The sequence below is a fragment of the Aquila chrysaetos genome, chromosome 7 (genome assembly GCF_900496995.4).
Source record: "Aquila chrysaetos chrysaetos chromosome 7, bAquChr1.4, whole genome shotgun sequence".
Lineage (NCBI taxonomy): Eukaryota > Metazoa > Chordata > Aves > Accipitriformes > Accipitridae > Aquila > Aquila chrysaetos.
The window spans coordinates 2,187,811-2,399,599 of record NC_044010.1 but is presented as its reverse complement, the minus strand read 5'-3'; the positions used below and the strand labels follow the sequence as shown (position 1 = coordinate 2,399,599).

Sequence of the window (211,789 nt, the reverse complement as noted above, 5' to 3'; positions counted from 1 at the left end):
CTACCCCTGTCGTCCTTGCTGGTTGCTCCAGGTTGCAGTGCTGGTTGCAGTGTATTTCCTCGGGCCAGCTGATGAGCATTGCTTCGGGCAGTGGGTGCGTGCAAGACCAGGCTAATGAAGTAGTCCTCCATCAGAAAAACCTTGCTGCTGACTGCAATGTATTTTCCACGGGTGTAAGGACTGGTTCGGGTTCTGCTGCTTGCTGCCTAGCTGAATCAATAACATAACTTGCATCCAACAGCAAACGCTGACATGCCTTTCCAACCCAGGTGTTGGAAAGGTGTTGCACTTTGAACCCCTTGGAAATGGGCCACCGGAGGATGGGGCAGGAGAGAGCAATGGGTTTTGCAGGGGGGGCAGCCCCAAAGTCTGGTTTTAGTGACTTGCTTTGAAGGCTCATTGCTAATTGTGAAATATTTTTGCACGGTTGCTTCTGTGATGACTATTTAACTAGTTTTGCTCACTAATGATCATGATGATCGCAGTGCGCAGAGTGAAACATTTAAATGTGATGTGGCAGAGGAGAATTTGCCTAACTGCATCAGAGGCTCTGAAAACATCCAAAAGGTCATCTTGCTCACGGCCACACCACCTGCACAAACTCCGACATCTTCTCTGGGTCTCGGTACGCCCTGCTGTACTCTGTACCCGTCCTACGCCCCTAGGCTCTGCTGTCCCAAGCTGGCACATCAGCAAGTCCCACTGATGGCTGCTTCTGCACCAGCCAGGCTGCAGAACATTTCTACCTATTGTGCTTTGGGGTCATCAGTTGTTAGGGTTTAAAATTTTATTGATTTTTTAAATTCCTGGATAAGTCCCTCGAAAACAATTTGGTATACTACTGTAACAGACTTAAGTTCAAAGAGATGCTCAAGTGCAAACAAAGCTACTGAGACAGGACATGGAGCATTTCCCTTTAATCTAACTACTTCATTGGGATCTGCCTAAAGAAGTTATCCTACCATTACTGTAAAATATGTTTGCATTTTTGAAATGCTCTTGTCTGGTCTTGTAACAGAGCAGCTCTTCTGCTTAGTGTCTTTCTTACGGCTCTGGACTTACAGAAATTCTTGTTTAATGTTATCGTTCTGACCATGCTGTTGACCACCAGCTGGTCTCTGCTCAGTAACATCTTACCAAGTTCACATTTCATACTGACTGTGTGTATGAGCTTCTGGATACATTTTCATAACAGATCAGAGAATCTCATGTTCCTGAACTGTCGTACTGTCCGGCCACCTTCGGAAGAGCCCTCTGACGTCCGCTGGGGCTAGAAAAGGGGGATTGCCCCTGGCCTGCAACGCAGACCATTTTCAGGGAGAGTTTCAGCTACGTTTTCTGTCAGTTTTCCCCCGCTCTTGCAGACTCAGAAAGTTTGATGGGCTGGTCTGATTAAGCTTTACTTACTGATGGCAGCTGATTCAAGTGACCTCAGGGTCTGAGGATTCTTTCTCCACTCTTCTGTGCTCAGGTGAGAGCTCGCCAGGCTGGTTCAGTGACTCTCTTTTGGGATCTCCTGCTACTGGCTCATCTCTGGGTCCTTGCAGCTTACTGAGGAGGTGGCCCAAAGACTTTTAGGAACTCCTGAATCCGCATAGGATGTATGCGACACTGAGGACAGAGTTTGGTTACACTTAGCCTGTGATTGCTTGCCAGCTGCTACTGAGTAGGTTCATTTGCTATGGATCCACCTACCCCAAACTGCACTTTTTCTTGCATGCTTTTGCCATTTCACTAGCGTTTGATCCAGCAGGCACATGGTGTCTCACTGCTCTGGTAGAAACCCAATGCAGCAAGATCCAATAAAGAGGATGCCGATGGATCAGTGAGCCAGAGAACCAGCAGAGCTAACGAACACCAGCCAGGCGTTTCCTTTACCACCACTACCAATTCAGTCAAGGTGCCACGTTGCACCTTCCCTGTTCTTGTAGTGTTATTCTTCAATATGCAAAGCCACCTTTGAAATGCCCTTTCTGGGCAGACAGGGTAACATCTTACTTGCGAATAAGCAAACCTGTTCAGATGATGCAAACATGGCTTTTCCTGCCAAACTATTAGCAATGCCTAAGTGTGTCCAAGTTGTTACAGCAGCCAGCTGCTGTTATTAACCTTTTAAACCATGCGAGTTACGAGCTCCTTATTGCGCAAACATTCTGGCGAGAACAAGAAAGAGGGTTTGCAACCAGCTCTTTCTAGGAAATAAGCATGGTAAACCGATGGACAACACTAGGCATATTCTGTGGGATGGTATGCAGGACACTCGCATACTGAAACATCTGTCTGGTTTCATGCAGCGTTGCTTTATGGTAGGTGTGAGTTTGTTACAGTGCCATGCTAGAAACCAAAGTGATCTTACAAACTGTAAATGGTCCTGTTGATAAAGTAACTCTACTTAGCACTGTAGCCACATTTGAAACTTCACCTTCACCTTTTTTTCTTCAAGCAGAAAGCCAGATTACAGCCCCATTGCACCGACCACGCAGGAGACGGTGTATCCATGTGCCAGGTAAGAACTGCAGGTTGGGTAGCAGCTCAGGTTTGTGGTAAGCATGAAGACCCTCCCATCCAAAGCGTTCCCCAGTCATGCCCAGGAAGCCCTTTCCTGAAGGTACCAGGCACAGAGGTTTTTATGGGGAAAAGATGCACAACACAGGACATCTACTGCTCTGTAACACGCCAGCAGAGATGAATCAGGACCACGGTGACTAACATAGACACGATGGAGATTTGGTGTGTACACTGGCTTGGGTATCTAGTCCAGGTACAGTCTCTCCAGACCATCTCCCCAGGACCTGGCTTGGCTACTCATGCCATTACTGACTCCCTGGCTACAAAGCTAGATCTCACTCCTAAAAATCAGATCCACTCAAAAGCATCAGTATTAGAGCAGGACACTGAACGGTTGCTTGATGTCTCAGGCGGTCCTCCTTCCACAGCACAGGGGCGGGCATTTAACAACCTTCCTCCCTATCCCTCAAAAAAGGGAGAATAAACTCCTCCAGTAGATGGGAGGAAGGAACAAGAAGAGGCTCTGCTGCCTACACCTTCGCTGGAGTAAGGGCTTCTTCTCGTAACCTTTTGGTGAAAGTGTTGAGCACACGATACATTGAGTTTTGCTGCTCTTGTGCTAACCGCACTGTAATCGCAAGCAGTCCTGCCTCATCTGGAAGAGGAATCTGGTTTTCAAGGGAAGCACAGCTGAGAAAAGCTTCAAACAGGATCTGATTAGCCAATTAAAAACAGATGCTGTGCTGGCAGACAGGCTGCTGTGGATCATCTGATACAATCCCCTTCCCCTCGTTTTTGTACATAATGTCCTTCCAAGCAAAGCCACCTCTCCCATAGCTATGTCTAAATTGCATTAGGAATCTTGGCATTTTTTCAGTTATACATGTTGTGAATGGTTTTGCCATTTAAAATATTTCAGAGGGATTGTAGAGTCAAGTAGTTGACTGCTTATCAGAAATCCACCTGGTATTCAAAGGAGGCAGAGGCCATGCTGCAAAGGGCCTGGGGCTGTAGCATTTTAATCTCTGCAGTCCTTAACCTTTACACAGCACTTTTCCCCCATTCTCCTGGAGGAGAGAGCTCCATCGACCCTGGGACCAGAGGAGGAACACCCTCCCCACCATGCCACACGCTTTGCTTTAGTTTTAAGCATACGAGCTAAGAGGGCTCTGTATCCTAATGCTGAGGCATAAACCATCTTTCTCTCATTCAACTTTGGAAGGAAACAGCACCTTGCAGCAGGTTTGCTTGCCTCTCACTGCTCCAGTATAGCTCAGGGCTGCTTTAGCTCACCTGCATCCTCATCTCAGCATAGTGCAGACTGCATGTTACTGGTCTATGTACTCAGTTGTTTATCCCTCTAACTCGGGACCTTTCCCATGGGAGACTGAAGAAAATCCAGTGGGCCAGTTGCCTTAGGACTACAGGCTAGGTATTGCTGTCAGTCCTCCTTGGCACTGGAGGATCACAAATTGAGTTGTTCCAGGTAGACTTCTTACCCTCTTCCCCAAACACAGCTGAAACACCTCCCCGACTCTCCCAAGACTGCACTTGCTAACAGAAGTCACTGGGATCAGTTCCTATTTAGCCAGAATCAACATATTCAGGAATTTCTGTAATAGACTTAGAGGTGCAAACAAGTTTCAGATTGGGATTATTCATTTGGTTGCTTGGTCACAGATGTAACAGGAGACTCATCCCTGGAGAGGCCAAGGAAAGGGGATAACGCCTTTTGCTCTTGTTTTTCAGTTTGACAAAGGAGAAGGGCTGATATCAGCTTGTTGAATAGCAGAACCATCTAAATTAATTTCACATGGAATGTCTGGTCTCAGCAGGGGGATGCTAATCATCTGCAGCACTACAGCTACAAAAGTGCTCAGGGAAAGACCAGGGAGAAGGCCTCATTCAGCGCAAAGCTGAGGCAACAGAGGCATATGTGATAGGAAAAATCAGGGGTTTAGGCTACTGCTGGGGAAGAGAAGATGCCAGAGAAACTCAGCAGCTCTGTTTTCATTCTAGGATTTTGTAAGCAGGAGAGCATGGGAAAAGAGCAGCTCAGCTTCGACTGTACATGGCAAATCCATGCCAGCTCAATGGCCTGTAGAAAGCTGACATTTTGACTTTGCCCACAACGTTTTGCCACTTCCTACTCCTGTTGTCGCATCTGGTTAAGAAACAAGTACAAAACACAACAGGAGAAGCGGCCACCAGGTACTCTACCTTTCACTGACTTGGCAATTGCTTCAAACTCTGGCTTGGCCAAACAACAACAGGTAAGCCAAGATACTTTGAGTCGCCTGTCCATGGTCAGACATCACCTTGACAGACTCCGGCTCTTAAGACATCTAATCGCAGTATCAGCAAGGGAATATAGGATGTTTTCAGAAGAAGCGTGGCTAATGAGTGCCTACGCACCACATCTGAGTTTTACTGACAACAACGATGTTGCTCTACTGTCAACATCACACAGGGCATTACAGTGGTAATAACAACACTCATAATTACGCTAATGGACTTCTCTGCGGAGACTCCCCTTTTTGAGCCTGCAGATGGTGTGAAATAGCTTTAAGCAAGGCAATAAAACCTTCATCAGAACTTTAATTCTGCAGTAACTGCACTGGGTAGGGGTGTTAAAATGCCCACAGAGTTATGACATACACAGACTGCCTGCCTAGCCTCTTCAAGAGAAAAGCATTGTAGCCACCCTTAACTAGGGCATGCCAGTGTTCCTCAGCCAAACCAAATGTAGTTCAGCTAGTTTAATGCAATTTTTTTTGTGTATTAGAATTAAACAAACACTTTAATACCAATGATTATCCTGAGCACTTCAATGATTTGGTTTTTTTTCACTGGCGTGTTACATTTAAAAGTCTCCATTAAAAAAAATAAATTGGTAAATCGCCACAACTCCAGACTCACTGGAAAATGCAGGATCTTTGCAGCACAATGCAGGTCTGTCTTGCCACTGAGATCTGCAAGACTTGGGTAAAAAAAAAAAAATTTAAAGCAAAGTCTTTCAAGGGAAAAATATACACAATAAGATGCACAGTGCCAAGATCTCCTTTTTGCTTTGCAAATGCTCTGGAGGCACATTCGCACTTCACTGAGCCAAGTCATTTCTTAAAATGACTGGACTAGGGTTTGAAAAACGTGCAGACTGAGCCCTAAGAAGAACTGTTTAGGTTTTATGACTCTGAGCCATCTGTGAGCTAAAGTGACAGAAACCATCTAAAAACTATGAAGCTGAGAGTTCGGTTTTCACAATATGCTCTGAATCACCTTTAATCTGCCTATTAATTGGACACTGGCTGTTCTGCAACAGCCCCACTGAAAATGCCATGGGTGTGAAAAACAGCAGATGGTTAGTGGGGGTGGAAAGCTATACGAATCGTTACAGAAGCATGGAAAATTCATTGCTGGCTATAAAAGTCACCAGACAAGGGCAGCTGTAAACAGCTAGGTGAAAAGAGGAGGTAGGGACACGTGGTAGCTGCTCTGTATAGACTGTGGCTATTTCCTTCTCAAAAACCACCAGAAAAGTGCTGAAAGAATCACAAGTGAACTGACCATAAGGTGCAACGCTCCCAAGTATTAGCACCAAGGCGGTTTTCCATTGTGCCACAGTTTCCACCTTTTAGCAGCACCTTGGATCTGATAATGGAATCACATAAGGACCCTGGGGGACACTTAAAAAGCAAAACCACTTGCTTTTTATATGTTGTAAATGCATGACTATTAAACCCCAGCTAAGCTATTATCTTAATCTGTAACTGACATACAAACATGCGGAGGATAAACCCAACATTAAGCCAGGAGGCCAAGGGAGGAAAGAAAGGAACCTCAGTATGGGCCATCTTTCACTGCACTCCTAACTTACAAAAGCCCAAACTCTCAGACTGCAAACACAAATTGTGACATGCAATTAGATGACCAAGAGAGGATTTTTTTCCTGTTTACCCCAACAATTTACAGCACCTTTAAACAGGAGAGAGATATCTCTTTCCAATCAACTCAATGGGCATGAATAACTACCTTCTAAGATATCTCAAGATGACTTTTGCTTATGCTTAAAAAAGGCAATTATTGCAGAAGCAGCAGAACAAGCAAAACTGAAGAAGTTTGAGAAAGAGAGAGTAGCAGACACAAGTCAGGGCAGGAAAGCAGCTAGAATGAAAACATGAAAGTGGTACCATCATTTTCATGTTCAGTACTGTTGTGACAATTCTTCCTACCAGGGATTCCATCATTCTGATTATGTTTTAGAAGGGAGCCTTCTCCCTTCTCTTTTAGCTTTCCATTGGCAGGCTGAAAAACTTTTCACCTCCAGTGCTGTAAGTACTCTGTGGCTGAGCTGTCTTACATGTATCACGTCTGTCAAAAATCAGTGAGTGTCAGTGTAACAGGAAATAAAAGGGACACCAATATCTCTAAGAATCAATCTCTGCCACCAGAGGTTGGGGTTGGAGTCATCATTTCCCCCTCCCCTCCATACATACTTCAGGCAGATGGCATTCAGTTATCATACAAACACATCTGGCCATGTCAAAAGAGAACATAAACAACTATAGTTAGAGAAAAGAAACCGCAAATGCTTTTCAATTTTATTCTTACTGGGAGGGTAGTGGCATCCTGACATGTCACATCATCCAATGAAAACTGACAGGGACTTTATCAAGGCTCCTAGCTCACCTAGCATTTATGGTACTAAGTCTTGCAGTAATCTTGGCTTGGCTGTAGTGCTTTGTTCAGCCTGCAGACATGGCATTCCCAATTCCAGATAGTTTTGCTGGGTCAAGACCAAAGTAATCAGCACTAACAGAAAGGGAAAGTAATCAGATGTGAAACACAGAGACCATATGATGAGCAATGTGTCAGGCTGGTACTGCACAATATTTGTACAGACCTGTCAGAAACAGGTATTACAAATGCAGCTGGAAAATGGTAATAGTTAAAAACATGATCAAGTGCTTTCGATGGATTTCCCAGAAAAGGCTGCTCAGAAATAAATGTAACAGCTTCAAAAAAAAAAAAAAACCAAAAAACCAAAACAAAAAAACAAAGTAAAATGCACCTAGTGATCTTTAAATCAACTTTTCCATTGGATAAATATATTTGAAATAGTTGTACAGTTCACAGTGGCATAAAGTTCTGATTGCTTGAGTGCTTGAAAATATCTCATCAGTAAAAAAATACCAGAGCTGGGGGAGGAAAACCCTCTCTCTGAATTCTGTACATGGGCAAATGCACAGGTTTTGGCAGGCATCAGGTCATTGGATCCATGGGAAACCAGCAGCATCGCAGGACTGCAGATCACAAGTCAGGGGATGGAGGATAAGAAGAATAGTAAGGCCCATTTTCCTACAATGAAAACAGAATGAGCAGTTCAACAAAAGTGTTCTCCAGTACACCTTGGTGCAGTGGATGATGACACAGAGGCAGAAATAAATGGGTGCTCCTGGCTTCATCTTCCACGAGTACAGTGACTGCCACAATTCACCCAGGAGAGGACTGTGCTGGTAATCAGGCAAAAATAAGCCTTGGTTTTGCCTCTGTTTTAAGCAAAAAGTGCAGGTTAAAATTTTGCCATTAAGCCAAAGCTGTGATGCAAGGAAACCACAAATGCTAGCACAGCGAGTCACTCAAGACAAAGTTGCTTACACAGACACACAGCTCTGCCTGTTACTTCGTAGTTATAGCACATCCTCTTTGGAATGATTTGGCCGATGCAAGCCACATTCATTCCACCATTTGGTGAAAGACCTGGGATGGAGAAAGGAAGAGGAGGAGGGACCAACACAAAGGCAGGGCACCCTTCTACAGTTCCATTTTTCCCCACTGCTTCCCTCCACCCGCTGCCCCCTCCCTTTCCTGCGTGGGACAGGTAGGATGACACACAGTATGTCTTTTCGCAGTCAGTGTAAGTTATATAGCAGGTTATATAACATGAATTTTATCTTGTCCACAGGCTCTTAGTGTGTTATGTTACAGTTCTTGGCTGAAGAAAGGTAGTCTGCCTTTTATGCACATAGGAGACTGCTCTATTGGGAAAGGAATCTGCTTCTTAGCCAAGCCCTTTACTTGGACTGATGCAGGAGGAAAAAAAAAAAATTAATCATTACTCACAGCAGAAAAACTAGACTCTCCAGGAACCCTCCCTTCCTTCTCCCCATTCTTAAGATGTGGAAGTCAGCCCCTTTAAAGCTCTTGCAGAGCAGAATGGGAGAAGCACAAGAGCTACACTTAGGTGCAAAGACTCATGCTTGCCACATGCAATCACTTACCCTGGCATCATACTCAAGGACGAAAGGGGGGAGATCAATCTGCTCTGGGGGTATGGCTGTGAATAACTGCTGAAGGCTTTCCACATAGTGGATTTTGTCCTTTAGCCCTGAGACTGTAAAGGTTGTGAAAAACCATGCTGAGACCTGAAAATAAACACCAACAAAACCAAATTAAGAGGGTGCTGTTTCAAAACCTTCAAGTTCAATGTAATACTCCATAGTTAAACAGGCTTGAGTTAAACTTGAAGCACTAATACCATAGCAATAACACAACAAGGTCAGGAAGTACACACCGCTGACTGCTAGCAAGCTCTGTCTTGAAAGCTTTCCGGCTAGCGTTTTCTGACTCTACACTCACTCCTTCCCAGCTGCCAGTTTAAGGTCCCTTTCTACTGTACGAGAGTGACAGCTATTCTGCTCTTTGTCTTCAAAAAGCCATCAGTATAGTGGCACATTTTCTCTTCCTGTTTAGCCAGCTCAGAATATGACCTATTTGACTCTATATCTGACAGAAGCATTTTCAACACTTTGCCTTCAAGTTTTCACAGAAAAGGCAATCTGAGGGAGAGAAAGAGACAGACTTTCAGCGGCTCAGGGGTCCTACTGAAATCTTCTCTCTGCTTTGGGTTGGCTGAGTGAGTGTGTCCTTCTGTTTCACCAAATTTCTTATCAAAGCCTTATCAACTTATTCCACAAGATTTTACTTTAAGTATTCACACCTCTGTCTCTTTTGGATGTAAACAGGATAAGGAATTTTTGACTTGCAAAGTCCAGTAAGTCACCATTGCTACTTCTACAAGTTATTAAACATTCCTGTTTAGATTGACTGCACAAGCTTTTACTTTTGAACCCACCTTCTTCAAAATTAAGCACTATATTACTTTTTGTTTATTTCTTATCTAGTCTTTCCCTGGCAGACCGAAGGGAAATTAAAAAGCCACCTATTCTACAGGTCACAAATGCTCATATTAGGGACCACTCACATGGTCCTGGGCAACCAGCTCTTGCTGACCCTGCTTGAGCAGGGGGGCTGGACCAGATAACCTCCAGAGGTCCCTTCCAACCTCAACCATTCTGTGATTCTGTTTGATAGTTGTCCTTTGACTGCAGTAAGTTAACAGAAAAGAAGCAACGCCACAAGAAAAGCCTTGAGGGAAGTGGGAGTTTCAATAAAGTAAAACGTTAGGTCAATAAAAATGATCTGCCTGAATACAACATTTAAAGAAAAAGCCGATGTCTAAAAACTGTCCCGGAATAACTATGCTGCCTCCTCAAAACAGCGTATTTTCATGAGAAAACAACAACAAAAAAGAAAAAAAGGAGATAAAGAACAGGACAGAATGTTTAAAATAGGTTCATTATTTTAAGGGCAGAATTAGAGATTTATGTTAGCAGAAAGCAGGGAGGCAGATTATTACCAGCATCCATTATTTACTGTATTTTTCTAACAATATCTCTTATGAGTGACACTGGATGATAGTTTAATGAGTGAAAAATACCCCCTCAATCCTGTACCAAAGTAGCATGCATTCCAAGGCGTATTATGAATGACAATGATTAAACATAATTGCTAAGGATGTTTAATATATAAAAGCCTAATAGGGAATATTTTTGCAGCCATCACAAAAACTGGTATCAAGAAAAGTGACTCCGCCCCCGCCCCCCCCCCCCCCCAGTGTACAAGCCATTGCAGTGTGACACATTTTACCCAGTGACACAGAAAAAGGGAGAGTGGCAGAAATGTTTCTAGAGAATTTTTCTATTATCTCCATTCTCAGTAATCACAGCTTATAGAAACAGTAATATGAGAGCAGCCATTTCCTTATCGGTAAGAGGACATAGAACTTTAAACTAAACCAAATCCCTGTTAATGCACTGAAAGCAGAATAAGTTATACCAGAGCAGTCAAAAAAAGTTAGAAGTCTAGACATCTGCTGAAGTTTTCTTTCATTTTTCTTGTCCTGCAGTTCTGAATCTGAATAAAAGGCTATCAAAGTCGCTCTGCCAAGCTAGAAAACCACAGGGTTAAAGTATCAGATGTCCTTCCCTAAAAAAACCAGCACAACACAGAAAAAGCCTGTCACCAATCTCTTAATTGGGTCATACCCCAAAGAGAAACTTACTAAGATCTGGGAAATTTTATTACAATTGAAAGGATCTTGTGTAGAAAAAGCTGTAAGGGATGTGCAACAACCTTTCTATTGGCATCTGATCTCCAGAAACTGCTTTTATGACTGTTACAGAAAAACAAGACAAAAATTGTTCATGATAAATTCAAAGATTATGATGATTATGAATATCGAATTTGAGTATTCAGGTATGTTTCAGTTTTGAAACATTCGTGATTCACAGCCAAGTTACTAAATCTATGAAAACAATTTCTCTGGGTGAGATTTTCAGATCCAGCCACTGATGCTTCAACTCGGAACACAAGCTCTAAAAGGCTTTGTTAGGAGAGCTCTCAGGACAGGGAGCCAAGAGGATTCACACAAAAATGCCCCAAAGAGCCCTTTATTTATATATCAGCTGCTATAGCAGTAACAAGCAGAAGTACATTTACATGCAAGAGTATGAAGGAACTTGTGACAGCACTTCAAGGGTATCTTAATCTAAGGCCTGGCGGTGAAGTGTTCACACAGCAAGATTGGTGCCAGCCTAAAAAACTGCTGTTGCCTATGCTGCGATTTCATCACAAGAACGGTTACATTTCAGCAGCACAAAAGCATCAAGTTCTTCACAGGTCACAAGAATGCTCACATCAAAGCATGAATAAAGACAGGATCAGGGTACAAAAATGGATTGTGCAGTGACACACCCTGCTTCAGTTACTCTGTGTTTTAGGATAACTGCTGAACCCTGCATACCAAAACCCATGTATTCTAGACAGGCAATTACCCTCAAAATATACATAATTTAAAATAGTTTCATATCTAGAAACCAAACAAAAGAATCATGGTTGGCACTATAAAGTACATTGAGAACTATGCTTGTTTTCCAGGGGCACGTGAGTTTCCAAGAGACATGATGAAAAGCCTCTGGATCCCTTTTAGCCCAGAAATAAGCAAAGCAACTCTAAGAGATAGCAGCCATCCACTGTGCCAGGATTCAATACTGCTGTAAAATGGACAATTTATATCACAGATTTAAGAATGGGATATATGTACAAGGGTGATGTGTTTGAGAAGCTGCATGAATGCACAAGCCTTCCTCCTGCATTTGAGACACGGTGTATTTTCCACTACTTCTAGGGAAGGAAGTCAATGCTCCAAATAGGAAGATGAATGTGCCAAAACATTTTTGAAGATATTTGAGGCTTCTGAGCTAGCAATCTTCCATGGGGACAACAGCCCTGAAATAGCCAAAAAAGGAGGGGAGAGAAAAATAATTTGTTCTTAGCAGCCACCTTCTCCACCACGACTTTCTGCTGCATATTGCCCATAATGTTTCGTAACCTGATAGTCTCTGCAACAGCCAGCTAGGAAAAAGGCTTGGCAGAAAGACATGGACACACATCCTCTTTTGCCTCCAGTTGTGCTGCTAGAACAGGATACAAACCAATTCTATTTCCAGCAAGAGAACTCTACATCTCTCACCCTCCCTGCTTCCCACCAACTATCTGCTAGCCCCACAGATCTGTCTAGGTCCACCACAGTTCCCAAAGGGAGAAAGAACATGGCAATAGACTGGTGAACACAAGTTCTCATCCTCCAACAAAAAAACCCATTTCTCAACTGAATAGAAATGTATGGGAAGACAGGAGGGGGATAAAGTGCTGCTGAGAATCTAAAACACTAGTACTTCTAGCTTCAACTTTTCCACTCACCTTTGTGACCTTAGTAATGTTCTACGCCAGCTCCTACATTTTCAGGAGCAGAGCTGGAAGCTCTAATTCTAGCACTCAGACCTCAGATCTGTACCCTGTCGGAATAATTAATAACCTGACAGAAACTGGAAGGTATGCTGTTGGGAAGCCTCAGTCTCACGTACATAAAAACAAGGAAGCTCTAAGTCTCATGGTGTCCCAGCTGTGCACATACAAAGAAAGGACTCTTTGGATATTTAGCAGTCAAAGAAATTCTTGCTGAATGTGTGCAAACAGATGTTTTTTCCAGGCATACAATTTTCTCAAATTTGATCAATGTCAGCAAAGAGCAGAATAAACACAGAGGTTAATCTGATGTGAACATGGAGGATCACATTTCTAACTGTTTTAATAGGACAAACAAAAATTTTAGGAAGGCCTGCTGCCGACAGTTCATCTGAAGTATTCCTACTGCTGCAATATAAGTAGTGTGTATGAAGTACAGAAGGGAGTGAGCTCCATCTTCTGTTGCCCCACGCAGATCATAGCCAAGGATAGTATCTTGCTGCTTGACAAGTTCAGTTTTTCATCTCCTGAAGGCTTAACAGGATTTTTCTGCACTCTGTCACAAAGGCATTCTTCCCATCTTTGTTTGCTACTCTACACTCTATAATTCTGACTAATCTCATTGCTGCTCAACACACTGTCCTCTGCCCTTACCAGGGCAGCTCTTAAGTGATATGCAGCACACATGCAATACCTCTTGTGGGGAAAGAAAATGTGAAACATCCAGGAAACGAGCTTCACAAAAAAGAATTCCAGTTTTTGGTCATGGCTCATCATCCTGCCAATCAGACAGCAGGAAAAAGGACAAAATATTTCTCTTTGAAAGAAAAAAGATCCAAAGCTTTCACCTCTCTCAAGAGCACATGCAAAGCAGGGCACAGACAGCTGCACTGCATTGGGGTTCAGCTTATCACTAAGGTTGGAAGGCTACAGCTAGATCAAAGATGGGGATGAACTTCAAGTTCTGAAATCCAGAAGACATGGCCTAATTTTGGAAGTCCTATATACCTCCATGTTCCTCATACTACAGTCTTACATGCTACTCCGCCCACACCCAAAATACACTTTTCTTTTGTACTATTTACCTCACCTTTGAACGAAATGTTGGGTGGACAAAATACAGTGCCTTCAAGTTCCTCTTGTACCTGGTTCAGAGAAAGAAAAAATTCTTTAAAAGTGACTTGTAATTAAGCTCACCTACAGAACTCAACTGTCAAAACATAGATCATTTTGCTTAAGTGTCTCTGATGTAATTTACGAAGTTAGATCTCATATAAGGGCAGATACCATAAAAGTAAATGTAAAGGGAAAAACACAAAACCAAAACCCAGAATGATTATTCTTCACGTAAAGACATCATAGCCTGCAGTCTTTTATGCGGACAGTGAAAGTTATGGACAGATTATGACTGCCAGTATTACCCAAGCCTCTTCCCTCACAGCTAGCAACATACTTTTAACAAAGCTGGGCTCCAGAAGCTCCACCCACCAGTGGGTAGAGACAGACAATACACTCAGTATGCCTCTAACAGCTCCAGAAGGGAGACTGCAGAAGACAGAACTTTCTGGTTTAATAAATGGTTTTGATAGGAAAGAAAACATATCTTCCTTCCTCTTGCCTTTGTTATTTATTTATGTCTTTGTCCCAGCAAAACTCTGTCACAAATAAATGGGAAACCAGATACAGGGAATGACAAACATTTGCACAGCACAGAGGAAGCCCAGAAGGGGTTCTTTTCCTATTGACACTCACTTGGCATCAACAACATCATACAGTTTCTTCAAGAAATTAGAGTCTAGTTGATTGTAATCATTTGTGAGTGTATGGAAGTACACCAGGACATATTCCTTCACTGCAATATGATCCATGACGTGGATGAAATACAGAAGAGCCTGAGACAGAAAGAAATGAAATTTCTATTTGCAAAGAACTCTTTCACAATTGCACTACATCTTAACATGCTTCCTTCAATTCATTCACAAATCAGGAATCATGAGGCTGGGTGGCATTCTGTTTCAGCTACAAAAGCAAGGTGAACATTCCAAGTCTTCAACTTGACTGTAATAACTTAGATGTCTTTTTTTGTCTAGCTGACCTCACACATTGAGATAAATTCTTGCCGTTTCCATGAAAAACTAATTTGACTTGTTACATTTCAGTCTTCATGTCTTGGCAGTTATAGAAGCAGGGTAAGTCTCTTTCTTCTTGAGAAGAAAAAGGAGTCCATGTTAAGCCTGTTTTAATAAAACGGTCCAGTTCCTCCTTGAAAAAAGCCACCCCAACACACACAAAGCTTTATAAGGGAATACATTTTAATCTGTCTATAAAAATAGTTTCTATTTAAGTCTTCTACAGATAATGTTTGTAGTATTAACACTGAATTACCCTTATAATCAGACTCTTACATCCCAAACATTCATATTCAACCTACACAACTCTAGTTTTACAAAGCCTTACCTTTTCCATGTCTATCAATGTTACGGGGATATTCCTTCCAACCACCACCATCACTGTGCGGCCACAGTTATCTACACCTACAAAAGAAAGAAAAATGTCTCTCAACTTCTCTCAGTCATGCCAGGTTTTGGAGGTGGTCCTTTTCAAACCAGGCAGAACCAGCCACAGCTAAGAATTTTTGCAACACATCTTAACAGAGGTTTCCATCTTAACAGAGGACATATGCTTAGAGTAACTGTTCTCACTATACCAGTAGCTATTCTGATCCAAAAAAGGGTGCATCACATCTGAGAAACTTAAGCCTTAAGGACTGCAATTTTAGGTTGCCTGTGTACTCCACATTTACCTAAATCCCAAGTAATAACATGGTTTTTATTTAAAAAAACCCAACCTTCACTAGCAGTTCTACCACCAAAACAAACTTCTTCCTAGAAATCAAGCTCTAAAATCTAGTGCACAGATTCCCAGAGCATGCGTTAGACCTCCTGCAGCCCACAGAGCCTTGTCTAAGGCAAACGAAAGAATTTAAAATTGCAGCTACTGAGCAGAAAGTATCACACAGCCTTGGTATTTGCACAAAGATCAAGGAAAGCATCTGGATTTTCAGGAGGCCAAAGATAACAGCCAAAGTGCTGAACAGACTTTCTCTGCAGAAACACAGCTATGGTTTTGAGAGCCTGACTACTTGCTTGTTTCTTCCCATCATGATGCAAAGCAGCAATAAGCCACTGGGACTATGGCAAGTTTTTATGTCTGAGTATGATGCTACCTAACGAGTAAAACTGAACTGAAGAGTACAGGTTCCCCATCTCTGCCTCTCAGGCTGCAAGGACCTCGCAGCTATTATCTTCCACTGAACTCTCCACTGGGTTATCAAATCTCTCCCTAATCTCCCCATCTACTGAACTCAAGGTTACAAGATGGGCTGCCCATGGTACACAGCCATTAGTACTAGGAGACACATACAGAAGAGAGCAACACAAACCTAACCTGAGGGAAATAAAGCAAGCCATTTTGTTCAGGAAAGCCGTATTAAAAATTGCTTTGGTAACTGCTTATTCTCTACACTAATCATCTGAAAGCAACATTCATTTTTTTGTAACAGAAGGGTGGAGGTAGTTCTTTTGGTCTGAATTCTCTCATACAGAGCACCTTATGCATTGGCTTAATCTAACAGTACTGATTTACATCTAAAGCTACAGATAATTCCGGATGTGTATATATCCTCAGATTGTTAAAGCAGAGCAGTTTGGGAGTTTACCACACAGTCTTTCAAAGCCAATCAAAAGAGGATTCCTGCTTTACTGCAGAGATGTCTAGTTCTTGGCCAGGCTTCTCGCTGAATAACATGACTTATTTTACATGCAAGTCCAAAGAAAAAATATTTTTATTTTGTATTTTTACTTTAAGACAATATACATCAGTGATTAGTACCCTGAACTTACCTGTCTGGTACAAGGCTTTAAGAGAAGCAATATCAGAGAGGTCTTCAGCTCTTGCCTGACACAGCCAGCGATTGTAACTAGAAAGTTAAAAACATCTGGTCAGATCTAACGCCCTTTTGGATCGGTACTAGGAACCTGAAGAGGTATATGGGAAGGGAGGGACAAAACAAGCTGTTTCTGACTGAGTCCTCTCTCTAATGCTGTGGTTTTCTGACCTATGGTGCAACTATCAAGTTGTTAAAGAAAGAATTGTTGAGAGAAAAAAAACAAACCCCAAAACATTTGAGTGTCTTAGTTACATACTCAGTGATTTTCACTGGGGCAATGAATACACACCAACTAGTAACTATAGTAGCATTGCATTTGGGCTGAAGAGATCTGAGTTTTTTCCATTTAAATACCTCAGTGTCAGTGTTTAAAGATAGGGGAAAAAAGACAATTTCTTTAAAAAGTCTAGAACTCAAACACAACTATGCAGTAACCAGTGTCACATATGGATTCCCTCCCTCCCCCCCACCTTTGAACGGTGAACAACTTAGTGCCTCATCTGACAAGCCAAGCCAAGCATCATGCCTCAAGAGGACTCCAGCATGGAACTGGCTTCTAAGAAAGCGATCATGCACATTAGGGTTAGCAGGGGAAAGAAAAAAAAAGAAAAAAAAAAAGGAGAAAAGCCTCAGCATTCATTTATTTATCTTTCTGTTTTGAAAGACAGAAGAAAAACGTTTTGCTACCTGCCCAGAGCCTCAGGAGCAAGTGGGCAGTATTGAAAGCAGGTGACCCCACTACAGAACGTGGTGACAAAACAGTGACATCTGGTGGCAAAGAGATAAGGCAGCTGGTCGGATGCACTGGCCATGCTAGCAGGTTCATCACTAGCTTCCTTTTTCCTCCTACTGCCCCTTCCCTTCTCCCTTCAGGCCAAAAAGGCTACCACAGCGATCCAGGGTGACATCAGGCTTTATCTGTATTTCCTTGCCAGATGATTAGGCTTTACAGATAACAAAATCATCATAAGGGTTGGTCCTCTGAACAGCTAACTGAACACAAAACATTCACACGGACAAGGAAATTCTCACTTCCTCTGATGCTGTTTTTGCAGTGCTGCCTCTGACAACTGTCCCTGAAGGATGAGGCGTCTCTGTTTATCAACGTCTCCCTCCATGCGGGCAAAAGCATGGGAACCAATGAAAGACAAATCTGCCTCCAGACCCTCTTCATCTGAAGCATCTGCAGTAGAAACAAAGGTAATGTAAAATGTTCAAGCTGCCTACAAGACAGCAATGCTGCTGATGGATTGCTATGTATCTCAGTGAGCCAAACCAGTCATCATGCTACAAGCTAACACAAAAAAACCTGTAACATGCCATGATGTGGCTCTGATATCTCACCAGTACCACTGACAGATTATAGCATGTGACTGATAACTACGGACTCCCTTAAAATGTTGGTTTGCCTGGAAACTAACTGGGCAAGTCCTAGTCATCAGCTTGTAACAAAGGGATAACGGTTAACTCTCTCAAAAAACCAAGGTCTGGAGAGAGTGACTTGGGCTTTACAGCTGTCCTACTTGCCACAGGGAGGAAAAAAAAGTAGGCAGAGGGACAGATGCTGCAGCTTTATTCAGTTTAGATGTACTGTAAAAAGGGCTCACTTTTTATATCATTGACACTGCTTGAACAGATGCTGTAGAGCTGGCAGTAAACTGAGTTTACATATTTTTATAGTATTGTTTACGACATGACTGTGTGATGAAATAAAACAGCACAGGCTCGCTTGATGGTGACAATACCAGAATGCTCCACTGAACTTGATGTTATCAAGGAATATTGCTAAAGCTTCTAGCACTACCTCTCTGGGCAATCTGCATGGGAACAGAGTTTCCCCATTTTAGTGTGACATGCTATAGTAGCAATGGGACAAAAGTGCAGGATTCCGCTATATCCATTTGCTCCTACATATGCAAAAGCAGTAATTTCACAAATTATTAGCTAGTGGTTGAATGCCTCACACTGATCAGCCACAGCTGCAAATACCACTCTAACCAGCAGTTTGGACAGAGGGGGAAAAAAAACCCAAAGATTGGGGTCTGATCAGTAGGAGTAGGTACATCATGTATCAAACTGTGGACAGGAAAATTAAGTTGTCTGTATCCTCACTGCATATTCAGCCTTATCCCAACTGGCCATGCAAAACTAGAAAACCTTTGAAACCCATTCCAAGTTACCTGCTTTTGATAGTTTAAGGCTTTGCCTGAAGAAGTGTAAAACTTTCACAGCACTGCTTAATATGCCCATCTATATATTAAATTGTTTTGCCATATGTATCTCACCTCTTCAACCCTGACATCTAGGCAACCTCTTTATGAACAAACTTCTTCACTGAGCTTTGACAGCCATTTCCCAAACACCGATCTCTGGGTTGATCTAGCTCTTCTATCTTTTGGGGAGTTTCTGCTAGTTTTCATTGAGCATCTACTAGTTTGATGCACCTGCTGTTGTCTCAAATGATAAGATTCTGTTGATACATTTGCTAATATACAAGATAAAAAGGCATTATTGTTAATGGTCTAAGTTAGGGGCTGCACAAGATTCTGCAAAAAACCTGCAAAGGTCCTAAACACTTTGGGAGAAAACTTGCAAAGGGAATGAACTACCCCACCTCTCACCCCAAGAAAGAAAAAGACAGAACAACAGCTCTACCACATCCTCTAACCACCTCACTTTACACAACGAGGCAGAAAGCAGAAGTTACTGCTGTGGAACACATGAAGCCAATGAGACAGCTTGACGACTGTAGTCATTATAGCCTGCCTTAGGTGAGGCAGGGTAGGAAAACATCTCTCTGCTTCGCAAGTGCCTTTTCTGTTTTTCCATTGACTTTCACACAGAGATACTTATTCCAAAGTTCAGTTAAGAACTCACCATCCGGAACACCTGGCTTTTCAGTAATCCTGATCTGCCGCTCTGGTACTACAGGCTCCCCTTCTGCATTGCCAATATCTGCAGGGAGGTAAGGCAAGGATTGTATCTCTTCTTCCAACGATCTTGGAAAATACAGAGGCAGCAACTTCTGGTAAGTGGCCTATGAATAAAAAAAATGCATGAAGGGTCTATCACGCATCCTTGTGCTTCAGTTAAGTAACACCTGCCCTTGTAGTAGGGACCTCCTCAGTGGTTTGGAGGCAAAGTACCGCTTCCCTCAATGGCTTCTTTTGGGCTGTTACCCGGCAATAAAGGCAGATAACCTTGATAAAGATTAACTTTTTTTTTTTTTGCCACACTGGCAAATGCCCTTGAGATGACCCCTGTTTTAACCTGCATGAACTCAGGTAGATTGCAGATACTTTAGCTTTGTAATGAAGCTACAATATGCATGGATGACAGACTTCAGCAAACGCTGCTTATATTAAAATGTACCACTACACAGATCACCCTTAGTGATCTGACTGGGAAAAAAGAAAAAGCAACAACCAGCCAAGACAAACCCTCCCCACATGGGGGAAAATAGTGAAAATCTCTACTGAATGTTGCAATACTCCACATTTTCTCTCCAACTGATTAGCAGTTTTAGAACACCCAACAAGTTAGTTATTTTCCTCATCCAGATGCCACAGAACCAGAACACAGTGTGGGTGTTCTGCCCAGGAACTGCCATTAGCAAGTCTGATAAACAAGAGAAGTCAATATTCAAACTGCTAGCACCTGTCTGAACACAGATCATTAAATGTCAACCTTGTCATTTCAACAAGCCAGTAAGCAATGCTTAAGATGTTTGTAGGTGATCTGTGGGCATGCTAAACTGACCCTTTTAAAGCACAAGGGAAGCAGCATTGTGTAAAGGAGGAAATCTTGTATGAGGAATTTCCTTTCTGGCTGGCAGATACCATCCAGCACAATTGCATGCTAAAACCTCTAGTACTGGTTCCTGTCCATGGCTCAGGAACATGGAAGCTAGAAGTGGGAAGATTCTGAACATGTCCATAGTGACTGCTAAGAGCATAAACAGTACTGGAAAAGATGCTATGCTAGTAGGAGACAGAATGATGCTGTGGGACCAAAAGTCTATGTGATTTGAAGGGGAAATCCAAATCCAGCTCTGCAATGCAGGAGTTAATACTGCTGCAGAGAAGATCAAACATGCCCATCAATTTTGGTGGAATGAACGTCAAGGAGATACCTCTTCAAGCTCAGAGACTGCAAACACCACCTTCTCCAGAGTCTCTCCATGAATCTCCAGGAACCTTCTAACTGTGCCTGCAAGGAAGAAGATTAAATGTAGTTAGCAAAACGGGAGGAGAAACTTACACACATGACTACAAGTGAGGAAGTCAGAGTGCAGAACGGAGACACATCTCTCTCCTCATACAAAACAGCTCCACAGGCTGTATGCAAGCGCGGATTAAGTGGTAGCTGAACACACCAAATGGGTTGTTGGCCATATTGGAAGTTCCATCTCCACTCTCTCCTGCTGCTCACTTTAGAGATGGATACAAAAGAAAAAGTCTCTCTCCGATTTTAGCTTACTAGGTATTCCTCAGTCTGTGGAATGTGATTCTACAGCCCTGCAAAATCAAGCCAAATCTTTCCTTTAGAGAGTCCCGTGCAAATTGTCAAAACCAGATGTTCCTAGAACAAGTCATCGTGCCCTAAGTTATCAGGAAAGCAAGATGATAAGCCAGCTACAGCAAAGCTGGTACAAGACAGAGTCAGCCACACAAAACCTCTGGGGTCAGCCACATGAAAGAGGCATATAAAAATTATATTTGTAAATCATGAGAGAATTTATTTCCTCTATTACATTTTTTGGACTCCCCCAAAGCTTTAGCATAATCCAGGGACACAGTCAAATTCCTAAGCATTTGCAGCTGAGGGGAAAAAAATATTTTGTAACCAAGCTCCCAGTCAGACATATCCTTGTACAGATGAGGTCCTTCAGCTGCAATAATCTTGACACACGTCAGGATTTTCAAGTGCTTTCCTGTCAGACTGCCAAGAGAGAAAGTGTCCAAACAAATAGGTTGGTCTAACAGTATTTTATCAAGAGGCATATAGCCCTACAGAGACAACAGAAGAGAGCAATAAAGGAAAGAAATCTACTCTACAGAGAATACAGTAGTGTGAGTTCTTCAAGAAACAGCAGAGGAAAAAAAAAACAAAGAGCTACTTTCAAATACTTCCTGTACAGAAATTCACGCGTAATTTGGTTGACCTGCACCACTACTTTGTGGGACAAATGCAGTTGTGCAGTTCCACAGTAAACAGTTTTCTGAACCTATGTGAGCAGATGTTTTCAGATGTCTCACTCAACAGCCAGATAGCAGAGAAAACAACGGACTAATCTGTTTCTCCAGTGTCAGCACCTCTGCTAAACAGAGGGTAAGAAAGATTTCTCCAGTCAGCCTGCACAGCAAGATGAAAACCCACTCCTTCCATCTGCAACAACTTTCCTATTGAGCAGGACTACCATGCAGGAAGGTCCAGGGACTGGGTGGTGGTGGTGGAAAGCAGACAGGAGCAGGCCAATAGAAATGAAAAAGTCTAAAAAATAGGGAAAAGTAAGAAGGAGGCAAGTATATAATACTCTTCTCTGACGACTTTTCTATTCTTTAAGTATTTTCAGCCTAGGAAATTTTCTGATTTGTTTTTAGTAGCCTTCATTTTTTTCTTTAATATAGCTTCCTCTTGAACCCAAACAAGTTTGAAAACTTTTAACATCTACAATGCTTTTTGGTAAGAAGTTCCATAAAACAAATAGTGTAAGCATAAGAACCATTTCCCCTTGTTTGTTCTGAACCTGATTGATACTAGCATTGTTTGAAGGTTCTTATTTTGGGAGACAGTGGACAGCTGATTCCTATTCACCATTTCCATGCCACTCATGAGTTCATAGACATCTATCACACTTCCTTTCAAGTTCAGCATATTCCAGTCTGAAAAAGACTTTAGCTTACTTAGCTATTTCTTGCCTTTCCTTATTCTTGTTGACCTCCAACTTCCAGTTCTACTACATTTTTTTTTTTTTGAATGTGCAGCTTTAAAGGGTGGACAAAAAACAGATTTAGAGTACAACATTCTTAATTTTGTTGTGTCTTAGTCAGCTGCTTGTTTTGAACTCCAGTGAGCTGTTGTTTCCATGGAACTACTATAATATCAAGATTCTGCTACCTAGGATTAGCCCACCATTTTGCATGTGAAAGCAGAAGCACATAGGGGTGGGTCATCAGGGGAAGAATATCACTTTACGTTTGGATATGCTGATGACACTAAAATGGCAGATGAAATTCACTCTGTTGCTTGAGGGTCTGTCTACAGCTATTCAACAGTAAGGCCTCATCTTTGCTATTCTGAATAATTTTCTATTACCAGCAAACTCTCTCACCTCACTGTTCAGCATCTTTTCCAGGTTATTATCTAATATATTGAAGACTGCAAGTTCCAGCACAGATTCCCATGGATCTTTACTGACGACCTCTCAACAGAGAAAGCATTGTTTGTTTTTATACTCCATTTTCTGATCAACCACAGAAGGCCTTGCCTTTTTACAGCCTCTAAGAAACTACAGCCCCCTAAAAAAAGAGGTTTCCCATATCAACAGCAGTCTGTCAGAGGCAAGCAATCTGCTGAATACTGCCATCCAGTTTATGTCACTTTCCAACAAACTTACGCAGTGCTATGTGGGTTGCATCCTCCAAGGGGTAGCATCTTTTCAGAGAGTTAATGACACAAAATCCTACGGAGCACATTGCCTGTTCCCTGAAATCAAAAAAAAAAAAGAAACAGATGAATAGATGGTCAGAGGAGAACGAATGTCTGTCAGTACAGTAGATAACAGCAGTACTTTTTTTCCTGCCTTTATGCAGCAGAAACCCTCTTTCAGGTTTTTGCAGGATTCTTTCCTGGTAAGATGTATACATACCACAATTAAGCAGAGGAGGAGGGAACCATTAATGATTCCACACTGTTTCCTCTTGTGTTTGCTCTCAGATTTCTCCTCCTACCTCAGCTGTGTTGTTCCTGCAGTTTCTCATATTCTGAATGAAAAAAGTTCCTCCCTCAAGCTCCCTGCAATCCTTTCCAAAATACTTTCCTTCCAGTACAGGATTCACAGTGAGGAGGAGGAGGAGGAGGGGAAAAGAAGGTGCTCTTTATTGCAGACATTCTCCTGTTCCTCCACCTGACCTATCAGTTGTTTTTTTAGAGGTCTGGACACAGACCATGGTGCCTTCCTCAATCCTAGGTATGATTAGACAATCATTGGCATGGAGAGATATATACTTTAAAATCAGTAAGATGCTTCCAGCAGGGAGCCACATTTTTAGAAGAGTAAAGCACAGGTGTTGCCAACAGTCATCAGAGGAGTCTGAGCAAGCTCAGAGTTGGTAGACAATTTCACAAGCATCAGAAGTTACTCTAGAGAATAGATTGACTGAAAGGCATTCAGAATTCAGTAAGCAGAATTATTAGAATTTTTAAATTGCTTTTAACATGTTTCAATCCAGGCCTGACCTTGCTTGTTACTTCTGAGGCAGAACAAAACTGACACATACTAGAAAGCTTAGCTGTAATCTTGAATATTAAACAGTTACTATTGCACTGTAATGCACAGTCCAGACTTGGAAGAATTGATCTTCCCAACCCTAAGAAATTGTTAAGTATATTTTCTGACATTGCTCTGGTTCAGTTTTTTTTTTTTTTTTTTGGTGACTGCTACCATTACAACAGCCGTCACAGGAGAATAACAGAATACAGGGAAGAACACAGAAAAACAGAAAGAAAAAAAACCTGTTAGCTAAGAGGAAGTAGAAAATGCCACAGATGAAAGAGAAAAAACTACAAACCCATCTGCAGCAACTGTGGATTTAGAAATAATCTTGCACCCTGACTCAGAATTTTAGATGGCTGTTGTATGAAGGCAGAGAGGCCAAATATATGAACTGATACCCACAGGCAGATCTGCTGTATGTCCACATGGCTGCAGAGACACATGAAGTTGCTGCTTGAGCAAGCTCATTTAAAGCTTTTCGCAGCACAGAACCCAATGCAATTATCAATGCCGCTTCTCCTCTGAGTAACTGAATGCTGCAGAGCTCTAGCTACACTGTTTCAGGACTTGAATCAGCTCAGATCTCTCTGCACATTTTATCTACACCGCAACACAGATAACAGGCATGAAGTATACCATGAAGCCGCTAATGTTCTCATGTCCTTAACCAAAACCACTATACATGAGAAGATATTCACAGCCATTTGGCCTCTGTGCAGACCCGAGTATCTAGAACAGATGTGCCACGGATGGCAAACCCTCATGTAAGTTGTCGTGTGCTTACTTTGCGAGCTGCAGGACATTGCGGTAACAGCTGTATAGAGAACTCTCGGCTGCGGTGCGATACCGGCTTTTGTATTTGGGTCCCACTGTGTGAATGATGAAACGTGCAGCCAAATTAAATCCTTTGGTGAGTTTAGCCTCGCCTGTCCTGCACCCTGAAAAAAAAAACCAAACCAAAACCAAACCACAAGGATAAATGTCAATGTCATGATAAGAAAGCTAAAAGTATTCAAGTCCTTGACTTCCTCTGGAGTCAGACAACTCCACTTCATATATAGAAGTCAGTGTTTTAGACATCAAATACTAAGGATGGCATTCTATCTTGTAACAGCTGCTTAGTATCACCTAGTCAGGTTGAGGAGGCAAGAGCTGTGCTCGCTCCTCTCAATTTTAAAGCATAGAAGTCTTATGCATAGAAGGACAAACCAGAAATTGCTAGATATGCTGTCTTAATCGCAGTGCTTAATAAGCTACAGACAAAGCCAAAGGGAGAAAGGATTTAACAACGCACAGAGAACTGAGGCGCAAATATGCTATACAACCAGCAATAAAAAGTCCTTCTGAATTTAACAACTTTGTTTGGGGAGATTGCTTTTTGGATGAAAGGACTACAAGTCTCCTTAATCAAATCCACCAGTGTTGGCAAAGCTATAAAAATGAATAGATCAAGCACTTGTTTCATCTACACTCCCAGCACAAGGTAGCTTGCTTTGTTTTGCAAGTTTCCTCATGTCCACAAGGCAGAAATATGATTCTCATGGAGATCATACTTTCTTGACAGACTAGATGTCTAGTCTCTAGGCAAGGAAGTTCAAGCAACACATTTAATTGTTACATTCACAGCACCCTCCAGTTACATACTCTAGGATCATGTACTGCATGCCAGCATACTTTACATCTTTACCTCTTTTTGGTTTTGACTGCCCTTTGGTTATCCGCTGCAAGTTACTCATACTTAATTTCTGCAATTTTTTGCAAGGGAAATCAGTTTGTCAGAACCTTCGATGACATCCGTAGACCTCTCTATTCCCTTCAGTTTGTCAATACATTAGTGATAATGAAAAATCCAGGAACAGCTACTGTGTTTGAAGTCTGTTTTTAATTCGGCACCTGGAAGAAAAGTTTGCTAACTCTCCCCTTCTTCACCCAAGTCTAGTCCGTTCCAGTTCTGGACAGCTGAAGAAGTACTTCTAGTCTTTCTCTTTCCCTGCCCTCAAAGACAAGTATTTTCCACCTTCTTCCTTCTGCTTGTACAGCTGCAGTTCAGCTTTCTGATCTGGCTGAAAACTACTATTTTCACTGGATTAGCTTTCAACCTGATCTTTTAGGTTGCTAGTGCCCACGAAAAGGAATGAGATGTGAACAAGCGGCTGTGACCACCCTTCTGGCAGCAGCACTGCAGGAGCTTGGCTTAAGTCAACCATGAAGCTGCCCACTGAATAGGAGCATTCACCTCTCCCACTCCACTCTGTTCCTCGTGGTGCTCAGGCAGGCTACCAGCATGCATGAAAGCGTATTTTATGGCAAGAGACATTCCAGGTTACGAATCTCTCTTACTCAAAACTTTAAGCATGTCTTTTTAATGGCAAGAACACGTTGCCTTTAAGCCAACATCTTGTAAACTTTTTGATCCAATAAAACATGTCATTAGCTTCTACAGACCTCCACCTTGTTTCTTCTGGGTTAATCAGAAGGAATATAACAGCATGGTAAAACTAAGCGTACTCTTCTGAATTACTGCACATCTTCTAAGACACCTCAGCTCAAGAGAGCAACTAAATAAGCACAATATGGAAAAAGCAGAAGCTAAAACTGAAACACTTAATATATCAGATATCAAGTTACTATTCTTCCTCTGTGGTCCATCCAAGTCACACAACTTGAAAAGAGCAAGCAAAGGCCAGTAGGAAAAACTATCTTGTGAAAAAGAATTAAGCAAGTTTGACTGAGGCATAGTTGTGAATTCAGTAAGGAAACTAATAAATTCAGACAACCAGATGTAGCATCAGTAATCTCTAACTACACTTACATCACACTTAGTACTTCCCAATGCCTTCTGCCTGGAAATCTCTACAAAATTTCTAAAACTAAGATGAGCAGCAAGTATTATTCCTATTTTAAGATACAGGATGAGGTGAGCTAGTAGAGTGAGCTGCACAGGTCAAGGTCTGTGGCAAAACTGGGAACAAAGTCAAGACCTTATTTTTTTGATCTGGTGAGATTTCAAACATTAGAACAGCTTGTCTCCAAGTTTAAAATGGAAAGTCTGAATCCTCCATATGATGTGTGCAGCAGAGAAAAAGTCTCACTGGAGTTGGAAGACTACTATGCATTGCTGTTACAGAAGGTCTTTATTGGCCTGCAACAAGTATGTGTTGATAGGCAAGCATATATCAATAGCACTTCATTTGCAAGCCTGGGCCCTTGGCTACAGTATTTCTGTGTGAATCAAAACTACACACTGTTCCCAGGAATGCAGAAGTTAACTGAGCCTTTAAAAAAAGCACAGGCCTTTAAAAGGTCAGCACATCACATGCTTTAAGATCACGATTTTTCTTGGATTCTATGAAGTATGAATATATATCAAGCAGCAGGAATAAAGCAGGAGAGAACTAACTAAAAAACACTACTGCACCCATTTTACGGCTTTAGAGCAAAGACCATACATTTTCACTTCTTCCCAAGAACATTCTCCTATGAAAAAAAGTTCAAAGTTCAATGGGAAAGATTGCAAAAAGGAGGTAGAGGTGACAAAAGAATCATAAATTAATTTCTTAACTAAGCTCCCTTCCGCTGAAGTGACAAACACATTAAGGGTGCACAAGCACCAAAACTGTAACCCAGTCGCTCTTTCTTTCCACCCCCACACAACATGCCAGTAGAGTGTCACAGAAGAACTGATTTCTGAAAAGCTCGTCACAAAATTAAAAGGAAATTATCATGTATACAGAGTCGTGAACCTGCAGAATGCATTACAGAGAGAAGACATCAGTGTCATCACAAAGGTAGAGAATGAAAAACTACATATCAACTCAGCATGGTAGAGGGGAATTTAAGCTAAGCTGAACTTCTACAAATAACTCCTACAGAGCTGACAGATCTCAGATTTTAAGGACTCCTTGAAACGTCCCTCTCTTCCCACCTCACTCTGCACACAAGAAACTCAAGTTTATTTTAGAAAAGTTCTGGCATACACAGCAGGGTCGTAACTATTCTGTAACATCTGCTCTATTTTAACAGTCGTTTCCAGCTGAAGGACACACTGACTTTTCCCTCTCCTACAGAATGGTTACTCTTCCTCCTGTTTTACCTCCAGGTTACTCATAAAAAGCAAGCTGAATCAGCAAAATACTATTTTATAAAAACAGATGCTGCCTATTCAATCGTAGTTTAAGCTACTGAGGGTTTGTATTAGAAACATTATGGCTCTTCTATCCGTTTTGTTACTGCACGATAAGGAGATAGAGCTGTTACACAAGAGAGTGAGCAGTCCTACTCAGGGATCAGTTGGGTCTCAAAATTCAGCTCAGTACCATAGTTACTAGAAACGTGAATTCTTAACTGCAAACTATATCAGACTTCTGTATAACCTTGGATTACTATAAACTCTTCATTCCTCACACACAACATATGGAAAGTCTTCATCTAACAGGGACTGGAAATAAAGTTGAGCATTTGCAAATTTCATTATCAGCCATAAACCCTGCTAATAAAGAATCTAGGTAAAGCAAATCTCATCCATTTCCAGAATGGCCTTCCATCAGGGATGGTCTTGTGACTTTCTAATAAAACCTTTTGTTGTGCAGAAGAGGCAAATGAACTGAACAATTTAAGCAGTCACTAAGACTTTACTTAGACATGCAGCATTTTATCAATCCATCTGTTATTGTCATAGTTTCCTGAAAGACTGTGTGTGTATATTAATATACACAAAGTGTGTATTAGAACCCACTTAATTTCTGCAATGGTGAACTTCAGTTCCCGTCTTCCACAGTGTATATGCACTGAACAGGATAAGAGAAAAATCCAAAGATGTACAAGACTGGCCCCTCAAGTAAAAGCTCTGATAAGCTAGCTACTCTAAGAGGCTTCAGATAACAATGGGAATTATTGTATCGCAAAGTAAGGGTTCGCAACTCGAATACCTGCCACAGATTTCAATGACCCGTAACCTGAATGGCAAAAGAGAAGAGGCTAGTTTGGTGCCTGTTTCCTCTATTTATTTCACATTAACACCAGATGTTGAGGGGAAAAAAAAACCCTATACCTTGATTTTAGTTTATGCCCAAATCCTAATGCTTTGTACTATGCAAGGACCGTAGATTTCAATAAGATAAAAATGTCTCCAGCCACTTACCTTTGAGCTTCTGGAGTTCATCTCTCAGGTCAGGCCCAGCATGCATGAATATACTTTCAGATACTGGATTCTTATCAGTGAGAGACTCATTACTGGTGTTTACTATGGCTGTGCAGTTCAATAACGCTACATCTCCTTTCCTGAGGAAACAAGGAAGCAGGTTATTGCAGGCTAAATGTACAATTAAGCAGGATATTCTCAAATAAGTGCTGACAAGCAAGGAAATGCCAAGTTAAAGGAAAAGCATTAACAGTACTCCAGTGCCCACATAGCGCAGTGTACCCTGACATGCTCACCATGCAGAATCATCCTTTGCCTCTAACTGATGAAAAAGATTGCATGCAACCCATCATTTCCTCAAAAACTCCCAGCCTCAACGGTAACTTAGTGATGTAAAAAAGACAGCATTGTAGTTGTATGTAGGGCAGTTTAACTAGCAGAACATGCGAAGCAGCATGCTAAACTGATAGAGCGTAACGTGTTCCAAAACACCATGTATTCTCTCTTGGAGACAAGAGGACAGTCCTTGTGGTATACTACTTTCAAAACTTCAACAATTTTTTCAATGTACTTTTTTCAGTTTGCATACACGCTATTCAGGGCACCTTACTGCTGCTGCTCCTCCTCAGACCACTGAGGATCTAGAGTGACACCGCAGCTAGACAAGTTTTCATTGCTTTTGTTCCAAAATTGTGAACCCGCAATTTGATCATGTTCATTCTGCTGTTCAAGGATCAGACATGCAGAAGATAAACAAAGCAGAGATGCATAAGAGACAATGGAGTAGCAGAACTCTGACCTGCTTTTTGTCATAGCAGCAGCCATTAGAGATTTTGGGATCAAAGAGCATAGGAAGGGAAATAAAGATTCCCACGCACAGGGAGAGATTCAAGTAACAGTTGAAATTGCACACATTTATTACACCCGAGCCCAAGTCATAAAGAGATGTTTAACCTTTTACTTCTCTCTCTCTTTAATTAATCAGGTTCAGGAAATCCATAAACAGTCCTATTTCCTTCATGTATTAACCAGAAAGACGTTCAGGCTGATCCCTGAATCTGTGTCCCTGAGAAATGCTTCTCTCTTCACATTGATTAACAAAGAGTTACTCATCTAGAGAGCAGGTTCAAGTATCTGAGTTACAGGAAAGAAAAACTGATGGAGTAAGTTCACCTCAGCACACTGTACTTTATCAATAGATTTTGGCAGAAGAACATGGAGACAGAACACACAATATGGGGGGGGAGGGGAAGCCCAAAGCAAGCCACTAGAACCACATGAAAGAAAGAAATACTGATCAAAACCAGAAAAGTGAAAGCAGAATAAAGCCAGCAAAGAAAGAAAAAAACCTAGTAGACAGCAAGTATGTTTTTTAAAAATTAAAAAAAACTTTTATCAAAGTGCCCAATTAGGTTTTGATGTTAAGCATACAGTATGACAGTAGGAAGTGCAGCTCCAGTCAGTTGCATCGAGGAATGTCTATGAACATGCAAATTACAACCTATAGTGGAGCAAATCTCAGACTTGCAGATTTACAGTGAACAAAAAGATTACTTTCTTCCCAGACCTGTAATGTTTGATTCAAGAAAAGAGGGCTTGAAGGCTTTATTCTATAGCAGTGATTGTTATTTATACGAGGCAATTGGATCCCGCAATAAATGGAGAAGAGATGGCAAACACACCAGAGCCATATGCAACTTACCATAAGATTATTTTCGCATTGATGTCTTTCCTGTAGGGAAAAGGTGATCTAACATCATCTTGAGCTTTTTCAACAGGATTTTGGTGAGGGTCCAGCTGCTTAGCCTCATAGGCATCAGTCCAGCCTGGCAGACTGTCAACATCCACAAATTGGGAAGGAGCACCCAAGGGATCCATGGAATGGAAACAACAACTCCTTTCCTCTGCTAACTTGTCACACTCCAATTCTCACTGGAGTCTTCCAGGTGCTTTAAAGGAAGAAAATCAAACCAGGTCACCAGCTGTTCACCAAAAGGGATTCCTGGAGAGCCAGACCTTTCACAAGAGCCCAATGCAATTACAGGTACCAGAAAACAGAAAAACAGATTTCCAACTCAATCGCTCCCATTCTGTTTTATTATCTGTATGCAAAAAGGCAATGCAAATACTTGCAGTAAGACAAACCTTTTCCAATAGTGCAAGATGAAAACACCTCCTCTATTAAATTGGTCCAACTGGCTTGTGCATTTCAAAAATGCTGAAAACAAATTCCCAAGTGTAGAAAGGACCTTACTCTTTCTGAAAATTATTATTTCTTTATCTAAAAAAAAAAGCAAATTTGTAGCAGGGTATGTATAATCTATCTCTTCAGAGATTTTGGTCTAGCCCTGGGTCATACTTCAAAAAAAAAAAAAAACAAAAACAAACAAAAAACCCAAAAGAAAATACACAACCTCCCAAACCACCACAACCCCAAAAACCCTAAATGCAAACAAGCCCTTACAAACAAAGCAATGAAAACATCCTCCCTCCTCCCAAATTGTACAACCCTTGCAGTTTAGTGCATTCCAAAGCACTGCAAATAAGACTTACAGTTGCTTAGTTCTTACAGTCATGCACATAGGCACAAAACTCCTTCACCCAAATAGGTTTTGCAAGAAATGGAGCAAAGTTGTAAATTTGAATGCTGCCCCAACGAACTTGCAGGCTGAACTCTGCCATCTGACTTTTTTCTTATTTTGTTTTAAAAGGCTGAGGTGACACTCATTGCTAGATTAAGACTCAAACTCGCCGAAACACTGTTCAATTGCCAGCACATAACACCTAGTCTACCACGTTTTCACTGTAACTACTAAACCATACTAGTGAATTAAGCTAGCACAAACACACTCACATAAGTAACTTCAGTTTGCCACATACACACCTACTATTTAACCTTTTTCACAGGTTCGTAACCGATAATAATTTTGAAAAGATAGCACCCACAAGTGGCAATTCTGGAACGTGAATTGTGAAGTATATTCATTAAAAAAGAAACCCCAAACCAAAACAACCAAACATCCAAATTCAAACTGAGGGATAACAAAGGCTGACACTAGGACAAAGATAGCTGTAAGAGCATCTAAATAAGATTTTTTTTTTGCCGTGAAGAGCTGGGAGAAAGGCACTGAACAAGAAGGTAAGAGCGGTCAGACTGGCTCCAACCAAAAGCTCATCTACAACGGTGTTGATAGCATATGTCCATACATTTCATGTGGTTTGTTCAAACGTTTATGGTTTTAATATTTTGTACCTTCTATGAAAACTGGTTTGCTGCTAGATGACTGTGTAAGTGAGATTTGATAAATGATCATATATTAACATTATGGCTGAAACAATAGACAAGGGGTAACCAGGGAGATAATTACAAAAGTGTAGTCAAGTGATTAACTGGTAATTATTCATAAGTTTTGGAGTTCTTTGCTCTTATGACTAGATGTTCCTGTACCCTAGGTGAGAACAACGTTGAAACTGACCACATGTGACTGGAACCACGTTAAGCTTCAAGATCAAAGAACAAGGACAAGAATAAAGACTTCAAGGACAGCCAACAAGAACTTCCAATGGGTCGGTGGTCGCAAAAGCAGCCCTTCGACTCACATGGATCCTGCGCTGCGCAGGATCGGATGCAGGCAGTACTGTGATAATCAGTTATAATCGTTTTTATGTAGATGTATGCTAATCTGATTAATATGCAATTAGTTATTCTATATAACCTGTTTGTGCTAAAGCTGTGGCATGCACGCTAGGCGGAATTATCCCCCGCACACCCAGCACCGCAATGAAGAACGCCCGCTTTCTAAAACCCCAAAACGAGCCTCAGAGAGATTCTTCGACCGGCTTTTCGGTACCAGCATCTTCCCTCTGACGAAGAGCCACAAACGGGGGCCTAGGCGCGATGGTAAGAGGCAGGCAGAAGAAGAGGGGTGCACATAAGCTCCTCATGGATATCTCCCCCCCCCCCCCAAATCTGTTGCCCGGGGCCTCCTGCAGCAGAGGCAGGCCCACCACGCTGAACAAAGAGCCACCCCCCCCCCCCCCCAAAAAAAAATAAAATAAACCCCGCGGGTGGGGTGTCGTACCCCTACCCGTGAGGAGAACGCTGTCTCTCCCGCCTTTTGCAGCCGGTAACCGGCACCGCCGGGGGTGAGGCGGGCGGGAGCGGTCAGCGGCTTTCCCCCCCCCTCCCAGCTCCTATCTGAGGGGAACCAGCAGCAGCAACAGCGGCTTCTCCCCGCGGAGCGACCGCGCAGTAACTCACGGGCAGGCCCCGCCGCCGCCGCCGCCTCCAGCCCGGCCCGGTCAGAGGGTCTCGGTCGACGCCGGTTCGGCGACATCACCCAGAAAAACGGAGAAGCCTCCGCGCCCTTCCGCTTCCGGGAATAACCCCGCCCCTGCGCTGTCACTGGCTTCGTGACCTCACTTCCTCCCCCCGCGCCTCCTCCGACGCGCTTCCGGCGTGTGAGGGGGCACGCGCGGCGGCCGTTTGTAACGGTCGGGACGCGTTTTCCTCAGCGTTTTTCCCGCCGCCGCTATAGCCCGGTTCGTCCCCTCGGCACCACCATGGGCCTCACCCGGCAGTACCTGCGGTACGGGCCGGCCGCGCTTTTCGGGCTGGTGGGTAGCGCCAGGGGTAACGCGGCCTTCGTGGCCCTGCGAGGCGAGCGGGGCCGCTGCGTGGCCGTGCCGGCCTGCGAGCACGTCTTCGTGTGGGATACGCGGAAAGGAGAGAAGGTGAGAACGATACCCGGTGAGCCGGTCGAAGAAACTCTCTGAGGCTCGTTTTGGGGTTTTAGAAAGCGGGCGTTCTTCATTGCGGCGCTGGGTGCGCGGGGGATAATTCCGCCTAGCGCGCATGCCACAGCTTTAGCACAAACAGGTTATATAGAATAACTAATTGCATATTAATCAGATTAGCATACATCTACATAAAAACGATTATAACTGATTATCACAGTACTGCCTGCATCCGATCCTGCGCAGCGCAGGATCCGTTTGAGTCGAAGGGCTGCTTTTGCGACCACCGACCCATTGGAAGTTCTTGTTGGCTGTCCTTGAAGTCTTTATTCTTGTCCTTGTTCTTTGATCTTGAAGCTTAACGTGGTTCCAGTCACATGTGGTCAGTTTCAACGTTGTTCTCACCTAGGGTACAGGAACATCTAGTCATAAGAGCAAAGAACTCCAAAACTTATGAGTAACTACCTCTACTAGTTAATTACTTGGCTATACTTTTGTCTATTGTTTCAATCATAGCGTTAGTATAAGATTTCTAATAATTATTTATCAAATCTCACTTTAACAGTCACCTAACAGCGAACCAGTTTCCACGACTGGTACAAAATATTAAAACCATCAAAATATTTAGACATACCATATAGAAAGTGTGGAAATATGCTATCAGGAGTGGGGTTTTCCCCTGTAGCCCTCCCTGGGGCTGCGGGGGGTGGTGAGGATCACGGAGGGGTATGTGTGTGTGTGTGTGTGTGTGTGTAGTGTGGGGCTCTTTTGGACCACCTGAAGCAAAGGTGCTGGTGTTAGTGGGCTACATTTTAAGGTACTGGTGTTAGTAGGTTACATTTTAAGGGAAATGTCACCTCCACAGCTTCCCCCTTTCTCTGTAGTCTCAGCACACCTTTAGGTTCGCTGGTGGTGCGAGTCTTCAGCTCTGGGTGCAGCCTGGCTGAAAGTCACTGTTGATCCTTTGAGATTTGTCTTTGGTAGCTCAGCTGGGGAAGAGTGATAGCTGTGACTGGAAAGCTGTTCCCTGTTTAGCTGGTGAGCAGCAGCAGCAGCACTGTGTGAAAGTTCTGGGATGAAACGGGGAACGTCGTGGAGTTTGTGTTTTGCCTGTGGAACCGGACTTCCCATGTGAAAGTTGTATCCCTTAGGTGGTTTGTGAGCTGTAACTTTAAGGACTTTGCCACAAGTTTACTCCTGTCAGATTCTGAAATCATTGTAAGTACTGCTGTCTGCTACAAACTGAATTCAGGGTTTGCTTTACAGCCCCTACAGTGTTAACTGCTGGCGTGTTGTTTCGGAGATGGTTTTTATCATTCTCAAGTTCTTGTGCGGTCTGTGGAAAAGCAGCTCTGTCCTATACCTGAGAAAGGCCAAGCAAGAGAGGATGAGTCAGGAAGAAGTTTTCAGACTTTACTCTCAAACAATGTTCCTTGCTCTCTGGCACTTCAAATGCAAGGGCAGAAATTTGGGCTTCTGAGTTCCAGGCCTCATTTCGCACCAGTTTCCTGTTTGATTATGAGAAATTACTTCTCTCCTAGCTGCTGTCTGCCTTGAAAAATGGGGCTAATGACACTGTATTCGCTGCAGGGAGCTGAAAAATAAACTTCTAAAGGGGCAGAAGCACTCAGTTGGAAGTTCAGTAGAAGAGCAGAGTATATTCTTGCTGCTGTGCAAGTATCTGACTCTGACGTGTCATTTATCAACATTATACATGTTTTGTCTCTTAAAAATTGCAGGTTCTTATCCTTAAGGGTCTCAAGCAGGAGGTCAGTTGCCTCTGTCCCTCTCCAGATGGGTTGCACTTGGCTGTTGGGTATGAAGATGGATCAATCCGTGTCTTCAGCCTCCTAAGCGGAGAAGCGAATATCACTTTCAATGGACACAAGGCCGCAGTTACAGCCCTGCAGTATGACCATCTGGGTGGCCGGCTGGTATCTGGCTCAAAGGTGAGGGTTGCACATCTGGAGGACAGCTGTTTCATAGAGATGCTCCATGGAGAAGGCTGACCTGCACTAAAATGTTTGGTATTTTAAGTGAGCTGTGTGGTCTCTGCCTATAGCTAGAGAATAGCAGTGAGAGGAGTTAGGGCTGCAAGACAGGGATGGACTTGGGGAGCCCAGGGCTGGGAGACGAGCAGGGGCTGCAGGGCAGGAGTGGGGTGCTAACAGAACTGTTAAAATGAAGAAGCTTGTGATGTCAGGAATAGCAGAAGTGACTCAAGCCAGGGCAGAGGGGCATTTTTTGGTCTGAATGTACCTTTGAGGAAGGCATGTCACTTGCATTAATCACCCCTGACATTCAAATTCGGAGTGAGGAGGCGTGCTCTCAGGTTATCTTTTCAGTCTCATAGCAGAGGTAGATGTTTTGCAGAGACAAATGCCAGTCCCATGGAGACACTCTCTCTGTTCCAGGATACAGATGTCATCGTGTGGGATGTCATCAATGAGAGCGGTCTGTACCGGCTGAGAGGACACAAGGATGCTGTCACTCAAGTCCTTTTCTTGAAGGAGAAAAACCTGTTGGTCACCAGGTGAGCCAGATAAAGTGTAGTGGTTGATCAGGAGAGCAGCCATGGTTTTACTTGCAATTTAGACATCCTAGGTGCTACAGCCATTTGTATTTTCCTTCTTGACTCATGAAATCTCAGACCCACCAGCATCTGACATGATCATATTAGAATATGATTTTGTCACATCCACATATTTCTTAAGTCTGGTGCCTGAATCCAAATGTGGTAAGCGGAACTGAAATGGCTATCCTGAAAAGTAGTGTTTGGAAAAGAATTTAACTTGCTGGTAAAATTTTTGTAACAAGGAATAGTGAGTATATGTTCATTATGTATGTAACTATTTTAGCTGTGTATCTTGAAGAATTAAGCAGACTTACCTTCTGTGTAATTCACACAGCAATGTGACAGAAAAATTGCTTCCTAGTAAGCTGTAATTATAGGAATTAATTAAAAGATGATAGATGGTTTTTTGAGTTGGTTTTCAGTTATTCAGCATGAGCTGCTACTTGACTGTATCCCTTTAATAATAAACGGTTGACAGAAGATACTTTTGCTCAAATATCAGTCAATAATTTTTTATTTATTAATATGCTGTCCAATAGCTTAATAAAAAAGTGCATGCAACCAGTTCAGTGTAAAATTAGAACAAGTTTCTTGTGCTTTTTTTGTTGTTTCAAATGAAAAAAGTAGTATTTTGTTTGTTTGGTAGATGATGCCTGTTTCTTAATACAATTTCAAGTCTTTGCAGGTCAACTTTAGAAATACTTCTTAATTCTCTCAGTAGCTAAATTGAGATAAAGAATTCTTCTCCTTTTTTTTTTTTTTTTTTTTAATTATTATTATTAACAGAGTAGAGATGTTACCCTGTTTTTCTGGAGATGCAGAGTTTTACTTCCTTACTTTAGATTGCAGTCAGCTGCTTGGGCAAAAAACCCAGTCTTTTGTGTACAGAATTTCTTGTGATATTTTCATATGTCCAATTTACAAGTACCTTTGGATCATATGAAATGAAAGAGATGGACTAACAGTAAATATCACTTGTAATCAGATTTTTTTGGTCCTGGGGGAGCTTAGTAGTGCAACAAGTTTTATATTTTGATTTAGTTGAAACTTATTGAGAAAAATAGGCTCTAACAAAGTTACCAAAAAATAAAGAAAGTATTAATTGTTGTAGATTGTACTGACAGAATCTGTATAAATGTTGAAATGGTGCTCTTGTAGTATTGGGGTAGCATAACATAACTGGAAATGTGTTTTCAAGGAGATCTAATCCTCTGGGGTCTTTGAAGGACTGATACAGCTGTAATTCTCCATTAGGAGGAGCAGCTCCAAATCACTGTTCAGAATGAAGGAATCTGTTTTTCTTCTAGCCTGGTCAATGCACAGGCATGGCACACATTGCAAATGGGGAGGGGGGTTTTAGATGCAGCTTCAGAATTGATCAGTACTTTGCTCTTAGTGTTCTCACCCTAAGTAAAGAGTATTGTTCTCACCCTAAATAAGCAAGAAAGGAAGCTGTGTGACACAGGGGCTTGCAGCTGAATCCAGAGGAGGAAGCGGTTTTCAGTGACTTGCTAGATACCTTTTTGCAGTGCCTTTGTGTTGCTATACTTTGTTCTTGCATAGCTTGCGAAATTCAGTGTCTGAGCAGCTGCTCTGCGATGTGTTGTGGCACGTTTTGGATTTTTTTGTATTTCTACCACTTTTCTAAGCATGTGAGTTCTGGCAATCTTTCCTCATGTCTTGAGTTTTTTTTGTTCCAGTGGCAAAGACACATTGGTGAAATGGTGGGATCTGGACACCCAGCACTGCTTCAAAACTCTGGTTGGACACCGTACTGAGGTAAAGAGGATGCGTGGGGAGCTGTTGGGGTGGAAGGACTTTGCATTACATGCTATGGCTCACTTTGTGCTTTCCCTGCTTTCAGGAGTTGTAAACTGTCACCGTGATACATTTTGCTTGTCATTAGGCTTTAGGGATGAGCAAATGAGAAACTTCCAAACTTTCCAGGAGCTGTCATCAACGTGCAGTGGATGACAATTCCAATACAGGTGTCCCTGGAGGAGGTCCCAGCTAGATCCAGTCTCTACATCGTTGCCATTTAAATAAATCAATTAAAGATGCTCTGCTGTTGTTATGATAGTTAAAGGAGCCATAAGCCAATTCCTCACATTGTGCCTCTGGACAGGTTTGGGGGATGGCTTTGATATCCAAAGAGAAGCGGCTGATCACTGGGAGCGCTGACAGTGAGCTGAGGGTGTGGGATATTGCGTACATCCAGGAGGTAAGATACTCCCTCTGTAACCCCTGACAGTCTTGCCCAGCTGCTTGTCTTTAGACTAAGGTGGGACTGGAACATGTTAAATCTGATTGATGTTCTGGGAAACAGAGCCAAAACAATGTCTTTGCTGTCTGAGGGGTCCAGGAGCTGCTCTTGGGATAGACTTTGCTGTTTTCTGTGTTTTGAGCTTTCAAGTGAAGCTGTGAGCACTTGCAGAACAAAATTTCCGGAGTGTGTCAGATATTTCTGCCTTCTGGCTATGGCTAGAGAAGACAGTCTTGTGGATGGATGATAAGCAGGGGAGGACATGGAGTGTTTGGTGCCTACAGGCATGCTGTAGGCCACTCTTTTGTTGCAGTGTATGCTAACCACTTGTTCCTCCAGGGAAATGAAGTGTGAGACAGAAACCAGAACACCGTAGCTCTTGTGGTTTAAGGTATTCCTTATGTTTTTTTTTTGGTCCGTGAACAGGTAAAAGACCCTGATGAACCAGAATCCAAGAAAAGCAAAGGGTCTTCACCTCAAGCAGAAGACGATGCTGAAGATGAGGAGACCCTAGAGTTGGATGAGCATCCTGAGGAAGTAAGCTCAGTTTTCCATGCTGTCTGTGGGATCATGTATCTATCCCCATTTGCATGGTGCTGCTTGCAGAGCCAGCAGGAGTTTTAGAGTCACTCACACATTGCTTCTCTGTATTGGGTTTATACCCCGAGTGTCATATTTAGCCTGTTAGGGAAAATGGGGTGATTCTTGTCTTGCTTCGTAACATCTTCCTCAGCAGCAGTTGCTGCCTAATCTACCTGCAAAGCTTCAGCAGAAGTATGTGCGCCAAAAAACATACACATGTTATCCTCCACTGAAAGCTTTTTCTTTGCCTTCTGTTTGGGGAGGACTAGCAAATGTTTAAAGTTTGACAGTGCTAACAGAGCTCTTTCATCAAACAACATGGGAATAAAATAGTTACTAGCTGGTTGGCAGCTGCTGAGTTCAGTGCTGGTGCTCAGCTTTGCAGGTCAGTAGCAGAAGGTGAGAGGTCAGAGATGCACCATAACGAAATACGGTGTGAGATTCGATTGCAGAAAGCTATTCCCACTTGTGCTGCTGGTGGAGACTTTACTGAATCTGTCTTTCTGGTGGAACTTTCTGGGGTCCTGCTCAGATTTCAGACTGCTTGTACGTACGGTAGATACCTGACCTTGTTAAATACTTTTCCAACTTCCTCTCCAGAGGATTTATCTCCCTTCAACCACCTGTTTAAGAGTCTCTGTTCTCACCTTCTCTGCCTCTTCTGACAGAGGAACTGAGCTCTGCTGCCTTTGTAGCATAAAAATTTAGCTCTGTCTCTTAAATGGCTATGGCTTACCAAAAGAGTTAAGTTATTCTTCCACTGACACTGTCAATGATTATTTTCAGCTAACATACAACAAAACATAAGGAGATAAGCCTGTAGCTCACACAAATGCTTGTTTTGTCCCTAGGTTATCCTTGCTAGCTCTTCTACCAGCACCCTGTAGGTTCATTTCCCCCTCTTCTCCTCTTGACTTCCCTTGCCAGTATGTTTCTGAGTTTGCCTGAGAAGATCACTTGACCTTTCAGACCAAAGTTCTTCTCCTTCTTTCCCTATAGCGCCTCGTAAAGTGCAGCAAAGTTGGATCCATCATGCGGGAAGGGAGAGACCGAATAGTTACTCTTGCCACAGACCAAACGGGCAAGATTTTGGCCTGCCATGTAAGTAATGGGGGGCTCTGCTACTGAGCTGTAGAGGAGGCTGTTAGAGACCTTGGGTAATTTCTGTAAGGGCCAGCCAGGGCCTTGCATGCCTTTGACTTTGTTTGCTCTGTCTCTAGGGAACAGATGCTGTTCTGGAAGTGTTCTCTGTCCTTTCTGAAGAGGAAGTCCAAAAGAAAGTGGAAAAGAAAATGAAGAAAGCAAAGAAAAAAGCCAAGTAAGCAGTCTTTTGGATGTATTTGGATGCTGTCTGTGTCTAGAGAACCGTTAGAAAAGCCCTTCAGCAGCATGACACAGTCGCTGAACTCCAAGCTACTAGTCATTCTGTCTGTGCTAGCTGTTGTATTTTTGGGGTCACTGTTCCTGTGCATTCTTGGTGCTTGTCTGAGCAGCGCCGCTCCCAGTGACTAGGGAAATACCTTTCTTTCTGAGTCTTCCCCCTGCAAAAACAGCTAATGTGTGCAAAGGAATGGACATAAAATGGGTTTTTCAGAGCTGCTCATTTCTATCTGACATTCATATTTACACTGCTTGGTGCATCAAATAAAGTCCTTGATAGGATGTACAGGAATGAGAGTTTCATCTGAGAAGTCAGAGTGACTCTGATACCTCATCTCCTGTTTTACAGCAGGCGGAGATACAGGTGAGAGCTATCTTAATGTTTACTTTGTGTTAAGTGTCTCTCTGGGTATCCTGGCACTTAACAGGTGCCTCATAACAGCCCTTAGGGAGAGGTGTGGCTCCAGGGTAGAAACTGAAGCACAGGGCATGTAAATCTGGAGATGCATTTTGGCAATGGCGGAGGACTTGTTGTGAGTGGTAGGAGATGAGCAGAAGCTGATCTCCCTCAAACACAGCTTTCTGTTGTCTGTTTTGTATCCCATCTTTCTAATGTGCCTTGTTCAAGTGCTTTGGCTCTAGAGGAGGTTGCCTTTTTTAAGACAATTTGTCTCTTTAGTAGTCTGCATACCAGCATGAACTTCACTGTCTTACCCTGTTCTTAAATGTAGTTAGCGCTGTTGGATAAGAGGGTGGTGGTTTTCAGCAGGCTAAGTGGTTTCCTTATGTTATTCTCTGTCTCTGTGTTAGTTTGTGTTGGCTGTGCTGGGTTATTTGACTCTCCTCCATTATCTGACATTTCTAGACAGAACTCTGAAGAGGAGCCTGAAAGGAGTGTGGAGCTGAGCCTGCAGGAGGAGATTCAGCGGGTCACTAACATCAGAGCTTCTTCTAAAATCAAGTGAGTGGAAAGCCTGTTGTAGAGACTGAGCTGTGGTTATGCAGCTACCTGGGAGCTCAATACAGGGAGAGGTGGAAGAAGTTTCCCCCTCGACATGTTTTCAGCTTGGAGCTGGGGAGAGGCTTACCATGATCTCCTACCATGAGTCCGTTCACACCTCTTCCACAAGTGGTCCTCTTGCACACTTCTGTGGCTTAGGGTGCACTTGTTTGTGGCATGCACTTTGTCTGTATTCCTCTTTCCCAGTTGTTCTTGATGTTTGATCCCGCCTACATTTTGTCTTATTGCCCCTGTGTACAGCTCTGATTTTGTCTAATCAAACAGGTCATTTGATTTGATTCTCTCTCCAAAAGGAGAGCTGAAGATCGTACTGCTGCTCCAGAACAACATCATTGAGTCGTACAACCTGAACCTGTCAGCACAAGTCCCACAGGCTGTCCGTGTGTCCAAGATAACCATTGGAGGCCACCGCAGTGATGTCAGGACATTGGCTTTTAGCTCTGACAACATTGCCATTCTCTCAGCAGCTGCAGAGTCTGTAAAGATTTGGAACAGGTACGCAGTCCAGTTGTGTCAGTCTCCCAGAACTCGGGGATGCTGTGTTCAGAGAGGCAGTGATAAGGAAGAGGGGATGATGGAGTAATATAAAATAGTGAATGAAGTAAAGGAAGTAAATAGAAAACTATTTGACTTCCTTCCTTATTAGGGAAACTGAGAAGCTATAGAGCTAAAACTGCATAATTAACTCATTGAGTTTGATGCTGTAAATCAGCACTGAGGCTAAGTTTAGTGGCAGGTATGGAAAGACAAACCTCTAAACACAAAGGTCATACATAGCAGTCCAATATAGACTATTTTGTTGTTTTTTTTTTTTTTTCCTTTTTAATAAGAGGTACTAGCTGTTACCCTAAACTAGCTACTGCCTGTTCTTTAGGGAACATGTGGGTTTCTTGGCAGCTTATCTGAAGGATCTAGTATTGGACTGAGTAGGCTACTGTTTTGATCTAGAGTGTTGTCCCAGTGTTTCCTGAGGGGTGCTGACTTCAAGCTCTGTTTCCTTTGAGCGTGCTATCTTATACTCCTCCCTCTTCTCCTGAACGATGGGAATTGCTGTTTGAGAACAGGAGCTCTGTCCTTGCTCATAACAGCAGTAAGTCATGATGGTGGACTATGTAATGGCATGTTTTTATGGAAAATGTTCTTAGCAGTAATGCTGGATAGCATTTGGGTCATAGCATGGTGGTGGTGTATCTTCTGGCCCCAGCTGAAAAGACAGCTATGGGTAGAGGCCACTCTGGAGCATGTCTCACTTAGTGGGCCAGATTTTGTGTGCAGTAACAGGTTTTGGGCTCTGCCTTTGTCCACAGATCGACCTTGCAGTGCATCCGGACAATGGACTGCGAGTATGCACTCTGCTCGCTCTTTGTCCCAGGAGACCGGCAGGTCATCATTGGCACCAAGGTAAATAGTGTCCTTCTGCACTCCAGACTGCCCAGGGAATTATGTTATGAAAATGTCATTAAGGCAGCCTTAGAGAAAATGCATTGCATCTCCTGATCTGGAGCACTCTTGTTTTAGGTGTAAAAACCGCTGTGACAGTCAGGTTCTGCTCTGTTCCAGACTCATTATGTAGCTCTTGTGGCTTGAGCTGGACAGCTGGGGAGAGCTTTGGGAAGTCCCTGATGGAGATCAGGAGTTTGGCTGTCTCTGCATCTAATGAAGCTGGCTGTTTGGGAGATGGGAGGCAGGGGTGCCCTCCTGCTAGGAGCTATCGTGTGTCTTGAAGGCGGAGGGGCTGATTTGTCCTCTGTGATGTATCTTCCTCCCCAGACAGGGAAGCTGCAGCTGTATGACCTGGCTTCTGGGAGTCTGGTGGAGACACTTAATGCTCACGACGGGGCGGTGTGGTCCATTGCTCTTTCACCAGACCAGGTAACTCTCAGCCACCCTTCTAAGTATCGTCTGTTGCACATCTTTTCATGTAGCTCCTTCCTGTAGTGCTGTGTTTGCACTCCTGATGGGAGCATGGGAACCCCTCATCCTGGGAGATGGAGGATGCAGCTGGTAGCGTCTAAGAACTTTTAACTGTGGATACATGTGCATCTTGATGAAATATCTCTCTAGTTGTGTGGCACGTGGCAATGAGTCTTTGGGCTGAGTGGCCCATCCTCATCACCTCATCTGGCTTCTGCATGATTGGGAACACTCGGACTTGCCTGGTGGAGTCCATGTGTGCAACAGTACATACCTTGTGGGTGTGTTCCAGCTGTGGAGACCTTCAGCTCCTCGTAACCTGCTGCAGTGCTGATTATTCTCCTTGTTAAATTTGCTGCTTGGTTGCTGGATTAAAGATCTTGTTAACATAGTGATTTTTTTTTTTTTTTTTTTTTTGTTGCACTCTTCTTGACTGACCAAATCACCCTCCCCATCTGTCTGATGGTCATGAGGCCGAACTTCTCCTGTCCCTGCAGGATATGTTTTCCAGGCTCTTAATTGTTCTTTTGGTACTTTTTAAGTTACTCTAGTCTTTTTTTGCTGGTGGCCCCAGAATCTGGGTGCACTGTGTGATAGGAATTATACCAATGCCAAATGCACTAGTGCCTTTTGAATCCATCCAAGGACTTAATTAGCTCTTTTGATGATAGCTCTGCAGCAAGAATGTGTATTCTGATAATAATCCACTGTGTCCCTCAAAGTTCATTTTGGGGCACTGCTTTGCAGGAAGCATATAGGTGGGCCTTAGATACTTGCTTCCTAATGTATAAATTAATGTTTTGGTTCTGTTTGGGCATTCTTTTTCAGATAGATTGAATAGCTCTCACATTATATAGATACAGTTAATTGGTTATTTTTTCTAGTAATCCATAAAAGATGAAAGCAGTGCAGTGTCAAGTTATTAGGTATTTCTCATTTAAAATTGAACTTTGAAACCTCTTAGCTGGTCTTTAATCCCTGGAGTATGTGCTCTATTGAAGTGTATTATCCTAGTTTTGTAATGAAAATGTAACACAAGACCAAGAGGCATGCCTTGCATGAGCAACAGTTACTATTATCAACTACAGCTTTAATCTTGGAAAAGGATAATCCCCATCAAATTAATGTTCCATAAGGTCTTTTCTCCATATTCAGTTTACTTTCTTTGATGGAAACTGCAATTACCTGTTACTTCTGTTGACCATGCTCACAGTTGTCAGGCCTGCCTGTTTACTCTGTCTGAATTACGGTGTTACATTAGTTTATTCCTGGATCTCCCCCAGTATTTCTCAAGTTGCTGAGAATGGACATTGACAGTTTAGAGAGTACCTCATTCTGCTCTGTAAGTCTTGGATTCTGGGGATCTGAACCATTGATTTATAAATGTCTGACATAGGTCGCTGCTTTTTGACAGCCTTGTGAGTTTTTGGAGCAGTTTTTCATCACTGTCTTGTAATATGATTATGGTACGTAGTTTTTCCCTGAGCACAACAGATGAGAAATGTTTACTGAACCCATGCTTACTGAGCATTGCTGTTTGATAGTTCTCATACTTCCCTCTAGAAATGGGTCAGTACTACTGAAAAGATGGTTTTCTTTTTAATGTTCCCATTTTACATGCACACACTCACTCTGTTTAGCCTAACCACCCTGGCTGTAGAAATCTGTTTGTGTCTTTTACTCCTTGTATCAGTTTTTCTCCATTACCACAGTTCAGGTTCCTACTGGTTTCTATCAATTTCCACTTTCTTCTGTTTGTTGTGTATGCCTTTCTTATTTTTCTTACATCGTCATGTTGCGCTAGAAACCAGAGTGGTTTTTAGTGGAATCAAAACCATAGCAAGTAATAACCTGCCTGAGATTCATTCACCCTACAGATTAAAACATATGGGACAGATTTTACCCTTGTTCTTAAAGTAAAAAAGATAATGTTGAACTGTTCCTCCTTTAGAAGGCTGTGCTTGTGGGTTGGTGGTAAGGTGTGTGTGATCCAGTAACAGTGAGAGTATCAACTTGCCCACAAAACCCAAGCATGTCATTATACAGCTGAGACAACTGCTTTCAGTCCCAAAGTTTCAGTCCATGTCTTGATTTACATTTGGAGTCTTTGTCTTACAACTCCCTGCCAGAGCTTTTGAAATTGTTGTTGCTCAGCCAGTGGGTAATGTATGCTCCAACCAGAGCAAGTGCTCCTGGTGGTGTCCACTTAATCGTTAATACTGTAGGAATGTGGGATGTTTCAAAAACCTTGTGTGTTGACAACTCCTTGCTGTAGAATTTGTCTGGGTTATAGCAAAGCTGGTTTCACAATAATTTTTTTGTTTTCCCCTGCAGCGTGGCTTTGTGACAGGAGGTGCTGATAAATGTGTCAAGTTCTGGGAGTTTGAGTTTGTGAAGGATGAGAGCAGTGTTCAGAAAAGGTGAGAAAATAAACCTTTCTAGACTACATTCAGCTGCAGTATCCATTGTCATTGATGGATGCTTTGGCCTTCGCTGGGCACTGTAAGAAGTGCCCATGACAGGTATGCGGAGAAGAGTGTGAGCTCTGTGCTGTTTTGTGAAAGTCTGAGCTTAGCTGTGGAAGGGCACTTGCCACATTCTGATCTCTTGCTTCTGTGTGAGGTTGAGCTTCTAATCACAGGATGGACCTCCAGATCATTAAACAGTAAATTTAGCAGTGAAGTTTATCAGCCTGCAGTGCCGTGCTTATTTCCAGTCCTGTCTTGTTCAAGTCATAATGAGGAATGAGATGCTGTGTGTTAGAATTAACTTGCTTTCCCAGCGTGCAATGTGTGAGTTGTATTCATACCTCTTCCCAACTTGTTTGTTTAGGGTTAACAATTGGTTTTTTCCTCCTCTTGTTGCCAGGCTTTCCATGAAACATGTGCGCATTTTGCAGCTGGATGAAGATGTTCTCTGTGTGCGGTACAGCCCCAACCAGAAACTGCTGGCTGTCTCCTTACTGGATTGCACTGTGAAGATTTTCTACGTTGACACGCTCAAGGTGCATGACCAAATGGGCTGTGAGGCTGTGCAGGGAGTGATGTAACTGTAGCCTGAAAGATCAGGAATATGTAGGAAAAGTGTATATTTATTGCGGGACACTAGTAAGAATCAGAGAAACCATGCATCCCACTTCAGGTGCCTGTTTGCTAGCAAACTGACAGAACTGTGGCTGGCCCACACTGGGGAGAAAATCCATTTTTAATCTGGAAAGTGTTGTGAACCTGCAGGTGGCAAGGTACACTCTAAACCCTGCAGGCATGGTGGTACTCCAGAGCTGCGAGGCACTGTAGGAGTGGGGATGGATGTGTCATGAATGACATTAAATAGGGCATAGCAGAGGCAAAGCCTGGGGAAGGAGAATCTTCCTTGTGAGCAGTGTGTGGTGGTTTTGCAAGTTGTGTATTAGTACGTGACTGTTAGGGAATGACACAAGACAGACCAGCACTGACGGATAGGCAAAGAGAAACAGATGAACTCCATAGGCAGTGGTGATTAGCACCAGATTTAGCTCAGCTTGCTTGGGCACTTCCACCCTTCTCTCACTTCTGCCATCATGGCCCTGCTGCTAACAGTGTTCAGGGCAAGAAGGAAAGTGGGGCAGTGCTAGAAAGACAGAGCTCCTGAGGTAAAGCAGAACTAGCCTGGAGCTCGAGATTTTTGCACATCTCTACCCAGCATATTTAACTGAGACACCTTTCTTCTGCTTCAGTTTTTTCTCTCTCTGTATGGACACAAGCTGCCAGTGCTGTGTATGGACATCTCCTACGTAAGTATCATTAGGGCTGTGTGTTAGGTAGGACTGTGGTGATATGGATGACTGTGAGAACCTCTGCTGGCAGCAAAGCCTCTAGGATAATGCTTTCTTGTCACCTCCTTGCTCCCAACTTAGCAGTTTCTTGATGGGACACAGCAGTCCCCTCCTTATCCCACAGTCCTGTGCTCACTGCGAGGGGTCATGGAGTAGCAGTCATGACAGAACTGACCAGGGCATTTTGTGAGTGAGTGGAAATCAAAATGCTGTGGTGGTTCCCTACCCTCATCTGAAGAGCTACAGCCTGCTCTCTGCTAAAGATACTGTGTGAGAGGAGCCTGAATTCTTTGTTAGTGGGAGCAGAGAGCAGGTGCTGAGGTGGAGCAGTTTCTTCATGCCTGGTCATTCTTGCGCTGCATCTTGCTCTGGGGTGTCCTTGGAACGAGGCTCATTGGAAGCCAAAAATGTCAAGATATAGCTAAGGTCTTAAATGCCTGCAGAGGTTCAGAAAAGAGCCAGAGTGCTCTGTGGGCTGTGCCAGTACCACGAGCACGGGCCACCCTGGTGAGAGGAGGTGGAGGGATCAGGAGGGCATGTTTTGGGAGCCAGGTGTCCACCTACTCAGCACTGCTTAGTCACTGGTTCAGCAGCAATTCCTCATGGGGCTGCCAGCCAGCTACCCACACCCTCCTCTCTCTTTGTTGCTCTGTAGGATGGGACTCTAATTGCAACCGGCTCTGCTGACAGGAATGTGAAGATTTGGGGCTTAGATTTTGGGGACTGTCACCGCTCTCTCTTTGCCCATGACGACAGGTCAGTCAAATCCTACAGCATCTCTGGGCTGTGGGCTATCTTCTCTCCAAGGGGTTGTGATCCAGCAATAACCCTTTTGTCCAGCATGGAGTGGGGGGAGGTCTGCAGTATTCCCCAAGTAGATGAATTTGAGCCTTTTTCCCTTCCAGTGTGATGTATCTGCAGTTTGTGGCGAAATCCCACCTGTTCTTCACGGCTGGGAAGGACAGCAAGATTAAGCAGTGGGATGCGGATAAATTTGAACACATCCAGACACTGGAGGTAGGAAGTTTTGGAGACTGTTGAAAGGAAGCGTTATCCCTGCATGAGCAGCATGTCCCTCAGGGGCTGGGAGCTGGGTGGTGTTTGTGTCTTACCTCTTCTGTCTACCACACAGGGGCATCACCAGGAGGTGTGGTGTTTGGCACTCAGTCCCAATGGAGACTACGTGGTGTCGGCATCCCATGACAAGTCCCTGCGCCTCTGGGAAAGGACGAGGGAGCCGCTTGTTTTGGAAGAGGAGAGGGAGATGGTAAGAGTTGCATCCTTCCTGCCAAAGACAACTTGAGACCTGTTTTCTCCCCAGCAGGCAGATTCTACTCCATTTGAGCATGTATTGTGAGGATTTGTAGACTCACAGAAGGACTTCGATAGGAAGGAAACTCAGGGGGTCTCTAGTCCAACCCCTTGCTCACTGCAGGATAACCTTAAAGCTGTATCAAACTGCTCAGAGACTTGACTTGATACATGAACATCTCCAAGGAAGGAGATTTTTCCAGGCTGTCTGGAAACACCTGTTCAGTGCTGAACCACAGCTGGGGTTGGCGGATGCATTTGTTTCACATACCCAATTGGAAATTCCCTTGGAACAATTTGTAACTCTTGTCTTTTCCTTGTATCCCTCAGAGGAGTCTGGCTCTGTCTCCCCTTCTTAAAGCAGTTCTCAGACCACAGTGAGGGAAGGATGTAGAAACATATGCAGAAGTGGTTGAGAAACCTGCAATAAATGTTTTGGGGTGGGTTTTTTTTGGTTTTTTTTTTTTTTTTTTTTTTGTCCCAGTGTGTTTGCAGAGTGCTGAGGTGACCCATAGGCAGCATTTTGATGCTAGGACAACCCTGGGACTTTTCTAGGCTTGTTTCTTCTGTGCTGTGTGCCAGGTGGAAGGTCTGGTGCTGAATTGCTGTTGTCTCTGTCTCAGCTTGGTGGGCTGTCTAAGGGCTGTTGCTGCATCCAGAGCAGACACCTTGATTTCTTTCCATCTGGGAGACTCCAGAGTTCTCCATGGGGCTGGGACCAGGGCCAAGTGGGCATTTTGCACTGGCATTGTTGATCTCTGCTGATTTGTCCTGGTTTTGCAATGGGCTACATGAAGCTGCAGGTTCCCTTGCTCAAACAGTCTGGAAGGGACTTGCACCCTTGCTTGCTGCTTGCTCACCTGTGTTAATATGTTGTGTTCTCATCCACTGTAGCAAAGAGAAGCTGAATATGAAGAGAGTGTGGCGAAGGAAGAGCAGCCTGTGGTGAGTTGCACCATCTGAGTGTGTGTCAGTCTGACTGTACAAAGTCTGGAATAATGATATCTGTAAGAGGCATAGAAGAGGTGTCGGGGAGGACTGATAATTTTCTTGCTCTGAGGAGGTGCAGAGGGGAAGGTGCTGCTGAAGCTGTGGTTGCCCCATGATGCAGCTGACTCTACTACCTACAGACAACTTCAGGAGAGTGTGTGGAGCTGGCCAAACTGCTACACAGTAGCTGTGGACATTGAAACCTTGCTTGCCCTTCCTATCTCCCCATTTCCAGCTCTATACCAGGGCTGGGCTGCCTTCTGACAGCTGCTTCCAGGTCCATGTAGTGCAGGACGGGTGGGGAAGCCTGATCCCTCTTGCTCAGACGCTTGGGTTGTGTTGCTGATTGTTTTGACTCTGATCTGATCACTCAGCCTCTGTTGGCAGAACAAGAGCTGCATTTACCTGCCTCTGAGAGCTCAGTGTTAGCACAGTGCCTCTGTTCCTGAGGAAGAGCTGTGCACTTGGGAAATCTTGTATTTCTGCAGATAAATGACCAGTTTAGGGAATGGGGCTGATGTTTTTCTTAGTATGAACTGTGGTACGATGCAGGGGGTGCCTATGTCTATCAGCTACGGGAGGGGGGAGCTGCAAACTCTGTATTTTGTAGGTGGCTGGAGAGACGCAAGGAGAGACAGGGCTGGCAGGAAAGAAGACTATTGAAACCATCAAAGCGGTAAGATTGTGTGGGTCTGCCAGCATTGCTTTGTGCCTTATCAATCTCTCAAGGAGGGAGGCTGTCACAGGGTGGGAGCAGTAGTTTGAAGAGGAGTAACCTGTGCTGTCACATAACGGCAGATCGCCTCTGCCTGCAAGAGCAGTCTGTCCTGCTCCATGGGCAACAGGGAGGGGTGTGACTCTGGAGAGTCCTGGGCCAGGAATTATCTTCTCCAGAGATCTCTCCAGGGAATGAGGTGTGGGGTTCCTGTAGCTGCAGCTTTCTCTGCCAGTCATGCATGGGACGGAAGGGGCTGCTCTTGCCCTTTTGGGGTTTGCAGCACAAAGGAGCACGAGGCAGCTGGGACATTGTCTAGGCATCAGGCCTCTCCTCGAAGGCCTGCCCGGTCCAGTGGGCATCTGTGGGAGGTGGAAATGTATTGCAGTGCCCAAGGTGGGAGGTGTATCCAGAAGGTGTCAGGGTGGGTAATTTCATGGCTGCAGATTTGAACAGTCTGGTGCTCCTGTAAATACAGGGAAATCCTGAATCTAAATAGTCAAAATGGCCTGACACTGGTTTGTGCCTCAAAGGGGAACTGCTTGCGGGGGGTGGAGTTCAGTGTCAAGGCAACAATTGAAGCTGCAGCAGAGAGCACCCGGGGCAGTGGGGGCAATGTGGAAGGTGTTTGACATCTTCAGGACATGACTGATGTGCTCAGGGTAGTGGTGCAGTCTGGAGTGGAGGTTATCTTTCTGAGCGAAATGTCCTGTGATGTTCTGTGGAGGCAGCCCCTCTGCTTCCACCTCCATTTGTCCAGTTGGACTTGAGCTTTGCTTTGGCTTGTCTGGTGTCACTGATGTGCCGTTCTTGTGCCGCACAGGCTGAGCGGATCATGGAAGCTATCGAGCTGTATAGAGAAGAGACGGCAAAACTAAAGGAACACAAGGCCATATGCAAAGCTGCAGGAAAAGAGGTAAAAGACTGAGGATGTACAGTCCCGGGGTGTGTTGGGTGTATTCTTCCAGCTCAGGTGGAAAGGCTCAGCATGCAGACGAAATCCGGACAGCTGGGAATAGCAGAGATTTGCTGAAATCTTGGGAGAACAAAATGGCACTGTGCCCTTGGGCATGGTTGGTGGTGTGTTCTTTCCAATGATCTTTATGTTTAAAGTCACAGTAGCATGTGAGTTTTGTCCCTGGGAGAGCATGCTGCTGCAAATTCATCCCAAAGCCTATTTTTTTGCCCTCATGTCAACACTCCCTGCTAAATAAGGGGCTGCGATGCAAGTGAGAAAAGTGACAATTAAGAAGTGGAAGAAAATTAATACATGTTTGAGTGAGTCGTATACATCTGAGAATGAGATTGTCTAGTGGCTGCAAATGAGGCCTTCAGCGACATTCTGGGGAGGGTAGAGGTGTGGGAATTGCAGGAAGGCACTTGATAAAAGCTCTCTTCTACTGTGGGCTGAAGTTTTCTCTGTGAATATGCATTTGTACACAGCACACCTGCCTCATTGTAACCCATTCTGTGTCTCCAGATTCCCTTTCCTGTCAATCCCATTCTCCGTGCCTATGGAAATATTACGGTAAGTGGAATGCCCAGGCCACAGGCTGTGGGCTGTTCTCAACTGGAGTGGGGCTGGTTGATTTGCTGACCGAGCCAAAACACTGGGTTGCTGTGGGGAAGGGAGGACTGCTTGGTTCAACTTAAAATGAAAACTCAAGCACTTTTGCTTGTGCAAAGTGAACACAGTTTGGGTTTTTTGTGTTTGGGTTTTTTTTTTATTGTTTTTTTTTATATCTTGCATGTATGTTACAAAAGTTTAACCCCAACAGGATTAAACATAACCCTGATAGTAGCCATGACCTTATCATGTACCTTATCATAAGCCAATGGTTTACAGTGTTGTCCAAGATATGGGAAAGCTAGTTCAAACCTTTCCTGTGCCTAAGGGCACACCCTCCTGCTGCCAGTCCTAGAGCATATTCCAGAGGAGCTGTGCCATCTTACACAAAATACCTGAGCATCCACTGGAATGCGTGATTGAGAATCCATGTCACCGTGTCCCCCACCGTGTGACATCGGTAAGCACTTAGCCAGAGCCATTCTCTCCCTTCCTCCGTGAATATAGGCATGTTTAATTGCAAGTTGAATAGATTGAACAGGGGTGAATGAAATCTTGTGGCTTAGTAGCTTGCAATTTCTTTGGAGGTGAGTGATGTTTGATTGAATCCCACTGTACAGAGAAGGGAATTTGAACCCGTTTCCAAAATCTTGGAAGAATGTGCTAGTCCAAGTGCTAAGGCTGCTGGGTAAAAACATAGCCACAAGTTATGAGATGTCCTAATATGTGGTGAACTGACCATGATGAGCATTTGGTATGTCAGACCATGAACAAAAATACTTCATGCCCTGTCAGTCGCTTATCCTCTTTCTTGGGAGAGACTCTTGCTTGTGGAACACTTGTCCCAACGTACCTACTGTGTTGCCTTGACTCAAGAAGCAGGAGCTGGAAGCACATGAAGGCTTCCTGACCCTAAATCACTGTCTCTGCAGCTGTAACCACTGCAGGGCAGCTCTGAGGGAGGCAGGGCTGTTGTGTAGCTGCCCAGGTTTATTTCTATGGCATTGATACAGCAGTTACTGATTCCGTTTCTATTGCTGAAGAATTTACATTGAGAAAATTCTGTATGGTAGTTAAATGTCCAGGTATCGCAGGCTAGAGCTGGTGCCTTTACGCAGTCATGCCATGCTAGTACACAACAGTTTTCACTAAACTCTGTATACAAAATACACACAGAGATGCATAGATTTCATTGATAAATAAAAACCTACTACTCTGAGTAGATTAGTTTTGGTTTCCCTAGTTTATTCCAATGTATACTCCTAGATTGCATTTTTAATTACTCTTTGGAAGATCTTTGTTTTTCCTTTCTCCCCTTTTCTGAAAAGTATGTCAATGCTAGATGAAACAGCCTTTTGTCTTCCTTCTAACCACCTGTAATCACCTTACAAGAGCCCTTCTGTCCCTTCCTCCATGATTATAGGTATATTAAATTGTAACAGATGTGAATGAAATCTTATGACTTAGTAGTTAGACACTTTTTTTGGCAATTCCCAGCTCTGCTCTGCGTCTGCCAAACACTTTCAGCAGATAAACAGGAGTAGCAGGAATTAAGTCTTTGGTAGATGAGTTTGTATAAGGTTTTATATGTATAATTTGTCTGTTTCACTGAGGTTTTTATCCAGTTTGTACAAGATTCATTGAACTGAACATGAGACGATTTAGCTGGTTGAATATAAATTAGATTTTTCACAATATTGTTCACCGGTTTAGAGTAACCTGAGAAGGCTGGGTTTATGTTTTGGGAGGGAGGATTTCTCAGACTGGCAGCTGATTGAAGCTGAAGGGGTTTCCTCTTTGTTATATTCAGCTTGATCTGTCCATCTCACAAGACGTGACTGTGTGTTTTCAGCTGGGTGAAATGGACCTTAAGGCACATGTTTGTCCTAGAATGTTTCTTGATATGCAGAGCTGGTGTCTTTTCTCTGTTACAGCCTTCTGCGTACGTGCTAGAAGTTTTCAAGAAGGTCAAGTCGAGGTGAGTCCCAGGAGCCTTATTGCTGCGCAGGTTTGTGACTGAGTATTGATTTCTGGGCCCAGGACTGGCTGGGGTCCTGCAACGGTCTCTCATGCTGGGTATGGGCAGTGCTAGAGAGTCTGGAGTTACTGTTCCTGGCAGCCTCTTTTGGAGCATGCATGGAATTGGGGAATGGAAATTGTTCCTTCCATGGGGAGTGCTGGATGAAGCTTGTGTGTGTGGGTTGGCTGCTTGGAGGTGTACGTGTATGTGAAGAACAGCTTGGGGATGCTGAGGAGGGAAGACTGTGCGCCTGCTCCCTGTGCCAGAAGATGTCTGCTGGCCTGGACTGTAGTCTGTGCAGATGCACTGTGCTTTGTGGACAGCCACAGACAAGCAGTGATGAATGCTTAGCACAGCTTTTGCACCAGAACCTACCTGTACGGAAGTGTTTCCTCCTCATCTGTAGCAGTGCAGTGGCTGAGGCTAATATTTCTGTCCCTTTGCTTTCTCCTCAGTGAGCTGGAAGAGTCTCTCCTGGTGCTGCCCTTCTCCTACGTCCCTGACCTGCTCAGACTCTTCAATGAATATATTCACCTGGGTTCAGAAGTTGAACTCTTGTGCCGAGCTCTCCTCTTCCTGCTCAAGTGAGTCTTTCCAGATCTGCTAGTCTTAATTTGGTTGCTATTGCTGTCCAGAACCTGGACCCGAGGAAGCCCTAACGGGGGTCTGGTCAGTAGTGGGCCTGCCGGTTCCTCCGAGACCCTCGTGCTGGTGCGTGTCATGAGCTCACTTTGTGCCAGTTACGTGAACAGGGAGGTACCCCTTGCTCCTGTGCTGTGAGACAGCGCTTTGGCACAGCGCAGAGCTGGGGAATATACCTCGTTTCCTGGAGCTGCAAAGATGACATTGCTTGCCGTGAACGCGTGTACCATAAGAACTTGGTGAACATTTGGGCTTTTTCATATGTCTCTGGGTCTGAAGCTCTTGGGAGGCATCCTTGGGAATAAAGACGTGCTCTCTGCAGGAGATAAGGAATCACTGCAGCCCATGGTGAATGGTGTGTGGGAGTGGATTGATCGGATGCAGAGTGTTGTGACATGCCCAGATGGGGTTGCTGGTCCTGGTCCCTCAAGTCTCATTGGTATGAAAGATCCTGCATCAAGGCTGAAATGGCACTGTTAACTGGCACAGAGTCATTGTAGTGCCCGTGCCCTCAGAGAGCCCTTCCCCTTGAACCACTGTATGTTGAAGAGAAGCTTCAGAAAAATAGCTTTTCCAGATAAATTTGCCCATGCCTGTTATAGAAGGCTGGTCTGGGGAGGCCTAATTTAAGAAAAATCCTATGTCCAGAACATACAGATGCTCAGGAGAGGGGCTTGCTGATGTTTCTAATAACAGTGCTGGAATATATTGCTGTCTGCTTTGTTCCCAGGATACATTTTGGGCAAATCACAAGCAACCACATGCTGGTGACAGTGATAGAAAATCTGAAGAAAACCACCACCTCCAGAGTCAGTGAGGCCCGGGTGAGTGTTGCACACTCCTCTTTTCCAGGATCTGGAATGACAGGATGGGCCAATATCTGGGAATGTGTGTTGTCTGTGGTGTCCAGTAGGAAAGTTAGTTGGGGGTCTGAGCCCATTTCACCTTCCTCCTGTGCAAGTGGGCTGCCTTTTCCTAATGTTCTTCCTGATGTGAGACTACCCAGTGATGAGCCTGCGCTCGTGCTCCCTCCCTCATTTACTCTTGGTTTTCTTTGATGTATGTGTTTGGGCTTTGGCTTGCTAGTTTCTAAATATGTAGGAGGTAAAGAAACTATTTCTCTTGGGCTTTTCTGTGGGCTACTAGTCTCTCAAATAATGCGGACTGTGCATCTTCCCAGAGGCAACTTAAGGTGCCTGCCAGCAACTTGGCTTTCAGAAAATACAGTGGATTATAGCTGCTCTTAAGAAAGAACTGTGGGGAACAGAGTGCAGGACTGACTGTTCTCCTACTCGGATGAAGTCGACGTTTAAATAATGTTGCTTTATTTAAATCTGTGGATTGTCTTGCTTTCATCATTTCTTAGTAGAGGGTGGCCAGTGCAGGACCCTCTGCCCCCTAACAAGCTGAGACGTGTCCAACAGTGTGGTACTGGTCTGTCTCTACAGGATGTGCTGGGATTCAACATGGCAGGGCTCCAGTACCTGAAGAGGGAGATTGAGGCCAAGGATGAGGTGACATTTTTTGCTGATGCTACTGACCGTTTTGAGGAGAAGAAGAGGAAGAGGAAGAAGAAAGAGAAGATGGTTCTTGCAGTGCTCTAGCATTTGCTGCCCAAGACCCAGAGCACCTGGATGGGGTCATTTAACCTCAGTGCTGGCCGTGGAGGTGTTCTTGTGGCTGAACATCTGTGATGATGTTCCAGTGACTGGGACAAGGTCTGTCCCCTCCCCATGTGGATAACCCCAACTCAGAATGGTTGTCTCTGAGATGAACTCTCTGTGGTCTGCTGCAAATGTATGCATTTGAACTATTTCTGAGGTGACTGTCAAAGGTGCATCCTTTTCCTCCAGTGGAATGCCCATTAGAAATACGGTTGATTTCTCCTGCGGAAGCGATCAGCTCATTCGGGCAGTGTTGATTCAATGGAGTGAATCCAGCACGTGGACTGCTGGTGAGACCGTGCCCTATCCAGGGAAGGCAGCTGGCAAGATTTTATGCTGTTTTGACACCTGCTGGTGGTCTGTGGCAGTGCTTAGAGCCTCTGGGCAAAGCTATGTGACTTCTGCCAAAGTGTGAGAACTTGGTCTACAGCCACTTGCTTTTTAGTGGGACAGGGAAGAACATGGCTGCACTCTATTAAAGGTATATTTATATATGCTTTAGGACACAACTTTGTTCATGGAGTTTTGTCCTGATGTTTCTCTAGTAAAGCCTCAGCTGCCTCACCCTGTGTGTGAGTTCTCAAAGGATTTTTTTCCAGAGAATAAAATCTGTGGGAGCAAATGAAAGGGCTGCCATCCAGGAGTCTGCTGTTCTGTGGAGTTGGCAGACTGAGCATGAGAAGCGTGGGTGGTTTGCATTGTATTTGCTCCAGTTCTTAGAAGTTGCACTGAATTGTTGCAATGTTGTACTTGTCCTGTATCAGATAAAATGACTTATTTTCACAGCGGGTGCAGTGGGGCAGGATAAAGTGAGCAAGTCTCTGCTGCTGTTGGTAAGTTACTAGTTTGTAGTACATGCTGTCTTTTTTACCAGTAATCACAGGTTTGGTGGATGTGGTGGGGGCTGCTTCTGGGTTCTTTTTTGACTGTTGGACTTACAGGTCTGACTCTGGTACTCCAAGCTGGACTTCTTTCTACCTTGAGCTTCATACGGATTTTTAGTTGCATCCCAGTTGTTACCAACTACTGTCTTTGACTTAGGTTCTCTATTACTAGCAATTATGCACAAGGCGAACAGTTCAGTTGGTGAATCTTTTGGCAGCACCTCAGGTGTAATAACCACACTTCTTAGAATAACTGTTGTTAGTAAATAACTGTGTCAGGGGGCTGATGGTTCACTTGCTTCTTCAGAGTCTGGGTAATTTACAGCAGCACTTCACGCTCCGATTCCAGGAGATGGGTCACAGACTCTTTATGGAAATAGCAATCTTTATACAGCTCTGCAAGTTGTTTCTGGGTGCCTCTATAATTTTGTATTTGTCCAGATATGGATGAAACTTGTGATCAAACAGCTCCACTCAAACATGTCTCCATCCCGACCTATTCTATTCTAATTCTGTTCTAATTCTATTCCATTCCATCTTGTTCTGTTGTATTCCCTTACTCCTCCCAAAGGAGACCCTCATAAGAGGGATTACTGCAGGGGGAGGCAGAGGAGGCACTGTAGGATGATGAATTGTGTCGGTAACCTCAGTTGACGTCTTGCGTCCATGTCAGCTGCTGCTGAAATGGGCTAGCCCGCTGGCAAAAGAGAGTATTTAGCGTGTTACCAACGAAGGGGTGGCTTGTGATACCACAGTGCACTTTCAGCAGTGATGACAGAGAGAATCCGAAAGGGGAAGGCTGACTCTATGCCTCCATGTGATGTGCTTTGTTTACCTTAATGCCAGGGAGGTAAATGTTATGGAACCTACATAATGAGCTGCTGTTTGATGATCCTCTGGGAAGCCTGGGAGAAAAAACACAGCCACAGGTGCACATGAACTCAGGGACTGATGGCAAGGGTGTAGGTGGTGGTATAGAAGAGTGCCTTGGGATGCAGGGTCATCTCACGATGATGACAGGTGTCTCCTTTGATCTAAGTTGGAAGAGGTGGAATTCCTTCACCATTGTCTCTGTTTGTTTGCTCTCACTGGGATTTGGGAAGCATCCTTGGAAGAAGAGGTCTCTGAGGTGGTGCAAAGTGGTTGTCCTCTCTCCGTAGGTGTTGACACAGGCTTCCCCACTGAGCTTTCCCTCTGGTTCTCTGATTTGTATCACTTGTGACCAGTCAGTACCGGCAACAGTGGCTTGTGTCAGTGCCCAGAATGGACTCCCAAGGGGACTGGTGTAGGACTGTTGGCTGTTTCTGCAGAAAACAGAAAAGCATCGGGGCAGAAATCAGCAGAGTCAATAGCAAAACTATTGGTGTTGGAGAATCCTGGATCAAGTTTGACACTGCTTCTTGCAGGGTTTTCTCATCTGTGGGGAGGGCTTAAACCATGTCCACAGCTGGGTATCTGTTTTGGCACTTTCCTGAGCTGGCTTTCAGCTGATGGACAAATAGTCATGTCTGGTGGGGCAGTGGAAAACACCAAAGCGGTACTCGGACGGCTACTGAGGGGGCTCAGCATACGCTTTAAATGGAGGAGGTCTGTCCTGTGCCAGCAATCTACTGATATACTAGAATTGTGATATCTGTGGGTACCTCAACTTGCCCTTTCTTAGGTGAAATTCCCTGGATTTACAAACCTGAGGAGGAAAGCACTTGAAAATACAGGGCCCACTTAAAATGTATACCGTTAGAATATGTGTCTCAGTTAACAGTGTGGTTGGGAGAGTCCAAAACTGGCATTCATGTTTTACACTGGTAAAAACTGTGATTTAATCCCCAGTCATGGGATTCTCAGTCACTGTAAAGTGTTGAGAGAACAAGTCATCTGCATGTATCAAGGAAAATTCCCCATCTGTCAGGGTGTCACATGCTGGAAAAAGGATGAAGCGTACAGGAAAGCACCTCGTTGGAAATGAATCCATAAAAAGAAAGCAGAACTGCACTTGGATATACAAATATGGTGTCTCACAAACAGGCTGAGGTGTTTATTTTAGTCATTACTGCATAAGTAGGAACAAAGGGGGGAAAAAGGTCATCTCTAAGTGGCTCAGTCTTCCACTCTGAAGACAGATGTGCAGATCTGCATTTGAAGATGATCGTGTCTGATGGGGAACAAGACGATATAAGCCGAATCCCTCCATGAAGTGTAACTTTGTGTACTCATAATCACCATCTGGTGTCTGCAGCTAATTAAAGGTAGGTGAACACACAGAAAGTTAAGCCTATGATTGTGAAAGCAAACAAACTTAGGAATTGGAAGACCAGAGCAGATCAGCAGCCGTTTCCTGAAGAATCACAGTTGACTTCAGTGAAACCTGCTGCATGCTCAGTACTTAAAAAAAGATTTCGGGTGCCTCAGCACAGGTTATAGAAACCTAACCCTTTTTAAAAAACAAACCTATCGGGAACCATTCAGCACTCTTCTGAAGTGCAGAGTATCAAACATTGGGTTTGAAATAATACAGTAATCTTTCCACTGTTTGCATTTCAGACAGACACGTAAGAAGACAGTGCAACTTTTGGACTACCTTTCCCATTAATAAGGGACAGACAAAATATTTATTCACATTAATCTGATTAAATAAATGAAAAAGTCTACATCAGGATGTTTCCATAACGCTGGACTACAATTTGGGTATTTCAGTATTGCTGATCTTCATGTTATTCTTCTAGGGCTCTGACCTGTAGTGAAAGAGGAGAGAAAATTAACATGAAAGGAAAGAAAAAAAACCCAAACCCCAACTCTATCTTTGTACAGTTGTTGAAGCAAACCCAGTAATTGTATCCAGATTCTTTGCAAGTGTTGTGCGAGCACTGTGATTGCTGCGGACTGGCCTCAGTAGAACTGGCCTCTACGCTTGCTGTTGGAAGGGAACAACATGAGAAAGGGTTCTCACATGGGCTTCAACTAGATTAAGAGTTTGCTTTTATTTCACAAATTGAGTGGCATAAAAATCATGACCGTGAGTTCAGGATGGGCAGTCTACTTACTTAGGAATACTGAAGGCTTTCATGAGCAGCTTCCTATGCAGTATTTAATTTTGAGTATATTAAGAGAGTCTTTTAAAAATTTTACAAATATAAATGAGAAATAACTAAGAAAATATAAATGAAATATGACTAGTTTGGTCACGTGATGCTTCATCACTGATTTTTACTTTTTGGTCTCTACTAGGAGGTGTGGCAAGTTTGTGATCAAGTCTAATATTGCAGGGAATTTTCTAGGTCTCAGTGGAGAATCATTGGCTCTGGTGATAACCACCTGGGAAAGGTGATATGAACTTAAAAATTATCACACTGCCTCTGCAGAGACTTAACTGTTTCTATTCTGGATGGTTGAACAAGACTGTTTAACCAAATACAGGACTTAACCTAGGCGTTTTGTGTTTTGTAAGACTAAACCAACCAGTCCAGAGTTCCCTGACATGTTTGAGCTGGATATGGGTTTGAGTCCAGGAGATTTTGTGGGGAGGACTGTTTGAAGATGCATTTGGTACAGTTGCTTGGGTAGGATGGGGTAGCTGTAGTCAGCTTCAGTAGGAATTCTCAATTAATTCACAAAAGACTTTGTCAGAACAGAAGGGAGATTTGGCTATGGTGATGGCAACTATGACTAGCTGGATTAGCCATGTGGGAGTACCATGTAGTTAATTTCTCTCCACTTGGAGCTTTTAATGGGAGATGACACTGATGGCAATTTCTGTTGGGACTGTTGGGACGGGGGGTGTCTCACTGAAAAGTGAACTGGCTGGGTCCGTTTCAACACAAAGTGAGAGAAGTTTGTCTAAATTGCCTTCACTGATGAGCTCCAGGTTGTAAGCCCCTAAGCTGTAAGGCATTAGATTTGCTGTTCTTCTAGACTATAATTGCATGTTACTCTGGGAGTAAAATTCCACACTGGAGAAGGAAAAAGCTATGTTTGATGTACTCTGGGCAGTCCTAGAGCAGATGCAGCAGTCAGAGGTGCATGTTTCTCTGCAAAGTTTCCTTTGAGAACTGACTGATGTGGTCACTTTTCTTTTTCTCCAGAGGAGAGGAAATGAGATACAGCTGGGATTTCTTTACTCACTTGTTAGATAACATGGCAGACTTACAGATGTTAAAAGTTGAAAGAAAAAGATGATGTCAGTGCTACACATATGAGGCAAATGGGGACTCCCGAGCTGAGAAGAAACATCCATAGGGTTCCTGTTTATGAACTGTCATCATTGATTGTATTGTAGAGCACCTGAGTTGATATGGGTGAGATGAAACATCAGCCTAATGTTAAACATGTTGGCTGGTGGTTTGAGGAGAAATTCCCCATAAGGCTTTCTTGTTTGCAGGGAGGACTGACTTACCCATTCTCTGTATAGTCTGATTCTCTAAGGTTACAGAAATGTGCTGCATGAAACAACGTGTGCAGAGGGTTGTGTGTGCTTGAACTTGTCATGTTAAGGTTGCTTGCCCTGTCTATCTGTAAGACTCCTGTCCTGTATTAGACTTGCTGTCAGTGTCAAAGGGTCAGCAGTAAGACTTGGGTTTTAGAAAGTGAAGAGCGTTAAAGAGAGGCTGATTTATTAGGGCTTAACTGCATTAAATCCAGCCTCCTGCTGCCAGGAGGCTCAATGACTTATTTAACTGTCCTCACAGTTAAGTGAAGGATTTGGGACAGGACAGGGGAGGCTCTGCTGTGAGTGCCTCCACTGAGCTGAGCAGTTGTAGTAATCCGTAAATCTCTTGCAGTGAGTCCTTGGGTTAGTGTCATCCAGTGCTTCCCTTTTCTTGTCTCAGGCCATCATGTCTGTGTGAGATGTGTGCATGAGTTGATATGGATCAGAAGCCAAGAGGAGGTAAAACAACTGTACTTTTAATTTACGGCTGGTATCACTGCATCCAATACTTACTTTAACTAGAAAGCTTTCGGGGTAGTGTAATCCAGAACCGTGGCTTGGGGCTTGCGGGAACTGCCCGGACTGTTGCTGCCATCCCACCCTGGGGGTATCCTTGTGGGCGGCACTCATAAATGTCATTGGTTAACACAGGTGGAATATCGTGTTAAGGACCTAACCATTTCTGTACATTTCTGCAATTAAAATAATACGTGTGGAGGCTGGAATGAATTCTGGAAATAAGGCTGCGATACAACTTGAATCTGGACTACTGCCCTCAGCTCAAAGACTAAAGACCAGGTAAAATTCTGGGGAAGGGCACATGTTTTGGAGGCTGGTCTGCAACCGCGTGTCTGAGGACTGGGTGAGTTGGGAACAGAGCAGGAGCTGGTTTTGCTGCTATGCCACCAGTCCTGTCCAGCTCCGCTCTGCAATAATGGGCATGAAAGACTGCTTTGGGTCACTGTGAAGTAAATTTGGGGAGTTTCAGTGTCACTTCCAGAGCATGTAAAGCCTCAGTAGAGTTGCTGTTGGCTAGTACTCTAGTCAGTCTCGGAGGACCCTAAAGTTCTTCTTTCTCTGGTAAGGGTGGCCCTTACCAGGAGGGGAGTTTCTGGCATGTTTGGATGCACCTTGCCTTGCTATTTCTTTTATAGGTTTCCAGAAGACCTCTTCTCCCAGGCTTTTAAGTGTAAATTTGATTAAAATTTAGTCAAACAGAACTTCACCCTTTCTTCTGAACTTGCCCTTAAAAATGAGTCTGTAATTTTACCTAAAAAATAATTAATAGTTTCTGGAGCACAAGGGAAAGAGAAAGAATAGTTCTTGACTTGGCTCTTTTCTTTTACTCTACCTCTGTCCTCAATTAAACAACTGAAAAGCCCACTGAACCCACACTGGGCTGATTTCTGACAGCATTCATGCACTTCTGTGCTTGCGTCTCTGCTGACAGAGGGATTGTCTCATTTGTCTGTTTAGTATCCAGGATGATACTTGATTTTGTTGCTCATGAGGCTGTACCATCAGATGCTAACCATAGGTTCAAAAATGTTATTAAGGATTTCCATTGGGGGTGGTGGGAAAGAGTTCCTATTATTTTCATTTATTTTTTAAAAGCCACATCTTTCTGAGCTTACCCTTTTTCCTTTCCGCACTTTTCAAAAACCTTACTACTCTGATGTCAATTGCTTTTGGTGTCAGAATCTTAAATTGTTTACTTGTTGTGCTTTTGAAAACACCCATTTGTGTGTTTCTGAAAAGGACAGTAAAGCTTGCTACCTCAGCAGCCTGCACTGGAAACAATGCTTAAGGCTCCTGGTCCCCAGAGTTGACGTTAGAAGGTGTGTGTGGGAAATAAGACAACAAAGGATATTTGCTCTCACAGGCAGGAGAAGAGTCTCTGTTTCTGTTAATATTTCAATATCATGGGAAACTTCTTCAAGGCCACCAGCATCTTCCCTTCCAGTTACCATGGCAAAAATCTCTATCTCCAGTTCAACCTGCAAGCCTGCTGCCACCTAGGAGAGACAGGGGATTACTCACAGGTAAGATGCATGTTTCATCCATAGTCCCCTCCAGCAGTCCTTGGAGCTGGTTCTTGTTCTGTGTTGCCTGAGGAAATTAAAGACCTAGTGCCCCAGCACTTATGATTGTGCTTGCCAGTTAGTTACCCAGTATCTGTTCCACTAGAAAGGTCTGTACAAAACAGTGTCTATTCACATTGTAGTTTGAAAGAAAACTGCCAGGTGTTTGCATTTTTTCCCCTTAAATTTCCTTTTGGGTTCCAGTGGGAAAAGGGGAATTGGGACAGCTGGGAGAGACTGCCGGTGTTTAAGAGGCATTTGGACAATGGCCTTAATACCATGCTTTAACTTCTGGTCAGCCCTGAAGTGGTCAGGCAGTTGGATGACACGATCGTTGTAGGTCCCTTGCAACTGAAATATAATATTCTATTCTAAAAAGAACATAGAGGTAGGGAGAAAAGGGAGATACAAAAGGGATGGATGTGGGGAGAGGAAGAGAGAATGGAAATTATTCCAGCCATCTATCTGGACTTCTGTAAGGCCTTGACATGGTCCCCCTTCTCTCTAAATTGGAGAGATATGGATTTGATGGGTAACTGTTTGGTGGATGAGGAATTGGTTGGATGGTTGCATCCAGAGGGTAGTGGTCAACGGCTCAATGTCCAGATGGAGATCGGTGCCAAGTGGTGTCCCTCAGGAGTCCATGTTGTTTAATATCTTCATTAATGAGATAGTGGGATCGAGTGCACGCTTGGCAGGTTTGCAGATAACACCAACCTGAGCGGTGTGGTTGACACGCCTGAGGGACGGGATGCCATCCAAAGGGACCTGGACAAGCTCCAGGAGTGGGCCCATGTGAACCTCATGAGGTTCAGCAAGGCCAAGTGCAAGGTCCTGCACCTTGGTTGGGGCAACCCCCAGTATCGATACAGGCTGGGGGATGAAGGGATTGAGAGCAGCCCTGCTGAGAAGGACTTGGGGGTACTGGGGGATGAAAAGCTGGACATGAGCCGGCAATGTGCACTCGCAGCCCAGAAAGCCAACTGTATCCTGGGCTGCATCCGCTCTGGTGAGACCCCACCTGCAGTTCTGTGTCCAGCTCTGGGGTCCTCAGCACAGGAAAGACATGGACCTGTCGAAGCAGGTCCAGAGGAGGCCACGAAAATGGTCAGAGGGATGGAACACCTCTCCTGTGAGGACAGGCTGAGAGAGTTGGGGTTGTTCAGCCTGGAGAAGAGAAGGCTCCAGGGAGACCTTATTGCAGCCTTTCAGTACTTAAAGGGGGCTGATAAGAAAGATGGGGACAAACATTTTAGTAGGGCTTGTTGCGATAGGATAAGGGGTAATGGTTTTAAACTAAAAGAGGGTAGATTTAAACTAGATGTAAGGAAGAAATGTTTTACAATGAGGGTGGTGAAACACTGGAACAGGTTGCCCAGAGAGGTTGTGGATGCCCCATCCCTGGAAACATTCAATGTCAGGTTGGACGGGGCTCTGAGCAACCTGATCAAGTTGAAGATGTCCCTGCTCACTGCCAGGGGGTTGGACTAGATGATCTTTAAAGGTCCCTTCCAACCCAAACTGTTCTATGATTTTAAGTACTGAGTTGTGGCTAGGGCTCTGGACTAGGAGGCTTAATTTGCATTCTGGCACTGCCTTCTTGCACAAGTCATTGCTCCTTGATTCCATGCCTGTAAAAGCATTGGCAAGGATATTGCCTCATATTACCTGGATGCTGTGGGGATACTGGCCGGCACAATATTTATTCAGATACGTAGGTGAACACGCAGCTGAAGAGAGAGACTGAACAAAAGCAGAAATCATGAAAGCTTCCTATTTAATGGGACAATTTCACACACTATGGTGCTTTGCTAGATAAAAGACTTAAGGTGGAGAACAGTTGTAAGCAGGAGAATAAATGGTTGAGGCAAGAGTTTAGTAGGTTCAAGTCTTGAAGGTATCAGGACAGGAGATAAAGTCTAGGCGTAAGACAGAGCAGATAAATTGCCTAAATGACGGGAAAACTCAGAGGTAGTAGTAGAGTATCCTGTTTGCTTAAAAAAACCCCCTTCTTTAACCTCAGTGTTTGACCTGCTACTTTCCACTGAACTTAACATGTTTATCCCTCTGCATTCTGGCACAGGCTCTGAGACTTGGAGCGCAGGGGGTGCTTGGTTGAAGGCAGCAGAGGGACAGTGAAGGCAGTGTCACTTCAAATAACTTTAAACAAATCATGTACCCTGCCAGCTCTACTCCCAGACAGCTGGTGCGAGATGACCCCCAGATGGCCCGAGGGCCAGCTGAGTCTAGCAAAAACCAAAAGATCTTCTGTGTAACTTACAGGTCCTGGTGTGTACATCACTCTCAGTCCTGTGTGCGGAGGTGGTTGCTTCACCCGAAACCTGTTAGAAAGAGAAGAGAATCAGTGGCTAGAAACTGTTTCAGGCAGGCAGAAGGCACTGCTGGGAAGCAGGCTGTCTGCTCTTCCTCTGCTTGTGCAAACAACAGCAGAATTTGTTAGCTCATCCCTCCTGTCACAATGTACAACTTGGGCTACAGCAGTATTCCTGGGCTTCTCGCCAAGGCTCAGGTTTCTACCAAAAAAACCCAAAGGAGCAGATTAACGGGCCAAAGTAAGTGTCCAAAGAGCTTGTTACACTGCCTGGTCCTTACGAGAGAATGTGAAACATCAGCATTCTGAGCCTGCATACACAAATGACATCATCTTGGCAAACACCTGTGTGTTGCACACCCAGAAGTCCTTAACGATCTTTATTTAATGTCCTTTGATACGATGCTATTGCAGAAGGCATGATACTGGTATACATTTTGTGTAAATAATTGTCTTTCATTTCACGGTACCCACTAAGGCAGTAGCTTCACTTCTTCATTTCTCACTGATTGTTTCACATCTTTGCAGTCCTTTTTGTGCATGCAACTTCCACTGTTAAGATCTCTAAAGATCCTTAGAGCAGATATGACCTCTACTTTTCCATGTCTCTGGACTTTATCCTGTGGTTTTCATTTCCACCCGAAGAACAGTTACCAGCATGCACTTGCACCAGAAGCTGTTAAAGGAAAGGCAGTAGAAGAGGTGTTCCTAGTATATGGCCCCATCTTATGGAAAGCTCTGGCAGACTTACAAACCGGCTGTCAGAATTGCTGTGCTTTCTCCAGAGTGCTGACTGTTATGAGAAACTGGACTTGATTTTTGTCAGGATGTTCCAACAAGTTCGGGCTGTGGTATGGACAGTTTGGAAGGCACATAGTTAACTACTGACCCTGTCACGGAAAAGTTTTGGCTTCAGCACGAGGCAGACACGGCTCAGAATTGCCCACCGTTGGCCCTACCCCTGCGCTCAGCATGTTCTGCTGTCATTCAGCAGCTAGTCACTTAGCTCTCCTCTGAAAGCATCAAGTAAAAGGCTTAAACGATAAGCTGGATTTATCAGAATCATGGTGGTATTTTCCTTGACTGTCTACATTATAGTGCCCTGGCATGAAAAAAAAACCTAAGAAAATGTAATGTGCACATCTTGAGCTCTAGGATACTGGTATGTGATCTGCTGATTTATCATGGCATGCACCATGATGCTTAAGTGTACGTTAAAGGAAAAAAAAGTCTCTCTGAGGCCATATCTAACTAGGTTGATGTAAAAAAAAAAAAAAAAAACAAACATCTCTGCCATCCATCCTGATGGAAGAAGCTGTACAGTAGTCTCTCAGCTGGTCTTGAACAGATTTCTAACATGCCTAGTTGGCTGAGTACTCACAAGAGATCATAATGATCCCAGCAGGGCAAGTCTCCTGTCAGCTCCTCCTTTGATGATAAGTAGCTACCCGAGGAAGAGGAACAACAAATGTCAGACATAAATGTTTATGCCTATGTCGTTCCAGCACTGTGGTACCATAGTAAAGGGATGCTGTGACTTCTGAGAGAGTGTCACTGTGACGCCTCTCTTGCATCTTTTTTTAAAGAGGACTTTGAACTGTAGGTCACCTGCATCCAGAAGAGGGAAGTTTGGCAGGTGCTTGCTCATGTGAAGAGTGCTCCAAAGAAGCAGGATCCAGAAGCTGCAGCACATCAGGACCATGAGACCTGCACACTCAAGCCCAAGAACGTTTAATGCCTTCCTTACTGTTTTCCTTAACCAGTGCTAATGTTGCAGGAAAAAACAAAGCCTATTTATCACCAGTGCTAAGAAGAGGAACCAGCTTTTGAATGACCTAGACCAACATGACAGTAGGACATTTATTTTGATGTTTTCAGTTAGCCTCCCTCTCCTGGGACCTGTGGGTCTAGCAGAAAAAAGGCCCATTTAACAGGAGTGGTCCAAGCCTGGCTTATTGTTAAGTTTCTGAAAGAACTGTCCATTAGGACAAATGGATGAGATTGGCCCAAATAGCAGCTTTCAGTTAACTGCTAAATAAACCAAGAACCCCTCCAGCTGCAGGAGGTAATAGAGGGTGGGAGTGAGAGGCTGACATTGGAAAACTTTGGTGGGAATAGCTGTCTTAGAGCACAGGAATTTAAAAAGCTCGTGTTTGACTTTGGGGCTTTTGAGCCATCTGAAATGAAAGCTTCCCACCAAGTACTGCAATTCTTGAAACTGTTCAAATGAAGCTATTTTGAAGTGACAAACCTTAGGTGGAAGCCCAGAAGCTGTAAGGACTCAGAGACCATTGCTGCAGGCTCCCCTTTAAGCTAAAAAGCAAGCTAAGGCAAGTACAGTTGAGCAAACTGAGTGGGAGGAATATGCTTTGCCCGCTTTTCTGTCACATGTATGGCACCTGGGAGGACAGGGGTCATAAGCACACCTGCCTGAACACCACTAAAGTAAACCCACTAGAACTGTGCTGGTGCAGGAGCGACTGAACGAACGTGTGCAGTCACTCAAAAGGGGAATTCTAGTACAGAAGAGCAATCACAAGCATTTTCTTACTATATTTATATATTCTTTAAATCGCAGCTGGTTAAATATGATGATTTCCTGTGATTTGTCATGCAGGGCAAGAGACAATCGGCTGGACTGCAGACCTAGAAATGGTCTTACTTATCCTCACCCCATTCGAACACAGTGCAGTGCTACTCTGTGCCACGCACTGACAAGGGTGACATTGAGTATGGGAAATATGTGCACAAATAAATGCTTTATTTCATCCCTGTCCTCTGCTTGTTCCCAGTGTCATCACTGGGGCTGTTTCTCAGTGCAGCTAAAGACATGGGTCTGCCTGAACACAGCGGTGCCCATTTCAATTGTCTGACATGCAGCATCCAGCAGCATTTCCCAAAGCCAAATGTAATACCGGTTACCATGAAAGACTTTGGTCCCTGAACCTGAGAACTTCAGTAAGAACCAGTAAAACAACTGCGATGGGCCAGGACTATGCATACAGGACCTGCTGTTCCTTACTGCTTTTCCTCTTCCTAATAACACTAATATTCAAATAATGCTGAAGTATTTCTAATATCTCTTCACCTCTATTTATAGTCAGTCATTATCAAATGATTCCAAATATAAAAATACCATTTGTTATCTCCTGTTAATCAGATCAAAAGGTTGACAATTAACAAGCAATGCATATTTGGACAGTTAAACCCCAAGGTACTGGAAATTCAAACTAACCTTGAGAAGTTCACACCAACATTCTTCAGGATCACAGTGGCTGCATAGGTGCAGCCTTCCTTTAGCACTCCAAGCATCACTCTGGGTGGAATGAGATGGAAGCCACTAAGATGCTGCCTTGATGTTGCAAGAGAAGATGTGTTGACGTTTCCTGCGACAGGATCTTCCACCTTTGCAAACAGAGTTAAAATATTAGACAATAGAGAAAGTTGGTGGCCATCAAGTTAGGTTCAGGGTTACTTAAACTACATTTGACCTCTGTCCACTCATTCTGAAGAATTACAAAAAGACAGCCTAATCTGAGTAAAAACTGAAGAGGCACTTTGAATATTATCTGCAAATCTATATTGGTTTGAGTTTTCAGACACATTAAGCCATTGAGATGTTTCAGGGGGAAGGGGGAAAGCTCTGCTCTTTTGAAAATGAGAGCTTTCATGTGGGTGCGTGGTACAGAACTATGCTTTTGGCACACAAGTTTGTCCTAGCAGTTGAGAGGAAAGGTACTTTTATAAGTGCCAGTAAACTTTTGCATAAATTGGAACTGCTGTGTTTCAGTGAACAGATTCAAAATACATTCCAGTGTTGCTCCAGAGTGAAGATTTTATGCAAAAGAGGTGACTGAGAAGATATTAACAGAAAAGATGTTATTTTACCTTTTTATTTGGTATGGAGTTTGGTTTTCTCCCCTGAAGGGATGATGGTAATTTCACTTTCTCTTTTCTTGGCTGTCCTGCAGCATTCACCAGCAGACTCTGAACTTTACGTTGAAAGGGTGTCTCCTGTGATCTTGCAGCCTTGTTTAGGTCTGGAAGGGAAAGATTTCCAAAAGCACAAAAAACTAAGTATCATATTCAGCCTAATCCTGAAGTTCTTGTGCAGATAAGATTTTTATTTTCTATGAAAGCATTTGCTTAGCACAAGGACAGAGAATTAGTCTCATTTTTATTTAAGAGGTGAAGAAAGGCATTAAGAAACCCCCCAATAGTAGCAATTAATTAAAATTTGACTAATAAGTGAAGTTGTACTGTAATTATTAGAACTACTTAGTTGGAAACATCTCAGTGGACACTCGCAATGAAGATATAAATATCGGTGAAAGTGATTAAAAACAGAAAAGGAGGTACAAAACCTCAAGCACTAAAATCAAAATCGAGGACATTACTATTCCAAAGGCATGACTGCACGTGCAGAAACACCCAGGCTGGTCAAATAAAATCTGTATGTCCATATAACAACACATTCCCGTCCAGGCCTCAAAGCAGTACCGCTCTGCCAGCACACCCAACTAGGAAGCCCTGTCTCTGAGCAGGATTTATTGTCTTGAATGCAAAAAACCCATTGTTTTTTCTCAGTTTGGACTGCAGGCACTGTCTAGCTGGAATGCTAAGTCTGGTCAGTTAGTCATCGTAAGGAGGCAGAAATGTTATTTGAGAATAGCATCTTCTCTAGATGCCCCTCTTATTTCTAGACAACAGAACTGCAGGTGGTGGAGAGGGGCTTTCCACCTGCACAGCAAATGGCCCAGAGCTTATAAAAGAAAGCTAAGCACGGACACGAGGGAAAACACACTAGCATTTCTTGTTTTGCCTAAAGGTAAGCAACATTTATGCTTTGACATTAGAAGTTAGTGTAGTTTTGGCATCTCTCTCCCCACACACACTCTCGCCCTCCAAGCTGCTGTTCCTTTCATCACCTACCCTGTGGCTCTGAAAGTACAGATTAGTACATCTGCCCTGAGGTCTATGGATTATGCATAAATAACAGAGGAAATTTAGGAAGTTTGAAGGCAACAGCTCTTGCAGAGCCCCACTACTAAGAAAGCGTACCACTGTGTGGAAGGCAAAGGAAGGGGAGAAGGGAAGCTGTAAATATGGAATGCAAGGATAGATTTTGCAAGTACACACTGCCAAAGCTCAGCTGGTGTGGCCTTATGTGAGAGACAAAGGTTGGGGCTAATTAAAGCAGACTGGTGGCTCTCCAGTGGCGATCATCCTAGGCTGTCACCACAAGCAGATGCATAAACAGAGTGAGCGACCGTAGACATAGCAAGGAAAGCAAAACTGAATGGCGATGTTTAAATGGCAAAGACCATTTAACCACTGCAAACTCTGTTCTAGAGTCTTCTGTTACAGGCCTTAATGAGCAGAAAAAATTGGCTTGTGCAATTTTTTTTAAGTAGAGAAATCGCTTCTTGGCTTTGTCTGCAGTTCTACCATCCCCATCACCCCCATGTTGTTATAGCAGTCTCCTAGGGTGAAGGAGGGAATCTCTTCCATTAGTTTTATACCTCTCAATTTCTGCCAGTCTTGCGTTTCAGATGTATTCAGAATGCTGAACAGAGATAGGTGGATTTAAATTTGTATTGTAAATATTTTGTCAAAAGTTATAAGAAGATAGATATTAACCTGCTCCAAACTACATTCTGGAAGGCAGCTTTACCTGTTCTGCTGCTGGAACCTTCATTTTGTTTGGAATGAGCCTGCAGTAGAAGACCAGGTAAAGGTGAGGAATCACTCATGGTATCGAGACATTCAGATGCTACAAGGAAAATAATGGAATACTGTGACAAGTGTTTTTCATCATCATTTTCATAAACACAAGAAAAAAAAAATCACAAAGTCTTTGGTACTTTAATTTAGACAATCTTTGAAAGCTGTCTACAGAACCATGAGAGGCTGGGTAAATTCTGCATCGGACATTTTGCTCCACTGGGCAACAGGGATCAAAAATGCATATCTTGGGATTAGTCATTTCTTGTTCTCTGGCTAACTGAGCAATAAGCCATAAAGAGCTAATGGACAATCCAACACAGGTCTTCTGTTGATTGCAATATGGTGATTGCAAAATGAGGAAATGTGGGAATTATTGGGGGTCTGATAAAGCCCCATGGAGGACTGCTGTCCTGATATGATTCTTGTGTATGACTTTTAATCTCACTATGTGATTTCAGTAACTTGTCAGGGCTGCTTTTCAAACAGAACTGAAGTATTCCTCTCAATGCTGTGAAGCTCAGACCTAAGATGATGGTTCACTCTTTCACTGCTTCCTGTCATCCAGTCACTGCCTTCCTCCCATATCCTCCAAACTACCCTTAGCCTGCATGTTTCCTATTCCATATCGCTTCTGTCCCAGTCCCCAAGTTGCCCCTCTTACCACTGAGTTTCAGAATTCCATCTCCCATTTTTTTTTTCCAACAGTCATACTTGTCTTCTTCTAAACTTGGCCCCCTCGGTTTTTGCTCATCCACCCCTAACTATTGTTTATTCCATTTAAGTTTTTCTTGAGCATTTTGCATCCATCCACCCCTCATTCATAGCACAACTCTTCAGCTTTGCATCCAAAGCCTATGGTGCTTCTGCATACAGTGATGTCTGCAAAGGCTCCTTTAACACACTAAATATAGGAGTCTCATAGACCACGTTTATATTAGTGGATTAAGAAGGAACATTCCCAGATACTGGAGCATGCTAATATATGCTGTTAACTTGTTAGAACACTGGTATGATATTGACTGTGCAACTTAGCAGTCTCAGGTACACAAGTTGTGGCCAGGGAAAAGACCATCTTGTTTTGGGAGACTAAATTTACACAGTCTACTCCATACTGGTGGATCTCAATGTCAGGGAATGCTGCTGGGTATGTTTCATGTATCAGAATAGATACAGTCATTGTGGTCCAAGTAGTTCATGTGTCAAAATGACTGGGAATACATGGGGTCAAATAATGTAATCTTAAATATGAAATGAGACAACTGGATAAAACAATGAAGAAGATACTAAAATATTGCCAGACAGCAGATTACCTCTACTGGGTTTTTTGATCGTCTCAAGAGGGAAATTCCCACTTTCTTTTTTTCGAACTGGAGGAAGTTCCATAGCCAGTGCTTCCACATCAGGAAACTAGAGAAAAGTGAAAGAGAGCTTAGGTCTCCCAACTAAATATTTAGAAAAACAAACCAGCAGACACCCCCCTTCCCCCTGAACAAAAAAAGAAAAAAAAAAAAGGGGGGGGGGGTGCAAAGGCAACAAATAAGCAGAACCAAAGCGGTAACTATAAAAAAAGATAGACATTAAGTATACCTCAGATTCCAAAGTACATTTTTGAGTACACTTTAAGCACTTACAGCATTTATCAGGTGAGATTACAACAGGAAAGTTCCCAAGGCCACCTTTAACCCAGGAGGGTTAGTCTTACCAATTCCCCTTCTAGTTAGCAGAGAGAGGTTTTTGAGAGGTAAGTGAAAAGACCTGAGGTTCAGCTTCTGCTCCGATTCAGACTCTCTCCAGAGTAAGGAACCTACAGAGTTTGTACTCAATAAACATATACCATCTCCAAGATATGTTTGCTTTGACAAGGGCGTATAATTCCCAGTATTAATTCTGCCACGACTGTCCTCTGTAATGGTTTCTTGAGATAAATTGAGGCTGAGAAGTAAATCCAGAACTGTCTTTGTGGGACTACAACAGAAACTACCTGGCCTAACACAAACTCGTCCAGTTTTCAGCAACATACCTTTTTTGGGAAAAACTTGCCGAATTCTGATTCAAAATACGGAGGAATCATTTTGTTTCTTATTGCCGTTAAGGACTTCTTTTCTTCATCAAGTTCCTTCCTAAGTAAGTTTTAACATTGTTGGTAAGGAAAAGAAAGAAAAAAGCATTATAACCGAGTTCACCCTGTTTTTCAGCATTATGTTTAAAACATTGAGGAATGGAAGTGATAGAGGGAAGTGGCATTTTTTTTTTTTTTTCTGGTTAATCACATTCAGTGATATCCTTGTAATTGGAAATTTTCTCGGTGATAGATCAAGAACAGGCTGGTCTGTTTCACTGACTTGCAGGGTCTAATATCAGCTATGAAATTATCACTCAATCATATTAAGAGTTTTGACACTGGCTTTAGAGCCAGAATTGCACATGATGTTCTTGGGTGCTGGCTACTCAGATATATATGTTTAAAGTCATTCTTTAAATAGTATGCAAAACAGTGTAAAATGCTGTATTAAAATATAGATCTGAAATTATAAAAGTATTTTTAATCTCATGCAAGTCAGTTAGAAAGTAATTACGAAGCAGTATGGAAGAGAGCTTAGTTTTCAATTGCTATTTAACCTTTCACAAAAATACAGAAGAAAAAGCAATCTTAACTGAAAGCATCAGCATTTGAAAATATTAATATAAACTATTTTCCACATTGGTGACAGAACCAGAAAACAGAACACAGGGCTTCTGATTTCAGCCTTGTTTTGAATAGCATAAGTTAACAGTAACATTGCTAGGTTTTGAAAAAAATGAGACACTCAAACCATCCATTCAGCATTTCTTTTGCAGAGAACACCCCATTATTTGCTAGCAAACCATTGGACCCATTACCCAAGACCTGGTGAAATCAATAACAGACTTAAGCAGACTTAAGTTGGCTCAAAATAACTAACTTTCTGTCCTACCGATACTATTACCTGTGCTCTTCTAGTCTGCTCTGCCACTTGGACACTGGTGTTACTCCTTTTGGGCTGAATGATCAGGAAAGAAGAGAGAGTAGTGAAAATGAGAAAACTAGCATTATGTTCTATAAGCACAAAAATATGTACAACATAACCCTGGAAAGAAAATGCTTTTTATGAGAGTATGTTATGTTAACATCTCAGGTGACTCCTGACTTGGACTTGTATGGTTTGCACAAAATTGTTCACTCATATCTGCATTTTTATTATACTATTCAATCAAAGAAACCCTCAACATCCTTTTCCAACAAACTTTAAAGTATCTTTCAGATAAGGAAAGAGAACCACAGAGGGACAAAATAATCGTAGGAAAAAAAAATAATAGGAAAAATCATAGGAAAAACGTTGTGTTATGTATGTAGAGATCTAGGTCGCAGTCCTTAATGACAGTCAGTAAAGTACATTGCCTTGCCTGTGTGCTTGGTTCCGTCCTTTGTGTTATTTACATTTGGATCAGTTCTCACTGGTCTGTCCTACCTGAGCCTCTGCTGTTGGTCCTCTCTTTGCATAGTGATCGTCTTCTCTGTGTGACACTGGCGATGAGAAGCCACTGCCTGTTCATACAGCTCAGTTATGTGAGCTGCAAGGTGAAAGAGTATTACTGAATGTGCATGTTCTGCTAAGCATTGCTAAGTGTTAAGAATAAAAAACGTAAAAGGATATATTTTTAATGCATCTTTGTGTCACTTGATGAAAACCTAACAGATTCTTTATTACTGTGAGGGAAGAGGCAGAAAGAACTTCATTCCAAAATCAAGTTCAGAACATTAACAGATAGGAAATTAATTCAATTCAATGTAGAAAGCACCAGAAGCGGATTAAGTTCATACCCCCACCTGTATTTCCTGAAATATCTTTATGTTCTTTCAAGATACAAATCAAATACCTGTGAATAGGAAAAGTTACTGACATTCAGCCACTTTCTGACTGGGGAGCAACATTCCAAGTCTCTATCTCCAGCTGAAGAAAATAACATGGGCTTTCAGGGACCTTTTTTAGTTTCAGCTTACTTAAGTTGTGCTTAATTGTGGCTGTGAAGCAGCCATAATCAACATTCTCGTGGAAGGAACTAGAAGTTCAATATATATAATGGAGAAAAGTCAGTCTTTCCACATTTAAGATTGTGAATAGCTCTGGGGCTTTCATACAGAGCTTCCCTGTCTTCTGACATCTTTTATAACATGTTTTGTTTAGTTCATGCCTTGAACCTAAACTGTGAGTCCAAAGAAATTTCCTTGGTTGAAAACAAATCTCTGTGGCAGAACTTAGGAGATTTGAGCATTTGAGAGATATGATCCTAATTGACTATGACAGTATTTCTTAGTGTTTCAGGAATTACATAATTGCAACCTTCAAAACTTGGGGGTTTTTGGTCAGCTTTTTCACCATAAAATATACTTCTATTTTTCTGCTTTTTCTATTTTTATCTCTTTTAAAGAGCTTTTCTTTCCCACTATCTTCTTCATTAATAATGTTAAAATTGCACTTCCATTTAAATTGGTAAACTGTGTAGCAAGCATTTGTTGCAGCAGTTTCCATTTACTTTGCACGGTATGCTTTTTTTTTTTAACAAGCAGAAATACTCTTGACAAGGCAGGAAGGGCAGAAAAATAACACTTTAAAGGCTAGCATCACTATGGGATTGAATACTATGGATTTTTCTATGGAAAAGGCTTACTGATTTTTAAAATAAACAAACATCTTAATTTTTATTTGTACATATTGAAAACATTAATAAATGTTAACAAGTATCTTACAAAAACTTTAACAGAAATTCACAAGGGAAAGCTAATACATTGTTCCATTGTTTCCCTTAAGCAAGGTTAATGTAACCAAAACACCTGATGGTTTGAGATCAGATTTTCCAGTGTAATAAATAACCAGGATTTATCTAGTTGCTTTGAAAAACTTGTTTGAAAAGTTGATACTTGTATAAAAGTAACGAAGTACTGTCACAGTTCTTATACCTAAGAAAACTCAATACATGTGGAAACACAAGTCAAAATGCCAAATACACATGCCTAAACACAGGAATTATTTTTTAGAGGTACTGAATCATTGATGCCAACAATTTCTAATCACTTGTGAAAATCACACAGAAGCATGTACATAGCACATAGATGAATTCACTTTTATGTTTCTTCTTTAAAAATAATACTACAGTACTTTAAAACTTTATTTTACTATTTTAAAAGATAGTTATTCAATTTTTATTACCTCTATCACTGAGATTTTCAGTTGACTTCTCCCAGTTAGGGAAGGACTGCAATGAAGAAGGAATAGCTGTGACTGTGAGAAACAGACCTCACAACAGCAGCATCCTATTCCAAGGATTCCCATCCTAAACAAGTGTTACCTTCTTACCTGAGAATGTGACTACAAGAATGGAGGTATTTCAGTGTGTTAGAAAACACAAACTGGGAAAAAAGGAAAAGAAGTACAATTTCCCTGGTCTAAACAGGTATTTGTTTCCTTCTTGATGACCTACTTCACAGATGGCTTTGTATTTTATATGGTTGCTGTTTTATTAAATCAACTAAGCCAATTCATAATCAAACTCATGTTCTTCTGCAAAGGATTTGAACCAGATCTAAAACTCATGGTCACAACAAAGTCAAACAGGAAATGTGTTCCGGAATTTGTAGGCTTCATTACTGAGGAGCTCTCTTGTGGTTGGTTTACAGTGAAGTGTTTGCGGGGTAAAAGACTCTAGACTAGGCTGTTTCAGCTCATGCTGTCCCTGAAGCGGTTAACTGGAAACCAGAGTTCCTGTGACCAGGCAAGTCTAGGTTTTAACGGAGCTAGGGAAGAGTGGAGACCTGGGAGGAGTGTGACACGGATTCCTGGGTCACAGCAGGGCCACAGTGAGACTCTACTGCTCAGAAAAGGGTTGTCCAATGTGAAATCTGTACCTGGAAATGTGCTTATGGTAGCCAGGACAATCAACAATAATTAGTCACTAAACAAGTTCACTGGAACAGAGCAGCATGTGAGATTCAGCACCTGCATCTCATCAAAGCAAGTAAATGTCTGCCTAGAGGATAGAGGTAGATGGAGTTACTGATACATCACTTTTTCCAGAAAAGTTGTGAGCTCCTTCTTGTTTTTTTGCTAGATACTTCTTTTCTCTACTGTTTTAAAGACTTGTATGTCACTTGAAAGTACTAAGCAAAAAATATATATGAAAGCTTGTAATATCAAAAAATAGGTTTCAGTTTCAGCAAACAAAAATGCTAACTTGGCTAAAAAGGTCAGAGACAAATTCTGGAATTACATGGGGGTTTTTTAAAATTTTGAGACGGGGTTTAAAAGGGAGACTCTAAGGCTAAGATGATGTTTGTTTGCTAGAATACATTCACTTTTGAAAAGTCAATAAATCATCTGGAAGTGAATATTTAAATTATCATGGCTAGATCTTGTTTTTCAAATGCCAGATTTTTTAATTCTGTATATTTGAATTCACTACATGTATGTTACTTGATTAAATGGAAATAAAAGTATTTCCTAAATGAGACTAAAGAAACCACCTGTTTAATAACTACTAAAAACCTAGCATGTGAATTCACATCATGCAAGGTACCCAATGTAAAGAAAGCTGTAGGAAACAAATTATTTAAAGAACTGAAATAGAGCAAACTGATCACTCTTTACATAAGATGTAAGCAGTGTTTCTCTCATTCATCCTAATTCATTCTGCCCACTTCTGCTGCTTGAACTTTTAAAATTGTTTTTTACCACTCATGTCCCACTAACCTCACTGTTTCCTGACTGCTATCCCAAGTCCCTCTTCCCCTATTTACCCACCTTTCCCACTGCCTATTCCCCTCCCTTTTCTTTTCTTTTTCTTTTATCTGTGCAAATTCGCAGAGTACATTTTCCAAAAAAATACAAATGCTGCTCAGCAGTAATAACAATAGTCCTCCAGCTTGTTTTTGGATTATCCCAAAAGCAGGGTTTAAACTCTCACTATGGAGGTGGCTGTGGTTGAAATACAAGTCTCCCAGTTGCAAAGACAACAGACTGGAAACATTCTCATCCTAATGTTGGGGGATATACACACTTCAGTAATTTTGGCCTGTGTGTTTGGGAATCTATCATTCTGTAGAGCCAAACTCTTGAACTGTTTTGAGCACCGCTTCCCCCAAATGGCAGTACTGCCATTCAGTAGCCCACCTGAATGCTGAGCGTGGCTCTGCTCTACCATTAAACTACAGCAGAGCTGGCACTGCGCTATTCTAGCATTTGCTATTTTATTAACGGATAATGATGTGTTTTAAGGCTGACACTTCCAATGCAATACAATAGTTTTGTGGGAAAAAGGAGTTAAAAATTGTATTTTTCTCACCGTAACCAGTTCAAGGAGACTTGCAGCGTTCTCCTTTTCCTCTTCTGTTCTTGGTTCTTTTACATTCATTTCTTCCAGCTCATTTTCCTGCTTTAAAATGTTGTCTATATATTCCTGGTGGAACAATGAAAAAGAACAAGAAGGATGCAGACGTTTTCTTTGCAGAGGTAGACTTAAGGGGCACATATATAGAGACTGTAGAAGTAATGGACATACATGCTTCTCAGTGTCATAAAGGCCCCTTCTGTGAATTTGTGTGAATGGGTTATACAGGTATCTAAAGGTCTGCATGGAGAAATAGTTTTTAAAAAAACCAACAAGTCAAAGAGAGGAGTGGCGGCTGAGAAGGTAGCCTGTGAAAGCTTACCAAGGGCTCTAAGACTAGCAAGGCTATTGAATCTGCAAGAACCAATACACTAAGGACACCAACAGTCTGCTGAAGCTCTACCGGGCCACTAGCACACATTAGCATCCGCAAAGAACCGCATCCAACAGCTATCCAGATGCTCCTGGTGTGTCAGTGTGACCCCCTGCTTCCGAGTAGGCAGGTGGGTTTGGCCTCCCAACTGTTGCACCAGCTAGGCAAGCACAAGTCAGCGTGCAAGTATTTGAGTAAACTATGTGAATGAATAAAGGAATGTGTTGAGTAAATAGCTGCTATTAATAATAATCAATTATATTATTAAGATCAGCTTAATGAATAAAAGGTGTTCTAACAAACATTGTTTGTGATCTGTATCTCCCTCCTGTTTGATCTCCTAGGAGAAAAAAGGAAATTTACAACACCAGAATTGAAAAATTAGGTTCAGAAAAAAATCTGAAGCTCTGTTTTTAGACAGATGTTTACTTTGCCAGAATCACACCAAGTGCTACAGAAAACTTTTCTTTTCGCACACTTCCTTATGCTTTAGAAGATCAGTTGGATGGCAAAAAGGGTCCTTACAGAAGGCTGTCCTAACACAGCACTCTGCCAGAACGCTACATGCAGCATCGAGCTTTATGAACAGACAAGGTTTGCAGAAGCAATCTGCTTCCAGTTCTTTTTCATTCCTTTATACCTCTTAAATCTTAAACGGGATGGAGAAAGGAAGAATATCTTTTTCTTTAGATCTTGATTTAGTTCTGACAAAGAGAATATTTGGCTACAGATTTAAGATACCTCTTTTTGGAAATACCCATTAATTAAACATTGATATATGAGCAATGAGTATATTTCCATTGCACATTAACGCAATTATTAACAGATAATTTCTCAGTGCCAATAACTGCAACTCTTCCTTCCCAATATAACAAACAGGATTCTTCTTTCTCTAAAAGACAACAACAGATCTGGTCAATGGAGAGACTTACCTTGGGATTTTGGGGTGGAACTTTTTTTTACAGCATTGCCTTTCTAAGATCAGTATGTGAATTAAAGAATCATTTTTATATGTTTATAGACTGTAAAAGGGTAAAATTTAATTCTGATAGACTGGCATGTCCCACACATGCCAGGGCTGAACAGCTGTCAATGTTTTTCTATTGCAAGCATGTCCTCTTTGAAATGTAATGTTAAAAAAAAAAAAAAAAAAATCTAAGCAGCTACAACATGCTACTACCTTCACGAATTTCACATACTGTTCACTTTCAAATTCAGTCTGCAATGCCATCATCAGAATACGTTAAATGAATAAATTATAGAACACATGTATTTTGTTATTCTCTAACTGGTGAGTAATAATGAGTTTTTAACTCTAAAATCTCTTCTAAGAGCATCTTCACAATGTGAATTAAATAAATCTATGTTTTATACCTAAACTGAGAACTATGAAGCTGCTGACAGGGATCAGAACTTTCTGCAGAACTTTCAGATTCCATCTCAGAACACTTGCACATGAAGTAGAGCTTGCACCTTGTTATGAACCAGTCACTCACGAGCGCTGGACACACACTTTGTCAGAAGGCTCCATAGCTATTCGCTAGATGTGGATAGAGTGACAGAACTCAGACTTGAACCTGGAAATGTTCTGTACTGATTTATGAAAACAAATACATAACCAAACCAGAGTGAGTCTCACTGATCCCGTCACCAAGGTAACTGTACAATTATGGTGGGTTAGAAATTCTTGTACAACTTAAAAATTTAAGTTTTTAAGGGTTTGTGGAGGAAAACCCCCTAAGCAAAGCAAAAGCAAAGTAATAGATATCAATATTGACAGAAAAGAAACTATTTGTTAATGTACTATGTGTGATGTGTACTGGACTGGATCCCACATATTTGCACAGAAAAGTAGGTTCCACAAGAGATGAGTGAAAACAGTTGAGCTGCTTCAGAAATACACTTGTCTTAGAGCACCTGCCTACGTATGAAATACTGATTGTTCTTCAAAAGTAGCAGAATTTTTGTCTCGGGCATATACTGCAAATTCCTGTCACCCAATTTGTCTGTTCTCTATTGCTCACTGGAAGAATGAATAAATGTTATTGTACTACCTTAAGGGAAAGCTGCAGCTTTTCTCTTAGTTCATCACTGAGTGGCTCATATTGGAATAGCTGACGGATTTGCAGTTTATTAGGACATTTTCGCACAGGTACTGGCAAGCACGTCTGCTCTTTGGATCCAATGCAGAGACCTCTCCAACTACGTGTTCTGACTGAGGGACCTGTGATCTTCCTCTGAACGTAGACAAGAACAAGAAAAAGAGCAAGAGGCCTCTTATATTACTGACGAAATGCAGGTATTGGCAATGTGTGTCTCAGCTGAAAAGCACACGCTCTCCTTATAGCATCATAGATCTAGACAGTAAAGTCAGTAGATTCTTGGGCATAATTTATCTATTCTAAAACTTCTTCATCTGGCAAGATGAACTCCCCTTAAAATTACCTTATTGAGAGTAGAAGAAGCCCAAGGTGACTACATTTTCCCTGACACAGCCCATCCCTTGCTTTGCCTGCTTAATAAACGGGACTTAACAACGTCACATTGTTTAGAGCTCCATTTCCCCCCCATGACAAACATCTATTGCTTAAGCAGCAAAAGACAATTTTGAAACAATTATACCTCAAGAGGAGAAAATGTGTCCCAGGTCCTTGACTGAAGATTTGGAGGAACAATACTCTCTGGTTCTTTCTTCATTACCCAGGGGGATTCTTCAGCCAAAGGGCGGAGGATAGTAATACTTAAAACACCTGGTTCAAAGACACATTTTGCTAAGAATCAGTTCAAATCCAAAAATGATGGACAAGTGTCTCAAACCTCCAGAAAAATATACTTACCTAAGTATAAAAAACCTTATTATCAAGTGGTAAAACTCCATGTGAAAATGCAATACTCATGGCTAGAGGTAATACTGGATCACTGAGGTGATTATAGAATAGTTAGATGAGTTCGGATCACGGAGGTGATTATAGAATAGTTGGACAAGTTCAGATCACTCAGACCATGTTTAACAACAGACTGCCTATGCTACTTGCTTGGAGTCTTGGGTAACAGCTCGGTTGTATAGTGTGTGGAGTATCCCAAACAAGGACGAGCAGACCATTGACCCATGTTTACTGAATACTAATCTCAGAAGTACATCATATTCAGAACATAGAATCATAGAATCATTTAGGTTGGAAAAGACCTTCAAGATCATGCATAATTCTTCACTGTATTTTATACTTCACAATCTGATCACTGGACGGATTCCATTAGAGATTATTTATTATCTCTTTTTATTGTTCTGATTAATTTTAATGTTCTTCAAAATATTTTTTCCAACCCAAAAGTCTACTTAATCTACTATTATCTTCCCCATAGGTGGCCTTCAAAATGGATATGACCACTGAGGTACTTTGTCGCAATGCTACAAAATTGTAGAACCTTGGTGTCAAGGCAAATGGAGCCAGTATTGAGAAACGTAGAGTATGAAGTCTGGAAAAGCAGACGTGCTACTATTATAAATGACTGCTGGTTGTGAGCAGGTTTTCTTGACTGGGATTTTTACTGGGTATCTATCTTCTCCATCTTCCTGATCTTTCCACCTTCCCTATCTTTCTGTCTCCCTTAGTGCCCTTTCTCTTTTCCTCTTCCCATGGCAAAATGATTTCATTCATTTTATACAATGGGGAACTGGTCGTTATTGCAAACAGAAGCAGCATTTAAAAAAATGTGCAAAACCTGGCAAGAGTAGTAGGTAGGAAAACTGCTCTCCATGCTTATGATATAAAACTTTGAGAAGAATGTCTTAGTACTTTATGACTTGAAGCAAACTATCCTTATCTTCCCACCATATTCAGGAGAACTATACGTTCCTGTCTTTTTAAAGATATATTTATTTTCTTAGGATCTACCCATTAAGTCACGGTGTATTTTATAGAAACACAGTATCTCCAACTAACTTTGCGATGAGAAACCAATCATTTCAGGATGTAACTTCTTGTGTTGCTAGTACGAGGTGGTTGGTGCCATGTACTACTGCCATCCCCTATTTCAGTCATATTTTTCCAGCTTCTTAATTACATATATTTATCCTTTCCAACAGACAAAGGGTCAACATCAGAGTATCATTGTCTTCATTGATAAATAGAGCTCTATGATTAATGAAGACTGTGATACAGTCAATGTTTTTTGATGGTAAATACACAGAGAATCTATGCATTTGCAAATCACTTTTGTTTACGTGTCTGAGAGCGGATAAAGATATGCCAGTTGTTTGTTCACTTATCGCTTCACAGTGTCATTCTGTTAATTCTTTGCTTCCCAGAGTTTTCCAAAAGCTCCTTCTTGCCCATGCTTCACTGCCAGAAGTGGGGGAAGTGGGGGTTTTCTACATGGGGAAAAACATTTTCAAATTTCCTGTCCAAATAAGAGTTTCAAAACTTCTGACTCCACCTCTTTCTGTTGTTAGTTCATCGGAAAAGAAATAAAGATTTTCCTACCTGGACATTCTTGTACAGGATCCTGCAAGACAGCAGCAGCGGGATCACTACAGGCTTCGGCAAGATACCGGTGTACATCCCTGCTCCGCAGGAGCTCAGTTCCAGAACCATCCGTGTAGACAATGAAGAACCTACACAGCCAGCCACACACATGGGATTGTATCGGCCGTAGGAGGCAAGGTGTTGGCAGCGGGGGTCTGCAGGGCGGCCGCTGTGAGGAGCGACCAGGGGCTGCCCTGTGCTGGACACAGACGGTCCCAGCCGGCTCCAACAGACCCTCCACAGGGCACAGCTGAGCCCTGCAGCCAAGATAGTGGTGCCTCAGGGAAAGTGTGTGTAAGAAAGGGCAAAATGCTACACAGGCAGTGATGAGTGAGGGAGAAAGTATGAGAAACAGCCCTGCAGCCACCGAGGTCAGAGAAGGAGGAGGGGGAGGAGGTGGTCCTGGTGCCAGAGCAGAGATTCCCCTGCAGCCCGTGGAGAGGACCACGCCAGTGCGGGCGGATATTTCCTGAAGGAACCGCAGGCTGTGGAGAACCCACGCTGGAGCAGGTTTAACCAAAAGGACTGCAGCCCGTGGGAAGGACCCACGATAGAGCATGGGAAAAGCGTGAGGAGGAAGGAGCAGCAGAGAGGAGCTGTTATGGACTGATGGCAACCTCCCATTCCCTGCGCGGCTGGGGTGGGGAGGAGGTAGAGGGGTCAGGAATGAGGCAGTGATGTTGAGCCTGAGAGGAAGAGGGGGTGGGGGAAGGTGTTTTAGTTTTTTGTCTTTGTTTCTCACCACTCAACTCTGTTTTAGTTGGCAATAAATTAAATTAATTTTCCGCAAATTGAGTCTGTTTTGCCTGTGACGGTAATTGGAAAGTGATCTCCCTGTCTTTATCTTGACCCACGACCTTTTGCATCTTATTTTCCCCCCTTGTCCTGTTAAGGAGGGGGAGCGAGAGAGCCGCTGGGTGGGTGTTTGGCAGGTGGCCGAGGTCAACCCACCACACGGATCAAATCCAATGGCTTTCAAATTGCATTCTTTTCCAGATGACAAAAATGAAAAAGTACTGTGATGACGTGGCAAGAAAAAGGAACTCCAAAATAACGACACCAAATGTGCAAATACAGAGTACTGAACAAAGGAAGCGCAAATCTACAAACCCTGTACAAATACAGTGTAGTGAAGAAAGAAAGTGTAAACCTATGAATCCAGTGCAGTTTACCTGGGGACATGCTCATCATAAGTGATAGGTTTGTTAACTTCTGGGAGTGCTGATGCTGAACTTCCATCTTCCTTGTCATGAGAGCCAATGCTAGGAACACACACAGATGTGCTGCCATCAGCCATGACCTATAACAGAAATTATATAAAATTACTTGAGTTACATGATACATTTAAAATAGTAACTTGCTGCTGAACTGTAATATGACAGTTAGCCCAATGAAAGAGACAGAAAAAACATATTTCAGGTTGAGCAACCTGGAATTCACAGGAAAAAGAAAAGACGACCAAAATTGAAAAGACAGTGAAAAAATCAAACCAAACATTTCTAGAAAGACATGCCGTATCATAAATGCTAATATCACATGCTGGTATTTAATAAATGCTCAAGGATTGTTAGCTGTCAAATGGGGCCATCCATGCTTACATTCCATCTTCAACATATATATCTGCAGGCATCAATAGGCAACTTCACACAAAAATACTCACTTGCTGGTCAAGCCAGGTAACTGTATACTCAGACAGGTACTGATGTACCTCTGTGAGGTTTATATGTATCTATGTATATACACCTACACACAAATATATACATAATTATATATGTGTCTATACACTAAAATGTTAGTTAATAATTACATAGGACATACATATATACTCATATAAATGTGTGTATATATAAATGTGTATATACATACGTGTGTGTGTGTATATTCACCTATATAGAGGTATATAGGTGAATGTATGTATAAATATATACCCCTATATATACACACATTTATATACATGTTGACATATGAAAAGATATAAATGATATATATATATATGCATTATATATATATATTTATCTATCCACCTACATATACCTGGTGTATATATGTATGTATAAATATATACACATCTATATACATGTTGATATATGAAGAGACATAGATATAGATACAGGTTATATATCTATCTACCTATATATACGTATAGATACATATAGGTATATATGGATAGAGGGGTCCCTTTTCAGGCATTTATTCACTTTAAAAATATGGTCTCAGATAATCTTATGATAATACTGAGTGAATTTCTACAGTATTTCCATCTCGTGATGATTAACTTACATGCCATTAACATATGCACACAAGGTATAATAATGCCTCTAATTCTTAGTATAGTCAGTTGAAGGACAGATGCCTTTGGAAGATACAGTTTAAACCAAAGTGATTCAAAGAGTGGTCCATGAACCGAATCTGCCACACCCAGTCCATGCCCATTTCACTGTAGTCTCAGGTGTGACTGGGACAGAGGTAGAACCAATGCTATTACATGTGTACCTGGTTGCCATCCCTACTAACCATTAATCTCGCCTTTCTTACTAGACTGCCCCATATCCCCTGTGATCTCTGCTCCCACAATACCTCCAACTGCCCCACGGTCGCCTCAACCTCCTTCCCTTGTTCCCTACGTATCAGCTGAGAAAAAGGAGGATGTGCTGATTCCAATGCCAAGCACCTTCTGGCCTGCTTTGAATTGCACTGATTTTGTAGGAACTCGGTATCTTTGAAATTTCTACCCCTCTGTTGATCAGTTCAAAATTTGTTAGGGAGAGAGTGACAGATAGCATAGATTTATATAAGCACTGTTTCTTCAGCCTAGGAAAGGAGGTTAAAAACTTTATTATAATGCATATGTCCAGCGGAACCGCAGTGCTGTTTCACAGGAATCTGGGAAAATGATAATGATTACAATTGCAACAATAGAAAGTATAATCTAAGGATGTCACACTTAGAATGTTTAATTAGAACCTTTAATTAGAAAATAGTATGTAGGTCACAGACACTTACACGATGTTTCCTGAACTCAAAACTAAGTACTAACCTAGCTCAAAAATGTCTCTTGGTGTGAAAGGAGCACAGCACAATCAGTATGACTTTAAAAGACCAAATCAGCCCTTTTACAACAATATTTGCCTTACCAAGCAGATTAGAGCGTTTACACGGACCTTCCGAAAAGACAATATGCTCTCTCATTTTTAATCCTCATTTGCAGAGATGAATTTTTGCTACAAGACAAGTCATGCTAATTAAGGTAACTTCACAGGTGAGGTAAACTGTAGACCATGTGTTTTATTTCAACCTCTCTAAAAAGGGGGAAATACCAAAAAAGGGAAACCCATCACATCCTCAAGAACATTTCAGAGACCTGATTCAGGAGCTGTTTCTTCTGGCTAGCTAAGCTACTTTAAGAATAAGTACTACAAGGCTACAAGCTGACTTTGAGAGATGTTTATAAGATAAAAATTACTTAAAATGTAGAAACTTGTTCCTTTCCATGTGTTTTACCTTAAAAAGATTTCCTTCAGGATCCATCATCTCACAAATAGTGCTGGAAGTGTGTTTCATAATGTATCTCCCTGCTTGTTTCTCTTCTTTCTTGCTGATGAAATTGTTAACTTCATGGGTATAAACTGCTGAGCAATCTTCATCAATGAAAAGAGAGCCTGTCTTCATGGGTAAAACCTATCACAGTAAGAAGGGAAGAGGTTCAGCCTTGAAAGGTGAAATCTTCAGTTTAGAGGTACCATGAAAATGAAGAATAGATGCAAATCAAGAGGAGAGCTCTCAGACCTTTACTACTGAATCATCCAGTTTTGAATGAGGGAGGGAAGGAAGAGAAGGGAGGGAGAGGAAGAAGGAAGATGAGGTCCAGGAGTTAGCCTGACGTTAGTCTCTGTAATATTTTCTTTAACTTCAGGAAATTTAAGCTTGTAATTTAAATATACTATACAGTTTTGAGGAAGTATCATAGAATCGTAGAATATCTCAAGTTGGAAAGGACCTGTAAGGATCATCGAGTCCAACTCCCTGCTCCTCTCAGGACTACCTAAAACTCAATGATATGACTAAAAGCACCATCCAGACACGCCTTGAACTCTGACAGGCTTGGTGCCATGACTACTTTCCTGGGCAGCCTGTTCCAGTGACCGATCACCCTCTCGGTGAAGAGCCTTTTCCTAACATTCAATCTGAACTTCCCCTAAAGCAGCTTCATGCCATTTCCTTGTGTCCTATCGCTGGTCACCAGAAAGAGGACATCAGCACCTCCCCCTCCGCTGCCCCCCTTCAGGAAGGTGTAAACTGTGATGAGGTCACCCCCCAACGATGAGGTCACCCCCCAACGATGAGGTCACCCCTCAGCCTTCTCTTCTCCAAGCTGAACAAACCAAGTCACCTCAGCTACTCCTTGTAAGTCTTGCCTTTGAGACCTTGAACCATCTTGGTTGCCCTTCTCTGGACACACTCTAATAGTCTGATGTCCTTCTTATATTCAGGGTGCCCAAAACTGCACACAGAGCTTGAGGTGGGGCCGCACCAGTGCAGTGTAGAGTGGGACAATCACCTCCCTTGACCAGCTAGCGATGCTGTGCTTGATGCACCCCAGGACATGGTCCTTTTGGCTGCCAGGGCACACTGTTGACTCATATTCAACTTGCCATCTACCCAAACCCCTGTATCTCTCTCTGCGGCACTGCTCCCCAGCCTCTCGTCCCCCAGTTTGTATGCATAACCAGGATTACCCCATCTCAGGTGGAGAATCTGGCACTTGCTCTTGTTAAATGTCATACAGTTGGTGATTGCCCAGCTGTCTAGTCTATCCAGATCTGTCTGTAAGGCCTCTCAACCCTCAAGGGAGTCCACACCTCCTCCTAGTTTAGTATCATCATCAAACAATGTACATTCGATTCCTGCGTCCAGATGATTTAATAAAAACATTAAAGAGCATTGGCCCTAAAATTGAGCCCTGGGGAACCCCACTGGTGACTGGCCGCCAGCCTAACGTAACCCCATTTACTGTAACTCTTTGAGCCTGACTTGTCAGCCAGTTGCTCACTCAATGTATTATGGACTTGTCTAGCTGTGTGCTGGACATTTGGTCCAGAAGGATGCTGTGAGAGACAGTATCAAAAGCTTAGCTTAAAATAAAAAAACCACATCTACTGGCTTCCCTTGGTCAACTAGATGGGTGACATTGTCATAAAAGGAAATTAAGTTAGTTAAGCAGGACTTTCCCCTTGCAAACCCATGCTGGCTATGACCAATGACTGTATTGTTTCTCAAGTGTTTTTCAGTAACTCCCAGAATAATCTTCTCTGTAATTTTACCAGGCACTGAAGTGAGACTGACAGGCCTGTAATTACCAGGGTCTTCCTTCTTGAATATTGGGACAACACTTGCCAGCTTCCAGTTGACTGGGACTTCTAATATCTAAATATTGGCAGAGTACAAAAGAGATGGAATCATAGGAATTGTGAAGGCTATAAAGAAGGGAGTTAAAATAGTCAAGGTGAGAGACGCTGATGGCAGGGAACTTGGAACACAATGATACATTTCACTGTCACAAACTAAAAATAATTCCCACCTGATATGTTCCCTGTGGCTTTGCTATAATAGAAGTCCCATCTCCAAAGATGGTACAACAGGTACCGTCCTCACAATTTGTTATAACAGTAGCAAACTCAGGATTCTCTACTTGCATACATTTCACCTTCCTTGTGATGGCTTCTGAGGGTTCATCTAAGAATTAATACAGAACAACTAGGCAGGAGCACACAAACCATGGAAAAGTCTTAGGATTCAATTTGCCTTTTCTCTCATAAGGCTGGACCTTTATCTCCTCAGTAAAAGACCCTCAGATTTCATAACATCCTTTATCACATAATTTTATGTTAGGTAAACAATATGCAACATTCAAATTTTTGGACTGTGCACTGAATATAGGAAAATCCAACAGCAAAAAAAAAAGTCTGTAACCATCTGTAGCTGGTGTGGTTAGGAGAGTACTCTCTAATTTATCAAGTACAGTACTAACCATAATGATCTGGATATTTGTAATGTACAAGTTGGACCACTGAAATTTTTTAGGCCTGTGATACAAGCTCTAAGATGTGAAGAAATTCCTTTTCAGCAGCAGAAGTCAGGGAAAACAAATCAAACTGGTATGTTAATCTGGCCATTGCCTTCCCACTGAATAGGCAGAACAGTTCAAGGTCATTGTTTTGATTTTTAAAACCCTAGAGAGAGGTGTTCCACAACCAGAACTTTCTACTGTGTTTGAACACAACAGTCCTGACACCCACACAGTAAATATATACTTCATGTTAATTACAGAACTTAGCCAGCAACTGAACTAAGCATACAGAATATACTGCCAGCCAGAAAAAACACAGATGACCATTACCCCGACTTGTTTCAGGTGAATATAGTTTCACTTCTACTAGGTGTGGCATTTTCCATGGCCATATTCAATCAAATTTTGAATACCTCTAAGGTTGGTGAGTCCATGGCCTCTCTGGGGAATATGAGGATGCCCTGGTCCTTATACCCTATTTGGTTAAGATTCAAGTCAGCTTGCTTGTTGTATCAGAGTAGGTGGAGAGCAGGCAACGAACATACTAGAACTCAGGCACTTGTGGTCTCATTGCGAAGGTGGGTCACGTAAGTTTATACATGGAAAGAAGGAAATTTGCCTGTTTGCTACAATGTAATTTTTGCCCTGAATACTGAATAAAAAAAGACAAAGCAGACAAACTCAGCCTAGACTGCACTAGTGGATTTATTATCTAGGCTATTGGTATGAACCTTCTTTAGCGTATTTTGACAATTACCTGCTTCACAAGATATAGCAGAGATAAGTGCTCCCCTTTTGATTTTACCTGTTTCCTCACTATCCTCTGGTACAAAAAGTTCTTCACGGTTTTGATAAAAAGTCGTGATCCTAGTACCATCAGCATGATCTACTACTCTGCTGCCATCCAGCTTCTCAACAATTATCACTTCATCGTCTCGTACAGTCATAACCTGAAAGAATGAAGGAATACTCATTTATATTAGCTCTGTGATATTGTAACAGCAACAACAGTAAAAGAAGGCATTATGTACTGAAACTCTGAAGACTACTGCAACTTGATCTACCAGAGACTGAGGATGGGCATTTTCTTCAAAATCTAAAGCTTTTGTATTAGTAACAGTGTAATAACACAACCTGTAGGATATATGTTCAAAGAACAAATCCTACAACTTATACAATGGCAGCCCTGTCTCTTAGCTTAGTAGACAGTGCTATAATAACACAAAAATAGTAATACCGTTCCATCAGCTGGGTCAGTTGCCTGATAGATTAAGACTGGTTTCAGATCCATTCTCTTTCCTCCCTCCGTGCCCACTCGAATGCCTGATGGAGTAGTTGTTATCCAGGTTCCTGCCAGGTTCTCCTTAGGTTGCTCAGAATTAACCAGACCCTGCACAGTATTTTCAAAGAACTCGTCCTTGTTTGGGTGTGATATACTGTTTCTGTCACTGCCTTTCCCTGCAGAAACAAAAATTTCTGTATCAGACTTGGTATTCTCTAAAGCAAAAGGCAAAATCAAGAAAGTGAAGAGTTTCTGTGAGTATTGGTTTTGACAGAATTGAAAGAAGAACTATTTATCAGGCTGGAGGACAATTACAAGTGCTGTTACTCAAGGCATGCCCTTGAACTAATCTTATTTAATGTGTTCATTAATGACACAGAAAAAGTAAACAGCATGCTAATGACACCTGATTATGACAAGACTTTGGAAGGGACTATCAATGCAGAAGAAAATCTGAATGGATTACAGAAAAAAGGCATCCAAAACTGCCCCATGAGCTTGAAGATTGAAGTAATACGATGATACAGCCTATTAGAATGAAATTTAATGCAAAAAGGAATAAAAATAATTTATGCTTCAGACAAGTTTCCAACAGTAGAAGAAAAGACAGACCTGGAGGTATCATCCATACAGAATGAATACAAGTTACCAGTGTGAAAATACAGTGACAAAAAGGCAAACACAATCCTATGGTGTATCAGAAGAAAAGGATGGCGATTCAACTGTGAAAGGGAATTGGAGAGATCTTATTAAGAATGTGATAGAGAACTCTGGTCTCCCATATTCAAGAAAAGGAACTTAGACTAAAAGTATACAAAAGACAACAGCATAGTTCAGAGAGAAGCCTAAAAGGCTTACAGCATATACATCCTGGGGGGGGGGAAGAAAAAAAAGCCAAAGAGAGATGAAACTTTTCACTAGAAATTTGTCAAGACTATGGCAGTGGAGAGAACAGGTCGGGGGGGAAAAAGTGATCATAAATAAAGGATAAGGAATGAAGCATATACACTGGCCACAGATACTGAGACTGAAAATTAGAAGCTGGTTTGTCAGGGAAGTTCTCAAATATCCTTCCACTTATCCTAAGGAATATCCTCAGAACAAAGACTGGACTTGAAAGTCTCTTTTTGAGAGACTTTTCTCTTTGGCAGTAATTTTTATTCACATACATCCATTAAATTATACGTTAATATTATGACAAGTCATAATTATTCTTTGGACTAAGGAGCACTGACAGTGGTCTCGGACTACACTCTGAGGTAGGAAGTAAACTTTTATTTGGTTCTTTCTCAGCCAAACAAAATAACGTAAGAATGGTTATATTGGGACAGACCACAAGTCCATACAACCAATTAATAATGACCAATAGTAGGTGCCTTGGAATACATACAACAAGAAAGAAAAATACAGTAAGTCCTTTGCGAGAGAAGCACTTCTCAATACCAAGACTAAAAACTGTGTAACACAAGTAAGGATTTGACACTAGTGTACCTACAAGGATTTCTTTTAAAATACTTTGTGTTGAATCGCTCTGCTACTGATGTAGTTCTTACCCACCCTTTTACTTATTAGAGTCCTAGCATGTTAGAGGAAAAATAAAACTGGAGTAGGAGAGAAATTATTTGATATGAAGGTAACAAATTAGTAGTGTGCAGCAGCTGAGTACAGATAAAATTGCATTTTCACACTAGCAGAATTTTCAGACTAAAGAAATATGCCCTTTGTTAAGTATCATCAGCCCTACTAACTTTAAATGTGTCCAAAACACTGGAAATGTTACCTTTCTTAGTGCTGGTCTCAGGTGAAGGCTCCGATTCTGGTAACAGTTGCATGTTATCTGGAATTGTAGGTGGTGGTAGGACAGGGCCAGAATCAGGACTGCTACTCACTGTGCCATCAGCAAACAGAATCTACAGCAATCAAGGACATACTAGAGGTTAAAATCACTTCAACTACCAATAGAAAGTCTCAAAAGAATGTGTTGCAAATGCAATAGTCACTAGAATATTGTGGGTGATGGGGGGGAGGAAAGTAAAAGACTCTCAGAATGAATATAAGAAATAAAGAAGCTATCTCAAAAAGAAAGGACTGCTAATTGCTGCAGTTGACATATAATTAATGGGGACTCTATTTAGTAACAAATAGGGATTATAAAAGTAAACAGTAAAGATTATTCTTTGACTATTTAAGTGGTCAAAGGTTGATGACTTTTTTTGTTGCAGTGGTAATGCATCTGTATCACCATACCGATCTGTATTCAGGTATTCCACATGTCTAGGATTGCTGTTAATTTTTTAGTTATCAAGACAGCTAACAAAAAGAAGTCATGGTTATTTATCTTATTATAGCTGGTTTCTGAGATCTATTGTCCATTACACTCAACTCTTAATATGCATGTTCCCTGTGTGGCAGGAACAATCATCCCTGAATTCATTTACAGTACAGATATTCTAGGGAAAAGATGGTACAACGTGGAAAACAAATGGACATCATATAGAAACATCTCAAGAGTTACAGTTACTGTAAGGTAATTAACAATTTATTCTTTTTTGAATGCTTATCTATATGCAATATATTCTTGATGAGTCACAAACATTGAGTTAATATAAAGAAGGATGCACTCATAACATGCTTATACAAAGACTACGGTACAATCATGGTAGGCACATTAAGATCTATATTCTTCTGTCAGGAAACAGTATGTTGAGAATATATAGACATAGAGCAGCTAGCTCCTTTGCATACTTCTGAAATGGATAAGTTTCTCAGAAATCCTGGCTAAATAGCTTAAGATCTAATGTAATGAATGAATGTAAAGAACTTGTACTAGGAGTTGTGGTCCACTTAGAAGAAAAACTTGAGGAAATAAGGAACTATTTTGACAGTTTCCGAGTCAAAAACAGATGACTCCTCTTTTCACCTGTTTGCAAACGACACATACAGTCTTACACTTTAAAAAGATAGTTGCTTGTAGATTGATTACAGTATCTGCAAAGTTGGTATCTAGCCTATAGCACCCAAAAGGAACCAGAACTCCAGGCAACCTAAATATGTGTAAACAAAGAAGGTACTTAGGAATATAAAGTCTTTTTGATGAAAATTTAGGATACCTAAAGGTGTCTGCAGGATTCAAGAACAATTCAAGTCCTTTCTGGATCCCATATGTCTCTTCAGATGACTATGAAAAAATATATGGATGCTTTTCTGTTGCCAAAAATACCCAAAGCCCAGCTAATCCACACTTCAGGTGTTTACGTCCAGGAATGCAGTTCTCAAAACCACATTCAGCTATTTCCTAAACCCAAAGTTGCCTAAAATCTTCACATGCCTAAAGTTTTCATCATTAAAGCTCCCTATGTGCCTTAAGTTCTGATTCTGAACAAAGCCAAGAGCATTTAGTCTTGACATGGCCACATAACTCAGTGGTTACTTAACTCCATCTACAAACTGGACACTTCTCTATCTCAGTTGACAAGCACAAGTTCAAGGGTAATCACACATGCAGGCTGCTTTCAATGAATTCTACTAAACATACCTGGGTAGATCCATCCATCATGTACTTTATGACAGTTCCTTGACTGGTGATGACTCTTGACACCTCTTGTTCTGTTTGCCTTGCCACAGATGTATAGAGATGAGAGTTCTTTACCTTTTGGGGATAACTCTGTCTAACCAAAATATCCAGAGTAGGCTGCTTGGCCTGTTCTCTTTTGGTGTCTTCATGCTTTATTTCACCTTCTGTAACCTCATGTTCCTTCTCTCCACTTTCCATAACCTCTTCCTCCTTTGCTTTATTTGCTTTGGCCTCACCTTTATCAAACTCCTCTTCCTTGGCTTCATCTGTTTCGGCCTCACTCTTTTTTACCACCTCTTTCTTAGCTTCAGCTGTAGTGGCTTCACCTTTCAAATCTGAAAACAAATTCTGAATTAATTAATACTGCGTAGCACACATTCAAACAGTGTTAAACCCCCGGCATCATGGTGTTTATAGGATGTATACAAATTTAGGTGAGTAAGGCTAACCCTCCTTGGCTTCCTCTGTAATCTGCAGAGTAAGGGACAGACTCTGTTTTTCAGAGAACAATTCAAAGCAGTGATCTACTCAGAAACTCTGCATCCTCCTGTGGAGGTGTCTGTCTTTCTAAATGAAAATAAGGGAAATTTGAAGATGGATTTATTACGGATGCTGAATTTTTGGAAGACTGACATTAGGTGAGAGGAATTTCCTAACTGCCCACAAAGGTGAAAAAAGTTACTGAGTTTCACCAAGTTTGTGTAAGAACCGAAGTTAGATATTTTGTCTACTTAAAATAATAAGGTTTTTAGATTAAATTATGGCAGTGTGGTGACAGTGCTAATGAGTATAATTACAGTAGTTGTATCAAGAGGCTACATGCATGTGTCTGTAATTGCTCTGTTCACCTCAACTATTCAACATTTCGGCTTAAGCTCCTTGCCAAACTACGTATGTTTGAAAACCCTCTGCATCCTCTTTACTTCATACCAGATTGATCACAGCACATTTACCCTAAACTGGCAAAATCTGCCAAATTGGCTGCATCCGCAGGGGCATTACTAGCAGAGACAGAGATGTGATCATCCCACTCTACTCAGCGCTTGTCAGGCCATACTTGGGAGTACTGTTTCCAGTTCTGGTCCCCACAATTCAAGAAAGATGCAGACAGACTGGAGAGGGTCCAAAGGTGGGCTACAGAGATGATCAAAGGGCTGGAGAACCTGTCCTGTGAGGAAAGACTGAAGGAGTTAGGTCTCTTCTCCCTGGAGAAGGCTCAGGGGGGAACCTCATCACAGTATTCCAGTACTTAAAGGGTGGCTACAAAGAAGACAGAGGCTCTCTGTTCACAAGGAGCCACCTGGAGAAGACAAGGGACAACGGGTACAAGTTGCACTGGGAGAAGTTTCATTTCCATATAAGAAAGAAATTTTTTTCAGTGAGAACAATAATTTGCTGGAACCACCTCTGCAGGGGCATGGTAGAGACCCCATTGCTGGAGGTTTTCAAGATGCAATTGGACAGGGTGCTGGATAATATCATCTAGGCTCCCTTTCCCACAAAGGATTGGACCAGATGATCTTTCTAGGTCCCTTCCAACCTGGGCCATTCTATGATTTTGAAATGAAAAGGAGAGAGATGTCCAAGAAGAAAAATGAGGGAAGCTTTTACTAGCAATTCAGGTCTATGTGGCCAAAAAAAATAAATCAAGACATTCCTCTCTCACATGATTATAAATTTGTGCTGGATCCTTGTGTACCATACTATATTTATTAATGCTATTTGATATGAATTTCTGATTTTTTTATTAATTTATATATACTGGGCTTACCACTTGGCTGGTTTCTAAGAGATATGTTGTTTCATCAGTTGCCAGGATGACAAATAATTCTGCTGGTTTTTATGCAACAGCTCACACATAGGATGTATTGGAATTACTGCTAGCATGTGTGTGTGTGATAAATCTGGTTTATTCCTGGATGTGGGTACCTCTGCAGCTGTGCTATCTATGGTCACATACCCAGTATCTCCAGTATAGCCTGGGCTAGACAGATTTGTTGTACATAGGTATTAATTGAAATCTGTGGGTGGCTCTTTTTAAAATTGACCTGATGACAACAACAAAATTCACATTTGTCTGCTTCAAAACCTAATGGCATGACTACAAAACCCTGAGATTTACAGTATGCAAAGATGAACCTCATGCTGGTTTTCAAAAACACTGGGAAACGGAATCATTGCAGAAGGATACATCAGGCACAGAAACTTTTAAGTATCTATATAACCCATCAGTCTTCTAAAGGAAATTCAACAATAAGGGCAGAAAGGCTTATTATGACCATTTTCTCTATATGTACTGGATGGCATAAACCAAAGGACTTACGTGAAATAATTCCTGTCTGAAACTGATCATATCTTTTAGAAAGGCAACAAAACCTGATTGTAAAATATCCAGTAGCAGAGAGTCCATCACAGTGTGGGTTAGTTTTGCTAATCATTCTTACCATTAAAAAATGAGTATAACTTAAATCTTTTCAGTTTCAAGCCCTGAAATCTGTAATACTTTTGTATACTGTGTTTACAAGCTATCACCAAAATTCTGTTTCCTTGTACTTCCAGACTGGCACCAGTCACACCTTTGACCTGTATTTTGGTAACTAAATTGACTTCTCTGCTGACATGAGCTCACTATAGATATATCTTTCAATGCTTTAATAATTCCTGTCACTCTTCCCTGAATCATTCAAAATATGAACATCTTGTCTTGTGGACTTAAGAACAATACATACGATTCCAAAGGAGGTGCACGTACAGGTAACATAACAATCTTCCTGTTGTCACTCAAGATTCCTCGATATATATGCATTTATGAATTGAATTTACTAATTTTTCTTTAGTATTCCAATATACATGCATATTCAACTGATTATCCAACATGACTCCCAAGTGCTTTTTAGGGTTGCTGCTTCCCTGCCCCCAATCTGTTATGTCCAACAACTTGCAATTCTAGATTTTACATTTTTTTGAATTAAAAGACATTATTTATATTGCAAATACTATTAAATAGACATTATGACAGACTTAGCAATCTGAGACATTAAAAAAAAAAATCATATTGTTACATCTAAACCCACCAAGGCAGAAATAATTTTCTTCTGTCATTTTAACTTCTTTTAAACTCCTTACTTTGCAGTGGCTCAGAAAACTAACCTCCAAAACTTTCACCAAGGAAAGTTAATACTAGTCCATTGGGACAGGAGACGTTCAAACTTGGGAAAGCACGAGCATTTGACATCACTTGTGTTTGGGAAGCTGATTCTTCCATTTCCATCTATAGAACGAAATGTGAATTAGTTTTATTCCACATTTTAAAAGAATACAGAAAAAAATTAGATTACAGATGTCAGTTGTAACAAGACATTTGAAAAAAAAAGTGCTTTCTACTACTCATTTTTAACATTTTGAGAGTTTATGGATTCTGAAGTGGAAACATTAGCTTATTTTCTTTGATTACGCTATCTTCTTTCCTTCCTCTTTGTCAACCCTTGAAGAACAACCCTTCCTAACCATTCATTTTGCTGAGTCATTATGCTATCTTGCACACAGTGTCAAGATGAGATGACAATAAACGGATAATGTGAAGCAGAGGAGCATGAAATAATTCTTGAAGTTGCACATCAGTTTTTTTACCTATAACCATTAAAAGAATACAAAAGATAAGTAGAGCAGTCTGCTGCAAATGCAGCATTGACTTGAGAAGGGGACAGGGAAGAATGTTTGGCAGTCACGACCCGTAATCCTCTTTGCACTGCTCTCTAGTGGAAACTGTTTTGATGACTAGAAAAGATGAGGTTGACCTAAGGAATGTCAGAAGACCCTGGAACATTTGGAAAAAATACAGCAATGGACCCTTTGATGTCATCCCCCCCCCCCCCAATTATGTGACAATGAACTACACTATGCCTGTAGTCACAAGGTGAATACAGTTTTGGGTTGCAGACAGAGGTAACAGAGAGAACTTGTCCTGGTATTACCCCATATTCTTGATTTTTAGAAATAGAAATATAGAGAAAAATTGGCAGATGTTTTGCCACCTGTTTTTCAGCATAAAGGAAGCTGTACATTTTATGGTTACGTTACATCATATTACTGGGTAATTAAGGCTACTCTCAATACCCTAAGATTGCAGTCACAGGATCACGGGGTAGAAGTCACAGAATAGGGCAGAAGCAACCCTCAGTTGTCATCTACTTATCCCTAATGGTAAAAAATATAATCAAGTATACCTGTATCGTTAGAGAAAACTGTTAATGTAACCAATTCTAAAAATTTCCAGGGCTGGAGATTTCCTGGCAAACTATTCCAGTGCTTTACCTTGATTAACCTTACTGACATTTTCCTGTCGGTTAGCCTGAATCTCTCTTGCAGAAAATTAGTTTACTTCTAATTATTTCTTCTGACTATATGGGCTAGCATCAGAGATGATGGTGTCCCTTTAGCTCTTTACAGAAGGGTATTCTGTCTCTCAACTCTAGATCACACCAACCCAAACCAAGTCTTTTAATCTTTCCCCACACGTCAAGTTTTCTAGACCTCTGATCTTTCTCGGTGCTTTCCTTAAAACTCACCAGTGCGGCCCATATTTTTCTTGCAGTGCAGTACCCATAACTGGACACAGTACTTCAAATGAGGCCCTACCAGCCCTGAACGGAAAATAACTTCACAGATTTAGCAGGCTATACTCCTCTTTATTCACTTCAATGTCGTCTTTGCCCTTCTCACAGCAAGATGGCATCGTTGACTTATGTATAGCTTGTGATCCATTGCAACTCAGACCTTTCTCTGTAGAACTGCTATTGACAGAACTGTTACCCATTCTGTAGATATATATTGATTATTTATATGTAACTGTAGAACCTAGCACTTATTCTTACTGAATTGCATCCCATTTTACAGACCATGTCCATGTGAATTTGTCAAGTTCGCTTTGGATTGTAATCCTGTCCTCCAAAATACTTGCAGACTCACACAGCTGGGTGCTGCATGCACTAATATGGATACTCTCTGTCCGAAGACATTCTAAATCAAATAGTAAAAAGCTTTCTGGAAGAAGAGGAGGAACTTAGATGTCCTCCTGACAGAATTTTAATGGTAGGAATATTTGTTTGTATAGGCTTCATTTGTGCCACACAATTGCTGTATGTTATGCTGAGTGCTGTTTGGCAACTTCCTACACCACTTTCTGTGCTCATGCTCTTTAAATACCTAGCTAAACTTGTTGAAATTAGGTCAGCAGGACTTTGTGTGGGTATGGACAGAACCCCTGTTGAAACAAGAGCCACAGCATTACTTCATCCACTAGGTACCACAGAAGCAGCATAGGTACATCGTGTTTAGAGAGTCTTCCAAGGCTATTTTTACAACTCTCAAGTGTGTGTTCACTCTTGTCGTTCTTATTACTCTCTCCTCTCAGTTGCTTTGTAATGGAAGCTATCTCCTGTTTCTAATAAACCTGCACTGCATTTAACCCTCCATTTCCATATTGCCCAATCTACCTCTTTGAACAGTTCAGCCCAGCTCTGTCAACAGAATTATGATCTCCATTCAACCTCCCTTGCCAAGGGAGCTGAGAAGATAACTCACAAGCCTCTGGTGAGGGCATAGCAAGAGTGATTTTGAGAGAAGTGGCCAAAAGTAACCAGAGTAGAGAAAAGACTGGTTTTCCAAGACATAGTTCTGAAAAAGAAACGTTCAGATCTTTAGACCAGAAGGTGGTGAACCTTTTCAGGGCAGTGCCCTAGAAAATGGTAGCAAGAACTGAAGTAGAGTTTCATGAAATGCCTCTGGAATTGGAAGCCACCACAGTTGGATGAACTACTATTAATTTTCCATAGAGAAATTCTGAGGAACAGGACAAAAGAGAAAACAGTGCAGGAAAAGATGGCAGACCTGGTGCCACTCATGTTCTTTACATATCACCCACCAGCCTATGGAAGAAGCAGAACATAAGAGGGAGAAGAACCAGCAGTTCTTTCTTCATCATTTCAGCCATACTTGATTAAAGATGGAACCAAGTAAGAGGAAGATTAAAACACACTACTATATGCTTCAAATAATTTTGCAGTTAGTCTGGAAAGATATTAAGAACCACGTTTAACAAACACATTATCTAGAAATGCTACTTTTTTGTAACTTGATCAGGTTAAAAAGGATAGCTTTTTATCGTAACTGTCATTAAAGAATTATCCTAGACAGTGTATTTTAGAGCATTAGTGTTACATGAAACTGTTTATGGACCTCACTGCTTTGTGTTCTGATTATGCCTACATTCAGAAGACTGTCCTTTCCTAAACTGAAGGTGGTAACCAAATTGGTTCTCAGCACTATTCATGTTCATTTCTGTCCTTCTCTCAGAGTTTGTTTTGTATTTTAATTGTGTCCATTTCTGGGACACTGCTGGTTGGAGAAAACAGTGTCAAAAAAGAAAAGAGGTTAAATCATCTCAAATAGAAAACTCTTGCATCCTCTTCCACCACCCTGCTAATATTGCCTCCCATACTTCTTTGAGAACTTTTCATGTAACTCATACTCTGGCTGATCTGTGAGATCACTGGACCAAACAAACCTCCTGTGGTTGCCTACAGTATTCTGCCAATAGTTAGCTAATGACCTGAAATAATCTAGGCTAGTCATTTTGCAGAGGGGAACTGTGACCCATTCCTGAACTGATATGGCCTCCCCCACTCATGTTTTAATGCCAAAAAGCTTCTCATAGAGCTCTGTGGAAGGTGTTCAAGATTAAATGCTGTGCATTTCTGAGGCACATGATCCTGTAATTCCTGTATTACTCTGTGCTAAGTATTCCATGACAGAAATTCAGAATCTGCTTTTGAAATGTCATCCATCCTTTCCAAAGACCTGTCCTGTGATAGAAGTACTTCAGTTATAGGCAAAAGTCACTTCCTCAAGTTGCTGGTCCCTGGCTTGTGATCAGCTGGAAAGACCAAACTGCAGAGCAAGCTTTTGCAAAACCGTCTCCACTAATTTACTTAGACCTCCCAATACAGGTTTTGGAAAGCACAGAAAAGTTCTCCTACTTGGGTTAAACTAAAAATTAATTTCTAGAGCAGTTCTAGTCACTGAGATATTAATAACATAACTGGTGTACCTGTAAAGCCAAAATTGAGAAAAGTATGTGGACCATGGAAGACACACTGCTCTACATCAGGGAGTTATAAAGGCTAGCTTTATTAACAGCTGCCAATATGTACATCTGAGAACAATTGGAAGAGTAAAACATATCCTTAGAAGCACCATACATTGTTAGGAATTTGTTAAGGCACAGCTCAAAGCCCTCTAAGAAGAATATATGCTTCTGTTACATAAGTTTATGTATTTGAGTTTTTTGTTTGTTTCTTTTCTGTCTTCACTGGATAATGTCTATTCTCTCACCTTTCCTTCTTCTTGCTTTACTGGGTCATCAGATGGTGGAGGGCCTATTTTGCCATGGCTTGCTTTTGTAGATGACAGAGATTTTCCTGATTTTTGTTTGACGGACTTCTCTTTTTTTCCCGAAGCTGATGTAACAGGAGAAATTATAGTCGGAATATGAACAGAAGGGACATCCAGAATTCTTGCTAAGACAGGATCTGTTTTATCATCTAAAGAAGGGAAAACCAATATTTTAAATGCAATTAGGTTTCATAAATGTAGATGGCCACATTTTATTTTTAACAAGATTTTGTACACTAAATTTTACCTTTGAAATAATAACCTCAGTGCGGAAGTTTATTATTTCACATAGAGGGACTGAAGATATGAAATTATTTAGAAAATCTTTCCATATTCTGACTACTCGTCAGCCTAAAAGGCATCTTGAAACTATTGTTTCCCACAGGTCGTCACGTGCCTCTTCAAAATAGAAAATACATTTTTTTAAAATTCTCTTTTACCTCCAGAATACTTAGATAGATAGACACATTTTGAGTCTAGTATCTAGGAAATGATCACTGTTGTTATGCTTTATCATGGGCTGATCCAGCATGGACCAACTCCAGCAGTTTTGCAATACATAACTCTATTTTGCTGTAATGATTCAGAAAGATGCTGATGATCTAGACTTGCTAAGACTCTCCCAATTCTCAAAGGCCAAGCATTAGGGCAGCCTGTTAAGCATGTTGACAGGAAGTAGTCAAGTTGCCTTCCAAAACAGTTTCTTCAAAATAAAATTAATACAAACTAAGATTTCCTGTAAAACATTTTTGTTTCAATGAACTGACACTTCTCTTTAATCAGAAAAACCCAGCCAGCTCTAACTTTAACACTTTTTTTGAAAGATTTTTTTAATCATCTTTTCTTGCTTGATGGCAGCCTAAGTCCTAAACCTACAACTCATGAAATCGGACCTTGTTTCCCATCCAGACAATTTAAGCAATTGAATTCTTGTTTGTTTTGGAGAACTCGTTACCTCAGATGGAACAACTTATTATCCACATCTTAACCACACCCATATAGATGAGAACTGAAAACACCAGTGAGAAAAACATGATGATCTCAGAAACCATCTTTTGAAAACTTTTTAAAAAATAAATAAAGCAAGCTTGATATGCTTAGTAGTTTCTACGAAGTATGAAGTTTAATGACAAGACAGTCATTTGAAGAACGTCTTTAGGAAGACTTCCAAAAATCCTTTTTGTTTTGGTAAAATTACGTTTTAATTCTGCTTCTTCCAATGAACAATATTATTTAATGGGAAAATTGATACATCAGGCAAAGAAAAGTTAAATAACTCATTGACGAATTGCAAGCCAGATCACACTCAGACGAAGAAGGAAAGAAAAGCATCTGGAAGCATGCTAATAGAACCATTCTGGTGTGAGATCATAGCATTTTCTGTAATGTAGGTGAAGCATTAGTATATTTTTGGCTGAAAAAGATAAAAGGTAGGCCTAAGTGCTACTATATCCACTGTTTCCAGAAAGGTTTTGGCACAGATGGGTTTTAGCTCTGCAGATAAGAAAATGCAGAGGCCACCTTCAAGTTCCAAACTACTAGAAAGGCTGCCTGCATGTTCACTTGCCTTACAGATGATTCTGGATTTATGGCAACTGCAAAGATGACCCAAAACTTAAGACTCTGTGGCTAGAAGAAACTATTAGATCATCTAGTGATAAAGTCCTATTTAGGAGTCCATGGACAACAAGCCTTCGATCTCAGTTTTTGTCTTGGTGCCAACATGAGAGAAACACACAGATACCTGAATATATCCATGACCTTTAGCCTGAAAGGGAAATTTAGGTCCCCACAAAGATTTTTGAAATCCTCGTTTTCATTAGCTGATGCATGCCTGATGCATGAGAACCTGATGCTTTGTTAGCTGGCTCTGCTTTCATGTACTGAAATTTGTGCTGCATGGCTTTTACAGCTTATTGGAAGTCTGAGAAAAGGGGAAAAAAATCTGTTTTATTTGTAATATACTAGAGAGAAATTCTCAGCTAATTATATAAAATAGGAAAGGTTAAAATTCTCCATGGGGTCCATTCTGATACACATTTATTAGAGAGCATGGCCATGGAATAAACAAGTAGGAGTATCCATCTCCAGGTGGATGGTGAGAAGAAACAGCTGACTAATAAACTTTGACAGAGCTAGGGCTCCACAGACAAGTAGGACAGCCGAAAAGAAGGCAACTGTCCAATAAAACCATTAGTGAATGTAATCTGTCTTGTCAGGTGAGTATAAATACACACGTGAACACTACAAACTGGGTATAAGCAAGATCTTATATATAGTGAGGGGAGCTATACTTCACAGCTACCCATGCTCTGAAGTGCAGCATGCTCAGTTTCAGATGACACTACTTTCTAGAGTGCTGAATTTAGGAATAGAAGCTGTTATAGGCTCTTGACCTCTAACAAAATTTCACCTACCCCTTTACGCTGGTTGCCCTGAAAAATGAGAACATAGTGTCTGAGGGTAACAATGAAAAAAGAGTAGATTGTTGAGACTGAGGGAAAGCGTCTTCAGAAATCTTGAGAGAGATGGGAAATTCCAGAGGACTGTCAGATTAAGGAAGGTTTCCTTCCTCCTGCACACACAGGCAGACTTCTAGCACTTGGAGTTGTACTCTCATAATTTTGTCAAGGCACAAAGAGCAAGTGCAAAGGTCCTGTAATACCCAGAGGCAAAAGCCCCGTGGGTGCTCAAGTAGTGCCAGATTCACAAAGCGATGAGGAGCTTACTTCTAAGCCTGGCTGTAAGGTGTAGGCGTAAGCAAGTCTGAAATTAGATTTTGGTCATGCTAGAGAAAACAAATAATATTTCAAAACTTAAACAAATATTAACATTTAACCAAGAAATAAAAAAGATGCATAAAGCTGGGAAACAGCCTGATGCCTTTCTTCATCTTAGCTTCCCTAAAAGGAAGATGGAAGAGAGAAAATGAGAAAAACAATAAGAAAAATGAGAATTAGAGAGGTTCCAGAAAATTATTTCAGTAATGCAGGGAAAATGAGTAATGTGCACCCAATTTAACCAATCAGTGGAGACAAACTGCGGATTACATGGCATACCATTCTACATTAGGGATACATGGCATATGAGAATAGTCTAAGCCAGAATATTTCTCATCAGAATTTTTCTGAGCACTTACGATACAAACACCCACAAGGGGAATTAGACATAAGCAAGTGATTGTAGAAAAACTGCAAACAACCAAAGAATGCCAGTCAGCAGCACTGCACTAAAGCTCAACATGGCAAGGATTATTCTAATGTAGAATAGGGTGCTTACAGTAGATGTGAAAAAGCCTGAACACCACAGCTGACATGTAGGTGTTTAATTAGACATGTCTCTCTTTTATGCCAAAATACGAGTTTTCACAGTCCACTACATTGTGAGTGCTCTCTTGGCCCAAGTTTAAGAAGGCCTTTTTTAGTAATTAATTTGTAAAATGTATTTGAATAATTAAAACTGAGCGTATAGTTGAATGGTTTACCACAGTCCACACAAAGATGCATTCAATTAAATGTTTTCATATTTTAAGAGCTGAAAAATGCTGGGTTTATTTTCTGATCAGAGGAGGGTTTCACTTTTATCCATATGATGGTTTCAGTGGCCTTTCAAATGTAATGGAAACAAAAAGCTCTTGGTAAAAGCAGACGCTATTTTCACTGTGGTTTTGTGAAGCAATTGCTTCCAGTTGGTGAATGTGTTTATTGAAAGGCTGAGAGAAATCCCTCATTATGGCTGCACAACTGTAACCTAAAGTCCAATTCCTAACGTAAAATGAAAGTTCCATAATCACCTATATAAGTTTACAAAAATATTATTTCTTGGAAAACCAAGAAGACTCCTCAGCAAATCACATTTTCCTTGGCTCAAATTAATTGGCTGATTTTGCTGGGCTACTTAATAACAATACTTGCAAGTTTCTCCCTGCACTGCTCTGTTTTCACAGTAAGTAAAAAAGCATGGAGACCTCCCTCCATTTTGAAATTCGAATCATAGAATATTCTTGACAATGTAATCTCATCTCAAGCCTTGCTGAAAATACCCCACCATGTAGTAACAGCTGCTGAGAAAGGCAGAATTGCATGCAAGAAATTATTGGGTTAAGTAGTGTATGAAGTAAAAAAAAAAAAAAAAAAAAAAAAAAAAAAAAAAAAAGAATTCCCCCTATGGTTCTCAAATATCCTCTTTTATTTGCTTACTTTACCTGCTGTCTTCCCTGTAGGTCCATAATAGCTCAGGGACAGCTGGATTCCATTTTCCAAGGTGGCTGAAAAAGATCCAAACTTGCTCACAGCTTTCTTTTGATTTTTCAATTTTCCTTTAAAAAAAAAATTGAATGAATTTTAAAGATAGGAACATATACCAGAACTACCTGAACAGCAAACCAATGACTGGTGAGAACAGTGGCACCTCAGTGTGGATGACTAACCTGTAAAATACATTAATATAGGACTGGGAAGACTTTATCATTCCATTCATAGGGTAGTATATAATAGTCACTTTTGTGTAATATAGCTGTGAGTTTTCATCTAGAAATTGCATTCTAATTAGCTAGGTGTGTAAAAACAGGTTTAATAGCAACAACTAGTGAAAAGTCTTTGTGAATTTAAACAGCAAAAGAACCTAGTTCTGGAGTCAAGGACCCTTGTTTCTGTTCCCTACTTGGCTGACAAGAATGCTGAACTGCTCACTCCTATCACATGTGGCCTATGCACTAATAAACTCACTGTCTCTCAGCTACTGTCACAGGGACCATACCTTGAGGAGAAAGTAAAAGAAAGGAGAAAAAGTTGAGAAATTAGATCCAAAGTTATGTCTGGCACTTGTGAAAGTGGATCAGGAGACAAGCTCACTTCGAGGTGCAGGACAAGATGTCATGCGATGAGTATGTCATCCTTGAAAACCACAGGAACTATGCAAGGCAACACCTCCGAGACAGTGACACTGGATACTACCTTGCATCTAATTCAACTCCTACTGCCTTAAAGAAACGTTCTGCTGGTTAGAGGAAATCCTTGGGATTTCCAGTATGGGGAACAGCTTCTTAAAACTGTGAGGAGCAGCACAGAAGACTAGAAAAGAAGGTTAAGGCAGGCACCCAACACCCAGCCATCTCCCGGTTCTTTCATCAGCAAGGCACACATTTGAGACCTCGTCTCCTCCTATTTACTGTCTGTCATTGCAATGTTCATTGGCGACTACCACGTGCAGGATGCTGTTTTGCCATTTTGACTGCATTAAAAGCTTACCGTTGTAGCATTCAGCCACTGCCAAGTATCAGAGTGGATTGATTCTTCTCTTCCCTACTGCCTTTCTATAAGGTACTCCTGTTTACACAGGAGGAAAGCCTCCCACTCGTGCCAAGCGAATACAACTTGCCTCAGCTGCTAGCACACTGGTGATTAAAATTATCATTTGGCAGACCCCAGAATGATACAGGTCTACTTTCAGAAGGGCAGACAAGAAACATCTCATCTATGGAAGGGATGCAAATTTTCTATTCAGACAACCTACAGTTACATCACTGGTGGCAGCTGAAGCCAAGGAGAGGAGCAGGAGCAGGATGCTTTTCAATACTGATGAAGATTAAAAGAGCTAACACACCTACCAAAAGCTACACTTACCCAATACTCTTCAGTTCAGTGAGAGCAATTCCATAGTGTTTTTGCCAAACATGCACGCAAATTGTTACAGACTGGCTTTCTTCCTGGAAACACTCTCACCTGGGTTCAGAAAGGATTTGGATTCCATGCTTTCTGAGTGTCAGCAACATGTGAACCAGCAGTAGAAGTTGCTGAACTGCAGAAAGATCTGTTTCCACAGCAAAGGTCTTGAGGAGGCAGTAATGCTATGGTTATCTGACCCACAAAAGGAGGTCCAGTTCAAACGGGGAAATCTTCCCTTTCAAAGGTGGACATTTTTATTCTGGTCACAATGGACACGCTTCAGTTTGCATCTTCTTAGGCTTTCCCAGGCCACACTACGATCTGAAGGAGCCCTCCACTAAAGACTCTTTTCTTAAGGAACGGTGACTTTTTCCATTGATTTCCTTGCTTTGGAAAAGAGACTGGTTTGCACCTGTTGACCTGTACTGTACTTCTACATCTTGGTAAGCTCTCTCTACATAGTGCTGAAGTCAGCCAACAGGATTTTTACTTCTATTTACAGAACACTGATCTTATTTACCCTCTGCCATTAGTAGAAATTTATTTTCTGTTAGTTGATAAGGTTTGCATCCAATTACTAAATATGTCACACTATTAATTCTTTATATCAGTGATGTCAGTCCACTAACCTGATCTAATTTTCTGTTCTTCATTAATTTCTTGCACTTCGATTTCTTTTAAGTTCTTCTTGGGGTCTGTGATATGAATGAAGAAATTGTGGTTGTCTTTTATCACTTTCACCTTTACCAAAGTGAGACCTGCAAAGCAACGGAATACTATTATTACTCCCACTAGGCTTCAGAACTGCCCTGCACCCAAAGAAACCCCTGCACCTACAACTATAAAGCACACAAAAAAGAAAACTGCTCAGAAGTGGACTGAATTGCTTAGTAGTAGATCAAGACGACAAAATTGTTAGCTGAGTTTAGACTAAATATTCAAAAACTTCCTGACAACTGGATCTGAGAGGCTGCAGAATAACCCTGTTGCTTAGATATATTGCATTTGACTGGACAAATTATTGGAACATGCATTCTTGAAATATCATGCATTGGTTGCCATTGAACAGATAAATATAAACTGATTTTTCTCCATTTCTACTTTTCTGGTACTTTATTTATCTATCAGTTGTTAACACACTACAGGAAAATGTAAACATTAGAAGTGATAGAGGCTAATATGGAATTACATAGTACTCTCACAATGTCTTTAACTGAATTTCTACCACTGAGACATGAAAAAGCATTTATGGATTAAGAAACTATGCCATCAGTTAGTAACTGGGTCAAAGCAAAGCCTAAAGAATTAAAGAATCACCTTTTACAAACTCTATCTTCTCTACTTGAATCTGTCCTCCATCAGATGGGAAAAGATATTGACTGGTTCCTGATACTTGAATGACATCCTCCCCTGTATTGTAGCCAAGAAACTGGAAAAATAAGTTTTAGATTATGCGCAAATGAGAAAGGCAGAAGCCATGAAAGAGGTAAATGAAGGACAGATCATCAGGATCCCACTGTTCTGGTCAACATTTTTTGCTTAGATATTTAACTAATGTAATAACAACTTTAGCAAATACATAGCGTGCTATTGTCATATCCAAATAATTTCTCAGTTCCTAACTGAAGTAACTTGTTACACATGAGAGCAGAATCTGGTCCTTCAGTGGTATGAAGCCATTACTGAAACTGAAGAGTAGCAAGTAGACTGGTGGCTTAACATATAGTGGGAAGGAAAGAAAAATTCTGGTCAAGTACAGAGAGACAAAGTACAATGTCGTGGGATCAGATAAAGGACAGATAAAGATTCAGCTTTCCACCCTCTAGATTTTGGAATTCAGATACTGTAAATCTGATTCTTAGATTGCTGTGCCTTCCAAAGAGCCACAAATTGGCAAAAATTAGGTGATTATACTCAAGTAAGTTCAGACTGATATGCTATATATCTCTGTGTTTGAAGTCTGTACTCAAGCAAGTCTAGACAAAAATACATTGACCTACGCAAGTTTTGGATGCAAGGATTAGACTGCAAATACAAAGCAGTGCAAACTGCCTAAAAACTGTTTAGACAAAACTAGTGAAGAGTTCCCTCTGTAAGAAATACCCCTCTGTTAGTATAACAGGCAGAATAACTTCTATTAGGGCACTCCAAGAATATGTATTTTGAAACGGGAAATGGAAGAAACAGTGAACTCCTTTTACTTGATTTCCAATGTGAACAGCCCAAACTTCAAACTAGGTCTAGCAGTCCCCGAATATGGGAGTTGGAACAGGTCTTTATGTTCCCCTTTCCTACCCTCTCCCATGAAAATCACATTTTTAGGCAAAATTCAGCCCATAAACGTATTTTCCATGGGCACAAAAACATGATCAACTTATCTTTGTGTTCATGTCATATACACTAAACCCATCCAAGTTAATTAAATAGTCTTGTGTAGGATAATCTTAAACATCAGAAACTGCTTTTCAAAACTTTTAGGAATGGATCTGCTGCTAAATGATAGAGTTAAACAAGACCTAGTTAGGCTTAATTTTCCCTGAACTCCCAATTTCACAATGGATAATAGCTTTGCTGTAATATTGACTCTCTATATAAATAGTTAGCACTTTCCTAACGTGGTGCAATAATACGACTCCTTACCTTATAAACTTTCTCAGAATGTGGTTCTGGGATGCTGGGATCCTCCTCAAGTTCAGGGGCTTTTGCTGGCTCATCTTCAAACTTCTCTTCAGAAGATTTCTTGTTGGAACCTTTACTTTCTTCATGTATTATTATCTCCTGTCCTTTCTTTTTACCTCCTAAATTTTCTTTTTTTCCTTTTTTTTCTTCCTTAAGTTGTTCTTCCTCTAGTAATTGGACCTGCTCCTCCTTCCAAGCCTACATTAAACATTAGGAATTCAAAAGACTGTAGTTCTCTGTATTACAAGATATTTCATATATGTATGCTGAAAAGAGTACAAGTAAACAAACTCAAAGGAACCAATGTTCTAAGTCACTCTAAGACATGCTTTCCAAACTTGTCTACAGTTTTACAATATTCCGCACTATATTTTGCATAAAATTACTGACTCATGCAATCCACAGGATCAGTCACTCTTGACCGCAGTAGACATATCAGATGATTATTTGTATCTTACACATTCAGTCATAACAGGATTTTTTTGTTGTGCACTCTTCCACAATGTTTATTACCAAATCAGAACGCATCACTGGTATTAATTTATTCCCCAAATGCAACTGTGAGATAAAATGATTTTATTCTTTTGCAGAAAAAGGAATGAGGTATCAATGCCAGAATTATCAACTTGTATCAGGAAGACATCCGAGATTTTCTGGAGTATTTAGGGCTTTGTAGCATTTTATGTTCTAAGCATACCAAAGCACAAGCACTTCTCTGGAAGAAATATATAAGCATGCACAGTTACAAGTTAGACATTAGCCTAACCTGAGCCGTGCCAGCTCAAGCTGAGCACCCAGGAATTGGTTAACACCATTTCATATCTACATTTCAGTATCAGTCCTTTAAGTGCAGAGCTTTACACTGTACAAGAAAGATGAGACATATTATGTTTGTGAGAAGTCAAAAAAAGCAGGGGAGTACAACATCAGTTAAGCTAGATTTGTGCAGATTAATTGGTAGTGCCAATGGTAAGACTTAAAAACCATGTGCTTAACTCCTACCTCAGCCAGAAACTTACTGTGTGAACCTAGGCAAGTCAATTCATCTGTAGTACATGACCATGGTCTACATCTATAAAATGGGACTCTGTCATAAGGGAACTCTGAAGTACCATACTTAGATCCCTTAATTTCAAAGAGCTGTAGATAGTCAAAGTAGGAGTTGGGTACATAAGTACTTCCATGAACCTGGATCTTATGTTTTCGTAGCTTTATAATGAGAAAACTTCAACGAGAAGTAGGATATTATCCATAACTCTCATTTCCTAGTACTGCAATTATAAATTGCTTTTGGAATGTCTAGTCTAACTCCAAACAGTCTTCCCTTAAGAAAATAACATAACTGAATCAATAAGGAATAAATTAAAGAAAACAAGAAATAAAGTATACAAAAAATAGCCAAGAGCAGAAAAAACTAAAAGGACTGAGTCAAGCCTATGTAAGAATGAAGGCTTACCTTCCTGGGAAAGCGGTGTTAATTAGTCCATTTCAGAAACATACATATTTTTGCCTTACCTTTAGAGAACCTTCTCTGACAAAAGGACTTTTTTCATTGTTGGATTGAGATTCTGGAATGGTCTCTGTTACGCTCTCAGGTCCTGATGTGCTGCCTTTGAGAAATGAAAGAGGAATAAATGAGGTTATAAATATATGAGAATTGAATAATTTTAAAAAATGGAAAAATAAAAATAATAGAAGTGCAAGTAAATAGAAAAATATATATTTGAAAGTAGTAAAAGTATAAAAGTAGAATAAAGAAAATGTTAAAGTTTTTTAAAGATAAAATAGAAAGTCTGTTCAGGTTAGAAGAAACTTATCTGACAACTAGGATTACTTGATAGTCATAACTGCGGAACAAATATGCTAAACAATATATCAACATATTTAAAGACTGACACTCTGCTTCTTGCTGCTGAAGGCTTTGCTCCTGCCACAAATTTTTTTTTATGCAGATGAGAAATGCTGAATAAACAATAAGCAGTATTTATTCTTTTTGCTACTATCACTGTTCCAGAATTCAGATCCAGTGCTTTAACCAGTTCACCAAACGCCAGAACAAGTTCAATACCAGAGTCATAGATACTAGAACCTTTCAAGACAAAAAAGTGAATAAATAGTGTCTGATCCTTCGAACCTTCACTAAAGAAACACTTACCATATCCCCTGTTTACTATTAGGGCTTTATAGCACCTATGACTCATGAAAAGGGTCTCTCTCTCTAGGTGTGTGGTTTTATATCATACTTGGATACCCAATATTTACCTGCCAGAAAAGATGAATTCAAGTACACTACCAGAAAGTTCTAGTTAAATTACTTTGTATTAAAAAGTAGAAATTGCAGTGTGGGTTACAGCAGTGCCAGTGAAATCAAAATCACCTAAAGACACTGTTTCCCACCTGCACATCCCAGCTAGAGGTGAACTTCTATCAGCAAGTGAACTTCTCCATGAATCCTATCTGTCATGAGGCACCACATGGGCAAGAATCAATCTAGCTCCTGTGACAGCTACACAGGTACAAATTATGATTTAGAAGTCATAACTGTCCTTTCGGTTTCCAAACTATAATCAGATGTGTTAATTGGGTGGAGGACTAACATTCCTATTTTTGTAAGTGCTAATTGCTAGTACTAGAAGGCTTCAAAGTGCATTCTCAAAGAAGGTGAACAAAGCAAAGGCTAAATATCAATAAATCATTGTTAATACCATTTAAATACAAAAATTGACAATTTGGACAAAAGTTCTCTTTTGTCAAAAGGGGTTTTCAGATTTTGCTGCCTGCTCAACAGTTACTGTATGAACTGCTTACAATTCTCACTACCCAAAATGTTGCTTATAATTAAAGTTTGCTCTACAGTCTACTCAATTCCAGTTTCCAGTTTTAGCTTCTAGCCCACAGCTTCTGTCTTCCAGCTTTTATCCTGCCTTTTTAAAAAGAAATTTTCCTGAACCGTGTTGCCAACTTTAACTACTGCTCATCTCTTCATATGTTGTCATCTAAACAGAGATTCATATTTGTATGTAATCCTTAAAATAATTCCATTAAATAAACACAGCCATTGTAAATGTAAACTGACATTAAAGGTCTCAGTTTTCAGAACAGAAGATGATGCAGAATATTTAAATATGTGCGTTTAATTAATTTCAAAACATATTTATGTCTATACAGATAATAAAACAAGGTTACCCTATTAAAAAAATACATGCAATTCTGCTCTGAACAGGTTTGGGTCTCAGCACTCAACATGAAAAATGAATTTTCTTGGATAAAACAAAAAGATACCCACTTTCGGCTTTCTTAGGGAAGCCAGTTTTTTTGACAGCACATGCAGACAATTCAGAAAGTCCTTCTGCCAAGGCTTTTTTCAGTTTAAGAGACTGTATTTCCTTAGCCATCTTCTCTTCTTGGTATTTGACTTCTTCCTCTTTCACCCAGTCTTCAATTGAGTTGGCCACCAGCTCGAGATAGTTCCTGAAAAGCACAACATTCCTTTATTTACCATAATACAGTTTTCACTAATATGATTTCAGGTCAAACAAGATCATTTGGCTTCTCGGTTTCTTATACAAATATTATTCTATAACCTTTGAGAGAAGGCTTGCGTTTGACAGGGTTTCTCTCAGTTTTTACAGGAGCTGGTGCTTTTGCCTGGCTGGTATTTGTTTAATGTATCTTACGTTTGGGATTTTGGTTATCCTTTCTGCAAAGAGATATTAGAAACTTGTCTTCCAGAGAACATCTGCTCCCAAAGAAAATCCAGAAAGTCAGAAAACATAGAGACATTCAGTTTAAGAAAGTTTCAGGCTCATTCTCCTCCTTACTGTGTTACCACCAGGATAACTTATTTTCTGAGTTGCCCTCGATTGATATTGTTTTTTAGAATACACTTCATTTGTTCGTTCAGCAACTGAGGTGTTATTCTATTTAATTTCTAGCTCTTCTTTATCGGTGTGACAAGAAAGTTGTTTGGAAATTGTCATCCAAATCCAGATTAGAGAATCAGTGCACTGTAGCCTGGCATACATTAAGAATATTCACAATTAACAATTAAGTTGAAGTGAGCACTGAATGACAAACTGATCCAGAGTTTGCAGCTGGTATCTGTAGTTGCATTGTCTCATTTTCCAAAAGTGTCTGAAATGACTGCTAAAATAGTTCATTGTGAACAACTGCTTCCAAGGTAGGACAAAGCCTGGATGTCTTATATGCAGTTGCCATTCAACCCCTTGTTTGGAGTGTTACAATAATTCTTTAAACTAAACTTCTTCATGTGTGCAAAACTAAAAGGGGCTTTTAAAGAATGCACGAGATTCAGTTGTTGTGTCTTCATAGTGTTTTGCACTTATAAGTTCAAGATGATTCAATTGTATTCAAAAGCTCTGTATGCATTACAGTTTTTGGTTGTGAACATGTAGGCAGCACAACTGATTGTTGACCTCATGACAGTTTTAAAGTTCTTATTGCAGCATTACATTATACATCCAAGAGAATTAATATGTAGGCTATTTATACGGATTGGAGATATATACAGTTCAGGTACAGCTTCCAGATACAAAAGTCCCTCCCAGCTTCTGCAGTGTAGGTGGAGCCTGCTTTGGGAAACTTGCATGGAGAAACTGTTGATCATATACCCAGTGGGGACAAGGTGACTCTGCTTTTATTTGAAGAAAAGTGTACAAGCCATAAAAACAAAGGTGTTGAAAACAAAAGGCAAAACTAGGCTAGAACCTAGTTGCCAGTACTGGAATAACTTGAAGACGAATATACATCATAAATAAAAAAGAGATTATTCGCATGGAAAATATTTTAGGGCAATGAAACAGTCATTCAAAGTCAAAAATACCCATTCTATTAATATGTATTCTGATGTCACTACTGCCAATGCCTGACTCAGAATCATTTCTCAGAAAGGATTATTCTTTTCCAGTAACTTGTGTAATGTGTTTACTATGAAACAGTAAACAAATGTCATTAAGATTAACTTTGAGCAAAAGAATAGTTTTGAAAATGTCTGAATTCATTTGGCTTCCTGATAAGAGTGGCCACTTATCCTAACCAGAGTTGAAATGTTTTATACACACGTATCACCACAGGTACGTGTGCCCATACCTCTGGATCCACTTAGTCAGTGTCATCCATTGGATTTCACATGCAGCCTCCTCCTGCCTACCCTTTAAACAGTACAATTCCTGAATTTTGGGGTGTTCTACATGAACTATGGGACCTGATCTCCATAGAGAAGACGGAAGGGTAACTGGCATCTCCAGGAGCAAAAGCTGCTGCAACGTAAGAAACTGCATTTCCCCCTTGCATGAGAATTTGCTGTAACAGGACCCACTGTAACCAACTGATTAGCAGGTAACAGAAGTATATTGCAGACAGCAACTATGGAACAACCCTACAAAGTGGGTCTGTGGTCTAGAAGATGTCACAATAAAGAAGTAACAAGTAAACACAGGTAGAGAACTCCTAACAGAGATAGTCACGCACAGCGTCTGTTGTGTATTTGTAATCCTCTTGTGGTGAAAGTGTGACTCTTAAATATATCCCCCAAGTTAGAATGATAGTAGTTTTAATAAAAGGAAAAATTGTTACTAAACTCATCAGGAGCCAGTTATTTCATACAAAGGTAAAAACTAGTAATAGTACTGCTTAATTAATAAGTAGGGTTTGTGCCTGTTTCTGGTAACTTGGCAGGATCTGGAAGCTAATTGCAGACAACAGCTTGAAGCACTCCAGGTATTTAAAGACTGTCTTCCACAGAGGTGTTATGTTGCTTGGACACATACACTAGCAAATATTTATGATACTTTGTCTGGAAATCTGAAATGATCTTTAGCAAAAAGGTTGAATAAGGTCAGAAAACATGCTGATTATTTTGCAGAGAAAAGACAGGTATAGATAGCACATAACAGAACCAAATGAGAGCCCATAGCTTTTCAAAGATACTAAGCAGCATATATAGCAGTGACATTGAATATTTCTATGAAACAAGAGCAAAGCCAAACCTTCTTGTTAGCCTTTGTGCCAGTTTCTTTTAGGAACTCCTTGCTGCTTTGAAGCAGAACCTGATGAATTGTCACTGAACAAACATGGTGTGCTCCAAGCAGAAGCTATCTTTAATGTCTAAGCCTTGTTTCCAGCGTATGTGGAAAAGTAAGAAGGAGGAAGCATATAGCTATTGCATCTTCAGCTCAATTATAACACATCTACCAGAGAACATGCTTCACTCCTTGTCTGGATGCAAAATTAGCAACTTTTGTTTGCATTGAGAGGTCTTCCCATTTCTCAACTGGCGTTGAATTGACTATTTCAATGCCCTTTCAAGGTGACCAGCCAATTTGTTCTACACCAGGCAGCTAAACTGGCACCAGGTGTTTATGTTTAAGCAACTTCAATCAGGCCCTTAATGTCCAGTGGCCTGCAGAAGAGTAAGAATAGCCTGCAAAGTAAACAGTTCTGGGCTGCAACAGACTTTTGTGTAACAGGCTTTGAGACCACTGACCCTCTGCCTGGGTGTATCTGAATGCAAGACCCAGGTTTACTTGAACACACCATCTTTCACTATCTTTTGGGGAAGATTTCAGCTGTTATATACATATAAAAAAATTGATTGACCAGGCATTTAGTGGGTTTGCCCAACAACCATGAAACAGCCAGCATTTTCTCCAAGGAACTTTGTGTTTCTGCTGGTAAATCTCTTCTGGCTCTGGTCCCAGTCACTGCTAATCACAACAGCCTCTTTTCATGGCAAATAATTTAAATCTAAGTGCCTGGAAAGCTGAGACGGACTCACACAGAGTTCCTTGATTGAGAGCAAAGATATGAAATACAGTACAAATATGTCTTCAGGAAGGCACACTTTGCCTATTTGGTATTCAAACTTGTTCAAATATATAGGTACCAACAAAAGTTTCCATTAAAAGATTCCTATATTCTGATAAATGAGGTACTGCACTTAGAAAGGGATGCCTGCAGACAAATTGGGGGTGGGTGGGGGGTGTCCACTAGATAATTTGCTTGAAATTCTATTTGATAAATCAAATCTAATTAATCCATAGAGCACCAGAGTAACATGGCTAAAGATAGCTCAGCTGTCTCTCCGTGGCATTGTAACTTCTTTACATATCATCACATGGACACATATTCTATTTTCAGTCGATTATTTGGAATAGCAGTTGGATCCACATCATCATTTATATTGCTGTTTCAGTGCAAAAATGTATTCCAAAATGAATAGCTCCACTGACAAAAGCTCTAATAGTGGACACATCAACCACCTGCATGCCTCTAACTGGTGAGCAGACAGTGTCAAGAAATTAAGAAGAATGTGGTATTCTGTGAAAAAATTATTCTAGTATTTTCCCAGTGACACTCGCGCAATTTATGTATACATAGTTGAAAAACCTGATAAGTACATTCTTAGACAGAATCTACCTTTTAAACTCCCTCACCTCAAGTGTCCTCAGCATAATTTTCTTGTTGTGGATATCCCTAATATGACTTTGCGTGTATGTGTGCATTATATAGTTTGTGATAAGGAGTCACATACAGTTACTGCATGGTTCTCCTCACTCAGAAAAGCTTTGTCTCAGTAGAATTCTTCTCACATAGCACTGTTTTCCACCTGCATGACTTGCGTTCTCATAAATGTGTTACATCGTGATACCTTTTAATTTCAAAGCTTTGCCCCAAGCATAGCCATGCAGGTTTTAACTGAAAATGACTGTGAATGAGACATGAAAGATAAAATCAATTACCTGAATCCAACATTAGAGTGCAATGCAATATCCCAAGTCTCTTGGCACAAACGATACTGATTCATAGGATTGTGAAGAACCATTAGCAAAGACTTATCTTGGGCATGATAAAAGCAATCAATACATCTATATTCTTGGGATGCAGTATGAAGAACCTGAAAAGGAAAGAAATAAAGGTACGTCCTCCCTGCAGACAGTAGCATATGTACAGATGTTACACAGCACAGCTTTTAGCAAAAGGTGCTTCAGAACTTCACTTTCCTACAAGATGTATGCAAAGCATTTGGATTCCAGCAATCTGAAGTGTTTGGGCAGGTAGAAATCAAAACTCCACCACTATTCATATTAAGAAGAGGCAGTTACTATGCTCCACTTTCTGAGACTGACCATGAATGGAAAAGTTTGGCTAGATAATACACAAATAAATTTAAATATTAAATAAATACTTAAACAAATTTAAAATAATACAGTTTTTAAATTAATAAATAGTAAATAAAAGCAGAAGTATCGTATACCAGGTAAAAAGAAAACAAATTTACTTTTTTTTGAGCTCTGTTAAGTTTACTTGGTATTTGATTTGCTATACTACAACCTGTACATCTCTGAGATTTACTGTGTTCTACATTATTCTACTCTGTTCTGTACTGCCCCATCTTTTTCAATGTTTACATTGTCTGCAGGCTGAAACTTATTTTAGTTGTAGCTAGAAGAAAGCCTTCTTTTAAACTATTATTTTTACAAAACTATGCAACTGAAGTAAAACTGAAATAATTCCATATCAACAAATATTCTCTTTAAAAATGAAAACCTTAATAGCAGCTGGTGTAGAAATTATGTTCAGATGTGATATGTAGTATAAGAAATATTCTTACAAAATGTAATTTTCCATTGCAATAAAAAGTTATTTTCTGTTAAGAGTTATTTTCCATCAGTATCTTTTGACTAGATTCACTAATCATTGACAGTTCAGTTAGTATTAGCCATTTATGTTGCATAAGAAGGAATTCCCCATGTACTGAAATGTATGACCAGACTTTAAAGTTGTGATACTAACATGATGTTGAAAAACTCCAAGCAGCCTTTCCTTCACTCATGCATAGCAAGTGTCAGGATCAAATAAGAATTGCAGCATATAAAGCTCAAGGCAGCACAGGAACTAATAATCCACTCCTCCCAAGAGAACGCCTACCAATTTAAACCATCTACACTTGAACTTATCTTTCACATTTGTCGTTCTGTCTTTCTGCAAGTTAAGTTTTAGTCTTTAGCTTGCAAGATTTCTATAAATGAAGCTTGTAGCCCTGAAAGGGTGAAGTACCATTACAACAGAATTTTCTATTTGCCCATAAAATGTATACTGTATAGGTATTTTGCAAAGTATGCTTTCACATACCTGCACTAATGAGTCCCATAACTGCCACAGAGGATCAACCTTAAGGGCAAGATCATTTTGTCTCCATCACACTTTTAGCTAAAAGACTTAATACCAAAAAGGACAGCTGCAGTTTGGCCAAACCAGGAAGTAAAAACCCATTATAAACTAAATTTCACACAAGAAACTGAAAAGTAGCTAAAGAACAATGGGTTTTGGTAAAAATGTAAAAGGGATAAAGCTGAATCAATTATCTAGCAAGGAAACACCCTGTACTCCACTACTAATACTTTGTACAGCATTCTGAGGGGCGACTGTATGTGTAAGACTGTCAGTTCACAGATACCTGAAGAAGAACACGGGGTTGAAAATGCTCAGCGAAACTCCAGTCTGTCAAACAACGCCTCTGTGTCTTTTTTATTTCTTCTAAGCTTGGTCCTAGGCCACAATTTTCTGGACTCACCTCAAAATACACCAAAACAAAATCATGAGTATCAACATTTCAGTATCAGTTGTATTAAATTAACTGTAAGCTTGTTGACTTAATAGACAGCATCCCATCTTGCATCACAGTTAATTGCATAATGCTGCACATGTGTAGACCCGTATGGCACTATTTAATAAAAAACAGAATTATTCCCAAAGGTTTTTGGTCTTGGCTTTTTTATGGCAAACATAATCTAAATATTTTTATTATTAGGTTATATGTTTTTGAGTTCTGTAAGCAATTATGAATATTTAAACATGCCCTATGAAGTAATTTTAAAATTGCTATATTTATCCAGGGCTGTATGGCAGACAGGTGTTTCTGAAGACGCCAAACTACACAGTTTATTAGCATAACACAGTTTGGCAATTTCTCTCAAATTCTCATGCTAGTATTTGGTCCCTTGGTATTCAGTGAAACCAGCACAGAATTGTCATTAGTAGCTTCACCAAGTCCCATCACCCTGGAATTCAAAGAAAGTGATTTCATAGCGCTTAAAAGTTATGGTGCTATTTGCCAAACATCACAAAATTAACATTTGCACGCAGCATTGCAAAGGAATCCCCAGTAACATGTCCTGCCATTGAACGGTATCTTCTGTTGTCTCATGCTATAGAGCACAGTTTATTCCATTCCTTACACTTGCCATATCAGAAATAAGATGATCTAATTCTTTGTTCAAAACAGGATCAGTCAGATCATCTCTTCCACCTTTGCCATTTGTTTCTGTATGTCCTGGAAATTGAAAGCAGAATTTTAAGAAGTGTTCCAGAGGTTTCATCCCTAAACACTAAGGTCAGAGTGATGCAATTTCCTTAGCCCCCCCGATGAGATTACCATCAAGTTGGAAGCTTCCTTTTATGATACCAGTCCTATAAATACATGATCAGGTCTGCTACATTTCTTTCCCAAAAGAGCACTTTAAAATCCAGGGACAAGAAGTGCCAGACTGCCAGACAGTTAAATAAATAAATTAAAAAAACCCACCAAAAACAAACAAACAAAAACCCCTCCACTTTATAAGACCTAATCAAATCATCCTCTTTATCTGTCCTATGCTGGTCTTGCATGGTCAAAACCATTAGAAATACTCTTAAGAAGTGTCCTCCAGATTCACACACAAAGAACCATTTTTCTGCATACTGAGAAGCAATAACAAGCATTCGTTTGCACAGATGACATAAAAAAAAGGCAGCAAAATCAATTGGTTTGATATTTTCACACATTTTTGAAAAATGCAAATTTTAAACTTTAAATTCATTGGATTTATAGAGTTCTATAAGCTACTGACAGAGTATGACTTCTCCTGAGGATCTGATCAGTCATTCCATTGTTACAATGGGCACCTGATATGAACAGGATCACATGGAAACTTTAACTTCTATATTTTCATGATTTTCTGAAATAATATCTTTTTAATAGAATCCTTTACGGCCTGAGTTAGGGCAGAGATCACTAATATTTGATCAAAATTCATGCGTACAAGAAAAATACTCTTCCTGGGAGAAAACATTCCAGAAAGTATTTGTTCATAAGTGGCTTGTAACCAGCTCAGCTTCCAGACAGATATCTTTAGTCTCTGCTTCTCTAGGAAATTGACCTGTTTACTGACTGCCTTTAGAAGATTTAAGAAATCTGAAAGCAAATGTTTTCTCTTCCTGGTATTTGCTTTTGTGCTACAAAAGTGCTGAAATGTTGGCAGCTATGTTTGTAACTGCAATATTTAGTATTGTGACGACTATAAAAGTAGAATAAACTAACAGCCAAAACAGGTTGCCAAAATTCAGGAGAGAGGCACATAAGCAGGATTCAATTTTGTCTGCTTCAACCTCCTAAGGAAAGGATCCCATCTAAGCTGATTGCCTGGACATCTATATTAGGAAAGCATGGGCAACATCACAAACCTAAAGGTATAGCCGCTTAAACTGACCTAATTTCTACTTTTCTTGCATCCCGGAAAAATAATCACTTGTTTTTAATGTTGCTTCTTGGCCAACACTGCTCCTTTAATCAGGCCAACAATTTTTCATTATGTTAGAATCTGCAGGAGAAAATGTAAAACTTCCAGAAAATTCACCCTGCATTGTCTACAAGAGGTCTTCATCTCTGTTCCTGCTCTCTAAAATGTTCCCATTCCAATGTGAATGAGATAGTTATAATGGCTCAAATGCCACATAGTAACCTGCTAAAGATACACTAATTGCACAGACTGGAAGAGAAGTAAGAGAAGCTGATGAAGTTGAGACATAGCTCAGACATTTTTTGACTTTAACTTGAGGGTTCTCACATATTTCTGGCCAAATACAGAGAGAGTCTAATGTGACTATGAAAACTGGATGTTTAAACTTCTACCTTACAACATCAGTTCTACCACATTAGCCTTATTCTGATTTATTTTCATTGGTCTCACTTTCTTCAACACCTAATAGATATGTTCCTCTTTCCCTGTTACTTCTGAGTTTGGGCTAAAATTTTGAATGTCAAAACTCTACACTGGATTAACCTGTATGTGAAAGAAGAGGAAAGCCTGGAAGAAAAAAAATGTAAAAGGAAAAGGTATGTATGCATGTGTAATTACAACATATAGCACACCTTTTTTTAATTTTCAACTTTTTATATCGCTTTCCAGAGTCCTCATGTGTAAGGTATATATTCTTTGCATTTTCTAATACTCATTCACTAGTAATCATCTAATTAACCTCGTACATCACTTTTGATTTCACTCTGTGGTTGCCACTGACTTTGCAAAGGGTGCCATCATAACTCACAAGAGCCTGTATTCAAAAAAGTATTTAAGCATGTCTTCAGTATTTTATGTCTATAAAACATATTTGATGTCATAAACAATAAAACAGTTTTCTAGTACATACTTTTCTACAGATATAAAGAGTTGCTTAAATAAACTATTAATGTTGTCACACAAAATCGCTACCTTTTGTCCTTATCTAGGATTCCTACACACATACTCGATGTACAGACTATACAATACTTGAAAATTCAGTGATTTGTACAAGGAAGAAAAATCACAGCCCTGCAATAGCATATGGTATGGTAAAATAAATAGTGGATTCAAATTCTTCAGGAGTAATGTAAACAGAGAGGTTTTTACCAGAGCCTCTTGGAGATTTCCCATTAAGCTTCTTTTCCATAAGGAAGAGTTGTCTCAGCTGTCTTGCAAACCTGGCTGGATTATCCCAAGGGATATAAGACACTTCAGAATCACCTCCAACCATAGATCCAGAGCTCTCCAGGAGACCAGAGTCACTCAGCCCAGTCAGCCTCAGGCTTTCAAAAGTAAACACTCTGAAGGCTCTTTCTACTTCAGCCCAACTCAGAAGTTCTATAAAAGAATTACAATCATTAACTGAAAATGTCCTTATGGCTCAGCAGAAGATAAATAGAAGACTATTTAAGTATATTGTTCTTGGCAACTCTGCAGAAGCCAACAACAATTTCCTTAACGGTATTGGATCAAATTATGTGAGCTACATTTTACACTGCATTCAAAGTTGAATGCTTCCAAATTGCAAAATGATATGCCTAACCATTAATCCATCTTAAATGAAGTGCTTCCTACAACTGAATACCTCCTGGCTCATTAACTTTATATAAATGATGTTGATTTTAAAACACTGAGTAGACCTTACCAAACCAGTTAACAACTAGTTATTTTCAGTTCATGAAAAGGCTTCCATTATCATGAACTTTTTTATTATCTGTAGCTCCTCAAACCAAGCATCAAATATTTTTTTCTCTTCAGACAAAGTTCTACACATAATTTACACAGAAGTATGCAAGGTGCAAAGGCAATAATAAATCCTATTTATGGTTGTATGCATTGGTGTCCATGTAACAATGATAACCAAGAGAAGGACTGAATTTTAAGACAGGTAGTTCAGTGCCCAAATCATACAAAGAGTATCTTCAGTTTGAAATGTTTTCTCTTCATGGTAGTTAAACACCCAAGCACGTCAAACATCTTGAAAATGTTGGATATATCATCTCCTTCTCAAATGAATCACCTTCTTGATAAAAGTGAAGACATTGCTAGCTAAGTTAACAGTTGGGAGAGTTTGGCAGTAAAGTATGGTCCAGTGAAGACCATCAAATTTGATACCCATCAACTGGAATGCTACAGCCCTACAGAATACCTTAATAGCTCAGTGTCCAAAATGAACATACCAACAACTAGAAACAATGCAGCGAGTGTAAATTAATCCAACACAAGGGACTTCAGGACTGAATAGCTGGGAAAGTACCTTCAAATCCTGTGCCTTATACGATGGCATAAATGTAACCAAAGGGATTTGGAAGTTTGTATTTCTTAGTAGACTAGAGTAAACTTTTGAAACTACCTAAGGGTATTTATGTAGTCTTTGGGATTGTTACACAGTGTACGTCATGGTGGCATGCACGCTCCAAGAAAAGGTAGCTGCAGAAGTGATTACGGTTGAAGAAGTGAACGTATTCTTGGTTTGATAAAGGGACTATTATAGAAGCCATTTCATTATTAACACCAAAAGCTTATACAGAATACATTCTGAAAGCCATTTATGGTCCAATAAAATTCTTCTACCTAAGATACATGTGCTCCTCCACCAAAAGGGTGTTGGTAATTAACCATACAGTTTACGTCAGCATCTCCTGAAATGCATTCTGTGTCCTAGGATCAAACCAGCAATTTGTACAAGTATTTTTTTTTTCTCTGATTCAGTAAGTGTTTGTATATTTGTCAATATAAATAAATAAATGAGTTCTAACATACTTCCAGCTCTTAGTCATGCCATATTTAATACTCATATAGCCTTTCCCATTAACCATGAAACCAAGGTCTAAAGTTAAGAACTTGTATAGTAGGCTAAGGTATAAGCAAGTATGTGAAAATGGGAAATTCAGCAAAGGTTTTAGGCAGCTGAAAAAACTTGTCCTGAAATTCCTGCTATTTAAGAGGATCATCAACCAGAAGAAAAAAAATTGGGGTTATATCAATGAAAAAGAAAATCACTTTACCACTGGTACAATAATGCATGAGCTCGTGAACTCTGGCCAAGTGTTTAGTGTTGTTTTCAGTTGAAGGAAGGGTGAAATGGATAAGTTCTGTAAGAGGCAGTTTATGCATCATTTCATGTTCAATCTTTTCTGGATTTAAGTTCTCCTGGACCTGGAACAAAAACCAAAGTATCACAGTTAAAGTAAACTTTCACACCAGTGGATTTCTAAAAATTACGTTTGAATAAAGAAGTCTTTTTATAGCAAAAGACATAAGCATGTGCTTAAGTCAGTTGGACATAAACTTAAATTTGAGCATGTGGTCACAGTGTTTTTGAATCATGGTGTCAGATGTTTCAGGCAGAAAAAATGAGATACATAAGAGAATAACTGACAGCATAACAACAGACACTTGTTAGAAGATATCTGCCTGTGCTAGCTAAACTCAAAAATTCTGGAATACAGAAATATGTACTGATCTATTCAGACAGGCAGCAGGTACCTTCCACATATCTTTCAGCTGGTCCATGCTACTTCTCATAGCAATGAAGCCTGTAAACTCATTGATCAGTCTGTGACAGCAGCATCCCTATATATTTAAGGATTTATCTTTTGAGACTTACTGGTATCTTTCAGCTTCACTCATTTTAGTATTATGTACTTGCAGTACCTTTTTCTTGGACCGTATCTTCCAAATCTTTTTCCTCTATCCACTCCTCAAACATTGTGCTATATCCTGAATTTCCTCTTCAGCAAGTACATCACATACATCAAGCATATGCCTGCTAAGAGCATCTCGCTCAATGATTACTCAAGTCCTGCCTTCTACTTGAATACCTCCAATGTGTCAAGCTCAATTTGTTACTGAATACTGTCTTAATCAATGGTTGTCAAAGTATTCCACAGACAATTTGTAATTCATGAAGCCAAGCCAGGCAGACATACCTCAGCTGTGAAATCTAGAACTGTATTATCACTTGTATTACCTTCAGAGTATTTTCAAAGTTTAACAGTAAAATTACACCTTGGCTTTGGAAAAAAATGAGAAATTCAGTGTTCTTTTGGTTCAGAAAGTCTGGGAACTGTTACTTCGCAATAATCCAAACCTTGCAGTCTCTGAACCTTTCTGCCTCTGTTAGAATTTGGCAATGTCTTGGTTATACACTATGCTCCAACTATTTAGCCATCCTGAATACACTTCTTGTGTTCACTAGCAATCTCTGTATCTTTTCTTACACTTCTCTACATCTTAGTATTTAATCTAAGCCTACATGCAAAATCACCATTATCAGGTTAGTAACTCATTTTCCACAGTTTCATCAGTGTTTGACTACAGTAAATCAACAAGTTCTGTAATATCTCTTATCTATGCCAAAGGCTAAACATTCTTATTAATAATGCAAACAGATCACTGAAATCAGTATCATGCTCTACGTTTGTGATGTGTGCTCTGTCAGTAGCAGTAACTCATTGCTGCTTCTTAAACACATTAGTGTGTCTATCTCAGTAGGAAAAATCTAGGCTATACTGTTCTGCTTTGTAAAAACACCACTCCATCCTTTCTAGTGCATTGAGTATTCACTGCCTGAGGACTTTTGAACTGTTTATATATGATAGGTAGCACTATACCTTCAGCAGGTGCAACCGCTGAGCCAGGGTATCATGGTAGTTAAATAAGAGAGGGTACTTGGGGGTGGCAGTCTTTTTTTCACTGTATTTAGGAGAAAAGTAGTCATATAGATTCTGTTAAAAAAGAAAGATGTATTAAACGCCAGTAATCAGATTTATTTTGTCATGTTAGGAAATGAACAAAAGACAACACAAACCTTTTTTTCACTCTCAGGAAGTGAAAGAGAAGGAAGGAGAGAGGCTATATGATCTGCAATGGTATGATGTAGCCCATCTGCCCGAGGCTCTGGTACCACCAGACTAGGTGGTGTAAGGTCTTCTTCACTTGCAATAACCTGGCAAACGTGATATATGTTAGCTTTCGTTACAGTGTGAATGCTGCTTAACTTCATGAAAACTACCAAGCAGATCTTCCTATAAGCTAAACAGACATCCATAAATTTTGTCAGGAAAGAAAACTGTGGTTTTTTTCCACAAGTAGTAAAAATGCAATTCTCCATGTTAGTTCCTGCCCCAAACAAAGATTATGGAAAACAGAATTCAATGTTTTCTCCTATTATTTACTTTTGGAAGGATGAGAAAAAAAAATATTTCCGACTTGAAATGTTAAGAATTGTTAATGAACACAGATAATTAAAAACTGATTGTGTATCAGGTGTTGGACCTTATTTTGAGTATTTTTGCCTGAGTCTATTTTCAGACCAAACTGGAAAAAGTAAAAAAAAAAAAAAAAAAAAAAAAAAGACTGTGCTGAAATTTTATTTCTAAAAGAAGGAGGATTTCCAAATCATACTGTGGGTCTCTGCTAACTCATAGATTGTGCCTGAACTCAACAGAAGTCAGATCTGTCTAGCACTAACATCATTATATACCACTTTTATGTTAGGCTTGCCCTAAGACCTTTGTACTGAGTAAAACAGTAGAAGTTCAGTGTCAAAAACATTGCTGCAGGACATAAAAACTTGTTTTTGACTTCACTAAGAAATTACAGCTTTTTCCTCATTCGATTATATTGGATCTGTAGTCTTGAAAAAATAATTTTGGAATAACACTGTATATACAGGGTAAGTGCACAATACGGAAGAAGACCAAAGATGTCACTTTTAAGTTGTGATTCCTTTGTAATGAACCTCCTTGGTCAGTGCCTCCATGCACAGTCTCTTATTTTAGGCTGAAACAGATGGATTTATTGATCTTTGATCAATTCATTATACCAGGTCTAAGCTGAATTAGTTTACGAATTATATTATGAATTATAAAGAGAATATTCCCACCTGTTCCAACATGCAGTTCAGCATTAAGGGTACAGAAAAGTATTCCTCAGGAATCTGACTCAGCAAGTCATTGTAATACCTCATGTCCACAGAAGCAGCTAAAAAAGCAGCTTCTTCCTCTGCTGTAATAAGAGATAAAACATTAAGATCGATGTCTTCAGAAATGCCTATTTATATTACCAAGCAGTTCAACCTTCAGACAGTTTTTCTTAAAAAAGACTAACAAAATACATTACCATAGAGCTCTTAAACCTGACTGTGACTAGGAACAGATAGAAAGAGTGTTTTTCTAAAGAACTTAGTTATCACCACTGCAGCTTCCAGAGACTTTCACAATGTATTCACCAAGAAACTACTCTCACAACATCAAATCATCTCTTCAGCTTACTGTGCAAATATTTCAAGGATTTGTGCTGTCAGATGAATGAACTGTATGAGAGAGTTAACAGCTACAGATGAGTGCTTTAATCCCTTAGACATACCCTGTGACAAAATTACTGTTGGCAGAATTTCTTCCGCTTGCCCTTTTTTCTTTGAAGCTGTAAGCTGTGATGCTGGTTGCACCTAAAGGAACAAAAAGAAAGGTAAAAACCCCTCAGAAACAGTAGAACAAATGAGGATTGCACAAATACATGGGAGAAATTATTTTCATTTAGCTTTAGTTACTTACCCTAGACTAGATGCTAAACTTTTAAATGGCTGGTATTAGGGGAGGGAAATCCCACCCAACTCTGAATGAAACAAGACAGTAAGAATGTAGTTTTATGAATGCTTTAAATGAGCATTCAGTAGTACTGCTACAGATGGAGTAAGCCCATTTTTTCCCCTGCTACTAATACATGTCCTAAAACGCCACTTTCTTCTGCCCACTTAAGCTTTTGCCTACCATGAACAAAATAAAGAAACTGATCTTGCATAGAACTAATAACTTTTTTTTGATAGTTCACATATGTGCAACAAGACATAGTAGCTCTGTGCAGGCATATTGATTTTGCAGACACAAGGTGTCATCAGAAACTATTTAAGGGATTTTTACACCTGTGATACTTTATGCCTGTATGATCCTTCAAATTTTCCTTTTTCTGTTTCCCCAATGCTTGGCAACTTTTTTCCATTTTTGAGGTTTTAAATGCTGAAGGCAAAAATCCCAATTTCCTTCACACAAAATTACACATGGAGTGATGGCCCAAGGTGAATTTTTGTGTGCAGAATTAAAGACAGGCAATTCTAGCCTATACTAGTTATTCTTTACAAGAGAAGGATCCTTGCCTCAGTTACAGATGGTTGTGTCGATTTGCTCTCTGATAATGCAGACACGTTAATAAACTTGGTGTTTTCCAAGTAGTTACAATGCTGTCTTCTCCAGTCCAGGCAGTCATACATTAAACAAGCAATGCTCTCAAACAGCGCAGTGCCAAATGCAAGCTGTGACAGAAAATCAGATACAAAGGATGAAGTTTGCATACAAAAGTGTCATGTAACTTAGCCACATGAGTTATTAGCTCTCTAACCAGCAGATCTACAACTGCTTAAAAATCTTCCAAGGGATTTTTTTCTCTACTAACTCAAAAGGTTTTATAGAGTTATTCTATGAAAACAAGGCCTCCTCATTTTTATTTGCCTAAACACTGCCACACCACAGTATGGACTGAGTATTGCCTAACTGCTTTAGTTGTTATAAAGTCTAACTTGCCTTAACAGTTCAAGGTCTCCTCTCTTGCAACTGAAATTTAGGTTATTTTTCTCAATGGGAAGGAATGGGAGAGGTAACTTAAAATAATTGTTTTATATCATATGTGCACGTTTCTACTGGTGGTCAACCTGCAGCATATATGCATGGTCAACCATTCTCCTGCCCTAAAAGGATAAAAAATAAAAACCCAACCAAGTAATCAATGTCATCTCGTATTATTTTCTTTCTTTCTGTTGCCCTTTTAAAACAAGGAAAGTCTCAAGAACTGAACTCTGAATTCCGTTGTTGTGCAAGCAATGGAATGTCAGCTTACTGCCCAAACGTCCAAAGGGAGAGCACTGTATCTGCAAAAGTCTGACAAGGAAAGAGTCAAGGTTCTTGAGGTGATGTACTATGGTTTTCACCGAAGCTTGGGAGAAATAAAAAGAATAATAGCAATTGCTATTTTAAATGTGAAATGTTTTTGTACAAATACCAAAACTCTATCCTGAGACCACATGCCACACTCAAGTTTTAGTGGCTTTAATGGATGTATTCTTCCTCAGTACGTCCTAGTCTTTGTGGAAAAGATGAAATTACTAAATTTTTTAGAGAATTTCTGTCAACAGCCCTTTTCTGAGTGATTCTTTCACTTTTGTGAAAGTAGGGGAAGTCTCTTGTATTGAGAAGTTTGCCTCTAAGTGGCTATCAACATTGGATGTCTCAACTTTAAGTTTCTTAAAATAAAACACAGTGAAGAAGCACAACTGTCATTAAGCACTAACTATATTAACTGACCCTTAAGAAGTATTAAGCATCTGCTTTCTTCAACTCAGACCCTCTTTATGGCATGTCAAAACAAGCACCCCAAATCACTGATCACTTATGGAATACGTCTCAGTTTTCATAACATTCAAAGACTAGAGGAGATAATTGGGAGAGAATTTCTATTTGTGAAAACAGAATTTTCAGAGTTAATATTCTTGCACCGTTGTTTTTCCAATTCAGTACTCTTCTGAAGAATGGGTTAGTATAAAAACCTTCCATTCATATATTACTTAAAAGACATCACTAGAGCACATGAAAATTTTAATTAAAATATTAGAGTGTTTTGAACGTGCAATCTTTTAAACAAAACAAGATTTTTTACAAAGCTACAAGTAACAAAACCTGGCACTACTCAGTGGGACATATGCAAAGTTTACTATAATTACAATTTTGTGATTCAATTTGCTTGCTCTCTCCTCTTCTCAGGACAGACACAGACACTTGTCAAAAGTTTTCTGCGTCTACAATTAGTTACTCTTGAACAAAGAAAAATATTTTTGAAAGTATGTTCCTTTCTGAAGATCTGAAATCTGAAAGTGGAGACTACTTGCTGTATGTAATACTCTATCATAATTTTCTATCGATGTCTAACAATTTGTCACAAGAGTTTTCCTTCTGTATATCTTGGACTTCAGAGATGCAGCAAGCTAGGACTCAAGAGACTCTCCAAGTCCACCAGAACACGCTTACTCTATCCACCTATGATTTCAGAACTTATATTCTTCCCATATGTTTCCTTAAAACTTACAAATATTCCTACTTCTCTAGAGCTCTGCTGAATCCTGAGATAGAGAAGAATGTGAAATTACAATTACAACCTGCTGGAACGCTTTCAGTGACAGATCATTTTTCTTTTATTTCAGCTATAATATATCTGCTCGCAGGATATTCACGAGTAGCAACAGTCCCCTATCAGATGTGATTATGGGGAAGGTATACAAGATAAACTTATTTCCCAAAATAGGCTTCATATTTTAAGATAAGATCAAGAGTATAATGACAAGTAACATTGTAAGTAGCAAGCCTACATGTTTCACCAATTGAGGCATTTTTAGTGAATGCCTTGGAAACCACTGTGGATTTAGCCAAACTCGGTTCTGATCCCTTCAAGATCAAGGGTACTTCCTAGTTCACCAGATTGTCTATATACAGGAAGTAGTGTACTATAAATAAGTGTTAGGAAGATGTAGTCTGACCTTTAACCCTAATAATATAGACCACAAATACAGCAGGTTAAATTATGGCACGTTGCTTTATTTTGCTTTAGCAGTTTATACTTTTTACTGCTGCCATTGTGGATTGAAAAATACTGGACCCTTTTACCTCACTATACTTGAGAACCTAGGCTGGAAAAATTTCTAATGGTTCACTTTCTCTTGCAGTGCCCAGTAATAGTCCTGACTCAGCAGGCTATAATGAGTAGTAAGCCAGAGCCATGTTTTGGCTTGGACAAAAAGAAGTGGTACTGGGTATGCTAAAACAACATCTTGTATCAAAAAGCATTCTTGCATTCATTTTAATTTGTTTTCATGTGACTGTTCTGAGATACAGTAAGTAGACCTGCTGTTATGAGGACAAAAATACAACTTTTGTGTTATTTGACATGGACATCTGACTCATTAAAGAGATCCAAATTGGGTCTATGTAAAGATGCTGAATAAATTTAATACCTCAAACTGTTTTAAAACTCTGCTGCTGTGACCTGCAATATTAAGAAACTGCAAGTCACGTATTTTTATTCAAAGGACTCCTTGTGAATACATGCTGAATAAACTTGTTGGATATGTAGGAAATTATTTTTGTTCAAGATTACAAATATACTAACTACGCTGGTTCTGCTTCATAGAAGACTAACCTAAAATTCCTGTCATTTCTAAATTGGTCTTAAATCTTACAAATGCCAAAGCATGCCATGCATTGTGAAAGCAGAATCTACTGACCAGCATTTCTCTGTCAGACCAATCAGGGGGAAAGGCACTCTCCTTAACTAGGTGATGAAGTCTGGCAACATCAAAGAGACATGATTCATGCTTTCCACTGTTCAGAACTGGCTCCAGGTATTTCCAAAATGTTTCCAGGTCTTTGATAGCTTCATCTTTCTTTCTTTTCTCTGCTTCTACAACTAAAATTTATAAGTATTAGATCAATCATCGTACAATGTCTCCCTTCTACACAAAGCACAAATCATATATTAGTCTTCTGTAAGAACTGTTAAAACATTCCCATCCTCAGAGTCTCAGCAAAAATCTGACACCCAACTTCAGAATCAAAAAACTCCAGGAAGACAAAGCCTCAGTAAAACATGGTAGCTCTTTCAGAAAAAATAAAAAATAAAAACAAAACCACACCCCTACCTCCCCCCACCGAACTAAACTGCAGCAGTGAATGTTTGAAACCTAGGAAATATAAAAATCCCAGGTTGCACTTTTCCAAAGCTGCCAGCACATACCTTGGCAAACCTGTTCTTTAAGTATAGGGTAAGCAAGCCTTATTATCACAATTTTATTGGTGTGGAAATTGGGGCAAAAGGAGATTAAGGTACAGTATGACTGTGAAAAGTGAGCGTAGAAGTTGTATGGTTTCCATTTTTACTTCATAGTAATGATTGATTTTCAAAGATGCTCTAGCTACAGTGGAAAAAAAAAAGTTCTCTCTTAATGCCAACCTTACAATCACACTCTGGAATCTAAGATCAAACATACTTTTTATAGCCTAATTTAAGAGACGTAAGGACACTAAACCTGCAGTGACTTGCTTTCATTTGGACTTATGGGTGCTCAGCACTTCTAAAACCTAAGTATGAAGGCCAAATACCTCACTTGTGTAATTCCAGTGGCCTGACGGGTTTAAAACAACACAACTCAGCGAGGCTGTGGACTCTTAAAAAAATGCTGATCTCCTTACGGTTTTCCAAGTTATATATGCCTCCTGTAGCAGCCGTCAGAAATGATTGCCAGTTAACTTATAAAATGGTTTTATCGTGATTGAGAAGATATGTCTCATTAAGTGACTCTAGAAACTGGGTAGAAGACCTGGGAATTCTCTGCCAAAAGATTCTGTAGGTATAAGACATTCTCGTGAGTTCAAGGAGAGACTGAACAAGAACTTAGAAAACAAACAAACTAAATCCCTTGAGGTTTACTAAAAAGACAAAACACCATCAGGATCAGGAAAATCCGCTGACTTAATAACTGGTGGCTAGGTGATATATGCGTTGAAAAGTTTCATACATGCTTTACCTATCACTCTTTTCCTTCCATTTCTTTCCTTTAGTCTTCCTTGGCATTAGTTGATGAGCACTTCTGGAGACAGATCACTGGCCTAAATGGTCTCTTGATCTTAAACTGTTCTATGCTCCTAGCAGCTCATCTCAGTCATGGGACCACCCTTTCTCTTTGTTTTTCATCTGCTCATGAAAGATATCCTTTAACTCAGGACAATACCTCACCTGTGGCAACGTTCCCCCAACAAACTTGGCTTTGAAAGCATAACTCGGCAGTGTAACAGCATCTAGGGCTGCTCAGTCAATGGATTAATCTCTTTGCCTTTTTGAATGAAAGGTGAACGACACCGTGCTAATAATGTTGTAGCTAGACATTCCTGTTTTACAATAGAAGAATAATAACATTTTACTAACTCTGCCCCATAGTTTAATAATAAAAAACACACAAAAATGTGTATGACACTTAGGCTTCCCCTTTCACAGAAACATCACGGCTTGCCAGGATCAATCATTAGATGCTCTGCCCTTGACTACTGCCTCCCCTCTTCATTCTTTTGCCTGCAATCCCAAGACTTTTCTTTCCTCAAGTACATTTTCTATGTAAACCCTCTCAGAATGAATTAAAGTTTTCATGAGTAACCCCAAAAGAAGGTGCAGGAGCTGGGAGAAACTGTCAATACAGAAGAGATTTAGCATAACCCCGCAGAAGAACTGAATTACCTTGAAGTCTTCAGTAATAGAAATGAGACAGTACCCAGCAGTACACTGCATGATTTTGGAAAAACACCAACAAAAAAATCTGTTATCATCATATAACAGTGGAAGAAAAGCATCTAGTATATACTAATATATTGCATAGCAATTTTGAACGACCACTGTGAAAACAGAAATCCTAGAATCACTAGGATGTGTCAAATCACACGTTTCTAGCAGAAATGAAGAAAAATGAATTCCATTTTTTCAGGCTGAAAGATTGGTCCAAGTTCTCTCATTCGCTCTCAGAAAAGCTGAATTAGTAGTAGCACAGCTACTAGAGTGATTAGAAGAACAGAAAACTAACCATATGAAAGGGTACTAACAGTGCTTGACTTGGTAACTTCACAAAATGAAAGCCATTAGGGGATGCAAACACCTGAGAAAGAAAAGAACAAGAAAAAGCTGTGGTCCCTAATCCATGATTCATGTGTATTCGTGCTAAGAACAACAGAAACACTGTAACATAATTGCATTTACAGGTTAATGTCTTCCCATCTAAAAGTGTCTTCCTACATTATTGAAATGATCAACCATGATCTATTTTGTAAGTCATTCAACTACAAAATACTTGAGTTAATACCTGCTCCAAGGCACAATTAACTATACCTGTATCACTGCTGACAGATGTTTGTCTTAATATAACCTTAAAAGCCTCAAAGACTCAGTAATATTCCTACACAGCCTACTTCAGCACTTCACTAACCTCACCTGTGGAAAGTTTCTTCCTGCTACATTGTATTTTCTCTCCTGCAATCTAAACTCTTCTTTTTCTGTCCTAGCCTTTTACAAACTTGAAAACTTCTATCATTTCTCTGGTACATCATTCAGCCTCTCTTGTTAAACTTAAGGATAGCAATTCCATTTTTTAACTTGTAGGTAAAATTTTATAGATCCCTAATAATTTTTCTGATTGGCACACATTTCTTAGAAGGTCTTACCTCACTGTTGATTTGCATGATAAGATTACTTCAGGTATTTTTTAGGACATATTCTCATTTATAATCTGGAGATGGTATTTGTTTTTTAGTGGCATAGTGATATTGCTGACTTATATTCATTCGTGATGTCAGCATGACAGCTTATCTTTCAAACCTGTCATCTAGCTGTGTGTTTCCTAGCCTTTATTTGTACATTTAGTTATTCTTGCATAATCATACTATATTGTCCATATTAAACAGAATAGTCTTTTTTCCAGACTATTATTCATTATTCTGTCAAGAATATTTTGCATTTGAATCACAGTCCCTTATTCCAATACCCACAACAATACCAAATAATACCAGACCCAGCACAAATTCCCTTGAGTCCACTCCATGCATCCTTCTATTTGATAATAAACCTTTAACAGTTACTTTACAGAGGCCAAGATTTTTGAATGAGACTGCACCTACTATATATTTATTTTCATCTATACCTACCTTGCTCAGTGTGGGTCATGTGAAATAGCCTTATTAAAATCCAGATATACAACACAGACTACTCCTCTGCTCAGGAGGCCAGTGCTTCGTTTTGTAAGGAACTTAAATTTGTCTGACATGATTTGTTCTTGAACAGCATACACTAGCTGTTACTCATCTCCTCATTTTTCTTTTAAGTGGTTATAAATTATTTGCTCCAGTACTTTTCCAGAAACAGAAATTAAGCAGATTACAGTGCCTTGGCTCTTTGTGTTCCTCTTCCTCACAGCTCTTTTTCCACTCTCTCACTTGCTCTTTATGAGTGCTCAAATAGAAATAAGAATGGCAGGCAAATCTTTAAATAGACTGTAATTTAAGTTAATCCGAATCAGCTGATCTGAAAAGTTCTCTACCTTATCTAAGTAGCACTCAGTTATTTTACCTATTCTCCTACAATTTGAAGCTGAATCTTCCTGCTACCAGCGTTAATTGTGGTTAGTTATAACTATCACCTGTCTGCAGTGGTATTTGTAGTGAAAACAGATTAACTCCCCCACAGCACACATGACAAGAAGTAGTACAAAAAGCCCCCTCAAAGCATTAACCACTGCCAGCCTTCCCAGGATCACCTCCTGACAGTGCTGCCTCTCTGCTGAGCAGCAGACAAACATTTTCCTTGGTCCTCCTCCTGCATCCCATTTTGTATCCTAGCATTTCTGATTTTGTGCCACTAGGCTCATAATAAACATATACTCTCATTCCTAGTGACCTGACCTATTTCTAATACTTAAATGCTTTCTTATATCTGAGGTCCACAAAGAATGCATGGTATGGCCAAGCTGTTTTCTTACTATGCAACCTATCCTTTATTAGTAATGAGGAAAACTTGCGTTACTACCTATAACACCACTTACACAAGATACTATCATCTATATTTACATTTTTTCCCCCCTTTAAAAAGTTTCCTCACAAATTTTACTTAATAATTATCTAAGTTTACTAAAGTCTTCCTGCTATTATACATACAAGACAAAGAAAAGTTAATATAACTTTGGAAGTATTTGGGGAAACCTGCCCCTGCCCCCTCACCCCCAGCAGGTGTTGTAAATAAAATGAAAATAAACAAACCCATGCTTTCTGCTCTCTGCACTTTCAACTATTTTCTAGCAAGACATTACCTTTAAATTTTACAAGTTCTAACAAAACTGTAAGAAGCTGGAAATTATGTTTTCCTCTCATTCTTTTCCCAAAGATAAGATTGCTCATCAAAGTCAAACATGACATTACTTCTTTGAGTCCATCAATTGGTGCTGTGATTGCCTAAGTCTTAAAAGGCTAAATCTACATGACTCATGTTAGCTCACCTTGACACCTTTGGGGACAGGTTCCCTAGTGCCAGCACAATCTAACCTGTAACATTTGCCATGAGGCAATATGAGCATCTCATCTGGTCAACACGAACGGGAAGGAAGGAATAGCACACTGAAATAATTCAGCCTTGACAACACTCATAGGTAAATGGTTTGTCTTCATCAGTGGTCAGAATGGCAGTGAGTCACACCATCCCATCTCATGTCCTTCAGCACTCCAACATAACCAACCCTCACAACCCTCTCTCCTGCCCAACATGTACAGGGCACCATTCCTCTCATTTACTGGGTTGTTCATGCCATCTCTCAACAGTGTCAGAATGCATCATAAGGGATTTCCCAGCACCACAGAGAACATCGCAGAAAGTCAATATGCACAACTGGAAGCATAACTATTAGTCACAAAACACATGTATGAAAAATTATAGCTACTAACTCAGTTTTCTCCCTTATACTTATTTAACACTAGACTTTGACTTAGATTTAAAATAATTCAGGTCAGAAGGGACCTCAATCTCCTGCTCAAAGCATGGTCAACAGGAAATTCAGACACCAGGCTCAGGGCTTTATCCAGCTCAGTCTTGAAAACCTCTAAAGACAGAGATGCCACAACCTCTACAGGCAACCTGTTGCAATGCTTGACTGCCTTTGGGGTAATTTCCCCCCATCCCCTTATATCTTGCCAGATTCTTCTGTTCCAATTACAGAATCACAGAATGGTTGATGTTGAAAGGGACCTCTGGGGGTCATCTGGTCCAACCCCACTGCTCAAGCAGGGTCACCTAGAGCCAGCCATTTCTGAAGACAGGAGTGACACTTGCTTTCCTCTAGTCCTCAGGTACCTTTTCCAATTGCCATGATTGTTCAAAAGCTATTGAGAGTGGCCTCGCAGTGGCATCACAGCCAGCTCCCTCAGTATTTGTGAGTGCATCCCAGCAGGTCCCATGGACTTACATATGTCCAGTTTGCTTAAGTATTCCCTGACCTGATCCTCTTCCACCAAGGGTAGTGGTGGAATTCCTTGCTCCAGGCTTTCCCTTTGTCTCTGGGGCCTGGGATTTCCAAAGGCTGTTCGTGATCACAACTGCTTTTTCTTCTTCTATGTACCTCAACGAAAAGTCTTGCCTTGTGTTCTTAGTAACCTTCTCAGAGGTGTTAGAAGGATGCTATTAGGTGCTCCGTAAGCCTTCTCTTCTCCAGATCAAGCAAGCCAAGGTCCTTCAGCCACTCCTCAGAGGGTGGCTGTCTGCTGGACTCAATCAAGTTTCTGAGTATCTTTCTTGTACTGTAGAGCCCAGAACTCTGTTCTCATGAGAGCCAAGCAACAGGGAATGACCGCTTCCCTTGATCTACTGGCTATGTTACCACAGCTCAGTATGGTTAGCCTTCATTGATGACTCATATTTAGCTTGCTGTTCACCAGGATCCCAGTTCAAGAGAGGTGTTACAGCCTGAGGACACCTGAGTACAATTACAGGTTGTCACTCTGTGGCATATTCTTCTCCGGCTGGGGCCACAGTCCCAAAATAGCCAACTGTGCACTTCCCTTGAAATTACCAAATAAGCCAAGTTTACTTAGCAACACACCTTCCTGGCTAACGATTCATAGAAGTACACATTTGATAAAATGATGTTCTTCGGTGGCTGCAACCACCGCCTGCTTAGTCAGTCCCTCTTTCTACTGTCCAGCTGAGGCAAGTTTTTGCACTGGCAAACCATTTTGTTTGGTGACCAAACAATGGCAGTACCATTTTTGCACTGGCAAACACAGCTGCTCACAGGTAGTATGCACAAACACAAGGCAGGGAGAGGGAGAAAAACACAGCAGGAAGAGTTTTACTTGGATATAAAATAGTCTGCTTTCTACACAAATTTTGTTCTTATGACCAGATTACCTTCAGGTGAAAGTAAAGATTCTCCCTGAAGTTTAGTTTCTTCCAAGTATGTCTGCAATGGCTTATAATTCTCAGAAGAAATTCTAATTACACTTGAAATGTTAATCCCAAGCTCGGACATCACAGGCAACAGCTGAGGGTTGTGGAAATCCAAAATTATAAAGTAATGATGGGCACCATCATCTGGTTCATCATCTGTTCAAAACACAACAAAACTACATTAGAGCAAGGACATTCAACAGCTTAACAAAATCCATTTTTTCTTGACTATATAGGGATAATGCAAATTAAGGTCAGAGAAAAAATTCTTTTATAACCTCATTGGGATAATTACATATAAGTTTCAAAATATTATGTGCATTAGACTGAAGTCTTCTGTAGCAAACCACCTAGAACTCAGCAGGAAGAATAGAAGTCAGAAGTAATAATTGTTTGGAGAAGCACCAGGAGAAAAACTGGAGAAGCTGATTATAACCAGAATGCTAGCTGTAGCAGCATTTCTGTAATTGCTTCTCGAGGAATTTAGTGTCAGGACATACTCACATGCTCTAATGGTAGTTTAAACTATCCTATTTCATCCTGCATAAAGCTGACCACGGAGCACACACAGAGTAAGTTACTGCATCTTAGATAACAGATTACATGAGCTGTAATAATTCTGAAGGATTAGCTGCAGGTATGAGCTGACTCACTGCTGACTGCTCCCTGCCCAACAGTTTCATGTTTGCTAGATGGACTCCCTGTCAAAATCCTCATCAGTTGGTAATACCAGCTCACACTAGTCCTTTCAGATGGCAAAGGGCACATCCAAATTCATCCTAAAGTGCAGATGAGGAGTTTTATTGTGTGCCTGCTCTGTTTGGGCTTACTAATTCTGTAGAAATATGCATAGTAACCTTTCAGTACCAAAGCAAAAGGTTAAGCATTATGTAAGTAAAAATGAGCCCTTTAGAAGCTTGACTCTAGTCTAAGTTAATTGCGCAGATTCCCTTTATGGCCCATGGAGAAATACAGGTATTCAGACAGGTATCAGGTGATTTAGTTCATCCAGCATGGTTATTTATCCTAAGACAACAGAAACTGCCTGCTGAAGCTCCTGTATTTCTCCATTGACTATGGACACATACAATTAGTGCAGACTATCCTGCACTAACAAAATCCCCACAGTTTTATGTTCTATTTAGCATTAAGATTCTTTCTTATGCCTACTAACACAACACACTTAAAAGTCCTTTAGCCACTCCTCAGGTCACGGAACTCATTCATCCAAGAGAGAAAAAAAGGGCAGAAAAAAAGGTAGCTTGGCACTGACATCTGCCTGGAGCAGCAGGTTGCCAACATGGTTGTCTCTCCTCTTCTTGTAACATTAGGTAAACACGAAAGAACTTAGGAATTTGAAGAGAGACTGACTGAGGAAGCAGCCACCACAGTCCAGTACATACATTGCATAAAGCAAAATCAAAACCAGAAGAAAACTAGTCCATTATATCACTGCTAGTACTGAAACCGAACTACATATTTTGATGCCTCAGTTACTGCAGGAAGAAAAAGCATGAGCACATACAATTACTGAGCATTAATGATTTCTAACAAAAAAGACAGATGTCTCTGCATAGTGACTTACAGAGATCCAAAAACTCCAATGCATACATGCTGAAGACTGCCTGCCATTCAACAGTCATGCTAATTATCATAAGTTGATAATAATCAGTCAGTTCTAATAATCAGTGACTAGTTCATACTCAAATGATGAAAGACATCAATGCAAGTAATCTCAAGATTACTCAAAAGCAGAAATATTCAATTGCAGAAAGGTGATAATGTGATAGGGATGAATGATAAAATGACTGTTAGCTACCAGAAACAGATACAGATTGTCTTTGAGTTCAAGTCATGGTCTTATATAAGCAATAGCTCAGACTACTGTCGAGTAGAAATTGTGGCATTTTTCTCTTTTGGGTTTTTTTTTGCTTGATACAGCTATATTAAAACAAATATAAACAGAGGAGGTTTAGATTGGATATCAGGAAAAATTTATTCAGCAAAAGGGTTGTCAAGCATTGGAACAGGCTGCCCAGGGAAGTAGTTGAGTCACCATCCCTGGGGGTATTTAAAAGACGTGTAGATGTGGCACTTAGGGACATGGTTTAGTGGTGGACTTGGCAGTGTTAGGATAATGGTTGGATTTGATCATCTTAAAGGTCTTTTCCAACCTAAATGATTCTATTAAGAGTGGCCAAGAGTGCTGAAAAACATTTTCACTGTATCAACTTTAAGGATCATCCAAGGTTCTTCATGTCTTCTGCTCAGACTCTTGTAAAATATAGAATATGCATGAAGATTTTTAAAGTAAAGTACAACATTCTTGCTAGAAAAGTTTAGTAGATCTACATTTCTTGAAACTGAGAAATGGAGCTGGCACCACTTTGTCCCAAGACACAAAACAAAGCTTTAGCATCAGGTTCTTGAGAACCTTAATTGCCATGTTCTCGAGGAAAAACAGAAAATCCTGGCACAGTTGTTTCACCACACTTAATGTTCATTTAGAATGGTCTCCAGAAGTTTTGGCAATACTTGACTCAGTTTTCTCTTGGTATGCACTTCTAGGTGGAACTGTCAGGAAGAATGAAGAAACAATGACCTCTCTATAAAACAACAGTTATGTTTTTCCTGTAGCCGCGAGTGAAGGGTTTGAGAGGTGGTTCTTCTCAGGGCTATAGGTTCCTCCTCACTGTCTTCCTCAGCACAACTAAAGGAAGTAGCAAGGTCAGAACACCTTTTCCATTGTTAGGTAGATCCTTATTGTCTTCAGAGTGGAAATCAATCCATTGAATACAATTTTTTTTGTATGAGTCACAATCAATTTGTATATTATTAAGCCCAACTGTGTGGATGGACAACGAATGAGGTGAATTGTTCAGAATGGCTTCAGCTCAGTACAGTCATGACTGTAAAATTAAATACAGCACATGTGACCAAGCACAAAATACCTCAACGACTTCTCCTTTGAGGCAATCTGCAACTATTGCTATTTTGTAAATATCTTTGGGACTAATGAGACAAATCCCAGTGAATAAAATCATAGTTTAACAGCAGTGCTAGTAGTTCATAATATAAAGGTACTAAGCATACTAAACAAGGAGAGTTTTCATGGCTGTTACTTTTTGGAGGCAATTTGTATTTTCCTTACTTTGTCTTCTCATTAACTGTGACTAACAAGGCAGCAAACCATAGATATCTTATACAGGTACCTGATGTTTTCCACCCATCCGTCAGGGCAGTAGGGAGCAAAAATTTTGGAGTTGGTAAAGTTGTTTCTGTAGGGCCTAGTGGAAGCATGTTAGTACCCACCCAAAGCCACTCTGTACTGCACGTTCTGTACCAATTCTAGTAAGATGGCATAAGTTCTCTACATGACTTCAGCTTGGATTCTTAAACGCATGAATGTTTCTTTGAACACTTCTCCTTTCATGCCCTGAAAAACCTTAAAATCATCAAAAGAATGTTATAGCCAAGCCTTATCTGAAAAAATGAGGAGCTATGTACACATAGCTACCGTTCTGTTCTTGCGTAGTTTCGTCAGCTTTGTTAAGATTCAGACTTGCTCTAAACACCTGGACCGATGCTTTTTGGTGTTTGAAGAGTGCCACTGATCTTGAATGAGATGCAGATGAAGGTCTGATGAAAGAGAGAGGAAAGCCTGCAGCAGTTCAACTAGGGAATAGCAGGTACACATAATGCAACCAAAAATCAGCAAGTGCTTCTGCAGCAGCAGAGATCCTGTTTATGCTGATGCAGCTCAAACATATTATGGTCCAAATTAAATATAACTGTGATCTAATGAGGAGAGCTATGCATTTTCTCTGATATTTTTTGTTCTAGTGAAATTTGTAACCATGGGTGCTATGTATTACGAATAAAGATTTTCTCGGCACTAGTTCGTATATTATTCTTTACCTCGTATAGCTCATTTCTGCAGTAGGTTTCTTCAGGTCTCAGTTCTATCCAGATGTTTTTACAGCAAATGAAATCACATTGCCCTTTGTACAGAACCTGGCTTCATCCCCAGACAATGGTAGACAGCTCTGTCATACTTTATAAATACAAGGAGAAAGCCACCTTTGGATACTGACACAAATGCATTTAGTTATTCCAAAATCTTTCTGTAAGAAAGGTTTTCTGTAGGATTTGTTTAGCCACTTTCTTTTAGTCTTACACATGCTAAAACATTTTGATGTCAACATGCTACATATACCTCATCTGTATTTTATTTCTTAGACTGCACAATCTATCCTAATACTGAGCAGAACACAGTGCCCTCTTCAAATGAAAAGTGACAATGCTTTAATATTGCCACATAGATCTTGACTTTTCAACATAGAACAAAACAAAGCACTCAGAAGCTAGGTTCCAAGATTTCTAGCAAGTTTATCAGGAATATATCTACATTTTTTACATACCAATGTATTTGTCTTCCTCTTCTACTACTCCTCGTCGCTTCAATTGGGTGTCCTTTTTAACAGTGACTGGTGCTAGAGGGCCTATGTCTGTCTTTTTTCCTTTTCTTTCTTTCTCAGCTGTCTTGGCGCTAGGGAGGTTCTCCTTCTTGCCAGGAGGTTTAGTTTTCTCTTTCCCTCCATCTTTTTCCTTCTGTTGCTCCTCTTCTGCCTGACAAGATGAAAAAACTAAGTTCTTATCATAGCCTTTCTGCAGAACAAAGGGCGGACTGCTGTAAAATATTAGTGATTCAAATTTTTTATTTGCATACTTTTCCCTCTCAGCCAGTATAATGTTGATGTCTTGAACACTCTGCTTTATCCTTCTCAAACACACCATTCAGTTTATTATAGTCTTACTAAATCATAGTGTTAAGACTTCACATTAAAAAGGAACTGTGAGAAGTAGGTAGACATTATACCTACAAAACTAATGAAATGCATTCTGGTAAAAAAGACGAGTAAAGAATCACTGTGCTTTGGTTACTGCCACTACAGCACTTGCATCAGCCAGAAACCTTCCCTTGGACTAAAGGGAAATAAGACAAAAATTCAATTTCTGTTAAGTCTTTAGCACCTCTGTTAACACTCTTGAGTATGGTGTAAAATGGTACCAGCAGTATTTTTCTTTGATGTAAATATCTGTCTACTATAAACCAGAACCAAGAGTCTTGTGCTCATTTCACACAGGATATTACTCAGCCATTCTCATTATTTTCAAACAAAACCACCTACATTAAGTTCTGCTCAGCAATTTAAGAGTAAAGAATGAAAAAAGATTTTGTAAGTATCCCAAAGCCTCACGCTATAAATCCAGAAAGCTCAGAGCCAGTCTAAAATTAAAATAATCCAAAATATATTAAGGTAAAGCAAGTTGCTATAAGAGCAAGAAAGCTTCCACCTTATTTCTACCCAGCAGCAGTACTATGCATTAACTATGCAAGAATGACATTTAAGGATTGTAATGCTAAATTAAATACAATAAAATGATATTAACTTAACTTACTGTTACCATCCTGGTGGTGTCACTTTAAAGGCTATTAAAGCAATGAGAAAAGCTCTCCATGCAAATGAGATAGGGCAGTTGACTCTACACAGTTGCTTTCCCTAAATCCAGCTGGAAAAGCAGACTTTCCAGCTGTAGAAGTTGTGATTAGTTCAAATTCAAAACCAAAGCAGAAAATCTTTTCCTGCTTTTCCCTTCTTTACACATTCCCTTTCTGTAAAATTTAGGAATGCTTTCAAGAGATTCTTGAAACTATTTGTGCTGTGAAATGGGGGATCTCAATGCTTTCATTATTTTCTTTCAAATTTATTCCACTTTGGACATTTCAAACCAAAGTTTTTGATAGTACTACTTTGAATTCTAAGCTGATGAACACATCAAAACAGATGATACAATCATCAGGCTACAAAGTTCACAATCAGCTTTATCTATTGCATCTGCATCATTTTATGTAATTAATCTCAAATAAGCAGAGACATTCCTGAACTTGCCAAGATTCCAACAAAGAACACTAGCTGACCTTAATATCTCAGGAAGTTAAAGCCTCTCCTTTCTAGGACTCTTTCCTTTTCCTCTCAATGTCATATTTCTCCTTCTGTATAAGGTGCGGTGTTTTGTGGAGTTTCTAATCTTCTATTAGCTTTACATTCTGTAATTTTGTTATTTTAAGCTTCATATCACAGAATCTTACTACCTCAAACAGTTTTCTAATTGAGACACTTCGTCTCTTCTGCATACTAATTTAAACGCATACTCCTGTCAATTTATGACAAGCTTCTGCTCCTAATGAAGTACAGAAATTTCGTAATGGTTTATTTTTGTTTATTCACTTGCTGTTTTTCTTCTGCCATTCCATTCTATTAACTGTCCATTGTTTTTTAGAATAGACACCAGTTATGTTGGCTTTCTGAGAACTGTAAAATCTGATTTCAACCCCCGAGTTGTTGGCAATGGAACATGTGCTGTACAACCTAGTTGGAAAGGATTAAAAATTTTATGGCAGACAATTTAGAGCTAGAATTCTAAATTTAAAGCCAGTTTCTGCCCATTCTGTACTACAGAGCATCCTCATAGCCAGGAGCCCTCCAAATTCTTGACTCTGTTTTTGTCCTTCAACTGCTGCTCTCATGTTTGCCTGTCACGCTTTGATATAGATATAATCCAGAGGAGGTGACAACTTTGTCCAGATTGCTTGGCTAAAACAAAGAAGAAATTGTAAGTTCCAGAGATTCTTCAACCTTCAATACCGACTATCCTCAGATTCTCCAGGGAAATAAAATTATTTTTACAGGAGTAATCTTGCCAAATCAAAGCTAAAGGCTCCCTTTTAATATTGAAGTGCCTAATCTTTAAACTTCAAATTCTTGTTTTACAGTTTACTTATCAGCATTGACTGATACCTAAGAGTAAAGCCATTTTTTCTCCATTCACTATAAAAAAATCTGTTCTATAGCTTCACCCTCTCAATTTCTCTTCAGATTGAAAACGTGTTGGTTTTTTTCCTCAGATTCTTCATTTATTTTTATCTTATATTATCATTTGCTAACCAATTTTGCAATTGTCTTCTATCGGAACAGGACACAACTTTAATTTATCACCTAGCATTTCATGTTCTTGTACTTGTGTGCTATACTTCATCCACCAATTATTCCCACAAATAGAATTATCGATAAAGAGACTTACAGACTTTTCAACTACACAAAATCCATGAAACCATTTTCTTCTTGCATCTTTTACATGCATAGACTGCTTAAGTCTCCACGTCATCACATTTTACATTATAGTTTTTGATCAATTAACAGGGTAAACTATTGCAGCAATTACATGACTTTCTGATAATGGTCTTCAGCTGCGTGAACACTTGCTGGAAAAGGACTATAGCAAAGATCAATTGTTCAGTAAGCTGTTGATATGTACATCTGACAATTTTTTTTTAAATTACAGATGTTAAAAAGCAATTAAAAGGTCAGATCTGACTGTGATTCTGTGCAAGCTTTGTGAAATTCCTCCTGGAACACGTAAGCAATCTGTCTGAGGCAATCTTGGAGCTAGTAGTGACCATCTTGAGAATATGTGGAAGCGAGTTTTGGGAACACTGGGAAATGTGGTACCCAATTCTGAGAAGCAGACTTCAAGATATGAACTATTTGGAAAGAGTTCAGAGGAAAGGAACAAGCATAATCAAAAACTAGAAACCATGACACATATTTGGGTTTGTTTAGTTAAATATGTAATAGATTTCTGCAGAATGGAGGGTAAGAACTGTTGTCCCTATACACAATGAGAAGTGAAGCAGTAATGGGTTTAAATCAGAGCGGGGTTGGTAAGGTTACAAACCTTTTCCAAATGGGTACATTGCAGAGATAGTTGAGCAGTAATACTGATTGCTGTAGAAAAGCAAAAGCATAGCAGTGGAAGGTTTTAAGAAGAGGTTCAACAAACCTCTGCCAGGAATAGTTAATGTAAATTTTATCCTGCCTTAGTGCTGGAGGATGGAACAGATAACTTCTCCAAATTTCCTCCAGAGAGGCGATTCATGATAGTAACTTCTTCATAGTGCTGCTCTGCATCTAACTTTGATACCTTTCAAGTAATAAACTCTCCTACCTTTACTTCAGCAGAGATACGCTCAGATGAAGCCAGTTCCTAGCTCTATTTTCTATTGGTCCTAAGACTCAGCTAAGACATTACTACTTCTCACTCTAGCAAAGAGCTCTGCCACAATATTTTTTCTTTTCTTTTTTTCCCTTGTCTCACCTGCATTTGAGTAATTGCAAGCTTCTTCCCCAAAATCTAATTAAGTTAAAAGGATAAATGTCTATTTACATTTCTCTTCAGTAACAGATCTAGGAAGCTAAGCATGAGGAGAAAGCTGAATTTATGGAAACAGCACTAGAATAGAAGTGTCTTCATAAAGTTAATTAAGCGTCCTCCATAAGGCATACTATAGTACCTTCTTTTCAGCTTCTCTCCTCTGAAGGTCCTTCTGTTTGAGACAAAGCAGTTGAAATTTCAACAGCTTTCCAGTTAGTGTTACAGGTATTTCTTCACCACTGTCCAGAATGGCTTTGGCTACTTCTATCACCTGCAGAGACAACCCCCCCCCCCCAAAATAACTATTACTTGTATAGTTTTAATATTGCATTTGACACATATTTTGCATGCTGAAATGAGGAAGTGCTATCGCACATTGTACAATGTGTGGGTCAAAATGGCCACCCTTTCAGAAAAACAACACATCAGTAAGATGCATAGCTATTCTTTGGTTCCTAAGACATCAAATGAAGTTATATCTGCTATAGTATGAGATAAAACTAGAATGGAGAAAACTTCTATGATTTATATAAAGGTCAACAGACACACAGTTCTCACAGTAAAATGTCATTTTTTTTAGGTTTCAAACAAAGAAGCAACATTAAGCAACTAGTTATTATAAAGTAATAAATTAAAAAGCATTTACCAGATAGCAAATCAAGGGGAGTAGTTTGGAGTACTGTTTACAAAGTGACTAGTGTCTGAGGCACTAGCCCTGAATGAAAGATAAAAACTCCTCGAAGGGAATTAGAGAGGGTCTGTCTTGGTGAAAATATACCCCCTCCCTGTGTAATTCTGATTCTGTTGGTATGCAGCCTAATTGGGGTGAAATAAGGCTATTGAGTTTTCTTAGGGTGATGACAGCAGCGGGAACATACAGCTGCATTGTCCAGATGTGTGGCATTGACAGGCTGTTTTATGACTATGTTTTTTACAGCTTGTTTCCACTAAATTTCATACAACTCACTAACATCTGGGCCGTTTTCCTTGGAGCCTCATAACCACTTTATTTACTGCGAAAAAAATAAAATAACGTAAAAATACCATAAAAAGTTGTTATATGTTTCTTTTCACTTGTGCTGTCTCTGTAATAAAGTTCACCTATGTAGGAAGCGCTGTTGAGGAATAATATAACCATAATATTTTCCTACTTTTGTTTTTAAGCAACCATCAGCTTTATTTATAACCATGGGCTGAATTAGGTGTTACTCAAATGTTCTGACATGTTTCTCTTTTCCCCTCTTGGAGCAATTACAGTTGGGCACATATGGTGTCAATTTTGCTTGCTAACGTTCAGACAATGAAGGTGCACACTGCATGTCACTGAACTGTGTCTTGTCTAATGCAAACACCACCATTAGCTTTGAGCTTTCATAGCTTCTTGCCCAGCTTAGAAAGTTTCACCTCTCAAGTAAAACCTAGGTAAGCAAACGTGGCCACTAAAAATGCTTCTCTGAATAAAACAAAGCCAAAATGGAATCCAGACTATTATATGCCAAATTATTGTTTCATACAAATGAAAGCAAGGTACAGAAAAAGAAATCTCTTAAAATTCAGATTTTTCTGAATCATGTAACAGGGAGAAAAAACAACCAAAATATTTGCATTTATAAACCCTCCCAAAACAATCCTGCCCCTCCAACACTAATAAACCTAGTGATCTCCTTAACATACACATAAGAAAACACATCATGGTTAAGATCAGTTCTGCTTTACATCTTTTGTATTCAGACTACTTACTGGTCACTATCTCAACAAGCCAACCATAGAAGGCTTCTGGAAAGACTCCCACTGACTTCAGAGTCACAGCAGGGATATGTTAAGAACAGACTTAAAAACTCCCATAGACTGTAGGCACACTAGAAACTACTAGCTATTCCAACAAAAAATAGTCACCCAGAGCTAGCTAAGCAAATCTGTGCTCTGAAAGAAAGATGCTTTGGTAGAAGTATCACAGTAATTTCCCCTGGAGAGAAAAATTCTCATACAGGTTTCTTTTGCAGAAGTGGTGTTAACAGCCTATGGAAAGGGATGCTTCCCAATTGCCTAATCTAGATGAGTTGCACGTTTCTTGAAACACAATAGCGGGGAAACAGAGGGATTCTGGAAGGATTCCTGAAAAGTGTATATATAGTAAGTAACCCGGCTGGATGGCAGTCTCTGATTTATTGCTCATGGAACAAGGAAGGAACGCTTCGACTCTTTTACAACCCATTCTTCCTGAGAAGTTCAAAGCATTTTACCAGTCAAAAGCAATGCATCATGATTATTCCTATTTTATAGATAGAGAATGCAGAAATGAAGAGACTTGTCCAAGGTCTATAGTGAGCTGGACAACTCTGAGTGGGTGGGAAGAACAAATTTTCTTACGTGAGGCATTACAGAAGTATAAACCAAACTATTTAACAGAAGTACATTCCATGACTGTGGAGAGAGGTCAGATGAATAAGACCAAGATAAAATGAGCACACTACATTTGGCAATACAAAGCAAGCAAGTAGTTTTTCATACAGCAATGTAAAATCTGCTTTATACATAAGGAAATAAAAAACAATCCTTCATCACTGCTAGTTTAAAGACAGAACATAGACCAATCCATGCACAGTAGATAAAAGAAATTAGATTTATTACACTTATGCATGTTTACGTCATCTGTGGTCCTGTGAGTTATGCAGGCACCTGGCATAAACAGTTAGGAATCCACAGAGCCTCAATAAGAAAAAAAAGCTGAAGACAAAGACTTGGTAGAGTACAGAAGGAATTTTTTGGGATACTATGAAGTGGATTCATCTCAGATCAGTTATATCTCATCCCACCAGTGATGACCTCTTTCTTATGTGAGAAACCATGGAAACTTGGATGGACAAACTCAGTTAGGTAGGGCCTCTTTTCCTTTAAAGGAAGAGGAAACTTAGCATTCCTCACACAGCAGGGGTCACATTTGCGAAGTGCAGAAAGGCTTCAGCGATGCAGTATTTGATCTCATATGGTGGCAGTCTGAACCATGCAGAGATTGAGCTGCCTGGTGCAAAGGGCACGTATTTCAAGCCAGTCAAACGCTGCATGAGTGCTTGTAAGTGACACTATACTACTAGAAGATGCCAGTGCCATTGAGATAGGAGATGGGTCTTAAAAGTTAGGGAAACATTTAAAGCCAGAGTCTTTATGGTATCTTTCTTTGAAATGCCTCCTTTTCAATATACAGAATCATTGCAGCTGCTAAATCTTAATCAGAAAAGCTTTCAACGTGATAAATTGCTTTATCAACTTTCATAGCTTTCTCACTACTTGGAAGCAGTAGCATCACTTGCTATGAACAGTGGTCAGGCCATTTTGTAGTGTAGTTCTCCCATATCCAGGGTGAGCTTTCTAAAGCCCTGTCTTCCCTCTTTTTCTTGAAACTGTGAGAAAACCAGGCCATCACATATACCTCAGACTTCCTAAATGAAACATAAGGGTTCCAAGAGGAACTCCTCAGTCATTCAAATCCCTTAGCAGCTGACACAGTTGAAGTCCATTTGAAGCAGGAGAGCCTCCAGTCGAGAGGCTATATGGATTATACGTACCAACCAAGTTATTATTTACTGTTCAAACGTATTTTCCTGAGCAAGCTAAGAAAAGCAGGGGAAAAAAAAAAAAGCAAACTTCACTTATTACAATCTGCCATCAGTATCATGAATTCCTCACAAGCAGCTTTCAAGACAGACTAGGGAACAAAAGTTGCATGTGTCATACTGACAAATTTCTTTTGTCCAAAGAAGACTTCTTTACACATACTGTTAAATATTTCTGAATCTGCTGATGTCATTTCATTGACTATAGCATACTACAATCCATCATTTTGAAAGAATACCAGGAAGGCACTGAGCTAACTGAAACAACTTCTTTCAGATCACACCTGCAGTGTGTTGAAATGCAATTTAGTCTCTACTATCAGACCATTCACCTAATTTCATTTTTCCTCTCAGAACCTCTTCCCAATTATGTTGTCAAAAGATCACCTGCTTAATCATTATCCTTCACTGTTGAATTAATGACTCACAATTCAAACTGAGCTTAAGGACTCATATAAATCAGTAAATCAATTGCATATCTGAACAGAGCGCCATATACAGCTTATGTATCCACAAGTTAGACTGTAAAACTTAAGCTAAGCTAATGAATTATCTTCACTTATCAGTGAAGACTCTACCAACATGTATTCCAGAGAATTAAAAAAAATTGAAGTGGATTCGATGACTCCTTTTGTCCCCCTCAGAGTCCTTTTCAAACAAACCTACTAAAATAAGAACAGGACACTTTCACTATTGAGCAATACTGAGCAAATACATATGCTGTTCATGTACTAAATATCTGCTTTTCTATTGTGAGAACATTTCTCAAAGCAGCAGCAATGGCTGCTTGTGCCCTAGAAAAACATGTTGTCACTCATACGAGCGAGTCTGGCTTTTGCCAAATCACAATACAGCTTGATCTGGTTAGCAGAAACCTAGTTAGAAATACCCCTTGTAAGAAGGTCTGCTCTTTAAACCTCTCTCTACAGAAAATGTGCAACCTGAGGGCATACCTTAACTGGTTTAATCTCAGCAATGCAGAATGAGAACTAAGACATGTGTACAGCATATGTGTTGTAGCGTTACAAGTACTTAAATAATGTTTTAAGGGAAATACAAACAGGTGAATAACCTAATTTAAGTAAAAATGAGAAAATACATTACATAAAAATTAGGATGACTTTTCACCTTGGCTTTATTAAAGAGCTCATACAAAAGCTCTCCCCATCTATGATGTGTACCTCCTATGGCTTCCTGACCACCTAACTGCTACCAAAACAAACTCCTTTAAGGGAAGACAAAATACAATACAGTAAGCAGGAGTTTTCTGCATAGGGAAGGTTTTCTCATGTGACCCTTTGGATATCTGTTTCCTTTTAATACTCTGATTGAGGGGGAGGGAGTTGAAATAGCATTTACGTGATTTCTGAAGAACTCCTACAGAACCCAGACCTTTTTAAAAAAGAGAGGACAGGCCAGCCTGCTGTGATCTGTGCTCAGAAGAAGAGATATATTGCTATTGATCAAATCTTGAAATGTTTACATTTCAGTGGTATGAATCTGCCCAGCAAGTCTTTCCATTGTGGAGTAGAATATTTTGTGCTTCCGAGAAGTAAATTGTCACCAGTAATTCCAGCCAACTGGATCCACACAATGAACATTACAGAGCTAAAGGATTTAGTCACGCTGCTCTAACATTGCATCTGGCTAGGAAGAGAACCCAATGAGAGGTGGAACAAAAAGATTTAAGAAGCCAAGTTGTCTCATCAACCCTTGTGCTGGCAGAACCCGTCTAGCTACATCTTGCCAGAGTTTCCTAAGCTGCCTCAGAACTCGTGGGCCAGGAAGTCCCAATGGCCTCGTAGGCTTGGCACCACAAAACTCCCAGGCAGGATCTTTCCACCTTGGTCCGGCTTGGTCAAAGGGCTTTGGGCATTCCCCCCATCCCCGCTTTGGTGACAAAGGATTCTGGGATTAGTTGCTCTACTTGAGAAAAACGTCTTACTCTATTGTCCTTAATTAACCAATTATAGTCACCTGCATTTTTTGAAGGCAACAGAACAGAGAACAGCATTTCCATTGGTTACTCCAGAGGGTCCCTCTACCAATTCAAGGATGACATGCTTACAGATATAATTGCTGTTTGCTCTAGTTACAGAGATTTCAACAAAACCCGCACAGAAAAAGCAGGAAATTTTATACCAAGTTGCATGCAGCAAACCTTGTAATCTAGGAAGCAAAAACAAGGTCGCACCAGTGTTCTAAGGCAGGTTTTAAATAGATAGATGAATTTCAAAAGGTATCAAGTGTCTTTCCTAGAAAACAAGTCATCAGCAACTTTGAGTTTTATGAATGGCCTCAGGCCAAATAATTACAACTAACAGTAGTAAAATAATAATACATGCAGAGGACATTGCTTCTAGAATCCTAGAATTAGGATTATGAAGAACAGTCGCAATTCTGAAATGGAAAGAAGAGATGAACATATTCCATTGCCTCACGTAAATAATAGAACCCAACCTCCCAGAATTTAGGAAACAGAAAATTAGAAGACACCGATTGTTTTCCTGCAGGAACTCAAGACTTTTTGTCCCAGTTTCAGCATTTAGAAATCCTGGTACTTCTTAACATGACATATTGTCCTTAGAGGGGTCCCTGGAAAGGGATACTGAACTGGGGAGACTTCAGAAACTGATTGCAAACAACTACAGTTTCTAGGACTGATTGGGTCATAGCAACAACAGTTCAGTCTCATGGAATAAATAAATCCCAAATAGAAGGCATATAATGTGATAACTCAAAGGACTACACAGGCCACTATTGATCATGCAGTGGCATCAGATGCTCTGATGATGGCAAAGGCTGATGCAAAGACATGATGGTATGTCTTTACGCTGGGTAATATTTTATTCTTTTTTAGGTGGCGTGGGTTTCCTATATTTGAAATAAAAATCCCTTTGCTGTTATCCGAAGCTTAGAACTGTTTACCTCATCACACACAGCCCCCTCTAATGCCACTAGGATGACCTAAGTCATTAAGACATCTGTACTGGACAGGCATACAGAACACAGAACTAGGCAAGATCTTTGCTATTCTGGAAAGGCAGCTGAACCCAGCTGAATGCCTTTTCTTTTGTCAGGATATTTTCTTTTGTTTCCATTTGGCCAAGTTATGAGAAGGCATTTGACAAAGATATTCTACTCTCTTGGATACTGGTGCTAGCAAGGCAATTGTCTGTCCAAGCAATCTAGCAAGCACTACAAAGTCCACCAGTGAAAGGCGTTATGAAGTAAGAATTAAGGTGAGCAGGACAGGTAGAAGCTCGTGTAGCTTTTTCTCAGTGAGTTCTAGTAAAATCTTCAAGACATAGAAAATCTTGGAATACCTTAACATTATCTAGGAGGAATGTGGATAACCCAAGTTTGCAGTTCATCCAAAGATGCCAAAGATTTGTGGCCTGGGGTGTGACAGTGTCTGTTTGGAATAGTTTGGCACAGACATAAATTGTCCCTATTCAGTTGGCAGCAAACTGAATTGCTTGTAACGGTCTCCTGTGAGATAAAGATGGGGGTAAATCTGCCCTCAGCTAATACACAGACACTGGTAGTCTTCCATAAGGCTCATTCATATTGATATTCACAAATTGCTGAAGACCAATGGGAGTTGTGAAACTTGCTAAACCTAAGCTAACAATTTTTTTCCTTCACATCCTTTTAAGTAAACTGACCTAAATACTTGGACCCAGGAAGCAGAGCAGTTAAACTCTCCTCAGAAGACAAGACAATAAATATCTCAGGTAAATGTACCACCTCATGCACTGGGATCATTTACAAAACATACTATATTCTGTACTACAATGTACCTGGTAGGAGCTTGGTAACAGATACAACAGAGTTGACAACAGATGAGTAGGTAGTGCCCACAGCAGGATTTAAAGTCTCTTACCCTTTCCTGGAGCCAGTACCTCCCTGAAAAGCATCTTCATTTAACAACAATTCCCAACTGTTTCTTGAACATTAATCTTCTGCATATCTATACAGTGTAAGGGCCAAGTCCTTCTGCAATAAAATTGTCTTAACTTGCATGCACACAACAGCACTTGACAAAGGGTGACTGGAGAACTGTTCCATTTTATTATGACATTTAAGACTGCAGTATTTGTTTTGCTCTGTACTGGAATGAAAAATAAAATTAAATCTTTCTATCCTTCTGACCATTCAGCACGGCTGCCAAAGTTGTTTCTACTGTCAAACCCTCTCATCAAAACAATGACATCAGAAAAGTTTTGGCTCCCGAGCTGTTCCATTTTACAACAACTTTTAAAATTAATTTTGTTCCACAGTGGAATGAAAACAAAATCTTCTAACTTTTATTACAAAATAGAATTCTACTGATATACATTTTTAGACTGAGAAGGTTGGGTTTTAATGTGACTATCTCTACTTTTGAGAAGGCCTATTCTTGACCACAATCTTTCTGATAGCATTTTGTCAAAATCTATACACTTCCACAAAAATGTCACCTTTAATTATATGTTTCCACAAGAAACCAAAAGGCTTCCTTAAAAATACTCCTGACTAGCATTATTTCCGAAACTTTTTTCTTCAGTGACACATATCCTGGCTATAACGAGTCTTTGCTCTCCTCCAGATGCCACACAACTTGTACTTCTTGGGTGAAAATATTCCTTGCCATAAGCATTATGTCTGTGACATTAAGAGTTCTGTTTTCTCATCAAGCTAAAACCAAACCTTTTGATTTTTCTGCCCTAGGAATTTACTATAACATCCTTAACACAAAATAAACGCATACTCCTTGTCCCTAGTGCTGCCCTCTTCTCCCCCCTTTTTTTTCCTGAAGATATTGTTAGAGACAACGATGAGAGAACTTAGAAAAAGGGATGAAGATATTGTTAGAGATGATAAGAGAGTCTAAAAAAGGGACATAAGACATTAGAAAGGTATAAGATAATAGAAAGGTATGAGGTATTCAAGACCTACCGAAGAGAGGACATAAAATTTATTTAGAAATAGAATAGCTATTCTTAACTGGTTTCTTGAACAAAATTCATGCCATTGGGGTAAGTAATAGAAGATAGTTTTGAATAATTACGCACATGCACACAGACTTTTTAATATATATTTAAAATATATCTATTACATAACTATATATGGTATAATTATGTATCATACAATGATATATAATACAATATATACATATATATAAAAAATTTCATAATAGAGTAAGAGCACCTATCCAAGGAACTACATGCTCAGTTCCAATCTAAAGTGGACCTTCTCTTTACATCATGCCATGACCAGCACTTCAAATAGTCTTACCAGCAACAACCCTAACTTCTTAAGTCTACATTGTACACCCTTCTAGCAAAGCATTAATTCACAGAAATGCTTAAAGACTGCTTTAAATCCACTGCTTCCTGGCTAAATTAATTCATTTTTTTTAACCTTCAACCTTTGTTGATTGTTATGTTTTACTGTCCTACAAAAGTTCTTAATATCTTGGGTTATGTATTTTGTGTTGGAAGTGACAGGAGAGAAATCTGTCTCACTCATACCTAGAAAACGCAAGGATCCTTCTGTCTCTGCTACAGCCTATTGCCTATTAAGGCAAGAAGTACTATGAACATTACACAATTTCCCAAGGATTCTGACAGCACAATCTTAGAGAAAAAAACCAAACTAAAGAGCCCATGTACCATGTAAATAATTTTAAAACAATGCAAGATTCCATTTCTAACCAATAACCTTTTAGTCCTCAAAATGAGCTGTACAAAGCATGAACTAATTAAGATTAATATGCAAGCACTCAACTGAACTGGATTTTAATAGCAAAACTGTGCATATTATGCTTGGCAGTAGAAGGATTTAATTTGGGGGTCTCTGGCTTGTTTGTGGAAACGGCACAACTAGGTTGATATCTCAATATGCCTGGTGATATGGGTTGGCTGTTACATATCTTGACTCAGACAGTAAAACTGGCACTTCTCCTGCTTTTATCAGTCCAGAAGTTTGAAGTATCTGCATTGATACTACTTCCCTGCTAGCAAGGAGGTAAATAAAGTGAGGTTTTGTATGAAAACCCTTTGCCATGCAGATCTGGAAGCAAGTCAACAGGAGAATCAAACAGGTCCTGTGTTCAGCCAGCGATGGCAAGAAGCAGAACAATTTGTCATCAAAATTCTATATTCTCTTCTGTTTAAATACTAACAGTTCCAGTATGTTGACGTGCAAGCTAATGTTTGCTTGCCTGTCACATGCAAGAATCAAACAGAGATAATTCAGTGCAATCAGATGGGTATCAAGATCCCGGATAGCCTGATTTAAAAGTCCTCACTATTTCAGATTTAAGGAAGAAAAGCAAGAAAAATAAGAGAAAGACAACAGATGCCTGCAGAGATAAGGACAACAAAAGATTTTTATTTTTTTTTTTTAACTGTATCAGGGAAAAAAATATCATTAACATGGCACTGGTCTGGTATTAAATGGAAACATAAAGATGCAGGAAAAGTAGGGCTAATCAGTGATTATTCTGCTCTATATTCGGAAAACCAGCAGATAACATGGTTGTATCACTTCATTAATAAGCAGTTATTTCCAACTGTAGCAATAGAAAGTTGCAAAAAGGCAGCTTTTAAAGCTAAGCATACCAAAACCCAGTAGACCTGGACACTATAATCAAAGAAGCGTTAAAAACAGGTAGCTGAGGAGCTCTTTAGATGATGAATATTGACTTTAACCGACTCTTGGAGAACAAGGGCAGATTTAAAGTAAAGAAAGCAAGCTGATGTCACACCAACGCTTAAAAAAGGGAAACTAGAATAACATAAGTATTTTAAGTACTGGCAGTGTAATGCTGATCATTGCAGAATAACAGAGGGGCTGATATTATTTCCTTAATGTCCTAAGGGAGGATTCAATGAACAACAAATAAAGGGAGGGTAAAATAATTATTACAAATTCAATTTTGTTCTTTTTGGGAAAAAAAAAAAAGGTGGCCTTTTCAAAAAACCACTAGCTTTCTCTGGTAAGACTGCAATTCTAGTTGAAACAGATAAGGTGATATAGTGAAAAGCAGAATTTCCTAAGTATTCTTTGACTACTGATTTAGAAAGCAGTGACAAAGATTAAAACTCATTAACTGACAGATCTGAAAATGCAATCATAAACAAAGAGTCATCATCAAACAGGTGAGTTTCTTGTGGGGTCTGAAGCATACAACATATTGAGACTGCTCTGTTTAAAAGTTTGTGTCTTTCCCAGATCACTGACAAAGTCTTCAATTATAAGATCTCCAGAAGACACAATAATAATAATAATAATAATAATAAAAGTATCAGGAAAGGTCCTCCCCAGAAACAAATTAAGTTGTAGCAGATTCTCAATTGTTTTCAATCATTTAGAAAAAAACATCCAATCTTGATTTTAAAAATTCCAGCACATGAATTATTTTTGGAAAAAATACTGTGACCTATAGCACAGGTCACAATAGTTTCTTCTGCCAATCAAATCTATCTACTAATTTCACAGAACATAAAACAAACTGGTGATAGTAATGTGGGTAAGAAATTCAACTCTTGGGCTACAGTGTTCAGGAATTTTCTTGTCAGTAGCCTTTCTCACCAAAAAAGAAGAATCAAAACAATTTAGTGATCTTATTTTGTGCATGTGTGTATATATATATTTATTTCTGCAGCATTCACTAAGGTCTCGTGGGAAACCAGATCGTACTTACACTTGACAAACAAGTCTGAAGCTTTCACACCTGACCAGAAAAGTTAGCTCTCAGAGAAGTGACATAACTCCTATTTAAATCCTCTGGTAAGCCAGCACAGTGTAAACCGTAACAACATAAACCTAAAATACCAGGCATTTACCAAGCCCTTCCCAGCCTAGACTGAGAAGAACACAGAGAGCATTGGGTCAGTTTTACTAGAGATCAAGGGAGAAGGAAAACTCTTCTTTTCAAAGCTCTGTGTCTCACAGGGGAAGGAAAGGTGAAGAGAAGAAAAAAAAGGCATCATTAAAGACAGGGTGCAGGATAAAAAAACCAAAATAATAAAATCACTTGCAGGAAGCTTTCCTCTCAACTACACCAAATGTTTCCTCTACATTTGAGGTCCAAAGCCCAGATAGTCCATTTACCTTTTCCTTTCCAATAGGAATGCCTTCTCCAAACCACCTCCTCCTTCCACCCCCTGCAACTTATGGGATTTGCTGCTATCACAGGCTTCACTCCACTTGTGTACTGGCCTCTTCCCCTGGGTTGTGCCCATCTTTTCTACTGAAAGCACGCTTCCACTCCTCCACAGCACACTATACAGAGCCTAGCAGAAGATGAATTTACTCCTTAGGTTTGGTTTTTTATATATATATATAATTCTGCCATGCCTAGGAGCTTTTCAACTTGTATTCACCTATACCCATCCTCAAGGAACCATAAGTCTAGTGAGGATTTCTGGAGTGCAGTGCACACTGCTCATGCTGCCTCCCATCCTCAAAATGCCGGAGATGCCAGCAGAGGTAGCTATCTATCCAGTGATTAGCAGCTGGGAAATACTTATTTACAACTGATTTATTCTGCTCCAGCCTCACAGAATTCCAGGATGAGAATGGGCCATGATTTGGATTTGGCACCTGATTTGATTATATTTTTCAGCTTGACAACTGTAGGTAGGAGCCTTGCTGTGAGAAACCAGAATTAATATATTAATTCTTGACAGGTAGTGGAATAAAGATTAATATTTATAATTGCAATTAAGCCTGTTTGATTACACAGGATGGCTTGTCCTGGAGACGAGTCAGAGCAGTATGGAAGGATGCTGCTGTTACAAGACTTCAGTTTTGCTGGCTTCACAAGCACAAGGACACATTTTGAAGGCAGTGGGGATCCACATCCAAACAAAACTGCTCTCTTCTCTGTCACTTGTGCCTTTTTCATCTTTCCACGACCCAAGCATCTCAGCTTATCCGAGAGAACCACAAAATTGTTCCACATTTCTCTCCCTTCATTTCTCTCCCTTCCATCTCTCTCTCCCTCTCACGGCCGCGTCCCTTACTCAACTGTCCATTTTCAGCAACGCCATCTATCTACTTCCAGTCTTCTCACATGAAGGGGCCACATGAGGCTCCATCTTCTTTCACAGTCTTTTCTCACCATGGTACTACTCCCCAGCTCCAGCTTGTTCCTTTATGAGTATGGGACAAGATTCCTTCTCAAAATTTCCTGGGTAACATAAAGGCAAATTTCCTGACCCTGTCCCAGTGAGTCCAACAAAACTGGAAAACAACTCTTACAAGAAAAAGAAATATAAAAAAAATCCTTCCATCCACACAGCCCTGAACTCAATCTCACCAGAATTTTCAAGAAGGGAAAAAAAAAAAAAAAAAAAAAAAAAAAAAAAATCAGCCTCATGAACAAATCTAGTATGGAAAATATAGGCTTGAATAGATTTCCAAAATTCAAAGTTTGGAAACTAAAACACTATCATATTTTGTAGTGGTAAAGCACCTTAATTACACATGATTTTACCAACCTTAATAGAAAGCTGATGAAACAGGTACATAAACGATAACAGACACATACCTCGCTTATAAAATGCATATATTTTATTCAAACATACTGTAGTTTTAGGTCTTGTCTATTGGAAAAACTGTACATGATAAATTAATCTGATTTATTACAAAATCTGTTGATATTTTACAGGAAGTGTAACATTTTCCCTTCCATATAGGAAGAAAAAAAAAATCATTTCCACAGCATCTTTATGAGAGACTCAGCCTAACATTATTTAATTAAGTGCTGGAATTAGCACCAAATTACCAGTCAGGACTCCTACTCCCATCAAATCACTTAAGAGACAGAAAAGGTGTTAGACACCTAATTCTCCTGGATTTGAAATCTTTTAGCTACATATTCGTAAACCCTGCCCTGATCCTCTTCACTTTGTACAATAAGAGTGATATGAAATGCAACACAGTAAGATCAGAGAAACCCTGAAGGGAAATAATTTAGAATAGACAACAGGGATTATTTTAATATGATACATGATTAGCTTGCAATATACCAAGAGCAGTTTGTTAAAGTTTCTTGACTTGTAAGCACTGCAGACTGCTGCACTGATTATTAAAAACCCCTGCATTTCAGTAGAAGCAGCATGCAAGACCAATGACATGGGTAAAAATGTTAATAACATTAATAACCACATTACTATGCATGTCATCAGTCTCAAATTGATACACATGTACATGTCATATGTTCAAAGAGCATTAAACATCAGGAATCTCATTTACAGTCTCCCTAGAAATGAATATGCACTTGTGGAAATGCCAGTGTGTTGAATCCTACCACAGAGAAGAGAACCGTATGCAGTGAAGACAGAAATGTTCCTCAGAACATTTCACAACCCTGTGTTCTGTGCTAACCTCGTACTTGTTTATCCTTACTGCAGTGAAAGCTTTGAATGCACAAACCGCACATGGGCTTTAAGTGAACGCTCAGGAGTAAATTCTGCCCAGAGAGGCAGGATCTTAATGCTTGTGGCAACATGATCAATCTTTTAATTTGCTACAGCCAGAACGGAAACTGAGTCCAAGCAAAAGGTCAGAACAGGCATTTTATATTCTCTGTTAAAGAAGGAGAGGAAAAAAATGTCTTTGAGGAGTAAAGTAAGTAGCTAATGAGACACAGCACTGACAGCTGGAATTTAATAAGTATCCACTTCACAAGGAAAATTGCTCTTAGTAATTAAATACAGGTATCATACAAAGCTTCTGCTTAGAGCTAGACTTCAAAATCCTTCTGTCAGTAGGACTGAAGAGGTTTTACATACCAGGTAATACAAGGGTGAGTTTGCCTGGGAGGCTAGTCCTAAACGAAGAGGGTTAATTGCATAAAATTCACAGTCATGTCAGTGGTAAATAATTCCAAAGGGACTTGTTCAGATAGTAGTCTGGCATTACTGAAAAACAGACTGCAACTAAAAAGACCTGTTATAAAGTCCACCAAAACCTGAGACACATAAAAAGTTTATTAGTCATTGCAGAACTAAAATGCAAACAAGATCTTTTTAGAGGGATCCAAAATTCTTTATGCTCCAGGTCTGTAGGGCCATAAAACTCTACCTGAGAAAATTTTAAACAATCTTCTAATTAATCACAGGATTTTATAACCTCTCACAAGCTGTAAGTAAAACATTAACAAGGTAGGAGGAAGTACTCTTTGTACTAAGCATGATTCCTAACCCCGCTGACGTATGCCATTAGACGAACCAGGTTAGAATTTAACATCAAACTGAGACTATAATGGATGCTAGCACACAGAGATGGCCTTTTGTTTATGGGACTGCATTCCCATAAATGAAGGTATAAGTCTCTAAATTACTGGGAGCATCTGACAGAGCAGACTCTAATAATTTTTCTGTAATTTGTGACACCCACCATCAAAATATCACCACACAACATATTCTTAACATAATAAAACTCATATCCCTAAAAAGACATCTTGATCCTCACTTAATTAGCAGTCCAACTTGGTATCACAAAAAGAAAGCAGTTTAAGTATTGAGTGGTTTTACCAGCTTCATCCAATAGATTTGCATTTACCCAGGTATGCATAACACAATCATGCAGCTGTACTTACTTCAGTGTAAAAGAGCACTGACTCTGCAATACATGTTTTAACCTACCTCACAGAACATAGGCACATCCTTAACCTTTTTTCCCTTTTGATTTCCAGATTCTCTGATCTGCAAGGAAATAAGGCATTCTACTGTGAGAAGATTTTAAGTTTACACAAATTATTTTACCCATTATTCCCTTCTGCAAACATTACACTCACACTCTAAAACAGTGAGAAACCATCTTACGGTACTCCTGTACCTTAGGGAAGGAGCTTTTGTGATCAGCACCTCGAAGAAAAGTCTGTAACAAAAGCTCACTATTTACAGGGAGCAGACCAGCTTATACATAAAAACGGAAAAGCTTTTCTTTTTCCATTTAGTGGAATTTTTAAGACTTCCACAGAGTAATTCAGCTGAATACAAAATTTATAGTTACCAAAGAAGTTAGTATCTAGAAGGGAGATCTAGGGTTTGGTTTGTTATTAAATGTTCCTTTCTTGGAATACCTGTCTGAAAATGTCTTCACGTGTTATCATGCTGAAGAGCTTCCGCTGTGGCACCTGCACAGCAAGAGACAGGGCCTTGGTGTGGATTTCATCCTCAACGTTGGTCCCAACAACGAAAGCGATGCTAGGCTTCCATTTATCCTACTTTCCAAAAGAAAACATTTAAGGTATTAAAACTGAAGCAAACAAAAGTGCTTCTCTGCAGTTTCAAGGAGTAATCCTGCAGAGGTGGTTAGTCCCTTTAAGACATATTAAACATCACTGTATTAATCACCCTGAAATAAACTGTAGAACCCGAAAAAGCACATACTACTTTGTCCCAATTCCTTCTGCCATCAGGTGGCAGCATTATGCTACGGAAAACACAAATGCCTACTAACAACCTCGACAAACCTCCTGGCAGGCAAACGGTGCATTAGCATCACACACAGATAAAGTAACTTTTAAATGTCATTTGCAGATTTGACATATCAGTAAGCAAACAAGAATTGAATTTGGAATACATGTATTATTGTGATCATTTGCTGTAGAAAAAAAAAACCAAATTTCAGCTCCCTCATCCCGCAAATTAGATAATGCCCAGATACTATTTTCTGAAAATTGTAGCATTATTTGTATGATGTTTTATGAGGGTATATTTATGCATATCATGGTTCTTACACGGTTTCACTAGGTATTCTGAACCAAGAAAAATTATTTACTGATGGTAAGTTATATTTCATTAAATATTGACAAATGAAAAACACTAGCAGTTTTCAAACGTTTGCAGTAAAATACACATTTTTATGAAAAAAAAAAATCATCTGATTTCAGCATTAAAGAAACGCAGAACAAGAGAAGATTGGAAGACATTATTTAGTGACACACATCCATGAAAGCTTCAAAATGATGTCATTCAAGCAACTTTTACTGGTTACTCTTCTTTCCCACTTCTTCTGCTTTAACCTACTGGGATCCCTTTCAGAAAGCCAGTGGCTATCTCCAGCACATCTACATCCCACTCCAGAGTATTCTCTATCAGCACCAGTGGTGCCTGGGCCATAAGCATTTCCAATGGTTGTGCTGTACACTCTTGAGGAATCACCATTTTTTTTTCACTGCACATCTGCATGTGTAAACTGCAAGGATATCAATAAAACTGCATAAAGGTAAATATGGGAAGACCTTCACTGACATCAAGGCGGTCCCAAGACATGGTCACGCTAATGAGGACCAGGCTAAGCAGAGCCACATACCCGTCCAGTGTGTATCACAGCTGGGAAAGATTTTAAAGACAAATTTAGGAGAGGTTTGTAACTTCACAATTTTGATGGAAATATTTTCATACGTGTATATTATGTACAAAGTCCTTGTGGAAAAGAGGAACAAAACCTGAGTTGATGGCAAAGTAAGGGAAAGGACCGTTCCAAAAAAAGTTAGATATAAATGGTAAAAGGAAAAGTTTCTTCTTCCAGTTTTACTGTACCCTTCTTAATTTGTTCCCTCTCTTAGCTGAAAAAAAGCCTACCTAAATGTTTGCAGTTTGAGTAACTGATGACTTGGGATGGGAGAAAGCAACAGTTGACCTAAGTTTCAAACTAGTAAATGCTTGCATGGAGGGAAACAGTTTGTCATACTCTTAAGGTAACAAAGCATAACATCACATGAATATAGCACGATGTGATTATACATACATGCCCCATTTTTTTAACCACAGACTATTCAGGGAAACAAAAAAAATGGAAAGATTACCTAGGTCACTAAGTGTAGTCTTCTGAAACTGCAAGTAGCTACAGAGCAGACACCTAATCCAAAAGGGTCCCTACAGTTCCACACATCATAAACTTCCTTGATGCTTTATAGCAGCACAAAATAAACCTCAAGTTTTTAAAATTATAAAATGCAGGAGAGTGCAAGCTTATCACTGATGCTCTAGGAGAATGCAAACATGATGGAATTTATGAGAGTGTCCAGCTGACCTGGGGCAGCAGGCACTACTCAACGGAGAAGCAGCAGCAGCAATGGCCTGTGTGGGGACCGCACCAAGTAGTCTGAATTTCTTTTTCCCTTCTAGCTGGGGTAAAGACAGGGGACAATACCTCCTCCTGCCTAAAGCTGCCAAGATAGCCACCGGTGCACAGCACTATGAAAGAGCTAGGTATTCCAATATTATCATCGAAACATGCACACAGAACTTGCAGTTAATCTGAATTCAAGTTAAAAGTTGTCACTGTATAGCTGCCAAGACTTGGACACAAAATCTTTACCGTTCTTTGAACAGAGAGCATTTAGATGTCCATACTTATGCAATACGCAAATGCATCATTTCCTAGGCTTTCAGAATTGAGACTGAAATGCCCTCATGAGACAGCATCCTGATGTTCCCAGCGCTCACCAGCAGAGACGGAGCCTTTGGAACAACCATCCGCCTGTGATGTGAGCTAATGGAGCAACTGGTATCACTATGCTGTCCACTTCGGTGAGGACCACCAAAAGAGGGGAAGGAGGTCCAGTAATTCTCACAGACAGATGCTGACAGCACAAGAGCAGCAAGACTCAGGAATGTCAGGATCTACTCTAGATGTGAGCAGCAATATAGAGCCTGCTCGCACACCTTCCTACAGTTCTTCAGGTATGTGAAGAAATCTCCATTAGAGTCCCAAAACCTCTGCCTTATGCCTTCTTAAGTTCCTCCATAAAACATGCTGGTATCTTGGTGCCCACAAATTAAACCTGCTTAGCACTGATTAGCATCATTCTGCAACAAAGATATCTCTGAAACCTCTCTTCCTTGTAGTCCTGTCTCTTCTTGATCTTTCCACCCCTTGGTCACAACTGTCCCTAGCTCATTTCTCCTTCCATTTCCACTCTTCGCTCCTCATATGAGTTCCACCACTTCTCCTAATGCTTCCCACATCTGTAACTTCCTCCCCTATCTCTCGTCCTCAGTCTCCTTGTCCAGCTAGTCCCTAGTTGCATTATCTGATCCTACTTCCAGCTTTCTCCATCCTCAGATTCCTTCTCCAAATCCTTATTCTCTAGCCCCTCTAATACTTCCCAGGCACTTTCAGACTTAAAGCAAAACATCGGGTAAGTCCTGCTTGTGAAAAATGAATTTTTCAAAAAACTTAGGATTTATCCAAACACAAACATTCTCAGAAAAACGTATGTCCTCAGCAAAACGTATGCTCTTGACATCACTGTGCCACATCTTCTCCCTCCTCTAAATTCTCTGCTTCAAAGAAACAAGCTGCCAAAGCTTCTCCACAGAACAGCTATGAGAATATTTATAGGATAGGCAAAATACTGGCTAATATATTAAAAATAAAATACAAGGAATGAGCCTCTACAAGATAACTGGTAGTGAAAATTATAAACCCACCTAACAATTATACAGAAGTATATGCAACTCAATACGAGGTCTTTTGCGTAAAAATTTAAACAGTGTTAGAGATAGCCCATACCTCCCTAGCTGCAAAATGAAGGAAAAAATATTCCTTTTGTAAAAAAGGTGCAATACCTAGGAATCGGAGCTAGTTAAATACCAGAAAGAGCTACACACACTTTAAGAGCCAATAATGATCCACAATTCCCAGAGCCATTAATAGCATGTCATCTATTTCTAGACTGACCAATTTTGAAGCCCTTGAAGATTTTTCAGAAAAGCTGAACCTCGAGAACAGCAACTTAAGTCAATAAGGACAGCGAATGTGCAGCATTAGTATATGCTCTTTTCTGACCTTCAAAATCCATTATTTTTGCAATATTGCCCTTATATCATCAATACTGTAACAGTATCCTTAATGTTCAAGGCACTGAAAGGATAGAGAAGAAACAGACCCTGCTTCTACAGCTCACCACCTAAAATCACAACATAAAAATGAGAAGGAAAAGCAGTAAAATGTATATGGTTACTTTAAAAATATTTTCTCCCTCAATATACAACTGCTCCTCCACTTAGTTTAATTCTTTCAAATGTTATTGTAGAAGTGAGACCTGAGAAAGGATCTGAAAGAGGACAGATTAGTGACCCTAAGGCTACCTCAAATGAGGTTCCCAGCTTAAAGAACAGGATAGAGAAAACCATAAAAATAACCACTGGAAAAGCATGGAAACAGTCTAGGGAGGCTGCCATTGTGAGTATAATGCAAGCACTACATACTGTGAACAAAGACGACCAAAATGCAGGGAGTAGATAGCCCACAGAAGCAACAATGCCGATTCAAACATGAATGAAAAGAAAAAAAAAAATTGAAGCTGGAAATGTAGCATTGGTAACTGAATACTCCCTAAATAATGTGAAACAAGCTCAAATTAAGGGGAGGCCAGACCACTCTCACTGGAAAACATCCAGTGACAATCATTGTCACAAATGACACTGCCCCCAAACCCCAATTTTAAAACTCTTGGCCGTGTCAAGAGTTGAAACGCACCAAAGTCTCTCTCGGTGTTAGAAATAACCATCTCTGTGGGAAGCTTGTATTTCCCTCAGGTGCAGCCGCTCCAACCCTAGCAAGATCCACCTAACTCTGAAAGCTCCACGTAAGCAGCTAGCAGCTTTCCAAAAATCTTGTTTTCACAAAACACAGAAGGGTGTTTCATCTTCCCCTGATTTTGTTCTCAAGCCTGCACTGTGTCCCTCTACAATGTGATTTTTTCCAACTGTTAAAAACCAGTACACATAGCCTACATATCTCATTTGCCACAGTACTATTGGAATAGCATAGGTATGTTAAAAAAATCTCTAACTTCAATTCACACTGAAGAAAAAAGCAGATGTAGCTCACAAAATTTTGTTTCCTTTTTAAACATACCTTGTTTTCTCTGCTTCATTTCCTAGACACAAAAGGGCAGCTGTTCTAGAGAAGACATTTGAACAAGTCAGGTATACTGTTTATTTTTGCAGTACCAGTTTCTAGATCTCTTTGGCCAGGAAAAGCATCAAGCAGCCATCTCACGCCGCTCCCCGCCTACCCACCAATTCCAGGCAATCTAAGTGTCTGTCGTTTTGCATCATCACTTATTCTTGTGGTATTTAATGTTTTTTTTTGGTTGGTTGGGGTTTTTTATTGGTTATTTTTGGTTTGGTTTTTTTTTGTTTGTTTGGTTTTTTTTCCCCTCTCCTTAGGACCACAACTAGTATGTTCATTACAGCACAATTTCAAATTTGACTGTAATGGCTGAAGAGAAACATTTGAAAACTTAAACTCCAAACATTTGAGCATCAAACAGCAAAGGTTCTTTAATCTCCTGATTTTTTAGTAATGCCTCAGAAATAATGAGATTTATTACTGATTTATGAAGACTTTGAGTGATATTACCTCTAGCACTCCACTTTCAACAGTGAGGGAGCTTCTAAATCAGTAAATACAGCTGGTGTTACTGAGAAAGGTTGCTCATCAGCAATTTTGTAGCCCTAATGTAGTGACTGTGTAGGGCATCACTGCTAAGTAATCTGCAAGTCCACTTTCATTGTCTGCTGATTGACACACACCCATATTACTAATGGATTCTGATTTTAAGAGCCTGAGCTTTTGCTGTATAATCTGGGCAGGTTAGAGAGTATCAAAGCTCAATTCAAAGTTAATTCCTCTCCAAAGAGGAAGCAGTATGAATAGTAATCCAAAGTGGAGCCATCCTATTCAGAACATTTTTAGTGGTTTTACAAGCTTTAATTCCAGTTCAATTTTCAGGCCCTAAAACGCCAATAAAATGAGAGAAACCATACAGATGGTAAGTCAGAGCAGAACGTGGCTTCCAGTTGCTATACTGTTATACTAGCTAATAAGGAGATATAATAGATAACAATTATCTCAATTGTTAAGGGCTGTATTTGCCCAGAATTCACCTTTCACTTGGCAAATATTGCTCTTAAACTACTTAAAGCATGCAAAGTTTAAAACTAAGAATCTTAATTTATGTTTTGTAATTTAATTCTGCAGTGAACCCAGTCAAAATATCTTGATAAACATCTGAAGGCAAATACAACTGGCAGCTCCATGTTCTTCTGTGTAGCACATTAGAAACAAAAAAGATGCATATAAACTATAATGTGAGGCTCTGCAAAATCCATATTTCCTCTGTACATGCTTTTAAGTTGTCTGTTTGCCAGTTTTCACAGTGTGTTTAGTAAAAGCAATTATTTGGTTAGTAAATACCATTTAAATCATATTTTAGTTAGCATACCGTCCATAAAATCTTAACACCACTGGTAAAATGATTCCTTTTCATAGATCAGACTAATAAAATATTGTAAGTCATAAACACACATTAAAACATGAAATTTCATTGCTCAAGTCTATCTGGTACAATTTAAAACCAGTTCTAGTAAATTCCCTTTGACTCCACTAAAGGGAAAGAATATTCTCTAAATTGATACAAGTAAAAGATTTAAAAATTCTTTATACATTAATTATAAGGAGAGAAATTTATTTAATTGATAGGAGTTCCTGTCATCTCCCAAATAATTTCAGATTCATATGGTGTATCACATACAACACTGAGGAATAAGAAATAATTTTGTGGACCGTGTCTGCTCTGGTGACACTTAGAATTAAAGTTGCTCAACACTCTCTTTTACAGGATGCTTTCAGTTCCTGACCTTTATATATTCAAGTTTAAATCTTGTATGCTATAAGATTACTGGGGGGGTGGGGAGGGATAGCGTGGTTAGGCTATTTGCAGAATGAGATCCAGTTTTTAAAAATCATGTTTATCCTTTAATAAAAAAACCCTATGTGATTAAGTAATTAAGCTATCCCATTCCCTCCATGTTCAAGAGGAAGGAATTAAGTTTGGCAGCACAGCCATACTTGTCTCAAAGATGTGCTTTTACAGAGCATGTTTATTTATATGAAGTATAGCCACATTTGGCCATACTTGATGAATCTTGATTCACGCATGCTCAGAAGAGATTTGTTGGCATTTGACAGTTTTGCACCGAGTATGCTCCTGCCCATGACTGCAAGAGCTGAATAAGAATTTTCCTGCAATAAGAAATCTCAGCGGCTGCCCAGCATCACAGAAGCTTATGTTCAAGTTGACCACAGCAGGGAGACAGTTTTTCCCAAGTTCCCAAGGCCCTGCCTGCTAACAACAAGACGGAGAAAGTGGAATTGGCTTAACTGGAACAAAAAACAGTTGGACAATACCAGAATTAAGGAATCAAGGAATCTTAATTCAGTGCCCATGGGTATAGGCATTAAGATAATCTTTAATTAGGTGATCACATATTTCTTCCTACAGAATTCTCGCCCCATTCAGTGAACATATTCAACATTTCTTTCCATCTGCCTCAATGTGTGGTCCTGAATAATCCTAATTCTGGCATTTCCTAAATTTTGAGCATTTTACTTCCTACCTTTTAAAATACTTCAATACAATGGTTTGCATTTAACAAATGTAATAAATTACATGTAGAAGCAGCAGAACAAAGCACTTTGTTCAGTGAATTCACTGGACAATATCCACAACCACAATAAACACCACCATAAAAAAAAAAAATCAATCGCTAATTGGCACCTTGCTAGTAAGTGCAGGAGAAAGGTCAGAAGCCGAGTAGGTGATGGAGACTGAACCTCTACCCCCTTCTCATGCTTCAGGGAGGTTCTCCTGGAGTAGTGGCGAGATTCAGGAGTGGGGAAAAGGCTCAAGCACCTTTGAACTCTACTGAAAAATCTACGTTCTAGGGAAAAATGGAAAACAGCAGCCTTAGCCGAGCACCTTACTTCAAAAAGTGATTTGGTTTGGCTAAACTTGTACTATATGGTTACTACCAAGTAATAAAAGTAAAAGCAAGTAAGTATTTAAGAGACTTTTGGACATCTGTGGCATTTTTGGGAAAACTAATTAGCCAGTTTAAAAGCCTCCACCTGAATTCAAAAGTCCTCATACTTAACCAGAACTGCTGGCATATTGGGGGAGAAAAAAAAAAAGCAACCCCAAACCCAGCAACAACCACCAAAAACCACCAAAAAATTAAAAACATTTTTAATAGGGCACAACAGAAACCCACCAAACAAGGAAGCCATGGCAGTCGTTTGTCTCACTTGCAGAAGCAGCGCTAGATAAACACATGCTAGACAAATATTATTGTTTGCTAAACTACTACCCTATTTTGAAACCAAATTCTCTCTTGCAAGTCAAGATTTATTAGAATTACATTGCTTACATAGAACCTGGAAAGCTAAATATGCCTTTAGATCCTCACACGCTGTAAAAGAAAAAAGAAAAAAAAAGTGCCTTTTAGCTGCACACACTCAAGCAGGAAAATTACAGCCTCACATTTTCAACGCCACAGCTAATGCTGTGTCAGCACCTCCATCAAACCTCGTGGTTCAGCAGTTTATAAAAAGCTCACTCCCGGGCCGAAATTTGGCACCCAGAGCCCCCCCCCCCCCCCCCCAAAAAAAAAAAAAAAAAAAAAGTGCCGAGGAGGAAAAGCAAGAAACCCGCTGGGCTCCGTGGCCCCGGGGGGCAAAGGGGGAGCAGCTCCGCCGCCCACCGGGCCGACCCACCGCCCTCCCCGGGCCGACCCTGGGGACCCGGCGGGGGACAACCTGCGACCACCGGGGCCGCTCCTCAGGCCGGGACCCCCGTCGTCGTCGTCCCCCCCCTTCACCCCTTCAGCTCCCGGGACCGCCCGCCCCGCCACCCCCCCACGGCTGCCTTCACCTCCTGGAGGCGGGCAGCCACCAGCGCGGCCTCCCAGCTCTTGTCCGCGGCCCCCGCCGAGGCCACCCCGCCGCTCTTGAACCGTTTCGGGCCCATGGCGGATAAAAAACGGCTTCACGCCTCCGCTCCTTAGCGACGGGGCTTTCCGGCCGGGGCCGGTCGTGTGGGACGTGCCTGCGGCCGGCGGGGAGGGGAAGCTCCGCGGTCGGCGGCTTTACTCGCCTCACGGAGCCGCCGGGCTTGAGGCGGGAAAGCGGACAGGTGTGTGAGGGAAGGCGGGAAGGCGGGCGGGCCCGCTCCCCGGCCGAAAACCGCTCTCCAAATACTACCAGATGTGACGGGGAGCGGGAGGGGAGAGGGAGGCAGGCTTGGGGAGAAAGCAGGAGAGCTGCCAAGATAAAGAATTCATTACAGAGGAGTCGTGTCGTGATCTCACGCTGGAGACGAGTGAAATATTCGGTGGGATTTAACATTTGGTGAAACGTACCCCAAACCACATGCTCCCCTTCCCCCACTCCCTTACACCGACCAGGGTTGTTGCTCACGGCCTACGAATCTTTATTTTAATTTCGTCGGAGCCTTGAAGCCCTGCCGTGCAGCGCGTTACTGCTTTAGTCAGAGCTTCGTTCCGGGATGATCCTGAACCGTGCTGAATAAAACACCTTAAACTACACGGTTTTAGCGGAGAAGCAGGAATTCGGGTTCGTGGGGGACGTAACAGGCAAGTCTCCTATCATCTCGGTCTGCAGACCGAGTATCTGTATCTTCCCCGGGTTCGCAGACAGTGATGTAGTTTATAACATGGGAAAGCTGCACAGTAGATTTGCCAACACCCATAAACATCTTCCCCCGCCCCGTTTCTTGGCTGGCGTCCATTTTTCTCTTTTTGAGGTTTTCTTTTGTTGTCCAGAGAAAAAAATCAAGACTTCGATCGTTCACAGAAAGAGGCAGTGTGACGTTCCCGCCGTACCCTTGCTCTTCATTAAAGTCTTGGATATGCAGCCTGTGCCTGCTGAGGTACGCTGAGAGAGTATGGGAAAGAGGAACAGGGCAGGATCACCAGTCCACGCAGCAGAACAGGACAGAGGTGTGGGGCGGAATGCACAGATAATGGTGCCGAATATCCTTATTATGAACCACTCTTCTGATTTTTCACGGCTCAGTTTGCAGGGCTGGATGTAAGCTTCAGGAGGACCAACTGGAGAGGGTTGTGCACCCGGATCCTGCTGGTATGGCTGGAAATATGCACTACCATGATGTCCGTGGGAGACGACACCTGCTTAATTATGCCCACACCTGGATCTGTATGCTCAGGATCCTTAGGAAGGTTAAAAACCAGCAAGACTGATGTCAGCCTACAAACAGCTCTGAGAACATGAACAATAGCTGTGAAAACCACGAACCGGCCTGTTTATATCTATTGTATGCTTGCTTGGATGCATAAGGGTTATTTGAAGGAAATTGTTTTGTTCTGCTGCGTACCGTCTTAGTAAACGAATCTGGATAACTTCTTGTTTGCAGTTGTTGGATGCTGTAGCAGATCGCGAGTTAAGCTGAAGTAGGACAGACGATCGCTGGGAGCTTATACCAGCTCATTTAAAATTACCTCCCCAGTGTCCCGAACAAAGGAGAGAAAGAAATTGTATTTATTCCCTGTCACAAAAGGCTCTAGCGTAGAGTCCTAAAATAGGTTCTCCAGTAGTGAAGTCAACTAAAGACGTCTCCTGTTTGGCTGCTTGTCCCTGTCCATTTGGTTGTGCTGCCAAAGATGCTTGTAGGCCAAGCTGTGAACCAGATCACTGAAACCCTCTTGGTTAAATCCTCCAACAGACAAAAGAGCCAATTCAAAAATATTGGGAAACTACAGCTGTTGTTTCCTCCAAATAATCTGGACTGCAAACCACCCAGTTCTCGCTGAGCCATCTGAAAACCTTCAGCTTCCTTCTGATAACTAAAAGATGAAGTTGCTGCAATCTTAAAACTTGTATTAGCAAAACGGAATGTAATTCAACTATACCAATAAGCCACAGATGAGAAGAATAGGCAAATTAAGGATCTAGAGAGATGATACACAGTTTGGGGTACTTTCTGAACAAAAAAGGAATGTGCAGATGTAAGCCCGACATTTCTGTGTAATGAAATTGGGTCTACCATTAGTGCAAGAGTTAATGGGCCTATCTGTGATGACTTTGTGTATGACAAGAATATTTATGGTGCCATTTTCAGGGAGAGTGGCAACCTAAAAATCATAAAGTCAGCCTTTTATTTTCTGACTTATTAAAAAACATCATTTGTGAATACATGACTGGAGTAACCAAAGCCATGAATTTACAATACGCTCGCAATTCTGAATACCACTCTGTGTAAATAAAAGGTAGCTGCCTTTCCCTGGGAGAGGAGTTAACAAGCCTGTGTATTCTGAATTTGCACGGCAGGGTAAGAAAGCGTACATGGTTAATACTGCAGAGTAGCTAGACGAAGTAACATGTTCCTGTGCCCACACTTTTAATAATAATATAGAAGGGATATTTTAAAATTAGGTATACTCTTTACCTCCTTCGGGAAGAAGAAACATTGGTTGCCTTTTATTTTAGGGTGACTTGAAGAACATTTGCACTTACTTGTTCTCCAGTAAAGTGTGGGGAGTGGAAAGGCATTACTAGTTGTAAAAGTCATGTCTTCCCTACTTCATATTTCCTGAAAGACTACAGTTGACTAAAGAACTAGTAAAGGTTTGGATCTTAAATAATTAAAGCCTGATTGACTGAGAGGAGAATTAATTTTAATCGTGCTTGCCCTTTTTATTTTTTTTAAGTGCTTATTTTAAATGCTTGACAAATATTTGGAAAAAACGATCTTTTCAGTAAGAACCATCAAATTCTCGCCTTCAGTTGAGAAGTGAGTAAAGAGCCCTCTTTGCCTGAGTCCTTAAGAACACACTTAATTGCTTTATATTGCTTTCATAAGATTTAAATGTTTCTTAAACGGGGAGGCTTCCTGAATTATGGCTTCAGAAAGCTGTTTCCGTTTTAGAAAACTTTCCAGAAGGTTGTCTAGAACAGCTAACATGGCCTTCAGCAACTGCTAAGGAAAACAGTCCTTCATATTCCTTATATTTCTAAAAGAAGAGGAAAGGTATAAAAAAAAAGTACACCTTTTTTTTTTTTTTTTTTTTTTTTTTCAGAACACTGTGTCGTCCTTTTTCCCTCAAAAAGAAAGAAAGGTAAGAACATAAAACTTTCCTTTCCAGTTTCATAGCACTGCAGCATCTGGGCTGGGAACAGCTTTTGCTTGAAGTTTGGAACCCCCCAGGACACAACCGTCTCACAAGGTGCACACATTTGGCAGCTATGGCGTGTGTTTCCACAGCCTCCCTGAACTTTCACACACCAAGTTGGATGTAGGAGGTCTTTGCCTACAGTTGCTGCTCTGGCCACCAAATGATTCCTTGTAATTTATTTCTCAGTCTCTAAATTCGTTTATCTAATTTGCATAAAGCTTCCCACATGGACTGCATTGGCCTCGTGGATGCGGATCAAATATCTGTCTTGGCTTTAGGATCTAGAAAGCTTATTTCTACATCAGTAAGTTATAAGTGCATGTGGCCTGAAAGGGACAAAGGTTAAGCTGAGCATAAATATATTAATGCACTCCCCTTCTGAACGCAGCATGGTGCGCTTATAATTTTTCTAGCGCCAAAGGTCGGTAATTTCTTAACTAGACTGGGTTCTAACCATAATGAAACAATAAAATACTCTCCTCCTCAGATTGTAACAGGCCTTCCTAATAAGATAAGGGTTGCTAGATGCTTGCTGAATGATGAGAACATGCAGGGATGGTTAGAGAGAAAGGGAACAGCTAAATTGTAAAGACAATACAATTCAGTCAAGTCCATCCACCACATGGCAAGGACTGCCCTCTGATGCTGGGCCACTACATGCACAAAACAATAGACCTAACCTATTTAAGCCTGTTTGTCTAATAACGTGGCCAAAATCAAAGCAGGTTGTAGATATCCCCTTCTCCCTCGGGCTCTAGCATTTCATGCTGGCCTGGCCAGTCACTGTTTTTTCTTCACTCAAATATTTCCCGTCAAGCTGAGTTACAAATGTATGTGGCCTCTGTTGTTTATCACAAGCGTAACACGCAGAACAGATCAAACTTCCTTTATACATACAAATAAGTTTACATTTAAGAGTCTCCACCAACTTTGTTTTACTGGGAAAAAAAGCTTACAAGGCCCTGCATTTAATTTCAGAAAAGATGCTTTCGTAGTCTGCTCTCTCCCACGTGCCTGCATGTGCGAGGAGAATGCTTTTTCCTCTCTATAGCCAATGGTATAAGGATTTCTGGCAAAGCTCAAAATGAAATCCATTATCATCTGTCAGTAAAAAGACTTCCAAATTCCAGCTGGATGCTGTGCAACAGTCGCTTTAAAGAAAGACTCCCTCTGCATTTGGTATTGTAGCTCTACTGTCTCTAGGTAACTGAATTTTGGAAGCAGTTCAGTGCTGCCAGTCAGCAAAAAAGTCCAATTTCAGATATCTCAGGCTCTATTCCTGCCCCTTTCCAAGACAGAGCACGAGGTTTTATTCTTCTCCCTAAAGAAATAAATCCAAAGAAAACATTTTCCCACCCTTCCACCTCCAGCCCATTCTCCTGCACTTTCAAATCCTGTATCATTGCCTGCTTTCTTCTGGCACTAAAGGAATAGTTTCCCTATGGTTAGAGGGTCCTCCATGGAGATCTGCTTCTGTAGCACTCCTCACTCCTACCACCGTCAAGAAAGGGAGTCTTACACAGAAGTGCCGAGCACTAACCACTAACCTTTCTCAATAGCCAAACAAAGCAAAGTCCAAATAAGTGGAATTTGAAACATTATACCATTACTGGTGCAAAAATAAAAATGTTTCTAATCCATTAAAAACAAACATTAACGCCATGGAGGGTAAACAGACCTGAGATGTATGCCAGAGTTTGCACTGAAAATACTGGCAATAAGTGGTGGAAACACATGGTGTGTTTGTTTATTTTTTAAAGGAGGTTATTTTTCAAAATAAATGCAATCTGAACTGGACTTGGAGTAATTAAATGGCTAGAACCATAATTCTTTGGCCTTGGCATCCTAATTCCGTGAACTCGTGTTTGGGTGGTTTTTAACTGAATTTTCAGAGGTTAATGTCTAATTGCAGAATAACTAAATTGCAACAATATATATTACTCTGAAACTGTTGCTCCAACTTTAATTCCCCCTCCTTTCTTTCCAATCTATTTCCCTGAGCAGATACACTCCCCAGTAGATCTAGTTCAGTGAGTAGGTTTGGGAAAGAAGTACATGGAGTAATGACTATTTCCTCCCCCGTTTCAGCACCTGTGTCTCTTGGTCATACTTGTACCTAAAATCAGCCTTATACAACAGCCGTGATTAAACTTCCCGGTCCTAGGACTGTATCCCAAAACACCGTCATGCCTTACCTTATCATCCACTAAATCCTTTACTCTTCCGTAAACCTGAAGTCTAACTATCGTCTCCTTACCTCAGGCCAGAACAGCAGCCTGTGCTTCTCTCTTTCCCACCTGCGTCATTCCTACTTCACAAGCTTTTCTTATTCTGCATCGCCAAAATTCAAGCTGGACCCCTGGTTTGGGTTTGTGTCGTGGGGTTTTGGTACCAGGAGAGGGGCTGCAGGGGTGGCTCCTGTGAGAAGCTGCTAGAAGCTTCCCCGGCTCCAAGTTGGACCTGCCTCTGGCCAACGCTGAGCCCATCAGTGACGGTGGTAGTGCCTCTGGGAGAACAGATTTAAGAAGGGGAACCTGCAGTGAGTAGTGGGATTGGAATGTGAGAGGAACCCCTCTGCAGATACCGAGGTCAGTGAAGGAGGAGGAGGAGGAGGTGCGCTGGAGGAGGCTGATGCCCCCGCAGCCCGTGGTGAGACGGCAGGCTGTCCGCCCCAGCCCATGGAGATCCACGGTGGAGCAGATGCCCACCTGCGGCCCGGGGAGGAGCCCACGCTGAAGCAGGGGGATTTCCCGAAGATGGCCGTGACTCCATGGGAAAGCCCGCGCTGGAGCAGTCTGTGCCTGAAGGACTGCAGCCCGCGGAAAGTACCCATGCTGGAGAAGTTCGTGAAGGACTGTGTCCCATGGGAGGGACCCCACACCGGAGCAGAGGACGAGTGAGGAGTCCTCCCCCTGAGGAGGAAGGCGCGGCAGAGACAACGTGTGATGAACTGACCCCAACCCCCATTCCCTGTCCCTCTGCACTGCTGGGGGGGGAGGAGGTAGAGAAAATTGGGAGTGGAGTTGAGCTGGGAAGGAGGGAGGGGTGGGGGAAGGTGTTTTAAGATTTGGTTGTACTTCTCATTATCCTTGCTTTGATTTGATTGGTAGTAAATTAAATTGATTTTGTTTTTTCCCCAAGTTGAGCCTGTCTTTTGCCCGTGACCATAGGTGGTGAGTGGTCCCTCCCTGTCCTTGTCTCGACCCGTGAGCGTTTCTTTCTATTTTCTCCTCCTCATCCCATGGGGCCGGGGCGGGGGGAGAAGTGAGCGAGCTGCTCTGTGGTGCTTTGTTGCCGGCTGGGCTTAAACCACGACAACCCCAACCCCCTGAAATACTTCCCCTTGGCCAACATGTACCCTGCCTGTGTCAGCAGACTGCGGCACCGTAAAGACTCAAAGCCAGCATCTCCCAGCAGCAGCAGATCTTTCACATTTGAAGGACCAGCACCTCTCTCCTGCCAGTCCTTGCTTCTAGATGCAGCCGGTCCATGCGGTCGGTGATACTCCTGCCGAGCACCCCAGCCTGCGAGCTCCTGGCACAGCGCTCCGGTGCAAGTATGTATGCAGATGTGGTCCTCTCCCTCATCAGCTGTGCTGGAGTGCCTCCTCCCTTACACTTCGTTGAGCACCCCACTACCACCCTTTCCCAGGGGACATATGAAATGAAAGAATGTGGGAAGGCTGGGTACTGCAATAGCTGATGAGTTGAGTTCACAACCTAAAATTTGGCCAGCCATCCTATAGAAACTTCTATAGATAATTTAGCAATTTACTTATTTCTGAGCTATTATTAGAAGCATGGTGAGACCCAGATGATGGGAATGAGCAGGCTGTGAGCAGTGTCTGCCTGCCAGGGCTTCATCTTGCACCCTCCTACCAAGATAAGTGAGACATGGAAAGCGTTATGAAATGTGGCTTACCTTTGTGGAATTATCTGTAATGGAGGAGTATTCTTCAGCTGCTTTGGATGGACGCTCTGCAGTTAGGCAAAGTAACCACAAAAAAAGACAGTTTCCTGCCCCCCAAAGTCTGCTTATGTATCCTATGTGCAAGATTTTAGTGAGTCTTAACAATACGGGAAGTTGAAAGAAAATGTGCTGTCTTTGTTTCTGCAAATGACAGCAAAACCAGGGCTCTGTCCAATTTCTGCGTTTCTTAAATTAGCTATTTGAGGTAGAGCAGATTTAATTTAAAATTCTCAGAAAACCAATTCTTTAAAGAGCAAGTGAAATAATTTTAGGAAAGGTAAATGATATTTTCATCCCTATCAGACTCTAACACCTGCTTTAATGTAAAATCTCCACTTACTACTGACAGGTGTTGTATAATAAATAAAAGTTGGAAAGCAGAATCAGTAACACCTTATCATCAACATTGTACACCTTTTGCCATGACCAGCCATTCATACAGATTCAGTAAGCTTTAAACAAATAAAATGCGGCAAGTGTTTACATTATAGTGTTACAGAGATCAAGTTTAAAAGGATTTCTAATTAGCACTTTTCTTAGTTAACAAACTGTGCTAGCACAAATTCCCATCAGCCAAATTCCTTAATTCACATTAACAGCAGTCAGAATGAAAAATCAGGCGTTTTTCCATCTCTCTCCATCTCATTACTGCAGACAAAGGAAAACATTTACTGTGGCAGGGCTGCAAAATGCTGAGGGCCATCAATGGAAAAGGTACACTAGTTAACTAAAATCTGGCCATGCTCCCAATGCATTGACCTGCCTGTGCCAGTGTTTTCAGATCATGCCATCCTTAATGCTTATTTTGTTATCTAGTGATTTTTAAGGGAGGTCCTAGCCAGCATTTGCAAATAATGTGGAGAGATGTGAGATAAACAGCTGAGCTCAGCAGTTCGGCCCAATGTACTGGCTGTGGTGTCTAAACCCTAATTCTCTTCTACACGGATATATTCTGAGTACACAAACACCATAAAGTCATTGTGACTGTCTGTCATCAGGTATGACAAAGTAAGACTGTGAGCAAAATGGAAGCAAGCAGAATTTCTTAGCTTGCTTTAAAATACGTGTTAAATGCCAACAGAAAGCTTTTTTTGGTGAACATGTCTTCATCCGTTTGCCTTGAATCATCTTTGCTTTTCTTCATCATCCCACAAAATCCTGTGATGACTAAGCAATAACAATTTAAAGAAAGCACTGATGAATTAGTTATTTTCACTGCAAAGTCCCGTCAGTAAACCTTCAGTGCCATTACTGCCAGTGTGGATCAATGAAGTGCAACTTGTCTGGTTTTCTCTTATACAGAAGTCTGACATTTGCAAGATTTATTTGAACTTTTTTTGGATTTTGCAACACCCACTATTGCTTTCCAGGACAGAAAATTAATGAACTGAAATTGAAAGGCTGTCTTCTGGTCTAATGATGTTTAGACAACACTAGAAAGACAGAGAGCTATGCCACCAAGAAGTGTGAGAGTTTGGGTGTAACAGAAGGCTATTCTGAAACCGAATCACTCCTTGGGTAGTTTTCATTTCAGAGGTGATGGAATTGTATTTCGGAGATCATAACGTAGCTCTTGCACAAAAGGTTCAATCAGCACTTTCTGTTCCTTTTTAGAGCTTAGTACTTGGGATTCCAAGCTGGTGCAAATATATCGCTGTTATTTTGGGGCAGTAAGCTAGCTGTGGGAAAAGCTGATCGGTTCTGAAGCAAGGAAAATATTGACTACTAAAGCTCAACACTTACCTCATTCAGACCTTGCCATCAGAGTTCGAGTAACTCTAGATGCTTCGAACAACAGGCTGAGGCCCAGATCTGTAGGCAATTAGCTCCCCAGATACCTTGAACGATCTGAGCTTATGTACCTGCCTCACACACCTTCGGCCACACATCCTGGATCGCTGGAGGTGTACTCAACGTCTAATTAGAGGGCTGTCTAATAGGGCAAAACAGGGCAGACTGAGCTGGCTTACCCTTCTTTTCTGCCCAGAACGAGTGGATGAGCAACACGTAGTAGATAGGATTGGCAGCACTTCTCATCCAGTGGTTCTAATAGATTTTAATGAAACATCAGTCAGTTGATTCACTACACGTACTAGGATGCTGTTCAAATCAGAGACTTGGAGATCTTTACCGCCAAGCACAGTGGAGTTCCCTGTAGAAAGCACTATCCTTTTTGCTTTTCAGAAGTATGGCAAAATGATGGAAAGCTTTACAGTGCCGTGAATGATATTCTTTGCCCGAGTGTTCATGAGAAAGGACTATTGATGATGCAGTTTGGCCTTTGGGAGGCGTTCCTCAAGGCTGCATTTGTGCCATCATCGATTATTTCATCAAGGAGCCAGGAACAGTGTGGTTTTCTGAAAGAATGGGTACATCACTGTTCCTGATTTTATCTATGGAGGGGATATGAAGGCATGGGGAGAGCAAAGGAGGGACAGAGCTCAGAACCCTGGGGCACACTGCATCGCTGCTGCTGCACGCAAACAAGCAGTCCGCGCAGGTGGAGGTGTGATGAAGGGTGACAAGGCACTAAAGGCAGGCATTTGAAGCTGGAAGAAAACAATTCCAGTTCTCTCCATGCAAATGCGCTGCTGGTGGGGCATGGTGTTGGTGGGGCATAGCAATATTACCATTAGGGGCTGTGGTATGTGTTTAATGTCTTTTTAAACTGAGATACCTTGACCTGCCTTAACCCATTTGTTTGCCCATCCTCCCATGCTGGGCTCTAGACTTCCACTTATGTATTTGGAATTTAAAGAATTGTTGAAGGGAGGAAACATTATGCGCAGACTTTCATGCATTTGTTATCCTCAAGTCAGTGGGGAAATAGAATGTTTTAATCGAGTTTTGAAAGGCTCCTGACCTAGACGGGAAGCCCTGGAAATCATTTGCATTAGACTTTTTAAAAGACCAGCTTATCAGTCTGATAAGGATCAAGCTGGGGATGTCTTGCCCAGCTGCTTTCTAGGATATTTATGAGGATTTGATGATGGCTGCTTCAAAAAGCCTGTGGGTTTTGGTTGTTTTTTTTTGTTTTTTTTTTTTTTTTTTCAAAGAACATAAGACACTTCTGTACAGTAGTATGTCTAAAACATAATTTGAAGAAAGAAAGATAGAATAAGACAATACAAAGCTAGTTGTAATGTTAAATATCCCTATTTTCAGTGTGGTTCTGTATGCATTTGTAAAGCTGGAGCTGCAAAACTCAGGCTAGATTCTTGATAGCAGTTTTCTTCTACACAGTGAAAGAGCAAGACTGTTCTCCTCTAAGCTAACAGACGTTCAGTACTTTGTATCTATGAGAAGAAAAGTACAAGTATAGAAATGCAAACATCAGTGTGGGAGACCACAGCCTTTCCTAGGTAGAACAGATAACTAGGCTTCTTCATGGAAGAGAATATATGTGTTACAGAGTTATTCCCTGTGTAATCCCTCCAACTTTACTTCAGATGAATGCTATCCACCTGGACCAGAAACAGTGGGATAAGAGTGTGCATGCTGAACCATGAAACTATAATATTTCCTATGTGATCATTTGGTTGTTCCAAACTTACACTCACGACCTAGAGCCCTGGAAAACACTCATAATTACTATAATATTCTGCCAAATCTGGTGAAAGGCAGGCTTGTTAGCCGAGATGGAGTTTGTCGTAGCTACCTCGATTACTGGCTAGGTGGCAGTAGGGGTTATTTATGTATTAATACACATGTGCACGATTTACCAGTTTGAAATTCAGATCACCGTACTGGTGAAAAAGTTCCTATTATCACAGATCTGCTCATCCCTGTGCTACTGCTGCTGTGTGCTCTCCTATATCCAGCAAAAAGCAATTTTTGCTTTATTTTTTTAATAAGGGCGGCTCACTATTTGTCTACATGCTTCTTTCACATTCGTGGGATGCAAAACCAAACACTGTCCACTTGGCCCTTTTCAAGAACAAAGTTCTAATTAACATTATACAAGTCAACCAGCTGCTCTGGGACAGTGAAAGCCTGTTTTCTTTCAACTCCCCAGCAGGCTCCCAATTTATGTATTTTCAGTAGTCACTCTGCTCGCTTTTTACAATAGTGGGTTTGGGCAGGATATGGGCTGCAGTTCGCTGATGTAGCGATGTGGGCTCATGGCATGGTAATTAATCCTCTTCAGGGCGGCACTGATGAGCAGGCAATAATGCTGGGAGCGGGAGTAGCTGTGCCAGCACCAGGACTCTTACGTCCACTCAGGGAATGGCATTCAAGACGGGGATTTAACTAAGGCCTCCCGTCAGCGCGGGAGTCTCCGTGTGGGCAGTCACGCTGGCGGAGCGGCTGTCTTTGGGAGGAGATCTGCAGTTTAGGCAAGGGAGCGTGCAAGGGAAGCTCTGGCAGCCCATCCTCGTGATTCCCCAAAATGCCAAGGAAACCGGTGGTTTGGAGGCCACGTGAATTACATACACCGTGGCAGGACCGCCGGAGGCTGAGCTTGTACAAGCGCTGCAATGCGGCACCAGTCTCCAGCCCGCTGGATGCCAATGGGGTAGGGGTAACACAGCCCAGCCTGAGCCGAACATCTTTTGGAGAATCAGGCAACATGCTGACCCCACCGTCGAGTCAGAAACCACCAGGAGGATCTGGGTTTGGACCTCTAAACAGGAATCGGTGCGGCTTGGTGAAAATATGCAACTCCTGTCACTTTCAGAGAAGGAAACTGCCCTGCAGGCATCTCTCCGCAGTGACCTTGGGCTCACTCCGTAGCTGGCTGGGACGATAGTTTTCCTGGGGCCCCGGGGAACGGACACACTGATGTTCACTCTTGGATCTGGGAAACCTGCAGCCCCGAGGAGCTGATTTACATCCTCCAGCTCCTCTTCCTCGGTCCGGTGTTCGCGGAGCCTTCTGCCGTAGCCGGAGCTGGTGCCCCTCTGCGGCGGCAGCTGCCTTCAGCCTCGCTTCTTCGCCTTGCCACCTGTTGGTAGACGCAGCCTCCAGCCCTGGGGGATTAGACCCATTCCTGGCTGAAATGACTTGGGGGGGGGTGAACTATTAAAATGGCTCGTCCCCCCCGGTGCTGCTCCTCCACGGACCCCTGTGTCCCCCCCACCGAGCAGCTGCCCCCAACCCTGAAGCCCCTTGGAGCAGCTGCTGTCCGTCTGGCCGCCCTGGCCTCCTTGTCAGCTGTTTGATGTCACCCATCAATCTTCCATCTTTCCTGCAAATCTCTGATGATCGAGTTTCACATTTCCAGGACTCCAGCCGTAAAGCCCCTTTCACTGGTATAATTAGTAATTAGAGGAAAAATGTTAGCAAACTCCTCTTGGCATAAACAGACACTCAATCCCCATCTGTCAGGTCAGGAAATTCACATTAGGGCGAAGGCCCAATACAGATTTTTCTATCTGAGGTGAGTGACCGCACACGCTCTGCACTATTTAATTAAGCTGGCCACATGACAATGAGTGAGAGCTATTTATAAGTGACCACTTCAATTATAAACAATTTTCAGTGTTTTGAAAGTCATCGTCTCTTTCCCGCTAGGAGTCCCTGTGGGCTTTAAAAGAAAAGGGCTCTCTCAGCGATGCTCTGCAACCCTTGGTGAGGAGGCGGGGGGTCATTCATGACTGGTGTTCAAGTCCACCGTCCTTCGCGGAGCTGCACTGCTGAGATGACACCATTCAATGGAGTCACCCTATCATTCAAGCACGACAGGTAAGGCAGACAGAAGAGCGGACCTCTTCACTACCGTGAACAAACGCATGATGACATGCAGCGGGCGAAGCTGAAGACAGCTTTTTCAGGCTGGAAACAAGGCCCCACATATTTAATATGGAACACAGCTAATGGCTGGGGACAATTAGCAAGCATTGTGATGAACGCCCTTCTCTGGAAAGCTTCCAGGCAAGACTGGATGTTTTCTCCTCTAACAGATGCTATAGCTTGAAGATAAGCTAATTTAGGAAAAGTCCTATGCCTCATGTTATGCAGGAGGCTGGAGCAGATGATTACAATGGCTTCTTCTGGCTTTATCATCTGTAATGGAAGCAAACAATGCCAGCCAGGCCCTGCCTAATCCATAACTTGGGCTCTGTGCATTGTTGTTTCCTACAGCACATCCTCTGGTCTTGTTTGGCTCCTCTTAAGAACTATTTTTTCCCCTTCTTCAGAGGAGAAAATTGATATATGATTGAGGATCAAGCCTCTGGTCCCTCCATAATTATCTGAGGGAAAGCCAGAGGTTGTACAGCTGGGCAAAGGCTCAGCAGCGGTTAAGCTCAGAAACCCTTTTCTGGGGTTTCTGTTTCATTTATAGGTGTTGGTGCAACCAAAACAAAGATAAACAAGCCAAGTCTGTGGCTGCATTCCATGCCTGGAGTTGGGTAGACTATAAATACAAAACCCCAGCACCACAACCAAGGCAATTCTTCCGTGCCCGAAGTTTCATGTTGCTCTGTAACCCAGTCCTGCCTGGTCTCTCCAGAAGGAAAGCAATCTCTTTCTGAGATGAATTTCTGAGGCGAATTAGACGTAGGAACACATGGTTGTTTCAGGTATGGGCAGAGAAGCTGGCCTTGCTTGAGCCACACTCAGATAAGGAGCCATTACTAAATGGGAACTGGAACATATGATCCGATTCTTCAAGCACTATTTAACTTCAAAGTACGCAGGCCACTGGATAGCTTACAGGGACCTACCTGTAGGAGCCTGAAAGGGACAGGGTGAACCACAGCTGCTGGAGTGGGAAAGGAGTTTCTAGAGAAGGAGAGAAACCCCGAAAGCTATATGAGATGTTTCTTGTCATAGGCATTTTCTTTGCAGGATGTATAGCTGAAGAAGGGCGCAAAGAATTATTTGTTTGTTGGATCCGTTTCCAGATATGCTGAACACTGTGTCTCAGGGTACTAAAAATCAAACTGGACATTGAGTTCACTGTTAGATAAAAGATAGAAATCAATACAGCATCAGAGGAGAAATTGTAAGAAAAATAGAGTTAAATTCTTACAGTAGCATAACCTCATACTTTTGACCTGATGCGTGCCTCACAATGCTGACCTTATTTTAAACAACTTAAAAGTCTTTGACCTTAACAGCTTAATAGTATTCTCTTAAAATATTTTTCTGAGTTTATGTTCCTAGGCCTCAAAGAGGAAAGGTGAACTTGAGGAAAAATAAACCAGTTATGTAGGATCACACTGACATCCTTAACTCCACAACTGATAACTTAAGATCGCTTTCAGCAGCTCCTGTCACTTGAGCTAACTGGAATAACTGGTAACAGCAGAGGTTTGCTATTTGGTAGGTGAATGAGCATTAAAAAGAGATGAGGTCATACAATTCGTACTACCACGCAGTATTGGCTTTCAAAGAGACTCCATGGCAGGGGAGGAGTGGTGAGAGGTGGACTCTGTTCCGATGGGGACTGCTATCAATGGGGATCCCCTCTGCCAGCTCCGAACAAGCTCTGATCCTTGTGCCCCATCTCTGTTCCCCGGTCCTTGCTGCAGTTCTATCTTTTCGCCATCCTTAGATGCATGTAGTTCAATCCCTTCTCCCCATCCCTGCCCCAGTTTCTTGACTCAGCTTGTCCGTGACTCCCTTCTCTGATTTGTGTCACCAGCATTGACTAGTTCCCTGATCAATGTTTCTCTGCCACTCTGAGTTTACAATAATTTCTCCCTACCTGCGTTTCTCGCAATCTCTGTTGCTCTATACCACTCCAGCCTCTCAGACTCTTCATTCGCCCTTGGCGTTCATCCTCTTTTCTGCCTTCCGTACTCTCTGCTCCCTCTCCAGCCTTTGGGTTTATCTAGACCAAGTCCTTTACCTTGAACACAACTCCTACTAGAACTGATCTCTCTCCTGCCACACCTCTTCATCTGACAGCTTTCCAATACAGCTTGTAGCTCCAGTCTTCTCCCCAAGCTGAGTCTTTCCTCCTCAGATTCCTCCTCCTCCTCTTTTCTTTTGCATGTAGCCTTCCCTTTTCCTCAGATCCCTGCGCTGAGCATTATCCAAACAACTCCTGTTTGCAATTTCTATGCTCCAGTCAATTTCTTGCTCTGTATCAATTGGTTTTTATTCCTTCCCTCTCCCCTCCACATCCACTTCCATTCAGTAGTCCTCTCCATCATGTTTTCTGAGTGCCAGTTGCAGATCATCGCAATCCTGAGGGAGTCCGTCCTACCACTATTAACTCTAGGAGCAGTGTCTATAGGAAGCAACCTATCTGAATTCTTATGCATGCAGAGCATGCACAAAATCCTTGGCGACTTCACCTGCACAGCTCTGACCTGTCCATATCAAAATGTGACCTTTCTGACTTGGCCAAGCTTTGATACTGTTCACAAGGAGAGAAAGAGGAACGGTCCTGACTCGAAAGCCATTCCTTCTGACAGGACCACATTTTCCTTTTGAATGTTAGTGCCACTACAGCTTCTAAAATAAACAAATTTATCAGAATGTGTCCAATATGAGCAAAAAAAAAAAAAGTCAATAACTTCATTTTTCAGTTTTTTAAGTTGATTTTTCCAAACAAGTGTCTTATTGTGAATATGGCAATCACCGGGGCAGGCTAGGGAGAGGAGAAGCCAAAGCGAGTGGAGACTTGAAAAGGAAGAAATCTATGCCAAAGGTGTCTATATCTTTTTTTCTTTATCAGTGGTTGCAGTAAGTCTTTAACAACATGTGGTAGTTGTGGTACTCTCTTTACCCCTCTGCTATCTTGTCCCCTCCTGCTTCATTTAATCCCATCTCTATTTCCTTGTCCCTAACATTTTTATTCTTCAGTTCTGTACCTGTTTCATCTCCTACTCTATCTCCTTATACTCGCTTTGTACCTTTTTGTTTTTCTTTCCTATTCTACCTCTTAATTCTCTTTGCTCCTTTTCCCTCATGTCATAATTTTCTTCCCCCCTCAATCTGCTCCATGGAGTAACTGTGGCTATGAAAAAAAAAAAAAAAGCCAAGAACAATAGCTATAAGGCCAGATGTCTGGACATCAGCATTCATTTGTGCTCTTATTTTTGGTCATACACAAACTGTGCCCAGCTGTTGCACTAAGCCTTTTAAGCAATCAACAAATCCCTGTTCTGCCTGCCTTGAATATATTAATGCACAGAACTCCATCTGGAATTGCTCATCTCTTCTCAGGTCCTCTTAAACTATCTTATACTTCTGGGTCTGATTGAAGAAAGGATTTTATAAAGAATATTTTGAGAAAATATGAGCAAATCCCATCATCTTGGTTGGAAATCTCTTCAACTGACGCTATGTTTTCCACTGTGAAAGCAGGGTGTGTTTTGCCTTCATTGTTCTCTGTCCCCTCTATCTGTCCCTCCCTCAGTTCTTCTCCATTCCTCCATATATTACTGCTGTGCTGCGCATTTGCTAGAGAACGTGTCTGGTTTGTCTATGTTTGAAAGCCCCAGGCTGCTTAGTGATAACACCTGTCCAACCAGTTAGAGAGCGTGCAGATCTGATGGGGACTGGGAAGGGAGGCAGAGGCAGCTCTCTCCATTCAGCATGACACTGAGGGTTAATAGAAGGAAAATATTGATGTTTTATTAAATTACTCCTATAGGTCAGATCATATAACATGCCCAAGATCTAAACAATGATCCTGTTCTGGAGGAATGTGAGGTTCAGACTGATGAGATAAACCGTTTGCTGGAATATCTCTCTGAGTTCACTAAATTGCTTCCCTTATTTAATTACAAATTAATTGAAAACACTCCTTGCCCAGCGGAACAATACTTAAAACCTGATTTGTTGATAGTATCCTAATCCTCCTTAATATTCCTGTAGACTCTCCCACGATTATGTCATCAATTTTACACTTTTTTAGACTTTGGCAAAACCTTTTATGCAGGACTCATTAACATAAATAAGAGAAATAGCTGTGGCCCTGGGGTACACAAAGCCTTATTAATCTCAGCCAGGATGATGCTGACATAAATAACAAAGTGGCACACTTGCAACTGATGGAAATTTGGTAGCAGAGACACTGTCAGAGCTCAGAATGGAAAGATGTAGCTCTGTTAGCAGAAAGAGGAGAGGAGTATTAGGACAGAAAGCAAATGAAATCTATGCAGGAAGAGGCTGAGTTATGGAATCAGTTGAATTTAAAGCATCTCGAGGGTCATGCGTCCTCTGCCTGTTGTGTTTTTAGTCTTCAACCAGTACAAGGTTACTCACCTTGCTGCACTCCTCCGTGCTTAGCACAGTCTTTCTCTTGATATTCTAAAATATCAAGAGAATATCTCTTGATATTCTAAAGGAGGTAGAGTTTGCCTGAAGCAGACAGCTCCACTGTGTGGTAGAAAAACCTGGCTGACAAAGAGAACAATCAGAGTTTACTTTCAGTCCCCAAGAAGCAAGTTGCTAATTTTTCAGCCAAGCCATTGGCCTCTCAGTTTGGGATGATGTCTATTTGCCTACTGTGAACTGCTTTGTAAAAACAATAGAAATGCAAATACAGCAGTGATTAAGTACTTAGCAATATCAAATTCTTACAAAACGTCTGTCAGGCAACATCACAAAGTATTCTTACTTGGACAGCCCAACACTATAAATCTAAACCACTGTCCGCTTTCCTTCACCCAGATAAAAGCTCCTTCTTTCCCTTCTATCCTATAGCTGACCCTTTTCCTGAAACACTAATCATATAAATAATTTGTATGGTGTACCAAAAAGGCTGACCGAGGCAATTTTTGGACACCATCATGGAGGAAAGATAAGATCTGGAGATTCTGGGTTTGGATTTGTCAAAGCACCTTCCTTAGCTTCAGGGCGGAGAAGATGCAGGGAAGAGGAGGTGCTTTATGCAGGTTGGTCCTGGCTATTTTGGGTCAAAGGGAAAAAGCTGAAGTCTGACAGGCATGTGGTACAAATCCCAGGGCCCTGGGGACATGTGGTGTCAGGAAGATGCTCCTTGAGAAGGCAAGTACTCACCTTATACTCCCATCTCTGCGGGTTTTTTTTCCAAATATAGCCCCCTTCCTAGTACATAACAGTGATCTGCTTCTGAAGGAATAAAAGTATGAATTGTAATGGCACAGTGGCTAGGTCCCTGCAAACGTCCCACCCTGATGGAGGTGGTAAAGGCTGAGAGTTAATACCATTGTATGAATGCCAAACAGCTACAGAGGACATTTAGCTAGCTCACAGATGGACATAGTTCAGAGGCTTCTCTGAATTATGCCCATCTGTGTTGTAGATCTGGAAGGCTGAGACTGCATGTGCTGAGTTTTCCAGATAACTGCGGCTCTTACCATAGAGGAACTAGAGGGTATTGTCCGAAGCTCTGCATTTGGTTGGGCTATTTAGCCAGGTTCCTGGGAAAATAAGATGGTAAATATAGCCTGGGGTGCTATATAAGCAAGCAGCTCCACTTTTAATCAGCTAGAGCTTATTTCAAGCTGGTGGTATCCATCCTAGGTATAGTTGAGTGTTCTGGTAGTGGGCCCAGGATCCATCTGGGTCCATACTGATGTGAACATGTGAATCTTCAGTAGCCCAAGGAAATGAAAGGCTGGAGCACCTCATCAGAAGCAATCATCAAATGAGTTAAAAAAAAAGGAAGAGGGTTTCTGCTAGTTCTACCCTGCCAAGGGGGTGAGGGGACCTCCTTCGTCTCTGGGGGTGGGAGGGAATGTGCACTCCCTGTGTGGTGGGCACTCTCAGTTACCTCCTCATCAATTCCAATTAGTCAATGTTGCCGTGTATTAACAGCATCACACCATCCGCACTTGCCCCTATCAGCCAGAGAGCTTTTAACAGACCCTTTTCCTGAAGAAGACTGCTCAGTGCAACTAAATTCAATTCAGCTCCCCAAACCCACCCTGAAATAAAAATCACTGTGAGCTATGTACCCAAGAAATAGGGACCGTGACTCTGGGATTGCAAAAAATGCCCAGGCATGTTTGGGTAATCAAGTAACAGAAGTATTAATGTATTGATGGATATAGTGAATAAAAGGCTGTATCAATGAATATAGCTAATGGTGTCAAAGATTTCAGGATAATGGTGATACAGTTTGGGGTGTTTGCAGTGTCCCTGGGGTTTTCAAGATAAGGAAAATCCAGCAGAGGTTGCAACCAGTGACTATGGATCAATGGAAGAAGTACAGGGACAAATGACCGAGTACTTTTAAAGATTATCTGAACATGTAATGGCTAGATACCTACATCACCACCTATGTTTTCCTAAAAGACAGTTTACAACTTTCCTAACTTCAGTCTTCCTAGGGCTAAAGTAGTCCCTTTCTTACTATTTTGACATAGTTGGAGTCACTTTAACAAAACCCAGGAAGATTAATTTCTCTTTAATTACAGTGGGAGGTGGGGATGGAAGGGAGCAAGAGACCTAAAAGTCCTAAATTAGTTAGGGCAGAGAGGGAGGAAAATGTTCACAAACTGCTGACAAGATTAATATGCAGTTGATGGGAAGCGCTTTCACACCAGGGTGCCAACAAATAAACACAATTCAAAAATAACGTCCCCGCTGCAGTGGATAAGGGTAGATTCCCAGTGACAGGGAGGGAGGGAGGGAGGGGGAGACATTTAGAGAGGGCGGGAGACCTGTTTGCCCTGCGAAGCTTCATGCCCAGAATTCCTCGGGTGGAATCTGATAGCGGGGGGCTAGCCGGGCCAGAGGGTTACTGCTTTCCGCATTAAAAAAAAAAAAAAAAAACCAGGGAAAGGAGGCTTGGGCAGGGGAGGTTGAGGACTGTGTGTGAAAACCTGAAGATCAAGGCTGTGCACAGCTGCTGCGGGACTGGGAGCTTCCACCTGCTGCGAGCGCTGAGCTAACTCCACGAATGCTGCGGGATTTGCAGGACCCAGAGACGAACAAAAGGGTAGAGTCCTCTCCCTGAGCGGCACGCAGTGGGAGGTTGTCCCCGATATAAGTAAGGCAAAAATGTCTTGCTAATGCAGGTTGCCTCAAAAGAAAAAAAAAACAAACTTGGCGGGGGGGGCTGAGTTAGAGGAGCAAGAGGGGAGGCACTTCTACAAGCTGAACAACGCGCTGCCAGATTAACGTTTTACAACCAGTTTACAAAAAAAACCTGAGAACCTGATTACTTTTCCCCTTCCTTTCACCTTTTCTGCCTTTGTTATCTGCTTCCTTGGTCTCTCCATAATTCTCTCACCTCCCTTCCACGCTGCCATATTCTAGTATTGAGGGAGGTGCTGCCATTCCACTGTCAATCACCTGTTTAAAAATGCAATTTAGATAACATTTCAGCTAAGCTGGGATGTAATTGCCAGGCCTGGCAACTGAACAGCACTGGATTATATGTCTATATATATCATCAGAGGAGGTTTAATGAAATTGTTCACTAATGAAATCTTAGCTTTAAGACTTCACATCCCTTCAGAGAAATGTGACATTAAGAGCCCTCTGCCTCTGTTATGACCGAGAAGTTGTTATTGTGACTGCACTGTAAACAAAATGATAAAAAACATTGCTGAAGTCAATGGGAACGCCACCAGTTACTTCAAAAAGGAGTTTTTAATCCCTGTGTACACCTTCTTATGGTTGAAAGCACAAACATCTTAGTCCGGTCCTGCAGCTTGTCACCCTTGCAGTCCTACAACCGCTGTCCCACGCTGCTTTTTTCTCCCCCAGCTGTGCCGACCCTGGGGTCCCCCTCTAAATCTACTTCTCACCCCCTTCCCGCCTTCAGCCGTTCAATGTCTAGCCCAGGCTTCGCACCCAGCAAACTACACAGTGGTTTTGTGATGCGCATAAACGGAGACTATGGGGGACGATAACCGGAGTCCCTCTCCTCGCCCGTTTGAAAGGGAGTGTTTAAATCTAGGTTTCCAAGGGGAAAAGGCGCTGGAATAACCCCATCACACTGCACTTCACCTGCGCTTCTAAGCCACTATTGGATAAAGAGGGACGGTTTTGCTCCTTGGGCTGACCCAATTGGTGTTGTAACCTTTCGGTTCCCACCGGAGCACGACAGCTCTGTCTGTGTAACAGCTAATGCCTCGCAGTTGACCTCCAGGGTCAAGGACATTGTGCTGATCTGGGGATGACAGTAATAGTTCTGTTGACAGATGCATTTCACCAGCTGTACGGCCGCTTGGTGGGACTTGGAGTTAACCCTTTCCGTGCCATCTGACACCGAAGGCTCAAATGTAACTTGTGTAAGACAGATCATCTACAGCCCCTTTGCCCTCCATGAAGTATAAATCTCTCCAAAATGAATTGCCTCATCGTTTCAAGGAAGAAATAGACAGGTTCTAAATACTGGGCTCTCCCTACACCCTCTCCTTCTCCTCGGTGTAGTCTGTTCAGCTTTATGCCTCCTACCCCTTCCCTCTGTTTGCTTCCTCAAATCCCTGCTTGATAGTTAAAACACTCATTTAGACCTTGTGATCTCTCTTTGGTCCTGCTCCCTGTCACCGAGACCAAGTCCTCTCCTGATGACAAGACTGACTCAACTACTGCACTGAGGATCCTGGCTGATTGTCGTTGATGAACCTCTTCCTTGCTCCTTTTCCACTTTCTCTAATTTCTTTCTCTGAATTTTTTATCTGTCTACCTCTTTCTCTCTCACCCTACACTGCCCAGTCCTTACGTTGAATGACTTCACTGGTTGCATCAGCAAAGTTTTGACCTGCATGTAGATTTCTTCTTGCTTTCATCCTCTTCAGTGCTGGCCCAATGCTCTTATTCACCCACACAGCTGCTCTTACGGCACATTTCTGTGAAGAACTGCCTTCTTACAGTTCTCTCTCTAAGTTTCTTTCTCTTTATTTCCATTTCTTCCTCACTTACCTCTCAGCCCTTTCAGGATCTCGATGGGGTCTTCCTCCCTAAAAGCCTCTCTAGCATCTGTGCTCAGACCTACTCTGCTTCGTTTACCTTTGACACGGGGTTTTTTGCCTTCTTTTCCTGCTGACTCCTTCATCGCCCCAAATAAGCGTCTCTCCAACCCTGCTCTCTGAGTCTCCCTTAGGACTTGCGTAGGTGGCTCAGGGGAGGAACGCTTTCCACAAGCCCCGTCACCCGTGAAGCCGTGGCAGCAGCAGTCGTACCTGCAGTGACCTACCACTTAGCCGAGAACCACCAGAAACGCTGCTGCACGCTGCGTCGCGGCCACGCATCAGGCCCGGCTTCCTCATCCTTCGCCTTCTAGGAAGACTCCTGAGTCCATGACAGCTACCCTTGAGCCCGGACCTTCTTACCCCACGTCCAACCGACTCGCGTACGTGAACAGCAAGATGTGAGAGCCCGCCAAAAGGGCTGCAACCTTTGGATCGACAAGTCTAACAGTCCCGAATTGCAATCCTGTAGGATGTAAGTATGTCCTTTGTGTTTCAAGACTGGCCTCTAAGCATCAAAATAGATGGTAATTCTGCATCTGGAAAAAACAGTCTGGGGCCTTCTGGGATCTCTCACTCCTAGACCCTTTTCCTTTCCCCTCCGTCTCCCATATTTTAAAGACTGAATGTTCTGATAGAATTGAAAGCTCCTCCTTGGATAATAAAAGTGCTTTTGGAATCCAATCCCGTGTAGCAAGATATAAAAAGGTGAAAAAATACACGACTGAGGAAAGAGAAAGAAAGGCAAAATGCATAAATTTTGTGTTTTAAGAACTCCTGCAGTGCATACAGAATCAGACAGGTCAAAAAGCTCTTTTTTTTTTTTTACTTCTGCTTTTAACATTTTGATTCCATTTTAGATACATATTTTCATTTTTACTTGTTTTTGTTTCTGAACTCTTTTTTTCCTTATGCTTAATTTTCCACTGACTTTACTGAACTAATTTGATTGCTCCTAAGTTTTTATGGAGTGCACTGGTACATCTTTGTCCAGATCCTAACAAATATATATTGGCCATCTGCCTAAAATCACCAATGCAACCTCCATCAGCACACACTACTCTTCCTGTCCTAGTCGTAAGAACAATCCACAACATAATTTCCCACTGAGACTGCAACATTGCTTAACACCCATTTTGATAGAGGATTTGTGAGGGGCTTGAACTACCAGAATGATATGGATCAGTACAGGCACCCTCCCCCTGCCCCTCAACTTTATTAGATTAAGGAAAATCGATCTATCTCCAAAGCTACTCTCTAAGCTTACTATTGCATATGACCTTCCCCTGCTCTGGATTTAAAGAAATAGTGCATGTCTCTCCATTGTCCTCACTTAGCCACAGTCAGTTCGCCAAGTTTGAAAAAAAATAGTCAAAAAGAGATGGGAAATTTTGAGAGACTTGTATTCATGTCTGTTTCACATATGCAGAATACACATTTTTTAGTGGACAGCAGTGAAGTGGTAAATTCCTTCTGCATCTAAATATGATGTTCCAATATAATTTTGCTAATAACCCTGATGCTTGTACATCCCTCGTTATTATGACTGTAGTGAGTAAGTGATAAAAAACATTTATCCTCTTCCCTTGCTATGAGGAAATGCTAAGTTTGGCTAGATTTTTTAAATGAATGCATCACTAAGAGTATTATTAAAAAATAAAAGCCAAACCTTTCCAAAGAGGTGAGTTTTGCATTTAATTCTTAAAATGGCAAGACTGAACATTCACTTTTGTTTCGCCAGAATTCTGCAGCCTGGCCCTGGTCCTGGCCAGGCTCCTGCTTCCCGTGGTCAGAAGCCTCCCTCTATCGACCGACAATTTCACTGTTCAAGAGAAAGAAGCTTTGGATAGAAGCAAGAGCAGGAGCTAATCTGCCAGGTAGCTGGGACCTCTTGCAAAATCTGTAACGAAAATTAAACAATCTGTAATGAAAAATGAATCTGTAATGAAAATTAGACAATTTAATAACTGAATCTGCATAGTTTTGAATTGTTTCTACATTGACTTCTTTTTGATAATTTAATGTACCCTTAATGCTATTGAAGGAGTTGGTCCAGCAGGGCTAAGAACTGAAATTCTGTTTGTTTATAAGGAATAAACTATCTTCCTGCCATGGTTTTCCTAACCATAATGAAAAAAAAGAATGACTTCAGCCTGCATGTTTCTTGCCTGAAGGGCCTTCAGGCAAGAGCTGTGGAGAACTAAGTCAGGTCTAGCATTCAAGGATGAGTGCACAATCTTGGTTGTACAAACATGGTTGTCATTTAAAGTCACTCAGAAGAACTTGGAGAAATTTGCTGACCTGTTATTTTATAGTTATTTGGGAGAAGAGCTCATTATGCACTGGTATGTATAAATAGCCATTTCGATGGCTCCACTAATAAAAGGAAAAAAAAATCAATTCAATAAATATATGCTCTGTATTTTTTTTCAAATAACAAGGTTATCAGGGGAAATTATAAATTTGCAGGTTTGTACTTATTTACAAGCTCCGGCGTACTAGACAACAGAGAAGCAAACTCAGGCAGGCAACTAAGCAGGACCCTTTCTCAAATGTGCATTGACCTGAGTCATCGTGATGATGGAGCAGACCCTCACGCAGTGTAAATCAGCATGGTGCCATTAACTTCAGTGGAGCGTTGATGAAGTACCACTGGATGCCTAACTTGTCTGGGAGAAACCCTCAAGGTTCTGGGCTTTGCCATGTGTACTGACATGCTGATTTATTATTAAAACTTAGGGGTGCGCAGGAGAACTGGACAAGGTAGGCTGCGTTGCTATTTTGAGTTGCTTAGGAAGGCTGCAATGTGCACCCAGAGACTTATTTTAACAGGGTTGCTCAGAAAGTGCAACTGGGGAGCATGAATTAAGAAAATGTAGAGAGTGAGCAAGCTGAGGGAAAGAGGCGAGTTTGAACGTATTTCTAGACTCGCAAGACTACAGCTGTGGGAATAATTAAAAAAGCACACTTTTTTGGATAATTTATTTTTGAAACTCTGCAAAATTTGTCAAATCGTTTATTTGATGAGCATTATTTGACCAGCTGTACAGGGAGCCACACTGGAGTGCTGTAATGAGTGCTTTGGAATGCAACCAGCATTAATGTGCCTGTGATAGTTGGATAATTCTTTTACCCTGCTCATTTCTGTGGTTTGCCTGTAACTATGGCCCCGCTTGATTGCTGTTATGATGTGAGCTTTGAATTCTCTCTCTCCTTTGGCCTTTTCCTTTTGGCAGTTCCCGCAGAGCTGAGCCCTGATTAGAACCACAGCAGGTCATTCGATCTTCAGATGGCTATAAAAGGTCTGTGCAAGTGACCATCTCGCTTCTGTCCCAAATGGATGATCATGCATAGTGCACATTGCCACACTCCTGGCATGACTTCAGCAAAACTGGCAAGTTTTCCTTCCAGAGCTAAAGCATAACACAAGGTACAAGGAGCAATTCCATTAAATGCCCCTTTAAACTGTCAAATTTAGCAGGAACTTTAAAACACAGCAGACTTTAAAGTGATGAGGGAGAAGTACTGTTCCCCTGCTTGAAACTGCAGCTGGGTTTGTTACTGTCAGGTGTGATATGAAGTCAGCATTTTCCTTGATGACTTTTTCCTTTGCCATTGTTGCAATCTGGCACTGCAGATCGGAGCCTCATTCCAGGTTTTTAAAGGGAACTGTTACTTTCCTGAAGGATTTTATTCCTTGTCTCCTTCTAAATGGATTTTGTTATTTCGTAATTTCTCAAAAATAGGTGAATTTGATAAAATCCAGATATTTGGAAGCAAAGATGGAGAGTTCAGATAACAGTTTTACTGCAGAAAAAACAGAGGTTTAAATACTCATGCTATTAAGTAAAGTCTACAGTCATGGGCTGCTCTCTTTCATTCATGGGGTTCTTCAGAATATTGATGCTTTTTTTTCAGACACTTGCTCTGTTCAGGCTCTGGTGGCATTTCCATGTGAAAGAGAGACACCTGAGCTATGCTGGTTAGCTTCCCAGCTCGCTGGGAAACACCCACAAGAGGGATCTCCCTATCTCAGCGCCTGCGTGTACCTTGCTTTGTTCACAAGACACATGCTCTGGAACACAGGCTGTCAAGTGCTGGACACATAATTGTTTCTTTGGGCATCTCAGCCTCTTGCGCAGTTCACAAAAGACTATGTTTCAAGAGTTCACTCTGATCAGACATCGAGGCAGAGAGTGAATTTTTCTGCTGCTCACACAGCTGCTGTCTTCAGACACTGATGCTATCAAGGGCTGAAATTCGTAATGCAGAAAATCTTCATACAATTAAATGTCTCCTTTTTTTTGCTAAGTGCAAGTAACATCTGGGGTGCCTGGTGCAGGAACAGTACTATTTATTGCTCCATTATTTATATTCATTATTTTAATAGTGTTCAAATGGCAGAGTTCAAGCCAGAAGCCTGAAGTTTCATTTCCAGCTCTAAGATCAGCTCATTGAGAATACTTTGGACTCAATCAGTTTGTGGTTAAGTGTCCAAGTAGGAAAGAAATATTACTTTGCTCTTCTGTCATGCTGTCCTTTAAGATATCTCAATATACTCTACATTAGCTCTCATAAGTCTGATCTCAAGTTGGAAAATGGCTTATGAGTTTGAAGTAGCCCATTTTAGTTTTTTTCACCAAAAGTTATTTTGGTGAATAGTTTTTAAAAAGACAATTCTTTAAAAATATAATGGAATCAAATGATAAAGTATACAGCTTCTCATTTTTTGTTTTGGTAGTTTTGATTGATTAGCTAAGATGTGAGTATTCTTCAAATCAAGATTTTTCCACTTTCTTTGTAAAAAATCACAGTAAAGTTTGTTGAGAAGAATGATCAGCTAAGGAAAAGAAATGAGTTTCACAAGGTGCCACATAGAAAAGTGATTCAGCACTGAGATAAACTCTGACTGTTCAGTTAATTACCATTATCATTAGCATTAACACTTCAGCATATCGGGGTAGCTCATAAATATCAAGAGGCCATTCTTACTGCAGTGAATTACTTAGAATTTTTCAGGTATATATTATTTTCATTTTGGAAGCACCCTACCTCAGCTCAGTCCAAACATTTGTGCAGAAATTAAAAGCTAAGTACTGGAATGTGCACACAAACACAACCCCAAATTCCTCTTTTATTAGTGTTCAGTCGCACTTATATTACAGAAAGTCGTATCACAGGGTTCTGCCAGATGTCAGGGAACAAAAAGGCACACACTGCCAGGTGAGCAGAGGGCTAGACATCTGTGTTGCAAAGCCAAAGGCCAACCACAGAAATATCTTGGCAATAGGCTTCACCTGAGGGGATCAGATATCTCTCCTGGAATGCAAGTCCAGCAGTACAGCAAGCGCAAGGGCTTCATTTGATGAAGTACACCAAAAGTCTGCTGAGATGCCCAAAGATACTGCTTCTCTCTGGCATTTCTGCCTCCGTCCTCTTCTGGAGACACCACCTTTTCTAGCAGAAGTGGAAGGATGAGAAGCACCTCTATGCCCAGATGCTGCAGTTCACAGAGTGGCGTTTCAGGTTGGCCTCAAAGCTTCAAAGCCAGCTTGTGATGGGTAGCAGGAACAGATATAATGTCTGTTCTTCCACTTCAGAAACATTCAGCAGAGCTCATCAGTTAGTTACAAGCAACCAGTTCCCATCAGAAGGAACTGTAATTGGCCTCTGTATGACACACCAGAGTTATCTACATTGCATGATGTTCTGGGAGATCCTAATATTTCAACATTCATTTTTGTTCCCAAACCAAAACACAAAAACTTAAACACCAAAACTTCTCCTGTAAAAAAAAAAAAGAAAAAAAAGTGATTCAGAAATAGTGAATATTTATTTATTTAATATCTTGACCAAGCAAAAACCTTGATGCATGCCCTCAAATTGATGAGATTGGTTTGTGGAGCTGACATGGTTTGTTCTGTGAACCATCAACCCACGTTACACTACAGCACATGTTGTCTGGGGAGTTGCTCGGCTGATGCCCCCCTCTCACAGCTCTGAGTGTAGCTCAGTGGCTTGATTGCAGCTGTCAATCTGAACCCATGATGATCAATTTTTGGTCCGAAGGGAAACACTGTGACGTGAAGAGGAAGGTAACTTGCAGGGAACTTGATTGACAGAACAGACACTTATGAATTAAAAGAATCAATGGTCTGATAGGGAAATGCATTTCAAAAATTTACCAAACTGAGGTGGCAAAAGTTATAGGTGACAAGACCCCGAAGGAACAATCATCCTTGTGTCGCCATTTGCTAAAGCGGCAGCTCCCAAACATCTCCCATTGCTTGTCCAGGGACATGCAAAGTGATGGGACTAGCACAATAGATTTCATTCAATATATATCACTATCATCATTGTACTTACTACGCCAGAGACCTCTGTGATGGGATGAAGGTCACTCTATGTTAAGTGTCATGCAAAGAACACAAACCAGTCCCCTTCCAGATAAAAGTATGGTGGAGACAAGAGGCTGGATGGAGGAGAAGGGTCTTATGTGATGCAAAGACTTGTTACCTGGAAGTTATATGTGCTTAGGCTTCTCTCTTAGTCCTCATAGCCTGCTATGTAAGATTCATTCTGAATGAATTGTCAAATATATAAACTTGCCTATCTATGCTCTAGTTCTGTTAAGCTTGAGGCCATCACATGATCTAATCCCAGATGAGGCATTTCAGGAGTACATTTACTGAGGTGCATTCCCCTTTGTTAGCATCAGCCATACCACTTATTGCTTATGTAGCTCCTTGCACCTTGTTCAGATAGGACCTGTAACTGCCCCCCAAAATGTAAATGAAGATATCATCTTTCCTTGCACAGAAGGGATGCGAATCCAAGGAGGCATGCCATAGACAGCACCAGAGATGGCTCAGAGAACACATGGGTGAAGGAAGTGATCCAGAAGAGTGGAGATAAGAGTGGAAGAAGCTGCTGCTGGAAGGGAAAAGGTTGCTTCATAGGGAGAAACACATTTATTGTGATTTTTGTTTATTTTAAAAAGTTAGAAGAACATACTGCTATGTGTTTATATTAGAGAAGACTATATCAAAAAGCATGACAGGTATGTGGAGCAGCAGATGGTAAAGAAGATATCGATCCTAATTTCCTATATCCTGATTCTGATTTTGCACATCTTTGGCATACACACCCGGAGCACAGGGGGATCAGATATCATGGCTCACAAACCTGTATGGATGAATTGATAGCCTGCTCCCCTCTGTACGTAGCTGGAATTTCTTAGGGGCTAAAGGCTTCTTCCCAAACTCTATGACATTGCTATAGTTCAGCCACGTGATGACAAAGTCATGGCCAAGGCATTTTCTGCTAGGACAGCCTTCCAGCTGCCCATCGGTAGGAGGAGGTGGCTGGAGAAGGAGGGTGTTGCAGGCTGGATTAATTTTTCTGTTAGTTTCTTCTTTGCTATCCTTTTTTCTGAAGTCCCCACAGCCCTTCCTTCTGTCAAGTGACAAAGAGTGAGCTGATCACATGGCTGAATGTTATTCCCCATTATGTGACCACATGCATGCCCCTCACATGATGTGGGATGCTGGCATTTTTGGCATGTGGTGGCTGCACATCTGATCATATGACAGGAAAAGAGGAAAGGGAGAGCAGTTCTCCCATATGAGGCTATGCAGCTGGTCCCAAGCTTCCCCTATTTAAAATTTCACTTTGGTTAGCTGATAGGGAATGGAGAGTGGAATTTTGTGGAGCAGGGTAGCAAGGAAGGCTCCTGGAGAAGATACTGTAGGGAAACATCCTCTAGGAGGAGAGGTCAAGAAGCTGCTTATTTATTCAGACCTTGAAAACCTATTTATCCAATGCTCAAGAACCCAATGTAAATAGAGAAAGCACAAACTGAACCCAAGTCAACTTTTCTCATTTCTTCTTTATTTCTTCTAAAACACAGGCTCTTGTTTTTTTCAGAACATACGTGAGGCAGCTGGCATTCCTTGTACCAGAACTTGACAGCAAAACCAATTCCTGTGGTACTTTCAATGTTCTCACTATGAACAGAAAATCTGCTGGATACAGTAGGCCTTACTAAAACTGTTTCCACCTCAGTTTACGTGAGGCACCCTTTTACCAGTCTGCTGTCTAAAGAAAGGAACAGTCTTCAGCTCACAAAGACACTTGCACATCAGATTTCTATTTTGATTGCTTGTGTCACAGGATCTGATTTACTGCTGGACAGAGGCTTGATTGAGATCAGCACAGATCAGTTTAGCTTCATCCTGGTGAACTGCCCCCCCTTACACAACCCTTTTGGACAAGTGTGACCTGCTTAGCATGACAGTGAGTCATCAGGTTGGCTCAAATTGTCTCCCCATATCTTTGAGACGGATGATTAAGATCCAATTGCAGGCCAATTGAAAACTTAACTAACTTCAGCAGGGCCAGTAAAGCAACTCAGTTAAAGCTGAAATGAATTAATCAGTGAAGCATCCAAGGACTCTATCAGGGATCATACACAAGTGTTCACTGCTGTATCAGTTTTCCACCCAGACACATTTATTTCAGTTGTGACTACCTGTCAGAAGGAAATAGTAGCAACATTTCCTAAGGCATCCTCTGGTAAGGTTCTCGTTATTCTGAAATAATGTGCCTTTCTTCATAGATGAGCTCTAAATGGAACTATATGCCACCTTGTTTTTGCAGAAGACCATGCTGCAGGAGTACGATACTAATCAAAAGGCATCAGCATCTGATGTTTAGAATTAGGAAGTGGGAGTAAGGCTACTAGGCATTTATGCTTTTCTCTGAGTCAGTATGAAGGACTTCCAAGAAAACTATGCTCCTGACTTTGCCTGTCTGAAAGATGGGCAAATAATGCCTCTTTATTGTGTATTTGTTATACATTTTATTGTTAGTCTCCACCCTGCCACTCTGTCTACTGATCATCATTGCTCCACAAGATGATGGATGTCCTACTACAGTCCTCCCCCTCAGCATACTCACAAAATAATTCTGATTTCATTTGTGCCACTGTATACCAGAAATGTGAAAATACTGAATGGGTCCTCCTCACAGAAATGACAGAAATTCTTACTTGAGGTCAATTTACAGCATGGGGTTAGAATTAGTTGCATTATTTGCCTAAATTAAAAAAAAAAAAAAAAAAGATAGGACTCTCTCCCACTATATCTAATGGGAATAGAAATGTGAAGGAAGCATATGGTAGAAGATGAAAAGGTAGAAGCATGGAATGATCTTAAGAAAACATAAGGCTTTTATTCAGGCTCTGTCTTCCCTTTGGAAGCTTGGTCATAAGGTGAGAAAAAAAAACCCACTGACATTTTACAGGGCAAATTCCTCAAATTACTTTTGTATAGCTTGAAGTTTCATGTTATCTGCAGTACCAACAGTAAGTCCAGGTATATGTGATTTGAATAGAGATGTGCAAACCTGAAGAATTATCATTTACCTATTGCGAGTACTACTTAGACAAGTAAGAGGTAGCTCTAGGACTGGCATATATAACTGTGAGTATCTGGTTAAAGCCCAGCTTGGCAATGGCAGACCAAGCAGGCTGCATATGTCTGGCAGCTTCCTCAGAATTTAACTAAATCTAAACTTAACACTGCAATACAGTGAAGCTATTCCTCAAACTTCCTGTGAGGTGAGGGTTTTAGACCTGTTATTGAATCACCGAACGGACTTTGTGGGTCCAAGAACATCTGAGATGCACAAAAGAAAGACAGACCAGAACCTCAAGAAAGCTCCTGCAGCTGGATGGTGAAACTTGTTTAAATTGCTCTGTGGTAGAATGGGGAAGTTTTCTTTGGCCATCACTGGTGCTTCAGGAGTTTCTTGAAGGGCTTCTTTATAGGAACATCTGGGTTGACTGTAGCAATTTCATCATCAGCTCTCTAGCAATATTTGCAAAGCTGGTTGTCTCCATGGTTCCAGAATGAGTCATGTAAAAGAGTGCTGAACTTGTCCTGTGTCAGAGCCTCCCATGTGTGACTGATCCCCTTCTGCTAGCTCACACACCAGACCCCATTTCATGGCTTTTCCTCATCTTTCATGGTTTAGTCACATCACAATATTCCTTTACTTGCATGGCAAAAATAACATCTGCAGGAGCTTTCCAACGTCCTGTGATTGAAAATAAGATACAGCAGGGATTCTGTGTGGGTCTAACATTCATGTGAGGATAACACAAAAGAGTGCCTTCTCACAGCTTTCACAGCAGGTCATTTTGATTGACGTATTTGTAGAGGCTACAGGGTGGATTGTAGATTCAGCTGGTATGTCAAACCAGATGGGAGAATTCCACTGAGTACACAATGAAATGAGGAGTGCAATTCTATGGCTTTCTCTGCTTCTAACAGATGGATGGGAAAGTAAAATATCTCTCCACAATCTCCTTTTCTTTCTGAGGGCCACCTCTATTCCTCTCATCACCTTCCTCCTCTCTTCTCCATCCCCTGTATTTTCCTTCGCAATTTGTGTATCCCTTCAGCTTTTCCTATCTTCTGGCTTTTCCACATAACCATCCTTTTCTCTGCCTTTCCCTCCTCTGGGTCTTACTCATTGCTCTTACTATTCTATGACCATAGGTGTTCCCAGTACAGAAAGAGCGGAGGATACATGACAAGATGTGCAGCTCCAGAAGGAGCTAGTGAAATTTTCTATCTCCGTGTGGAAAGAAAAACACAAGAGCAGGTCAGGGAATGAGTGAGCCTTGTGGCATTAGAGGTTTGGCAGAGTTCTCTTGCTATTTTGGGAGCTTGTTGAACTAGATGGAGTCGATAAGCCTTTTTTCTTGTAATTTTATTCCTTTTTTTCTTTTCTTTTGGTGATTCAGTTAAGGAACCCAAAGATGTTTTCCTAGCTCAAAGGAAGCCTTTGTAAGTGTCAGAGACAAAAGAAGTCCCCCATATGCTGGGCTGGTACAAGTAGTTACCTTATATTATAGCTTTCAAACCAGCAAAACCTATCATTAAGGTTATGTTTGGACTTTTATTATAATCTCCCATTTCAGTGCATGGTCTCAGCTCCGGAGGTAAAATTTTTTAGAAAGTTTGACCACAAACTTTCCCGTTGTATGTTTCTTAGTTATGCAAGTGAAAAAAGTTTCCCATTATATGTTGTGTTTAGATGCTTTTTGCTCAAGGAATACTAAAAAAAAATTGAAATAAAATAGAGGAATTTTGAAAGGTGAAATTAATCCTAAATCATTCTAAAACAATTCTCTGCAGCAAAAGCAACTACTGTGTTTTAAAACTTAGCCTTCTACCTACCGGGTGGACTTCCCTTCCCCAGCAGCACATAACTGTCTATATAAAGAAGGTAGCTGAAGCAAGCAGTGAGAGCATCCTTCTCTTTCCACAGAGCTACAAAGGTCTTCTACAGGAGGCACCAACGTTGCTGCAGGGCTGTTAGTGCATCCAGCACATTTTACTTTCAAACTCAGATACCCCTAAATGCAGTATTGTAGTGCTTTGTGCCATGCTTCGGAGTTTGACCCTGGACCTGTAGAAGTGAGGCTGTGCATAAATACAGGAGAACACACCATCTACAAGCCATTAAATGCAGCAGAAGTGAAAGAAAAAAAAAAAAAGGTGCGTTCAAAACCCCCTGATCATCAGGGCCAGAGTTGTTCAAAATATACAGAGATTTTCTTGGCTGCAGACTAAACAGAAGGACCTTGTTTACATTATTTTTGGCAGGGTGGCAGGTGTATGGTAGAGCTAACTGCAAACCTTCTGGGAGAAATAAAATGCACAAAGGCCGCCTTTGCCTCTGGGAAGCCTAAATGGCCAGCCCAGGATCAGGAAGGAGTTAAAAGAAGCTGGGTCCTTTGGGCTGCTAAAACGCACTTGCTACTGGTCTTGAATTCCCCCCAAATGCATCCCGGCTGTACCGAGCACCGCTGGGGGCTTCCCACCACCATCTCCCGCCTTGCTTTGAGCCGTGGCCATTTCAAGGCCTTCTCCCCTCAGCCGCCATCCAGGTCTTTGCGGCCACCCCGTGTTTCTTCTCAAATACCGCCGTGACACGAGAGAAACGGGTGGCAAAGTCTGCTCAGCGAACGGGCAACGTGTTTGCGCCTCTGCTCGCTGGCGGCCTCGCCTGTTTTGCGGCAGGGATTGGAGCTGATTTACCCGGAGCCCCTCCAGGCTGCCCTGTGCCCGGGATTCCCTCAGGGCTCCCCGCCATGGCGGGTAACGACGGTCCTTTTGCAATGGCGGAGGGAGGGCGATGAAGGTGGGACAAGGAGGCCTGAGGAGGGTCACTCGGGCTCTGGGGAGCTGACGACTGTGGCCTTCCCTGGGTGAGGGAAGGAGCCAGGCAGAGGCAGCGAGGAGGCGGAGGGAGAGCAGCCACAGCGGCCCCCGCCATGGGGCAGGAGTGGAGCCTGCCTGAGGGGAGCCCGCCTGAGGGGAGCCCACCTGAGGAGAGCCTGCCTGAGGGGAGCCCGCCCGAGGAGAGCCCGCCTGAGGAGAGCCCACCTGAGGGGAGCCCGCCTGAGGGGAGCCCGCCTGAGGAGAGCCCGCCTGAGGGGAGCCCGCCTGAGGAGAGCCCGCCTGAGGAGAGCCTGCCTGAGGGGAGCCCGCCTGAGGGGAGCCCGCCTGAGGAGAGCCTGCCTGAGGGGAGCCCGCCTGAGGGGAGCCCGCCTGAGGGGAGCCTGCCTGAGGGGAGCCTGCCTGAGGGGAGCCCGCCTGAGGGGAGCCTGCCTGAGGAGAGCCTGCCTGAGGGGAGCCCGCCTGAGGAGAGCCTGCCTGAGGAGAGCCCGCCTGAGGAGAGCCCGCCTGAGGGGAGCCTGCCTGAGGGGAGCCCGCCTGAGGAAAGCCTGCCTGAGGAGAGCCCGCCTGAGGAGAGCCCGCCTGAGGGGAGCCCGCCTGAGGAGAGCCTGCCTGAGGGGAGCCCGCCTGAGGGGAGCCCGCCTGAGGGGAGCCCGCCTGAGGAGAGCCCGCCTGAGGAGAGCCCGCCTGAGGGGAGCCCGCCCGAGGAGAGCCCGCCTGAGGGGAGCCCGCCTGAGGAGAGCCTGCCTGAGGGGACGCCTGTCAGCTACTCGAGGAACTTTTAAGTGTTAAAACCTGAGCTGTCTCTGGAGCTCAGGCTTCAGCTGCCAGACCCCCGGTTTTATCCACAGAGTCTTTCGCAGGTACCCTCTTTGCTCTTCGTGCCCCTTGACTGGAGGAAGGTCTTCGTGAAGGCCCAAGCAGTTGCCAGAAGCGTGAACGTGGGGCAGAAGTTCCCCCCACCAGCCACAAATGCTCCCCGTTGCCCCCGGCCCCGCACTTCTCATGACATCAAAAGTGCAAAGAGCGTGAGGTCAGGCGACAGGCAGCGTCGCAGCCGTCATTATTTGTTCTGAAAAAGGTTCAGTGAGGCACAGCCGCCTCGCTGTAGCTTCCAGCCGACATAGGCAGGAGCTGAATTTGTTTTTTCAGGCTAACAAATTTAGACTTAGTTGTCACCAACTCAGACTGACTGCCTACATCTTTTTAGGGATTTGTCCCCAAAGCTAACGCATGTCCCAAATGCTGTTCAGTACTTACAACTTCCCCTGCAGAGTCTCGAAACCTGATAGGGTTTTGCAGAGTTCATAAGCTCCACAGGAGGGAGTCTTTACCTATATTTAAATACTGCACCTATCTACCGAAGATATTTGTCACCTACAGTAATGATTGGTAAGGGCCGATTTCTGCTTTTTCTGCAAAAGAGTGGTGGATCAAATGGAATTCCACGCTAGAGTGGGCTACTGCAGACAAGGGACCTGGAGTGAAGGAACCAGGAATGACAACTGCAGCCTGCAGCGCAGCTCAGGAAGGCAATAGGTGGTGGATTTGAAGGACTTCTAAGGCAGCCAGCGTGGACTGATTGAGAGCCTCCAAGCAGGTTTGGCTGGGGAATGGGTCCAGAGAAAACAGGGAGCTTATGGAACATTCATGACTGCCATGTTTAATGTTCCTGGTGGAGGATGGTTTGATACTACTGATTTGAGAAAGGTTATAAACCTACCTGTTTTGAGGGCAAGGTTCAAGTCCCATCTCTTTACCTGTTTCCTTTGCCGTTATTGAGACAATAGTAATGGAAAATTCATTTACATGCACATTCTTGCTGTGAATCAGGACAGCAGTAACCTTAATGACTCATAAACACATTAGTCAGTGCAAAGGTTTTATAAAGAAGATTTCTTAAAGTGGTTTTCCATTTCTAGCTCCTCTAAATCTTGAGTAAACAAGTGGTTTTCTTTATAGATGATCAGAAGCTCCTTTTCTACTTGCATGTTGGCGAATATTCATGGTACATAAAACCACTCCATTCCTATGTCAAGTGCCATTAAAAATGGGGCTTTCCATACAGGGAAGTTACAGGGGCTTGACAGTACAAAACAAATTTCTCAGACTCTGCTTGGAATAGAATAAGACAGAAAGCCCAGATGCACAGTCTGGTGGTCACTGCAATAATCAAGCATAGCTCCTATCTTATCTGCCTACTCTGACAGCCAAGATCTTTCTTCCCCAGGCATCCTATTGTATGCTCTGATAACTAAGCAGAACAGAAGAGGTATTTCTCTCCCTAAATGGCCTCCCCTCTTTCCTCTCTCATTTCTCCACCTGCAGCTACTCTTCTGATAGGCACTTCTCCTTCAGCAGAATGCTTTCTATCAGATCAGGTTTTGCTGGATGTCCCTGAGAGTAGTGTAACCCCTGCCCTATGCTGATGGATTGAATAAAGCCACTAATCGTTAAGTGAAAGTTACACCAGACATTGTATGGAGCGAAAGGAGGGGGCACAGTTTTCTGCCTCTAGGGCTTGGCAGATTTCACAACAAAACAGCTGGCTGTGAGACATGGGTGCTGATGGAATACATTAATTACTGTCGTCAAGGTTTTAGACACACTTGTGTGCTGCTGGTAATACCAGCATACAGGATTATCAGAGAAATCGCCTGTGAAAAAGAAAAAAAGTGGAGAAGGGAAGAAAGGAAACTGGAAAGAAGGTTGTCTGATTCAGGCCTGTGCTGCATTTGCATGGGCAGTCTCATCCACTTTGACCAGTGCATTCCTTCGCCTCCCCTTGGTTTCCACAACAGGCGCATAGAGTTTCTCTGAACATAGTGAAGTCACTCAAGGCCTTTTCTGTCCTTACCATTGTACGGATTTATACAATAGCAGAATTCTGCTTGATGATTCATAGCGACATAATTTAGAGCCAGCCTTCCCTGTTAGAGTTATATACAGCTTAATGGCAGCTTGGCTGTAGTCTGTAAAAGCAATAAGCAGTGGGGAAGGTACTAGTGGATTTTGTTTTATAATTAAGAGATCATAAAATGAATTTGGCTTGCTGTTGGCTCCTTCTAGTAAAATCTGACATGTCTATTTTGTACATCGATTTTAGTAACATTATCAAACCACGTCACTAAGTATTCAATATTTGCATTCAGTTTGCTCCTATTAAGTGAGAAGTGATGACTAGCTTAAAGTGGCGTTCACTTGAGCCTGGTTCTGTTCACCCACTCACAATGTCTGAACATCTCACCGTCTGCCATATATGTCTTCTTTCCCTTGAGACAGGGCAGGAGGACCCAAGGCTATGCCTACATGGCCCAGTGCACAGTCTGGAAGAGACAGATGAGAATCCATGTTCAAAACTAACTCCAAGTGCAGTATAGCTAAGGCAGTAGATAGAATAGTACCAAACTATTGGCAGCACAATAATGATTTTGGTGCAATGTTGCCTTAAGTTAGCTATGCTCTTTCTAATGCCTGTGAGTTTCATGCAATGTGCCACCTACACTTATACTGGGAGATTTTGTCTACATTTACATTGTCCTTTTTTGTTGTTTTGGGGTATTCTGGTGGGTTTTTTTCTCCGTGCAAAAAAATGAACTCTGTCTTCTGGCCAAGTGGTGCAAGCTGGCCTTCTGCCATACTGCTCCAGGCCAGGACCTACTGAATAGGACTGTTCACCCAAAAAAGATTTCACTGCAGCATGGTAGGAGGGGTAGTGGATGGCATTCACATCCCCACATACTGGCCCCATGATGTTCTTGTGATCATGTTAATTGTAAGGAATATATAACCTATTTGGGATTACTTTGGAGACCCATGGCCACTGGCACCAGTTGAAACACCGCAGTTCATTACATCGGTTCTTATGCAACTTGGGACAGACATGACCAGGCCAGCACCCTGTCCTCTGAAGAAGACATCAGTCTTCACGGCCTCAAGGTACTCGCCTGTCGTGGTTTAACCCCAGCCAGCAGCTAAGCACCATGAAGCCAGTGGGATGGGGGAGAGAATCGAAAAAAAGTAAAACTTGTGGACTGAGATAAGGACAGTTTAATAGGACAGAAAGGAAGAGAATAATAATAATGATAATAAGAATAATAATAGTAATAAAATGACAATAATAAAAATAAAAGAATTGGAATATACAAAACAAGTGATGCACAATGCAATTGCTCAGCACTTGCTGACTGATGACCAGTTAGTTCCCAAGAAGTGATCTGCTCCCCTGGCCCTCCAACTCCCCCCAGTTTATATACTGGGCATGACTTCATATGGTATGGAATATTCCTTTGGCCAGTTTGGGTCAGCTGTCCTGGCTGTGTCCCTTCCCAGCTTCTTGTGCCCCTCCAGCCTTCTTGCTGGCTGGGCACGAGAAGCTGAAAAATCCTTGACTTAGTATAAACACTACTTAGCAACAACTGAAAACAGCAGTGTGTTATTAACATTATTCTCATACTAAATCCAAAACATAAGACTATACCAGCTACTAGAAAGAAAACTAACTCTATCCCAGCTGCAACAAGGATGCTGCCTATGATTTAAGGAATGCTGCTTATGACCTGCTGCCCTGAATCATGCAGCTGTCTCCTGACCACACAGACCCATATGTCCCTTGTACTTTGGCCCTGCGCTCCTATGGAGCAGAGGTGGAGTATACTTTTGGGAGCAGACACGTGCTGCAGTACCCTCTAGAACAAGCTGGGTCAAGCTGGATCATGACAGTTTGTGGCACCAGGCATAGCCAGTGTGAGAAGCCTGGCAACTTTTTCCAAGCAGACAACATCAGGATTGAACCACTGGTCCATCTGTTCACAAGTTGGCTTTGCTGCTTTTTGGCTTATGGGGCAGGGAATAAGTACAAATCGTGATGCTGTGGTGACGCTGTCTGTGCACATGAAAACCAAGGTTGGCATCAGAACAGCACAACACTTGATACCTGGGTCCTTTTGGACAAAAACTGAGGTACAACTGGAAGAACTTACAACCAATCCACCTCTTGCCCTCTCAGAGGGTTTGGCTCTTAGCTCCTTCAGGATAGGTGGGCTGGACGGCTGTGCTGCCTGAGGATCTGAAGACACCTCTGGGACACAAGCAGCTTGTCCATCCTGGGTGAAGGACCACAAGCTCTTTGGGAGAGGAAGATCAAATACTGAGCAGGGGTGTGAACATCCCCTTGCCTCCTGCTGAGAATTCCTTATGGTTTTCTCCCAGCAATCATTCTCTTCCATCCAGTTAGCATCCTCCATCTTTACCT

At 41.2% G+C, this 211,789-nt stretch overlaps 4 protein-coding genes and 2 long non-coding RNA genes across 8 annotated transcripts; 4 read left to right on the top strand and 2 right to left on the bottom strand.

The window, feature by feature from the left end:
* Nucleotides 1–7,097: 7,097 nt before the first annotated feature.
* Nucleotides 7,098–33,633, bottom strand: GDAP2 (ganglioside induced differentiation associated protein 2). 2 transcript variants are annotated; one of them, XM_030020381.2, is made up of 14 exons: nt 33,506–33,633; nt 30,947–31,193; nt 29,245–29,384; nt 24,889–25,042; nt 23,226–23,314; nt 20,739–20,815; nt 19,484–19,643; nt 17,639–17,789; nt 16,560–16,636; nt 15,115–15,191; nt 14,410–14,549; nt 13,748–13,802; nt 8,790–8,933; nt 7,098–7,866 (listed from the first exon to the last, which is right to left on the bottom strand). In XM_030020381.2, exons 2-14 carry the CDS (start codon nt 31,120–31,122, stop codon nt 7,819–7,821), a joined length of 1,488 nt encoding a protein of 495 aa, XP_029876241.1. In that variant the 5' UTR covers nt 31,123–31,193; nt 33,506–33,633; the 3' UTR covers nt 7,098–7,818. The 2 variants fall into 2 exon arrangements, with proteins under 2 accessions (XP_029876241.1, XP_029876243.1); XM_030020383.2 differs by lacking the exon at nt 33,506–33,633 and adding an exon at nt 33,333–33,422.
* Nucleotides 33,634–33,674: 41 nt separating this feature from the next.
* On the top strand, nt 33,675–57,061 carry WDR3 (WD repeat domain 3). Its single transcript, XM_030020380.2, has 26 exons — nt 33,675–33,978; nt 35,721–35,930; nt 36,396–36,514; nt 38,257–38,335; nt 38,682–38,777; nt 39,246–39,356; nt 40,401–40,502; nt 40,622–40,719; nt 41,647–41,742; nt 42,067–42,297; nt 43,110–43,203; nt 43,573–43,674; nt 46,051–46,136; nt 46,585–46,720; nt 47,432–47,488; nt 48,186–48,286; nt 48,436–48,547; nt 48,663–48,797; nt 49,736–49,786; nt 50,442–50,507; nt 51,370–51,462; nt 52,027–52,074; nt 54,048–54,091; nt 54,589–54,717; nt 55,506–55,599; nt 56,224–57,061. Exons 1-26 carry the CDS (start codon nt 33,808–33,810, stop codon nt 56,377–56,379), a joined length of 2,817 nt encoding a protein of 938 aa, XP_029876240.1. The 5' UTR covers nt 33,675–33,807; the 3' UTR covers nt 56,380–57,061.
* Nucleotides 57,062–59,890: 2,829 nt separating this feature from the next.
* Nucleotides 59,891–172,376, bottom strand: SPAG17 (sperm associated antigen 17). 2 transcript variants are annotated; one of them, XM_041124752.1, is made up of 48 exons: nt 172,226–172,376; nt 163,574–163,714; nt 163,134–163,193; nt 148,014–148,145; nt 144,019–144,226; nt 139,559–139,753; nt 132,858–133,039; nt 129,687–129,842; nt 128,900–128,981; nt 128,418–128,536; nt 127,341–127,478; nt 127,144–127,257; nt 125,536–125,686; nt 123,635–123,865; nt 121,166–121,260; nt 120,385–120,501; nt 118,667–118,821; nt 114,193–114,377; nt 112,422–112,516; nt 110,868–111,104; nt 109,545–109,656; nt 108,857–108,985; nt 106,766–106,879; nt 102,502–102,710; nt 98,260–98,380; nt 95,071–95,444; nt 93,316–93,445; nt 91,491–91,711; nt 91,059–91,203; nt 89,765–89,919; nt 87,688–87,864; nt 85,359–85,486; nt 84,145–84,275; nt 82,283–82,410; nt 81,715–81,897; nt 79,243–79,356; nt 77,115–77,160; nt 75,375–75,477; nt 74,853–74,906; nt 73,907–74,006; nt 73,197–73,293; nt 71,834–71,932; nt 70,048–70,199; nt 69,395–69,564; nt 66,109–66,169; nt 63,617–63,761; nt 62,260–62,397; nt 59,891–60,055 (listed from the first exon to the last, which is right to left on the bottom strand). In XM_041124752.1, exons 1-47 carry the CDS (start codon nt 172,319–172,321, stop codon nt 62,261–62,263), a joined length of 6,624 nt encoding a protein of 2,207 aa, XP_040980686.1. In that variant the 5' UTR covers nt 172,322–172,376; the 3' UTR covers nt 59,891–60,055; nt 62,260. The 2 variants fall into 2 exon arrangements, with proteins under 2 accessions (XP_040980686.1, XP_029876238.1); XM_030020378.1 differs by having other exon boundaries at nt 121,172–121,260.
* On the top strand, nt 79,340–84,287 carry LOC115343851. Its single transcript, XR_003924299.2, has 4 exons — nt 79,340–80,254; nt 81,813–81,959; nt 83,024–83,123; nt 84,114–84,287. It is a non-coding gene; the product is annotated as an uncharacterized LOC115343851 (long non-coding RNA).
* Nucleotides 172,278–173,733, top strand: LOC115343852. The gene is made up of 3 exons (XR_003924300.1): nt 172,278–172,486; nt 173,136–173,242; nt 173,389–173,733. It is a non-coding gene; the product is annotated as an uncharacterized LOC115343852 (long non-coding RNA).
* A 32,897-nt stretch (nt 173,734–206,630) lies between these two features.
* On the top strand, nt 206,631–207,320 carry LOC115343926 (basic salivary proline-rich protein 3-like). Its single transcript, XM_030020514.1, has one exon. It carries the CDS (start codon nt 206,631–206,633, stop codon nt 207,318–207,320), a length of 690 nt encoding a protein of 229 aa, XP_029876374.1.
* Nucleotides 207,321–211,789: the final 4,469 nt, after the last annotated feature.

Excerpts from the sequence above, each read along its gene's own strand:
- WDR3 (XM_030020380.2), top strand. The coding sequence starts at position 33,808 with ATGGGCCTCACCCGGCAGTACCTGCGGTACGGGCCGGCCGCGCTTTTC. Across the intron at positions 46,137-46,584 it reads GAGAGCAGTGTTCAGAAAAG|GCTTTCCATGAAACATGTGC; the intron begins GTGAGAAAATAA and ends TCTTGTTGCCAG. Across the intron at positions 55,600-56,223 it reads CCAGAGTCAGTGAGGCCCGG|GATGTGCTGGGATTCAACAT; the intron begins GTGAGTGTTGCA and ends CTGTCTCTACAG.
- LOC115343926 (XM_030020514.1), top strand. The coding sequence starts at position 206,631 with ATGGGGCAGGAGTGGAGCCTGCCTGAGGGGAGCCCGCCTGAGGGGAGC.
- SPAG17 (XM_041124752.1), bottom strand. The coding sequence starts at position 172,321 with ATGGGCCCGAAACGGTTCAAGAGCGGCGGGGTGGCCTCGGCGGGGGCC. Across the intron at positions 144,227-148,013 it reads GGAGAGAAGCTGAAAAGAAG|GCAGAAGAGGAGCAACAGAA; the intron begins GTACTATAGTAT and ends TCATCTTGTCAG. Across the intron at positions 89,920-91,058 it reads AGAGGATAGTGAGGAAACAG|ATGAACCCTCAGAAGCCATC; the intron begins GTAAAATCAAAA and ends ATTAATTCTTAG.
- GDAP2 (XM_030020381.2), bottom strand. The coding sequence starts at position 31,122 with ATGGATCCCTTGGGTGCTCCTTCCCAATTTGTGGATGTTGACAGTCTG. Across the intron at positions 23,315-24,888 it reads AATGTCCTGCAGCTCGCAAA|GGAACAGGCAATGTGCTCCG; the intron begins GTAAGCACACGA and ends TTTTGATTTCAG. Across the intron at positions 16,637-17,638 it reads CAAAAACAGCATCAGAGGAA|TTACAATCGCTGGCTGTGTC; the intron begins GTGAGAATTTCC and ends TTAACTTTCTAG.